Raw genomic sequence first — 277004 nt, forward strand, 5'->3', positions numbered from 1 at the left:
CCTGTAGTACTAGGGTGTTGTACCATGTTAGCCATTATGAATGTAGAGAAAAGCCAAGCAAAATGACACCTTTTATTGGCTAACTAAAAAGATTACAATATGCAAGCTTTCGAGGCAACTCAGGCCCCTTCTTCAGGCAACGTGTAATGAGTTTATGGCCAGGCTCTTGGTTTTTATCAGGACACCCACAAGCCCAGACACTCAGACTCCACACTCAGTCTTTTGAGAGCCCCCATCAGAGCCTCCATTGACTCTGCAAAGTTCACAGCATCGTCAGCAGAGTCAAGATCCGTGAATCTTTCTTCACCAACAGATGCCCCACAGCCACTGGACCCCACGACCTTGCCCAATAAGGACACTGAAGTAACAAAAGAAGAAACAAATGGTTTCCGCAAAAAAAATTAACTCGTGAAAAAATTCACAATACAAAAAGTTAAATGATGATTTAATAAACCTCAAAATTAGATTCCTTACCAATAGTACTAGGGTGTTGTACCATGTTAGCCATTATGAATGTAGAGAAAAGCCCAGCAAGATGACACCTTTTGTTGGCTAACTAAAAAGATTACAATATGCAAGCTTTCGAGGCAACTCAGGCCCCTTCTTCAGGTTAGTTAGCCAATAAAAGGTGTCATTTTGCTTGGCTTTTCTCTAGTTTAAGCCCTTAAATCTTCCTTTTTATTTTTGACTGGTCTGTCTTCAGCATGAAGCTGAATGCTCTCTCTGTTTGTGTGACTCTCTGTCTTTGAATTAAATTCAGCCCAAGTGTCAGATTGTGACCTGCTGTACACTTAATAGACTCATACACTAGCAACTGGTGCCTTTTGCCTGTTTCTACCTGGGTAGGTCCCAGCTCTACATGACTTCAACCTGATAAAAGCAGATGCAAAAATAATGGATAAAAGAAATGTTTTCAGCTTTTGAAGATAAAAATATTAAGTTTTACATTAGAGCTGAGAACTTGATGTGGCACTTTAGAGAAAAATGAGGAGCTGTAAGCTCTTTTCATTAAAAGAATAATAATATACTGCATGTAATCAAATCTTCAGTTTTATTCTTTCTGTTCACAACACATTGTGGCAGACAGCCAGGGATCTTGCCCCACCGGGACGCCTGGATCAAGGAAGCCCCGGGAGAGGGGCAATATCTCCCCTGGACGCAAGAGGGCAGCCCCCCTGATTTCCATCAAGGGCCACGGATACGTAGCTTGGAAGCTCAACCCTGTGCCGGAGTCGGGAGGAGAAAGACGGAGCTTGCGAGAGAGGAGTGGAGGCAGCCGAAGAGAGAAAGGACTGAGGAATAGTGTGAGCATGGGAGGAATCAAGTGTAAATATTCATGTACTGTAAATAAACCCGTGTGTTTTGGACATTGGTGTCGTGTCTGTCTGTGGCCAGGCTAGCTTTTACAACATCTGGTTGGTACTTAGATATACAATATGCTAAATGAAAAATTATATTAACTCAGTAAAATTCAATATATCTTTATGTAGCACACTCTCATTTACAAGCCTTGAGTGCTGCACACAATTACAAATATAATGTTCTTACAAAATAACACATACAAAATCAAAAGCAAAATGAATCTGTTTCCTTCGGACAAACACAACTTTGTTGTTCCTCTATACACTGTGGAGCTAGCAGATCTCCATCTTAAAACAAAAACCTGGCTCCTGCTTTTTTATTTTGAGAAAGGCAATTAGGTAGAAGAATTCAAGACTGTTTCTTGTTGTAAAATGTATGGTATCTGTTTTAGGGCTCTGTGTAAAGGTTCAGACTGCATCCGTACCTTTCAAAAGATGAGAAAGTGAATAACAAAGCCTCTCCAATTGCTACTTAAATCTTGTCTATATAAAATTAACAACCAATTTTGAAATCTTGGCTAATGTGTGTTCAGATACCATCCTGGTTACTATCTATGTGCACATTTTCCACATGCCTGCATGAATTTGTTTTACTGAAAAAATTAAAATTGTGAACGTTAGTTGTATTGGCATGACTACATTAGCCCTATATGAGTGAGTGTGGCTTTGTACATGGTTTGACCTTCCAGTAATAAACTGGCTCCCAGACCTGATGCTGCCCTAAACAATGGATTTCATGATTGATAGATAGATAGATAGATAGATAGATAGATAGATAGATAGATAGATAGATAGATAGATAGATAGATAGATAGATAGATAGATAGATAGATAGATAGATAGATAGATAGATAGATAGATACTTTATTAATCCCAAAGGGAAATTCACATACTCCAGCAGCAGCATGCTGATATAAAAAAAAACAATATTAAATTAAAGAGTGATAAAAATGCAGGTATAACAGACAGTAACTTTGTATAATGTTAAAGTTTACCCCCCCTGGGTGGAATTGAAGAGTCGCATGTGTGATCAGATAATGGATGGATAAAAATAGCATGTTTTCTTGTTGAATTAATGGGGAGTGTTATAAGCTCACACCTCTCTGTGGGTTCAAACAGATTTCAAACTGAAGTACTCATTATGTGGAGATGCTTTATTCTCGACAGACGTATCATGGGTTGCTTCATAGAACTCTGGTTATATCTTATTGTCCAAAGAAATGCTTCTGGTGTACAGCCTGCTACATACTGGCTCATTACTTCTTTCAACTGATTACTCCTGACTAACGGCATTTACTTTCTCTTGCTCTGTTTTAAATAAGAAGATAAAAAACATATTGCGCATAAATCCATCATTTTTCACAGTATGTTTTACTGTGAGTATGTGTGTGTGTGTGTGTGTTTGTGTATATTGTGAGATAATATCCTGTGATTGGCTGGTATCCACTGCAGGGTCTGTTAGGTTAACTAACCTTCAAGCACTGGGAATCCTGTAGCAGAAAAACAGAGATTGAAAATGAATTAATTTATGGGTATATTTTAAATAATTCAGATTTAGAAATTATTCATCTGTTTTTCCAAATGAATTTTTAAATAAATTCAATAACATGGTTACAATATTTCATCTCGCCTAAGATGACTCAGCTTTGGCTTTTGGTAACTTAGACCATAATATTGAATAATAAAGATTGATAAAAAGACTTTTAGTTAAATGTCTATTCTTAAAATATATTATGCCTAAATATACCAAAAAGCTATCAAAAAATAAAGATCTAAAAAAATATGGAATAATAACAAAAATGTCTCAGGCAATACATCAAAAAGTTTTGTGGCTCACAACTTGCACTTGAAAGCACAAGGCTACAGTTTCAGATCTTATTACTTGGATGTCAGAATAAAGACATCTGTGTTTAAACTGTAGAAATGGCACATCTATCACATTAAAATATTTATCTGTGCTACTGGCAATATGGTGTAGTGGCTTAGCACTGGGGCACAAAGCAGATGGTTCTTGTTTCGATCACCACTTCCCGCTTGTTGTAAGACTATACGCAAATCCCTTTCCTTAATATGCTCTAGCTGTAAGAAAACAAAAAAACACATGTAATGTGCATTTGTAAAGGTAAAGAGCTTTGTGATTGTATTTACAATGGAAAGGCAATATATAAAAATAAATATTGTTTGCTTTGTCCATTTAAATAGATGGACTTGCTACTCTTCAATTCCACCCGGGAGGAGGAGGGGTAAAACGTTAAAATTATACAAAGTTATTGTCTGTCTGTATACCTGCATTGTTATCTCTCTTTAATTTAATATTGTTCTTTATCAGTATGCTGCTGCTGGAGTATGTGAATTTCCCCTTGGGATTAACAAAGTATCTATCTATCTATCTATCTATCTATCTATCTATCTATCTATCTATCTATCTATCTATCTATCTATCTATCTATCTATCTATCTATCTATCTATCTATAACCTATACCGGCAACAACTAAAACAAGGCATGAACCAGACCTCACACCAGGACAATGTAGAGACCCTAAATATCCTAAAATGTCAGTTTCAGCGATTTAGGGAGAAGCCTTGAGGATTGAGAATATTCATGAGGACCTGAAGAGAACACATCACCTGTACACTTGCTTATCCAGACAATTATCTAATCATCCAATCATGTGGCAGCAGTGCAATGCATAAAATCCTGCAAATACTGGTGAGGAGCTTCAGTGCATGCAGAGATCAAGCACCAGAATGGGGAAGAAATGTGATCTCAATGACTTTGACTGTGGGGTGATTGTTGGTGCCAGACAGGTTGGTTTGAGTATTTCTGTAACTGCTGATTTCCTGAGATTTTCACACACAACAGTCTCTAGACTTTACAAAAAACATACAGTAAAACATCCAGTGAACAACAGTTCTGTGGATGGAAATGCCTTCTTCATGAGAGAGGTCAGGGGAGAATGACCAGACTAATTCAAGTTGACAGAAAAGCTACTGTAAATCATATTACCACTCTGTACAACTATGGTGAGCAGAAAATCGTCTTAGAATGCACAACATGTCAAACCTTGAGGCAAATGGGCTACAACAAAAGAAGATCATGTTGGGATCCTCTACTATTAGCCAAGGACAGTGGGTACCAGCTCACTAGGACTGAACAGCTGAATACTGATTACTGCTGGGGCATATCACATAGATGGTATGTTCAGAATTTGAATTCATGCACCCAACCTGCATTGTGTCAACTTTCCAGGCTGGTGATAGTGGTATAGTGATGTGGGGAATTTTTTCTTGGCACAAATTGGGCCTGCTACTACCAATCATTCATTGGTTGAATGCCACATCCTATTTGAGAATTGTTGGTGAGCATGTGTATCCCTTCACGGCCATAATTTACCCATCTTAAAATGGCTACTTCCAGCATGATAATCCACCATTTCACAAAGCAAAAGTCATCTCAAACTGGTTTCACACACATGGCAATGAGTTCAGTGTTCTTCAGTGGCCCTCACAGTCACCTGATCCAATGTAATCCAATAGAACACCTTTGGGATGTGGCAAATCAGGAGATTCGCAGCAGGAATGTGCAGCTGACAAATCTACACAATTTGTGTGACACAATCATATCAACATGGACCAGAATATCAACGGAATATTTCCAAAATATTGTGAAATCCATTCCATGCAGAATTAAGGCTGTTTTGAGAGCAAAAGGAAGACTTACACAGTATTAGTATAGTGTCCCTAAGAATTTACACAGTAAATGTACACAGACAGTGAGCCAGTCTAGGAGTTTAACCGAGTTACCTTGAGCTACAGTTGCATGTGTGGTTAATGCTCTCCAAATTGTCTTCACATAAACCTCAAGCTGGTTTACAATGACACTTTCAGCCAACCTAAACTGTGCCTCCCTTATTTAAAAAGAAAAAAATACTCAAACACACGACTTCAACATAATTGGATCTGGCTAACACGTACTGATTTATTGTAAATCCCACCTAAGAGCCCAATGGCATTGCTCTTCTCTTGAAGAACTGGACTATTCTTAATAGTCACAAGATTCACAGCCCAGAACACATCTTTTTACGGGGATGAAACATAACAGCAAGGTCCCTTTGTGCTTGTGTAATGGAGCAACCATGCACTATATTCTACAGGTTTGCTTAATTCACAGAATCAGCAAACAGGTGCAGTCTCATGTTAACATCTTTACATTTGAAAAATTAACATTAAAAAAGTATAACAGAATGAAAGCAAGAGGTAAGTGTAAGCATTTCATGAAGAAATAAAAAGCTATGGTAGTTCAACAAAACCTATAGTGTTAGAAAGTCTCTTTACTGGTGAAGAAGAAGAGTGCCTAGAAATCAACCCTGGTACAGCATGGCTTTGCAATTTATGCTGCAAGTGAAGCTGGAATCAAAGAATGTGTCAAGAAAAATGATCACTCATAGCCGCTGTTGAACCAGCTTCTGGAGGGTAATATGGCTGAATTACTCTTTGTTGCTATTAAAGAATGCCCTATGTGCTGGACTGGCTGCTTTCTCCTTCCTTAATGGGTTTCTCCAAGTGCTTTAAAGAACTCTGGTATTAATGTAGGTGTGATTTGGTCAAATCCAATTTCATTGATTTATTGGTGTAAAGCGTCCTCTGCAGAAGTCTCTGAGTGTGCCCATGCATCTACTTTGACAAATTCATTTTAAGTCATGGATAAAGCCAACTTTATTCATTTTATTTTGTAATTTTAAAAGCTTTTACTGTAGCAGCTCTTTACTTATATTGAATTTCAAACCAAACAAAAGTTAATTCAGTTTCCTGTCATGAACTCTTGACTCCCTTTAATAGGAATACCGGGATATAATTTTTGAAAGGACTGGAATGTGTGCTTTGCTTGTTATTTTCAACAATTTGAATAACCTTCTGAAGAATGAAATCGAAATTTGAATTAGCTTTCATACGACTGAAAGGGCCACCTACAAAATGTTTGCTCACTTTAGCTCAAATGTGATAGATGTGGTATACTAGTTAAAAAAGTAAGCCTTTTAAAAATCAGTACTGGTCATTTCAGAATGTTATTACTTGAAAGAGCATACCACATACCATGATTAGAGTCTTGGACCCTAGAAATGTGTCTAGAATAGAAGTTTAGGTGGTTGGCTCTGGTGAAGTACCATTCATCTGTAAAACACCTCCCAAACACCCCCCATCCCCACACCACTCCACTAACAAACATTAGAATATCAGAAATATTTGTGATGAGAACAGGCCATTTAGCCCAACCAGCCCATCCATCATGTTCATCTAGATTGTCCACAATAATGTCAAGTCAAGATTTGAAGCTCCCTAAAGTCCTACTCTCCACCACACTACTTGGTAATTTATTCCATGTCTCTATGGTTCTTTGTGTGAAGAAAAACTTCCTAATGTTTTTGTAGATTCTGCCTCTAAGAAGCCTGAGTTCTTGTAAAATTTATTTTAAAGTAACAACTGGGATCTCCTGTACTAATTCTTTTCATAATTTTAAACACTTCAGTCATGTCCCATCTTTATTTCTGTGTGCTTAAACTGAAAAGGTTCAACTTCTTCATTCTCTCTTCATAGCTCATACTTCGTAGTCCCGGAATCAGCTTAGTTGTTTTTCCGTGAACTTTCCCTAGTGCTGCTATGTCTTTTTTTGTAACATGGAGACCCAAACTACACACAGTACTCCAGGTAAGGCCTTACTAGTGCATTATATAACTTAAGCCTAACTTCTCTTGACTTGTACTCCATACCTCATGATATGTAACCTTAAACCCTATTACTTTACTTGATCACTTCTGTACACTGTCTGGAGGTAGACAGTGACTGGTAAACTATGACATCAAGGTCTATTTCATAAGGTGTACTTTTAAGTTTCAGACCTCCCATTGTGTATTTAAATCTAATATTTTTACTTCCTACATGTAACAATTTCCATTTACTTACATTTAATTTCATCTACCACAAATGTGCCTAAGCCTGTATGCTGTCCATGTTCCTCTGGCACCAATTAAATGGTTCTAGATTATTTGCCTTTCCACCGAGTTTGATATAATCTGCAAACGTAACCCATCTTATCGATTATATTCTTGTCCAAATTGTTTATATACATGAAAGGACACAAATGTATAAACAATTTTGAAGTAATTCGTACTTACAGACACACCAAGGCCAGCTCCAGAGTCACCTTTTGAACTAGGCAAACTACCCAGTATGTCAAGCGGTGACCTTAGCTTTAAGAGCTTTGACAGAGGAGGGTCTTCCTTCTGAAAATGTCATTATTTCCACCTGAACAAATCATCTCTCACTGTTGCATCTCTCTGGGAGTATTTATTGTTCCTGTCTAACCATTCCACTCTTAAAATATGTGCACTTTTATAGATTGCCAGTGGCACCGGCTGATGCTGAAATCATGCACCCTGACTCCAGCATGGAGCGTTATCTCCATGAATGGACAAGGTTAAATACTGGGAACTGCACTCTAAAAGATCTTTCTGCCTACAATACCACTGCAAAGACACAATGGCAAAAATAACACCCAACAACAACACGCATAATAATGTTATGCTTATATTCAAGAATGTTTCAGCATACAAATCCACACTCAGGCCCTTCCAGCAGACCTACAACGAAAGTTGACATCGATAAATGCAGCAGATGGCTGGGGCGCTTACAGTTTTTCTCCAGATACTGTCAGAGTCTGCTGCAACTTGGAGAGTGAAAGGTTACAGAGGGCCGTAATTCAAAGGTAAAGATGATCAGCGGTTTTGTTGCTCCAGCTTTTCTGGAGTCCAGTGATTGTGGGATCTCAAAATGCAAGTATACGGTAACAGTATTTGTAACTTTAAGAAAATACTGTTTAGGTATAATAACTTAATCACTTTTAACCCAGTAGCTTGCCAACTCAGCTTAAAAAGCTTTATTAGCATTTCTCCTAGCAGTGCCCAAAAGATATTTTCATTAGTGTATTAATGAATACAATAGCAAGAATTTGTAATAAAAAGGAAAAGCAAAGATAGAAGCATAATAATAATAAGTAGGAAGAATGGTACATGAACGAATATTTCGTGAGCATGTTATGTGAATGCAAAGCTTATCGAATATACAGATCAGAGTGACATATTGAATTGCTGTGGACTCGCACCACAGAGTATTTCAGTTCAAAGGTTTGCACTGTGGTGAACTGCTGGTGGTCAGCCACAAATCTGCACCCTCTGGTTCAGAAGTATTCTCCTAGTAGCATGAGCTAAAGGAGTAACTTCATTAGTCAGCTGTGCACAGATGGTTTCTGAACACCGTGAGCACAGCGCTTCCTAGAGATGTTAAGTGATCTATTTCTCTGGGTCAGCCCCTTCCTTTTCTGCATAGTGTCGCCAGTACACAGCACTCATCCACAGTGCCCATCCCATCCTTGTTACTAAGTGAATTGCCATGGAATCACAACACGAAGTATCTCAATTCAAAGGTTTGTACTGTGGTAACTGGTAATGGCCAGCTATGAACCTTCAGCATCTGAATCAGAAGCAATCTCCTTGCAACATGAGCTAAATGAGGAACTTTTCTAGTCTGTTACACAGAGATCGTTTCTGAGCGCTGTGAGTGGAGCACTTCCTGGTGATGTTAGTTACTCTCTGTCTGCATCATCCCTCATCTTTTCTGTGCAGCATCATCACTACACACATTAAACAGTAATTGAACTTGATGGCTACTTAATTATATCAGCCAAAATAACATGCCCTATAGAACTGCAAAATGTCACATGTGAACCCCAAGGTACACACTGGTGTGGCAGTGTTGGGTTTAACACGAACTGGGCTAGTTTGCTCAGCACACTTAATCTTGTAAGGCATCATCCATCTATATAGCAGTGTTTTAGGGATGCTTATAGAGATACTCACTGAGATACTCACTCCTCAGCACAGTTTTGTGAAGCAACTGTCCATCACTAACATGAAACTGAAGTTCCAAATCTAGCTGTTCATTATAGACTCTCTGACACTACATTCAAACAGCATATGAGGAACTCCTTGATGTCGTTACAAACTTATAATTTATCTGTATAATTAATCTGTCTGGATACTAGGCATGGGGATATCGATACAGCACAGAGGTCTCAATTTCATGTAGTGTGTCAATATTCTCATTTTGCCTAAAAGGAAACATAATATTTTAAATTCTTCTTAGATCCATTCAAGACCTACAGCTAGTGGGTCAGTAAGGCATTTAAGCAGGAAATTAAAGGAAAGCCATTGTTGGAGCACTATTTGATATGAATTAAGGAAAGATGCACCTAAATCTGAATACAGTGACTGTATATTATAGGTTTATGGGGTCTTTATTGTCATGTGTACAGAGAATATTGAAATTCTTTCTTGCATGTACTAATAAATATGCAGCTACTTCAGTGGAAATATTTTATGTTAATATTTATGATATGCACAAACCAGTGTTTTTCTTTGTGTTGGTGGTGATGTTTGCTGATGACATTGTGATCTGTAGCGTTAGTAGGGAGCAGGTTGAGGAGACCCTGGAGAGATGGAGATATACTCTAGAGAGAAGAGGAATGAAGGTCAGTAGGAACAAGATAGAATACATGTGTGTAAATGAGAGGGAGGACAGTGGAATGGTGAGGATGCAAGGTGTAGAGTTGGCGAAGGTGGATGAGTTTAAATACTTGGGATCAACAGTACAGAGTAATGGGGTTTGTGGAAGAGAGGTGAAAAAGAGAGTGCAGACAGGGTGGAAAAGAGTGTCAGGAGTGATTTATGACAGACGGACATCAGCAAGAGTGAAAGGGAAGATCTACAGGATGGTAGTGAGACCAGCTATGTTATACGGGTTGGAGACGGTGACACTGACCAGAAAGCAGGAGACAGAACTGGAGGTGGCAGAGTTAAAGATGTTAAGATTTGCATTGGGTGTGACGAGGATGGACGGGATTAGAAATGAGGACATTAGAGGGTCAGCTCAAGTTGGACGGTTAGGAGACAAAGTCAGAGAGGCAAGATTGCGTTGGTTTGGACATGTGCAGAGGAGAGATGCTGGGTATATTGGGAAAAGGATGTTAAGGATAGAGGTGCCAGGGAAGAGGAAAAGAGGAAGACCTAACAGAAGGTTTATGGATGTGGTGAGAGAGAACATGCAGGTGATGCATTTAACAGAACAAGATAAAGAGGACAGAAAGATATGGAAGAAGATGATCCACTGTGGCAACCCCTAACGGGAGCAGCCGAAAGAAGAAGAAGAAGAATTATGATTATTTTAATGAAAAGAAAACATATATTTGTGCACTGATTTTAATTTATTTTGCGGTGTTTTGATTTATGAATGTTCAATAACGAGTAACATTAAAAATGCAGAGCATTTCTTTTATGAAAATTTTATATTGTGAAGCCTGAATTCCAATAAGAACTTTATTGCGGGCTAAGTCTAATGTCTTATACCTATTGAGGACTCATCACAAATTTCCAAATTCTCTTCTGCTAACCAGAAGGCAAGCTACATGGTTGAAGAACATAGTGAAATCATAAAAAGAAAAAAGGAATCACTGGCTACAGTATGCAGTAAGAACAGCAAAATGAACTTAAAATAAAAACACAACAAAGTGTGAGAACTACAAGATAATAAACGATAGACAAGAATTTATCATCCAAGGCAAGAATATCACTAAAAAAACATAAAATGGATTGCTGAAGTGAAGGCAGAGGCAAAAATATGACAAAGGTAAAACAGACAGAGGCAAAAATAAGACAATAAAGGAAAGACAAAAGGTTATGCACACAATAGAGCCAAGCACTACTGTCAAAATTCTACTTAAATATGCACCCCTTCACTAAAGTGACTGTCAGAAACATAATACTGCATAGCAACTGTAATTGACAAGTGGGGTCTAAACAGAATATGGAGGGCATGGATAAAAGCACTGTAAAAGACAGCAAGTTGGCAGGACATGCTGCAAAGAGTTTGATGAGGTTTCAGATACCACCTGGATGAACAGTGAAAATAATGGAGGGCTGGAAGACTCAATCACTGAAATTACCCACCCTCCAGGCAGCAACAGACAAGTAATGAAGTGTGTATTCTGGACTCTCAATGAGCTGCCTGGGTACTGCAGTTGTCATTGGTCTTATATAAGGCATGGTATCCAGGAGCCACTGGAGGGAGCTCCAGTGCCGCAGCTGTATTATTTTGGTAGAAGCCAGGCTGACACAGAACTGCTTCATCGAAAGTACTGTTAGGTCAGACCTTAAAATGGCCTTCAAATGTTTACTCTGAGAACCTGGAGTTGCCAGTAAGGTAAAGGCAACAGCTAACCTGGCATGGAAAGAGTTGGAAAAGAAGGTCAGAGATTGTTTTCAAAAAGAGAAAGGTTTCAAAAAGAAAGTAAGATAATATGAAGAAATAAAAGTTTAGTGGATAAGACATAGCTCTAGTCAAGGTGACAACAAAGACATCAATATGTCTGTGTAGGCGCAGAGAGGCACAGTTTACATTTTTTCCTGTTGTGAACTGTGAACTGCCCTTCTTCCACTGTGTCTTCATTTTATATACATTACTTTGTCTAATAAACCTTTTCATATTGGAACTATAGACCCTATATGTATTCTGAGTTTGATGCTTGTTCAAAATTGCCTCCAGTTGGTCATATCAGATAACATGAGAAAATATCATGATGTAAATTAGTTCATAAATATTTTGATATGATCTGAATATTTGTTACTCTGTGCTATTTTTTTCAATGAATTAATGTTTTATGTTATATTTTTGTTGCATTAGAAATTATGTCATTTCTGTTAGCATTGTGCTTATTTCTGAAGTGATGGTCTCCATGTTATTTAAGAGCTCTTCATCTGAAGGTGAATAATACAAAATAATAATTAATTAAATGTATATAGTGCTTTTCTAACCTACTCAAAGTGCTTTACTTAGACAATGGGGAGCCACTTCAATCACCACCATTGTGCAGCATCCACCCTGGATTATGCAACAGCAGCCATTTTTGCACCAGTATGCTCACCACACATTAGCTATTAGATGGTGAAGAGGTGAACAAAATAGTTAGTCAACAGAGGAGAGGGGATGAATAATAGGCCAGAATGAGCAGACTTGTAATTTCAGGACATTGGGAATGCCCCTTTTTGTAAGGATCTTTTATGAGAACAAAGAGTCAGGACCTCGAACTTGGTTTTACACCTCATTTGAAGGACAGCACCAATTTTTACAGAACAGTGTCCCCTACAGGCCAGTTGGACATTGCGATCCACACCCAGACCACAAGGTAATTGAACCCTGCTGGCCTCACCAAACACCTTTCCCAAATGCAACCCTGATAGATAGATAGATAGATAGATAGATAGATAGATAGATAGATAGATAGATAGATAGATAGATAGATAGATAGATAGATAGATAGATAGATAGATAGATATGGTCTGCCATCCAAGTATCGGCCAGGTCCAAACATGTTTAGGTTCAGATGGATTACCTTTTCTGAATCGCAGGTGGTATGACTGCTTTACTACAAATAAAGAGAAGGCTCTTTATAATAATTTTGGGAAAATAAGATAACTAGGAATTATGAGCTTTAAATCTACTGATTCAGAAGCACTATTTGACTAGATGACTGACCTACTTGAATAGTTTTCCAAAAAAAGCTTTTATTATCTCTGTGTTCTTGCTCTTTCTACTATTACAGCAAAACTGTCACCATTACTTGTCTCCTAGCTAATGTGAACAAAACAGAAGGAAAATGCCACCTCTTTGTTTGCCCTTATGATGCTTTACATTAAACACATGATGTGTTATCTCCAAAAAGTCTTGAAACAATGATCAGTTGTTAATAAATCCCAATTAGAAGATAACTCTGAAATGGGCACCAGTCCATCACAGTCTGCACTGTAAAAAATTGTCATACAGTGAATGGTGAAAGTAAAATATCTTTTCTGAAAAAAAGGAAAGTTACCTTATGTTCTACTGACAATTACCTGTATATCTTAAACAATTAATTTCATTATTTTTTACAGCCAAGTTCTGTAAAATCTGTATTTTTCTACCATCAAAATATGCTAGATACCATTTACTGATACATTACAGTTACACTGAAAACATAGCTGTTGATTTTAAAGTGTAAAACTGTTAAACAGCAAAGGTAAACAATAATAACATGTTAAATGGAAAAGCACTGTTTCAGTAACATCAAAGATATGATATTTGCATAAGGAAATGCCCCCTTTAACCATATTGTTCCTGGTGACCCACATACCTTTGCACAGAGGGGAAAAAAACAAAGTTAGCAGACATATTTTTTCCCGCATCCTGAAGGTTTTTTGAGGTTATGGGAGCTGACTTATGGCGGGTTGTATTCGATAAGCTGACACACCTGTAGGTCACCATACACCACAAAAGCAAACTTCACTTCTCCACCAGACAACGTGCTATAACTTCCTTAAACATTGAATTCAGCTACAAATTTCATAAAATGTTCAGGCACCCCAGGCCTCCTATTCTGTTTGTCATATCTTTTGAAGAGCAAGGTGTGTTTGCGTCTCTCCTTTGTTGTTCCTGTTCCATAAAAGAAAGTGTTTAGGTGTGGCCCTATACCACACACACAGTACACTTCTTTTTAACATCTAAAACCATTTTTGGGGTTCTCAGTGAGAATGACATGTGGAGGTATCACTTTCACACCAGGTTCTAATGGGTTTCATTTCTTGCTGGTCTGATGTTACTGTTCAAATAGTTTGTCGTGGACTCTTACTCATGCTTAGTTTACTCCAAATAAAATTTTCTCTCGTGAGCATCTATCAGCAGATGGTTAAGCTTATTGTAAGGTATATAACTTTGGGAATTCGCACATCATTACCTTTGTGAATAATTTCACAATATGCAGTATGAATATTACATTACTATTGTGACAGATTTTGCTTGAACTGAACTGAGAATGTGATGCATGACATATCCTTAAAATTATTTAATGCAAATGCATGGAGTAGTGCTTGTACAGTATGTCAGACAACGCAATCCTGAGGTGCAGGAGTGTTCCGGAATTGTAGATGCTAATTTATGTGATATTTGCTGTTGTTTATGTTAAGGTGATAATCAAAAGATGTGGCCTTATTTAAGTAAGAATTGCAAAGTCTTAATGTTAATTTCAGTTTCTTTCTTATTGCTAGAGAGCTGTAACATATTCTGTTTGTTTTCAACAGGAGGTTATATTGTGAAATTGGCAGAAGGAGACTTATATAATGTTGATTATCAGCATATATTGGCTGATGTGACAGTGGGGTATTCATTAGCCATCCCAAAATAGCAGATAGTCAGTATGAATCCCCCACCTGCTGTTTTCTGGCTTTTGGCAGACCAGAACAGGTCAGGAAACCTTTTGAATATAGAAAAGGCAAGATTTTTTGATTATAAAAATATATCTAATGGTGGACTGTAGGTCCAGAGTCTATGTGATACATACATAATATAATATGAAGATACTGAATTTTATGAGGATATTTTTTTAATTCACCCAGGACGTACAGCACGCCAGGGTATACGGGGAAGGCAAGTCAAGCAGAGGACTCATAATAATCAAAAACTACTTATGAAGGTCTAGCCTTTTGCTCACTAAACAGAAAAGCAGTCAAAGAGCTGGTCAGTAGCTGCATGACCAAAAGCTTTAGAAATGGACTCCAGCCAAAAGAAGTGAATCGGCTAGGTTGCAATTACAAATGTGCTTTATGCCCGACTCACATAAATCATGTGCTTTACAATTCATGAATTACAGCAGCAGTAGCTAATAAAGAGTAGTTGTTTCACTGAGGCCAAAGGTGTGGATTGTTTTGCAGATCTCTATTCTTAATTATTGATTCAAATGACACAATACATTTGCTTTATCAAGCCACCACAACCAAATTCTGTGAAAAACATTCTCTGATGCTATTGGAAAAAAACATGATTATGGATATCAGCTTTTATTTTATTATGTGGGAGGATGGATGAATATGGTTGGGAATATAAGTAACATTTTGTTCATGTTCTTTCTATTCCGATTTTATGTCCATTATGTGGACATGTTCAGGTTGGCTTCCTGCACAGTGTGTTGTTGTGGCCTTTCTTTGTGAAAAGATTCGTCTTTCTTATTGCTTCCACTGTCACTTCTATTCATGTCTCCTTCTAGCCTTGCCTTGGTCTACGATAATACTTTCATTTTTCTATTGCAGGAAAATAGCAGTGGTGCTTGCTGTTTCATATTTATAGACACTAGGGTTTAAATGCCAACCTGGTGTGGGAATATGGGTCCCTGTCGACCCCTGAACCTGCAGACAACACGCCCAAACACCAGGTAAAAGTCCCAATATTAAATTTATTATAATAATGTGCACAAAGCACCTCCAACTCCACAATACACAAAATATTCAATATTAATCAATACAATAATCACAAATCCTCCACTCCACCCAGCAGCTCTGTCACACTCTCTCCCAACTCCGGCTCAGTCTGCTGGGGTTTCCCATAGTTCTTTTATATTCCTTGACCCGGAAGTGCTTCTGTCCCTCAGTCCATGTGATTTCATAGCACTTCCGGGTCAGATGAAAGCTTGTTCTTTTCTTCAGCCCGGAAGTACTTCATTCCTTCTGTCTCTGTGATTAGACAGTACTTCTGGGCTATAATAAAAACCATTGTGCCTCCCTGCAGTGTACCCTGGTGGCCCCCACGGTATCCAGCAGGGCTGTGCAGTAAAACTCCATTGTCCATGATGCCCTGCTGGAATTCGGGGCACCTCCATGTTGCAGGGAGGACTTCATCTAGCGGCATGGGGGTATTGGCCGGGATAAACTGCCGGCCATATATCACAATGGCTTCTTACCATATTCCAAAAATATGGAGGGTAGTTTAAGTCTGACTCTAAATAGGCCTTGCATGAGTACAAATAACTATGGCTGTGAAAGTATTCATAACTTGCAGTAGAAGAGGACAGCACCAGGGATAATTTGTTTTATCCACTGATGTTCTGCATTCTTATAACCTTCTTTGAAAAGAAAACATCCACAAAATATTAGGGTTCTTAAGATGTCAACTTCTATATTTTTGCTTTTAGAATCACCAAGGAGGTCCCCTTTATATAAAGCAGTGCACACCCTCATTGCATAATGTCCAAGAGCTTGTTGGCATTAGACTGACACAGTCATGGATGCCTTATTTCTTGAACAGAATGACAAGCACGGTGGATGTTAAGAACATGGCAGATGTGACCACTGATCTTCAGACGAGATCTTCTTCATTCTGTGAGTGAAAGTTGAAGGTATGTCTGTGACTGTGCAACAACCCCTCTCTTCCCCTTTTTTACACTTAAACTACTACCTGTAAGACACGTACCAAACCCTCATCTTTGATAGCTGGCTCACACTTGTTGTCTCTGGAGCCTCACTGAATCTATGAATTGTCATTCATTTTGTGAGTGTTTAACCATAAAACAAGATCAGCGTACAATTTTTGTGGAAGAAATTGTTATTGTTTTTCTAAATAGTGGTCTTTGTCATGAAACTGGATAATAATTTTTCCACATATTAATCTTTATTAAATTAAATTGTTTCATCTCATGGTTTAAATAGCTAAATTACTATTTCCATGGTTCAATAGTCAACAGCTTGCCCTCAAAAGAAATTATTCATTTATGTTTTTCATGCTTCACAAACTGCTCTAATATTGTAGTTTTTTAAACACTGACATTTCTGTCTGCTATTCTCTGCTATATATGGGACACATCCATATTCAGTACAGTGTAATGCCACTGCTGCTTTTCCATAGCCTACACTGCTAAGGTTGGTGATCATCTGGTTTCTTGTTTCAGTTCATGCTGTGAAGCCTGCTGACATTAAAATAATCAGTGCTCTTGGGGATTTTCTCACAGAAAGTTGAATCTTTCCTGTTGTCCAAATGCTAAATCCTAAATACAAAAAGGGTAATAAGATAATTTTTGTTTCAAAACCAGAGAAAAAGACAGATTTGACCCAACTCAATACATGATTTGATTAGATTTGATTTCTGAATAGAGAGATATTTTTTCTGTTAAAAACATATACAGTAATTACTGTACAGGTACACAATAAATGACACTTATCAATTTTATACGCTGAATTATTAAAGAAGGTGTGTGTTTCTGTTATACTATAGTTTTGAAAGCAGTCAGTCATTCTCAAAACCTCTTTAATCCAAAGCAGGATTAAGGTGGCCAGAACCTATCTCAGGAGCACTGCAAGCAAGGCATAATGTAGCCCAAGACACGTCATCAGTCAGTCACAGTTTCTACAAACACACACACATCCACATTCTCATTCAAATGGGGGCAAACTTAGAACTGCCAATCAATCTAAACTACACAGCTTTAGGGATGCAAGAGGAAGCACTTTAGCTTTTCTTTCACATCCCTAGAGAATGTTATGTGATGTAAATCTGGCTCCAATTTAAATGTAAATATTTTATGATTTAACTACTTTTCTCATAACATAATAATGGTTTGGTTTGAGAATTTAATTTGGCTAAAGTCTAAGTGTGGTTGTGTGCCTGTTATATTATATTAAATGGCAAAAAACACATTTTATCCTAAGCTAATGCTGTGACATCTAATAGTAGTTGGTGCAAAACAGCCTTATTCTGAAGATGCTCTCTAGGATGACCTGTCACCATTCAGTAAAATAGAAAGCCATTTTTTCTTTTGTTTACGTTTTTTATTTTTTTTTATTTTGTTTAGTTATTGTTCCTTAATTATTTTTGTTGATATCATCATGCAGTTCCATTTTAGTACAGGCTGCTAAAAAGATATTTACAGTACTTTATAAGAAACTTTCTTTTTAAGTCATTCTCTTGTGTCATGACTTCAAGCACTGCCTAAACCTTTTGCATCTGGTAGCTTTACATAGGTCTATAAGTAATGATCACTGCCTTGCTTTGACTGTTCTCATTCTTTGAAGGAATAGCTCAGTCACCCTTAACAATTACTAGTTTTTCTTTTGACTTCATCTGCATGGCCCAAAATACTTACTTTCCTTCTTTTATTGCAGCCACCATTTCTCTTGAGTGTTAGTGTGCGCTATAAGTATTGCACTTCAGGATGAGCATTTGGCAACTGTTAACTCTCACAGCCACAAAGAACCCACCCTTATGACTTATGACTTGCTAAGCGAAAAGTAAAGTAAATTCCTTGACGTTCTTGAAGAAGCAGGTAGACAGCCAATCTACTTCTATCTATCAACGGATTTGATTATAGTAATGTACATACTGCTAAATTTGGTTGATTCTGCTTTCACTTTCAAGTACAAAGGATCAGTTGCTGATAAATTCTTCAGCCATTATGGGTTTCTATGGCTGAGACTGAGTATACCTGAAGTATATCCATCCATCCATTTTCCAACCCGCTGAATCCGAACACAGGGTCACGGGGGTCCGCTGGAGCCAATCCCAGCCAACACAGGGCACAAGGCAGGGAACCAATCCCGGGCAGGGTGCCAACCCACCGCAGAACACACACAAACACACCCACACACCAAGCACACACTAGGGCCAATTTAGAATTGCCAATCCACCTAACCTGCATGTCTTTGGGCTGTGGGAGGAAACCGGAGCGCCCGGAGGAAACCCACGCAGACACGGGGAGAACATGCAAACTCCACGCAGGGAGGACCCGGGAAGCGAACCCAAGTCCCCAGGTCTCCCAACTGCGAGGCAGCAGCGCTACACCTGAAGTATATATGAAGTGAAAAAGCTGTTAAACAAGAAGCTGATTTAACCTGGAGTTAATAAATGACAACAGCCAAGTGAATTGAGACAGTATCACTGCATTCCTCTATAAAAAAAGCAGAGTATCCCACTTATAAAGCATGGCCTTTCAACTCAATCCAGGGATGGTAGGAATGAATATACAGTGTATATTTTCATTGTAGACCATTTCTTAATTGAAGGGTAATTTGTGCATCTCTTTAAACTAATTTTGTTGCTTTTCATTTAGCTGACAGTAAACATTTTTCTTGGTGGTGGGCTGGCGCCCTGCCCTGGGATTTGTTCCTGCCTTGCTCCCTGTGCTGGCTAGGATTGGCTCCAGAAGACCCCCATGACCCTGTGTTAGGATATAGCAGGTTGGAAAATGACTGACTGACTAAACATTTTTCTATAGGCTCTCCCTGCTTTCAGTCTGGTCGTAACTCTGCTCCAAAGAGCAGGACTCCTGTTGGATAGCGTGTGGCTGAAACAAAGGCTGAAGTGAAGTTTTCTTCAGAAAAGCAACTTGGTGCTGGCCTGGAAAAGTGGAAGACCATCCTTATAGTAGTTAAATGTAGGTGGCACAAGTCTAAACTTGTTAAAGAGAGAGACCTACATAAAGCCACATGTTTGTCTGGCTAAAGGCAGGAGTTAACTGATCACGTAATTCCCAGCAGATGTAAATTGTATGCTTGCAAACAAGGTCACTGTGTGAGAACCCTCAGTGAAAACTGCAGTACTGCATGCAACCAAAAGGTGTGACAAAGGCAAAGGAAGCAAAACTACTCCTGAACAAAGAAAAAAAAATGTTTGCTAAACATCCTTCCATGTGTGCTGGAGAAAGCTGACCCAGAAGGATTGAAACAAAGAAATGATCAACACCCAGAGTCAACAAGAACCAAACCGTAAGTATGCCTGCTTTGATCCTGAATACTATTAATTTTAACTTAGTAGTTAGGATAAAGTCAGCTAAGGTATTCTGGTTATTGGTATCACTGTAACTGAAAAGTAATAACCTGTGTGAAATGTAAGTTTTAGCTGTCATAAGTTTCTCTTCTTAAATCCAATAGGAAAGTTCAAATCTGCTTTATACACACACACACACACACACACACACACACACACAGGAATTGTGTGTTTTTGAGGTGGTAAACCAGTGGAGACCACTGTGAGTAAGTCAGTACCAGTGCAAATGCTATAAACTTAATAACTAGCTAAAGAACTTACCCATGTTGACCACATTAAATTGAAAGATCAGAATTCATAAGTTATCTGCTTTTATCTATAGGAGAGAAAAAAATCAAATTAAGCCAAGAAATATAATTCAAAAGTTACACTCTTTTTTCTATAGGCAATAAAAAAGTTCAAACTATGCTAGACCTTGATTTTGTGTTGTTTGTTATTGTCCTTAATTAAAATATCTACACATATCTACAGTATATACTTGCATATAGCTATCTTCCATTATCTTTACTTTATGAATAAATTGTTTTATTTGGTTTATAGAAACAAGAGTGTTTGGGTTATTTTTTGAAATTCAGTCTATTGTCTGTCAAACCACAAACAGAAAAAGTGAAGATTATTTAATGTAGACTTTTGTGAAAGCTCTCTTTGTTGTTCTGGTGTCTTGGCTGGAAGGTGAAACAGAGATCCCTTACACTTTCTAGAAAGGGGGAGAAGGTGCAAACTTTACACAGACAGAGGCAAGGATTTGAACAGTTTCCCAGGACTGTGAAATTTCAGCACTACAACTACATTGCCCAATCACAATATATTTAGTGTATCTCTTTGTGCTATTCTGACCAAAAATATGAATAAGATGGAGAGCATATTGATGATAACATAACAATGCATTTATTAACCACACAATATTAAGAAGGAATAAACACAGGAAACAGTTCAAACATGACATATAAAAAGAGACAGATAGATAGATAGATACTTTATTAATCCCAAGGGTAAATTCACATACTCCAGCAGCAGCAGCATACTGATAAAAAACAATAAATTAAAGAGTGATAAAAATGCAGGTATAACAGACAATAACTTTGTATAATGTTCATGTTTATCCCCCCAGATGGAACTGAAGAGTCGCATAGTGTGGGGGAGGAACGATCTCCTCAGTCTGTCAGTAGAGCAGGGCAGTGACAGCAGTCTGTCGCTGAAGCTGCTCTTCTGTCTGGAGATGATACTGTTTAGTGGATGCAGTGGATTCTCCATGATTGACAGGAGCCTGCTCAGCGCCCTTAATAAGCCTTATAGTAAACCAAGTTAACAAAAGGTTTTAGCCTATCCACCATACCCTTGTTGGCAGGCTACCAATTGATAGTGACATTTCTGTTTTACATATTCCCCAAGTCTCCATACATCCCTTGTCAGTTAAACCAGTCTCCCAGATAATTTCTAAACGTATTTTACTCTCACAGTGAGCATTCATTTAAACTATGGACTGGTATTATTTCTAGACTATCATTTCCAATATATGAGTGTCCTAAAAATTTAGGGTGTCTAAAGTATTAAGTCTTATGTTAACTTCTAGCACTACACCCCTGTGGCTTCCTTCAAAGGGACAAAATCTCTTTCACGCTATCTCTTGTAAGCAGTGGAACTCCATGTATTCTGTTGTAGAAGCCACTTTTTCTATCTGCTTCAAGAGTAGAATCCATAAAGAATCTGGCCAACCCCAATAATCTTTCCCTACATCTGCTGTACCTTCAAAATTTCCTACTACAGTGTTTTTTACATTGCTGATATCCCTTTGAAGCTCTTGGCCAGCGGGTTCAGCAGGCAGCAAAGAACATTTTCATACTGTATTAAAATATTTTTTTTAGTATCAGCATTATCTGATATGTCCTGGGTATGACATTAAACTGCATCTGGCCCAGCAAGCAGTCCTCCAACTTGAAGGGAAATTATGGGGATCATGGAGTGCAAATCACATGCCTAGCAATGCATAGCATCACAGGAACAGCATGGTGATGTCCATGGAAAACAGGAAACAAATGACAAAAACGGTCTAATGGAAAATCCATCCATCCATCCATTGTCTCCCGCTTATCCGAGGTCGGTCGCGGGGGCAGCAGCTTGAGCATAGATGCCCAGACTTCCCTCTCCCCAGCCACTTCTTCTAGCTCTTCCGGGAGAATCCCAAGGCGTTCCCAGGCCAGTCGAGAGACATAGTCCCTCCAGCGTGTCCTGGGTCTTCCCCGGGGCCTCCTCCTGGTTAGACATGCCCGGAACACCTCACCAGGGAGGCGTCCAGGAGGCATCCTGATCAGATGCCCGAGCCACCTCATCTGACTCCTCTCGATGCGGAGGAGCAGCGGCTCTACTCTGAGCCCCTCCCAGATGACTGAGCTTCTCACCTGACATTTATTTTTTAAATTGGGGCATTTTTTAATACTTTTCTCTTCTGCCAAATGGGTATACTGGCAACCCATGAAGGTAAAAGAGAAGGAAATAAAATATACAGTAAGTCAAAAGCACAAGAAGCTTCAAAAAACATTAAATTCAAAAATGCCAAATCAAATTTGTTAACTAAAAATCTCTGATGCCAAAAGCTTTCCTAAATCAAGCCATAAACAATTTGAACAAAAAGAATAGCACACTAAACATTTAGATATCCACAATCTTGGACAAAAGTGCTGTCTACAACGCTGGCATTTATAGAGTTAATGCTATCATCACTCACGACTTCCATGGCCCTTCCCCCTAAAAATGGGTTGCTGCACCATAGCAAACCTATTTTAAAATTGCGGCACCCACAACAAAACAAAATGATGTCACAGGAAAATCTTAATTAAACGTGAAATACAAAGTATATTAAAAAAATATAATTTCCAAATTGTAGAAATTCCAAAACTCAAAAAATATTGGAACACAGTAAAAAAAATAATTTTGAAAACAAATTGTGACATTTGTAGTACTGTCATGATAGTTTTCTACTAAATAAGTTAATTAAGGTCAGACACCTAATTATGACTATATAGTGATAAAGGAGGTAAATCTTTGCAGGCTCAAGCATCTTCAATAACACCATTCTTCAAGTTAGCACTCTAGTCTAAAATGACTTTACTTCACACACTTTTTATGGAAGATCTCTTTGTTACAGTAATAATCCAGGAATCTCAGCAACATACACTCTAAAAAATTATCTTCTGTGTTTCAGCAGAGTTGTGACATTGTCTAACCTGGGATGTTGAGAAGCTCCTACTTTACCAATGTGATAGCATTCTTTTTTTAGGTTTTCCTTCTTAGGTTCTTCCCTCATGTAATGATACTGAGGCCAGTATCTTTTATGCCAGTAACTTGTTAAAAGGTCTTTCACACTTGGTATAAAGTGTTATGCCATAGTTTTAATGATCATCTTAAGATATGAAATAAAGAAAAGAGAATTTTTTAAAAGAAACCATCTATATTTCTAAAACTACTAAAAGGCCCATTTAAGATTAAGTCTACTCATGGCATGTCTTGCAGATTTGACTAACAGTACTCTCCAAGTTTTTTTATTGTTATGGATAGCACAAGTAAGATATCACTTGAAAGAAATGACATTTAATAATGTTAAGAACTGGCCTGATAGAACAGAGCATGGTTTCTATATTAACAGAATATCTGTCTTTTTAACAGAATGCTCCACTTATTTTACATATAACAGATATGCTTTTCTTAGCCTGCAGCATCGATTTTCAGATATCTTCAAAGAGCATGTTGTGCCCTTTATTCTGAAAATAGCAAAAGAATTTGATTTTGACTGTGATAGAGTAGGGTTTTTCGTTGTTAAGCCATGTCTTTCTGATTCAACAGAGGTTTAGCTCTCCTTGGCCTTTTAAACAAGGTAATGCTCAGTAATGTTCCAACAATACAAAAAGAGCAATGTGGGGCCAGCCTGCATAAAATAAAAATTAGGTGCATATGTAAACTCACAGGGGCAGTTCCATCTCATATCTGAGTGTGCTTTTGTAGAATATGCAGTGGAGTTTCTAATTTGTCAAAAAAGAGACTAATGCACTGTGTTCAGCTTTTAAGGGGATAACAAGCTCATTGTCCAAAATGTACTGAATCATTGATCCTACTAAACTAATGCTCACATGGACAATGACAAAGATGTGTTGAGATATGCGATTGAGATAACTGTGCAGCTTTGAATATGGGTGGAGAATTGTTATTGTAAAGATCATAGATTGTCCATAACAAACTCCACAGTCAACCACAAGGGTTTTTTTAAGTACCTATTGAAAAGTGCTATACATCCATCTATCAATAAATTTTCTAAGCCTCTTGGTCCAATTTAGGGTTCCAAGTGACCAAACATGTTCTTACAACACTGGGCACAAGTTGTCAACCATCCCCAGCCAGGACACACATCAATAAGAGGGCACATTCAGACACCCACAATCATATATACTGTGACTATTCAGAGACCCCGATTAACTTCAGTGTTGCCATTTGTTTTGCAATATGTTCATATGCTTGGACATAAACATTGAAGGCTGAATGAAATGTTCAAAGTGAAGCCACATTTAACAAAATAAAATCTTAGGGCAGCCTTTTCCACAAAAATATTATAATTAGTATAATTATTACAATAAGAATAATTTTTTAAATAAAATAGAATTTCTAAAAATTACTGTTTTCGTCAGTAGTTACTTGCTACCATAAATTTCAGATTTTGATACTGCCAGATAATTATTTGCATTTAACATGGACCTTCTACCTTAAACCACAACTTAAATAAAAATGGTTAGTTTATTATTGTTTACTGCGCACATATAAAACATTTCTAATTTATGCTGACAGCATTTTTTAAACTTCTGCCATAAGAGTCATCTGAAATAAACCTAAATACTGCATTTTCAGTGTATACTTCTCTGGAATCTCTCCATGGTAACAGGAATGCCGTCTGCTTGTTGTCTTATAAGACATGTGAAAGGTCAGTTACTGTAGTTCTCTCACAAAAGAAAAACACAGTTTGAAGAGATGTCAGCTGCTAAGCCATGAGGGCATTTTTTTAGAAAGACACATCTATCAAAAATGACAGGCATAAAAACAAAAGTGAAACACCTCTCATCTTTTCTGCACCACAGAGGCTATCGATTTATTCAAAGGAGACCCTTCTAAAGGGCAGCCCGACATCCCAGATGACAGCTTTCATAAGCAGAAAAAAAATGGAAATTGATACTTTAACAATAGCCAATGACACACACTATCAAAAAAACAATAAATCAATTGGTCTTTATATTATACAATGCATTCTACAATATAAGTCGCATTACATACATAAGAAAGAAATTCAAAGGAACAACAATATATAATCTGCGGTGGGCTGGTGCCCTGCCTGGGGATATGTTCCTGCCTTGCGTCCTGTGCTGGCTGGGATTGGCTCCAGCAGACCCCCGTGACCCTGTGTTAGGATATAGTGGGTTGGAAGATGATGAACAATATATAATACCAGAAGACAATAAAAGAAACTAATCAAATATATAGTACATCAAGAGTACCGATATGTGGCTTCTCAAGGCCAAGGGGTAAATACATATCTTTTATTTGCCACTTAATATTGATGGGTTACCCAGTGGGCAAGGCTTTACCAGAAAGGAACATTTGGTACAGAATAGGGACAGGGCCCAGCAAGTCTATAACTGTGTGAACAAAACCTACACTAGAAGTAGGGATGCAAACAAACGTCCAGGGGTGAAAGAAGAACACTATTATTGAGAGGATTGTGGGACTTTTTATTTACAGGTTAGAGGTTTTCTGGCTGTAGTATTGAGATGCATATCACTATGGAGGCTTTTGACAATGGGGAATGTGATGGAAACCAATAAAGGTACAAAAACATATATACACACAAAAGGAAACAAGTAACAAGAGCTGAAATGTGTTGTGCCTAAGTCCTCCTCACATCATGTAACGAAACAAAGAAGGATGAGTACTACTGTGCTCCTGGCAACTGAATGGAAGACTGATTGCTATCAAGACCTAAGTGGGGGTAGAAGGCATTACGTTCATTGAGGAAAACAAATTTAGATGAAATTGGATTAATCTTTAGTTTGTAGACTGTAAGCATCTCTAATCCTTGCCACAATTTGCATATACTTGTGGTCTAGTTTACTTCCATATTGACGTTGATTATTTGTCTGAGATCTTATCTGTATTTCTTGTATGTTTCTACATCACTGTTTCAAAATGCTGCATACATTCATTAAATTCCTGAAGTCATCACTATCCACGGCCACTTATTAGGAAATATGTGGATAGGTTTTGTAGGCACACAGAGGCCTACAAATTTATTCCAATATGGCCTAGTAGTTATATTAAAATTTTGTTTAAAATGTCTTTTCTCTCTTGAATTTAATCAGTTACATAACTTGATTCTGTTATTAATATAGCTGAGTATTTTAATTTATTAACCATAATGGTGATACTGTAGTGATACAGTGGTTATTGCTGCTGACTCACAGATGGAAAGTTCTTTTCTCAAATTTTCACATTCTCTGCAGTGCAATTTTCTATGCTATGGTGTGATGGGCTGGTAACATCACTTCAATCGTGCCCCACTGAATCAGGATGCTAATTAAATAGGCAGCCTGAGTTATAGGATGCACTCTGGACATTCGTGAATGGAACCGAGTAGGTGGGTCTCCAACAGTAGATGCGGCGCTGAGAGTTGTGCACGAGGTGAGGGGAAAGCCAGCGAGAGGGTTGGCAGGACGTGGGCTGATGAGTGCCCTGGGTCCTAGCGCCCTACGCCCCGAGCCTGCAGCAGTCTCACGTCGCTCTGCAGGGACGCAAACCTGACAGGGTCTGCACCTTTCCCATAGGCAGACTCAAGCCGTTACAGCGTCCCAGAAAGAAGGGAGGAATCGAGGGGAGAATGCCGGTTCCTCCGACAAGAGAGGATGTGATGCTGGGTGCTCACGTCCCGAGAAGGGCCGCCCTCTGTGGAAGCAGAGGGAAACCTTGAAGTCAGCGGAGATTGCAGGAGAGCAAGCGGTCCCGACAGTTGACTCATCTAGAGGGGCATGGAACCCACGGAGGGGGTGCAGAAGAGGCAAGTCCTGGGTTCCCGGTCGGAGGGGGGAGCGCTGCCAGTGTGTGGCATGGAGGGACACCAGGAGGTGGTGTCCAGGCAGCGGCTCTGCCCCTGTTTCTCTTTATTTTGTAGGACCGGAACCTGAATACGCAGTTGGACCCGCTTCGTTGGGGACCTGCTCTCGTGGGACGGGCCGCTTCGCCGGACGGGTCTTCACTGGCGATGGGGCACTGTGGCACGCGGCTGGGGGTGGCACTCAGCCGGGACGCCCAGGAAGACCGGAGGAGGGCTCACGCCTCCTCCAGACCACGAGGGGGTGACCGCCCTGGTTCCTTTGGGGGCCACTGGTACAGAGCTGGAAAGCTCAACCCTGTAGGGGCCCATAGTCACCGCCAGGGGGCGCCCCCATGCTTGGAGAACCCTGGACCCCAGCACTTCTGCCACACCAGGAAGTGCTGGGGGGAAGACAAGTGGGGACACCCGGAGTGCTTCTGGGTACGCAGCTGGCACTTCTGCCACACTGGGGCGTGTAGGTGGGAGATTGCCGGTACACACCTGGAACACATCCGGGTGCTCATAAAAGGGGCCGCCTCCCTTCACACGAGGCTGGAGTCGGGTGGAAGAGTGAACGAGGTCTGTGAAGAGAAACAGAGGAAAAAGGAGGCGGTCTGAAGAGAGGCATAGTGTGATTTGGCCTGGACTTTGGGGGAGTCTGTGGGTTGTGTGGCACTTATAGTGTAAATATTAGTGTGTAAATAAACGTGTGGTGGTGAATATAACATGACTGCCTGTCTGTGTCCGGGGCTCGTTCCACACTATCTATTATACAGTGGATTTCCTATCTACATCGGAAAGTCTATCTATCTATCTATCTATCTATCTATCTATCTATCTATCTATCTATCTATCTATCTATCTATCTATCTATCTATCTATCTATCTATCTATCTATCTATCTATCTATCTATCTATCTATCTATCTAGGAACTCTGTTTTTTCTCCTGCTTCAAAAAGATATGATCATTTGGGAACTCTAAATTATCCTAGTTATGAGTATGTGTGGTTTATGCATGAGTGAGCCCTGGTCCAAGTGTTGCCAGGATAGGCTTTGGCTCCCTGCAACTCTGAACTGGATATGTGGGTTAAAATGCATATAAAGAATAATAAAATATTATTCTTCTCTGCTAGTAATTCATACTATAAATCAATTACCATATACAATTGGTTCCAATCCTTACAATTTGTCATGTTGTCATGTATTGAATGATCTTGTATTACAGTTAGATTTTACTCTTTTGTTTTGTAAATGTCTTGTGATGGTGTATTCCATAAAGAATTATATATAAAATAAAAATTGATTGAAAAATAATGAAGACTGATTATTATATCTTACTCTTACTCTCCATTACTTAGATCTGCTCTTGTGCAGTACTGGTAATTTCTGCAGTACTGTTTATTGAATTACATATGTCTAAAAGGTATTCCCTATCTCATATCTAGAGCACTGCAGTGACTGCTGGTTTTATGTACCAAACAAATTCTTAATTACAAAACATTTCTTAATGTCAATGGAATATACCATTTAATTAGATGTCTACCTCAGCTTTCCACCTGCAGCCTTTTAAATTACTAGTGAGGTAGAATATACTATTCTATGAAAATTTAGAAGTTTAGAAAAATGTTTACTTAAGTCATAGGTTTTCAGTATACATAAGTCAAATAACTCTTTATGTTTTTAATTTGTGACCCTGCTTGATAATTAGTTAGTCAAAAACACTACTGAAAACAGTAAAATGGATAATTTGATATAATTTGCACATGCATGCTTTCATCAAATTGTAACTGAATAATATATTGAGAAATAAATAGAAAATTGAGGATCAAGGGGTATTAATCCATTCTCGTTACTCAGATAGTACAATTTATGCTGGTAGGAATTTCTCAGTTGGTAAAAGCAGCAGCATCAAGCTTCCTAATTAAATAATGTGGCAATTAATGGCAAAATTTGATTCTAATTAAAAATACCATTTGAAAAAAAGCCTTCTGGTACTACAAACCATAAGGACAGGATATGGCACCCAGTCCTGAAAATAACTAGTTAACATAAATACTGGTTGTTACTGCCTCGGTTCCAAATTCTCTCAGTTTTAAGAGCCAGGCAACCTTCATTGACCTTGGAATAGGACTCTATAGCACAAAAAAGACATAACATTATCAATGACTGACACAATATTAATGCATTCATTTACATTTACATGCACTGTAGAGTGCCCAGAATGGCCTGGGTGACCACATGGCCCAGGTTCACAAGGCTTTGCTGTCTCAGCACATCTTGGTGTTTTTCTCACTTTGTGGCTAAGTACTGGCTGGTCTTTGGGCTTTTCAGTCTTAGGTAAATTGAAAATTCTTTATAGTATAATTGTTACAAAACAATGCAAGTGGGCACAGTGGTAACGCTGCTGCCTTGCAGTAAAGAGACCTGAGTTCGCTTCCCGGTTACTCCCTGCGTGGAGTTTGCATGTTCTCCCCATGTCTGTATGGGTTTCCTCCGGGTGCTCTGGTTTCCTCCCACCATCCAAAGACATGCAGGTTAGGTGCATTGGCGATTCTAAATTGTCCCTAGTGTGTGCTTGGTGTGTTTGTGTGTGTGTGTGTGCCCTGTGGTAGGCTGGCACCCTGCCCTGGGATTTGTTCCTACCTTGTGCCCTGTGTTGGCTGGGATTGGCTCCAGCAGACCCCCATGACCCTGCGTTAGAATATAGCGGGTTGGATAATGACTGACTGACTGACTGACAATGCAAGTGATCTTATTTCAGTACAGATGGTAAATATACAGGACCATTTTCAGTTGCTATTGCTAAACAAGGTATTCTGTCGAGCATTCAATGAATTAAATTTGGCTAATAGATGAATACATGTTTGAGATTATCATAGAAATTCAGACTTTTTTTATCAAAATAAACAAGATTCTTTTACTTGGCTGCAGCCTTTTCACACCAAAGTCCTTAATGACATTTTTAGTGGCTTATGTTACATCTCTTTTTATGAGGAGAGGTGTATTATTGTGATATTGCCTACAGGCTATCTATGTTGTTACAACTGAACTGATTTCCTTAATGTGTTTCATGCCATATTTAATGCTATAAAAAGAAAAGTGATGCCCTCAAACCAGCTCTTTCATTTACAACACAAGAATCATTTATTAGCTTAGTACTTTATTGAACTCTGTATAGTAGAAAGTGAGAGGAGTTGGAACTCTCAAGTGCTAACTAACAGCGTTCGTTAAAGGATAGAGTTTGGTATTGGGCAAGTCAAAGTTTTTCTTCACAAACTTGATATATATGCATTTGCTGAGCAAAATTGGGTTGTAAAGTTATTCTGTAAATTTAAAAAATATCTTGTTCTCACTGACACTTTATAATTGAGGCTAATGGGAACATGGAGCACCAACAGAAAATAAAAGCCTAAAAACTTACCAATGAAGTGGCAAAAGTTTCTAAATAAGAAAAAATGCCTTCAATGTTTCCAACACATGTTTGGGAAAACAAAAGAATCTGGAAATAATCATTTAATCTTATATTCCTGGTACAATTCTTCTCATGGCAAGGATACATTTTGTTTGCTTCTGTGGGTCCTCATGTAAATACAGAAGTAAATCAAAACAAAATCAACCATGTGGCAAGAAAAGGTTACTGTGATTTGGCCTTTCAAAAAGAAATCACACCCCAGGAGGTGAATGATTATTGCGGAAGAAGACAAAAACTGATGGTATGCACAGCTGGTCTTCTTTTTAAAATGGCTGAATCTCATAGCATTGTTTTTTTTGTTCAAAAATTACATGTATAAACTATTTTACAATGTTTGTGTAATTGCAAGATGTGGATCAATACTCTCTTGGACATATTCAGTAAGTTTTTAAGCTTTTATTTTTCTGTGATGCCCTATGCCCCATTAACTTCAACTGTAAAGTGGCAGTGAGTGCAAGATATTTTTTTGAATGTATAGAAAACGCTTAACTTTAGTACACAATTCTGTGTGGCAAATGCATATACTATAGACAATGTTTGTGAAGAAGTCATTTTGACTTGAAAAATATTGAGCTTATCCTTTAATAAGCAATTTCAGTTCAATTTACTGTCAAACTATACCCTACAGTACAATTTGGAGTATCCACTACTAATCTTTTTTATTGCATTAAAATAAACGAATTAAAAAATAATCAAAAATATGATGCAATCAACTCAGGTCTGACATTTCCTCTTACTAATGTCACAAGTAGAGAGCCACGCCGTGAAAAGGTAATGCATGGTACAATGATACAGGTCACACAAATTACTACACAAATTAATGGTGATAATAAGCCAATAAATATCAATTCATGTGCAGCTATATCAAACTAAAAAATAATGAACAGCATGTATAAGTATGCAACATGTATCAGATCTAACAAACAACAATCATACATTGCATGTAAGCAAGCTACATATGATCAGTAACATTGAGGAGAAACCAACTGGCAGCGCAGGTGCTTCGATAATGGAGTCGACCACAGTTCAAATAGATTAATGTTTTGGAGTTAACAGAATAATGGCTTGCAGGAAAATACTATTTGTGAGTCTGCTGGTATGGCATCGAAAGTATTGATTGTGATTTAAAAAAATATTTTAATGTGTTACTGCGGTGGGTTGGCACCCTGCCCAGGATTGGTTCCTGCCTTGTGCCCTGTGTTGGCTGGGATTGGCTCCAGCAGACCCCCGTGACCCTGTGTTCGGATTCAGCGGGTTGGAAAATGGATGGATTTTAATGTGTTATTATTGCCAGTCTTGTCATCCCAAAAACAATAATAAAAATAAATAACATTTCCCTGCCACTTTATTCAGTATATTTCTATCAGCATCACTGTTTTGTAGTGTATTTTACCATATTGTTAACAGCAACAGCCCCTGTATTGATCATGCCAAAACACAAAGGAATTGACTCTCATTTGTTTTTTAAACAAAAACTGTGCAGTTTCTGACTAACAAAGAATTAAATATTTCTAATTTTGTTTCACATTTCGGTCTAGATTATTTCAGCCATAGTGACTACAGAAGCTTATTCCTGGTACTGAAAAAAAATATTGTGTTATTTTGCAAAAGTATTGTGTTACATCAGGAATTAGCTTTGGTAAGTGACACCTTTCCCTGCCTAAAGATTTTTCTGTTGCAAAAAACTCATTTCCTGATTAAAAACACTTCTGAATGGTACAATATTTCTTCGTGTTTTGTAGGGTCTCAGTTTGTTACTTGAGTGTGTGAGATCTGAAATGACAGAAAGTGCTTTTTGTAGGCATTTTTGTAATAGGTGTCCTGTTTGGATGAGAGCTTAACTCTAGTAATATACTGGGCCAGTTTAAGCATCCAATGTAGGGCCTTGTGATCTGCCGTAGTGACATTGCTATAAAGCAATCTGAGGAAACACAATTTGAATGCTTAAGTCAGGACTTCATTTACAAACCCTGATAAAAATTGAAATACTCCCAGGTATACTTAGTAAAGATCAGAAAAAATGCAATATAGGACATTTTTTCCTGATGTGTCAATTAGAGTCAGTGTTAATTTCAGAGACCAAGGCTCATTAATAAATAAGGTAATTTATTAGGAATATAACACAGTAACTTCTCAGTATTCTAAATACTGGCTGTTGCTGTATTGACCATAATGAATACTTACAACCAAGGTGGCCAAAACTGTCCAAAAACATCCCAACTTAATACAGTACTTGCTTAAATGAATTTATTAAACAAATGAAATAAGAATTAATAATTTGATAATTAATAACATACAATTAAAGAAACTACTAGAAAATCAACAAAAAAAAAAACTACTAAACCTGAAATAAAGAGGAAAAAGCAAATTAATAAAGAAATAAACCCATTACATTTCAAACGCCAAGAATTCAAAACTAAACATGAAAGAGATCACTTACGGTCTTATCAAGATCAAACAAGGGGCTGTAGAATGCACTAAATAATGCCACAACACAAACAGAAGTGAGTTAGAGCTATATATAATCTTCTCATGTAACAGCAGACTTAATAATCACAGCACATGAGAGTAATAATTGAAGCAAAGTCTCAACCTTGCAGAAACTAGACACAATTTAAAAAAGAGAGGTTAGCAGCATGTGCTGATACAGCGCATTGCCGCACCCACCACATGACAAACCAACTCAGGATCCCAAATTTGGACCCGAGTGCTGCATTGCAAAGGGTGACACCTCAACACCACACTAGTTCAGATGGAGTGGAACAGTGTGAGGTTTTATACGGTGGCTGGAGTGCCAATTCTGCCACCATCCCCCAGGTTTTTCCCTGCAGGCTGGAGGGCGTACATGCAGGGCTGGATGCAGATTAATGTCATACCCAAGACAGAGCAATTGCAAGTTAAGGGCCTTGCTCAAGGGCCCAACGAAGTAGAGTCACTTTTGGCGTTTACGGGATTCAAACCGGCAATCTTCCGATTTCCAGTGCAGATCCCTAGCCTCAGAGCCACCACTCTGCCCAATTTAACATAAATGAAACTATAAACATATAATAAAACAAAAATAAGACAAAAGTGAGGGAGTTATTGGGGGATGCAAAACACAAGGAAAAATGTAAACACTAATGAGGCACAGCTGTAATCCTTTTGCTGACATCTTGAAAAATGTTCTGTGGTTATAAAGGCAAAAAGACCTTGTTAATGAAAGAGGACATTGGAAAATGGTCATAGTACACATACAGAGAGGCCACAAATACCCAAATAGCAATTCTTAACAAAAGTGCTGTCCAGAATGGCATTGCTGAATGCATAATGCAGTGGATGTTGAAACAGATGACCTATTGCAGCAGAAGAATACAACAGGGTCCACTTCTGTCAGGGCAGCTACAGTAAGCCTGTGATCAGGAAAACTGAATGAATGAATCTCGGAAAATGTGATCTAATTAATTTCTGTAGCAACCTGCAGAAAAAGAAGAGTCAGAATGTAGCATAAACAGTATAAATTCATGGATCTGTACTGCTGAATCTCTATGGTAGCGGAAGGCAGTGGTGGTGTAATGGTGTGTGTAATGTTTTCTTGGCACACATTAGGCCTCTTAATACCAAATTATGATCATTTGTGTTGTGAATTTATTACTTCATTCATTTCTTCTGAGTCCAATAAATCTTTCTAATAGACTTGTTTTTTTGTTATGTTTTAAATATGAAAAACTGTTTTGCATCCTTAATAGATCATTGCTAAAAACTTAATTAAATTATTTATAATTTGTTTTAAAAAGTACTTAGACACTATTTTGTTTTTTAATGGGCACTGCCATTCTGAACCATCTTTGCATGGATGTGTGTCACTGAAGTTGCACTGAGTGTTATTACCAACGCAACAATACAAAGGCAATGTCATGAATAACCTGTCGTCTAAGTTTTCTGGATGCTCTTTAAAAAACTTATCCAACATTCTTATATTTTTTTAGAAAACAAACTTAGTCTCTTAAAGTCTGACTTTGACTTTTGGTTTCTGTTTTGGCTCTGATGAAAGATTGGTTTGATTCTCTTCTTTAGACACTCCATTTGTTTTTTGGTATATGCTTCATTTACTCGTGCATTCTACCTTAATCACTTCAGCACCTCTACTTGTGGTGGCAGAACATTTTGAGTGCCATTTGTCAAACAAGTAGTAAAACAATTGCATTGATGAAGTTATTATAAATTATATACAGCTAGCTCTGGTACTCTCATCCACATGCAATTACTTTATTAGGGTGTGGTTCTACTATATATCTGTGATGTCTGTTTATGATGTAGCAGACACTAAATATTAATTGTGTATGTTGTCTCACTTTGCACAAATGACATTCAGAAAAGAAGTATAACATCAAGAAAAGAAAAAGTAGAACAGCTGCTCTGAGTCTTTAAATACATTCTGCTTATAGACAGAGAATATGAACCAAGAATTTAGATGTGACTGTGAGTGGTAATTGGGAAAAGTCAGAGAAAACTAAGTATTCTAAATATACTTCAATTAAAGGGGAGACATTAGAAATGGTAGAGCACTATAGATATCTCTGGACAAACATTGATAACAGGCTAAACTTAACACAGAACTAATTTGTAAGAAGGGGCAGATACAGTTTTTATTTCTTAGCAAACATAATCATTTTTAAGTTGAAAAACATAATGATTGTTTTTTATAACTCCTAAATAGAATCTCTTGTTACATTTGCTTTTATGTGTTGGTTTGGCAACCACAGAATTAAGAATATAAACCATCTTTACAACATTTAAGAAACTAGCAGTAAAATAACTGATTTGCAGCAGACATTTGTCACTGAACTGTATTACAAACAGGTTAGAAAGAAGGCTGACTCAATTCTGTCAAACAGTAGCCATTCTCTTTTTCCTACATTTCAGTATTGCCATCATGCTGCAGATTTAGGTTTCTGATGGTAAACAGCAACAGATTTAACTATCTATTTTAGTCACTGAGCTACTGTATAAACATTTTGTATTCTTTTACTTGTAGTGATGCTCCTAAATGCTAAATTCTAAATTATTATTTTGTGTACTGCTAAAGGTAATTTATTCAACTTTATACTAATTGTGAATATGTTTACCTATGATAACACTAGTTGTCAGCTCTTGTGTTTTAGCTTATTTTCTTGTATCTGTGTAATGTCTTATGTTTTTGTACTTTGCTGCAGCAAAGACATTTCCCCCTGGGATAATAAAGACTAATTAACCTAACATAACCAAACCTAATCTTTCTGGACATTTTTAGAGATACCATGAAAAAAGAACTGTGAATAATGGGTATGATGTATCAAAGAATTCTTTTTTTAAGAGTGCAAAAATAAACAGTCAATCTAAAGCACAAAACAAACACATGTGAGATCGAACATGTAGTTTGTGACGAAGAGTGTATGACATTACAAACAAGGTAAGAATGAGGCAAACTACTCATAGAGCTACTGTATATTCATTTATCATAATAGTGAAGAGAGCCACATGAAAAAGAAGCATGATGTATCAAAAGTTATTGTGTGCAAAATACAAAGGGAAAAGAATAAAGTACAATCAGGAAAAAAAGTCACTGGCAAGGATACTCAAGCGAAACAGAGTAAAATTCATTATGTACCTAAACTAAATTAAGGAAAAATGAAGGAGAGGTGATTAGAAAAAGAATGATTGTAATAAGAACCGAAAAGTAAATATTCCAACACTTAAATTAACCTTAATACTGGTGCAGAGTGCAACATAATATCTGTGAACAACTTTAGTAAACAAGAGTAAATCAGAAGCGTGATGGAAAAATCATACCAGTTACTGCTGGTGTATTCTAGTCAGCAGATGTCACCAAAGTGCAAAATACTTGTACAATGCAGAATACAAGCAGCAATATATCAAAAGATAAAAGAATTCAATTAATAGAACAAAACACCTGCAATACAAGGCCAGTTTCCACATAGTAAACTGAGTTTAAGTCAAAGGATACTTGAATGCAAAAAATAAAATTGAAGCTGACACACTGAGAGAAGCTTGAATGCATTCCAGAAGTGCATCAAACACAATTAAATTTTGAGGTCTCATGTATGATTCACCTATCCAGAGAAATATCAATAACTCTGAAAAGAACAATATGATAGGATATAAAATATATGGAGTGCACTTGTACAGGTGCTAAGAGTATCCTTATATTGCTCAAGGAGAGAAGAAAGGTTCTTGTTAATCAAGAAGGTCTCTGGTTTATGACCAGTGGGAAGAGCTTAGCTGCAACATCACAGAGGACATATCTGGATTGTGACATGGAGAATCTAGGAAAACACACTAAATGTGTTGACAGCACAGTTATGGTGGAGAAGCCAAGTATTTACATTTACATTTATTCACTTAGCAGAATTACTGGACAAGATTACAAAATTGATCATCACAAGTGAAGAGAATTAACCCAAACAGAACACAGAACTAGTTAATCTTTCTTTAGTTACAAGAATCTATCAAAGTCATTATCAATTAGACAGATTTTCAGAGAACAAAAGAGTCATTAAACACTTAATTACATTGAGGGAGTCAGCAGTTAGAATAGAGGTTCGACGCTTGCTCCATCAGTAAAGACCTAACACAAGAGTCTAGATTAAGATTTGATGCCACGCAGAGGACACATCACCAGATGCTATTAGTTAGCAGACCTGAGTGGGTGAGAAGGAACATAGGATCTCCCAAGATCCATTGACTGCTCACTAGGCAAACATAATTTATGCTGCTACTAGGAGACAGTGAAGCACTGAAAAAAGGTGTAACATGCACTTGTCTCAGATGGTTGAACACAAAATATGCCATTGCATTTTAAATCATCTGAAAAGACTTGGTACAGAGTTGCAGTAGACCAGACATGACCAGACCAAAGTCTGGACCAGCAGATGTGCTGCATACTCTGTCAGATAAGGTTTGACCTTTTGGATGTTACACACAATGAATCTGCAAGAATGAGAGACAGTTACAACTTGGTCAGTGAAGGATACCTGGTCATTAATGACCACTGCAAGGTTTTGTACTGTGTCTTGGCAGGTGTTACCAATAATGAGCTGAGTTGAACAAAGATGGGGGGCTGAATAAATAGGCTGGCTGTGACAACCGAGAGGTCTGTCTTTGCGAGGGTGAGGTGGAGATGGTGCTCCTTCATTCAGATTAAGATAATATTGAGACATGCCAAGATTCTAGCTGATGAAGCACCCAGTGGTCCTCTGGAGGGAATGACAGGTATAGCTATGTGTCATCAGAATAACACTGATATGATATTGTATGATGGGACCTAGTGAGGTGTTATACGAAAAGAATAGGACACATAGGTAACTGTGAGCTTGCCTAATGCATCTTTGGCATTTCTCCTTGCCAGGACATATGGAAGGGTCTTCCAGAAAGGTAGAATTCAAACTATCTGAGAACAGTCCTAGTGAAGCCAAGGTCAGAGAGGGTGACAAGAATGATCCGATGGTTGACTGTGTCAAAGGTGAAAAAGAGGTCTAGAAAAAGGGGGAACCATGACACATTGGTAGCCTTAGCCTTTTATAATGTGTTGACTACAGTCAGTAGAGCTGCTTCAGTGGCATGTCCCACAATTTGCCCCTTTTGAAATCGAGTAAGATTCAGATCTGTATTAACTCATACAAACTAACCGAACAAAGGTTACCAAGAAACAACATTAACCTATGGTAAGAAAAGAGATAAAATTACAGTTGTAAATAGAAATCAAAGATTTTGGCAAATGCATGTTCTAATCTATACACATTTTATTTTATGTGATCAGTGATATTTTTCCAGAAGCAGCAGCAAATGTAGCCTGGTGAAGTTAGTGGGACTTCTTACTACCATTTTGTTTCAGTTGTTTTGTTACAGTATTTGTGGGTGCCTGCAGATAAAAAGACATGCTGAATTTTCTTGAATAGCGCATATCAGTTGTGGACCAGTATGTTTGTACAGGCTTCTTCAAATTGACATGTGAGGGATTCTTGGAACAATAACCAATTACGAGTGCTACTGCAGAATAAACAGTTCCAGCAATTCGAGGGACATGTGACATACTGCTGGTTATGTGAACAATCTACTGAAACAAAAAAACCCTTTTGTCTTTACCCCTGAGGTTGTCACCAACATTGTGGATGGCAGTATTGAAAGGTCAATCTAAGAGAATGCTCACTGGAAGTGCAAACCAAAAATTATGGACATGAATACTTAGAACAATTCTCTAAAAATGACTTTTGAAGAAAGTCTTTCCTTTATTTTTTAAATAAAATACAGACAAAATCTGTGCTGCAGCTCCTGGCTTTTAAATATACCATTTGTTATACAGTGCATCCGGAAAGAATTCACAGTGCATCACTTTTTCCACATTTTGTTATGTTACAGCCTTATTCCAAAATGGATTAAATTCATTTTTTTCCTCAGAATTCTACACACAACACCCCATAATGACAACGTGAAAAAAGTTTACTTGAGGTTTTTACAAATTTATTAAAAAGAGAAATCACATGTACATAAGTATTCACAGCCTTTGCTCAATACTTTGTCGATGCACCTTTGGCAGCAATTACAGCCTCAAGTCTTTTTGAATATGATGCCACAAGCTTGGCACGCCTATCCTTGGCCAGTTTCACCCATTCCTCTTTGCAGCACCTCTCAAGCTCCATCAGGTTGGATGGGAAGCGTCGGTGCACAGCCATTTTAAGATCTCTCCAGAGATGTTCAATCGGATTCAAGTCTGGGCTCTGGCTGGGCCACTCAAGGACATTCACAGAGTTGTCCTGAAGCCACTCCTTTGATATCTTGGCTGTGTGCTTAGGGTCATTGTCCTGCTGAAAGATGAACCGTCGCCCCAGTCTGACGTCAAGAGCGCTCTGGAGCAGGTTTTCATCCAGGATGTCTCTGTACATTGCTGCAGTCATCTTTCCCTTTATCCTGACTAGTCTCCCAGTCCCTGCCACTGAAAAACATCCCCATAGCATGATGCTGTCACCACCATGCTTCACTGTAGGGATGGTATTGGCCTGGTGATGAGCGGTGCCTGGTTTCCTCGAAACATGACGCCTGGCATTCACACCAAAGAGTTCAATCTTTGTCTCATCAGACCAGAGAATTTTCTTTCTCATGGTCTGAGAGTCCTTCAGGTGCCTTTTGGCAAACTCCAGGTGGGCTGCCATGTGCCTTTTACTAAGGAGTGGCTTCTGTCTGGCCACTCTACCATACAGGCCTGATTGGTGGATTGCTGCAGAGATGGTTGTCCTTCTGGAAGGTTCTCCTCTCTCCACAGAGGACCTCTGGAGCTCTGACAGAGTGACCATCGGGTTCTTGGTCACCTCCCTGACTAAGGCCCTTCTACCCCGATCGCTCAGTTTAGATGGCCGGCCAGCTCTAGGAAGAGTCCTGGTGGTTTCGAACTTCTTCCACTTACGGATGATGGAGGCCACTGTGCTCATTGGGACCTTTAAAGCAGCAGAAATTTTTCTGTAACCTTCCCCAGATTTGTGCCTCAAGACAATTCTGTCTCGGAGTTCTACAGACAATTCCTTTGACTTCATGCTTGGTTTGGGCTCTGACATGAACTGTCAACTGTGGGACCTTATATAGACAGGTGTGTGCCTTTTCAAATCACGTCCAATCAACTGACTTTACCACAGGTGGACTCCAATTAAGCTGCAGAAACATCTCAAGGATGATCAGGGGAAACAGGATGCACCTGAGCTCAATTTTGAGCTTCATGGCAAAGGCTGTAAATGCTTATGTACATGTGTTTTCTCAATTTTTTTATTTTTAATAAATTTGCAAAAATCTCAAGTAAACTTTTTTCACGTTGTCATTATGGGGTGTTGTGTGTAGAATTCTGAGGAAAAAAATGAATTTAATCTATTTTGGAATAAGGCTGTAACATAACAAAATGTCTGCAGTGGGTTGGCACCCTGCCCAGGATTGTTTCCTGCCTTGTGCCCTGTGTTGGCTGGGATTGGCTCCAGCAGACTCCCGTGACCCTGTGTTTGGATTCAGCGGGTTGGAAAATGGATGGATGGATGGATGGATAACAAAATGTGGAAAAAGTGATGCGCTGTGAATACTTTCTGGATGCACTGTTCATGCACAGAGATTCAAAGCAACAAGGAAATGTATTTATATAAAACATAAGAGGTGAAAATATGGCATAGTGTCTTTGAGACAGCAACAAACAAAAAACAGAACCAAAATAAATCCATAAAGAAATTAAATGTGTAGAAAATTACAAAACAATACTAAAATACAAATAACCTACTGAAGATATATTGAAAGATGTGTGATTATCAGGCATTCCATTGAAAATTCATCAGCACCTGAGGTTTCAGTGCTGTCTGTCATAATGTTTGGAGAAGGTGGAGGGTGTTGACAGTATAATGAATGACATGTTAGTTTAAATGTAGAGTTGCATGACCACAGGCTGAGTGAACTACTGAACAGGTTGAAAATCATAAACTTAAAATAGAATAAAGACAAATGCAAAATAGGTTTGACAGAAATCATCTTCATGGAGTGTTACTACACATGGGCAAGGTGAAGTAAGACATTGACAAGGTCAAAACAATACTCAAAATGGCAAAGTCAGAGACAAAGCAACCCTGAAGAGATTCGTGGATATTGTGCTATGCCTTGAATTGTTTATTCTAAATCTCTCCAATGGCACATCAAAAGACTAAAAATCATATTCAAACTAACGTTTATTTTTTTATATACCTTTCCCTTGTTAATATCAGACATGACATTTAGAAATACAGAATGATATATTTTTTATATATAGATTTTTTTAATTGAAGCAAAAGAAATGTAAGGTGCTTTGTTCAGTTTCACATGATGACACTATTATTTAGCAATTAGCTAAACAAACAAGCCTGATGGACTGAATGGTATCCTCTTGGCTTGTCAGATTTCTTATGTTCTCATGAATCATTGGGAGACCTAATATCATGCAATTTAGCCAATAGGCCAAACCTGCCAACCTATATAGAGACAGTGGAAAAATGCATGAGAGATTGAAGACGCTGAAAATATCAGTGAGTCCTTAAGTCCTATTATATGCACTCTACAAACAAAAGTGTGTGAGTATTGGCTTTATTGTCCAATTGAAATTATGTAAAACAAACATATATTATTTGGTTACCTTTCATTTTCATCCAATTTCTCTCATCTAGCTTTACCACTAGATCATGTAGTGCACATAATCAATTTCACAATTACAGTAGGTCTGCTGATTTGTTCCAAAACCATCACCACAGCCACACAATTTATTTCTCATTCAGTTTACCATTGGGCCTAATGATGCTTTATAATGACACATGGTTTATTTTAGCAGCATCTGGAATTGATCTTAAATAGATGAATTCTCAAATCATATGATTTTCTGTGCATTTGTTAGAATCCTTTGACTTGATGTTGTGTGTTTTCTGGTTAAGCACCCATCATTTTTTGTTGCTGTGCAGCGTCATGATGGGAGGGGAAAGGCAAATAAAAGTATCCATCCATCCATCCATCCATTTTCCAACCCGCTGAATCTGAACACAGGGTCACGGGGGTCTGCTGGAGCCAATCCCAGCCAACACAGGGCACAAGGCAGGAACCAATCCAGGGCAGGGTGCCAACCCACCACAGGACACACACAAACACACCCACACACCAAGCACACACTAGGGCCAATTTAGAATCGCCAATCCACCTAACCTGCATGTCTTTGGACTGTGGGAGGAAACCGGAGCGCCCGGAGGAAACCCACGCAGACACGGGGAGAACATGCAAACTCCACGCAGGGAGGACCCGGGAAGCGAACCCGGGTCCCCAGGTCTCCCAACTGCGAGGCAGCAGCGCTACCCACTGCGCCACCGTGGGTGGCACGGTGGCGCAGTGGTAGCGCTGCTGCCTCGCAGTTAGGAGACCTGGGTTCGCTTCCCGGGTCTACCCTGCGTGGAGTTTGCATGTTCTCCCCGTGTCTGCGTGGGTTTCCTCCGGGCACTCCGGTTTCCTCCCACAGTCCAAAGACATGCAGGTTAGGTGGACTGGCGATTCTAAATTGGCCCTAGTGTGTGCTTGGTGTGTGGGTGTGTTTGTGTGTGTCCTGCGGTGGGTTGGCACCCTGCCCGGGATTGGTTCCCTCCTTGTGCCCTGTGTTGGCTGGGATTGGCTCCAGCAGACCCCCGTGACCCTGTGTTCGGATTCAGCGGGTTGGAAAATGGATGGATGGCAAATAAAAGTAGACACATAATACTCCTGAATATCATGCATCCTGTTGACTGAAAGTCTTTTGTTAAGCTCCCTGGTGATTTTTGAAATGTTTTTGTGTTTTCTTGTGATTTTGATTCTTTTTGTTCACTTCTTGAAATTTGCATGTACTTTATTTTTTTGGTATTTTTTCTTATTCCTGCTGAGTTCAGCTGTTTTTGAATGACTTTCTGTATGCTAATTGTTAACTTTGCTTTATACCACTGGCTCTTAACAAATTAGTGAAATCTCAATGACCACACATGCAGCATCAGCTTTTAATATTATTAATACATTCTTATTGACAAGCACTTCTAAAATTCTTCCTATAGTGGCCATTGTCAGATGTTTATTTAAGGAATATGATTTAAACCTCAGTTTATTTTATAATTATACTTCAATTTATATCACAGCCATTTTTATATTGATTATTTATTTTAATTTCAGTACTTACTTTTATAGGTTTGATGGACTGGTCTGTAAGTAAGCTTATCCTAAATGAAAAAAGAAATATTCTTTACAATCCATTAATCGTTCCTACACAAACAGTACTAAGATGATAAGTTAGAGAAACGAAAGCCGAATACTTGGGAGACATTTTTAGGAATCTTTAATTAAAATGTTTACTGATAATAGTCAACATATGCAAAAAGCTTCTAAAACTGATGCGGTCAAAGAATTTGACAACTTTTCTCAAAGGCATCTGCTGAGAGGTAAAACAACAAAATGTCCCAAAATGACAACTCTGTATAATAAAACAGACTGGATGATACTGTCACTGATAATGGAATAAACATGTAGATTGGATCTGAATGGACTGAAATGAGGAATGAGCTACATGAAAAATAATACAATGTAATTCCATGTACTGTATTTTTATTTAGCATTCTTCCAGAAAAAAGTTTATGATGCTTATATGAATTTATAGGTGTATAGGTTTATAGGGTCATTACTGTCATGTGTATAGACAGTATAGATTATAGTTAAATTCTTACATGAATGTCCTAATCAACATGCAACACGTCACCACTTTGCAGTGCCTTGTTTAATAAATACATAAATATTAAACAGTGACAAAAAGGAGAAAATACATGCCATATTTAAAAACACAGATATTGTTTAAATAAACAGTAGTATAGGGTGATTCGTGAGAATGAGAAAAGAATCATCAATCTAGTAAATGAAAGAGAATCACACTAGTGGAATGTACTGTATGGCTAACAAAAGATATGGCAATTTGTCAGCAGAGGAGAAGGAAACATAAATCACAGGTACAGTATTAATTCTCCTGGTGAGAGTAAACTTCTTTTTGGCAGCACAGACTTTACAGTAAGCAACATTAAATACAAATGGCTGCCATTCTGCTCTAATACATAATATACTGCGGTGCGCTGGCGCCCTGCCCAGGGATTTGTTCCTGCCTTGCACCCAGTGTTGGCTGGGATTGGCTCCAGCAGACCCCCTGACCCTGTGTTAGGACATAGCGGGTTGGATGATGACTGACTGACTGACATAATATGAAATTGTTTGCCCTTTTATGAGGTCTGTCAATAATCATGTATTGTATCTGACTGGCGCTGTGACTTTCATTGCTGATAGCAACAGTTCTCAACCCCTCTAAAATTTTGTGTCATGCCAAGAAGTAGAAACATGGCCAAGTTAGTGCATTTAGATGCGCTTTACTAACCTGGTCATTCACAGAAGCACAGTTTCCAAAATGCCATGCATACCCTTATTCTGGTTAGAAAAAATGGTGAAAATGGTGGAAAACAGTGGAAGCATCCACAAAGATACATTTCCTGAGGCAAATTTCCTGCTTGGGCGATTGCTTCATTCCTTCTCCTACTTGAAATAACCTGTCTCAATATTTTAGAAATCGCTAAATTTATGTTGATGAGCTAAATGTATAGTGCTAAGCTTAGCAGCACAATCTCAGGAGGCATAGGCTCCATGCTTGTTTTTGAATGCATGGCGGCAATTGATCATATTTAATTTTTTTTAGCACATTTTATGACATTGGTGTGTTTTGCCAAAGAAGAACTCAGTAAGTGGACACATATAAACAGGAGTTTCTTAAGAAATATAGTATCTGTCTTAACCAGGTTACTCACCTTATCCTGGTTTTGTCTGTGCATGTCAATGCACTGAGTGACACTAAGTGCCCGACTTCAAGAAGAAAAACAGAAGAGATCAGTAACAACTGATAATGAAGATTAAATTTTATCTAACACAAAAAAAACTACCAGAGCCTTTCTACAGCATGAATAGCTGTAGCTGTACTTCTAATACCTGTATGTTAGTCAATTCTAGTGGGATTTCAGTACGAATTTAAATAATGAGATCAATAGCATATTCCCTAAATTAGCCACTAGAATTTTAACTATTTAGGGCACTAAAGTTAAAGGCTCTAAAGTAATGTTTTGATCCTTAAAATGTTCAAAGGCCTGTAAGGGCAATATATGCTCTGGATTAAAATTATTATATTAAGTAAAACGGCCAAACCCATTTATAGCTTAATACTGAATGTTAAAAGGAGGATTTAGAAATTATGCCTGCCCTTAAATGTAAACCAGTGGAGAGACTTAAGGATAGGAGATATAGTTTGTACTGTCAAGTTCTAGAATAATCCTTGCATATGTAAATTGAATTAGCTTCAGGCTACAAACAAAACAATTCAAGTATTTTTCCTGGAGGGCTAAAACTGCCACTTTGGGACTGTGGACATTTTGCTTGAAAGGCCGCAGTGAACTGCTTTTTGCTGCAAGTTTTGCTCAGACAAGCTATAATGAACTCTGGCACTTTACACACAGATGTTTCACAGAGAGCAGCACTGTGAGTCCCTACAAGTGGCACTGTGACACTTTGTTTGTTTCAGTATTTTGATACTTCTAAATTTATAAACATTTTCTGCACATTATAATCTTAGGTTAGAATTGTGGCATATTTGTGTATATTTGTATGTGTTTTGTTGTTTTTGTTGACTTTGAATCATTATTTGGTTATTAAGCATTGGTAAAACAGGCATTATTTAGGAGTGTTATAGACCACCCAATGCAGAAAGCAATTTCAATGCACATCTTTTTAGTAATATTAAAAAGGCAAGTTTGCTGGGGGATGTTAAAGTCATGAGCAACTTTAACTACCCAAATATTAACTGGGATAACCTTGTAAAAAAAAGGAGTACTAGAGCAGGAGTTTTTAGAAGTAATAAGTGACTGTTTTTTAACATAGTTTGTTAAAATACCAATGCAGGGTGAAGCCTGACTAGATCTAGTATTGTGTAATTATCAGGATAGAATTGACAGTGTAGAGGTTATTGTACCACTAGGGTCAAGTGACCATAACATAATACAATTCTTAGTAATTTGGAAGAGCACAGATACAACGAAAACTGTCAAATTTAATTTTGGTAAGGCAAATTTTGGGCAGATGCATCAAAGTCTAAGAAGGATAGACTAGAATAAGCTCTTATGTTTGTAGGCAGTCGTGGAGCAGTGGAACAAGTTTAAAAATGTTTTACATATAATGCAAAACAGGTGCATACCTACATTTGGAATTAGTAGGAAATTAAAAGAAATCCACAGTGGGTTAATAAAGAGTAAAAAAAGAAGCTGCAAAAGAAAAATCAGCTGTATAAGGTGTATAAAATTAATAACTACAATGTGAATAGTAGGGCGTAGATGAAAATGAGAGCAACCACTAAGAAAGATATTAAGGAAGGCTAAAAGTCAGTTAGAGAGGAATATAGCAGATAAGGTGAAAGATGGCTCAAACAGAGAACAGTCAGGAATAGTAAAGCAGAATTAAAAACACAGACAGTGAAAAACCAGGTGTTCTTAACGTGCATTTTTCTGAGGTCTTCCCATGTGAAGAAGTAGATAATCTCCCAGTGGTAAAAGGGACTGCTAAGAAGGTACTGAGTGATTTGGAAATTGTAGATAGAGAAGTGCTGCTTAGCTAAACAGGCTGAAATCATACAAATCACCAGGACCAGATAATATTTATTATTCTTAAAGAGGTTAGCAAGTACACATATAAACCCTTGACACATATTTTGAGGAAGCCACTGCGCACTGGGAAAATTCTTATGGACTGGAAAATGGTAAATATTACATAAAAAGGCAGACAAGGCAGATTCAAGCAACTATAGGCCAGTAAGCTTAACGTGCATCACAGGTAAATTAATGGAAAGAATTATTAAGGGAAAGATAGAGCAACACATTGCAAGAACAGGAGTTTTTCTGAACAGTCAGCATGGCTTCAGAAGAGGAGGTCATGTTTTACCAACATACTGGAATTGCATGACGAAACAAAAAAAGGATATGATCAAAGTGGTGCATATGAAATGATTTATCTTAACTTTCAGAAAGCATTTGACAGGGTGGCACATGAGAGGTTGGGCATCAAACTAAGAGAAGTGGGAGTTCAGGGTGTTGTGTGTGGATGGATGCTAAATTGGCTCAGACAGAAGAAGCAGAGGGTGATGGTGTGAGGAACCCTATCAAAATTGGCTGACGTTAAGAGTGGTGTTCCACAGGGGTCAGTGCTAGGGACACTGCTGTTTTTAATATATATAAATGATTTGGATAGGAATATAAGTAACAAGCTGGTTAAGTTTGCAGATCATACCAAGCTGGGTGGATTTACAGAGGGACTTGGGCAGGATGCAGCCTTGGGCAGATTTGTGGCACATGAAATTTAATGTCAGTAAATGTAACATGTAGGAAGTAAAAATGTTAGGTTTGGATACACAATGGGAGATCTGAAAATCAAAAGTGCATCTTATGAGAAGGACTTAGGAGTCATAGTGTAGAGTACAAGGTCAAGGAGGTTATGGTCAAGCTTTACAAGTCACTGGTGAGGCCTCATCTGGAGTACTGTGAACAGTTTTGGTCTCCATACTAGAAAAAGAACATAGCAGTGCTAAAAGAAGTCCAGAGAAGAGACACTAGGTTGATCCCAGGGCTACAGGGGATGAATTATGAGGACAGATTAAAAGAACTGAGCATCTTCAGTTTAAACAAAAGAAGATCAGGAGGAGACATGACAGATGTGTTTACAATTATGAAGGGAATTAGTACCGTGGACTGAGAGTTTTATTTTAAAATGAGTTCAACAAGAACATGGAAACGCAGTTGGAAAAAATATTGAGTAAATTTTGCACAAACATTGAAACTTATTCTTTACACAGAGAACCATAGACAAATGGAACAAGTCACAGAAGTAGTGTGGTAGACAGTAGGAGTTTAGGGACTTTGAAAACAGGACTTGATGGTTTTTTTAGAAGAGTTAAGTGGATAGGACTGGTAAGCGTTGTTGGGCTGAATAGACTGCTCTAGTCCTAATGTTCCAGTTATTGGTTAATTATGTACTGTCTGTTTAGATTTGTATGTGTTGTGCTTTGTGGGTGGTTTTCCAAAAGGTGGGACCACCCTGATATCAGAGTTAGCTGGGTCCTCCTTCTGGCTTTATATTAGAGTCAGATGCAGTATTCAGTAGCCAATCATTTTGTTCAGTGGAGTTGTGAGCATTGTTGCTATTGGATGTACTCATTTGAGATTCACTTGCTTTGTCTAAGGATTATGTTTCTGAATTTTTGGACATAGAATTGGATTTCTGATTTTTCAAAGATTTCTTTTTTGAGACACAAAAAACCATCACATAGGTTAAATATGTTATAAATACAGTGTAGCATACCTGCCTTTCAAGTGGCAAATCCAAGATTGAATCCTGTCCATTATAATAAACTTTTTCTTTAGCCAAGCATTTCCCATGTTATTTCTGTTATGGCCCCAAGTCTCTCCATGTGGGGCATAAATTGTCTCTAGAGCTATATATTGTAAGTTAGGGCCACAGGCATAAACGCTCACCATTATACCACCATTGCCAACTGCCCAGTGCAGTATCATGGTTGTATCTGAATCTGTAATCTTCTAACTAGTAGTCATAACCCCATTGCTGAGTCAAATCTAATAATGAATTGGAATCTTTTTCCTACATTGAATTTATTGGATATCTTTGAAATAATACATGGGCAAAGCCAAGCAACACAGCTATATCTACTTAAATAAACCTGTTCCACTAAAAGATGGCTAAAGGCAGGCCACAAAGGCAGGTTAAGGAGGACCAGGAGCTAAACATTTTCTAAAATAACATGCAATCAGAAAAACCAGAAGGACAAATGACCTTTTATCTAAATCAAAACATAAATCAAAAACTGAAGTTGAAACAATCTAAACATAAGTGAGTAGAATTAGACAATAAGTATTTTACAATTTATTCACGGTGTGTTTCTGCATGGTGCCAGTTTACATATTGTTGCACCAAGGACATCATATAACATAACTTCCAAGGCAATGACTCTAATAACCAGCTGTCACATCATGGCAACAGAACAAGAAAATTGAGGTTTCCCTGACAAAACAAAATGGTGTTACAGTAAAATCCTTACATGACATTTTTGCATTAAAATACAATAATTAGTCCAAATTCAACATTTAGAAGTCAAATTTTAAAAAAATGCATCCTCTGTGTTTCAAAATGGAAATAAAAAATGAACGAGTGCTAATGAAAGATTTATAATGTTAAACAAAATTCAAAAGCAACTCATCAATTCTAACAAAAGCTTACTTGAAGTCTGTTTGTTTGTATGTAAGTTTGTTCCACCATAAAAAATGGAGGATAACTCGGGAATAGGCCAACTTAGGATCATTTCAATGGAGCAGCAGGAACTGCACAGTGAATCTGATATCATCATTGGTTGAAGGAAAATAACAGTCTGACCAGGGTAGCTTGTGGATAAAGCAAGTAGCCATGATCTTACTAAGATGTTTTATAGAAGAATCCATACTTATACATACCATGGATCCCTTTCATTCCTTCAAATTATTTCTTCTACTTCGTATGGCAGCTGGTCCTTGAGAGTCTATGTTTTACAGCTAGATACAGCATATCTAGTCAAACTACTTATCTCATGTGCAAATGTATGTTGTCTGCTCAGACAAGTGTAAAGTAAAATTTATTGTGACGTTTTCAAATAAAACCTGTTCAATGCCTGGAAACACAGGTAGTCAACAATTAAAACTCATTTTGAAAATAGGTTTGTCAATAGCCTCTGAGGCAAAGCACTAATTTTTTTTTTGTTTCTTTAACATGTGGTCTTGATAATCTGTGGCCATGTTAATGCTCATCAGCAACATTGCTTTTACTATTCAACATAGATCTTTAGATGCTGATATTTTTCAGAACTAAAAAGATGAAAATGGGCACTACATTTTAGAAACTTATTGTTTGAGCAAACTGATTCTCAAACTTCATAGTCCAACAATTAGTAACAAGGTAACTTTGAATTATTTCATTTCTTCCTATCACATTTTAAATTGCTCACAAAATTTGCTGATTATGTAATTAATGTCAAAACCTGTCATAAACACTCAGTAAACAGGAACATCTAGCATGTAAGAGCAGAATGCTTTCTCTGTAGAAAATAAAATTGCAAATTCAAAATCTATTCAGATTGTTTCCAAAGGAGGAACTGGTGAGTGTCAAGGGTTTAAAAAACACAAACTAAAAAGAACAAAGGACACATTGAAATGAGAATGCCTCACTAATGGCTCTCTCCATTTTCCAAAATTAAGTTACAGTCAGTAATTAAATCAGTAAACCTTGAAACATGCTCTGCTTTATTTCTCTATGTAAAGCCTCTCTAATGAGAACCCACATGCTGTTTGCTTATTCGTGAAGACTCATGAGGAATGCAAATATTAAAGCAGGCAAAATAATGTCTACTTTCAGGTTAATGTTTCCTGGAAGACTCATTAGTGGCATGCAGGTACATTAAAGTAATCTAATAGAACTGTGTGGCTAACTTGTTTGAAGAACAATTCAGAACTGTTTTACCATAATTCAAGTCAAAAATTAATTTCTACAAATTTAGACAGGTGTGATGTATTGCAAAATACTATGTTTTCATTTTTATTTTTTTTATCCTTGGCAGAAATTGATACTCTCTAAAATGGCACAGAAAAGATACACAGCATGCTCATAAAGCAATCAAAACAGAAGTAATAATAGACATGTAACAGTATTACAGTAACTGTTGTAATAATTTTACACATTATGCAGTAATATTTTACCAAACAGTACTGAAAGAAACATTAAAATTGTTTTAAAAACAGATGCAAGAAATATTGCAATTGTTGCATTTATACTTATTCAAATAAAATACTTAATATCTTTGTCACTTCATAATTGATTCTGTTTTATATTAGTAAGATAATAGATGACAGATAATAGGTTGAGCAGGGCAAATCAACTTTCTCTTTCCCAAAATCCTGTAACATCACCCAGGGAAATCACAGACAATTCTAGATCAGGTGACAGATATACTCTTTATGTGTCCTCCCAGGTAGCTCTACCTAGTACAGTTTCCAAGAGAGATGTTTGGGGCCCATCCTTACTAAATGTATCAACCGACTCAGATAGCTCCCCTCTGTTCAGAACAGTGTCTCTATTCTAAGGTCCTCTAGAATTGTTAGGCTCTTACCTCATTACAGAGAATGAGCTCTATAATACTGTGAAAAAATAAAATTTCAGCAGGTTGTACCTACAACTTCATTATCTCAGCCTCTAAAGGAAATAAGTGAAGATGGTGATATAAAATCATGGGCAAATTGAGAGCCTTATTTAAAAAAAGTAACTTAGCTCTTACTTTCACCACCATCATTTCCTACAATGCTCCAACTACTAATGCCACTAAATCAGGCTGTTAGTCAAAAATCACAATCATCTTTACAAGACCCCACTGTTCTTAAACCTCTGTACCTGGAGCAACTGATTCACACTCATCTGCAAGGAACAGGTCAACTATATCTGTGGAAATAACTTTCTTCTTGTCAGACTTGTAAATGCTGCTTTTAACCCTTCCTCATTCACACTCCAGGAAAAAAATAATGTTCTTTGAAGCAAATGCCAGTTTTCATAGCCAAGTTCTAATCAAACTAGGTCTGTCCAGCTGCCTTGCTAGCATTACCTCTGACCATTATCACAATGTTCCACTTGGCTGCTATAGACTCATTCTATCTGGGGTAGGTGGGTTACCACCTCACTGGCAAACAGCACCCATGAATCTGTCTTTAGGTTTGGTTCTTCATGTCATTGATCCAGTCAAGAGTGTGTCATTTGTAAAGTACTGAATCATTGGAATAGGTTTTTGGTCTGTGCTGCCTGTACATGTTCTTCCCGTGTCTGTCTGTTTTTTATCCAGCTATTCTGGTCTTCCCCCTATGTTGTAAGTGGGGCAGGTTAAGTTAATAGGAGATTCTAAACTGGCCTTGTTTGAGTGTTAGCGTAGGTATGTAATTAATAGAGAACTGACACTTTGTCCAGCACTGTTTCCTGTTTTGAGCCCAGTGCTGCTGGAATAGTCTGCCTCACATGACCATAAATTGAATGATGCAAGTTTCAGAATGTTAGCTTTCTAAGAATATTCCAGCTTTTTAAGAATATCCCAGCTTTTAAAGAATATCCCAGAACTAGCACCATCTTTCTGGAACAGAATTGTAAGAAGATAAGCATATATGCCACTCCACTTACGCTAAATGTCAGTTTTGTTGAGTGTGCTGAAGTCAAGACTTGACTCACTCTTAAATACCAGGCATCCAGTCCTGTATGGAATTATTCTCAAAATTCTGGAATTTGACATCTTCAGACACTAGCATTTTCCCTTTTTCAAAGCCCTGTTATGCATCTTTTGCAGAATGTTCCTTCCTGATCTCTAGGTTTTCTTCCTAAGTCTAAATATGAGGCTTCATCTCCATTAATGCACAAATTACTCCTGAACAAGTCACATCTCTTATGTATTGTGGATTAGCTCTATTTGTGCTTTGACATTCTCTACATGATTCTCATCTACTATACTAATACTGGCACACTTTTAAGTGTTTAAGTGCAGTAGTGGTTCCACAGTGGTGAAGTGGTTAGAACTGATGCCTCAGAACCTCTGCATTATAATAGTGTAGTCCTCATGCAGTTTGATTGAAGCTGCACATCTTAATTGTCTATTCTGTTTTCTCTTTGCACAAGCAGACTATTGTAGACAAGTACATTGTTGCTTCTTAGGGATACTTAAAAGATAACAGCAAAAAATAAAAACAATTGAGCAATTGTGTTTACTAATAGAGATTTATTTCAGTTTAGTTTTATAATCCATAAAATGCTTAAACAAAACCAACCTGATGTTCCTTTTTTAGTTTCCCAGGGGTCAGATGCAAGATATCGATTTGCTTTTTTTAGTTTTCAATTCAGTCACATGTTTGAGAAGGGATTCCATCTCGAATTTGTTACTGCATTAAGAAGGATTGTATTAGGGATATTGTCAGTTTGAGTTGCACAAGCACATGCAGTAAAATTACTGTAAATCGATTTATGAGACAGAACAGAAGAAAAGCAGATGTAAAACAATAGAGATTTATAATGTGAATGAACTACTGACAACAACTGGGAACAGAGGACAGATGATTTATGCAGATTCAATGACCTAGGACTGAGTATGGGCAATTTATTTATTTAATTTTCTATTTTTAGTTTCTATTGCACATGGGAATGGATCACAATTCCAAAACATTAATTATCTCCTTGAAAATAAGATAAAATAATAAGAATATTTATTAGCGACAGAGATTATAGACATCTCTTTTAACAAGTAGCCTATAAAAGTTACTTTAAAATAACTATATAAAATACTAAATTGACAAATGGTAAATGCCATCGTGATCAGGAAATCTATTTTGTGCAGGACATACTACATGTAAAAGATAAAATAAAATGAGAACTGAATGGATTAATAATTTAATCAAAATAAAAGAATTCTAAACACAAAATTAAAAAAACATTCTAAATACAATATTTAATTTTTAATTCAGTCAAACAAATATTTCAGTTATACACTGAATGAGGGTGGAAGAACAACTAAAATGATTAATTACTTTATGAAACAATAATGATATTGATGTACTACCAGCAGAAGAAACGAAATACAGTAAGGATATTATATGGTCAATGAAACAGAATGATTTGTTGAGAAAGAACTAAAACATGAATTTCCTGGCTGATGGATTAAAAGCACCCCAGTCATCAATTACATCAGTAGTTTGCTATAAGAAGTGAATGCTCAGGCACAAGAAAACAATTCATTTTTACAAGAAAAAAATGTTTTCATACTTAGATTTTTTAACAGTCAAAATCTGTGTCCTCTATTTGAAGACCCAATTGTTGTCTCTGTAGAGTTTGTATGTTTCTTCCTTGTCTGCAAAGGTTTATCTCCTGATACTACTTTATCTCTCTCTGACTCCTAAAGGCATGTGTGTTACGTTAATTGAAGGCATACATTGGCCTTGTGTGTTGTTCTGCATATTTCAGCTTGCAGTAGACCTTCACCTCATCCATGTCATGTCTCAGCCAGGGTGCCTTTCCTGGCTGGAATTCAAATTCATGTTTTATGTCTCTTTTATTTACATTGATTATGCGTACCATACCTTATATTTGGTTTTGTCTGTGTTTATAGGCCTTTGTTATGTTACATGTGTTTTGTGGGTGAACCCCTATCATTGCCAGTAACTGCTCTCCACCCTATAAATCAGGTGGGTCTTCCACAGTTCCTGGTGGTTCATTTTGAATTTTCTTCAGATTGTTTGGTGAGTTATTGTGAGCTTTCTATGTGTGTGATTTTTTGGATATTTAGGAACCTGTGCTATGTTTTTTTCAGTATGGATATATTCTGTTTTGGGAGTTTGTTTTGCTTGGGATTGCCTTATTGCTTTAGGTAATTCCTTTATGTCTTGTGCTCAGTGAAACTTCATGTTATGGCTGAGCATTTTCATTCATTTTTTAATTTATAAAGATTCTATGAGGTAATTTTGAAACCATAGTTTTCGACTGTGTTTCAACCCCCTAGTGAGCATTTTTAACACTATGTGCTTTGGGACTAAAGTTAGAATTTAAAATATCATTCAGTTTTTCAGAACTAAAGAATGTGAGATCTGAGTTTATGAATGAGCTAAGTTACCTTGATTTTTCTTTGAAAGGTACAGTAGCTTTTCCTCCAACCTGACCCCAAATGGCAGTCTCAGACTTTTCAGTACACTATGCTAGTTATTGTATATGAAAATAAAAATGGTCAGTGTTGCAGAAGTTTTTTTTTTCTAATTCCATTAGTCTGTTGTTTCAGTTTATTGTAGAAGTTTTTTTTTCCTAATTCCATTAGTCTGTTGTTTCAGTTTATTGTAGGCAATTGAACTGTAACAATACTTTGCACTGACATGTGGTTTTAATACTATTCCAAGAGTAACACAAAAATATAATCTGCAAAGAAACCAAAAAGACATTAATTCTCAATTCATATTTAGGGGTCATGGGAAACCATATTCCAACAGTGCCAGACACAAGGTAGATGCCTAGAATAAGAGTCTATCACAGGTTTTAATCATGCACACACTCAAAAAGAAAGCACTTATGAATATGTAATTTGGGAGAAAAAATAAACATGTCTAAGAAAACAATGAACATAGGAATAAAAGCAATGTTAATTCACACCTTCATGACTTTAAACATGAACATAAGACTGAATAATAAAATAAACACAGATCAAAAAATAAAAAGGACACAATTACTCTTACGTGTTTGGAAAACTCATTATAATGTGTAGCATATGAGTTACCAAGAATCTTTCCAAAGAATGTGAGTAACTGATTAAACGAAAAAATGCCTGATTGAATGTTGAATATATACTGCAGCTTTCAGCTAAAGGAAACCTTTAAAGAAGAAAGTAATAGGAAAAGTGCATAATGCATCAATTTGATGTCTTTCTGAATATTGTGATAAGATATTTTGTACACCAACTAGCACTATACCGCAGACCATTCTAAAGTAAAGCTATTGTATCTGAATGTTTTAACTAATTTTAACATTTAATATATTATTTTGTAGAAATAGTATCACAAGCAGATTCCTCAAAGGAAAAATAAAGGTTTCAATGGAATGCCTGTCATTGAAGGACAAGTCAAAATCTAAATGGAACATTGAGATTGCAAGCTGAATCCTGAAAACAAAACATTTTAATATTGATCCAGCCCTATGCACAAAGAATACACTATAAACTACAGCATATCAGAAAGTGAAAAGATAACATGAACGTTTGAACATGAGCATTTGACTTGCTGACAGCTTTCCTGATCAGCCAAGTACTTAAGCTGACGCCAAAAAAAACAAGCACAAACTCGATCTAATTAGAAACAGAATAAATAGCCTTTAAAACCACTGATACAGATTGATAAGAACAAGTAAAAAAGACGAGTAGGACAGAAATTAAGAACTAATACTTTAAAATAACAGCAACAGCAAAAACATCTCTTGGCAGTCTGAAATGAGCATCGATGACCTTAGTGAACAAAAACTGTGATTTTAATTAAAATCTCTGCAACAGGCACTTTTTAGTCAGCTTTACCTGTAAATATTCAAGGGTTATATATACTATACTATGCTATACTATACTATACTATACTATAGTATAATGAAGTATATTATGATGGTATGCCTTGGGGGTTTCCATGGCCAAGGGAATCATGAGAATAGTACAGGGCAAGTTAAACCTACAAGACAGACAGTGTGAACTACACTGACATCTGGAGAGGTTAGGTTCATTCCAACATACTTTTAGAAGCCTCCAATGGCTGTTTAGGTCAATTTGTTAAAACATTCAATTAAGCTGATGTTCTGCAATCAGAATACAATTCTTTCTTCCATGTGAAAGATTGGTGTAGACAACTAAAAATAAATTGAAAAAATAGTGCTTCCGGTTCAGGTTAGTTTAAGGGGTACAGCTGTCAAAACAATTACTTAATATTCAAATGATTATGTCATATGTCCTAGGAAGTCTTCCCTGAGTCAGACCTATACACTCTAAATAACCTCCAACATAAACATAAAGAACTGAAATCACCATAGTGGTCTCTGCTTCTCTGAGCCTTCGGTTAACCATACAACATAACATCTCTTCAGCAGGTCCCCTATGAGCCTACTCTGTTAGAAAAAAATGCTGCCCCAATAGTTTTTGGGAACATGGTAATATTTACTCTCTAGTAACTAGTCTGGAGGTATTGTTATATGTGATATTCCCACCCAAGCCTCACTCTCTAGGACATATGTCCCCTAGAAACTGGAAAGTAATTGAATGCTTCTACCCATTCTCTTGTTTTCCCTGGTGCTTTGTCCAGAGCATACTGTTCCCTATTTGTCCCTGCATTCATATATTGACATGTGCAGAAACTCTCTTTTTGCAGGTATAGTTCACTCTCTATGTCTTCTGAAGGATTAGTGGGACTTAACTATGTCACTTGCCTTCCTTGTGTTGTCCTTGTCCCTTTCAACCTCTTTCCTCACAATATATACTATTTATTTATATACTGTATTGAACAGAATCTGATTTAGTTGCACAAGGCTAAAAGCAAAACTGCTGAAAGGAGGAATCTTTAAGAGAAGCAGGCACACTTAAATATTGTACAGTATCTACCCAGAATCAACTGAACAAAGCATTCCCCTAGGTCATAGAATTAATGTGATTGTTTAGATTAGATGCAGCTGAATGCCATAAATCAGAAGTGGGCCTAGAAGCATCATTAATCCTACCAGAGATTTAATCCTAGCAAACACTGATCATAAACCAAAAGGAAGACAACCAGTGACAAGTCTCAGAGATAATCATCTAGAAGCTTATATCTCCTTGGCAGTAATAGAGTCTGCTTAAAAAAAAAATCATAATTTGAAAATAGCATAGGGAAACTACTAATCTATTGCTATGCAAAAGTAAATGAATAGTAAGGCAATGAGACAGAAAGATAAAATAAAGCACACAAAACAGTTCTAATAGGCAGTATAGCTTTCAGGAACAATATTGTACAAGGGTTTGGCCATAGACAAATTCTTGCAAGAATTAAGGACATTGTAGTTTGATTTCAGGTGATGTGTTGGCACTTGAAGAAATAACTACAATTAAATTATAGAGGAACACTGTACAGAAATAAAGTATCACTGGCATGTCTGTGATTTACTGGTAATCTTGTTTTTCTCCATTCACATATTTGGCCAGGGTTGCAAGTTTTATGCAAATTCATAATGGCACTCTAGTAACTGTTCTTCTTTCTTATTGTGATCAAGTGTCTCTGATTTATATTGCAGCATTGTTTGCATTCTCAGAGCTGTTACAAGAGATTGGAAAGCTAGATTTTGCATATTCTTTTGAAACAGATAAGAAAAAGGGCACTTGTCTTATTGTGTGAGATAATTACAATTCGATTGTACAGGGCAAAAGCTGCAAGCAACATGACTACTTGACATTAAGTCACACATTGTGCTATAATATGATGAGTTACAAGTTATAAAATAAAATTTCAAACCAATCTCATCTGATGTCTGCATTTTCCAGCTTTACTATCCTCTTTTTTATTCACTTCTAATTTTATCATACTTTGTTTTCAAATGGAATGATGATCTACTTATTATTAATCTTAGTTCTGAATAACTAATATATCATCCTTGACTGTACATTCGAAGTATAAAGTCTTTATGATAATTTCTGCCAGAGTTGGAATCAATGTTTTCTGCTATGTAGGTCCTTGTTTTGAAGAGGTGGGTCTTGAGGCTGATGCTTCAGGAGTTCTAGAAGGAATCTGTCACAGTTTACCATAAACTCTGTTACCTTTTTAGGTATACCTGCTCATTAATGTAAATAGGCTGCTGCTCCTAACAGTAAACTATGTAGCTACAACTCTTTCTATATAGCACTCAAAAATGGTCAATAGGTTAACGGTTGTTTCCGCAAACATTAGAATGGCAAAGATGCACAATCAAAAAAATTGTGACTGTGGTATGATTGCTGGCACCAGACACAGGTGGTTTCCCACCACAGGAACTTTTTTCAGGAACCAGAAACTTTTTAGAAACTCAATCTGTACAATTTCCACAGAAGGAACTTGGGCTGTTTGTAGTTCCTGGTATTTTGATTTGGCGTCTTTTATAGTGTATGTACGTTTTGCTCAACCATGGTAAATGGTATGGTATTCCTTAGCATTAGCATTTTACTGGGTCAATAAGTAGGTATGTCTAGTACCTTCCTATCAATTAGATACAACATACATCTACTAACTTACTACTAGCTGGTGTGCATTATTCACGTTGCATTGTGCATTATGCCTCAACATTTGTTTTCATCTAGAGTAAGCTGTGCATGAGCTAAAGCAATATACATGTGCATACACTGAAGTGAATGTCACAATGGAAAAACTAATTTGCATTAAGTCAACTTGGCTGCTGCCAGCAATATGCACAATAGTCAATCAGTAGTCCTTAGTAACAACAGTACTACAATAAATTCTGGAAGAATCAATAGTTTTTTCAAAATACTCCCTTCAATACTTCTGGTCCACATCCCTGCCCTGGGTAATTCTATGGAACTATCTGAGGTTGCGGTGACATAAAGCTCTACAGTCAGCAACCTTTAAGCATGCTAGGGGCTGGACTTGTCTGAAATATACTCAACAATCTCACCAAAAGGAGGATGAATGTCACCTCAACTCCTCATAACATACCCTTTAACAATCTTCCCAGTGTGCTATGACTGAATGTCATATTGTACCATTCAATGCTTAAAAGGCAAAGATGGCTTTTTCATTAGGTTCTTTTCTACATTTACAACATAACCATGGGTAGTAGATGGTGAAACAACTTTTAAAACTAGGTAAAGTAAAAAGGTGGCGAGCAAGAAGTAATCCGGAAAAACAGTGTATTAAAGAAAATCTCTCTGTTATAAAAAAAAATCTTGGAAGGACACGAGACATGATTTTCTCGGAGAGACACTTATACTTCCCACAAGACGAGTCCATGCCTGGGGCCAGAAATAAAGGACAAAGAGTAGATGATAAAGTAGAACGTCATAAAGAATTCAAAAATGTTGGCGTGGTACACATGCAGAGCAGGTTAGAGATAATGGAAGTACGAAAATTCGAAAGTCTCAAAAAAAGGACTGTAAAGATTGCATTAACGCAAACAAACGGAAATTATTTATCGGTGAAATAACGGAACAGCGAAAAGAGATCAATATATTGTTCCGATTTAAACTTTAAGTCGGAGACTTGTAGATCACCTAATTCATGTTGCCAGCAAGAATTAAAGAATTCCAAAAACATTGGCGCAGTATGAAGTCCTGTGAGACGGAGACTTTTAACATGAGATTCTTTCAAGTCACTCCCTGCTTACAACTATTTTCAAACAAGACCACGGTCATCTAACCTCAGTCGTGTGAATGCTTTTGTCAGACACACTTTCTGCGCTCTCAGCTCTTATAAATTTTATCAGGACAATAATTTTATACATTCTAGATGACACGTCAACGACTAAGCGAAGAAGAAAGAGCATGGACAAGCATTCGAAAAAGTCATTTTATTTATTAGAGAGAAAGTAACGATATTCACTCACAGGCAGTTATACGTTGCGTTGTCACGATGTAAGTCCAAACACGGAATCAAAATTCTATCCGATCTTGAAGAAAAGTTAATTCCAAATATTGTTTTAACTAAAGTTTTAAGGTAAACATGAAAATAATGCATATGTAACAATTCCCATGAAAATAACAATCTCTTAAAATTGTATATCCAGTTAACTAAACCCGGGGGTGGGTGAGAGACGTGAGCAGGTGGCAGGGCCCCCTATTTAATTAAAAGAAAGAAAAAGATATGCATGTGTGAAAAAACAGGAAGTAGTAGGTTACCACACCCTAGGGATAAGCAAATATGCATCTGAGGAGCATCAATGAGAGCAGCTGCAGAGGTTTTGGGATACAGTGTGAAGTAGTCCTAAAGACAACTGATGTGAGGTCTGCATTTAAGTGCCAGTTGTGTAAGCCTTAAAACTCAGCATAACATAAACATGTTTTTGAAGAAAAAACAGCATTGTTTGTTTTTTTAAAGGTTTTAGCAGTAGAACTGAAAGGAACTCCATCCATTTCAAGTGAAATGTACACAAGGCAGGAATTAAATCTTTATGGGACACCAGTTGATTGTAGGGTATGCGTACACATATCTGTCACTTGCCAATTAAACTGGAATGTGGGAGGAAACAGGAGTCTCATGCAGCATAATTTATTGACAGCTAATGCTTCAATATGCTATAGAAATGATCAGGTTGTGTCTATGAAAGTAGTGGTGCTGAGCAATAACTTATTCCCATGTCCAATAAGTCATATTCTATATATGTTGTTCATTTTTGTACACTCACCAGCAGAAAACAGGTAATATGGCTATTGACTTTGAAGCTTGCAGACTAGATACAGAAAGTGCCCCAGCACATTTTGAACATGCTGTGTGACAGTGCCACTAGCAGGAAATTATAAAAACTAATTGGACTGAACCTATTTGTTAATGGCAAAAACTCCAGCTCCCTTTCACCCTGTACTGGATAAAAAAGCTCAGTAAATGGGTAAATAGAAGGATGGAGGGGTGGATATAGCGAGTATGTTACAGAGATGCACCTCCATATTGAAGTCACTAGATTTGAAAGAAGAACAGCCTTTGAGTTAGGAATTTAGCAAATGCAAGAGCTGAAATCAAAACTAGTGTAAGTTCAATCTGATCATAAGTAGGAAAAGGAGTTTCTTTGATATGCTGGAGAAATGTGGAAAAGACTATGCAATTATTTTACTTAATGTTCTTCAAGAAGCAGTAGTATGAATGTGGCAAATTCGGAATAAACACTTTGCAACTTCGTATGTTGCAATGTAGCCTGATTATGAACAGAGTAACATAAAATCTACTGCCTTGGAGAAAAAAGAATGAATTTGACAAGGTTAGTTTAAAAAATCCTCTGCTGAGTTTCTGGTTTGGTTGCATCTATTTGATGTTATTCCCCAGTCTTGACTAGTCAGTGTTTATGACGGGTATACTTTCCTTAATTTTCTAAATTTGGAACTGCCTAAATAGCACAAGGGTAGAAGAGATTTTCAGCAGTGACTTCTGCCTTTACCTATTAGAATCTGTAATATTTTGTTTGGGCTGCTAAAATGGGTTTGTCATATTGTGAGGTTTGCACATTGAATCAATGCAGCATTTTGCTCTGAGAACCTGCACTCCTAACCTCTGCTTATACTACATGGATTTTACAGATTATCTGTTGTGTACATAACTTGAGAGATATTTATTTAAAAAGCCTTGCCTTTTATGAAATGTTTACCTTTCCATTTTGTTTTCAATGATTGCATAATTTGATCATTTTAATGAAGAAGAAAAAACATAAAAGCATTTGTTAGCTTTTTCTGCAACCTTGCTGTTAAAAAAAGCAGACTTCTGCCCTGGATTTCATATATCCTTAATAAATCTGCAAATTCATAATTCCATTAAAGTTTACATAACTGTGTTGCATCATGACATATCCAAAGACACCATTAATTGATATAAGGATGGATGGTGATGTGACTATTCCCTTCTTCCTGCATATCACAATGGTAGATTGAGGTGTACAGCTTTTGGAAGCAGACAAAAGAATTTGTTCATTCTGGTAGTGCTGAAACTGTCAGACTGAATAAAGTGAATTGCCTGAATGCATCTGTAGAACTGGTTGCGCATTTTGACATGCAGTGCAGTGTATTGCATTTAGGAAATCAACTTTAAGTCTGTGATGGAAAGCTTACTTGATGAACAAAACAAAGAAAACAAAGTGTGCCTGTTTGGGAAAAAATGCATGACATGTTACAGGAAACAGAAGTAGATCTCTCTTCTTTCATCTAAACGATATCAACTGAGAAGACACAGCTGGGGTGAGGGAGTTGTTGAGTTTAGCAGATTCCATGTAGTGATGCGGTAGACAATCCCTGGATCATCATAAAACATTATTGATGGATTTTGCTATATTTAGACCTATCACTTGGTTTGGTTTGTGACAATAAAGCATTTTAGGAATTATAACAAGTTACAATATAGGAATTGTTATAGGTGAATAACACATATGTTTGTAACCTGACTGACTGTCTATGTCGTGCAGTAGAAATGGTGTGATTTAAAATAAAAAAAAAATAACATTTTCAGTGCTAATTGATACTATATCTTTGTTTCTATCTCAAATTACATTTTTACATTTTCTTCAAGTAATTGATTTCTAACAAGGCAACAGATGTTCAACTATTGTATTCAAGTTTATGTTTGCCAATTTCACATTTCGAAAAACGTTCAAATGTATGATTTCAAAAATTTACAGAAGGACCAGTGATTGCCACAATGCTGAGTACTATTTCCTTAAAGTTCTGGCTTTTTAGTCTGGTTTGCATGTTCTCCTCATATCTCTGTGGCTTTTCATCAAGTACTCAGTTTTATTTAGTGTATATTCCAAAGATAAGGATTAAGGTAATTGGCCATCTGTAAGAATATGATTGTGCAAATGTTTGTGCTACGCAGTAGGCTGGCATTCTAATCAGGTATGATTTCTGTCTTCTGCAAATGGTGCCTATACCAGGGTTCTGCACCTTATGACTCTGTAATGCAAAAGGGGGAAGCAGAAAAAGTATAGATTGTTTATTTATATAGAACACTGGGAAACATTTTTAGGAAGTGTTGTCTAAGATTTCCCACTTTCTCTTACTAATAAATTAGCATCTGAGCAATTCTTGGGTAAAACTGCATGCAAGGATTATAAAACATCACATAATATTCTCAGACCTGGTTAAATCAATTTAGGGTCACAGTGTCTATCCAAACAGTACTGCATGTAAGGTAGTAACTAGCCCTGTACAGAAGACCTGTTTATTGCAGAATCTACTCACACAAAACTCCTGCTTACTCTTATAAAGTACATTTTAAGTTGTCAATTAACCTAACATGCACATCTTTGAGATGCTGGAGGAAACCTAAGTATCCACAGAAAAATGAAGAATGTGAAACTCCGTCCCTGAAGTCGAATTACAATCTAAAACTCTGAATCCATGAGGAAGCAATGCAGACAATTGAATGACTATGCCACCGACAGAGGATTTATGATTATTTAGAAAACTTCTTGATGACTTATGACTCTGATTGGAAAAGGTGGATACAAAAAATTGATAAGGTGTGTATGGGTGAACAAATGTTCCAAAATATATTAATTGCTTTTCTTTTTTCAGTTTCCAACAGTTCATATTTCATTTCTAGTAGTGGCAGAAATGTATATCAGCAGAACTTTATATTTAGTTATATGTGTAGCTAATCATTGGGATTCATTTTTGATATACTATTGTGACATACAGTCATTGCAATTGTTATGATTTTCTTCCTGAGACCCCAACCCTTTATGATTATCTTGTTTCAACATTTCACACCTTGAATGTCTCCATTGAGTATAGATAGCCAAAGTATTACTGAGTCTAGCCATTTTGAATATAAGGGGCACACACACTACAAATGTACACAAACATTTTACATTTGTTTTTAGCACCTGTCAACATGGGAGGAACATATAAACTTCATGGATACACAGGTTCACCAGTTAACGAAGGAGCCTTAAGGACTATCTCAGCATTTCCTTATCAGTCAACCACAGCAGTGTTTGTGTGATAGCCATGCCAGGTTGATTGGTTATTATATATTCCCACACATAATTACTATGAACTTGGATTAATTTGTCATTAATTACAGGTCTCACAAAGCAGTCAGAGTAGCCTACAAAAAATCATGACATTGAAAAAACTATTGTATAGTATAGGATCTGAAAACTAACACCATGTAAATTGTGTGGATAATCTGCAACACACTGTTTTTAGATTAATAGTTTACATAGTATTCTTTCATTATGATTATTATTATTATTTTCATTATTATCATCTTGAAATCAAGAATTTCAAAGAATGATGCTCAACACCTTAGCTTCTTCTGTTCCAAAGCATATGATATTATATTCTCTAGACATTCTGTACTAACGTAATTCTAATCTCTTTTTTGCAACCAGAAGAAAAATTTTGTTTCTTGATCATTTCTACAGGGAGCACAAACACCATAACTTATTTAAATATCCTACATGTGTCATCAACTTCTTCTATAGTTACAATTAGCCATGGATGTGCTGCTCCTTTTTACATTTGAAAGGAAGGTGGCATGATAATCTGTTTTAGGGTATAAAAAATTAGCAAATTTCAATTTTGATAATACTTTAACTATTTTAATCCTAAAATATTCATAATCAAATATATAAAAAAACATGCATTATTACCTGCACTGGACAGTAAAATTGTGATTTTTTTGTTCTGCTTTCATTTTGATCTAAAAGGCTTTTAATAATTGTTGAGTTATGCCATTCAAACATGCAGAATAACAGGTTATGTTATACCATGTGTCTTATAAAAATATTTAAAGAAAATGGATCATGTGATAAGCATTGCCCACTGCAGGAACCATAAACAATCATGAAAGATTATTGCTGATGATAGACTAATGTGGCTCAATTCAATTCAATTCTTTTTTGTTCAGAACACACTCACATAAAAGCCCGTTGTGCTATACAGTAAATATAAAAACATGTATCATAAACACAAAACATTTATATCTGAAACAAAAACTGAAAAACACCAAGTAATACATAAAAAGAAACTCACTTATATACAGACAAGTGGCAAAACCTCAGGTGAATGCAAAAGGCCTGAAAACATAACTATCATTTGATGACACACTCACTCACTTTGGGGCGGAGTGGTGGCTCTGAGGCTAAGGATCTGCGCTGGTATCCAGAAGGTTGCCGGTTCAAATCCCCGTCACTGCCAAAAGAGATCCTACTCTGCTGGGCCCTTGAGTAAGACCCTTAACCTGTAATTGCTCCAGGGGCCCTGTACAATGGCTGACCCTGCGCTCTGACCCCAAGGGGTATGCGAAAACTAACAAATTCCTAATACAAGAAATTGTATAAGGCGAAATAAAGAACAAAAACAAACATAAAGAACAAAAAACTCCAGGACAAACCAAATGCCACTATAAATGCTGACAAGTGAGAGGATACAGTATAATAACTTACAAGTCTGTAATTACACTTTGATCACAGATTCTTAAAACATTAAACTTTCATATCTTTTTTGTCATTAAAATGAAGAAATATGACCAGACATCGTGCAGAACTAGTTCTGGAATTTTTTTCTCTCTGTCTTCATACACAATGCCTATTATCTGAAATGGAATGACTGAGTAAATTTTTTGATTTGTTGCTATCTAAAGATGACTTTGCCAGTTACCTTTTTAATTAAATTAAAAACACTGTTTTGGCAGCAGTGACCTTTTCTGAAACTGAGCAAATTAGATTCCTAAAAATTACAATTTTAATTAGGTACTTATCTTATATCATCTCTAACTCATTTTTTTCTCATTTTACCTTACCCAATTTGTTTTGTCTAATTTTTTAACCTTTAAGAAAATAATGCTATTTCATTCCTTTTAGTCATCAGCATTGCTTTAAGTTTAAATATGTGGCAGACACCTTCAGTATCACTCATTGTTGTTGTTACATTTTGAGCATGGTACACATCATTTATATGGTCAGTGTATGAGTTTGGTAGCACTTCTGCATGTCTTCCTGTTATTTAATACATAAGTAAAATCATTCAACAATACAGATATTTTTTAGAATGATATGGGACCTTTCAAACAGGAAGAAGAAAAAACACAACGCTAATCAAAAACCATTTATCTGTCTTTATTTGGTCTACCTGAATAAATCACTGGATCCCTCAATATTCAATGAATAATCTGAACATTTGTCCATTTCAAAATACTTTACTTTGTCTCCATTCCCCTCTATGAGAAGTCTTGCTTCTTTTTCTCACCTAAGTATATTTAAAGAAAAATCTTTTAAAAATGTAATCACTTATATACTCACTCATGCATATAAGTCCTTTCCTGTTCCAGGACCACTAGCTTAGAGTGCCATCTGGGTTGTCCCTGTATTCATGCACATCTGAGAGGACTTTAAGACATGGCTCCTAGGCACCTTACATTCTGCCAGTTCTCTGACAGGCAGGAGGGCCCCACTTGTTCTAGCCTGAAACAGGCTGCTATCATCTTCTATTCTGAAAGGTTTTCATAGGCCTCCTGCTAACTCTCTGTGGCCTTGCTTGATCTTTCTAATGATCAAGCACTCTTGAGATAAGCATAGCTCTTGTACTCTTCTATCTGCAGGAAGACATCAGACATTGGTAATCTCCTAGTTTCCTCTAGTTCTGAGAATCCTACTAATTTTCATACAGGATCTCACACTTGCTCACACTTTATTGAGAACTTAAATTCCAGGTCACCACTTAGAGTGATATGTTGTTCTTCCTTTTGTCTGGCAACAAGTTAGGAAAGTTACTTTCAGCACTTTCCCTGACCTACTCTAAATCATAATGGAATGCACTCAAACTCACTGAGAATCCACTTTTCCTGACCTGTAATCTCTCCTTCTTATGGGATTATTTTCTCTTCTTATCTGGAAATATAACACTCATGGATATAGTCATACCTACCAATCTAGGACAGCCTATAACCTGAGAGAAATAAACATATAAGAAATATGAGTTTATTTTATCTACTGGTTTCAATATTTTAGCATGAATGTTGATGTAAATATCTGCTAATATTACACTGCTTATAACTTTGCACTTTATTTGAACTGTACAGTACATTCCTACATTACCAGTGAAGATTATAAGAGTAAGTACAACAATGATTTGCAACTATTTAATTTATTGTATGCCCTCCTTACAGTCTCGTGATGGCACTCCAGGTTTCATTGGTAAATTTTTCTATAGTGTTCTTCACTGAGTACAGGCTCAGTGGCCTTGCATAGGTTCCTAGTTATATTTTCCACACATGAATACACAAATTAGGTAAACAGATTTATTTTAATTAAATCCATATAAATAAATTAAGAAATTATAAGTCTAATAATATTTTAATTGGCATATGACCAATTGAGAGGAAACAAAACTTCCATTCAACAGCATTTCTGAGAAAATACAATTTTTGGTTTTAACAGACAAAGCCACAGTTCAACATAGTTCCACCAATCTATGCCACTTTTATAATATTATAAGTTCATTCTGGGCAGTCGGAAAAGCAAAAGAAATCATGTTTTTCCTTGGATGCCAAGGCTCCCATTCTTTCCAGAGCCCTTCCCATGGGATGGTGTAACAGCATGGCAATACAGATGTGGCATCAAATGCCATAGCAGGATTCAGAGTAGTGAAACAGAATCGAGGAAGGTCAGTAAAAGTTCGTAATGATTGCGACATTTATATTTTTGTTTAAATGGGTAACAAACAGAATTGCAGCATGTACAGCTAATTATCAGCTCTAATAAGGGCATGTTACACTAAAATAATGAGTCTTCAGCCTAGAACTAAATGCTGAGATTAACAGGGCATCTCTTACCCAGGCAAACAAATTGTTCCACAGCTTGTGGCTATGTAAATAAAAACTTAACCTCTCACTATTGTTTAATACATACATACAGTATATAAACTATTTTATTTATATATTCAGGGTAGCAGTCCACATTTATTTATTGAATTCAATTCAGGCTATTTTCTCAATAGCGCTCATCACTGAGTGCAAGCTTAGAGTGGTATAACAAGTTCACAGGTAAAATGCAACTGCCACTTTACAAATTACTAAGTACATAATGCATAGACAAAAAAGTGCCTATTTGCTTAAATATACAGTAAAAAAAAGCAGTTCCAAATTGATTAATATAAACTGAACATATCGATATATGTTCACCAACATCTTTGAATTAAGGCTAGTTGACAATGACAACAGGAAAACAAACACTCTGTTTGGCAGCATCTACAGAGAAAATAAACCCTTGTGAGGGTCTACAGTCACTTATAACGGACAGATTTTAAAGACAAAACCAGACACAGTCATACTCCAGTGTTTAGTACCACGAAAACAGGATATCTCTGTCTGATATCTCATGTTTGTCATACCATGACAGCATGGAAAAAAGGAAAAATAGTGTTGCAGTCTGCAGTGAAACACACCACACCTGGGAAATATCTGTCCAGCCACTGGTGCTGTAAAGCAGTGTGTCAGTTTGCTGTCAAAATGTAGAAAACTTGCAATACTTTGGATGGTTGAAATTGGGCTCAGAGGTCATGAGGCAGTTGTGTAATCTGTCATCACCTGTGACATACTTAATGTGACGAGATCTTACAAGTGCAGTCATTAAGTTTTACATGTTCTCCAACTAGAACTCATGTAATGTGCCACTGGTCTTAGGGCACAACACTGTAAGCAAACTGCATTCTCCCTGTAAAGCAAATTCCACTGATGACAACAAATGGCTAAGAGACAGCTAATTCTCATCCTTCCCAATGCAGGTATAGTTATTTACATAAAGTGCAAAATAACAAAACCAATGAAATCTCGTTTATGTAAAATACTGAGAAGATATCCCATTAAATCATGACCAGCCTTTGGAAGTTGGTATAGCCAATGTACTGTCCCTTTGTTATGATCTGGGACAGCATTATTTAGCTGTCAGTTGATACTGAATGAATTACCAGCTTCAGATATTTTACACATCTAGTAACACTTACTCTTCAAATGAACAGGGCAAGGCTAGGAGATTGCTTTCTGCATTTCATGGAATACATGTATTCAGAAGCAGGTATAACCACAAGATAATCCTTGACTTGCGTGGAACAATGCCTCAAGAAGTATAAAGGGCCAACATTCACCACTGTAGAGTAAGGCTGGATCTTATTTTTGAGTGCAGTAAACACTGACCAGGAGAGAAAATGTGGCAACAACAGTCAAGCATGGATGTTTATAGAGAAATTGCCCTGAGTCAGACTAATGAATCTGTTATTTCAGAAAGGACATTAAGACCACATTTTAGGGCTATGTGCAAGATTATTTATTTTCCACGTAAACCTGAGAACTGTATTCACATTGAAATTTAGGGATTTAACTCTTTGAATTTATTAGCTTGTTCTTTTCTCATGAATCAGGCCAAAACTATCCCACATCTGTAATTTTTAATTACAAATTATGAACAATTGGCATTTCTTTGTATTTTCATCTGCATTTCTGTTTTGTCTATTTATCTGATGCTTTTGTCTAAAGAAACTTATAAATCACAAATTCATGAAAAGAATTGCTGCCATTTTTCTACTATGTGACTCCTGGTAAAGTGATGTGCCGAAGGTCATACAGTGACCCTGTGATTTACATTCTAACACCTTCTAGTCAGCATTGTCAATATAAACATATGCTTCTTGTGTGAGCACAGGCCCTTCTTTTACTAAGTACCTTCATGATCAATGCATATACAGTATGTAGTAGGTAAGTTTCTGCATACTGGGAAAAATGATTAGATTGAATGAGGGTTAATTTTGACTGGCATAATTTTAATGCTGAATATACAGCATACCTCTTGAAGTAAACCTTCAGCAGTTAAGAATTTATATACCAAGCAGCAGTCCAAAAAATAGGTGCTGCTGATACATAACACATAATAAATATTTATAAGAAATCCAGATTGTTTTGGAGGCTTCCTCAGTTAATGGAATAACTAACAGAGCAGTGGAATAGCATAGGAGCAAAATGAGCAACTGAACAAGTTAAATGAATCTGCATTCTTTTTAGCACAAAAGAAAGGTAAATCAGATAATCCAAAAATATAATCATACTGTATTTCAGATTGGAAACAAGTACTTGAGGTCTAGCACATCTAGTCTTTGACTGTCTGAGTGTTTATTCAAAAAATAAAAAATTCTTTAATCTGAAATTGCCACTACTATTATGTTGCCAACAAAGTACCAAAATAAATATCTGGTGTCTGCTCCCTGAGTACCCATGTATTTATCAGATTTCACTCTTAATTAAAATATTGTCATAGTTGTGATAGTTGTAACAATAACAGAAATTATTTTTTTCTGAATTTAATGTCACAATTCAAATAATATAATTTTATATAATTCTGTATACAGATCATACAGACCATACAGGTAAGGTGTCTCCTTATCTTTGCCTTGTTAGGAATGAATGGGCATAGCAACATTATCTCTAAATCTGCAACATTCCCTTATTCAGGAAAAAAGCTACATTTGTGTTATTTCTGCTACAGCTTGTTTCATACTTTAATTTTCCACATATGTATATGAATTAATGTGCACTGTCCCTTTGTTCCCTTGAGTCTCTAATTTAAATAATACACCACTGCACTGTTAATGTGTTCTTCCAGCACATTGACTTTGCATCTGCTCAAGTGCAGTTAATCATAAGAATACAGTTCTTCTAACCACTAAACTACCCCAAGTGTCCCATAAAAATCATTCTTTCTTCTATAATGTAAATCTCAAAATGTGCATCAAACCATTAAAACCTGTAGAAATGGGAAATCTTGGTATTTTTCTTATGGAAACTACTTTCTTCATTATCTTTTTTTATTAGTCTTTTATTAGTGACAGTTATAGGACATCTAGAAATCAACTAAATTCAATTTATTCTTAAAAATTGGAAAATACTCTTGTAAGAAAACTCAAGATTTAAAATCTGTGGGACCTTGGAAAGAAAAAATAAATAAATTAGTGATTGTGGAGGAGAAAATAACTGCTTCTCTTTATTAAAATTGAAATTGTTATTGAAACAGTTATGTTCTAGCCAGGGTTCCTCCCTTGGCTCTTGTTTAAAGTGCTGCTTTTTAACTATTTTGTGTTCTTTTCATTACTGTTAATTGCTCTCCATTATTTCCACCATTGTATCCACCAGACACATGAAAAGCCATTTTTTTTGGATAATGCACAATTAAAGTTGATCTGTTTAATCTAATAAAGATATCCAACTGATAAGATTCACAATAAAGACACATATGCTGTTAGTCAATGTCATAAATATGTCAAAAGAGCACAGTAAAGAAATAATAAAAACATAGAAAAAATAAAAGACAAAAATTGATCTAATTTACTTATAAGATGATTCCTAAATATAGTTAAAAGAAAGTGATTTTTCTTTTTTCAAGCCATGAACTTTTTTGTGCTTCATACTTCAATTCTTATCAGAGAGATTTGAATAGACCTCAGTTTTGTTTTGTTTTTTTGTAATACAACATAATATTCCCAAACCCATTTAATCCAATTCAGGGTCATGGAGAACTGAAATCTGCCTTGACAGAATCAGGCAAAGAGCATGAATAAACTATGGACAGGATGTCAGTCTAAAACCCCACCATGCTAACACAGCCAATTTATAATTATGCACTATCTAACATTAGAACTGTCTAAAATGTAAGCAGACGAAAATCCAAACTGTAAACGAAGAGTAATAAGGGAGAAAAACAGAATTTACACAACAAAAACACATGCACATGCATGCAGAGCGTGTATACTCCACACAGACAGTGACCAGGCATGGGATTCAAATCTGGGATAGTAGATCTATGAGACAACAGTTCTAGCAACTACACCAGCATGTTTTTGTCTTTTTGTTTCTAGTGGATATATTTTTCTTACATTTTCTTCTGGGAGTTTTATAAAATCATACATAGGATTGTTCTTGTTGTTCATGTTCAATTTTTATTTTTTGAAGAAATCACTTTATTAGCTTATGAAATAAACATGTGCTTTTATTTCAGCCATTTAAAAACACAGAGTGTTCTTTCCATGATGCCAGCTGCTGTGTATTGTCTCTAGTGAAATTATACACTCTTGGGACTAATGTGCTGCCTATGCTAACTCATCAGATTAACCAGGGTTGCAATTAAATTCAATAGTGTGCATCTGATGCAAAGGCAATGCAAATGTATCAGCACAGTTACACTGGATGTTTCACATTTGTAGTTGTGTGGTCACCTATGATTTAATTCTGTGTGTGTTAAAGTCAAATCACGTAATTTTAAAGTCATACTATGAACTGTAGGGCAACACTTTGAGATTCTCCCATAAATGATAATCCTATATTCCACCTTCTTTAAACTATACAGTATTTAGTTTGTGGAAGTCACCAGGACATTTAGAGATTTCTATATAGGTAACATGTACGCTTTCTTTGAATTACTACGTATTAAGTATAATTTTCTATATACAAGGTATAAACTTTGTCACAAATAACCATTACTGAACCCATACTGCCTCGTTTATATGAAGATACAGGTGGCCTTTCTAGATTTTGTTTGTACATTTCAAGGAATTCACCTACAAACAATCTTGTGAAATGATGGGAAATAAAGAACTTTCAAAAAAATGTACAGTAATTTAGAAGAAAAAGCAGGCTCATAAAATGCATGATGGTGGTCTTTACATTAGATTAGAAATTGTGCTTCAAAGCTCCCATTCTAATTTTAGATTAGAGAATTTGGGTTAATTTCCAAAAACGTAACCATAGACTTTCATATTTACTTTTATTTTCCTCCATATGCTTTTACTGAAAAGTAAAAAAGCACAGTGAAAGGAGAATATGGGCTCAGTTACTAATTTTCTTTCTATTCATTTAATGATTAAACAGATTAACATGTTCCCATATGAATTATTAATGCATTATGCAATTTGTACCATTTAGTGATGAGACAGAACATGCCAGCGTATTTTGTTACTGCCATGATTTATTCATTCTGGTACTGAAGCACCAATAAAACCACCGGCTTTTCTGTTGCTTTACACAGCACCTGTATTTACTTCTACTAATACAACCTATGAACTATATACTTTAGCCAAATATACTATAGCAAACCTTCACAATTTAATATAAAAGCAGCTCGTACATGGAAACAATGCTTTTTTAAATGTGAGCAATTTCATATTTTTCCCAAATGGCATATAAAGGTGCAATCAATTGAAAATAATATTTAAATATTTAAAGTATTAATATTCTCAATTATAATAGAAATGTTTTATTTTTCACCCTCTGATAGAGATCTGTAGTGGGCTAGATTCTTAGTAATCGATCAAAAATAAAAAATAACAACATACTTGTAATCATTGACCTTGAAATTTTAAAACGATACCCCACATTGTTATTTTTGAAATTTGTCATTTTTAACCTTATAGGAGAGACACTTAGAGGGCTAGGATCACCAGTAAAAAAAATATCATGTTGTGATCAGCAACCTCAAAATAGCATAGAACGACACTCCACATGACCATATTTCCGATCCCCATTTTTTTGAAGTTTTGTAAAAAGGAGTAATTTTAACCTCATGCATCCCATTAGGAAGGGAACCCCTGGGGTCAGCTGTTGTGGCATTAACAATTTCAAATCATTCTGATAACTTTTGCTGAAGATACCTATTGGTTTACTCTTAATAACAGTGTAATTTCCTGCACAAAATCTGATCCAAAAATGGACTAAAGCTGAGGGTTTTCAGCTCTATAGGTCCAAAATAACAGGGAACCCCAAAAAGCACCAATCTTGTTTAACTGGAAATTAAGATGATTTGAAAGGTACATTGTATGTCCTTTGTATGTATGGACAAAAAAATGGTGATTTCAAAGCATTCATAACTAATTCTTAAAAAGTAGTTCTTATGAACACTCAAACAAAAAAAATCACTTCTCACTTTTTATTGTATTATATATTTTCAATTAACTTAAAGTAATTGTAGAAATACTGTATTAAATATACTCGTTACAAACTGGAATGCCCAGAGATTGTTCCTTCCTTGTGCCTTGGAAGATAGAAGGATAGATGAATGGTTATAAAATAAGTATAAAACAAAATATACTTTATGAAATAGTCACACATACATGTAAATTATATGATTTACCAAAAAATGAAAAAGGAAAAACATTAAAAAAAACCCTGCCCAACACAAAATTATCTCTATATATAAAATCCCTGTGTGCGTCCAGGTGTCCGTGTGTGTGTGTCTTCTGGTGAAGTGCGCATGCGCGGGGCACGGTGCGATGCGCGATATTACTGTCAGAGAAAGTTAGAGGCGTTTTACGGAAATACAAACCAGTATTACTGCGAGAGGAAATTAAAGGTACACAATACAGTGATGCATATTACAGCCACATACAAGCCAGTATTACTGTCAGAGGAGATTAAAGGCATATTACCGACGCGCACGCCTGTATTACCGCCAGAGAAAATTAAAGGTATATTACGGTCATACAAGCCAGTGGATGTACAAGCCAGCGGACGTACAAGACGGTATCCTTTAATAAGGGCACGCACAGGCATCCTTCAATAAGGGCGCCCTTATTGAATAGCAAGACAGTATTACTGTCACAGAAAATTAAAGACACACAATACACAGCTGCAGCCCACGAAGAACGGTCAGCTCAGCAAGTAAACATCAACAAAAGAAAGGCTGAAAGAAAGAAAAATACGACCAACAAAAAGAATGAGGTCAAAGTCCCTTGCCATTTAATATAGACTGTTCTTACTAATGTTTATGCACTACTGTTCTAGCGCCCGTTATTGTAACGGGCTAAATGACTAGTCATTATATAATTTACTAAAGTAAATAAGAATAACAAAATTTCAAAATGAACAAAAATACTCCAAAAATGTAATTTAAAAAATTCAAAACTATGCATGCAAACTGATGATCAGTAATCCAAATATTAAGAAAAAATCTATTACAAAAGTATTCAAAAGAGAACCAAAATGGAATAATGCTAAAAAATGGAAGCAGAATCTTACCCATAAGGCACTTTTCAATTATTTGTAATAGACTAAAATAAGAAACTGTGTGTGTTTATTGACTAAATCTTTGATTAACTTGGTGGTAATATCTTACAATAGGGCGGCACAGTGGTAGCTCTGCTGCCTCGCAGTAAGGAGACCTGGGTTCGCTTCCCAGGTCCTCCCTGCGTGGAGTTTGCATGTTCTCCCTGTGTCTGCGTGGATTTCCTCCGGGTGCTCCGGTTTCCTCCCACAGTCCAAAGACATGCAGGTTAGGTGCATTGGCGATCCTAAATTGTCCCTAGTGTGTGCTTAGTGTGTGTGTGTGTGTGCCCTGTGGTAGGCTGGTGCCCTCCCTGGGATTTGTTCCTGCCTTGCACTGTGTACTGGCTGGGATTGGCTCCAGCAGACCCCCGTGATTGACTGACTATCTTAAAATATGAGGGATAGTAACACAGTTATTGTTAAAAAAAATCTGTTCATAGAAAATATGTAAATAAAGATCAGATGTAACTACTTAACTACTTTTATATGTATGTTTTGTTTTTATATACATTATTATTACAATTCACATTTAATTTGCATGGATTAATTAATTCTCTATTTTAAATATGCAAACCCTCCAGTCGATGCTTCTAGCCAATTTTTAGTTCTCTTTAGCTGTGATTCTAAATATGGTGGAGTAGAGATATGGTTTATTAGCTGATGCTGTATATTGTCATCAAAAATAGAATAACTTTTACCAACATTTTTCATTCCCATGGTAACTTGTAGATCTTCTGTGATTAAATTATAACAATGATGATGAGCATTAAGCGTTACTATTTACATAGGCATAAATGACAGAGATGGAACTTTGATTACTCCTGTTGGATCATGTCACATGATGTTACATTATACGTATGGAGTAAGTTTAACTTTGAAAATGAAGAATATTTAAGAAAGACATTTTTGGGAAAACAAAAAGTGTTAAAAAAATTCTATTTGTTTGCACTAGTGCATTCAATACATTACAGCAAACAAAGATATTGATTTTAATGTGCTTAAACATGTTTAGCACCTTTCATTAACTTACTGGCAACAACCTAAACCTCTGAAGACATTTAGAAAGTGCCTGTTGGTCTCTTTATGTAAGATTGACAAGCACTTAAAATGTATATTCATTGGAATGAAAATAAATCATTGAAATGTTAACAAAAATGGAATATAGCTTTAAAATTTAAGAGAAAGAGGAAGACATAAATAATAGATTAATATTATAGACAATTCAGGATTCAAAAGTCCAAGCCTATCCCATTATCACACCCAGGACAGGGTCTAAATCTATTGCAGGGCACATTCAAAGACCCAAACTCAGTCACACCATTTCCAATAAATAATTAATCTAGACTTTTTTGGAATGTGAGAAGAACACAGGAGATAAACCAGCGCTACAGTAGCATCATGTTACCCTTTAAATGAAATGAATTAAATAAATAAATGTGTACAAAGAAGGTATAATGATATGATGATCAGTCATTACTATTAAACACTAGCAAGGATATAAGAAAACAGAATATGGGAGGTAATAGAGACATAGTACAACAGATAACATCCATCCTTTATCTAACCCGCTATATCCTAACTACAGGGTCACGGGGGTCTGCACAAATAACAGTATTGCATAATTCAAAGGAAAATAAAGGTAATAAAGAGGTGACTATAGTGATGATGCTATGTACACAAATGATACTAGTAGTAGCAGTATTGTCACATGTACAGTTGCTCGCTAATAAGGAGTCATTTCAATTCAATTTATCTTTTAAAAAACTATTCATGAAGTACAGGCTCAGAGTGCTAACACATGTTTATAGGAAATAGATTCTAGCAGTATTACGCCTGTATGTGAAGAAAAGTCAGGGAAAGTGTTACAAGACTTCAGTTTCCCATTAGAATCTATTAAATCACTGAGCACAGTACACAAAAAAGTTATGTTCAAATTATAAATTAACAATAAAATAACTAGTCTGATCCAAATTAAAAGCAGACAGAGACAACTGTGCACTTTGTCAGCACTGCTCTTTGTTCATAGAACAGAACCAATTAAAAAAGAAAGATAAAGATAAAAGATTTAAAAACCAAGGTTAAACTATTTTAGTGAGGGGCCAGAAAGAAGGAAATGTGAATAATATAATTGTTTGCACAGGAGGTTGGGAGCATTTAGAACTATTGATAATAACCAGTAACCAAAAAAAGCAGAAAAATATAATTGACAACTTTTAAAAATGGGACCCTTGGACATATAGAAAATTAACAGAAATTAAAAAAGAATTGTTACTGTGATTAATAATAGCTCCAATATTCATGTATAGAGGGGCACTTACAGTGTATTAATAATATCTAAGAAATTAATTAGCAGCATAGTAATTGATGCTTAATTATTTTGAAGGTATATGATAATAATAGGGCGGCACGGTGGCACAGTGGATAGCGCTGCTGCCTCGCAGTTGGGAGACCTGGGGACCTGGGTTCGCTTCCCAGGTCCTCCCTGCGTGGAGTTTGCATGTTCTCCCCGTGTCTGCGTGGGTTTCCTCTGGGCGCTCCGGTTTCCTCCCACAGTCCAAAGACATGCAGGTTAGGTGGATTGGCGATTCTAAATTGGCCCTGGTGTGTGCTTGGTGTGTTTGTGTGTGTCCTGCAGTGGGTTGGCACCCTGCCCGGGATTGGTTCCTGCCTTGTGCCCTGTGTTGGCTGGGATTGGCTCCAGCAGACCCCCTTGACCCTGTGTTCGGATTCAGCGGGTTGGAAAATGGATGGATGGATGGATGATAATAATAATAGTTTTATATATAGCACCTTTCAAATGCTCAGAGTACTTCTAAATGTAAAAAAGTTGTATGAGAAGCTATAATGAGAGTCCAAAAATAAAGTCAATGTCTTTCTAAATTTGCATATATTATTGCCAATAAGCTTAACACCTACTTCAATAAAATTAGTGCTAAAAACAGAAGGGACAGCGAGTGATGGGATAATCAGCGGGGTCAGGGCTATTCTTCTTAATTTCATTATTTACCCCTAGAAACAAGGTGTAGCATTTGACATATATGAACAATTAAATACTAAAAAATGTCTCACAATTTAATATATAATTGTAGTACTAGGGTGTTGTACCGTGTTAGCCATTATGAATGTAGAGAAAAGCCAAGCAAAATGACACCTTTTATTGGCTAACTAGAAAGATTACAATATGCAAGCTTTCGAGGCAACTCAGGCCCCTTCTTCAGGCAAGATGTAATACAGAAACTGAAGTTTCCTATGTTTATATACACACTCTAGGACAAGAAACAACATTGGTAAATATTTAAATGAGAGATTTTGTATGTAAAAAATTAATAGATTAATTCAGGCTAGGGTTAATTTAGCAAGAGAGAAAAGAACAATGTATTGTCAAGATCTCTGGATAAGATAACTGTCCAACAAAGTCTTTTGAAGTTTGTAATGAGTTTTTTCAAAACAATGTGGGTCTGTAGACAGGTTGTCTGTCATTCTGAGAGATGTAAACAATCCTCATATCTGGCCATAAAACTCTTGTCTTTATTCAATCCATGTTGTAAAGTATTAAATTTTAGCATGAGTTTAACTTCCCATTCTTTTCTCTCTTGCTGTGTTTTGAAGTTGCCCATAAGCACTGTGACCTTAAAGTCCTTCTCACAGTGTCCATGGCTGTTGAAGTGGGCCGCCAAATATAATATATATAATTGAAAAAAAAATACAGAGATCAATGAGAAATTCTGAGAAAATGAATTAAAGTAACAGAAAGTGCAATCCATGCAACAAACGTCACTTATTTTACAGTAGAAAAACTATATGGGTCCAAATATCAGACAAAGATTTGAAAAATAATCTCATAGATATAGGCCATATGGTTGTTGACAAAGTACTTATAACTTCCTAAAAATAAAATATGGATGCTTTCCATAAAGGTCTATATACATCACCAGCATGTGTGGTTTTGAGTGTCATGTGGAAAAAGAGATGAAAAAAGCTTTGAAAGTATTTGAAACGTAGTTTTGGGGACATACAAATTAAAGAAATACATAGTAATTTACTGGGTAATTATAAATAGTGTGCGTAGATTAGTTAGGAAATCAGAGCTAATGGAAAGTAATAAACTGTCAGTGCAGCATAAAGATATTCGAAATAAAAATTATGTAGAAGCATTTATATTAAATTCAATATAACTTAGTGAAAGAATGACATATTGTATATCAAGTGGAGGAAGGCAAGATACGACTGAAGGATTATAGATCAGAATCTAGAATCCAACTTTCATTGAACTGGCAAAGCAATGGATAAATTATGTACTGAAGCAAACACAATGGATGAGGAGCACAGAACGAGAATGAGATGCATGGTGTGGTGATTACACTGGGAAATAAGCAAAGCTTCTTGCTGACTTAAGAAGCTATGTTAGAACTAAAGGTTCAAGCTAAATTAAGTCAATGGGAGCTGGACTGAAAATGTTTATTTACAATTAAAGAGTTTTGACAAGAAATAAAGAAATAAAACGTTGTTACTACAGTATATTATTAACAAGTTCTTTATGTTAGGCTCTGTAACATAAAATTTTGGTAAGAAAATTTTACAGATAACAATAATTTCAACATAATAACAGACTAATTTTCCTTAGATATATTATTCTAATGTAAGAAGGTATATTAAGCATATTTACATGTACTAGGTATGCTGTATAGTTGTTTTGTACCTTACTGTTGTGTTAGTGTATTATACTGTTAAAGCTTGTAATTTTCTTTGTAGTATCAGCTTATCATTATTGTATTAGTAAAACATGTTTTTAAACTAACAGCCTTCTGAACAGAGATGTGCAGAAAAACATATATTTAAAATATGGAACTCAATATCAATTTTAAGGTAAAAAGCCTTCACAAGTATGTGGTATTACCTAATTGAAAAGCTCAATAAATGAAAGAATACAATTCTGCCACAAGGGGTCATGAAAATCCAAAATCATTTATCTTGCACGCAACCTACTCAAGAAAACAAGGACTGATGCTAACTTTTCTACATTTCCTATTCATGCACCATTTTCATTTTGTGTGAATATATACTGTAATTCAGACACTTTTATCACTTTATTGATAACACTAGGTAATAACTGTCTTTTACATGTCTACTAAGCTAGTGTGTTTACAACTCTAAGAAAAATGTGACCTCCAGCTACCTGAGATACATATCTATAAAATATGAATGTGACATTTGATCAATATTTAATTGCATTACAAACATTGCGCCCCCAATATTCACTGCAGGTCAAAATATATCCATTCATTCATTCTCTGAAAGCACTTTTTCACTAATAGGGTGGCAGGGAGCCAAAGTAAATGACAACAGCAGCGAGTACTAGGTATGGACCAAACTTAGAATATTAGTAATAAAACAGTATATACACTCAAACTATGGCAATTTATAATCACCATTGAAACTAACAATATACCTTATTGTAGTACTGTGAGAGTAAGTAAAAACCCTGGAAGAAGCTCATGTAAACAAAGGGAGAACAATACACGCTTGGTTAAAAAACAGGTGTTATTGTTACTAGGATAGCAGAGAGTGCTCTAACAGCTATATTTTCTGGCAATACTGTCATGAATTATAATTACATACTTAGCACAAATGATCTGTGATCAGTTTCTTCAACAAGTGATAGTTGTCAACAAACCATTTATTGTTTGGTACCATTTATCATTCTACTAAAGCAGATTTGGAAAAATTAAATCAGAGTGCAATTTAGTCTCTAGAAAAAATTGTTTTCCCTTTCAATAAATGTGACAGTTCAGTCTTTTTATATTATAAATTCCAGTTTTTAGCATTGATTTGTTGGATTAACATCATCCATGAACCAACCATATTTAACTATGTTATGATACCTCCCAGAAAGTCAATTTATAAACCACAGTGGTTAAACTAACCGTAGTTTTAATACTACAGAAGAATAAAAATACCTCTCTAAAGAGAATTATATGTTACATACAGTATACACTTGATGATAATATGCATTATTTTCCATTGATCCATGTTCCAAACTCACTTTTTCCATTACAGCTAGGAGCCACAAATGGATGGAACACTAATTCATCACTAAAAGCACTCACTCACTCAAAACAAGCAATTTAGAGTCACTACTTAAATTCATGTACTTGATTTTTGAGATGTAGGAAGGATATGGATCCTGGAAAAAATGGATGTAAGAAGAATGTGAAAACTTTCCACATATTTTGCCCTAACTGAGAACCAGAGCCAGATTTCTGAAATGATGTGGCAACTAAAATAACCTGTAAATCACTCTGCATTATGTTCTGATTAGACTTACTGTAAACAAGCAGTTGCTAAAGATGACTGATCAATTTTTATGTTCTTTGTTAACAAATATATTCTCCTCATTATTGTCTTTTATTCTTATTGTTCCCACCACATTTACAAAACCAACTATGTTGTCTCAAAGTTACTTATTTAAATATTTATTTTACATAATTTTAATAAACAAAAATGGCCCAATGATTATGCATTTGCTGTTTATCAAATGCAAAAATCATTACTTTGTACCCTCATAGCAGTCACCAAATATTACTGGTGAATAATGTGTTTCACAAATTTCAGCATTTTTCCTATATATATATATATATAAAACATATCTTTCATATAGGTAAATCAATTGACTTTAGGATTTCAACTTACAGAATAGTCTTTTTTTTGTAATACAAAAAAAAATCAACAAGTTATCCTTGTAAAAATGAAAAAATGATCACTACTCAGACATTTGCAGATATACTCCCTCTAAATCATTAATTATCCATTGAATATCCACACTATATTCAATGACGGCTTTGCTACGCTTTAATCTGTACGATCTAAAGAAGACTCCTCAGGATAAACAGTGGAATAATTTACCACAAGCAATATCTATTGGTGACTATTTTTAGATGTTGGCTGAAGTCCAGGTTTATCAAGATCTCAGGCAGGTCAAGCAGTACCTTCAATGATCAGCATAGGGATAAGTGGAGCCAAGGGGGTCATGAATGAAAAACCAGATGACAGTGTGGCCATGATTAATTGAGTTTCTTCACATCATTATAAATCTTAAATTCAATAAAATCAATTTAACACACACACAATACTTTCTAAAAAAAAATTCTTTACTGGCATTCTCACGACTGCAAAGGAAGAGCTTTATCTTATCCACTATATATTACTCTAAAATAGGAACATTTCAGTGAGTCATCTTTCATTTTTTCATTCCATTTGTCACTAGTGAAAATAAGTTTGGGTATTTTTTGAAAAGATTCAAAGGTTTTTTGAAAAGATTCAAAGGTTTTTTTGATCTTTCTTCTTTCAATTAGGTTATCTTTTTTGTTTGATTGAAACAGACACATTATTTTCATTTCGGAAGGAATAAACAGAATCCTGCAAAAAATTGTGAAAAAGAACTATGCAGTTTAATATCTCCCATAACATATTTTACAAAGCAAAGGATTTCATTCACAAGCAAATACCATGCCAAAGTATGCCTTGATTCATCTCTAGAAGACAATGTAAGTAAAAAGATAGATAGATAGATAGATAGATAGATAGATAGATAGATAGATAGATAGATAGATAGATAGATAGATAGATAGATAGATAGATAGATAGATAGATAGATAGATAGATAGATAGATAGATAATGCATACAACAGAGCACTTGGCTGCAATATTTTCCTTTAGGGGAAAATGAACTAAAATCAAAACCATTATGTATAAATCAAGGACTTAAGTCATCCACCTGCTTAAAATATCTTATCCCATTACAGCCTACAATAATACAGATAAAGAAACAAAGAAAAGTAGTTACAGAACAGACAAACAAATAGACATGAAATTACCATGTACAGAAAAACAAGTAAAAATGATTATAGCCATTGTGGTGTCACATGCCTACTCAGGTGGTCACACCCACTGCATTAAGTTATAACATGCCATTGATATCGCAATATTCATTTTTGATCACAGTATAAATAAAACTGTAAAGTTACAGGTCACTTGTTAAGAATTGCTAACACGTGAGCTGTGTTAACATACTGGGTTAATCATTAATAACAGAGTTAGCTTTTTGTAAACTATGCGCTTTTAACAAATAACCACTACAGTATATTGTGTATAGCTGAGCAACATACATCTCTGTGAGTACCCATATTCACAGTGACCATTACCACACTTCTAATGGTCAATAAACATCTAGGCTTTATTGGAAAATGATACAACTCCTAACATCATGAAAACATGACTTCCCGCACACAATATAAATTACATACTCATGAATGATACACAAATCCTGTCAGATCTTAAATTCCACAGCCTTGAAAAGAAAAGAGTGATAGATCTAGGTGTTAACATTTAGATACAGCCCTGCCAGTAGCCACTGACTTGGTCTTAAATTTCACTCTGGTTGTTGCTTTCCATGTTTGTTATTGTAAAACATTAATCATGAAGGCAGTCACATGATGAAGAAGCAAGATATATAAAAGAAGCAGGTATAGCATTATGTTTCCTGCCACTAGAACAGCCTCTAGCATAGTAGTCCTGGTCTTTTAACTCTACTGTTTACTTATTTTAATTTTTTATGGTTTGTGACTTTTCTATCAGGTGTTTTGGATCATTTTCCTTGTATTTGCCTGCCTTGTGTCTTGGTCACCTGCCAGTTTTCTGGATTTCTTATTTTGGTATAAGGCTCTGAATAAAAGATTATTATTAACCAGCTATTTCCACTTCTCAGAGAAGACTGCTTCATGGAGCTGCACTGCATGCGTGCAACGTACAGTAAATGAGTGTGATGGGCCAGTGCATGTCTGACACTAAATACATGCAATGTTTTCTCGTCAGGGATTAATGTACTGTACTGAAAAGCAAAAATGACAAATAATAAAATCATTGATTGGCAGACATTTTGCCCATATGGCATATATATGTTTGAGCACACACAATATATTGATCAGCACTGTTCATTAAAGAGCACTCAGAGGAACAAGTTAAAGTAGATCACATTATCCAACACCCACATCACATTTTTAGATACACCCTGTTCTTTTAAAATAAATACATAAGATTTTAACAAAATTACTATGGAACCTAAAACCACTTATGATAAAATTATATGGCACCTCTAAATATAAAATATTGGTAGAACCTATAAGATATAAAAACATATAACTGACAACCTAAAATAGATTTTATTTTCCTACCAAATTTCAAATACAACTTTTCTTCTGTTTCATTGAAGTTAAGGTTGAAATACTACAGAGAAATAATAAAGAAAAAGTGAAAAGAAGCCATAACATCACAGAAGCAATCACGGAATTTGAAGCATTTGCCACTAACTTTAAAAAGTTGGAGTACCAGAACTTATTTCCAGTTTCTACTTTTAAATCACTAAATATTTTATTAACATCTTCAGTCTATAAATAGCATATATGAATTGATCAATGAGCTACATTTATTTCATGTCAAAAGAATGATTATTCCCTTCATCTCATCTGAATATAGCAATAGCCGTCAGCTATGGACCTGAAAAATTAAGTATCCATTTTAACTATATGTTTAAATATACCCAAAATTTCTATCTATGGGTATTTCCAGTTTTGTGCCTACTGCTGATGAGATAGGTTGGAGATAGGTTGTTTTGTTACGTTACGTTATCTTCTTACAGTTTGGTAATGTAAAAGTACAGTAAATATATATAGACTTTTAAGGAAATACATTATTATCCAGTGAAAGGTCACAGACTTGTTTATACCTGATAATGTCTCCTCTTCTCACATTCAGAGGCATCAAACTAAGATCTTGTCATTTAAAGAGCAGGCCGCCACAAACAAAGACCCATCTGCTTAAATAAAGTTTAATCAAATGAAAGGAAGAATAAAAGGAAATGTCATACTCACTGCTAAAACATGGCAGCACCTGGTCCTATAAATCCCCAGGGAATTTTTTTCATAATGATATTTATGGGTAGATTTAGTATATAGTATCTTCATTTTACTAATTACAAAAAAAACTGGGTCCAATTTTAGATGTACAAAGTTTTTCAAGAAATTAAACAATAACCAATGGCACTTACTTTAAGTGCTTGTTTTAAATCTTTAATTCAAGACGATCTTTATGAGGTTTATTCAGGAGTTGGAAATGCATGAACTTTCTATGTTCTCCCATAAAACTAATATAATGACTAAGTAAATAACACAGATTTTTTAAAGAAAGATAGTGAGATGAAAGTATCATAGTGGGGCAGGCATACTCATTGTCAGGGGAAAGGCACACATTCAACACACAGAAAGACAGAAAGTCTAAAAACAGAGAATAATAATAATAGAACATTGCCCGTGTCAAAACAGAAGGAAATAGTGATGCCTAGGCCAAAAAAGTGGCTTTGCTGTAGCAGTACCAAAATAATGTTTAAAATAATTAAAAAGAAAAACAGGCATAATCTATATATATAAAAATGGAATGGGTGGGTCGTCGGGTGGGCCTTTTTTTCATTCCGTCGTTTTTTCGACGTTTTGAAAATGTAGAATGATTATTTGATTTTTTTGTTTTTATTTGATCGTGTCTATGTAGCCGCCGTCGTAATAAAGTATCGCTAAAATCGTCATTTATCGTAATTTATTTTTGACGTATAACGTCGCCGTCGTCGAGGTCAGTGATACCACTGCAAAAAATCTGCTTACGGTTGAAAGACACGCCCTACTCACTGGACAGTTAAAAATACCAATCAAACTAACGATGACATCAAGTATTACCCAATCAAAAGTAGGAAAGGAGGCATCTTCATAAAATGCGTGTGGGATGATTTGCATGAGACGCTGCTTTAAAAAAAAAATTATAAAAAAAATACGGGATAAATCCCGTCCAGTATTGATTCAAAACGGGACGCGCAATTTCATTCTCAAACGCGGCACGATTCCGTATTTTAAAGGACGGGTGGCAACCCTACAGTGCCAGGTAACCACCCATACAATCACATTGTGATTCAGACTAGGAATGCAATGAATGTAATTACCCCGATCTACATACAAGGCGAAAGTCTTGCAACATTCAAAGATGATGGTTTGGGATAAGTACACCATACAACATAAAAGAGCTTATGAAGCCTTGAACCGAAAAAAGCAACATCTCAGAGATCGTAAAAAAAAAATAGGAGCTAATGTCGTTTTACTCGCTGTAGATTTTAGTCAAACATTACCAGTTATTTCACAAGGGAGACCAGCACATCAACTCAACGCGTCTTTAAAATCCATGCTTCTCCCACGCTCGGTTATATGTCGCGTGTTCTCGGGTAGGTGCACCAAAAAATGTATACATTTAAGCATGTAATGGGCAAACAAAAAATGAGGTATACCCGAAGGCACAGCAGTAGTACTTAATGTAACTTTGCTTCTTAAATGTTAATGTTTTACTGTTTAATAATTTATATGCTTCTTATATGTTGTTCAAATTCTTTTATCAAAATACCACTGACAGCGCAATGCACGATAACATCGAGTGAATACACCATACGCATCCGCCCACGGCTGCCCTGCTGTGCGCAGATACAACTTGATTGTACAATAAAATAAAATAAAGATAAAAAGACTAAAACAATCATCACCCATAAAGCGGATAGTAGACGTGACGTACTATATATGTACCACATTTCAAGTGTATAGGTGCAACGGTTTGCGAGCTACAGGTCATTTAAAATCCTGGACAGACACACAAATTGCCACGGTAGCAAATTACAGAAGAAGATTTTACTGTTTAATAATTTATATTTATATGAAATGTGCTTCTTATATATTACTTCATATTCTCATATGATAATGATGTTAATGTTTATATTGATTTCTGTGTTATTAAAACTGCATGTATGTGTGTATATGTATATATATATATATATACGAGCTGTATATACCCGGCGTTGCCCGGGGCAGAAGTAACCTAATCGGTCAAACACTTACATATATACCAAAGTAAACCTAATCGGTTAAACAGCTTCATATATACAGAAGCGAACCTAATTGGTCAAACAGTTATGAATGTGCAGAATGATTTTACAAACATTATGCGTGTTAACAATCATTAAAAAGAAAAGATTGAGGAACTGTTCTTCTATATGTGATGAAGCCACTAATAAAACAGATTTTTTTCAGGACCCAGCTGTTTCATAACTAAACTACTGCCACCCCAAAGTAATGCCTAATAGTGGTTTTTGGGGTAGCTGTGGAATAAAAAGGGTGTTTTTTAGTCAGTAAGAATCTGACAGTACCCTTCAGTACGGGCTGAAGGGTGCCTATGTAAGGTTTTACATCCTTCCCGTATGGAAAAAAAAACATACTAAACTTTTTTTTCATCATTACAGATAATCTCAGTCAAATCGAAGTACGCATTCTCAATTTATTTTTATCTAATTTTTACTTTTTCACAAAGCCATCCCATGCCAATTTGTATGAATAAACTTTTGCTAGAGAGTTACCAAAAGTTTATTCATGCACATATTTTAATACGGATAATCTATCTCTAATCAAGGTTCTCATTTTCATTCTAATTTAAAATAATAATAGATACTCATTTTTTTCTTCTGTTTTAGAAAAACCAATCTATGCCACCTACGTCTTCGTCAAGTCAGCTTCATCCAGCTTCATCACATATAGAAGAAGAGTTCCTCAATCTTTTCTTTTTAATGATTGTTAACACGCATAATCTTTGTAAAATTATTCTGCACATGCATAACTGTTTGACCAATTAGGTTCGCTTCTGTATATATGAAGCTGTTTCATCGATTAGGTTTGCTTTTGTATTTATGTAACTGTTTGACCAATTAGGTTTGCTTATGTATATAGATTAGCTGTTTGTCTGATTAGGTTCACTTCTGTATATATGAAGCTGTTTAACCGATTAGGTTTACTTTGGTATATATGTAAGTGTTTGACCGATTAGGTTACTTCTGCCCTGGGCAACGCCGGGTATATACAGCTCGTAAAACATAAAAAAAATATTCCAGGATGGTCAAGAGTAACTATGACAGAATCTCCAACTTGGGCTGGATTAAGGCCAACTGATGACCTAAACAAAGCCAACAATGGTGGCTTCTCAGTCCTTCCATTGCTTAACTGACTAGGCATTAATATTTAATAATTACAGAAGGTGAAATAACATTAAATCTTACCTTGTTTATGTGAAAAATCAGTAAAAGAAATAATAAAATAAAGATCTGAAGGGTCCATTACACAAATCAGTTGATGAGTTAAATACCAGCTGTGTTTACACTTGAAGGAAGCAAAACTATTACACCATGAGACAGAAACAAATGTGCCATTTGATAACACCTTCAGACCTATTCCTGGTTGATGACCTGAGGACAAATTTACTCCTAGGGTGCAGTTTTCCTGTGTCTGGAAAACATCGAGATAATATTGCTTCCACACCTATACTTATATAGTATATTAAAATCAGAGTAGGAATGACATTTTTTAAGATATTAAATGAATCCTGTGCCTTAGAGGTCCAGCATATGCTGCTACTGAGATGTAGCCAGTAAATAAATAAAATGACGAAAAGAATGAGACACAGTCATAAGCTAGCCTTAGGTTGTTACCATGAAATCAATTATATCCTTTTACCTAAGCCAAAACAGAAACTAAAATTCATACACAGAATATTGTTGCTAGAAGTCAGCATTGTAAAAGTCCATCAAAAATGCATTTGTTAATTACAGGGACTGGCCACAAACTCAGATAACTGGGAAGTGCACAGCGCTGAACTTTTATATTATCACAGTGTTGATGCCACACCTGCCAATTTTCTTGGTGAGTGAGGTGATGGTAACTATAAGAGAACTAAAACTGTTTAAAAATGTTGGTAGTAGTTGGTGAAACCCAAGAACTGTTGCACCTGCTTAGGATACTAGGGTACTTTCCAAATAAGGATAGTCCCACCTTTATCTATATTTAATCTAAGACATTATATCACTCAGAGAATAGAATACTTAAGAAACTCGCATTTTCTTGGATTTTATAAGCAAATGGAGTTCTGTTAAGCTAGATAGATTATACAGTATTTAACATGTGGGTCATGACAACCCACATCTGTAAAGAAAATCAAAATATTGTCAATGTACACTATAACACAGACACCAAAAACCCTTTAGAGGATACTATTATCAATTTACTGAAAAACAATGAAAGCACTGGCCAGCCCATATAACTGAAGTGATGTTAAATGCTATTTTCCATTTGTAAACTTTCCTAACAGTAATCAACTTGTAAATATAGAATAAATCAAATCTAGTAAAGACTGTCATCCCCCAGTCCTTTACACTTCTTTTTAAATAACTTTTTGTCAAAATAAACCTGTTTTCACACTATCCTTAACATCCTTCTAGACTTGTTTAATCTACTGAAACACTATTTTCACTTCAGAGTCAATCATTTTTTGGTTCAGGTATACTGTATGTGCTGTCAGTGTAAAAAGTGGCAAAAATTAAAGTAAAAAGACAGGAGACAAGAGAGTCTCAAATTATGAAACACTCAAAGTTCAAAATCATACTTGAAAATAATCTGAGTTCAAATGCCAATAACAAACAAAATTTATGCAAAATTTATTTGTTTGTTGTTCAGAAACTTGAATAAGAGTAATAGTGTCTTGTTGATGCTACTTGACAAGGCTCCCAGTCATGATGTAATAATAATGGGGATCGCTACCAACAACAAGACAGATGCAAAAACAAAATAAAGATAAAAATAGCAATGAACTAAAACCAATAATAAAACTCAAACAGGCTGTGTCTAACATTAAACTTAATAATACATAATAGTTGCGAGGTAAAGCTCAGAGATAATATATTTGACCAACCCATTACCAATTGACTCCCCATCAATGGACCAAATGCATTGTTTTATTTTTAGTAAGGAATATTTAACGGCTGAAAGAGTTAATAAGATTTTCAGCTGTTCTTGAGTCAAATAAACCTAGCATACCCACAAAACTTTAAATAAACACAGACACCATTACATTGTTCCATTAATTCATCTGAATGCTAGAATGTGTACTCCAAATTGAATAATCAAAGTATATTTCTGTTTCTTTTGGAGGCAGGGACATGCTACATAGAATATATTATGCTACTGCAATAAAAATATAACCCCTTTCAGTACTTTCTTCTACATTCTTGAAACATCCAAATTAATCTTTTTAAAAAGCCACCTATATTTTGTTGAGAACATTTTTAAAAGAAAAAGACTCATGTTTTTTTTCCTTGCTCTTACTTTCCATAAGTGAGTTTTAAATTTTTTAATTCATCATTTAAATACAGAAATTGCAGTTCATAGCTGAAAGCTGACTAACCTCCTGACATAACACACAGACTCAGTCTATGCAGGCACTCCCTTCCTCTCAGGTTTGTAATTTATGATCCGAGCTTTTGATGTGTATACAAGTAAATAAACAACTGGAAATGATAGTACCAGAATGGGCAGGCAAACTTCTTGCCAGGTGGACAGGCAGGATGTCAATACACAGAGACAAAGAGAAGAAAACAATTGCCAAAACTGAAAACACAAAGCACAATATGAAGGTATAAAAACAAAGAAAAATGTCCTATCTCTAAAGCCTTCTTGGAAGATAGACGGACGGACGGACGGACGGACGGACGGACGGACGGACAGACAGACAGACAGACAGACAGACAGACAGACAGACAGACAGACAGACAGACAGACAGACAGACAGACAGACAGACAGACAGATAGATAGATAGATAGATAGATAGATAGATAGATAGATAGATAGATAGATAGATAGATAGATAGATACTTTATTAATCCCAATGGGCAATTCACTTTTTGTCCCTCCTGCACAAAAAATGGAAAATAGTAAAGTGGTCCAATACTAGGATGATACAAGTTGTGCATTGCCACCTTGAATAGGCAAACTATGGTGACATAATGTGTCACAAGAGTTCTGGCAACCAGCATAGCAACTTTAAACAATATGGTGTTAGCTATGATGGAACAACATACAATTGTGGTGCCCAGGCCAAACAAAACAGCATTGTGACAGCACTACCAAAATAATGTTTTTTTTTGTTTTGTTTAAAAACAAAAGCAAGCACAATAAAATATACAAACTATACAATAAATTACAGGATACCCAAGAGTAACTATGACATAAAAAGCACTGATCATTTTATATCTGAAAATGGATGCATAAAATGACACTCTCAAACAATCTTAATCCATTTCATGGTTGAGAAAGACAGGAGCCTATTCTGGCAACACTGGACAAAAAGCCGGAAGCAACAGGAGGAAAAATAATATTTTTGAATCAAAAATATTTTAAAAGGAAAAGTACTGTGAACTACATATTAACAATGCAACAGTATTCTAGAAAAATTTCCCCCTGGGATTAATAAAGTATCTATCTATCTATCTATCTATCTATCTATCTATCTATCTATCTATCTATCTATCTATCTATCTATCTATCTATCTATCTATCTATCTATCTAACTATCACACGATTTAAAATCTAGTATATTTTATACAGCACTATCTTATAAAAATTCACTCTGGAGTATTCTGTGGCATAATTATGGTTATATACTTGACTGACACCTCCTTTATAGCCTAAGCAGGATATAGAATCAGGTTACAGTACAATTGTTTACAGACACTTTTTACATTTGGAGCAAAACTGACTGCGCAGAGCCACACACTGAGTAGGAGGTGGGAAGTGAACCAGCAACCTTGTGCTTTAAAGGCCAGGCCTTGGCCCCTACGCTACATTTTCTACCAGAGGATTTATATAAAAATATTGTATACAATGCAAAAAAGAAATAGGTTTATTGGGTCATTATTGACATGTACATAGAATACAGTAAATGTCTTACTTGGGTATGCTATTGTAGCTGCCATGTTTACATTTTTTTTTTTACTAAAACACACACAATATACTCATACACGTACCAGCGCTCACTCATCTCTCTTTTTCTTTTCGTCTTTATCACCCCTCTTTTGTGGGGCATAGGCCACTAACCACAGTTCTCCAGGCATCTTGGTCCAAAGCCAATTGCTACATTTACCCCCAGGTGTACCCCATTCTCTCAGCATCTGCCTCCATGTCACGCTGCCAAGTGTTTCTTGGTTGGCCTTTTTTCCTGGGGGTTCCATGTAATGACTTATCTGGTTTTGCTAGGTGGCCTGTTCAGCTCCATCATTGCTGAGAATCTCTTCCTTCATTGGCTCTTGTTTTGTTCACTGCCGCAGTTCTTGGTTGCAGATGGTAACAATGGGTCATGAAGACATTCACAACAGCGCATATGTGAAAGGGCATCCAGTGGACACCCTGGAAACAGCTGTATGACCTAGACTTTGCTGATGACATGTCCCATCTTTCTCACACGTACCAACAGTTGCAGGAAAATTCCAATATCAATATAAGTAAATCACCACGACTACGCATCAATATGCACAGGGGGAAAACCAGGATTCTCAGGGTAAACTCTGCCAATACAACATCCATCATGCTGGAAGATGAAGTGCTAGAGGTGGTGGAGAGTTTCACTCACTTTGTCAGCGTTACTGACAAGTGGTCGGGGGGAGGGCAACTAAAGAACATTTGGTGCTCCATGTTTATTGCAATCAAGATCAGGCTGTTCAAATGCAATGTGAAGTCAGTCCTAATCTATGGGGCAGAGACATGGAGGACTACTGTTCCCTGTTACCACCACTATGATAATCCAAACTTTTATCGACATTTGCCTGAGAAGGATCCTCCAGATAATACTACTAATAATAATTCATTACATTTACACTGGGTTCACTCACTCATTCTGAGCCATTTTACTGCTGCTAATCTGTAGGAACAGTCAAAGAAGAAACTCACTTTAATGCAAAGATGACACACAAACCTTACTGTTCCAAGGAGAAACTCACTTTAATGCAAGGAGGACACACAAATTTTACTGAAAAGGCAATCAATCCAGGATCCAAATTCTGTGAGGCTGCACTGCACCACCTTTGAACATTCATAGGTTTATAAAGTGTGGAATATGACCCGGACACAGACAGGCAGACACGTTGCAAGTACCCCACATACGTTTATTGTGGTCTTCCATCTCTATACAATAATGCTCTCAAACCCCAATACCCCACAGTTCTGGCCAACACAATGCCTTCAGACCGCCTCCTTCTCTCCTCCAGAGACCTCATCCACTCTTCTCTCCCGACTCAAGTCATCCTCTGAAGGGAGGTGGCCCCTTTATATAAGCACCCGGATGTGCTCCAGGTGTGTTCTCGGCAATCTCCCACCGACACGCCCCAGTGTGGTGGAAGTGCTGGCTGTATCCCCGGAAGCACTCCGGTGTGGCGGAAGTGCTGAGGTCCAGGATCCTACAGGTATTGGGGTGCCCCCAGGGTGGTCGCCCCCTCGAGGTCTGGAGGAGGCACAAGCCCTCCTCCGGTCTTCTTGGGCATCCCGGCTGGGTACCACCCTCATCCAGGTACCACAAAAGACATTACTGTTACATGACAGAATACAGTGAAATTCTTACTTAAGTGTGCTAATCAACACGGAACATGTCACCACTCTCCATACTGTAATGTTTTATTGTTTTTGTTTCTTGTAACATATAAGAGTCTGACTTGTGGTTGCATGATTCCAATAAAGTGTGTATTAATTCACCTATGATTTTTTTAAGTTGCTTGATATACAGTATGGCAAGTGCTTCTAGCTTCTATAGTTAATACCAATTCCAGACATTTTACAAAAACAGAGCAATAGCACAATTGTTTAATAATACTTTTTTTTTAACAATCAATGCTTAGGTGGAATAAGTAATTTGCCCAGGGTCACACAGAGAACCATAAGAAGTAATTGAAACAGTAGCTTTATGGTTTAAAACTCCATTACCGTAGACACTAAAGCCTTATTTCATACTAAACACTAACCATCTTCTTCAGACAAAATCGGGTAACGCTACAAGGAACTTTACTCACTGATCATGGGATAAAATAAAATGGTCTGGGCGTAGACTGAGTTCCAGGTGGGGATTCCTCCCATGTTGAACCTGCAAGCTCTTCCAGTGCTAACGTGTTTTGCCAATTGCTGCCAAGAGTCATACAGTTTAGTTTATGAGTGTCTGCAAAGTGGCTCATTCCGGCAGGTGTGTTTAAAAGTGACAGACAAAATGTACCCTGCAATGGCCTCAAGTCCATGGATGGTTCCGTTGCTGTCGGGATTGCCACAAGCTCCCTGCGACCTTGCACTGGAAGGAAAAAAAAAACATTAAAGCATCTCGAGGACAGCAACAAAAGCAGTAAATAAAGCAGTCGGTATATACTTCTCCGATTTTTCACGGAAAACGCACCAGAGCAAGATGAAAAATCGCTGCAGTGGCTGTTAGCTTGATTTAAAAGCCACTTGCTCTCCCTCGTCTCTTCGTTTTTCTCTCTCGCTCGCGCGCCCTATCTTGCACGCGCGCTTGCGCGCTTTCCGTTTGTGCCTTGATTGCGCGCCCACTCGCTCGCTCTCTCTCTCTCTCTCTCTCTCTCAGTCGTTCGCTCTTCCTTTCCTGTCGTACGCACACACTGAGACTTGCAGTTGTTGTTTTCTCTTCGTCGGACGCAGTGAGCGCTCAGTCACTTGAGCTCGCTTATATCCCACTGTTAGTCTCCTGTGTTCACCCTACTAGGCAGACGATGCGACCTACAAAACGCTCCTGAGGGACGGTTTAGTCGCGAAGAAAACTAACACTGTTTGATTTTTGTTCTTCCATAAGCCGTGAATTTGATGTTTCTTCAGCTGGATTCACTGGAAAGGAATCGTCTGAACTTTTTCGCTTTTTCTCCGCTTAGAGAGAGTAACTAAATGGAAAATTTTCTCCACATGTGCAGTCGGAACTAACAGTTAATGCCATTTCATGCTCTATTTCCAGCTGGGGTTTTTTGGCAGATAGTAAAAGAGAGAAGGTGAAATACTATTTTATTCTAAACCCACTACAGATTCTTCCTAAAGGAGGCTCCTGCAAAAAATACTAATAATAAAACAAAAGGGGGGACACTATTCAGTGGTACTAATGACCTTGCAGAAGAAACCGTTACTTATTTGAATTTTAATCATATCGACAAGTTTTAGTAGAAGGGGTAGTGGGTGGCATGCTTTGGTTGTACTCATGTTGAGAACATAATATGACGGACATACGGTTTTTTGATTAAAATCTGCACATCTTCCTCACGACTTTAATTATTTCCCCTGAAGTATATGCCTTTATGTCTGGAGCAGATCCTCACCTGATAACTTTGCTTTGGATTTAATGCTCCAAGCAGTGGGGCACACCTGCTTGTAACGTTTTTTTTTTCCACCCCAGTTTTGTTTCAACTTCCGAACGATGAAAGCGAGAGGAGAAATCGCATCGAAACCTTGGCGTGTGTTGTGCCGAGCAAACCCATGCCGCTAATAACGTGGATTCAAAGACAACTATGTTCCCAAAGCCATGGGTGGACACTGAGGTCGGGATGCTGCTTTGACACCTGGAAAAGATTCGTGTACAACTCTACGGACACTCAACTTGTAGAAAGAGCGCAGCAGTGATGGTGCTGAGGATGATTCGGAGAATTCAACGGCTGGGTTTAAGTTCCTGGACTTTTCTTCTGAGTCACTGCTTTTGTACAACGGTTTTGCTTTTATTTCAGGTAGGTAGTTTTTATTTGATTTAATTCATGTCATGTTGGCTGAATGACATCATTTGCTTGTTGGGATATACTCTGGGCTGCAGAGCAATAGATTGGTGTCGAGTTGCTGTCAAAAGGCATTTCTGTGTTAAGATGTACCTTTCGTCATTTTCATGATCATCAACTCTCGTGTCAAATTCCCTGTTGTATTAATTGCAACCGATTTCTTAATCATTGGCTGCCCTGTGCTTTTTACTGGACTCATGTTTAGATAACTTGTCATTTACTCATGTACTCACAATGTGGATGCAAACTTGCTAATTTTTTTGCAGTTATCTTGGCTTTTGCTATGTGGAAGATTTTTTTCTTCTGACCACTTTAACGATGTTTCATACAATATAGTCTGAAGAACCTCCAATGCTTTGACATTTTATCCCAGGTTGATTTGAGCTTAGACAGGCTCCTTCTCCACATGACCCTAAAATTGAATTAAAGTGGTTCAGTAAATGGGTGAAAAGTTGGATTGCATTTTGAAACTAAATATAATATTTCTCAATGTGCAAGGACAAAGCTTATCTCACCTGCAAGGTAAAGGTATGATTTATATCTACAGTACTGTTTTCAAGTGATGTAAAATTTATAAAGCTGCACACTTGTTAGAGTGCTTTGCGTCATTGCTTGGCAAAAAGCGCTATACAAAAATAAGCTGAATTGAATTACAGTTTTTCCGAATTGCAAAAACACTAAACCTGATTCTCAGAACAAAACTGTCAAATGCCAAATCTCGGTTATCAAATCAAATAATAATAATGTTCATCTAGTTTGACACAATTTGAAGCACTCATTCACCCTTTTGCAAACCTCTAAATACATCATCATTTACAAAGCACAATTTTCCTCATGTTTGCAGTCATTTGCCCTGTGATGCAAAATGAAAAACACAGGCCACAAAATTAAATACAAATAGCCAACAGTTTTTATCATTTAGGTGCAACGACTCAAAATTGTTAACATGCTTTTCTAGTCATTTAGAGAACAGATATGTGAATGTTTGGACAATGACCAGCATTTTGTAAGTCTTTTCCTTCCACCTTACTTCACCTTCCTATATCCCATCAAAAATAATTTTTTGGCAAGGCAGTTCAAAGTACTTGCTAGAAACCCCAATACCCAGGAAAATCTCTTTGACATGTAGAGACGAAGGCATGGAGTCATGGCAAGGTTGGATTTGGCACCCCAGAGGATTCTCCCTTCTTTGCCTTTCAAGGGAGAACATTGCTTGTACTGTAGCTGAAGTCTTCTGGCCTGACGCAGTCTACAGACTTGATGCTGACGCAGAAGGAATGTTCTTACTTAACTTTGACTTCGTAACATTCTACTGTTGTACATTTTACTGTAATGAGCCTTTTAATAAGAATATTTTCCCTTTGCCTGACTTTTACAGTAACAATTTAGCAGTGCAGAAAACTAGAAACATTGTACAGTATATTGCCTATGCAGTATTTTTCTTTCAGTTGTAAATGAACATTATGTCTAAATAATACATTTTTCTTCTCTCTAGTCTTTTGTTACAGATGGTTTCCTATGCTGTACCTCAACATGCTAAAGACTATATTCACAATAAGCATTTTTCTCTAATGCTATGAGCACTTTGGACTGGCAATTTCTTCAGTATTGTTTGATAAAGAGTGTAATAAATCCTCCGTAGTATTTATGTAGTGACTAGCTTTGAGTGTGACCTGACAGCAGTTTTTGGTTTTGAGAAAAGACAGTTATTTTGAGTGCATTGTTTCACATTGCTCCGGTTTCCTCCCACAGTCCAAAGACATGCAGGTTAGGTGCATTGGCGATCCTAAATTGTCCCTAGTGTGTGCTTGGTGTGTGTGTGTGTGTGTCCAGTGGTGGGCTGGTGCCCTGCCCGGAATTTTTTCCTGCCTTGTGCCCTGTGTTGGCTGGGATTGGCCCTAGCAGACCCCCGTGACCCTGTGTTAGAATATAGCGGGTTTGACAATGACTGACTGACTGACAGTTTCACATTGCCAGAACAGTCAGAGATTTTGTGAGTGTGGTGTGAAGATTTGTTTTTATATGGTTAGACTTTTAGAAAAGGGTGACAAGTTTCAGTAAATCTGCCTTAAATTGTGAAATGCTCTAAAGTGGGATTCCTTAAAGTTTTGTTAGTAGTTTAAATACTAAAATAATTTTAAACTACCAAGAAAATATTTAAATGAGAAAATGATAATTAAACATGAGGTTCAATTAATTAATTTAATTAAATGTGAAACTCGTGAAAGACACAGTAACTGGTGATTGAGAGACTGATTTCTGCAAATAACCTATGGCAAAATGCTGTGCTCCAGGGCTACAATTAAGGACCCTCGCATCACTCTCACTCTTCATGCAGTATCTTCTGTTTCTTCATAGCTTTTTCAGATATAATGCAAGTATGAGGATCGTATTAGGCTGTTAGATTAAATGAAATAAAAATTTATTGTTAAGACGTTTGCCTCTGAATGGAGACCTAAAACATTGTAATATGTTTGAATATGCAAGGAAGATTACAGTCGAGTCAGTCACAGTGGAGTGACAGGTGATTTACTGCCTTATAGCTCTTCCACCCAGTTCCATTTCCAAGCTTGGGTTCTTTCCGATTGGCATTTGTATTCTTTTGCCATATCTGTCTTGGTTTCTTCATGGAGCACCATTTCCCCACAAACATTATAGAGGCATGCTTTCAGGTTGATGAGCTACTCCAAACATGCACTTACATGCACTGCAGGTTAGTCCAGGCTAGAGCTGTGTCATCAACCATCTTTCACTCTGTACTGAAAAGACATGATTCTGAAAATGGAATGTTGGTATTTTTGATTGTGCTTATCTCTTAGATTAGTGGCAGTTTGTAAAAGTATCACCATACATATACATTTAAGACAGTGTAATTTTTGCACAACTCTGACAGATTTAAAAGCATGACAAAAGAAATTTGAATTTGCAAAGAAGAGTGCAGTTAAGGATGCAGCAGCACAGCACTTGGTAAATTTGACATGAAAACATGAAAACAAACTTTAAGTAAGTGTGTTTCAGTGGTATCAGAAGTAGGAAAAACAAAATTCCATCTAACCATTTCCTGAACCAAATTATTTGGTATAGAATTCAAGGGAGCCAGAAGCCTATTACAGCGGTATCAAATGAAAGGCAAGAATCCATCCTGGACAAGACCCAATTCAATTTCAAGGCATATCTGTGCACATATCCATACTCATTTGTACTAGAGTAATTTAGAGTTAATGATTTTTTACTTTTAAGATTATAGTATGCCCTTCAATCCAGTCCAATATTGCATAAATTAGGCATGGAAAGTGAGCTGGCTAATTAATGATAGTAATTATGAGATGTTTTGAAATTCACAATTAGCTTTATTAGTCTACGACAAATTTTGTGTTTACAGTGCATTTGTGCTGCATTGAGCAGTAATAATTTTACATATACTTAAGCAATAAAATTAAAGACATAACTTGGTTAAATACAACTAGGTTTCTCCAAGTAATAATGTTGATCAACCTCTCTGGAGTTTGGACTTATTCCATCATGATAAGCGCCCAAATAATTTAATTTAAATAGCATTTAAAATGTAAAAATAAGTATACAGTATACCCAGTGACATTTATTTTACTCCTAGTGTGTCTTGTGTTAAGTTAGCATTGTCTCACGGTTTCATGTGGGTTTTCCTGTTACAGTCCAAAGACAAGCTTTTAGGTTCAATTGTAACTCCATCTGGACTAATATGAGTGAGTTCAAGTATATTTTTGTTTTGAGATGAACTGACTACTGTTCATTTTATAAGTGGATGCATGAAAATAGCTTTTAGGAGTATACTTAAGGACTGTGTGACAATTTGTGTTATACATCATTAAAATATAAAAATGTATAAATAATAACAAATGGCACTTATGCAAAGATATACAATGCTTGTACACTTTTGATTTTAGTGACATTTTATATTAGGGCTTTTGAAACAGAAATATGTTGAAGTGCTGTCAAAATTCATAAAGTCCTAGCTTCTGACCACATGATGGTTTATCCGTTGTATACATTTTGAAAAGCTGAAGTTCTACTTTGTATGCAGTAAACAGAACATGATAAAAATTTTACTGACAAATAAGTGATTCACTACTGCCATCATGATAACAAATGTGTTTATTAGATAACCTTCATCTTTCATAATTTTTTCCATATTTGGCATATTTGCCATCTTAGGTACCGGTAATCACTGAATTACATTCACTCTGCACCATATTAAAGACATCAGAACTGTTCGCTGTGGGAAACAAACATTCTAGTCTATAGACTGCACACTATACAAGCGTTTGTCCTCTTGTTGAACACAAGGTGAGGTATGACTTATCTGACTTTTTCTAACTGCTTAACATTCATTCCACTGCTTCTGGTGTTTGTACCACATTATGTAGAAAGTACATTTTTTGTTGCGATATGTTTTTTGACACAAACCACCACTGGTATCTTTGTCTGTGAAAATATCAGTGGACTGTTCTCGATGAAGCTTCTTTCTCCAATGTTAGTTTTTGACATTTGTAGTCAAATGACACAGATTATCTTTTCCATTTTTCCTTGCATCTAGATAAAATGCACTAACATGATGGTCAAGGAGTCTGTTCTTTTGTCCATGGTTTCACTTACCTAGGCAACTACTGTATTTACTTCTGATTTTGTCTTATAGAAACCATGAAAATGAGCAGTCTGTGTCACTGGAAGCATTGCCAATTGTGCCCCAGTTATTAGACTTCTGTCAAAGTCACTGAATTCTCTTCTTTGAACATTTGCAGCCAATATAACAAACTACTGAGTCATCCTTTTTTATATGGACATAATTATTGTGGAATATCAATTTCTTAAATATCTCAAGGACCTTGCATGTGTAGAGACTACTGCTTTAAGTATTAATTACTTTATTTGACACTTACCAGCAGTTATCAGGAAGAGTTATACCAAATTTACCAAAACAGAAAAATGTTTTCAATGTATACTGTCTTTCGATGACCAGCACAGTCTAATATTAAAATAATAAAAATTACATTAAGAACTAGTTCTTCAGACACTAAGTTTCTGATTATATTCCAGAAGGATATACTGTATATGGGCTCAGAGGATGGATGAGCGAATCTTCATAAATTGTTAACTAACTTCTGATTATTAACATTTGTTTGGTTTGCACATTTTGGATTTGGTAGGCTCTTAGTGTTTGGTTATTTTATTACCTAAATAAACAAAATATCCTCCAAAAAATCATATGCAATTAGACAGCCTTAGGTTTAACGAAAATGCTTTTCTTATAATTGTGAAAAAATGTAAAAAAAATCAGTGATAAATGTTTATTGTCAGGTCCACTACAATTAATTTGACGAAGCTGGTTTAGAAAATTGTTATAGAGCAGTTTTGTGTAGTTTCATAGTGCAGTTGCAGAGAACATTTAGCCAGGCACAGGTTAAAACACTAAAGTCAGTGTCAGGCAGTCTAATTCAAGAGTATAAAACTTGAGCTCAAAAAACAACCTCTTCTAAAAATCGAAGTTTCTTTTTCTTTGTTTCTCTCTTTTTCTGCATTGCTCTAGAATTAAATTTACTTGAGAAGTCATTGATTTATTTAAACAAAGTTTGGATGCCACTTAACACTTAAATAGTCTTCGTTTAACTGATGCACTGATATTGTATGTCACTCACTGTGTTGTTGATGTCACAAATGACACACTGGATCATGGCAGCAAAATGACTGTGCCCATGAAAGTCCATATAAAAGAAAACAATTAGCCAAAAGTGTTTTTCTTAATTGCAGACACCAAATTTTAAATAAGTCATAAACCTTAAATTACTGAAAAACTTTTAATCTTCTGTTAAGGTGTGCTTTATTTCAGAGTATTACAATACCTTTGGATGATTAAAGTAAAGTCAAATGGTACTACTGTATATCTCAACAAAAGCTCCTCATGTAATAAAACAGTCATAATAAATATTTAGCTGTGTTCTTCTTAATTGCCCTTCAAAATGCTTTGAGACAGTGTTCTTGATGAAAACTGCTTTATAAAACATACATTTGATTAATAAAGAAATGAAATTAAGGATATGGATTGTAAATCATTAAACTGCTGCTTCAGTCCCCACCAGCAGCTTAGTTTATTGATGAGAGAAAGACAGTTAATATGGCGACAGCAATATATATAAATATATATATATATATATAGTACCTATACAACGTATTGACTCTCTTGGAAGTTTTCACATTTTTTTGTTATACAACATACAGTCATTTTGGATATAATTTGACTTTTTTGACTTTAATCAATGAAAATACTTTTTAATGCCAAAGTGAAAACAGATCTTTGCAATGTGGACTAAATTAATTACAAATATAAAACACAAAATAATTATTCACAAAAGTATTCACAACCTTTGCTATGACACACTTACATCTTCACTGTTACAGCCAATTGGTTTTAAAAGTCTTATCATTAGTTCAATGGAGATCACCGGTCTGGTGTTTCAGTTGATTGTAGTATAAATGCACCTTATCTGGAAGGTCCAACCTGTAGTGAGGCAGTATGGTGGCCTAACCTACACAATGACGACAAAAGAACACTTCAAGCCAGTCGTGAATAGGTGAATGAAGAGTACAAGTCAGGGGACGGATACAAGAAAATATCCAAGTCACTGAATATCCCTAAAGTTTAATCGATCATTAAGAATCAGAAAGTGTGTGGCATAGCTATAAATCTGCCAAGAGCAGGACGACTACTAAAACTGAGTGATCATGCAAGAAGAAGACTAGAGAGTGAGGCCACTAAGAGACTTGTGATAACTCTGAAGGAGTTACATACTACATTGGCTGAGATGGGACTGACTGTATAGACAACTGTTGCCCAAGTGCTTCACCAGTCTCATCCTTCTAAGACAATGGCAATGAGAAATCCACTGTTACAAAACTTGGCTAGACATTTAAATAAGGCATATAGGAGACACTGAAGTCAGCTTGAAGAAGGTTCTATAGTCTGATGGGACTAAAATTGATCTTTTAACTATCAGTCCTAATACCATATTTAGCTTAAGCCAAACACTGTACATTATTGAAAACACACCAACTGCATGCATGGTGGTGGCACCATCATAATGTGGGTATGCATCTCTGCAGCAGGTCCTGGAAGGCTTTTCAGGGTGAAATTAATTGAGCGAATTAAAGAGAAATCCTAGAGGAAAACCTGATGCAGCCTGCAAGAAACCTGCGCCTTGGGAGAAAATGTGTTTTCCAGCAAGACAACAACCCCATGCATAAACCAAAGCGACATAGGAATGGCTTCAAAACAACAATATTAATGTTCTGGAATGGCTGAGTCAGAGTCTAAATCTTCAACAAACTGAGAATTTGTGACTGGACTTGAAAAGGTTGTTCACTTTCAATCCCTATGCAACCTAACAGAGCAGTGTGTAGATGTATAAAGCTGATACCTATCATCACATACGTAAGGCTGGTATTGCTACCAAAGGTGCCTCTAGTAAATAACAACAACGACATTTATTTATATATCACATTTTCATACAAATGATGTAGCTCAAAGTGCTTTACAAGATGAAGAAAGAAATGTTTATTAAAAATAGCTAACTAACTAGCTCAATAAAAATATAAAAATAAGATTTGGCAATACTAAGTAACAAAGAATAAAGTAAGGTTCGATGGTCAGGAGGGCAGAAAAAAACAAAAAAAGCTCCAGAAGGCTGGGGAAAACCTGCAGGAGTTCCGAGGCCACAGGACTTCCCAGCCCCAACTGGGCAAATAATAATGACTTGAATGGGGTGAATAATTACACAATCATTTATTTTGTGTTTCATTTTTGTAAATGATTTAGGTCACTTCATAGAGACCTGTTTTCACGTTGCCATTAAAACATTTTTCTGTTGATCAGTGTCAAAAATGGCAAATTATATCCACTGTGATTCAATGTTGTATAATAATAAATATGAAAACTTCTATGGGGGTCAATACTTTTTACAGGTACTGTACATGTTCAATTTAATAATAGCTTTGGATGAATGTGTTAGCCAAATGGCTTAGAGTACTGCAAATGTAAATGCATGTCAGTTTATATTCTTCTTCTTCTTTCGGCTGCTCCTGTTAGGGGTTGCCACAACAGATCATCTTCTTCCATATCGTCCTGTCTTCTACATCTTGCTCTGTTACACCCACCACCTGCATGCCCTCTCTCACCACATCCATAAACCTTCTCTTAGGCCTTCCTCTTTTCCTCTTGCCTGACAGCTCTTTCTTTAACATCCTTTTCCCAATATACCCAGCATCTTTCCTCTGCACATGTCCAAACCAAAGCAATCTCGCCTCTCTGACTTTGTCTCTCAACTGTTCAACTTGAGCTGAATCTCTAATGTACTCATTTCTAATCCTAGCCATCCTTGTCATACCCAGTGCAAATCTTAACATCTTTAACTCAGCCACCTCCAGCTCTGTCTCCTGCTTTCTGGTCAGTGCTACTGTCTCTAATCCATATAACATAGCTGGTCTAACTACTGTCCTATAGACCTTCCCTTTCTCTCTTGCTGATACCCGTCTGTCACAAATCACTCCTGACACTCTTGTCTACCCATTCCACCCTGCCTGCATTCTTTTTTTTCATGTCTCTTCCACAATCCCCATTACTCTGTACTGTTGATCCCAAGTATTTAAACTCATCCACCTTCACCAACTCTACTCGCTGCATCCTCACCATTCCTCTGACATCCTTCTCATTCACACACGTACTCTGTCTTGTTCTTACTGACCTTCATTCCTCTCTTCTAGAACTCTCCAGGGTCTCCTCGACCTCATCGATTTTATCTCCCTGTAGTTACTATAGCTCTGCACATCCCCTTATTCTTAACAATCGGTACCAGTACACTTCTTCTCCACGCCTCAGGCATCCTCTCACTTTCCAAGATTAAACAATCTGGTTAAAAACTTCACTGCCATCTCTCCTAAACACCTCCATGCTTCCACAGGTATATCATCTGGACCAACAGCTTTTCCATTCTTCATCCTTTTCATAGCTGTCCTTACTTCCTCCTTGCTAATCCGTTGCACTTCCTAATTCACTCTCTCCACATCATCCAACCTTCTGTCTCTCTCATTCTCTTCATTCACTTGCCTCTCAAAGTACTCTTTCCATCTGCTCAACCCACCCTCCTCACTTGTGAGTATGTTTTCATCTTTATCCTTTATCACCCTAACCTGCTGCACATCTTTCCCAGCTTGGTCCCTCTGTCTAGCCACTTGGCACAGGTCATAGCCAAGTGTCCATAGTGTCCAGCCTCTCATACAACTCATTGTACACCTTTTTCTCTAGCCTTCGCCACCTCTCTCTTCATCTTGCACATCTCCTTGTACTCTTGTCTACTTTACGTATCTCTCTGACTATCCCACTTCTTCACCATCCCCTTCCTCTGTATACTCTCCTGTACTTCCCTATTCCACCACCAGGTTTCCTTTTCCTCCTTCCTATGTCCAGATGTCACGCCAAGCACCCTTCTTGCTGTCACTCTTACTACTTCTGCTGCAGTTGCCCAGCTGTCTAGCAACTCTTCACTGCCACCCAGTGCCTGTTTTACCTCCTCCCTAAACTCAACCTTGCAGTCTTCCTTTTTCAACTTCTACCATTTGATGCTTTGCTCTGCCCTCTCTCTCCTCCTCTTCTTCTTGATCTCCTATGTTATCCTACAGACCACCATCCTATGCTGCCTAACTATAATTTCCCCTGCCACCACTTTGCAGTCTTTAATCTCTATCAGATTGACTCTTCTGCATAGGATATAATCTACCTGTGTGCATCTTCCTCCATTCTTGTACGTCACCCTATGTTCCTCCCTCTTAAAATATGTATCCACCACAGCCATTCCCAGCCTTTTTGCAAAATCCACTATCTTTTGACCTTCTTCATTCATCTCTTTGACACCATACCTACTCATCACCTCCTTGTCTCCTCTGTTCCCTTCACCATCATGTCCATTGAAATCCCCTTCAATCACTATGTTCTGTCCCTTGGGTACACTGTCCATCACCTCATCCAACTCAATCCAGAAATCTTCTTTTTCATCCATTGAACACTCAACTTGCGGGGCATATGCACTGACAACATTCATCATCACACCTTCAGTTTCCAGCTTCATAATCATCACTCTGTCTGACACCCTTTTCACCTCCAAAACACTCTTGAAATACTGCTCCTTTAGAAGAATCCCTACCCCATTTCTCCTCCTATCCACAGTCATGATAGAAAAATTTAAATCCACCTCCGATCCACCTGGCCTTACTCCCCTTCCATTTACTCTCTTGCACGCACAATATATCAACTTTCCTTCTCTCCATCATATCTGCTAACTCTCTTTCCTTACCAGTCATACTGCCAACATTCAAAGTTCCTACCCTCACTTCCACTCTCTTTACCTTCCTCCTGTCCTTCTGCCTTAAGACATGCCTCCCCCGTCTTCTTCTCCTTCTTTGGCCAACAGTAGCCTAATTTCCGCCAGCACCCTGTTGGCTAACAGTACTGGTGGCGGCCATTGTTAACCCGGGCCTCGACCAATCCGGTATGGAAATTTGTATCGTTGTCCACATATTGATCTGGCAAAATTTTACACCGGCTGCCCTACCTGACGTAACCCTCCCCATTTATCCTTGCTTGGGACCGGCACGAAGAAACACACTTGTTTGTGCATCTCATGTGGCTGGGTTGCATGTCAGTTTATATTAGCCTTCTGAATTTACATTACATATACTTTCCAAAGCTGTATACTTTGTCGTACATGGCTGGGGATCAGACCCGGCCGGGACTCCTGGAAGGACTGGGTGGCGGTATATTTGTCCTCCGGGCCACGAGGGGGCAACCGCCCTGGAGTAGAAGAGGCCCACGGAAGGAGAGCAGGGAGGCTCAAGACCGTTAGGGCCTCTGGTCACCGCCAGGGGGCGCCCCGAGCCTCATGGAGCCCGGGACATTTACTTCCGCCACACAAATGGAGGACAATCCATCCAGAGTCACCCGGAGTGCTTCCGGGTGCTCTCCTGACTCTTCCGCCACACCAGGACGTGACGTCATGGAGAGCAACTGGAGCTCATCCGGGTGAGGATAAGAAGGGCCGCCTCCCTCCAATCAATGAGCTGGAGTCGGGAGCAGGAGCAGGACGAAGCTCCTGGAGAGAGTGTATAGGTGGCCCAGGGACAAGGAGAGAGAAGGCCCAGGAGAAGGGAGACTGGGGCTAGAAGCACTGTGGGAGTTGTGCGGGACTGATTTGTTTGTTGTGGAGAAGAGAAATAAACGGTATTTGGATAAATATGTGGTCTCCGACTGACAACTTATATTGTAACCTAACATAGATTTCTTGATTATAAATATTTCACAAAGTACTTAACTTTTTTTTTTTTTAATATGTAGGCCTATTTTATAATACCAGTACAGCATTTAGACTTGACACGGAAAATACTGCAAAATATTCATATTGTAAGGGGCTTGCTAAATATCATTTTAATAAATGCAAACAGAACAATAGATGGTGAAGGAGCTCTAGCAGAAATATTAGATACTTTTAAAAGTAATAATCTAAGCCTGTACAACCCTGAAAATGAAAATGTGGGATCATAAAATGAATAAATAAGTTTTGCTATATAATAGGATGACTAAAATGCATTTCTTATTTGAATCAGAAAATTCACAGGGGTATTTTAAATGAAAGTATTGATAAATGCAATAATTTCCACATGTGACAAATTCTATGTATTCCAGGTAGTATAGAATATTATAGTTCTGATTCAGGAATAATAATTTTTATAATTTCTTTTTTTAAACCATTATAACTAATTTTATTTTTGCTGCAGCCTCTTATAAGGACCAACATGGTGTTTGCATGTCTTTCGCCAACTGAGTCATGTTGACTGTGACCCACTTCTTCAAATGAATTGACTTTGTACACAAACTGTATGACAGGAGCTTTTAAACACAATCATGTGACCCTCACAGACCACACACAGTGTGCCTGATTTATCAAGACATGCACTGATGCAAAAGCTATGCGTTTTTTAGTTGTATTGCAGCAGCATGCATAACTGTACATACTGTACTGTACTCTCAGATTGACTGGAAAGTACCAGCAATTTTCTTCCTTGTTGGCAGTCAAGCTCTGTAACATGTCTTACGCTTGTCTTACACTGAGTCAGACTGGAAAGACAAAACACATATAACTAACAAATAGCAAACATGATAAGCACAAGAAGAAGTTTATTTCTGCCTTCACCTTCAGGATACGTTGCCTACTCGAACTGCAATTTTGTACTAGCATCAGTTTTCAAAATGGCAATATTTCTATCCAAGGTAGTCTAGATAGATAGATAGATAGATAGATAGATAGATAGATAGATAGATAGATAGATAGATAGATAGATAGATAGATAGATAGATAGATAGATAGATAGATAGATAGATAGATAGATAGATAGATAGATAGATAGATAGATAGATAGATAGATAGATAGATAGATAGATAGATAGATAGATAGATAGATAGATAGATAGATAGATAGATAGATAGATAGATAGATACTTTATTAATCCCAATGGGAAATTCACATTCTTCAGCAGCAGCATACTGATACAATAAATAATATTAAATTAAAGAATGATAATAATACAGGTGAAAAAGACAGACAATAACTATGTATAATGTTAAATATTAACGTTTACCCCCCCTGGTGGAATTAAAGAGTCGCATAGTTTGGGGGAGGAACGATCTCCTCAATCTGTCTGTGGAGCAGGACAGTGACAGCAGTCTGTCACTGAAGCTGCTCTTCTGTCTGGAGATGACATTATTTAGTGGATGCAGTGGATTCTCCATAATTGATAGGAGCCTGCTGAGCGCCCTTCGCTCTGCCACAGATGTTAAACTGTCCAGCTCCATGCCAACAATAGAGCCTGCCTTCCTCACCAGTTTGTCCAGGCGTGAGGTGTCTTTCCTCTTAATGCTGCCTCCCCAGCACACCACTGCGTAGAAGAGGGCGCTCGCCACAACTGTTTGATAGAACATCTGCAGCATCTTATTGCAGATGTTGAAGGAAGCCAGCCTTCTAAGGAAGTATAACCGGCTTTGTCCTTTCTTGCACAGCGCATCAGTATTGGCAGTCCAATCTAATTTATCATCCAGCTGCACTCCCAGATATTTATAGGTCTGCACCATCTGCACACAGTCACCTCTGATGATCACTGGGTCTATGAGGGGTCTGGGCCTCCTAAAATCCACCACCAGCTCCTTGGTTTTGCTGGTGTTCAGGTGTAGGTGGTTTGAGTCGGACCATTTAACAAAGTCATTGATTAGGTCCCTATACTCCTCCTCCAGCCCATTCCTGATACAGCCCACGATAGCAGTGTCATCAGCGAACTTTTGCACATGGCAGGACTCCGAGTTGTATTGGAAGTCCGATGTATATAGGCTGAACAGGACCGGAGAAAGTACAGTCCCTTGTGGCGCTCCTGTGTTGCTGACCACAATGTCAGACGTGCAGTTCCCAAGACGCACATACTGAGGTCTGTCTTTAAGATAGTCCACGATCCATGCCACTAGGTATGAATCTAATCCCATCTCTGTCAGCTTGTCCCTAAGGAGCAGAGGTTGGATTGTGTTGAAGGCGCTAGAGAAGTCTAGAAACATAATTCTTACAGCACCACTGCCTCTGTCCAAGTGAGAGAGGGATCGGTGTAGCATATAGATGATGGCATCTTCCGCTCCCACCTTCTCCTGATATGCAAACTGCAGAGGGTCAAGGGCGTGTTGAACCTGTGGCCTAAGGTGGTGAAGCAGCAGCCTCTCCATGGTCTTCATCACATGTGATGTCAGAGCAACAGGCCGAAAGTCATTCAGCTCACTAGGACGTGATACCTTTGGGACTGGGGTGATACAAGATGTTTTCCAAAGCCTCGGGACTCTCCCCTGTTCCAGGCTCAGGTTGAAGATGCGCTGTAGAGGACCCCCAGCTCCGATGCACAGACCTTCAGCAGTCGTGGCGATACTCCATCTGGACCCGCTGCTTTGCTGGCACGAAGTCTCCTCAGCTCTCTGCTCACTTGCGCTGTTGTAATTATGGGTGGGGATGTCTTTCCTATGCTGGTATCAGCAGAAGGATGTGTGGAGGGTGCAGTACTCCGAGGTGAGAGTGAGAGTGGGTTAGGGTGGTCAAACCTGTTAAAAAAGTTGTTCATTTGGTTTGCTCTCTTCACGTCTCTCTCAATGGTGGTACCCCGCTTCGAGCTGCAGCCAGTGATGATCTTCATCCCATCCCACACTTCCTTCATGCTGTTATTCTGCAACTTCTGCTCCAGCTTTCTCCTGTACTGCTCCTTCGCCGCCCTGAGTTGGACTCGGAGTTCCTTCTGCACGCGCTTGAGCTCATGCTGATCACCGTCTTTAAAAGCCCTTTTCTTCTGATTCAAAAGGCCCTTGATGTCACTTGTAATCCATGGCTTGTTGTTAGCATAGCAGCGTACTGTTCTTACTGGAACTACAATGTCCATACAGAAGTTGATGTAGTCAGTAGTGCAGTCAACAACTTCCTCAATGTTCTCACTATGAGATCCCTGCAGGATATCCCAGTCTGTAGTTCCAAAACATTCTCTCAGAGTATTCTCAGCCTCCGGAGTCCACTTCCTGAATGATCGTGTGGTTACAGGTAGGACTCTAACTTTTGGTTTATAGTGAGGCTGAAGCAGAACCAGGTTATGATCTGCTTTCCCAAGCACAGGCAGCGGGGTGGCGCTGTATGCATCTTTAACGTTTGCATAAAGTAAATCAATAGTTTTATTTCCCCGGGTGTTACAGTGCACATACTGGGAGAATGCAGGTAATGTTTTGTCCAGTGTCACATGGTTAAAGTCTCCAGCGATTAGCACAAGCGCCTCAGGGTGCTGCGTTTGTAACTTAGCAACAGCGGAATGGATGATGTCACTCGCTGACTCCACGTCTGCCCGAGGAGGAATGTATACAATAACAACAATGACATGTCCAAACTCTCTGGGCAAATAGTAGGGACGTAAACTTACGGCCAACAGTTCGATATCCCTGCAGCAAGTGGAGATTTTGACGTTAACGTGTCCAGAGTGACACCACCGTGTATTAACATAGAGAGCGAGTCCTCCTCCTTTGTGCTTACCACAGGTACTTGCATCCCTGTCCGCTCTAACTGTGCTAAACCCGGGTAGCTCCACGTTGGCATCTGGGATGGTGTTATTTAGCCAGGTTTCGCAAAAACACAACAAACTGCATTCTCTGTAGGTCCTTACATTTTTCACCAGCGCAGCCAGTTCGTCGATCTTATTTGAGATTGAGTTTACATTCCCCAGAATCACAGAAGGCACCGAAGGCTTGAAACGGAATTGGACTATAAATAAACCACCTTGTTTTGGTACTGTGGCCTCATGGCAAATGCACTGGACTTTAAAGCAGAATATTTGTTTAACCCATAGCTGACACTTCCTGCATGAGCTACATTTAGCTGTCCAGTTCTCATAGATTTACCTTTAGAAAGATGTATCATCTACATCAATATAAACGTACATTAAGTATGAGAAGACTTAGATTTCTCGGAACTGATATTTCTCGATAATTACATCATTGACAATGCATTAGTGTAATTCAAATAAAATAATCAGCTTTTAGTTCCATATGAATTCAGATTTTTTTTATGTAAAAATGCTTCTGTGTATTAACTTTTATTTTGTAACAAAGCTTTCTTTTTTGTTTACAAATATGCATTCTCAAGTCACCTTAATCCAGTTCAGGGTCGTACTGAAGGCAGGCTGTGTTGTAGGCATGGAGTTGGACAGTTTGACATCTGTGGCGGAGCGATGGGCACTGAGCAGGCTCCTTTCAATCATGGAGAATCCACTGCATCCACTGAACAGTATCATCTCCAGACAGAGGAGCAGCTTCAGCGACATAGACTGCTGTCACTGTCCTGCTCCACTGACAGACTGAGGAGATCGTTCCTCCCCCACACTATGCAACTCTTCAATTCAACGGGGGGTAAACATTAACATTATACAATGTTATTGACTGTTATACCTGCCTTGCACTCTCCACCTTGCATTTTTAAACTTGCACTGCATTTTTTATCACTCTTTAATTAATATTGTTTTTATCTGTATGCTTCTGCTGGAGTATGTGAATTTCCCCTATCTATCTATCTATCTATCTATCTATCTATCTATCTATCTATCTATCTATCTATCTATCTATCTATCTATCTACTGGGCCGAGACCTACCCTGGGAACAATGCAGGACAAAATTATGATATATTTGTATGTGATTGATATGGTGCATCACTATGCAGTTAGCAAGCAGTGCATTATAATTATATTCTATATGTAATAATCAAAGTTTCAGTTTCATAAAGGATGCTTCTTCCATAAGGCACAGATGCATTTTGGCTAACTATTCAGTTTAAAACATGTCCCTCCCACATCTTCTTTCTTTAATGGAACAGATTTTGAATGTGCAAAAACATGGAACAAAAGGGGCACATCATAAAATGGTTAATTTCTCCTTCAAATTTTGAATAGCTTAGAATTTTATAATGAGTTCTGTTGTAAATCGAAACAGCTACTGTGTTTTACGTCTACAGAAATCTTAAAAGAATCAAACAATAATTGCTAACTGACTTTCTTTTTTCTTCATGGCATTCTTCTTACAGTTTGTGTGCTTGTTTGTGTTTTGGTTTTTAAGCGCCTTTAATATTATACAAAGCCTTTGCCCTTCCCTCCTAAACTTCAGTTTCTGAGAGATTTTTAGATGCAGTTATTGATTCCTGTCAGTTTACAGCTCAAACTTTCAATTCACGTCACACTGACTGATTTTTGTACACACATGTAGAAAAAGTACTCCTCCATCTCATTTTCTACTTTATGGCACATTTTTCATAGTGAATGATACTGTATCTTCAACTAAAATCTATTATTAGATAAAAAGAAACCCTGAATGAACAAGTAACACAACATTTTACAAAAGAAGGTTATGTAAGGCATTTGAAAAGAATATTTTAGAAAAGAATTGTCCCATGTGGATTTAACAGTGGGCTACACTGACTCTGGTAGTAATAACTGCTCCTAGACATAAGCTTTGTAAGCAGTTTTCTATTCGTTTTATGGAGAAAATTTGACTCATTCTCCCTGAAGACCTTCTTAAACTTGGTAAATCTTGTTAAATTTCAGCACAATACTTTGTGGAATTTAGGTAGAGTATGACTAGGTTGTTCCAAGTATATAATTGACATTATTTCCCATTCTTCCACTTTCATTCTTCTTGTGTATTCTGGATTTTTCCCAGGTTTATATCAGCTAATAGACAGGCGAACTGCAGTTCTTCTAAGGAATCCTCCAAAACTGAAGTTATGATTCCTTTAGTGACAGTACTTTGTAATGCAGTAGAGTATCTTCAAATCATATTATGACTACCGGTGTGCCTAACAATTTGGCATGAGGATCTTATAATAAAATAATACTGTAATATATGTAATAGGCCTCTGTTGGCCAATATTTTTTACAGAAGGGCCATTTAGCCAAAACTGAGTAATCATACATGTTCTTTTTTGTGAGTACTATGTATTGGGTCAGTTTCTTTGCTAGTATTTTTCTGATAATGGATACTAAATACTGAATTTTGACCAAGTCAAGATAGTGCTGTTTTATGCATTACTCTTGGAGAGATTTTGCCTAGAATAGCTGCTTCTAGAACCATTAACTCCTATTGCATGTTGTTTTTTTGAACAGTGTGACACAGTTGACCCAGACTCTGCTTTAGTTGAGTGCCATCCATATTACTAACCGAGAATGCTAAACCGGATGATGGACGCAGGCACATCCGGCAATGGGCCGTAGCTGCAAAAAGACGTACTGCGCAGGCGCAAAAAGAGTCCGCGATGGTCGGCTGAGGAGCCGAGAAAGGCGGATAGAAGAGGGCGAGAGAGGCGGATGAGGGGCCGCGAGAGGCGGACAAGACCACAGAAAAAAGGAGTGAGCACAGGAAAAATTGAGAAATGAGGCGCAAAGAGCACCGAAAAAAGGAAACGGCACATAAAAAAGTATTCAAACGCAAGCAAAGCACGAAACACATTGCACACGAAACTAGACCCAAAAAAAAAAAATAAAAAGAGGCTCGCGCACAACAGCAAGGCACCCCCCCCCCCCCCCTACAGGCACCGGACGGGACACACACCAAGAGGGGGATTCAACAAGCCCATGGAACACAAAAAAAAGAACACAAAACCACCCCACAGACCCTTCAAGCAAGGGACGGGACACACACAAAGAGGGGGATTCAACAAGACACAGGAACACAAAAAGAAAAAAGAAGACGCTCGCGCGACAACAATCCTCAACCCCCCCCCCCACACACACACATCCATAAGAAGTGACACCCAAAGCCACATATTCTAAAGTGAACATCAACACCTTCACACTAGACAGCATAGGTGTCAGCATTGGTGGATCTCCTTACAATAAAGCACTATTAACCGTTCAACTGCAGAAAAAGAAACATATTAACAGTGACTGCGATCCTTCTTATTACTTATCCATATTTCGCATGCTGAGAAAGAAACAAGTCATGAATACCATCCGGCAATGGGCCGTAGCTGCAAAAAGACGTACTGCGCAGGCGCAAACAAAATAGACGGCTATGCAGCATAGGTGGATCTCCTTACAATAAGGCACTATTAACCGTTCAACCGCAAAAAAAGGCTCCATATTAACAGTGAGTGCAATACTCCTTATTACTTATCCATATTTCTAAAAGAAAAAATGACTCGACTCCAAAAACGCAAAGCTCAACTAAAGCTTCTAACTAACGATGTACCTAAAAGTAAAAACTTTATGAACTGCATTAGATCCTACAATACTTCATTTAATATGCACAAATCTACATCCTAGATCCAAATGACGCAAACTATCAATCAAAGTGCTGCATCGCAACAGGCACGGATTCAAAACGAAACACCTCCCGTCTCAGACATAAGTTAATGGCAGCGAAGGCTACAACGGGCTTCTCACACAGCACAGGCAAATCGATTACAGCTCCAAAACAACACGTCCCAAATACTACACATGCAACAACGCGCCTCTCAAACGGCACAAGAAAAACGTACACCAGTAAAATTCATTCGGATTAATGAATGTCATTTGCAATCATTGTCATTCAGTTCACTTCCCTGAAGAAACAACTGGAAATACAAGTAATACATTTACACGTTGTTGTCAAAAGGGTCAAATTAGACTGCCTTCTTTACATTCATATACTGAATATCTACAGAGGCTTATGACTGACGATGTACCTGAAAGTGAAATCTTTATGAACTGCATTAGATCCTACAAATCGGTATCCACTATGAACATTAACGGTGGCACTGCACGTGACATCCGTCTTGAAAAAATGTTGTTTATTGATGAATGTTCAATGGCATGAAGTCACTTACTCAACACCATTCATAAACTTCTACAAACGTTTATGAATAATAATATTCGATTTGAAGGAAAGGTACTTTTATGAGGAGGAGATTTTAGACAGTGATTAGCTATTCTTCCAGATGCCATGCACTCAGCTATTGTTCAGTGCACCTTAAAATACGCAGACAATTGGCATTGCTTTCAAAAGATACAGTTAGTAAAAAAGATACGATGTCCAGAACCAGATCATAACAATTGCTTATTACAACTGAGAGATGGTACACTCACCAATACAGCTGGACTTCAGGCACATATTATTACAATTCCTCAAGCGTTTATCTGCGACAACTTAGTTACAGAGACATTTGGAACAGCAATCTCATTAGACCAAATGCCCCTTTTAACACAACGCACTATATTATGTCCAAAAAATATTAATATGGAAAACATTAATACCCAAGTCATTCCATTACTTCCTGGAGAGACACAACTCTTTCTAAGCTCTGACAAACTTGACTGATCACAACAATAACCATCTTAAATGACCTTACAAGTTCTGAGCTGGAATTACCTTTTACACTTAAACGGCGTGTACAAAGAAATTTTCAAATAAACCTTTACACTGTGACACACACTTTATTGTTTGCTTTCTATTTGCATCATCTACACCGTCACACTATTCTATATCTCATTCATACATCACGCTCTTTGTCATTCCCAACACCAGGGGTTGGCGAGCGAAGCGAGCAGGGGGCGGAGCCCCCTAGTAATCTTAGAAATTGCATTATAGCCTTCTCCTGACTCATCAATATCAACAACTCTTTTTCAAGCAATTCTCACATTTTCTTGATCTTGGTGTAATGTATCTTTAGAACTTGTGTGTGACATTTACCTGATGATAATATACAAAGTTAGATAGATTTATATCATAAATGGCCTTAGTTGGGTCTGGTTTACTGATTGTTAACCAGGTTATTCAAACAACTATACCTAATTATGCATTTAATCAGATTGAGTGGAGCAGGGGTGTCAGTAACTTTTCAACACATGAAGATTTCGTATTTGTTTAATTTGCACATCAAATAACAGATGAGCACCAAAGATGTAATTTTTTTCCTCCCAGATTCTCCTCAATATATGACCAGAACCCAAAAAAAGAATGGAGCAAAACTCCTGTAAAAATAAGTAATAATAAAGAAACACTAATGTAAATGTTCTGTAATTTTCAACACTAGGTACCATTCAGGGGTACACAAACCCAACACTTCTATATAAACTTTAACTTTCCAAAATCCAATAATTTAAAACACAGATGTAAAAAAATTATTTTGTCATTCATGTGTGTTTTAAACTTCCAACTCCAGAGTTGTGGGGAACTGAAACCCATGTCTCTGTTGGATCAGATGCAAGGCAGGAACCATAGCTGGACAGTGACTCAAACAATTCAAATATACTGTAGATTTGCCAATCAGCTGAATCTACTTATCTTTGGCATATGGGAGGAAGCTAGAGTAACTGAAAATATATGCAGTAACCTCTATTTCGTCTTAGATTTTGAAAATTGATGGGTAGATTTACCATAACAGTATTTTAAAGCACAATTCTAAATTGATTACCCATATTTTGTATTACATATGAAAGGATTAAATTAAATTTAGTTTTAAATAATAGTTAGCAGTAGACTAATCAGCAAAAATGTCAGTTAACCATTAATTTGTAAAATCTGTCACTTATGGAATTAATATATTTTATGCAAAATGCCACAGTTTACTATAAACCCTGATTCAGAGATGAGGAATGACAGGATGTCAACTCTAGTGTTCATTAACTGTCCTTAAAATAGTTTTAATGATGGAGTACAGCTAAAAATAGCCACACCATTTTTAATTGTGAGTGCCCCCTGAAAACTAGAAAAATACATCATAATACTATGTAAAAAGTGGATAAGTCTACGGCACCTACAGTGGATTCAGGAAGTATTCAGACCCCTTCACTTTCTTCACATTTTATTATGTTGCAATGCTATGCTAGAATAACAAGTTCATTTTTAATCCCATATCAAGCACCACTCAATACACTACAATGGCAAAGTATTAGCAGAATATTTTTAAAAATAAAACCTGAAAAATCACATTGACACAAGTATACAGACCCTTTGCATTGACATTTGTATTTCTGCTTCTTGTTTGGAGTTCACCTGTGGTTAATCCAGTTTATTGAACATGATTAGGAAAGGCAAACACCTGTCTATACAAAGTCCACTGTGTGTACTGCACAGTACAAGAATTCTAGGTTGAATATGTACATTGCTTGCAATGCACAAAAATAATAATAATGTAATGCAGAAAAATGTGGACATTTAATACTTTTGTAAGAAATTGTTTTTTTTTGGAATAGTCTTGCATTCTTTCTAGAGATGGATGAGTAAATGGATAGTAATTATTGCAGTATATGGTGTGACAGTGATGAAAAACTTGAGGCCAACCATAAAGAGAAACACGTCTCACAAGAGTGTTAAGTATGAGACAAGAGTAAAAAGATCCCCCGGGTGTACTAAGAATCTAAAGAATTTTTCCAAGTGGTACATTCCTTATTTCCATATTTCAGGTCAGAGATGTGTGGTACCAAGTTCCTACATTAAATATATTAACATTAAGTAGTAATAATGGTCTTTACAACTTCAGTGTAAATTTCTTTGGGTTCCTGAGTTTTGAAGCATGTGTGGAAAGAAGCCATATTTATAGGCATAGGGAATCTTAGTGTTTACTCATGAAGACACTGGGAACACTGATGAAGGAAGTATGGAAGATCCTGCATCCTACCGTGAAGTTTACTTTTTCTGCCCCAGTATTAAAAACAGCAGGAATTCATGGGTTGTGTTCACTTGCACTGTACTGTGCACTGACCGGATAATGGAGCACAGGCGAGTTTCTGAATGTTGTCTTCTTTTTCAGATGTGGAATGCATGTGTAAGTACATTTAAGTCTGGCCACTGTAAAACTTAATATTGTTATTATCATTCTGTTTTGGGTTATGGCCTTGCTGCTTTGAGCTTGCAGGCATTTTTTTTTACAAAGTCATGATGTTTGTTTAAATTTCTCTAGTTGTTATGCTGTTACTGCCATTAGTTACATCTCATGTTAGCAAAGTACTGATGTTGATTTAAAACATTGTGACTGTACTCAGTATGACAGTGTGCATGGTGTTGTAAAGCATGAACCAAATGGGCTGATCAGAAAGTAGCACAAGTCAGCAATGATGAAGATAAATCATTAGAACATTTTAATGTACTGTTTTTTTGTTTGCTAGTGGATGGGTATATCCAGAGTTATTTAAGCAAATAATTAAAATAAATACTAAGCTTTGAGATGTGTCTAGACCAGTGTTTCCCAACCTTGTGGGCTGTAACCGACCCCAGACGAAATCCTGCCCCCCCCCCCCCAAAGCACCAGTGATCATCAGCAGCATTGAAGGTGGCTCAACCTCCCTAACCCCTGCTGTGACTATTGTGCTTGATTCTGCATGGAGGAAAAGCATTGATGATCGTGCTTAATTCATGTAACGCTCTGATGTTCTGGTGATTGCGAGGGACCCCCACCCCATTGACAATTGTGCGAATATCATGGAGTGGAAACCCCACTGTGGAACATGAACACAGTGGCATGTGAAAAACTGGGTCGTAACACCACAAACGTTGGGAAACACTGATTTAGGCAATACAAGATATTTTGCTATAATTAAAAAATAATAAACATATGAAACATTATGGTTTTGGTATATTTATTTTTTTACAGTTGTCAATCTATTTCACGATAAAATATATCTTTATCATAAGACAAATAACACAATACCATTGAGCAATGTATTTTCATATATGCTACTTTTGTAAGATTGCATTTTCTTTTTAATACAGTATATAGATTACAATATATGAAGTTGTGGTTGTTTCAGACTCATATATCAAGGAACAAAGTTACTAAGAAAGATGCTTAGTAATTGCTCTGCTCATGTTTACATTGAGTGTTTGAAACAAGTATGAGGCTTTTTTAGTTTTTCTGTGGCAGGGATCTGCAAAGTTAGTGTTGGAGGGCTGTAGCTGCAGATTTTTGTTCTAACCTGGTTGCTTAATGAGAAAACAATCCTTGCCAATATATGCCAATATCATTTTCGAATGATATCATCTAAATGATTTATAGCCTGAAACGAATGAGTGATTCTCAGCCCTTAACTTTTTTCTCTTTAGTTGTCTTCCAAATAATTTATTACTGAACTAGTCATTAAGCCTGTTACAATAATGGGTGCTAGAACAGTAGTGCATAAACATTAGTAGGAACAGTCTATATTAAATGGCAAGGGACTTTGACCTCATTCTTTTTGTTGGTCGTATTTTTCTTTGTCTTTCAGCCTTTCTTTTGTTGATGTTTACTTGTTGAGATGACCGTTCTTCGTGGGCTGCTGCCATGTATTGTGTGTCTTTACTTTTCTGTGACATTAATACTGTCTAGTACGTCCGCTGGCTTGTACGTCCGTAATATACCTTTAATATTCTCTGGCGGTAATACAGGCGTGCGCGTCGGTAATATGCCTTTAATTTTCTCTGACAGTAATACTGGCTTGTATGTGGCTGTAATATGCGTCACTGTATTGTGTACCTTTAATTTCCTCTCGCAGTAATACTGGTTTGTATTTCCGTAAAACGCCTGTAACTTTCTCTGACAGTAATATCGCACATCGCACCATGCCCCGCGCATGCGCACTTCACCAGAAGACACACACACACGGACACCTGGACACACACAGGGATTTTATTAAAGAGGATACAAACAGGCATAAATGAAAAAAAAAGTTACATTGAGAACTTCTGGTTTCTTTGTAATTTGCATCTTATTGCTAATAAGAAGCAAGTACAATCAGTGAAGGCAGCTGTTTAAGACTAAAATTAGCCATTGAGGCTGGTGAATTTAACAAGTAAGACAATTAAAATGAAACATAAAAGTGTTGCTTGAGCAATAAATTCTTCAACAGCAATAACTGAGTTCTCATTATGAAATTTTGTTGGATCAACAACCTGCTGCACCTGTGGCCCTCCAGGACCAACTTTGCAGACCTCCTGTTCAATGGGAATATGGATACAATATATTTTATTGATGCTTACATAAAAAAGTGCATTTTTATGCATTATCAAGGATGGAACCCCACTAACAACAGAAATACTACAGTAATTCCGATAAAAAACTTCTTAATTCATGCTAAAGTCCACCATATAGGGTTCATTCTGGTTTTCATATTGTTAAAGTGAAGAAAAAGTTTAACATAAAACAAACAAGTTGCTACTATCTTATATATAAATGTCTACGCAGGGATGTGTGTGTGTCTGTCTGTCTGTCTGGCATGGAAGTGCGAGGCTACAGCATGAAGTTCAAAGAGCCAGCAAGGAGGCCCCAAGTTTACAAGTCGGATGAAGAAAGAAGTACGAGGCTACAGCATGAAGCAGAAAGAAAGCAACTCCATCACCAATGTGAAACCGTCAAGGAAAGACAGACGAGAAGGAAACTCGCTTAGCTGCTGATAGACAAGGGGGGCGAGCATGTCTGCAGAATGAAACCGCTGACTCTGCATTTCAAGTTTTTTACAGCACAGCCTTACACAGCTAGTTGTAATATAAAATTACTATTCAGACAACATCACAAACAATGGCTGTCAGTGTCTCCTTCAGATCTCTTTCTCCCTGTTATGCTTAGTATTTTGTGTACAGGAAGCTTAATCTGAAATTGATCATCACATTCAGCTGCGATAATCACGTCATTTTTCAAACAGCATGTTTATCATCTAGTTACATGTAGTATATATTAAAATACATGGGTCATTCCATGTCAAATCAACCAATGGCCCACACACTTTGGACTCCAAAAATTCTGGAAAAATTACCAGATGTACTCATGTTAGTCAGGAGACACCCTGTAATTTTTTTTTTGATGTAAGATCAATACTTTCCAACATGCAGCCAATTTACTGAGGGAAGGGAGTGTTGATTTTATCCAGCTTAATTTTGTCATCAAATTTCACAAGTCTTTAGCTTAAGAAGTAAACCACCGAGCAGGATCAGACTTTCCACACTGGTACATTAGTTAATAAGCATGTGACAAGAGTAAAACATTTGGTCCATGTGACCCGGTGTGGTCAAAGCAGCCCATTGAAATGGACTAAAATTTAATTTAATTTCTTGGCTTATCTATATTTAGGCCTCAGAAACATATTTGTAACCAACACAGAATTTTGATTTTTTTCCTTATTTAGATAACTATATAGGCTTTCTGAAAAAGCAATAAATAGAAAAGTAACTGTATCAGGGTCTGAACAGCAGACCTCTCAAATCCAAAAAATCATTTTGGATTTCATTTTTAGAGCACCTTAATAGCATGTGGAAATGTGAAGATAATTTTTAAAATATTTTTCATTTATTCTACATTGTCCCTTCTTTCTCAAAACAAAAACCTTACTTTTTTATGCAAAACTTTCATGATTATTATCCATCCTAAACACAGGCTGAATGCGCCAGGTGTCAATAATGGTAATCATTGAGTTTTCAATCAGCAAATTATCAAAAATGTCAAACTTTTTTTCATTTTCATATCAAATGACAATGTCCTATCTCGTGTTGCTGAACAGAGAATGTGATTCTCTATGACCAAAAAAGTACCTGGTACTCGAGAATACCCTGTTACATCCCTACAGAAGATGGCAAACTCAAAGCAATCTGTGAGTCTGGTAAAGACAGTCGGATCGACTGCCTGAATATTCACGACTAAAGCAGCAGCTGAGATCCTGTCCTCTCACGACCACACACATGATGGATCAGATGCACCCCTCACATTAGACCAGCATCCTGTTGGAGGCTATGTTGGGTGCATGTATGATGAAAAATGTTGGATTGGTGTGATTTGTGACAAGAGTGAAGTGGAATCAGACATCCTGATATGTTGTTGTATCCAAACTATCCTGCACAGCCTTTCCATTGTCCACATAGAGACGATATTTGTTGGGTGTCATTGCACCGCTTAGTGCACCTACAGTATCTCACAAAAGTGAGTACACCCCTCACATTTTTGTAAATTTTATATCTTTTCATGGGACAACACTGAAGATATGACACTTTGATACAATGTAAAGTAGTCTGTGTACAGCTTGTATAGCAGTGTAAATTTGCGGTCACCTCAAAATAACTCAACACACAGCCATTAATGTCTAAACCACTGGCAACAAAAGTGAGTACACCCCTAAGTGAAAAATGTCCAAATTGTGCCAAAAGTGCTAATATTTTGTGTGGCCACCAGCTGTCTGTACAACATCATTTAGAATTATAAACATTTATTTCTTGAGGAATTATTTTGCTGGGGATTTTATCAAAGCAACATTAAAACAATATTTACCCTATAAAATCATCAGCCTGTTACTTGCCAGACCAGGCGTGCTAACACTCTGGATTACTGTTACTTTCAAACAGAAGACAGTTACTGCCAGCTATTCTGCCCCTACTTTGAGCAATTAGACAGTACTCCTGTTTCTAGTGTGAACAATTGGAATATACATTTGCTTTTTAGAGCTGTTTCAATTTACAGATAAGTCACACTTTCAGACAGATAGCAGCATTACAGTGCAGGATCAGCTGCTGGCACCTGCGCAGAGACACATGCAAAGATGCATATCCCATGCTAACGGGAACCTTTAAAAGCATGTTAAGTTTCTGTATAATCAGCTCACTATTCGACTGAGTTTTCAATCTTACAATTCATTCACAGATCAAATTAGGGCTGATGCCGATGCCTGTGAATTCTTTTAATTTCCAGGAGGAGATGAGTCAAACAAGTGAAGAAGTTTATAGCGTTTACAGTCAGCCTTTAAAAGACTCCAATACTGTCCTTTCAAGTTCAAGACTAAATGTGTTTAAAATGACTATTCTGAGTAGTCCTTGTGCAACTCTGGAACTGAAACATGACAAGAGGTACTAGAAGCAAGGGTTACACAAAAATGGACCAACAGTAAAATGTTCCACATCCACCTGAGCCCAAGGAGAGATCCCCAATTCCTATTTGTGCTAGATATATGCTGTAGAAAATGTCTCCTCTAAGGAATGATTCAGCATGTGCAGAATATTTTTGCACGAGCAATAATTTATATAATTTGACAATTTATTAGCAGGTTTCAATTTGTATTTTCAAATCGAATTACTTCCACATAAACTGTGAATATGTAACATTCAAAAGGAATAACCTAAAAATTTAAGTTAATGAAATCAAGCAAATAAATTATTAAAAACTGTGAAGATTTATTTTTCTATTCACTGTATTTTAATTAGAATTCAAAGATATTCACTTCTACTCGTCTCTGTTTTTTCAAAAGTTGTAGATGTTATCAACATTTACAGTATGTCCCAAATTTAAAAATATTTTATTCTTATTAAACCAGGGGTGGGCAAAGTCATTCCCGGAGGGCCGCAGTGGCTGCAGGTTTTTCTTCCAACCCAACTGCTTAATAAGAAGCACTTGTTGCTCAAGTAACACTTCTGCTTCATTTTCGTTGTCTCGCTCATTACGATTTTGAACCCTTATTGCCTATTTTAGTCTTAAACTGCTGTAGTCTCAGTTTTTAATTGCTCATTATTAGCAATAAGATGCAAATCACAAAATAAACCAGCAGTTCTCCATTTAGCTTGTTTCCATTTACACCTGTGAGTATTTATTGTGCACTATTTGGTTTAATTAAATACTTGGAAGGAAAGTGAAGGACTGAGAATTACTCATCTGGTTTTAGACTTCAAATCATTTGGATGATATATCCTTAGAAAGGAAAAAAAATCTAGAATATGAGAATGACCTGACATGGCAGAGTTAAAAGCAGTGACAAACCATGAAATTAAATTATTGGCAACAGTTGTTTTCTAATTAAGCAATTGGGTTGGAAAAAAACCTGCAGCCACTGCGACCCTCCAGGACTGACTTTGCCCACCCCTGTATTAAACTGTCCAGATGCTCTGTTTGTCTTTATGTTGTTCAAGAGGCTAAACCATCTTTCACAATCCAAAAGAAAAAGCCTTGAAACTGACCCTACAGTTTTATAAATGCAACAACATCTGCAAAGGTCTTAACAACTCCAGTTTTTAATTTTTCATTAAAAGGCAATTTAAAATAAGGATACTGTTTACAAAGGTCTTCATTGTCTTTCTCCAGAAGAACATAGTATCTGTTTCCAAGCCTCTTCATCTGATCAAGACCAAATGTATAATTTTAATTGCTGATTCTGTTTCCACTGGATGCTGACATGAACAATTCAAATGGCTTGCTTCCTTGTTGTAGTGAGGTTTCTGTCCATGATACTATGACCTGCATATTGAAAAACAGTTGAAAGCAAAGTTATATGAAGAATTTTATACAAGTCTGCTAGTCCACCAAAATATCATAGTTTTTAACTGTAGTACTAGGGTGTTGTACCGTGTTAGCCATTATGAATGTAGAGAAAAGCCAAGCAAAATGACACCTTTTATTGGCTAACTAAAAAGATTACAATATGCAAGCTTTCGAGGCAACTCAGGCCCCTTCTTCAGGCAAGATGTAAAAGGTGTCATTTTGCTTGGCTTTTCTCTATAGTTTTTAACCAAAGCATTAACAGCAAAATTGCATGGACAATCGCCTAACTTCATTGTGGTCTGAATGCAATCACTTCTTTCGCAGCAGCTTTGGCTAAGTCCTCAAATTTCCCTTTCTTTACAGATGATCTACAGAAAATTCTATAGACAGTTCTTAACTAAGTTTCACCTTCATCAATCATTTCAACCATTATCTATCCCCAAATCCTCTCTGTGTGCCACATAGTGTTGCTCAGACAAATGTGGAAGAAATACTACTACACTTTTCTACCTGCCTAGCATGACTGATACGCAGTCAAAAATAAACATGACCATGACATGAAATCTTATGCAGACAATAAATTAAATTTGAAAAAGTTCAAGCTTTTTTAATTTTCTGCATAAAATTTACGAATAGCTCCCGGGATTGAAAATATGTCTCATTCTGTTACTTTAATAATTCCAATGAACACAGTGTTATAGAATGAATCACTTTCATTCCTAAATTTTATGTATAGAATTAATACTTTAAAAACAGACATATTAGTTGATTAATCAATGATTAAGATGTGATAAGTGGGGTTTTTAATCTTATTACATTTTTTTGATTTGATTGGTAAATTTAGATAATCAACTCAAAGCTATAGTTCTTACTTCTCCAGCTTTCTGGGATCTGTACATATTTTGCAACATTGTTATGAATAGCTTACACTAAAATTAAAGAATTTATTTTAACTCATCAGAGTTGCCTGTAAGCTGGTTATAAAATGCATGAGTTTTTGGACAAACAACTGAAGCCATGTTCATTACTGTTCATTTTTCAGGGCTGTGTATGATGCTGTATTAAAAAAATTAACAAAACAATCTGGCTGTCATTTTAACTCATTCATATGTGTGACACCACATGTTAAAACAACTAAGCAAACAATTGATTGGTCACATCATCATACTGACAAAACAAGCAGGAGTCTAGTATTTTTTATTTGTGAGCCAATTCCACAAACAGGTAAAAGTGTTAATAATGAAAGCTTTTTTTTGCCATGAAAACTCAGTGGGATTTGTGTGCTTCTTAAGGTGTCACTGCAACTGCAATAGCGTCTCCCTAATCCAACACGCCATTAGCTTTTTTTATTGCTTTTGTGCACTGTCTAATAGTGAAGGGTGATAGGTCAACCATGACTCCTAAAACACTTTTTTTATAAAGCTTTCTTTCCAACTTTTAAAACCTTTTGTCAAATAGTTTTACTAACTATGTGTTAAACAATATTATATATGTTAAATTTAACTTATATATTCAATCAAACATGAACAAGTTTGAGCACCATGTACAAACTTACCAAATGTTATGCTTCATTTCCTGAACAGGAATACCAGAACAACAAAACTCTCCAAAACACCAAACAAAGCTAATTAAATACTTTATTAAATAAAAATAAATAATGAAATAAAGACTCAATTATGAAAAAGCATTAAAAAGAAAAAAGAAATAAACAACTGGAGCATAATTAAAGAGAAAAGGGAAGTCTATATTATTATATTGAATGCAGAAAGAAATACAAAAATAAATTATCCAAAGGCAAACAACCAGAAATAACAAATCTAACGTCCCTTAATAAACGAGGCTTTACCATAATAAAACAGTTATTAAGCACAATGTAAGACTTACTTAGAAATTAGTAGTCAAGCTAATATGCCCTGGTCATAGTTTGATGGTTAGCCTCAGATAGAGTACCACAGCAAAACTAAAATAAGAACAACTGAAAACAGACATGGTTCCACTCAGTATATAAAAAACAACTAACATAGCAAAGAATTTTGGCTAAAGTTAGAGAAGTCACCAAAATGCATGGCTTCTGGGCTGAAATTCACTGTGGAACTGCTACTTGTAGGTGTTTTCATTTCTGTTCCTAATTAAATGTTCTAGAGATGTTTAAATATGTATACAACACCTCTCACCCCGGAAAGGATATTTTGCTCCTCTAGGAGTACGTACACTCAAGGTTAAGAACAACTATATAGTGGCTTACAAATGCAAGAAAGGATACTCAGTCCTTCATAACATGTTGCCTGAAAATCTTTTACACAGACTTTGGTACATAAACAGTACTATTAACATTCCTCTCTGGAAGTTGAAAAGACTTCTTAAATAAGTATTGATTATATTATTGCATTTTAGAGGATCAGTTACAAACTGTCAGAAAACATGAAAATTGCCCACTTGGAAAGTTTCTGAAAGCATTCTTTTTGAGTCCATATACAGTATAGTTGATTTGAAAGCAAAAGATCCGTGTTCTTTACTTTTTAATATATTTATATAGATTTATTACTTACTGTATTTTTATGTGCAACTGAAAGAACTACTGTAATTTGATAAAGCACAGAATTGTAGGCTAAGGAATATTAATTCAACTGATTATTACTTACATTACATGTAAAAAATGCAATATTTCTCACCATATAACACTTTGTACTAACCGCAACAAAGTAAATCTAATCATATCCACATACAGTATCTTACAATAATTACCCTAACTCTAATTATTCTACAAGAACAGCACTTTCATATAAAGTAACTCATAAATAAAAACAGTGTACTTTTAATGCACCTATGATCAAGTGATTCCCTGTCCTGGATTGGTCTGTTGGGATGCCCTTCTCTCTCCCCACCTACCACCCCATTATTGTTATTACTAAAAAGATTTTAAAGTGGTAAGATACAGTATATTATTTCCAATGCATCTATTTTTCTTTACATCCATTAAGCAATTTATTCTCACAACCCCTGCTGGCAACATCAATTTCACTAATAGCACATTGCCCCTGCTTCTGAAGTCCAGGTTCATAACACTATACTGCTCAACCCCATTTATTTACTCCATTGTTAATCTGAAGATTAAATGTATGCAAGGCACAAGACCCCTGATTAGTGGCTGCTCCAGATGGCATGAATGGGATATACAGTGCTGCTTTCTGCAATAATTAATTACTTCACACCGTTTAAAAAGCATGACTCCCTTGAGATCCTTTATTTTGTCCTGACCTATGGCCAAAATAACCTCAGTGCTTCCTTGGACAGACAACATGGAAAGACTTATAAACACTGAGAATATGTGTATAGAACATGGTTGAAGAGTGGAAAAAAAGTGTTGGTGTGAGGTTGTGCTGCAGTCCACTACCTCGTGGAGTCTATGAAGCTGTTGCAGATGTAATGATTTGGTTTTATGTGTACATTCTGTAAAATAAAGAGGGTGTGATAGAGAACTTAACAGTTTAGGTAGGGGTCTTGTATTTAAAGGGTTGTTTTGCATCTTTAACTGCACTGTAAGAGTCAATATGGCATATTATAGACTGCTGGTTGGAATCATTGTTCCTGATTTTATTAAATAATATGTATTTATCTATCCTGATTTTATTAAATAAGAAGTATTTATTTCAGTCTTATTGCATCTTGTAGTGTTTTGAGACCGTTTTGTGCAATCACTTCAAGAATGTCAATCTCTCTAATCAGCATGTTTACTCCCAGAAATTACTTTAAAAGCATCAAGACAACAAACCAAAACCTATCTGCTATTGCTGCAAAACCTTAAAGTACTGTCTGGTTTGCTGAGCTGTGAGTTGACAAAACTGTGTGCAGAGCCCTGCCTTCTCCCATCCATTCAACATACCTCTCTATAAAACAGAGAGTGTAAATCTTACTGGCATATTTACAGGTTCACCTTTTAAAAGGGCAGGGACTGTACTGCTGAATGATTGCTACTGTACTATCACAGATTAGGACATTTAAAAGTTATATTCTTGTATCAAAAGGCTATACAATTGGTATAAATTATCAAAGCATATATTTATTACTGAGCTTATTTATTTGGTCCCATTTTAGAGTCATTGAAACTCAGTGCTTGGTTGTGTTATTTCTGACTCTATGTTTAATTTTTGCTGTACTTGCCTACACTACTCAAAATTTAGTGAAGCATGCAGATTGTTTCATTGTTCCAAACTGTGTTGTGTTCCATGCAGGGTTTAGCTAACTCCACAATATTTTAACCATTTTCTTTGCAGTTTCCTAAAGATACTGTGAAGTTGCAGGTTTTTTGGGGGATTGGAATAATGGGTAGTTTATGTGATACTTGTTAATGAACAAGTAGATTTGCTTTCCAATTTTCCAATGCTTTTTATTTTTGCTTTCTGTATTTTACATTTTGCCTTTTGTTCTGTCAATGGAATTAGCATTGTTTTTCTATCTGAAGCTGTAAAAAGTACTATTTATGAGAATTATGCCTAATTATTCAGTACATAATAAGACTATCTTAGTTTGTCTATGATTTTATCATATATGTATGTATTTATTTTTGCATGGGAAAGAAAAGACTTATTGGGAAAACAAAAGTACATTTCGCAGTAAAAATCTACACCCTTGCTATAAATCAGTAACTATGGTTAATTTATTTCTGTGTCATTTTGTTTCTGTCATAATGTCTACTTAAGAATATTACAGTGTGCTTGTATAATGGTGTTGCAGGGAGCATTAACACCTCACAAAGTGCTAAGTACTAAGTACTGAAATGAGAAAAAGTGAATAACGATCTTACTTACTGTTCATGTGTTTGCTTCTTTATTCTCCCATAGTCTAAAGACAACAAGTTAGATTAATTGGAGATTATACTATATTGGCCAGTCTAAGTCAGAGTGTGCATTTGGATATGAATGTGCTCCAATGGTGGACTTGTACCCAGTCAGGGTTCAGTTACCTGCAACACACCTCTGGAAGTGAGTTCAGAAAGTGAAATGGTGTTTGGATATGAATGTGCTGTGTGGTGGACTCACGCCTAAATAGTCTTTAGCCCTTGCAATAAAGTACTGCAAATGGGGTCAGAAAATGAATGGATATTCATACTTGTCTAAAAATGATAAATGACCAGATTTTATTCCTTTTCCACATGAGGTACTTCAATTTTGTCTTTAATTTTCAGCTACTGTGCATTTTATCTTTCATTGTAGGTTATTTTTTTCGTTTAATTTTCAGCTACTGTGCATTTTGAAGTTATTTTTCCCCTAGTTTGAACTTTAGTACCTTTTAGTACATATTGTCACTGAGCATGTATCTTCAGCATGAGAGATACCATGTGGGAACAGTCAAGTTATCAATTATACTGGGGTCCCAAGTTCAGAATTTGCTCCTGTTGCACTGTATATCTCATACTGGCATGCATCAGTAAAATTGTTTGTGTTGAGAGCCTTTATGTGACATTCAATTTTAAAACGTTTGTTTTGTACAACAGAAAATGTTGGTTTAATTCTTATACTTACCATTATTATTTTCATAGTTTCCTTTTAAACTCATTTATTGCACTTACTCCTTGGATAATATCCTGGTAACACTGCACACATAGCAAGAACTATCTGTGAACAATGCAGCAGAAACCCATTACAGAAAATGTGTCTGTGTTTGAATATCAAACCTGTGTTTGCATATCAAAATTGGCAGCTAGGGTACTACAAGGGGATACAATGCTTAGTCTGTACATGTCTCTTGATTCAAGTTATGGACTAAGGCTTTTTTTGTTGGAGAGGCTTTAGCAGTCATTGCACATAGTTCTTGATAAATACTGTTAGTATGTACAGAAGCTAAGGAAGTAGCATAGGTCTCGTTGGCTTTGAAGCCAATTTAATTTATGAAAATTTTCACACCTTCGGTGTAAGAGATCACTCTTGCTTCTCTTACTTAAACAGAAAAGTCATCTCATGTTCATTAGAAGAATCACACCAAACAAGTACTTTCATTTTTAACATTACTAGACTCAAGGACTGTTTAAAGAGGCAAGATCTGAAAAGTAATTTTTGAAACTCATTCAGATCATTTTTAGTCAGTAGCAGATGTCTATTGGCGAACTATGTTTGCATAATCTAAAACCAGACAAAATGTCACTTAATGTGCATCTTAATGCTATCTTAAGTTGTAGTTTTTGAAACTGACATAACCGAGAAAAAGTTATGAAAAACTGAGATCAGCCGATGTTTGATAGTTTTGGAAATTTATTATATAATTGTACAATTTGTACTTTTTAGTTTGATTTCTTAATAATTTCAAATAAATACTGTATGTCTTCAATAATTTAACTTAAGTCACTTGCTTTTTCAAAGATAGCTGAAAACAGACTCTCTCTCACTTTTGTTCAGGTGGCATAGATCATCAATATCATAAAAGTTGTCTCCACTCTTGTGTAGAATTGGTAAGCAGTATTAGTACCTAAGAATATGGTCTACCATGAAAGCTCAGAGCAGCCAGCTTGTAAGTCTCTGAAATACCTGGGAGACATAAATAAAGCGTTATGTTAACCAGCACACATTAATCGTCAAACACTAAATTCATATTGTTAATTGTATTCTTGAAGTCAAAGTAAAGTTCATTAGTTTATCATAAAATATGATAAATGTATTAGACTAGAATGGGAGGGAATGAGAGGCTATCTCAAATTGTAAGTAATTACAATTACATACATTTATTATCAGTCAGTGGCTAATGGAGAGTTTCTTTAAAGTATGTGTGAGGTTTGTATTCCCTCTGTTAAATTTGGTCCCTGGTCAAATCTATTTGATGACCCCTGCCCTAGATGGTACTTCATATACACTACTGCGTGTAACTTAAGGACATGTGGGCTTATGAGATACAAATGTATTTCAGATACAAACCCTGTATAACTGCTGGGTTAAATTCTCCTGTAAAGTATGGTGGGTCATCATCTTATGAGAATGCTTTTCATGAATAGGGACTGTCAATGTTGTTAAAATAGATGGAAAGATGAATGGGGCAAAATTCTGCAAGAAAACCTGGATTAAGAAGATCATTCGTGAATTTTTTAAGACATCAAAATCAGTGGGCTCAAGGATTCTTGAAATACACAGTGACTGAATACTGTGTGTTTTCATGCACCTAGAAGAATGACAGCTGTCTAGCATTTTTATTTGCAGGTTCATTTTTCATCAAGGTCTCACGGTGTAATCCTGAATAAATTAACAAATCGCTTACTGTAATACGATGATTCAATATTAGGGGAACAAAAGACAAAACAAAACCGAAAATCAGCTGCTGAAACTCATTGAGATCAGTTTTGCTTAATAATAGAAGTCTATTACTGGAATATGATTGCACAATGTAAATTTCAGGAATTTATTTATTAATTATCTAAACCATTACATGGTTTTATCATAGGAAAGCTTTATTTTTATGTTACGTATTTTAAAATATGTCCTATTGATAAATTGTTGATCACAGCTGAAAGTGTTTCTGAGGCTTAACAAACTTTGTGCACTTTCAGAGCTAAAAGGCAAATTCAAGCCTTCTCTTTCCTTTGTTTTTGCTTAACCTATACAGTGAAGTAGATGACTTTATTTTACCTCTCAGCTTAAATGGCAGCCCAGACAGACATTGTAGACATTCTATTTTTGGCAAGTAGTTCATTCTTCATGGTAATGCATTCAGCCATTTATATCATGAATAGTGTTTCCACTGCTTTAATCTGCATGTGGTACTATAGTTAATTAGTTATTACATCAATTTGACAGTGGAGAGGCAAACAGTAAAAACAGGACAGACACAGAGTCTGCAACATCCAACAAAAGATGTTGTTTACATAACAAAATATATAGTATCTGCCATTAACAATATCCAATACACCTGGTAACTCACATACATATTAAATAAAAAAACATGATTTACCAAAAAAAGCTCAAAAATTGCAGAACTCTTTCAATTTAGTGGTAAATCACATACCCAAGGACACCAGAGGAAATTAAGCCTATGTGTATGGAATCTAGTTCTGACAGGTTGTTGAGTTCATTTTTGGTGGAATGAACAATCCAGAGCCCTGTAAGTGTACATTAACTACATGACAGCTTCAACTGTTTATGGTTCTGTGTAAGAACTGTTGACCACATCACAGAAATCTTTGGAGGTCATTGCAGGAAAGTGCAGTATATCTGTACAGTACTTTGTTAAATTTTTTACATGGAGAGTCTGAGCTGTATATGGTTTCTGGATAATTACATTGTACTATGATTGCTTTGGAAATGTACAAATTTACATAGTGTAAAACTTGCAGATTAGAGTAACTGTTAACTAATTAAAACTATTTTCCATTCGTAATGACAGTAGCAAACTTTTAGAATTCTTTATTATTTGATTAATAAATTCTTGCATGGTCTAAAAGCATTTGTCATGAGTATATGGGTTAGGGTTTAAAATTGTTTAATTAAGCAACCCATAAATTTTTAGAATGACAAACAAAACGTGAAATTCTTTATGACAGTTGTAAGAATCATAGATGTTTCCTACAAGACTGATAAGCTGCTTTCAAGCTAACAGACCTTAATGAAAATAATTATTTATTGCATTCAAATTGGAATTCGCCTATATCCTGATCATCTGAATAAGATTTTACAATAGTAACAGTGCTGCTTATTTTAGGTAACACAGGCTTGTTTTCCTCCTACTACTACAGCAGTTCACATGTCCATAATGAAAGATACATAGCTGGCTTGACTATTAAAGAAAATAAGCCTCTCAAATAATAATTACATAATATGTATATTATTTATTAGTACATATAACCTTTACCACAGTGGCTTTAAAATTTAATAATCTGGTTTTAATAAATTAAATAATTCAAGTTTATACAGCTTTCATATCCTTTTAATAACTACAGGGTCTCAAGTTGTCAGAGCCGAATCCAGAAGTGCAAGAAATGAAGCAGCACTGGATGGGTCACCAGTCCACTTGTAGGAAGGCATGTGCACACATTTAGCGTTGGTCATATAGGACTAATTTATACTTTTTGATTAATATAATATCTATGTTTTTGGGATGAGATGAAAAGGTTTAGGGTATGTGTTGCTTTATGCAGCTATCACTACTGTCTGCAATCAATTGTGACAGGAATCTGGTGACTCAGACAGAGTATGATACCTGTGTAAAGCCCTGAAATGTTTCTACCAAATACACCCATCCATGACAATATTTTCAAACTGTTTTTAATTTTAAAATATTTCAGTACATGGAAGATTTTTGTCATTGAGACCCTTAGAGATGTCTATATTGATCATACTTTTGCGTCCTTTGAATGTCAATGTCTCAGGTTTAATCATAATTTTTTCTTTCATACGCAAATCAAAAAGTTTGGTAAAAGTTACCTACCAGGCTTGCTTAATCTTTCTTTGAGATTGGTGGTAGAAAGTATATTAATCTTGCAATAATAAACATTTAAGAAGTATAACTACGCTCTACCTGTGTCTACCAAAACGTTACACGTGACATGATTTAGAATTTGAGATAAACATTGGAAATCAGCCTTTGACAATAGATACGAGGGATGTTCAAAAAGCACTTTTTTTTTAACTCTGTTCTTTAAGAATTTCAAAAACAAATTACATCACTTTTCTACATAGTTTTTTTAGTCATTTTTAATGTCCAATTACTACTCCTCGTTTCCAACGAAAATATAAAAGTGCGGAAACTTTTTGAACATCCCTCGTATTTCTCCTCAATAGTAAAAAGCAGGGTGTTATTCAATTGGAAATTGTATTAAGAGTGTTTGAGAATGTGGTGTTGTGTTGTTATGTTATAACATGTTATGTCATTAGGGTGGTCCAAAAAAAGTTAACAGATTCAGGTACTCCACAAGGCTAGTTTTATTCTTTATCATATTTATAACAAACATACTAACCTTAAATGAAAATTAACATCATTTAGAGATCACTCCATTTGGCAGTTTTCATGTTATCTGAACTGAACAGCATACAAGTTTTCCACACTTGTAGCTCTTCAGCATTAGTATTGCTTTTGGTGAAGCTGGAAAAATCTTGTGATAGTCTGTGATGAGTCAAAGTGTAAACTGTTTCTTTTTCTTGTCCTTTGTCATTATGTCATTGTAATTTTCAATGAGACTCGTTCCTCTTTCAGCTATGTCATGTGTGCCGACAGTTCACAAAATTTGTTTAAGATCGAATCGCCTGTCCAATGTTCTGGTGGTTCTTTGAGAAATAACTGAGACTTTTCTTTGCCTTTTTCCGTAAGGACATCAAAAAAGGTTGTTGTTCTTTCTGTTACTAGATCTTCCAAACTTCAGCTGTTCAGAGTCCTTTGTCAACTTAAAACATTGAGGAATACTTGATAACGTTGGTGCAAATGGTGCAGGTTTTGTACCATCTTTCCTTCTGTTTCTGCTGAGACGCTGTCATCTTAAAGGGCTAAAGTAGAAACTATTATTTAATACTAGAATGTTGTGGAAACTTTCAATTACCACTACAGTGTTCTAGGAACTGCACCTCAGTACTAGAATGTTCTCTGTTTCATTTTGGTTTTTTTTTACTATTTGCTAATAACTTAGACAATTAAGAACCGAGTGCAAAAATACGTACAGTACATACAGTTAGGTCCATAAATATTTGGACAGAGACAACTTTTTTCTAATTTTGGTTCTGTACATTACCACAATGAATTTTAAATGAAACAACTCAGATGCAGTTGAAGTTCAGACTTTCAGCTTTAATTCAGTGAGGTGAACAAAACGATTACATAAAAATGTGAGACAACTAAAGCATTTTTTAACACAATCCCTTCATTTCAGGGGCTCAAAAGTAATTGGACAATTGACTCAAAGGCTATTTCATGGGCAGGTGTGGGCAAGTCCATCGTTATGTCATTATCAATTAAGCAGATAAAAGGCCTGGAGTTGATTTGAGGTGTGGTGCTTGCATGTGGAAGATTTTGCTGTGAACAGACAACATGCGGTCAAAGGAGTTCTCCATGCAGGTGAAAGAAGCCATCCTTAAGCTGCGAAAACAGAAAAAACCCATCCGAGAAATTGCTACAATATTACGAGTGGCAAAATCTACAGTTTGGTACATCCTGAGAAAGAAAGCAAGCACTGGTGAACTCAGCAACGCAAAAAGACCTGGACGTCCACGGAAGACAACAGTGGTGGATGATCGCTGAATCATTTCCATGGTGAAGAGAAACCCCTTCACAACAGCCAACCAAGTGAACAACCCTCTCCAGGGGGTAGGCGTATCGATATCCAAGTCTACCATAAAGAGAAGACTGCATGAAAGTAAATACAGAGGGTGCACTGCAAGGTGCAAGCCACTCATAAGCCTCAAGAATAGAAAGGCTAGATTGGACTTTGCTAAAGAACATCTAAAAAAGCCAGCTCTGTTCGGGAAAAACATTCTTTGGACAGATGAAACCAAGATCAACCTCTAGCAGAATGATGGTAAGAAAAAAGTACGGAGAAGGCGTGGAACAGCTCATTATCCAAAGCATACTTGTAAAACATAGCATCTGTAAAACACGGTAGAGGCAGTGTGATGGCTTGGGCGTGTATGGCTGCCAGTGGCACTGGGACACTAGTGTTTATTGATGATGTGACACAGGACAGAAACAGCCGAATGAATTCTGAGGTGTTCAGAGACATACTGTCTGCTCAAATCCAGCTAAATGCAGTCAAATTGATTGAGCGGCATTTCATGATACAGATGGACAATGACCCAAAACATATAGCCAAAGCAACCCAGGAGTTTATTAAAGCAAAGAAGTGGAAAATTCTTGAATGGCCAAGTCAGTCACCTGATCTTAACCCAATTGAGCATGCATTTCACTTGTTGAAGACTAAACTTCAGACAGAAAGGCCCACAAACAAACAGCAACTAAAAGCTGCTGCAGTAAAGGCCTGGCAGAGCATTAAAAAGGAGGAAACCCAGCATCTGGTGATGTCCATGAGTTCAAGACTTCAGGCTGTCATTGCCAGCAAAGGGTTTTCAACCAAGTATTAGAAATGAACATTTTATTTCCAGTTATTTAATTTGTCCAATTACTTTTGAGCCCCTGAAATGAAGGGATTGTGTTAAAAAATGCTTTAGTTGCCTCACATTTTTATGCAATCGTTTTGTTCACCCCACTGAATTAAAGGTTGGTGGCACAGTGGTAGTGCTGCTGCTTTGCAGTAAGGAGACTGTGGAAGTTTGTGGGTTCGCTTCCCTGTGTGGATAGCGCTTTGAGTACTGAGAAAAGCGCTATATAAATGTAATGAATTATTATTATTAAAGCTAAAAGTCTGCACTTCAACTGCATCTGAGCTGTTTCATTTAAAATTCATTGTGGTAATGTACAGAACCAAAATTTGAAAAAAGTTGTCTCTGTCCAAATATTTATGGACCTAACTGTAGTAACAATACAAATAAAATATTCAGAATGGAGTGACCTCTAAATGTTTCACATTCAGGCTGTAATCTCACTGGTAAGCAAGCTATAGTACCATTAATGGACAGAAATAAGCCTTGTGGTGAAACGATCCAATAAATATTGACTCTTTGCATTGGTTTGTAGTTAACAACTTTAGCAGTGTCTAAAGAGTGTACATGATTATGAATGTATACTGATTCATATTCCATATTTCTCCACACTACTTCTCAAAGCCTGTCTTTTTGTTTTCTGCAGTTCCTTATTAATATAACATTCCATTCTCAAACCCACCTTAATCCAATATGTAAGTCACTTTACAGCATATCTCACCTCTACTACTATGCAATACATATACAGCAGGCCTAATGAATAATACGTTGTAAAGTAAACCACAAGTTTTAAGTTTTAACTGGTTTATTGTGAATGCCACTTTATTTGTCAGGCAACTCTTCAGTGCCTAAATTCAGATGTAATAGCATGTCTCTAAAGTGGAAAAGAAAAACATGTACAGTATGTCTAATTATTAGATTATCATATTTCAAAACATAGTATGAGAGATGAAAATAGCCGACAATGCTAAAAAAGAAATGAAAGTAAAAAATTGAGAGTCATTGTTCAAAGGTGATAAATAAAAGATACACATTAACTATGTTCTAGTGTTGATGATAAAGACACCTTACAAACAGATACATCATAACAAAGTTGATATATTATTAAAGTAGATTAATGCATTAAGGCATCCATATAATTAAAAGCTTACTTTACAGGTTGAAATGTTAAATTAATGAGAAGTGAATAACCACAGGCATTGAGTAGTGCCAGCAAGGACAGAGATTGTATCACAGTTAAAATGGACTGTATTTAGATAGAGAGAATCACAGTAATACAGTACTAATATGTTGCAGATCTAAGCAGACCAAAAGCCATTATGAGTTCATTTAGAGGGATGTTATAGTTGACCGCATTAAATGCTACATTTTGAAGAACCACATTGCTGTTAAAGAGATGGTTATTTCAAGTGCAATGTAGTTTTACTTCTGTGATGAATGGATTGTATGACTCAGAAAAGTAATTAATAGTGGGCTGATTGCATATGTGGCTTTTAATATAATAAGGAGATGTGTGATTATATGGAAGCTAGAATGACTCAATGGGTCAAATGTTAACCATTTTTATATTTTTCATGCTATAGTGGGACTATAAGTAATTCAGTTTATTTCTAGTTTTTGATGATCTTTATCTTTTTTGTATACATACTTTACTTTTTTGAGCTTTAGGCTGTAAGTAGGTGCAATATGATGAAAACTGTCATTGGTATTATATAAAAGACAATCTGAATCGGAAATGCAGGCAATCCAGAAACTAACAAAGATGTAGCCAAATCAAGTGCAACTATGCTATAAAGCCGCACTATTGACAAAGGCAAAATGTGGAGTCAGAAGAAGAAAGTATAGTGCTTGAAAATCATTTTGGTGTGGAGATGGTTATAAAACCATTTTTAGAGTTTCAGAACTCGTATCAAAGTATGGTTATGGAGAAGTTCCTGAAATTAAAATAATTTTGGATAATAGTAAATATTAAAATTATAGACTATCCTGGAAAATTACATGCTACAATTATCCAGAAAATAACAAATTACATTAGGACAGCATCAAGCAATCTGCAAGTTGCTTACTACCTTTGAGTGAAGTGATTAAAACAGTGTAAAAATGGGATTCATAGGAGGACATTTAACTAGCAGTTCATGTAAGAAAACAATTTTTCTTAGTTGAAACAGTTTGTAATGGCAATTATAATTCCTCCATTGTAGTGTGAAAGACCTGTCATCGATTACAGGTTAGCATTTGACTGTATTTCACAATAATAGCAGCCAAAGTTAGTAAAATAATTTAATTAGAAAGAGAATAATGACTTCCTAACACAGGAAGACTGAATGCTGGATAACTCAGATTGTGAAAATAAGAACAAGCATTCGGTAGTATTTATTCACTTGGAATTCATCAATCATTAGGTATTGGATAAACACTAAATGTAAAAAATATGTTGAGATACAGAATTGTTTTATATTGAACTCAAGTGTTCCCTTGGTATTGTGACCCCAGCTGTATAATAATGGGGTTCTATCTGTTTATATTCTGCATGTTCACCCTTCCATTTCTGTTGATTTGATCTCCCGGGTTTAAAACATGCTGTCAGGTGACTATACATTTCATCACATTCATAAGTGTGTACTACAATGGATTGGTGTTTGTCCTTTTCTGGAGTAAGTGGGTCTAGCCACTGAGCGGATGGATAGATAAATACAGTATACTGTTTTTATTTTGATGACTTACAGGACAAATAGTAGTCTGCTCCTCCTTTACTTTAGACAAAATATTCAAGTTCAACTTTATTGGCCAATTACCACCAAACCAAACCTGTTCCTGTGCCTGTTTTGTAAGTTGCTTTGGATAAAAGCGTCTGCCAAGCAAGTAAATGTAAATGTATAAACAGTAACAATATGTTATTAAAATTAAAATGTCTTTTTCGACCGGAAAATATTATTCTTTCTGTGATATTGTACGTTTTGCATGATCATACTAAAGATAATAGCATGTACCACATTACATAATAATTATAAATGTGCTTCACAACTAGGACCAGAGCAGAATACTTAATTTGAACTTACCTGTAAATAAGGCAAACTGTAACCTTGGCTTTTGGCTTTTCTTGCATTTCTCCAGTTCCAGTGGAGCAATCTCTTAATTATGGAGAAGAGAAAATGGAGTAGGAGTCAGACATCCAAATTCTATGGCAATTCTTTTATTTTTATTTTCATATTGTACTTGTAAACATCTTTCTAGCAACTCTAGGAATAAAATTTTGTGCTGGATAAAGAAAGTCTTGCAAAACCAGGTTTAATTATAATAAAAATTTTTTATCTTTCATTCCAGAAATCAGTAGTGGGAATTTACAATCTGATAAGTTATGATTTAACATTTTATTCATGGTATTAGTTCTCTTACACCTCTGTAAACAAGATCGTCAGTATCCTTATGACTCTGATGTTACCACAACTAAACAGATTGTTTCAGCTGAACTCTCAAGGGTGCGTTATGCTGAACCACAACTTCCATTGTAATTTATTTTTTGTTTTGTTTTATCGAGGTTCGTATGTTTTTTCTAAAGAATGTCCCTGAAACCTGGGTTTCAGTCTTTGTATTTTTTTGAGCAAGAATTTACATTTCTGTCTGAAAAACATTTTTCTCCCGTGGCTATATGATATGTTTCTGTTTGTTTAATTTATCAAGAAACTAATAGAATTTCTTTATACTTTGTTTATCTAATTATGTATGCATACAGAACACAGCAGGAGAGAAAACATTGCTACATGGAGGAAACCTTTAAACAACAATATTTGTGATAAAATTGCCCAAATTATGACAGACTGCTTTCTTTTCTGCAGACTGTTGCTAATCCTCTTTTAAAAAATTTACTGGAAATTCCTTGAAGTTTTAGTAGGAATTACTCACATCCAAATGAGTCAAATGACTTCTGAAAACCTAAATGAAAGATATCACATGCTTTTTCTTCATTGCATCAATTTAAGTTACCGTACCTCTAGAAGAAAATCAATAAGATCACTTATCCTTGGCAATCTTACAGAAAATGTTTTTTTTTCCTTTTCAGAATTTGCTTTGTATCTCTTGTCAGTTTTTTAATCACTATGCTTTCTACAATCACATTACATGCTGTCTTACAGTATGTCTTATAAGGCTGCAGCTTGCTTTGTTCTGTCCCTATTTTGGTCTCTGGACAAATTTTATAACTGGGCTTCATTTTCATTTTTTTGTGTGTATCTGTGTGTCTTCCCTAGATTAAAGTACTGTACTGGTGTAAAATGGGCATTGTTTTATGTTTATGTTTGTGTCTGGACTTAATCATATTCCTTATCAATTTGGAGTGGATCACTACATATTAAGGAATGTTTGCAAGCAATATAATTTTGGAGGATCACTACATATTAGTAAATGTATGCAGACAATATAACTTGATCTTTTATCCAAACAACACAATAGCCAGAATTGAAGCAAAACATATAAAGCAGATTTTACAGAAGATGAGCCTGAATGAAAATGAGGTTTCATGTTGGCACAGTAGTAGTGCTCCTCCCTCACAGTTATGAGACCAAGGTTTGCATTCTGGATGTTTCCTGTGTGTTATTTGCATGTTCTCCCCATGTCTACTGTACATGGGTTTCCTCTAGATACTCTGGTTTCCTTCTATATTCTATAGGCATGCAGGTTAGGTTAATTGGCATTGCTAAATTTGCCTTAGTATATGTGTTTGTGTTAACCCTGTGATAGTCTGGCACCCTTTCCAGGGATTGTTCTTGCCTTGCACCCAATAAATGCTGGAACAGGCTCCAGTTGTCCCGTGTCCCTGCCCAGGATAAGTGGATTAGAAGGTGGATGGATGGTTTTAAAAATGTGAAATGAGTGGTGGTAGTTGGACGTAAGTTCTTTATTTTATCATTTTGCACATTTGCTAATGTCTTTGATTTTTTTTAATGCCAAGTTTCTGTGGCAAGTAAAAGTAAGTATAATATTTTAAATTATCACTAATACCTGACTATTCAGAATTTTTCAGATTAATATACGTTCCTTATAAATATACGTTTCTTTTTAGATGTATTTTTTGTTTACTTGGAAACAGATATGAGCAAAGTAAATTTAAAAATTTAGTTTTAATTTAATATGCAACAAATTATCAAAAAATAAAGATTTACTTTTCCTTTACAACATATATTATTTTACCTTGAGGAATAATTTATGAGTGAAGAGCACTTTCACATTTAAATATAACTGTACCGTCAAGGGAAGAGAACTTTCAAGAAACATCTTCTTTAAAGTAAAGTTTCCTACTGACTAAGATTGAATTCATGTACAGTAAGCGTCTTGCCAGTTCAAGATTGTAGATAACACATCAAACTTTTATTTATTTATTTTTTTTGTTTACATTACTAGTTTACTCAGGGAGAACTTCAGCGATCATGCTCAAAGACTACAGAAGAGAAGGTTGGCGACAACTGTCATCTAATCTGTCAATGTAGAATATATCCACCTCTACCTCCCCCACCACCACCTCCTCCTCCTCCCAGGCTCTTGGTTTCTGAACGTGAGTTACTATTACTTTGTAAAATAATATAACATGCCCAAAACTACTTTGTACTCATTTAAAGGTCTGTGACCATATTACTTTTAATGTTGTATACCAGTGCTAATCTACTGTTGTTAAACAGAAAAATACATAGCAAAGTATTTTTAATTTTCTTGACATTCTTCATTTATGAAAGTGAATATTTGGTTTATTTAATGTTAATTGGGTTTCATTAAACTTCCAGCATCAAGAAAATTCTGCATAAAATATGAAATGTGTTTTTCGGAATGTAGTTTTATTATTTTATTATTTTACGTAAGGAATTATAAATATCAAATGTTTTCTTTATTTAATGTATGCACTTTAATTGACCCAATATTAATTGGGTTTTATTAGATATTTGGTCTCAAGGAAAGTCTGAATAAAATATCAATTGTGTTTTCAGAATGTAGTTTTCTTATAGTATTCTTTCATGGAAAAATATATAAATATTAAGAAATCAGTAAGTGAAATAAGTGAAATACTTATACTGCAAATAGCAATTTTTGATTTTTTGTTTTTTCTTTGTTTTGGAAAGAAGCAATACAGTGTTATTAAATAAAAATATATTATTTTAAACAGGAAATCATTTGTTTGTGCTGTATTTATAGTGTTACTCTGCATATTATAAAATGTTAAGAATGGTATGTTAATACTGAAACTATTAAGAAATTCTGATTCTTTAGTCTTGGTGTAACTGCTCACATAAATTTTAAAAAGGGTAAAAATAATATGGTGTAGTAATCTTTGTAAAGATTTTAGCATAGTGCTTTGTTGTTTTGAAATATAGTACATTAAGTATCACTGTATATTTTCACAGACACATATCTATAAAATTGAGTAAAAAATACATTTTCATTTAAAAACATTGAATTTTAGACATAATTCTAGACCTCATATGTTATGGTTACACAATGAGATATGGAGTATAATTTTGAATTGTTTAGCATTCATAAACATTTTATTCAGCCAAACTTTGTAATTTATTTGTGTCTTATGTAACCCACTCTTACTTGCATAAAGAGTCACAGGCTTTGTTGCAACATTTTTTTTGTATATATATTTTGATTGATTTTAAGTAGAAACAGATAACATTCCATTCTGTCAAGTCAAATTTAACAAATCAAAGCAAAATTGTTTTTGAAACATCTAATAGGGCACTATAACTGGCTCTAATATTTTTACAATTTAATATATTTTACTTATTTCTGATTTTTTATGGATCCAAATCTTCAAAATATTTTTACTTAAAAAATATCAAATGAAAAGTTTTTTAACCTTTAACTATTTAAATTAGTTTTGTTTGTTTGCTGTATGGCAAAGATTTTAAAAAATCAATGAGATGGTTAAGGTGCATTTCACTGCTTGCTTTTTTAATTTGTTTAAAAGCTATTCACTTGTGATAGATGTGTTTGACTGTATGTGATAAGTCTTTATTGATTAACTATCAATGTAACTGATTTGCTTTAATGTCAGAACTGTTAATTGCCTTCCTTCATGCTGCTGCTTATAAGACAGAAATAGTTTTCCTGTATTGTGACCTAGCTTAATAAAATCTTCATAATTCATTTTCTGTCTAGTCCAGCTAATTTAGAGAAAACAAATCAAGGAAATGTTCATAGTTATGCATTTTATAAGTGTGGATGTATGGATGAAAGAATGGATAGATGGATGCATGAAGTGTTGTAATTAACCAAGCATACCCATTTGTGCAAAAGAAATTTAAGGTAATTAAGAATACCAGAATTTATTATACCATATTAAAAAGTCTATATACAAAAAAGGTTTAGCCCTCGTGTCTTTACTGTATAAATAAGATGTTCATACCTGAGCACATATTATACACTTACTTTTACCTTTTTAATCAGGAACATGTGAAAAACATATCATGTCTTTTCCTGATCTTAACATGAGATTAAATAAACTGTCAAAATACACAAATTATAATTAAACTTGTTTTAATGCTCACAAGGAGAAGACATAAATGCCAATAAGTAAGGATTCTGGAAAAGAGTGGATAATTACTCAGACTATGTCTACACTGTTACATTTGTGTTTAAAAACTGCATTTCTCCATCCATACTAGTGCTTTCCTATCTTTACAATACTCAGTATTTTGTAAGAGTGCAGATGCAAAGACTAAAATTGTTAAGTTGAACTTTGGTAAGGCTAATTTTGACCAGATGCGACAATGTCTAAGTAGGATACACTAGGATAAGCTTTTATGTGTGGAGACAGTCGAGGAGCAGTGGATCAGGTTTAAAAATGTTTTACATGTAATGCAGGACAGATACATACCTAAATTTGGAAATAATAGGAAATTAAAAAAAACTCCATGATGGATTAATAAAGATTTAAAAATGAAAAAAAATGCTTTATAAGGCATATAAGACTAATGACTGCAAAGTGAATCGTAGAGCGTATGAGAACATGAGGGCAACCATTAAGAAGGATATCAGGAAGGCTAAAAGACTGTTGGAGAGGAATATAGCAGATAAGGTGAAAGAAGACCCTAAGAGATTCTTTTAGTATTTTAGTAGTAAAAGAACAGTCAAGGAGGAGGTCAAGTGCATCAGAAATAGTATAGGGGAATTAAAATATACAGACAATGAAATAGCAGATGCCCTAAACTTTTATTTTTCTGAGGTGTTTACAAGTGAGCAAGTAGATAACCTCCCAGAGGTAAACACGACTACTAAGGAGGTACTGAGGGATTTGGAAATTGTAGCGGGAGAAGTGCTTCTCAGAGTAAATAAGCTGAAATCTAAGAAAGAAACCAGGACCAGATAATATTTATCCTCTTAAGGAGGCTAGTGAGTACATATATAAACCCTTGACACATATTTTTAGGAAGTCAGATTTGTGTGAAATTTAATGTCAGTAAATGTAAAGTATTACACATAGGAAGTAAAAATGTTAGGTTTGAATACATAATGGGTGGTCGGAAAATCGAGAGTACACCTTATAAGAAGGATTTAGGAGTGGAGTCTAAGCTATCAACTTCCCGACAGTGTTCAAAAGCCATTAAGAAGGCTAACAGAATGTTAGGTTATATAGCACGGTGTGTGGAGTACAAGTCCAAGGAGGTTCTGCTCAACCTTTACAACCCACTGGTGAGGCCTCATCTGGAGTCCTGTGTGCAGTTTTGGTCTCTAGGCTACAAAAAGGACATAGCTGTGCTAGAAAAGGTCCAGAAAAGAGAGACTAGGCTGATTCCAGGGCTACAGGGATTGAATTATGAAGAAAGATTAAAAGCTGAGCCTGTACAGTTTAAGCAAAAGAAGATTAAGAGGTGACATGATTGAAGTGTTTAAAATTATCAAGGGAATTAGTTCAGTGTATCAAGACTGTTATTTTAAAATGAGTTCATCAAAAACACAGGGACACAGTTGGAAACTTGTTAAGGGTAAATTTCGCACAAACATTAGGAAGTTTTTCTTTACACAAAGAACGATAGACACTTAGAATTAGCTACCAAGTAGTGTGGTAGACAGTAAGACGGTAGGGACTTTCAAAACTCGACTTGATTTTTTTTTGGAAGAAATAAGTGGATAGGACTGGCGAGCTTTGTTGGGCTGAAAGGCCTGTTCTCATCTAGAGTGTACTAATGTTCAATGTTTTGCAAAAGTATCTCTATGTACACTTAAACGACTGAAAATGCATATGAAGTAGATGCTTACCTACACTGGACATGCACATATTAGCAGAAAAATTGTTGAAAGGATAGTTACACTGCAAGCCAAGGAATTTATCACAAAATTGTATTGACCAGTAAATTATTTGCCTTTTGCACTAGTATGCAGCATTCAACCTGAAAGCAATTCTTCTTCATCCACTATGTTGGAATATGGTTTTCTCGTGTGAAGGGTGACCAATCAAAGAATAAGATATTGTAATGAACAGGATCCAATCAGAGAATGACTATGTAATAATTACAAACACATCAGAGTGTCATTAGAGTCTACGTTTTCAAAAGTCTACACTTTTACATATCCACATTACAATACTAAGGTGGCATTTTCAAAAATATATGGCTCTGGAGAGCGTTTCCTTCAGGAACTCTCATTTTTCTGGGGTTAAAAATTCCAGGGCAGTATGGACTAAAGGTGAAACTGAGATTAATGCATGCATTTTTAAACAAAAACATAATAGTGCAGATGAAACCTCGGTATAATTTAAATGATTGTATTAACCATAACATATTTTTCAATACATTAGCTCATAAATGAAGTGTACTGTAGAGCCAGAGACAGGAAGTCACTTTAACTCCAGACCTATAAAAAATCAACTTTAACAGTTTCATGCAATGTGAAAAAAATCAATAGGTACTGTTATTGAACAATATGTTATAGCACTTTGTTTTGACTGTTAATTGTATAATATATACTGTACTTGATTCTCTAATAAGATTGAAGACATTTTCCTTGAAGCAAAAAAATTATGCTGTGGTTTGCACTAGATGGGAAGTCATTTGACATTCATGGGTTTAAAAATGTGAGCAAAGCCAATTGACAATAGGTTTACTAATCAGGGTTAGGAAATATATGCCTAACAACCAGTTCAGGTAGAGGAACAGAGCGATTGAAAACAAGCTACTTCAGGGTGCTTGGTAGTTTTAGTGTTTTTGTTTTGTAATGGGTGTTGTATGAGCTGTATGTGAAACCAGTGATGAATCAGTGGTTGTTTAATCATGTGCCCCGAAGGCAGACCAGCATTACTGCAATTAGTGTCAAAGATGCAACTGTACAGTGATCTAGAAAAATGTGTATTTTATACCGGCAAACTATCACAAAGACTGCAGCTTATGTAAATAGATGTGAATAAAGTGAGAAGGAAATTGAATGAATGTCTGTCTCCACTTCCAATGTGATATCTGCTGATGTGGTTGCTGAAGCACTTCATCACTTTATACTCTACTGTGATGTCTTTGGCATAGTTTTTTTTTTATGTTCTCCCTGCTTTTTGTGTCTGTGTGTTTCTTCATAGATTCTAATCTCTTGGACATGCATGTAATATCGCTTTACTCTATACATGTGATAATACTACTCCTTGAGATACATAGGCTTTCAGGTTGTCCTGCAGCCTTAAATTACTGTATCTTCATAAAAAAATTAGTGTGTGTTTGCAAGGACTAGTGTCAGATGTAGAGTTGATTCTTAGCTAATGTTCATTTTGGCATAGACTGGCTCATGGATGTATAGTAAACCCCACGCTGTGGGGGTTGAGTAGCAAGTATTGAAAGTCATCGGTTACCAGTTTTCTGTTGCACATTTTTTGAAGGTTAACAATACAAGAAAGTACAATTAGCTAAGATTTTTATAACCATCTTTTATGTAAATGGCCTCCATATTTTTCTGTCATTTGCTTTTTTTGTATTCTTCTGCTTATGTTGCTATTGTCCTTCTATGTTTTGACGTTTTGTCTATTTTTGTTATATTTTTCTTCCTAGATTGTGATCATTAATAAAAAATAATTGTGTATGTGTTCTTTTATTATTACATGGCAAGATCAGTTTAGTATATGACAATGTAGATGAATGCATTGGTATGTTGTGAGGTGGAATGGCCTCCATTGTAGAGGTGTTTTTTGTCTTGTGCCCGGTGCTATCAGGATAATGCTTTCGTTCCTTGTGTTTCTGAGCTGTTTCAGTAAATTGAACTGATGGAATAATGATTTATAGTTATGGCTGCCTCTCCAGCTTATATCTTGATGATATATGTAGTATTGGATTCTGTCTGTCAAATGTTTCTTGTTACCTTCATGTTTACAACTCAAGTATATCTGCAGGACTCCTGTATGTATAGATAATAAGGTGTCTGTAGCCCCACAGGTATTCATTGTAGGTACTTAACTGCTAACATTTAATGGGTGTTGTCAGGGTTGGAAAAAATAACTGCAAAACCCCATCAGCTGTGTACCTGGTGTTTTCTAATTGTGTCTATTTTGAAAGGACAGTGGTATTGCAGTTTCGGATCTTCTCCTGTTGTGAGGGTTGATCAGAGGCAGAGAAATGATACACTCCCTCTCAAAGAAATTCATTTTAGTCTATGTGTGCATTCAATGACACATTTGTTTCAATTGTGTATTTATCTAAATATAATATATCTCAGAAAATACTTCTGCTGTAAACTGGCAAACTGTTCAATTTGCCTTTCTGGTTACTTTTTTCACTGTATGTACAGTTTGCACAAATTACAATAATATTTACAAATGTAAATAAGTGAGTATCCTGAGTATTTCCTAGTGACCAAATTCTCAGTGAAGAATTTTAATACATACAAATGTATATGCCATATATAACTGGCAGGTCTTAGCAAAACAAATGACAAATGACATCCATAGAAGAGAAAAAAATATCAAAGTTAGGAACAGTTTTAAGTATTCAAAAATCAAGAGCTAATTTGAGATGGCAAATGTGAGACTGTGCAAATGGCCCAAAGATCAAGTATGAATTCTCTTGGCATTATCTAAGTGCCTTGAGGCTCACATGTCAGATTTCACAAAGCCACCATTCATTTGCAAATAATATCCAGTTTAGCACACTTGGTTCTGAAAAGATTTATCCATAATTTCAGTTTTGCTACAGAATGTTTTCAAACATTTAAGTTTGCTTTGTAATTATTAGAATGAGAAAATGCATAACATACTTTATGTCTTAAGAAGTGTTAATATGCATTTTATTGTATTTTTTGTGGATTAATCTTTAAAATGTGTTGTTGTCACTACAAGAACCCTCTGATTGATTGTGTTTTTACATGGTATGCTCAAGAAAAACTGGTCTAGCACACCTAGTCAAAAGCAAAATGTGAAGAATTGTTTTTAAAGCTCAATAATATCCTAAGATGTCTCTCAAGGGAGAGATAAAATGTGAAAACTCTAGCTTGAAGACACTCTGAAGCAAATGATCTTTATAAATAAAGATGTTTATTTTTTTAGTCAAAAAGAGGCACTAAAAAGGGGAAAGGCAAAATATGATGCAAAATGAATTTGACTAAAAGACAATTCAGATCAATCAAGTCCCAAAATATAATATCAAAACTCCATCCACAATGGCCAATGTGAATAGAAAAGTGACCAACAAATGTATCTTTTCCTCAAAAAAATAGTATCAATAATTTGTGGTAAAATGTATTACTTATGTGATGCCTTTTGTTGTCCCAGGTTTTGTTGTCTCAGATATATGGAAGTTATGTTGTCTTAAACTGAAACCTTTTCTGCTTCAAAGCAGATATGTTCGATAAGATTTAAGTCTTTTGTTTTCATGTTTGGACTTGTGTCTCTTAAACTCCATTTTAAAATGCCATAATATTTAAGTATTTTTTTAAACTTACAAAAACTACTTTGCTTTAGAAAATAGTTTAATTGGGCAAAGTAATATATACTATTATTGTGAGGAGAAAACTTAATTTTGAAAAATACCAAACTGATCCTTTAAAAGATATCTGCATAGCTTTCAGGTAATATTTGTTTGTATATCAAAAATACAAAAAGAAATCACCCCAGTAGAAACCTAAGATACTTGAAAACAGTAAAGATATATGTTGGATTTAGAATCTAATTACACATCTTTAAAAGTTGAGTATGTTTTTGTTCAGCAAACTTTTTACATCAAAATTCAATTCAATATATTTAACCCTCAACATTGCCTGATAAGTGCAGAAGTTGACTAAGCTATGTCCAACCATTTCTTTCACACATAACCATGATCACACAGGTCCAGTTCATGTCAATTGCAAAAACAAAGCTATATACAGAACGTAGGAGAATATGCAAACAACACAAGACATTGAACAGTGATGACTAATGAAGCTAAAAGTGAAAACAGACTAGGTCTTGCTGCGGAAAAAGGACAACATGAGGTCCTTGTCAACTTTAAATAGTCTGAGTTCCAATATTCAATTACTAGATAGATAGATAGATAGATAGATAGATAGATAGATAGATAGATAGATAGATAGATAGATAGATAGATAGATAGATAGATAGATAGATAGATAGATACTTTATTAATCCCAAGGGGAAATTCACTATTCCTACCCCCTCCTCCAAACAATGATGGATGAACATACAGATTCCTGTCTCTTATAGTCAAACATCATTTTTTTGATCCTTTTGAAATTCAGACTATTGAAGATAATTCTCGTTCCACCTGTTTACCAAGCAGTCCACTTAATTTAAACAATGACTTTCATCCTCCACAGATATGTGTTAGCATGGTGTCATCAGCATACTTGATAATGGAACAGTGGTCATTGTTAGGTTTCAGATCAGTTGTGTACAGAGTGAAAAGTAATGGTAACAAAACACATTCCTGAGGACTTCCTGTGTTTGAATGAATGACTTTTGAGAAAGTGTCCTGTACTTTGACTATCTGTGAGTGATTTAAAATAAAGCCCTGAATTCATAATGTAATAAATGGGTTTACATTCTTACTGAGTGGCACGGTGGCGCAGTGGGTAGCGCTGCTGCCTCGCAGTAAGGAGACCTGGGTTCGCTTCCCGGGTCCTCCCTGCGTGGAATTCTTCCGGGTGCTCCGGTTTCCTCCCACAGTCCAAAGACATGCAGGTTAGGTGCATTGGCGATTCTAAATTGTCCCTAGTGTGTGGGTGTGTGTGTGTGTGTGCCCTGCGGTGGGCTGGCGCCCTGCTCGGGGTTTGTTTCCTGCCTTGTGCCCTGTGTTGGCTGGTTTGGCTCCAGCAGACCCCCGTGACCCTGTAGTTAGGATATAGCAGGTTGGATAATGGATGGATGGATGGACATTCTTACTGTTCAATTTATCAATCAGTATGTGAGGCTGGATGGTATTGAACACTGAAGAAAAATCCAGAAATAGAGCTCTGATATATGAACCAGGCTTATCAAGAAAAGTGTAGACTTGATGTATGACAACCATCAGATAATCTTGCACACTAATGTTTGAACAGTAAGCAAATTAATGCATTATTAAAATGTTATTAACATTTTATGTTATTAAATGTATTAATGTATTAACATAACATATTATGTTATTAAATGTTATTAAAATATAAATGTTATTAAAATATTAAAAAGCATTTCATTAAAATGAAGGAGAGTGCTACAGGTCTATAGTTATTCTAACTGCTTTGCCTGAAGACCTTAGAAACTGGAGTAATGACTGACTGTTTCCACAGCTCAGCTACAATACCATAGGTCAGGGACCAGTTAAAAATGGATGAAAAACTGGAGAGAGCTGCTTAAAGCAGGACTTTAAATCTTGTAAAAAAAAGTGACTCATTTCATCTGCTAAAAGCTTGTGGTCCTCGTCTATTAGAAAGTTTACAATTTTTTTAGAATCCAATCCTATGATTGTTTTCAGGCCTTTCCAAACCTGTTTTGGATTGTTATCATTAAACCACATCTAGATTTTTTTCCCTGTACATATTTTTATTTTGTTTAATTAACCTGTTAATTGTTTGCATCAGGTAAATAGCTTAGTTAAGTCATGGAAGGTCCACCTATTTTCACTAAATGAGAAAAAAAATGAAAGAGGGTGAAAATCTGTATGTCTAGTGTTGATGTTTCCGAGATCAGTTTTGGAAAATGGTTCAGAATTCAGGACTTTTATCTTGGAGAAAAAGTCAGCTAGCACTGTTTTATCATGGAATTTGTTTAGAAGATTAATATTGATGGTCAGACTATTTATATATAGGGTTGTGACAGAAGGGCAAGAGAAAGGGTAAAGGTTTGGGGATCCATCCCTTACATTTTCAGAAAACAGCTAAGCAAAAACTGAGTAGTCAAAAAAGACTGAGACCAAATTGACTGAGGAAAAAAGGTGTGGGCTTTTATAGTTGCTGTGCAGAAAGAGACGGGTCCATGCGAGGTATGGCAGAAGTGAGGTCAGTAGGAGGGCGTGGTCTGAACAGGAGGGTGGAAGTTGGTGCCTTTTAAACTGGGTTTCACTTCTGTTGATTTTGTAAAATAGGAAGAAGAGAGGTTAGTGCACTTTATCAACCCTCAAGCTGACATGTTACCCTTTGAATATCTCCTATGCGCACGGGTGTGACAGGGTGAGTAATGAATAAACATTTTGAACCTCTTCAATTTACTAAGCTATTTTTTTTCCTCGATATAATTCATGTCATCATCTAAGTACTACTAAATACGTACTGCTGTCTGCTGGCGTAATTAGAAATGACTTGCATGATTGTTTCAGTTACAGTATTTAGCAGTTTGTCAGTCCATACTTTACATTATACTTTAATTAGGACACAGTAATTTTGTTTTTGGTCTTTTGGTAGCTTTGGGAGTATTTTAATTAAATAATTATGCATATATTTTAGTATTTTGAGTTTAAATTTTTAAAGGTTTTTAAAGTTTAAAGGTTGAATTCATAAGGTTTTATGTCCAACTATTTTCCCATAGATTTGATTACTTAATCAGACTAAAGGAGACCTCCAGTTTTGTTTTTCTTAATTAGCTAGAGTGCTGGAGCTATGTAAACAGACTGACCTGAGCTGTGCACTGTTTCATCTTAAGTAATTAGCGTGGGGCTGGTTGTACTGCTTTTGTCATTTATTAACTACCTTTTGACATTTCTGTGTGATGTATTATAGTATTTTGCAGCTCAAATGAAATCAGTGGGTTGGTCATTTGTAAAAGCAGGGATTTTGCAAATTCTAATTCAAGTTTCATTTCCACTTATTTTGCAAATGTAATACTGTTATAAACATTATATTACAATGAAATGTATATATTATTTAGGTATTTTCTAAAATTACAACAAAGTTATGGATTTTTGACAGATTATACCGTATCCGTGAATGTCATTCATCATATTATTTGGTGTATTTGTCTTTTTTTAACAGATGGTAAAAATTAGGATGGTACATGAGTATGATTTAGCTGCAACTGGTGCACATCTGTGAGTCGTGTAGTTCTCCTTAGTAAGCCTTTAAGTGTGCTGAACAAACATGAGGTTTACATAATAATTAGTATCAAAGATTTTTAAATCTCAGTTAATTGTATACAATTTTTAAAAAACAACAGTATAACATTCTTTAAAAGTTTAAAACTTTATACCATTCTATTATTTTATCATTTCTAAATCGAATGTCCGTGTTACAAATGTTTTAACACTTCCATAAGTATTAGGCATGTGTAAATCATTGCTAAAGATAAAGCAATAAATGAAATGTGATATCCCCTGTTAATTCAAATTGGAAGTTTTTTTTGTAGCATTCGAAAATATAAATTTGTACAGGAATGGTAATATATTTTTCCAATTAAACTATAATAAATGATAATGGAGGAAATACATATACTGTATATACTTATTTATACTGCATTTCATCATTAAAACATTTTATTTTACTATTGCTTGTAAATCCCATTTAGTTCATTTTGTTCAGCTTATTTGTAAAGGCATCCCCCTTAGGGCATAATGTTGCATTTAATTTAAAATCTAATTATGTTTCTTCATGAAAAGTAGTTAATAACTGGGGGGGTACCAGAACCCTGCTGTTTTGAAAAAAAAAACATACAACAACCACTTAAATTTATTGAAGTGTGAAATGGGCTTTGAAATGCTGCCTTTGTCATGTCAATTCATATACTAGGCAACATTTAAATGTTTCTTCAAAATGTGTATTATTATTATTATTAAAATAGGATCAAGGTCATGGAATTCATAAAGAGGGAACTCTAAGCAGCTGAAAGTAGGTTCTTTTAGATCCATTATATTAGACAGAGTGAAAAAACAGTCCATGCTATGTGATTAAAAAAGATCCTACTTGCTACAAAAGGCTAAAATTAAGTAAAACGTTAAAGTACTTGTATATTCAGAAAGAAAAATGCCCATTTAGAAAGGTATTCTTCTGTTAAAGCTTATCTGAAATCTAATTTTCTTTCTTAAAATGCATGCTTAAGTAATTGCACTAGGGATGATGTGATTCCTCAGTGATTAACTCTCATTCAATACAGTTTCAGAGTCCTGGGTGCAAATCCTAGCTCAGACACACTATGTGTAGAATTTATATGTGCCCACGTGGGTTTTCTTCAAGTACTTTGGGTTCTTTCCACATTAGCACATTATTCAGTCTTTGTTGAATAACTTTTTCTTAGTAAATGTGGTTATGTGGATAAATATTCCATGGGATGGACTGACATCCTGTATAGGGTTACTTTTTGGCTTAAGCCTAATGCTTCCAGGATAGACTCACAGTACCCCTGTATTGGAATAAGTGAGTTTAGACAATAAATGAATACACTAATTAGAAAACAGCTTTAGAAATAAGAATGTTTGTTTATATTTAGTAAATCTTTGCAAGTACAGAATTTAACTAGTTAATTTTAAGCACATTTTTGCAGCTTTGCCTTTTGTTTTTAATATCAATAGTAAAAATACCATTTTCTTAATGTAACTATTTCTCTTCCTCTGGTATTGCCTGGTAAAGAATCAAGTGTTTACAAAAATGTGACTAATGTACTTTCCACACATTCATGTATAAAGATCAATTTGAGTGTGTGAATGAATTTACTGTACTTGTATACTGCCCTTGTTTAATGGATAAAGCATATCATACTGCATCTCTTTTAGACTGCAGATAGTTAGATTGCAGATTTAAATTTCATTACTGACTAACTGCATATTGCTAAACAGTTGATTTTAAGTAACTAATCTATAATCCCGAAGTATTTAGCTAAAAGTACATTCCTGTGTACAGTATCTGTGTTTCTTCTGTAGTCTTAATGTGAAGTGCTTTAAGAACCATTAAAGGCACTAGGCAAAACTAGCTAACAGGATGTATAAAATTGCTAGGAATAAAAAGCAAAGTAATGTTCCATGTAGATGTATTTGCTCCTTCTATCTTTTTTTGGATTTTTTTTGGAAAAAGCTTATAATTTTGGAAAAAGCTTATGATGAGCACTTGATTGGGCAGTATGGGAGGGCTAAAATTAGATCATCTTAAAGATGTGTTGTTTGATTGACTTAATCCCATGTAAATTCAAGGAGAGCGGAAGATCTTGAAAATATCTATGTTTCTGCTTTCTGGGTCTTACAGATTTTAATAGTGACTTTGTATTATTTTAATTATAATGATCAGAATGTTTCTTTAATATAATATTAGTGAAATAACCTAGAGAAATTAAATCAGTTTGTCAATTTCCTATATATAGGTTGTTATGGGGGATTCACCAGGAAGACACAAAATCCCTTGCACAGTGTTATACAATATAGCAGTTGGCCTCCATTCCTCATCTCAATGGGAAAACTAAGGTGGCATAAGTAAGTGAATCCTGCTGGCCATTTGGTAGAGCAGGTAGCTCAAAAACTCTTGTATTACCCATCCCTTGAGATGTGCAGACATTAGTGTTATGTCAACTGCTGTCACCACTGTATAAGATATTTAGATGTTCAATATGGCCTATAACAAGATTTGCTCAGCAAATTACAATAAAGGAGATAGGTAAGTGAGCTTGGATTTTTGATAATGAGGGGATCATCACTTAGGTCAGAACAATAAGCTACTTAAAACACAGAAACCTAAAATTTGGAGTTGAAAGTGTAAATAGTTGTGCAGTTTAATCTTGATAAGTATATAGTAGTTTGTGTACTTTAGATTTTTGTTATGTGCTTCCATAGAATGATGATGCAACGGATAGTCATGTTAATTTACTGGTTAGGTCTGCCTTCTGCATGGAGTTTGAACATTCGCCCCATGCTCAGATGGGTTCTTCCTAAACACATTCATTTCCATCCATATTTTAAAGTTGTGGTATAAATTTTCCTACCGTGTTTCCCTGAAAATAAGACCTACTCCGAAAATAAGCCCTAGCATGATTTTCAGGCTGCTCTGTAATATAAGCCGTACCCCAAAAATAAGCCCTAGTCAAGATCATCAGCTGAAAAGTAAGGCGCCTAAGGCCAGGTTTAAATTTCATGTAATACAGTATGAAACGTGTGACCGAAACATCCATTAAATTCTGAGGATACCTTGCCACAATATCTCTGAAAAGGATGTTTAATGATTACATCCATCAATCTGGGGATGCGCCCATTCCAGCAGCATTGGCGCAAGACAGAAACAAAATCTCTGGACAGGGCATCAGCTCATCACAATCATTGTAGCTTCACCAAATCCCCAAACCTTCATGTCTTTGGATGGAAAACTGAGCATACTGTGGAAACCTACCAAGAAAACATGCAAACTCCAGGCCGGGATCACAAGGGACGTGACTTCCTGCGAGACCTACCACTGTGCCACCCCATATGTGTAACTATTAATAGTATTCATTATTTAAACAAAGTTAACAATTTATCTGTAAAATGTAACATACATATTTTAATGCATTTCATCATGAAAGTGATGTCAAGTATAAATCTGGAATATTATAAATTTAATGTGTTCTGTGTGGCGATGCTGCTTGCCACTGCTGTCAGGTCAGAAGGAAGCCCCAAAAGCGTGTAGCGATTTAACAACTAGGTCGGTTTTAAGATGACATTTACGACAGTCTGCTTTAATGATAAAATAAACTACAAGGTTAAAGTGGACATTTCGAGGTTAAATCCGAAATTTCGTCTTTAATCACAAAATAGACATTTTCATTATGTCCTTATTTTTTTTCTCTGTGGCTCAAATACGCCGCCGTACATTCTGATTGTATTGTAAAGGTGAAAGAAACAAAAAAAGACGGCACAGAAGATGGTGTGTTAGACTTTTAAAATGTATTCTGTCATTACTTTGGGGAATATGCGATGCTTGAATATCAAAGCAACATGAATACATTTGTATGTCGGCATTTTGCTTCACCACATCGGACCATTCATCAAACATCGAAGCATGCACATCGATCCTGCAGGATCCTAAAAGCGGCAGGAATAGCAAGAAATTCAGGCTGGAATTCAGGGTTTGAATGTGGAGAGTTATGACGATATTCCAGAAGAAGATGACATGACTGTATTTGGATAAATGTATATTGTTGTACAGGAATAAATATAAGATATTCCCTGAAAATAAGCCCTAGTGCATGTCTTGGAGCAAAAATTAATATAAGATCTGGTCTTATTTTCAGGGAAACACGGCAGTATAAGCCATTTTTGGAACTTGCATATATGAGCCTTCTTATAGACCAATGTCTCATCCTGGGTTAATTTCTTTTTTACACCTGTTACTATTAGTATTATTGTGACCGTCTTCTATGTTGTTAAATGACTGGCCAAAAAGATGAAAGTAGTCAAGCGGCCTAAATTAAAGTATAAATGAAGAGAATTGTCAGAAGAATGTTGAGGCCAAACACTAAGAAAGAGATTGGTAAAGCATATAACTTTCAAAGTCATAAAGAAATGCTTGATCAGGTCAGGTCAGGTCCGGTTGGGGAGCATGCACTGGCACAGTTCTTGGCCGCATCCACCACAAGATGAAATAGCTCGGGATCCTAGTTGGCAACCCCCCAGGCAGACACACACAATCCAGTCCCAATCTACAGAAATGTTCCTCTGTCTGCTGCTCCCAGGTGTTACGTTCACGTCCACTTGGACTGGTCCAGCCACTTGGGTCCTCAACAATGAAGATCCTGTGAGCTGAATCACCCTCAGAGAATCGTGCCACATGGCCATAGTGCTGTAATTGATGCTCCCTCACAATGCAAGTAATGTGCGTCATTCAGGACTCCACGAGCAACCGCAAATTCGACACAAAGTTAAACCAGTGACACGCAAGAATTCTCTAAAGAGACACAGTAGCAAAGGAGTACAGTCTTCATTTCAAGTCTCTGGATAGTGTCCATGTCTCACAACCATATAGCAAGGCAGGAAGCACCAGGACTCTAAACACTTGGACCTTTGTCCTTTTGCATAGATATCAGGAGCACCACACACCCCTTTCCAGTGACCTAATGACCCCCCATGCTCTCCCAATCCATCTACTGACTTCATAGGAGAAGTCACCAGAGACATGAATGTCACTGCCGAGGTAAGTAAACCTCTCAACAAAGTTGACACTCTCTCCGGAGACAGACACACTGCTGATGGCTGTGCCAAAGAGGTCAGTAAAGGCCTGGATCTTGATTTTTATTTAGGACACTCACAAGCCCTGACACTCAGACTCCTCGCTCAGTCTCTCAAGAGCCCTGATCAGAGCCTCCATTGACTCCGCAAAGATTACAGCATCATCAGCAAAGTCAAGATCAGTGAATCTTTATTCGCCAACAGATGCCCCACAGCTGCTGGACCCCACGACCTTGCCCAACACCCAGTCCATGAAAGCATTGAACAGAGTAGGAGCAAGAACACACCCCTGATAAATGCCAGAATTAACTGAAAAAATTGCAGAAATTCTGTCTCCACTCTGCACAGCACTGACAGTACTAGTGTACAGGCCGGCCATGATATCCAGCAACCTTGAGCAACCTCAGGATGTCCCACAGGGCAGCTCGATCAACTGAGTCAAACTCTTTATGAAAATCGATAAAGGCTGCTGTGAAACTTTGCTGATATTCGCATTTGCGCTCCATGAGAATCCTCAGTGCCAGGATGCGGTTGATGGTAGACTTCTTAGGTGTAAAACTAGACTGCTCCGTTTGCTGGTAGGTGAGCAAGTGATCATGGATCTTATTGAGGACGACCCTAGTAAGGACCTTACCCAACACAGAGAGCAGTGTTATCCCCCTGTAGATGCTGCAATACAGGCAATCACCCTTCCCTTTCCAGATAGGGATAACAAGGCCCATTTTCCAGTCAGTTGGAATGATGCCCGTCTCCCAAATGGAAGCAAAGGTTGCTTGTAATTCCAACAGGACAGCCTTACCACCAACCTGAAGAAGTTCACTCCGGATACCACAGATCCCTGCAGCCTTCCCTACCCTTAGCTGGTTCACCATCTGTGCAATCTCAGTGAGACTGGGTTGTTTACAGCTAATTGGAGGATCAGCCTCAAGAATCGTGGACTCAGAGATATCCAATGTCCTAGCCAAAGGATCAGCTTTAAACAGCTGCTCAAAGTATCCGGCCCAGCGGGTCACAAATGCAGTGTCATCCGTAAGGACCGTTCTATTAGCCGCCCTAACTGCAACTCTCCAAGGAACAGATTTGGATGTGCGTAATGCTTTGATTCAATTTATCTTTCTTCTACAGTATGTGTATAAACCTTGACTTGTGTTTGTAATCCTCATTAAGCAGTGATAGGACAACCTCACATTGATTAACAGAGATAAATTGTTAATGGATCTAACAAAAATATTGCTGCATTATCAGCAGAAAGGACACAAATAAAGCTATATGAATATTTGATTGCATGCTTAATTTCCACTACTTAGGAGATAAAAGTGTTGCAAATTATATTACTTGCAATAGAATAAAACATAAGCAAATTTGAAAGGAGAGTGCCCTCTTGGAATTTCTTCATACACAGAGTAATGCAAAGACAGAGGACCTATAATAAATGGTGATTTTATTAATAAAACATACATGGCAATGGTTACATAAAAAGAACACAAAAACAAAGGAATCATTAAAAAAGGTAAAATTAAACTTTAGCTGCCTCCTGGGCTTTGCTACCAGAAATCTGAACCCTTTGCTTTTCAGGTTGGCTTGCCTTACCTTTTTACCTAACTACCCTGAATCACCTACAAAAATCACTCAATTCTCACCTTCTTTCACTCAACCCTGACCTCCTCCTTTCTACCATTGAGTCTTTTTCCAACTCTCCTCCTGACTCTCTATTCAGTTAAAATAATGAAAGGGCCGAATATCCAAGGCCAATCCATGGCTGTGTATTTTGCAGGGGCAACCTTATCCCACTTCTGTATTTTTCCCACTTCAGTCTTTGCCAGCCTCCCCCTTAATGGGCAACTTTCCGTAATCTTTCTCTTTCTTTCTGTTTCTCAGTCTCTCTGTAGAAGGTCACTTACCATTGGATCTTTTGGATCAACTGCTCTATCACATGCTGGTGGCTTCATTTCATTATATAGACATTTTGCTTGGCAACATTGTATATTCTCTAATAGACTTCATCCTCCCACTCTTTACATGAATTAGCTTTCATGTAGAAACATTCTATACCCTTTACCAACAGGGTGAACCCTGGTAAACCCATTCCAGATAGGCAATACCTGATACAGTACAAAGTATAAGATTCAACTATGGCATTATTTGTAAATTTACTTTTTTGTTATCCATTCCTTCATCAAATGGCTGATTTTTAAATGCAGTTGATTTTAAATTCTGCTATTATGGTACAATGGTTCATATTGCTGCTTTATATCTATAGGGACCAATGTTCATTTTCTAAGTCCACCTTTGGCAGGGTAGAGTTTTGTGCTTATAGTGTGGCTTCCTCCAATATACCAAAGATGTACATGTTTAGCCAGATGGAAGTTATACACTGGCTTTGCTTAAAAATGTTTTCCCTGTAAAGGACTGGCCCCTCATTCATACATGTATTCTGCTTAACCCCTGTTGTTGTCAGTACGGGTAAACCCAGTAGTATATTAAACAGGTTCAGGAAATTAATTGGGTTTATAGAATATTTTGGTTTTATGCATCTTTGTTTTCATTAAAGTGAGGAAAACAGTATATTACTCTCTAGACAATATCTCTGAGTCAAAATAGAAATATATACAAAAAAAAAATAGAAATGCACTATTGATCAAGGAGCTGAACTGTTCACCGTATTTTTTTTTTACTTTACACCTCACCTCTGACTCACTGAGTGAATCACTTGACCTTATAGTGCTCCAAATATTACATAATCAGTTCTGTCATTCACTTCTAACAGTAATTTATTCTGATTATAATAATTTAATTTTTCTACTATTAGAAATAGTAGTAGTATGTTAGATCAAGCTATACTGTAAATAAAATAAGGATTTTTGCATGTTCTATGGGGTTCTAATGTGTATTTTTTTTTTTTTTTGACATTTTGGTCTTGTGGATATGGTGTTTAACTATCAAACATAAAATGGCTAGTTTACTTCACATCATTGACTCATCGTGTGACCCACAGCAAGCCATTTTTCCTTTCAGGGAATATATTAACAAAAGCATGCACGTGTGGTCTTGTAATCCACACGCAAGTTGTAACAACATAAATTAATGTTAACAGAATAGTTAATGTAGCAGCGTTCTATGCTGAACAGCTAACATTGTTCTTTATCAGTATGCTGCTGCTGGAGTATGTGAATTTCCCCTTGGGATTAATAAAGTATCTATCTATCTATCTATCTATCTATCTATCTATCTATCTATCTATCTATCTATCTATCTATCTATCTATCTATCTATCTATCTATCTATCTACAACTCAAATAAAACAGAAAATAGTGCTCTACTAGTGTGAGAAACATATTCCTCCTCTAAATGAAGCAAATGTGTGTTATTTATAGTTCAGATGTCACCATGGGGTGTCAACCTTTGTATGAAAAAGTAAACTGCTTCAAACTGTACTGTATTACCATTTGTATATTAGAAATCTATAAATTATCACAAAATAATATTTTTTCCATTTTTCCTTTTAAGTTTGTAGTTGTTGTAAGTAAAAAAAAAAAAATATCAACTAAAACATTGATGGTAAACTCTTTTTTATTAGATAACTCAATGTTTTTGATGCCAGTGTGTTTTACATAGTGTATATATGAACTTCTACTATATGAAGACTTAATTAATTAATTAATTAATTAATTAATTAGTCAGTCAGTCAGTCAGTCAGTCAGTCAGTCAGTCAGTCAGTCAGTCAGTTAGTTAGTTAGTTACATTTATATGGAGCTTTCTAACCTGCTCAAAGTATTTTAAATAGACAATGGGGAGCCACTTCAACCACCAACAATGTGTAGCATCCACCTAAATGATATAACGACAACCCTTTTTCCTCCAGTATGCTCACCACACATTAACTGTTAGGCAGTGAAGGGATAAGAGAGGTAGGTAATTAGAAAATATGGTACAGGAGATAATTAGGAGGCCAGAATGTCCAGGCCATGGTGGGCAATTTAGCCAGGACATCAGAAAATACCCTACTCTTTTTCGAAGGATACCCAGGTACCTTTTATGACAGCAAAGAGTTGGGACCTTGGTTTTATGTCTGATCTGAGGGACACCACACTTGGATATTGGGACCCACATACAGACCACAGGGTAAGCCCCCGCTACAGGCCTCACCAACACTTCTTCTATCTTCAGTCTAGCTTTTCCTAGTTAGTCTCCCATCTAAGTACTGGTCGGGCCTAAACATGCTTATTTTCTGTTCTGAAGTGCAGGTGGTGATACTTGTCTAATTTAACCCACTGTCATTTCGTTGCTTACCTCTGTGATCAGTGCCGTTGCTTATGTGAATTCATATGTTGTTATACTGGTATACGGGTGGTTTTAGAATAAAATAAGCGAACAAGAGAAATCCATAACTTTTGTCAGCTTTAACATTGTTATGACAATCAACCATTTTTTCTAAAGTGATTTTGCTATGCTGTGAATAAAACACCTCCATTATATTTTTACACTATTCACTTTAATTTTTAGATGACTTACAGAATACTTTCAGTACTTTTTTGTGTAAACATTCTTAGAAAAATGTACAGCTTATGCTGCTCATATACACATTCACCTTCAGAAATCTTTTGCTGGTAGATTTCACTTTAACTTTCCTCTGTGTAGTCAACTATGCCCATATCATCGGAAATTTCAAGTAAATAGTTTGATTTTATACCATGGGCATGAATAGCTTCAATTGATACACTAACGGAAAATTACGTAGCCAGAAATTAACTGCTGTGGAAATTGTCTCGCCACTTCTGTCAAAACAATTTAACAAGATATTTGATAAAATTGCCACTTTAAAGATGTCATGAGAAAGATATATGCAGATGAATTATGGAGTCATGAAACAGTCTGCTTCATTAGCATCAGGAATTAGATTAACCTGGTGCCCTCTGCTGACTCAACGTATCTGTGTACTGGAGTACTTGTAATATTATTACTTTAATTCTATTACCACTACAGCAGTGCTATTGCCAAATTAAAGTGGACAATTTAGTAATGGAACTTGTAGCAGTGTCACTATGCTATAAAAGGCTAAATATTATTTTTTTCTATTTTAAATACCTACTTAATACAGTTACAATTCATTTTTCCTTTGTGATTCTGAATGACAATAAAGTGTCTTTAAATATTGATAACTTTTTTATCCAGAACAAAAAAAATAAATCTGCAGATCATTTTGTAGTCATTCTTCCAAGTGTTTTCCAATCTATAAATAAAATTAGTCTTTGTTATTTAGGTTTCGTTCAAGAACCTGAAATCTGTTAATAAAATTAACACAAGGAATGTCTAATATGAAAGCATTATGTACTGCACATTTTTGGAATATAAATTGAATTTGTGTCAAATATTTTATTGGAGTCTTTATTTTTTAGCAGTGGATAGCTAGATATATTTTCAGTGACCTATAATGAAATTATAAAATCTTGTTTGAGTTTCAGATGTTCTTTTATACTTTCTAGTGTACTGTACTAATAATCTCTCTGTCTGTTCTAAACAAACAGTTCATTTGCTTTGAATCCTTTTCAAAAACTATCACTTCACTCTAATACCTGTGGAGCTGTGGCTTTGACCAGAAGATTACGAAAGTAGCAACAATGCTGAGATCACTCTGCCATTCCAGATGAATGCATTTGATTTTCTGCTTATTATATGCCACTATCTTTCCTTTTAGGCATGAACTGTGTTCAGTAACTGAAACAATAATTTAGCAGGGACAAGTAACTGAAATAATGTGTCACCCCAAGGATTGCTAGAAATGCTGTTTTTGACAAATGGAAAAACTTTGTTTTATATTAGTGCTGTAGAATGGAACTTGCGTGAAATGAGCCATTTAAGGCCATGTGAGCAAATACCTGGGTGTTTCTTCCTGAAGGTTTCTCAAGAATGTCTACTTATCTCTAAAAATAATTTCACTACAGTGAAATCTTAGTCATCCCCTTGTCTTACAATACTAATTTAAAGAATATCTCTCACAGCTCTAAAAACCCTAAACATCAACACATTCAGTTCAAATATTTGTATCTTCTGTGTCTTACTTCCTGCAAACATCATGCTGTGGTCCTGGGCAAGGACCCCTACTGTCACTTTTGCATATTTAGGATATTAATGCATATTTATGCATATATTCTGATAGTGCTTGACTTTTGGTCTGCAGTTTCCAGTTTTTTGTTCTTGCCACAAATCTTTCTCCTCCTAGACTTATTTTCTGTTTTCCTTTCCTTTTATATTCTGTTTAGCAGCAGCAGTAGCAAAAGCCTTGACAGCCGCAGGCATTAAATCTCGAGACTGGCTTTCATTCAGTGTTTGAAAACCCTATCTTCTTAATTTAATATTTCTTGAGCTTTTTGTGACATGGATTAACAGTTTATCTGGCTCAAATATTTGGGACTAGCCCTCTACAGTGCCACTGGTCTGTCACTGGTGGCCAGTAATCAGCAATGTTTCCCTATTTTTTAATTCTAAATGTTTCTTCTTCTCTTTCTTAAGAGGATGTTGTGGGTGCTCATGTGTCCTCCTCCAACTGGCTCAGGCATCCTTTTATTACCGCCTTTCACTTTCTCTTGCAAAGTTTGCCTGAGATTTGAGGTGGGGTGGTAGTTAAATTTGAGAATGTTTTTCATTGGTTGAGTGGCTTGCTGTTCCATTTGTTTTGGACACTCATCAGCACGTAATCTTGATTTCATTTTCATAATAAAAAAAAAAACCTAATTACATGTCTGTAAATTAAAACATTTCTTTAATTGTGGATACTAATTTTTATTTGCATTCTCGAACACTAAACAATTGTGAAAAAATCAGTCTCAACACATGAAAAAAAGGGTATAGAAATAAGCCAATATGTGCTCTGGTTGAGTTCCAAACTGAACTGACTTGAGTTGTGAGATGATGGTGGTTTTAAAAACCAAAACAGGAAGTGATGTCAATTGAGGCCGGAGCCAGAAGTGTCTTTGTTCTTGGAACCGGAACGAGAAGTGACGTTAGTCTTGGCACCGGATCCGGAAATGACATCGGTCTTGACACCAGAACCGGAAGTGATATTGTTGATGTTAAATCAGATAGGTTTTCCTGTATTTGGCCTGCAGAGACAATATAAATAGGTTTAGCGCACCTTGCCAGCCCCTGGCTTGGCAGATAATTACCTCCACTTCGTTCACTCAGCTTCCCCCTAATCGTACTTGTGTGACACAATATAATTAGAATGTTACTATCATGTCACATTTTTGTACAAAACTGAAAAGAAATTTAATTAAAATTTAACAAATTACACAAGTCAAGCAAAATGACACATTTTATTGGCTAACTAAAAAGATTACAATATGCCAGCTTTCAAGGCAACTCAGGCCCCTTCTTCAGGCAAGACGTAATACAGAAACTGGAGTTATGTATACAATGTTGTTCTAAAGAATTTAACGTGAAAATAATTAGTGAATCAAATATTTTTTAATACTGCACATGTAAAGAAAACAATACATAATGATTGACTTACATATCATTATTTGGATTTTTTGTTTTTTTGATCCAAAACTTCATTTGGTGACCCGTCATTTGAATTTATTTGGTGCATCCCTATGAATCATGCAGTTGTAGTCTGCCATTGTCCTGATATCCCATTGTCTCTGGTACATTCTTTGCCTGTGTTTAATATCCTGATGTAATGTTTCATGTTGCTCTTCACTCACCCCTGCAAGATTTTCATGGAAAATTTCCAAATGCAAATCCAAAAAGTAAACTGTGAGAATCATATTTGCAACTCAATTCCTTCAACTTAACTAATACATTTTTCACAATTTTATTCCAATTTAGATCTTCAATGTTCTCTAAAAACATAGAAATTATCTCTTGAAATGATACCCAAGCCTCTCGTTGCAGGCTGTTCATGACACCATCAAATTCTGCATCAGAAATAAGTTTTCTGATATGAGTTCCAGCAAGAATAACTTCTATTAATGTAACCTCATACAAACCCAGAAACTTTCGGCAGAAATTTTTAAAACAAGCTCCATCTTTTGATTGGGCTTTGACAAACTGCTTCATTAAACCAAGCTTAATATGAAGCAGAGGTAGCAGCACTTTATCTGGATCCACCAAGCTAGGTCTGATGATGTTTTTGCACCAAGCTGTAGCTGACCATTCCTTCCAAACCCAATGTAAATTCTTGCCTCTGCCGTTCCACTCACAAAACATGAAAATTTGTATACTCTTACTTTTGACCCCGTAAGATAAACTGAGCTTACAGGTCCCCACATACAGTATGAACAAACAGTGTGATAAACAGTAAACAAATTTCAGAGTTCTTGTAGGTTTCTTTCAAATGCACAGAACAGGTATTAATGTGTATTAAAATCATTACATTCATTCTGAGTGAATGTCTGTGATCAAAGCTTGAACAAGTTGGGAAAAATTCTTCAACATCACCAGAAGTACTTTCTCCCTACAACAGACTTTCTATAGAATCATAATTAATCAGGTGGAGTAGAAATTTGCATATCATTGACAGCTAAAAATATGTTTTGTGAAAAAAAAATTACCTGATGGCAATAACACGAAATGATCAAAACAATTTTTCAATGTATTATCTGTGGATTAGTTTACATATAGATTGATTCTAAGATAGGCTAGAGCTATAAATTTTGACTTATTAATACTGCAGAAAGAATTTGCTTCAGTTGTGACTGGGACTAGAGAGCTTTATTTGTTTTTTAGTAAATAAGGGGATAAGTTTTTTTACCCTTAATCAAAATAGAAAGCAGGAGATTTTAAGGATATTGATTAATATGGTAGTCAAAAGGGAATAGAATGAAAATGAATATACATTGTGGAACATGACCTGGACACAGGCAGGCAGACACGTTAAAGTCACCCAACACATGTTTATTTTGGTGCTCCATATGTACAGTTAAGTGCTCAAAAGTCCCCAAAGTCCTGGCCACAACACAATGCCTTTTCCTTCTTCAGGCTGCCTCCTTCTCTCTCCTCCAGACCTCGTCCATCTTCCACCCGACTCTAGCCCTGAATGAAGGGAGGCGGCCCCTTTTATCCTCACCTGGATGTGCTCTAGGTGCTTCCCGGCAATCTTCCACCGGCACTCCCCAGTGTGGGGGAAGTGCCGGCTGCATACCTGGAAGTACTCCGGGTGTCCCCGATCCTCTTCCCCCCAGCACTTCCGCCACACCCGCTCCGAAGGCATTCGGGTTGCCCCAGCCACCTGCGACAACATACTAATTTGATTTCAGAAATAAATTTAACATCTTCAGCATACATTGTGAATTAGATGAGAAAAAGTAATCATTCACTGAAAGGAAAACGGCAGCCTCATAATTTCTTGTATACGATGAACAGCCTGTATAGGAAAATCAGCTAAAATGTTTTTGGGCAGCCTGCATGCCACTCTGTTAACCAGATAACCAGTATTCTCTTTTTTATCTGGAAAAGGCAGCAGTTTAGGTCAGAAATTATTGTACTTTATTTCATCATCAGGAGTAACCTGGAAAGTACAATACTGCATCATTGTAACTTTATTATTCAGTTCTTTAAAAAAATTAAAAAACTCAATTGATTTTAAAATGTCATGCAATTCTAATTTAAATTTAAAGTTATGCTTAAATATTTCAAAGCATGCTCCCTCCAGCCAGATATGCCCTTGTGATATGCTAGTTGCAGCATTTTACTTTTAATAGATCAAAGGAAATATTGTGCATGTGGGGTACATTATTTTTCCTTTTAAAATAACAACAGTTTATTGAAGCCAAGATATAAGTACAAAAGCTGCAAAAGTTTAATGGTATTATTTATGGTCCTTTATTGTTTGTAAATTGTTACAAAGGTCATTAAAAGCCTGGATCTTGTTTTTTATCCAGGATACTCGCAAGTCCAGACACTCAGACTCCTCACTCATTCTCTTGACAGCCCCGATCAGAGCCTCCATTGACTCCGCAAAGATCACAGCATGGTTGGCAAAGTCAAGATCAGTAAATCGTTCTTCGCCAACAGACGCCCCACAGCCGCTGGACCCCTTGACCTTGTACAACACCCAGTCCATGCAAGCATTTAACAGAGTAGGAGCAAGAACACACCTTTCACAAACCCCAACTGGGAAAAACACAGAGTTCTGCCTCCTCTCTGCACAGAACTCACAGTACCAGTGTACATGCTGGCGATGATATCCAGTAACCTTGAGGGGATCCCGCAAAGGCTCAGGATGTCCCTCAGGGCAGTTTGATCAGCTGAGTCAAACACTTTACGAAAATCAACAAAGGCTGCAGAGAAACTCTGCCGATATTTGTGTTTGCGCTCCATGAGAACCCTCAGTGCCAGGATGCATTTGATGGTACACTTCTTAGGCATAAAGCCAGACTGCTCTGGTTGCTGGTAGATGAGCAAGTGATCACAGATCCTATTGAGGATGACCCTAGCAAGAATCAATTAACACAAATAATTTATACAATTTGTTAATTAACCTTTTTATTTACTCATGCTGTATGTCTCCTCTAAAAAATCTATATTACTAAATGACAGTTGTATATATGCATGGACGCAAGACGACGAACGTAGGATGCATCAAAGCGCACGCGCACTGTGACTCAGCGCCCCAGAGTCAAACCCAGCGGCTTCCCAGACTCAGTAGATAGCACCCAAACAACACAACCTGTAAACTAAACTTCAGGTCACAATACAACCGCCGCCCGAACACACACACCATCGCATATAAATCCTTCGTTTAGTAATGTTTATGAAGGTTGTATATATGCACGGATGGCAGACGCAACCCGTGCCAGAGGCGCACTTGCACAACGCCCAACAGTCAAACCCAGCGGCTTCCCAAAGTCAGTAAGTGGCGCCCAAACAACACAACACAACCTGTAAACTAAACTTGATGTAAAGCGTGTACGCCAACAAGTTGCCATGGTGACATATTTAAACATTGACATAGAATAACTAGACGCCTCATGACTAGCAGAATCATACGTCAACGTCGCTGCCATATTGTGAGTGGCACTGCTGTGGAGTGAAGTAATGAATAAAGTGCTGCTTGGGATTGTACAAACCACTGTACACTCCACACCAGATCCCGGGGGATTACATTTCATAGGTAAGAATGAACAATTGTTTTGGTTATATTTGGCGGTTAGAAAATCCCATTTTATAATCTTTACTTTAGCTAAGCCAGGCTAAGCTAGCAAAGCTATGCATTTACAGTATGTGCTCAAGTGAGCCTCCAAACAACGTTTTGGCTAAACATATTTAGTCACTATGTAGATTGTTGCTAGCTGTTAACATTTCTCAAACTTGGTGATGTTTTTTCTCAAGGAGCACATTGAGGAAACACAGTTTGAAATTGACAACCATCATTTTATGCTCATGTCCTTAGTTGTGTCTGTCTTCCACAAACTAAGGCTGCACCATATTGCTAGACTGAATACTCTCAAATTACAAGATCTGAGTGAGCGAGAGGAGTGTAAGTCTGGAGGAGATCAGTGAGGTTGTGGAGAGCTTTAAATGTTCAGAGCGGTAATTATTATTGTATTCTGTAGTTAACTAGAAGCCAGTGAAGTTGAGAGAGAATAGGTGTAATATGTTCAGTGGATTTACAACAGCAGGATATTAACCTGGCAGCAGAATTTTGAAGAAGTTCTAAGCGATTGATAAGTTTTTGTGGGATGCCAGATAGAATACCATTACATTAATCTATACGTGACGTGATTCGGACATTAAACAATACTTCAGTACTGTGTTGCGTAAGACCAGGACAAACTCTGGAAATGTTTCGAAGATAGAAGAAGGCAGTCCCCGAAATGTTACTTATATGGGAGGAATGGTTAATAATAATAATTATTATAATTATTATTATTTAATAATTGCCATAATTAGTGTATACCTGGCTATAAATAATTGCATTTAAACGATTCACCAAAATCTGTTGTATGTAAACGATACTGTTTTAAACGTTATTGTTTTTTCATCAGAAAACCCGGTTTCCTTGTCTGTATTAGTTTAAATGGCACTTTTGCCACTCTCAATAAGGCTGACGTATCGTGTTTACTGGGAAACACAGTGAATGCGGCGTCTATCTATATATGTGTATGTATTTAAACTTGAGGTAGTGGTGACTACTGACAGTGCCAGCAGTCAGCTACTCCACAGTGCCTGCGGTCAGGGGTTCAATTATGATTCCTAACAGCAAACGACTTCTATCTAACAACACACCCATAGAAAAACAAACACGAGACTACATGGATAAAAACAATGAACGAAGGCGCCTACAACGCGCTTCTGAAACACCAGAACCAAACGAGTCATGACTCCAAAAAGAAACAGCTTTACTACAAATATATTTATTTCATTAAATGAAAACTTTCCGAGGACGCTCCCACCCTCCATGATCTTACATCCCTACAAAGATTGGAGGGAACAGAAAGTAGTTGCCATTCTTAGATTTGCGATTCTTTAGAGAATCGGGGGTTTACAGGTTTAATAGATCAGACAGTTTAAGGTAATATATTTTATGTTCTTTATCAATAATAATAGGCGCTAACTTACCACAATTCCTTTGGGTGACAACTTTATTTGGTACATCAAATAACAATGATTTGGTCTCACATTTTTTCTCAGTGGTCTTGTGACTGGGGAACCATTTTTTGTTGAGTTAGATCTTACATTTTTGCGTGGTGAATCCAGAAATGTCCCCAGTTTTTTGCTATCCAGTTTTTACGATACAGGGTACCCTCCATTTTTGTCAAAAAACATACAAATTTTACATACAATGAAAAAATAATGAAATAATAACTTGAATATGCTGTTTATTTAAATTTCTTTTGTTCATACAAAGGGTTTATTGTTACTCTATGACATTTTTTTACAATAAAACATTTGAAAATTAATCGGGTAAGCAGTTAAGGTAAAAATTTATGCTTATAGCTTTTCCTGGAGTGTTCAGATCTTGGTGGAATCGTTCACCTTGCTCATCACTGACTGCACCAAGGTTTTCCGGGAAGTTAGAAAGATAGCTATGCAGAAAATGCACCTACAGTAGATGCTCATATTGCAACCAAGCATTTTGTAGCTCTCCAAGAGTTTCTGGACAATTTCTGTGTAATTATTTGCTCGTGTGTTTCCAAGAAAGTCCTTGACAATGGCTTTGAATGATAACCAAGCATTCTTTTTGACTTCTGACATTGTCCTGATGAAATTATTAAAAGCTGCCCACACAAATCCAACCAAATTTTTGTTTGATTTTTTTTTCCTTTTTTCACCAAACAGTTTCTGATTTGTTTTCACCTTCTTAGTATAGTTTGCAATTTTACAATAAAGATGGAATAAGTTCTGATAGGAATTATCTTGGTTTCAATTTTGTCAGGGGTATGTAGAGTTTTTTTTATATGTGCATAATAGTACTCTTAGAAAAGTTGTTACTGACCAATTGGTAGAATAGAAAGAGGTAAAGCATTCTTCATTTATTTAAACTTAGCGAGGTGGAAGCAGCCCCAGTGTGCTCCCATGCCTGCCATTTGTATAGTTTGATATCCACTAATGACTCAGTCAGACCAGTCTGTGACTTCATCCATCCATCCATTTTCCAACCCGCTGAATCCGAACACAGGGTCACGGGGGTCTGCTGGAGCCAATCCCAGCCAACACAGGGCACAAGGCAGGAAACAATCCTGGGCAGGGTGCCAACCCACCGCAGGACACACACAAACACACCCACACACCAAGCACACACTAGGGCCAATTTAGAATCGCCAATCCACCTAACCTGCATGTCTTTGGACTGTGGGAGGAAACCGGAGCGCCCGGAGGAAACCCACGCAGACATGGGGAGAACATGCAAACTCCACGCAGGGAGGACCCGGGAAGCGAACCCAGGTCCCCAGATCTCCCAACTGCGAGGCAGCAGCGCTACCCACTGCACCACCGTGCCGCCCAGTCTGTGACTTTCCCAGACAAAATCTAACATGGTCGATTTTTGTCCTATGTCATAGGGGTGTGCTGTTGTGTGTGCAATAGCTGACAACTGGAAAGCGTTCACCTCAACATGCAATTCATACAATTCAGTCACAAGGAAAGAATTAAAGTGGGAGTTTTGGACCACATAAATTGAACAGAGGCTTGGAGGAGTAAAGGTGAATGCTGAGAGAGTGGCTTTCAAAGAAGGAAAGTATAAAGAGGCAAGAAAGGTGCCTTGAAAATAATGAGAGTCTGAGAAGCAGGCTTTACAGGAACACACTCAAGAGAGGGAGTGCCGTTGAAGAGAAATTCAGACCATGCAAAATCAAGAGGAAGGCCACTAAAGGTACACAGTGCAAGAGGTAGCAAATATTTTTAAATTGCTGTATTGCCTGTCTTTGTATTACTTCTGCAACTACAGCAGAAGTAGTAAGGGTGCTTGACGTGACAAAGAAAAGGAAACCTGGTGGTGGAATGGGGAAGTACAGGGGAGTATACAGAGGAAGAGGAATGGCGAAGAAGAAGTGGGATATTCAGAGTGATGCAGAAAGTAGACAAGAGTACAAGGAGATAAGGCGTAAGGTGAAGAGAGATGCGTATGCTGAGTTGTATGAGATGCTGGGCACTAAGGAGGGAGAAAAGAACCTGTACCGATTGGCTAGACAGAGGGACCAAGCTAGAGAAGATGTACAGCAGATTAGGGCGATAAGGGATAAAGATGGAAATGTACTCACAAGCGAGGAAGGTGTGTTGAGCATTTGGAAGGAGTACTTTGAGAGGCTGATGAATGAGATAGAGAGAAGGTTGGAAGATGGGGAGATAGTGAATCAGGAAGTGCAACAGATTAGCAAGGAGGAAGTAAGGATTGCTATGAAGAGGATGAAGAATGGAAAGGCCATGGTCCAGATGACATACCTGTGGAAGCATGGAGGTGTTTAGGAGAGATGGCAGTGGAGTCTTTAACCAGATTGTTTAATGGAATCTTGGAAAGTGAGAGGATGCCTGAGGAGTGGAGAAGAAGTGTACTGGTACCGATTTTTAAGAATAAGGGGGATGTTCAGAGCTGTAGTAACTACAGTGGGATAACATTGATGAGCCACAGCATAAACTTATGGGAAAGAGTAGTGGAAGCTAGGTAGCTGAGGGTATTGATGGAGAAGTATAGAGAAGGCCAGAAGGAGTTTCATTGCATCTTTGTGGACCTGGAAAAAGCATATGACAGGGTGCCTCGAGAGGAAATGTGGTATAGTATGAGGAAGTTGGTAGTTGCAGAGAAATATGTAACAGTTGTACAGGATATGTACAAGGGAAGTTTGACAGTGGTGAGGTCTGCAGTAAGAGTGATGGATGCATTTAACGTGGAGTTGGGATTACATCAGGGATCGGCTCTGAGCCCTTTCTTATTTGCAATGGTGATGGACAGGTTGACAGAGGAGATTAGACAGGAGTCTCCGTGGACTATGATGTTTGCTGATGACATTGTGATCTGTAGCGATAGTAGGGAGCAGGTTGAGGAGACCCTGGAGAGGTGGAGATATGCTCTAGAGAGGAAAGGAATGAACGTCAGTGGAATGGTGAGAATGCAGGGAGTAGAATTGGCGAAGGTGGATGAGTTTAAGTACTTAGGATGAACAGTACAGAGTACCCGGGATTGTGGAAGAGAGATGAAAAAGAGAGTGCAGGCAGGGTGGAATGGGTGGAGAAGAGTGTCAGGAGTAATTTGTGACAGATGGATATCAGCAAGACTGAATGGGAAGGTCTACAGGACGGTAGTGAGACCAGCTATGTTATATGGGCTGGAGATGGTGGCACTGACCAGAAAGCAGGAGACAGAGTGGGAGGTGGCAGAGTTAAAGATCTTAAGATTTGCATTGGGTGTGACAAGGATGGACAGGATTAGAAATGAGTACGTTAGAGGGTCTACTCAGGTTGGACAGTTAAGAGACAAAGTCAGAGAGGCGAGATTGTGTTGGGTTGAACATGTGCAGAGGAGAGATGCTGGGTATATTGGGAGAAGGATGTTAAGGATAGAGCTGCCAGGCAAGTGGAAGACTACTAGAAAGTTTATGGATGTGGTGAGAGAAGACATGCAGGTGATGGGTGTAACAGAGCAAGATGCAGAGGACAGGAAGATATGGAAAAAGATGATCTGCTGTGGCAACCCCTAACGGGTGCAGCCAAAAGAAGAAGAAGAAGTATTATGTCTTTGATAGAGACTATGGCTAGTTTTTAATAAAATTTCTTAAATCACAATATACAGTAGATGTGTGCATTTTCATTTAATTTACTAATGTAGCTCTGATGTGATTTCTTTAATGTAAATTATATTTCTGGAATTTGCATGTATTCTTTCCATGTCTTTGTGGATTTTCCTCTAGATGATCCGTATTTCTTCCACAAGTAAATGATATCCAAGTTAGGATGATTAGCAATGTTAATTTTGCCCTGTACTCATGAGTATAGTATGTGTCTCCAGCAATAGATTGGTGCTTTGTCCAGGACTGGTTCCTGCCTTCTATCTGGTTCTTCCAGAATATCCTCTACCTCCCTATGACCTGATATTTTATGGAGTGCTTGAACAAGCAATGGTCAGGAATGACCATTGTGTCTAAGAACCACACACAGGGTAGGTTATGTTCATATTGTAGTGTCCTCATCTGTCTTGGAGAGCTAAAATCGCCATTTTGCACCTGCAGACATTTTACTTAAAAGGCCACTGTGGCATACCTTTTGTTCTTTTGCTCAGATGAGCTAAGATGAACTTTTCACACAGATGTTTCATACAGAACAATGCCATGAGACCCTATGAGTGGCACTTTGTGACTTTATTTCGATGTCTTGATACTTTTATGCAATTTTGTAATTTTATATGCATTTCTTTTTATTCTGATTCAGTGTATAACTACAATATAATGTTAGGCTAGAATGAATGGTCAAATTATGACTTAAATACCAGGTAGAAAGCATCTATCCCAACGAAAGTGGATGTAGCCTAGATAAACAATCCTGACAAGATTAGGTGCTTGCATATACTATATGATTAAAGTTTAATGTTTAAAGGTTTTTCAGACAGGCTATGACCATAGTATTTGGCAAATTATCTGTGTGTAACAACACAGGGTCCCTAAGACAAGCTTCTTTGCTGAAACATGTTATCTTTGGTGATACTCTTGATATTTTATATACTTACAGAAATTATTATTTAAGCTTTTTAACTTTAAAGCATGAGTATATTTTTATATGGCTTTATATCCAGACATTACTATAAATTTATATTAAAATAGTATATAATAAAATATTATTTATATTAAATGTATTTCTTCCTATTTCCTGCTGTTAATATTCTATTTCAGTATATTTTGTTTTGCTTTTAAATTTCTGTACTTTGCACATCTTGAGTAATTGCATTAATAAAGTAAATACTGGCCATCTGAGGTGGGCAGAAAGCCACTTCTTTCCCACAGTGTTAGTGGCTGAGGAGGTACGCTACTGAAGGATGTATTGTACTATTGGTGAATATCAATGATAGATAGATAGATAGATAGATAGATAGATAGATAGATAGATAGATAGATAGATAGATAGATAGATAGATAGATAGATAGATAGATAGATAGATAGATAGATAGATAGATAGATACTTTATTAATCCCACGGGGAAATTCACATACTCCAGCAGTATCATACTGATACAAAAAAACAATATCAAATTAAAGATTGATAACAATGCAGGTAAAAACAGACAATAACTTTGTATAATGTTAACGTTTACAACCGGGTGGAATTGAAGAGTCGCATAGTTTGGTGGATGAACGATCTTCTCAGTCTGTCAGTGGAGCAGGACAGTGACAGCAGTCTGTCGCTGAAGCTGCTCTTCTGTCTGGAGATGACACTGTTTAGTGGATGCAGTGGATTCTCCATAATTGATAGGTGTTTCAGCCTTCAGTGTCTAGGGTACATCCAGGGACACTCATGTGGATCACGCGAGTGAAACCTAACAAGTCTCAATGTGGAATATGGAAGAATGATAGGCAGGCATTACTCATAATCAGAGTTTCAGTGAATATGGTGCGTATTTGGTGTTAAGCTTAGGGTGTGGGAGAGCAGGCCTATCCATAACAAACTTGATGAGTTCTACTCAAATCCTCTGAATATACACAATCCCATCTTGTTGTGGAGGTTATATTAGTCGAAACTGAGACGTAAATCTTTAAGAAATAGTCATGTGCCATGACTAATTTTTAATTGACTTCATACAGTATTTCAGCTTTTAATTAGGTTAATATTTTAATCCCTCTTTAAACTACAACCAGGATTGTTCATATAAAAATCTTCTGGGTAAACTGTTCACATCAATTGAAGTTTCAAAAGTATCTGAATCAAAGGTGTAAAGGGAATATGGGGAACAAGGACGCATACTAACGATTCTGTTTAAACAAATTAAAAAAAAAACTGCTTCTACCCAGCAGGTCTCTAAAGCACTGCAAGTAGTGATGCATGGTTCCTTGAGAAACTTTGAGTTTGGGCTCACTGGACAATAGTGAGAAAATAATCAAAATGAACAGAGCAAAATGGTAAATGCAAACAGTTCTAATTAGCAACCACTAAAACCTATGTTTAAGGATACTCTGTTTACCTTTTAAAATGGTGAGGAAATTGTTCAGCCATGCTGATCAACTTGAAAACCTGGAAGTCAAAAGACAGTAGTCCATTTTTCTGAACCTACAGTATGTAATTCAGCAGTTTGGTTGTATAGTGAAGAAAAGTAAATAATTATTTCAAATGTATGCCTTATGAAAGAATGGCAATTTGAACTGATATTTGAAATCTTTTTTATGAGTTTTATTATAAATACCCTGTTTAGAAATATTCCAGAATGAAGCAGACATTTAAGCACAATGAAATCAGTGGAGAGTTAATGCATTCCACGCTGTAAGGGATGACTTGTACTACTTGATTCAACACTTCAAACTCATGAACAGTTGAGGAATGAAATGGGGATTCCTGAGGATTTCTTTAAAAAGGACACCGTGCTTGATGGAAAATTATCAGTGAAGTAGTTGTAGATTTTTAATGGTAACCTTTCAAAAAAGCTAGTAGGAGGGCAGAAGAATTAGTACAGTAACCTGAACAGAGTACTGACAGGTTAATTTGAAATGCATACTGTTAGTCTGAATTCTTTATTTCAAAACGTTTTTCTAGATTAAGATGGTGATTAAAGATGATGGTGAACAAAGCAATTGTAAAAGGTGCACATGCACTTATATTTATAGCTCTTTATTACTTGCAATTTAATTGAGTTCATGTTCTAGTGATCTGCCATTTTATCGTTTACAATTTTAAATTTGTTTAATATTTGTTGATTTAAAAAATCATTTGCAGTGTCATCTAAATTGGGGTATCTATTACATACTCCTATTAGTGTGTGTCTATCTCTGCTTTATATTTTAATTCAGATGCTGTCATTAAGATGTACCTAATCTCCTTTTTTAAAATAGGCTTGCATTAAGGCCTTTCATATACTATATAGTTCATATGTTTTTGTCTTGCCTTTCTTTCTACAATATATATTATACTATAATAAAATATATAATAAAATATCATGAATTTTTAAATATATGCTATATATAAAATATATACTATAAAAAATATACACATTTCTATTATACAATATTCAAATAGAGTTCTTTTAATTTATTTCTGATGGCTTTTAGCATCAAATAAATACGTTTTTAGATGGATGCATAATAATTTCAAAATTATATTTTATTTCATTACCAAGGTTCTTTTTAATGTGTAGTGCGTTACTTGATAGCACTGTGCTTCCAACTTTGTGGAAACATTGCCTGGTTTAGTAGGTTTTTAAACTCTCCTCTTTATATGCTTCCCTAGTACATAAGTGCATCTCCAATCCAAATATACCAGCTTCAGAAAGATCACCGTGATAGAAAACAAAAGAGGTCTGTTTTATTGACTACAGAGCAGTGCCATACACTCCAATTGTGGTAAAATGCTTTGTGAGACTGGCGCTGGAACATTTGAGATAGTTAGGACAACCTTCAACGTGCATATGATCATCACCAAGCGGTGGTTCTTCCTTCTATTATCAGGTTTAGTCACTTTTTTATCCCAATTAGTTTACAAGACACCAGTCCATCTCCTCTGTTATCCATTATACATAGTATGTATTCTAGTATGTAATTTCCTTTTGCCAATGGTTTCTCTGACACCCTTTTAAAACCTTTTTCTGTTTGAGCCTTTTTTTTGTGGAATGAAATGTTTCTGCAGAATTCTACTGTATTTTTTACTGTATAATAAACTGCTTTTAGTATCAGTATTGTATCCCACTCAATATGTTTACTGCATAAACTGTGCTGTATCAAGTTTTAAAGTTTTGATTATTGATTTCAATATATATTTTTCTGTAATTTTTTTAACATCATATGTTTGACTTGAAGAGTAATGGCTGTAATGAGTAAGTAATAATGAAATATAACAGTTTAGCATTTGATTTTTCATCTGCTTTCTTTTCTATTTTGCTTACACTGTCTTTAATCTAGGTATTTATTGTTACTGCTGGTGTTTGTGATTAGTTGTGCTTAGAACAACTGCATTCATTAATGGCTTTCACATTAATAACTAAGTATGATTGTGATTTGATGTGTATTTCCCTGTGTTATATTAACATATATATAATCATAGAAAGCTAAAAAAATATTATTTTGAGCATTTACTGACATAGGTTTTATGGAGAGAGGGTAAACATCTTACCAAGATTTCAGTATGTAGAAAGGTGTTAATAATCATCCATGAAGGGAAGTGATAATTAGTTTTATATGGCTGATTTATTTTGTCTTAACTACTCTAGTAATTCCCTTTCTATTTAAAAACAGCTTTAATTTGTACAGTATTTATCCATGCATTCATCCATTAAACATAAGTAAATATAATACTATTTATTAAAGTGCCATCAGATTTACTGCTGAATTGAATTGTATGCATTACAGGAAAGAAACAATTCATTAACCTTTCCAGTATGATTAAAGTAGACTACATATGGTAAAATATTTACATTTGTAAAAGAATAAATTGTGATCTTGTCATTAGTTAATTTATAATAAGCTATTACAAAAAAGAATCCCAAGCAACCTGGGAACCTGAACAGCAAATTCATTGAAGGATTTAGCATTGATTCAAGCAACTAGTGCAGGGGTACTCTGTTATGGTTTTGGAGCTCTGCAGTAGCTGCAGGTTTTCACTTTAAACAGTATTTTGATTAGGAACCATATTTACCAATAAAGCAATATTTTGGGGCTTAGTTTTGATTAACTTTCTTGTTATAATTCAGGACCCCTAATTGCTTAGTTTAGTTTTAAACTAATGAATTTAAGTTGTCTTACCCAGCCATCAGTTAATTATGAAATGCAAATGACAAAGGAACCACCAGCTCTCCAGCTAGCATACTTCAATTTAATAAACCTGTGTACATGCATCATGAAGTATCTGTGTTAATCAAATGTTTTGAAATAAATAAGAGAGAAGGGATAAAGTTCTCAGAAAACAAAAAATATATAATTTTTGTCTTGAAAGAATGAAAGCACTAATGAGTTTGTATATAATTAAATACCAAGTTTCATTATCTGTTAGGCCTGGCTTCTAATTACAAAACTGCTTGTAACGAAAGCCTGTAGCTACTCTTAACATTCAAGACTGTAACAGAGTACTCATCTTGCACAGTGTTTATATATTTCTTTAGTTCCTTCACTTCTGTACCTGTATTTTGCAGTGTGACTGGGCTGGGCAGATGTATAGGACAGTAAATCACAGGGCCACTTGTTTGGTCCTAATCAGTAATTCATGTAGCCCACTTTTGTTACACTACTGTGTGCAAAACACTTAACTAACTGTGCCAACACTGCAAAAATCAAGAAATAATTAAAATATGCACAAGTGATGCATAAGTCACTTTATGTAAAATTTTCAGCTAAGTAAAGTCATTAATACTGGGGGTCATGGGATGTATCCTGGCTTGAAACAGCTCCCAGAGTTGGAATGCAAGAAAAACAGTGCCCTGCACCATATGTTAACAAAGAGAGACTCCGAAATGACAGAGAAATTAACACAGAACTAAAGAGTATGACTGGGTTTGGTTGCTGCATAGTCAATATTATCTGGCTGCTAGTCCACACCATTGTCTATAACCAACACCACTCGCACTGGTCTTTATTTTTTTATATGTTTTTCAAATAGGCAGCAATATAAGTTGCCGAGTGCTGTAAAATGAAACATATCAAACATGAATATTAGTACATCCAGAGCCACATATTTTCAGTAACGTATTCTAAATATGACCCAATGTATACTTGACCCAATGATATATTGTGTGCATTTGAATTTTAATTAGGATTGTGGCTGTGGAAAGATTACTTTCTAAAATTAAAAACTTAAACAAGCATTTTAATACATTCAAGTTATTATTCCAATTTTGTTGCTTTTCATATATTTATATTATGATGTATACCCTAAACCAAAAATAGGTCACAGTGTGATTTCAGTAAAACATTTGTTGCTTTTTAGTTTTTCTTTCTTTATCAATGCATGTATGCAGCTTACTTCTTGATTTTTTCGCTTTTTGTATTTAAATTAATTGTGAATATAATGTATTGTCAAGGCACATTTGTATATAGATTAAAATTGAGACTGAAGAAGGCTTATTTTCTGATATATTTAAACAGTTTGTTTTGTGCTAAATTCCAAAGCTTTATTTCTGAGGAGGTGACAATAAATCCTTCTTATAAATGTAGTTTGAAGCCTTTTTGCTGCCTTTTGGCATGTTACAATTCATCAGTTTATATCTTTCCACTGAATTCAATATATTTCTTTTGTGGATATACTTTATAGTTTTTCTTGTTAGAATATTATATTATTCCTTTCCTATGAAAGTTTTCCATAACTGATCATTACACAACAGGGGTTAATTAACTCATGTAATAATAATTTAAACTGTGATATTATTTTTTATTTAACAATTTTAAATAAATTTAACAGTGGCAGAGTAGTGAGCACGGCAGCCTTAAACATCAGCTTCCTGTGTTTGAACATCACACACCTGGTCATTGTCTGTGTGGCATTTGCAAGTTCTTTCAAGGTCTACATTTGTTATCCTCCTGTTTATTGTCCACATCTATATAGATGTATAGTACATATTTGGTTATTTGGAAACTCTAAATTAGTGTTGTGATTGTGTGCATGTGTATGCACTATGATGAATTGGTGTACTGTGTAAGGCTGTTTTATACCTTGCTTCCAGTGCCTTAGCCTCTGAACCGGAGTTGGATTAACAAGCTTTGAGAATGTTGTAATTTACTGTATATGAAGAAAGTATGTAAGCAAACCCCAAACTAGAATGTTTCAAGCAGCTCTGGCCAGTTATACTGTATATACCTTTGAGAAAGTATGAATAATTTATTATCATTACAGTACAGCTCATTCGATTGCAAGATGCAGTTTAAATTTTTTTTTTGGCAGTCCATCCCCATAAGTGTAGTTTGTGCCATGCAAGTCTGGCCTGTCATTGAAATATCAATTACCCTGTTTCAGAAATTTGTTTTATGTGAATTAACAGCCCTCTTATGGAAAGAAATATTTTTTCAAAGTGACAGAAATATTTTCTCTGTGACTGTGGTTGTGAAAGTGTAGCCTTATTAATGCTTTATGTATATGTCTTTTATATTCCATTCTATGTGAAATGTCTGCAGAATGTGCAGCCCAAAATTGTAAAAATGCAGGAGCACATAATAGAGAGAAGGCTCATTTTAACAACATAGGTTGCCGAGATCCATCTGAATGATTTCTTTTTCCTGAGTACATTATGAAGAATTTTGAATTAAATCAATGCTTTTTGTAGGAGGTAAGGCAAATACTTGGGGAAATTTTTCTTTTTTTTTTTGGTCTGAGGTACACAATAATTTATTTTAACATTGCAATTTTTTTTGATGTGTTTCTGGTGCGAACAAAAGTCCCAGTGTTTTATCATGCCTTGTTTTAACCACTACAGTTTGAGTTATATTAATACCAGTATCTCTCAGGCCGAAAAATAACTCATTTGATAGGGCCCCAGTTTTGCTACAAAGAGAAAGATTTTTGCTATTAAAAATCTTATTATGAAGTCACATTTACTGTTGTGTGTACGTACTATAGTACAATTTCTCCTCAGAACAGTTGAGTATAATACAATGCCCACTAGTAACACACAAACATACATACTACAAAGCATACAGCTATGTATAGTATACAACTAGTAGGGCTTTTTTTTGGATACAAAACAGTAAAAATGTTATTAAACAGGCCAGATGTCAAAGCATGGACAAAATCACAAAGACTAAGCATCAGCCTTCATTGTAAAAGTCAAAGTCAAAAAAGACAGTTCCTAATACTTGTCTGACATCCTTTCCCTTACTTCTATTAATATAACTTGTTTGTTTTTGCAGACCCAAAGCATAGACACCAGTTTTTCTAAGATCAAATCAGTTTGTGAAGAAAACCACAATCACAATGGTAATGTGGTGATGTCACTAACAATAATAAATACAGATTAATCTCAAAATAACAATATGCAAAGCACAAAATAATAATTTTGAACACTCTACCTTGTTTAGTGTTCATAATAACTATGATTTTGCCTCATTATTATTATTTAGCCTATAACAATGAAAGTCTTTGTTTTTATTTTGAAGATAGTGACGCAATGCTGCTTTTTGTCCAGAATTCAAGCAATAATAAAACCTTATTTCTAGAATTAAAAACAGTACTTTTACACTAATTTAATACTGCACATTTGCAGTAGTTCTTAATACAATATTTCATACTTGCCTTACAATTGTAAGTGGGCTGCTTCCATAGGAATTATATCACATTTTGTTATTCAACTCTAGTAATCCAGAAATTACTTTAGGATTCCCTTAGCTACAGAAATATTACCGTACTTTCAACTGGCCAGCCAAATAAGTGGTTGCATTGGGACAGGATTGTTTTATGTCATACCTTTGTTAGGCAATTCTCCTGCTTTGCATTCTTATTCTACTGATATTCTGCCCCAGTAGTAAGTGTCATTTTTTGATGTATTTTTTTTAGTAAAGGTCTTTAGTTTTGCCACCTCATCATTGCTATGACTGTTCCATTGACTTATTGGAAGTTGCAAAATTTATAAAAGACAAAAATTGATTCTATCTATCTATCTATCTATCTATCTATCTATCTATCTATCTATCTATCTATCTATCTATCTATCTATCTATCTATCTATCTATCTATCTATCTATCTATCTATCTATTAGAGAACATTGTAGCCTTTAGCTTGATTTGTTTGTCTAACAGTTCCATTAGCACTGGCTTTTTCTTCATTGAGAAGAAACAGAGTTTGCTTCAATCTTTGTTTGATTATGGAGATTATAGTTTTGTGATTTTTTTTATCTTACAAGGGATAAAAACAGAAATCTGACACATAATTTCACCAATTTGATTAGTCAAAATGCAGTTTGGAAGCAGAAACAATTTGCCCTCTGACAGATTAGTAGCAGATGTTACACTTTCTGAAACTCCTGATTTTAACTGTAGAAGTCAGAAATGATCCAGTGCCAAAACAATTCCAGAAGGTCTTAAATTTGTGCCAAAAAATTTTCAAACAGAACTTTTTAAGTTGGGGACATGACATGCTATTGGCAAGACACCATGGAATCTTGAGCACCAACTAAAACGTACTTCTGTTGTCCAAAAATTAAAAAATATTTTGTGTTACATACAACAATGTACACTAAAGCCCCTGGTTGTTGTCCTTTGGGCTTTTTACAGCCTAGCCCTTCCTATCGCCAGGTGGATCTTATTTTCATGGATTTTACGACCTATCTGGGAGTTATAAAGCCATTGTAGTTAAAGTATATGCCATGTAGATTCTTCAGAGCAGAGGATGTTATTCCACTTAATAAATTACTCATAGCTCAGGAGTTACTGAGCATTTTTGAGCAATTCTATAGAGTACATACTGTAGGTATTCCAAGTTGGTAATCTTACAATCTTACAATTTGTCTCATGGTTCAGGAATGATTTTTGTTCAAAGTTCGGAATCCAAGTAAATCACATCCCAGGATGTCACTCTCAGAGCCAAAAAGCAATGAAAGGTCAAATCAAGTGGGTAATTCAGGATTTGCTTATAGAAATGTTTCTCCGATGCGTAATTAATGATAGTCAGACCTCCCTGGTAGGAGCTCCTTCCACTAACAGAGTTTTCATGTGATGTCGTTTAGACTACAGCATATGAAATCTCACAATCTGAGATTTTACTCATACATTCAATACATTCTTTCTTACCCAGCCATGCTGAGCAAATGAGTAATATAAAGAAAAAGTTACAGTTTATGTCAGACAGAATTTAGAAGGTTGAAGATTCTGCCAAGACTTTTTCAGATAAGAGAAGGAAGGTACCTCCAAATTTTAAAGCAGGGAAAAATGTATGGCTCACTGTGTGGGATGCCTTCCTCAGGGATTCTGTTCTGGAAACTGGTACAGAGATGCATAGGCCCCTATCCCATAGGTAAGAAGGTAGGACCTGTGTCATATAGGCTATCTTTGCAAAGTTGTTTCAAGGTACACCCAGCTTTCCATATCTGTTGTTTAAAGCCTATTTTTCAGTCTCTGTTGTCTATCCACTCAACCACCTCCTCTGGTTGCCATAAATAGTAAAGATGAATACAAGGTACTTACGTTATTCATTCAACACCACTTTTTGATATTTTTGCATGACCACAGCCATATTGTTTACTGGCTGCTATACCTATTGCCATTCACATAATACAGAAGCTACTTGATAGTATGTGTAATCTTACTTTGCCAATAGGTAATGGTTTAAATTATATTTTTGGTTTAGATTTTTGCGGGGTTACTAACTTTGATTCGATTCTGTTGTATCTCTTTGGTTTAGTTCTGTCTTCTGTTTATTAATTGATAAAACAATATGAACACCAAAAATTACCTACGTGTTCATAACAAACTATTGTATGAATTTTTGGAATGACATTTAACATAAAAAGACATGATGTATTTCAATTCAGTTTATTCATATTAAATCATTACAGAGTGCATTATATACAATAAATGCTTATGAAAATAGAGTAATACATATTTCAAAACCTTTATAGATACTATAGCTGAAAAAGGGTATAGAAATGTTAGGCAAAAAGGGGAAATAGCTGAAAGAGTACCATTTTGAAATTCTGAATGAAATTAGCATTTTGAGTTTACTATACATCTTTTATTCTAGTAACAAGGCAGAAGGATCACTTCACTCCAAGTCTCTAAGGTACTCTGTGACTTTCACAGTTTTGTTTTGTTGTAAGGAAAGTTGCCATTTGCTTAAAATATCATGTTGAGGAATCAACTTACCAGGAGCCAAAAAAACCAGTCCTGTCTTCTTTTGAAAGATCAAGGTTCTGTTTAGGTTGAATGCAATATGTCCATGTGAGCCCAAAATAATTCTTAGCATCAAAGATAATTAATTCTTAAAATATTTACTGAAGCATCTAAGTGGAAAATAAAGATATTTTGTTGGCAAAATGCAATTTTTTCAGTTAATAGAGAAAAATGTTAGTTAACGCCTGCAAGAGCTTAAAAACATTTTGAACCAGTCCTTGCAAAGTGAATTACAGTACATTTTCCCTAATCTTAATTAAAACAGGACATCCTTTACACTTTGTCTTGTGAAGAAGGTGGATTAGTGCTCATCTTGTTGAGCACAATACAGTGACATGCTAGCAGCATAGTTTAAGCTATCAGAATAGATTGTTCATTAAAGCCAATGTCACATTAAACAACTTCTAGTTGTTGGGTGGGTGGCACGGTGGTGCAGTGGTAGCGCTGCTGCCTCGCAATAAGGAGACCCGGGTTCAGTTTGCGTGGAGTTTGCATGTTCTCCCCATGTCTGCATGGGTTTCCTCCGGGTGCACCGGTTTCCTCCCACAGTCCAAAGACATGCAGGTTAGGTGCATTGGCTATCCTAAGTTGTCCCTATTGTGTGCTTGGTGTGTGTGCGTCCTGCCTGGGATTGGATCCTGCCTTGCGCCCTGTGTTGGCTGGGACCCTGTGTTTGGATTCAGCGGGTTGGAAAATGGATGGATGTGTAGTTGTTGGGTAATCTATAGTAGACTTACTGACTGCAGTTGGTGATCTAGTCACCAGACTATTTCGATTTACACAACTGAAAATCACTGTGCATGTTAAATTTGGTGACTGTAGGTCGATTTCCAGCACAGTCATGCTCATCCCCTTTTTGTGACAGTCAACAGCACGCTGTATGAACGGTTAACAGGTATGAGAGTTCAGCCACAATCTTTGCACTTTTTTCTTTTCTCTATTCTATAAAGGTACATAAAACTTGAGATATCAGACAGACAAGCCTCTTTTATGTTTGCAAGGTCCAAAATACCAATATTTCTTATTCCTTGTTGCTTTGTTATATTTATTGTACTTTTGGATAAACATTTATTGGTTTTCAGCCCTTCTGCACACATAGCACATCCCTATGACTGAAAACAAAATGTTGTCAGAGCAAGTTACAAACATGAGTCACTGGCCATGTCAGAGTAAACAACTGGCCTTCATGCGAGTACGGCAGTGAATGTGATAAGTGGTCAATGGCATTGTGCAGCTTTTTAAATAAATAAACGCATCCTGAGAGCATGCAGGCTTAGAATGGGTGCAGGTGTGTGCATGGCAATACTGCTCCTGGGTTGACTTGGCTGATTGTGCACTCACATGTAAATGTGAGCGGATCGGTCAGGTGCATCATTCACACCTTTGAGTGGGTGGAGGGTCACATCTGTACCCGATCAGTCCATATAAAGAATCCTGCACAGCAGAGGGAAGGGAGAGAACAATCGAGAGAAGGAGATTAAAGAAGAAAGCAAGAGCATGAACTAATGCAGCAGGATTGGGGGACACTAAGGTGCAGAGTAAAGGAGGCAGGCAGCCAGGAAGAGAGCCCCCCAGGAGGAGCATAGGGCCAACTCTCGAGGGGTGGAAGTGGGCCACTCCAATTGAGTATTTCTTGGGGTAGCTAGAGTGACTCATGTTCGAAAAAAGAGCTCCCGCCAAATGCATAGGAGTGACAGCGGCAGATGAAGGAGTGAAATGAGGTGAGGCACGGTACACTGCTGAGGGCTGGTGACAGCAGTGACCCAAGTCTTTGATAAAAGGTTGGCTGTGCCTGTCAGCTGGACGTGGAATTTAAAAGATAGATAGACCTAGGATTGTGAGTTTTTTATAACTGATTCCTGCCTTGGGATTTTAGCCTAGTTTTAATGGACTATTTATTTATTGGATTGTTTTAACCTCCATGGTCACTTTGGATTTTATGGATTGCTTATTGAAGACTTTGATCACTGCACTATTTGGACAATATTTATTTGGTTTTTGTTTTAATAAAAGAACCAAGCAAATCCCTTGCTGGAAATATGTCTCCTCATTTGCACGGCTCATCTCGTATCAATGGTTCCAGGTTGAACAGGCTCCCAGTAGGAACAAGGGAGCGTAGAGCTGACTAAGCTATTACTGAAAATCACTGGAAAAATCATCTAATATAAATGGGCTTAAATAAAATCCTACCTGGTGTTACACTAAAAAGAGCAGTTAGAGAATTACGGATTATTGTGAATCTAAGACTAATGATAAATAAGCAAAGCAACATTGTTTACAATTGGTGTCTTGACACAGTATGACAGGCGGCCACAACCATTACCCGGCTGCAACGCCAGCTGGATGAAAGAACTTTAGAGGCCAGCCGTCCTGGGCAGCTGTGGCACCATGGATTCCTGCAGGGCACGCTGGAAGTTGGAGTTTGGCTCAGCCCTATTGGGTTCTGTGGTGGTCACCTGGGGGAGCTGTAGAGCCCTACTTTGGGCTTTCACCACACCTGGGATTGATTCTAGGTCCGATTAATGAGCCACCTGGAACCCTCCCAAGGCCAACATAAAAGGAGCCACCTCACTCCATTTAGAGAGCCAGGGTCGAGTGGAAGAGGACAAAGCTTGCTGGAGGAGGAGTGAAGGTGAGAGAAAGGAAGAGAAAGAGTGAAGAAGAGTGTGTTTTGTGCTTGGTGCTTGGTGCTTTGGACTGTGTTGCTGTGGTGAGTGAGAGAAATGCGCTTCCCCATGGAAATAAAAATGTGTGGTGTGCAGCACTTGTGTTTCTGCCTGTCTGTGTTGGGTTAGGGTGGCTGTACACTCCATGGTGGCCCACAATAGATACATTTTGGATAGGTGTAAGGTGTACAGTGTATGATTTTCAGTTTGGTTTCTGCTTAGTTTGTGATAATAGCAGAACTGGTCACAGAGCAAAGTATATAAGTTGGAATTAGTGTGGGATTTCCTATTGATGGCTGACTAAGATGACTCTGCAGTTAATTGGAGCATGTTGTATGCCATTATAGTTATCATGGCCTTGATTCTCAGAATAAACATATTTTTTATAGCAGACAAAAATACTTAACACTACTTCTTCATCCCATTAAAAATGATTCCTGTCTTTCAGACTTGTTACAGAAAACTTTGTCAATGTTGTTTACAATGTATCTCAGTTTTTTAGAGGATATTTAACTTTTAACCAGCAAAATTTTTTCATCAGCAAAAATGATATTATTTTATATAGCGCTGTGCTGTCACCGATCAATAAAAGTTAAGGCTTGAAGCATTCTTGTGTGCTGTCTTGTTAAAAAATAAGGGCTTTAACCAGCTTTTGTGCACACTGCAGGAGGGATTTTTCCTTCAGACTTGAATTTGCATTTTCTCAGAGAGACTTCCAAAGTAAAAGCAGATACTAAAAAGTGATTGAAAGACATGATTAAAAATAGTGTTATTTTGAGATATTTTAATCTCGCGTATGCCAAAGTACATTATGCAGATATTAACGTGGCTACTTTGAGAAAAGCAAGAATGAATAACATACTGTATTTCTTCTTATTCTAGCCCAAATATAAAATCTTCAAGATACTTAAATAATATTTAATCCTCAAAGGAGTCTTGAGGATTTAAATGTGAATGTAATGAAAGTATTCTCGTTCATTTTCCAAACACACTTCTTTAAATGCAGGGTCATGGCAGGATGGAGCATACATAAGGCAACATAGGCACAGAACAGGACTTAGTTGATTCCAGCACCCAATCAGATGCATATACATACTAATTAACACCAGGCCATTTTAGGACTACCTATTAAATTAACTTATAGTACATGTCTTTGGGTATTGGGGGAGGTTTGGTTATCAAAAGAAAATACATTTGGGCATGTTGACAAAGTGTATAATGAGTAAGAAAAAAGGAACTGCCAGGAATTTAATTTTGTGTGTGTGAATATTATTTTATTTTGAGCATTAGTAAGTGATTGGTTCAATAAATAGTATTAACTTCACTCTCCTTCCAGTTCTCCAAATATTGGTCATGGTGGCAGCATGCAGAGCTGGGACAGACTGTCACCTTATTCTGACAATAGTCTTGAGGTACTCCACAGAAACTCTCAGGTGATGAGAATAGTCAAGATATATTGTATAATATTTTGAGAATATTCTAAGCTTCCTTTGTTTTTGTTTTCTCCCAGTGAACCTGCATGGTAAATCTGTAGGATTCACAATGAGATATGCTCAATATATGTTTGGACCACATCACTTCACTCTGAGGTCCTATTATATTAAGGAGCATTTCAAATTGTCACAAACAATGAGACTCGCAACACTGCACTGAAAACTAATTTTTGCCACTTGGACTCATTAGCACATATTTGCATCAACACACAGAGCTTGTGATATTAGCAGGTGGTTTTGGATTGATTGCTAAATCAAATGGTTAATCCAAGGTTTTAGGTCCTGCTATACCATCATAGTCCAGTACAGTGTTTACAAAACTGCCACCATTGTAATCATTCCTTGGTCTATCAGACAATCACCTCCACTTTTAGTAATGGACAAGAGCCCAAGCTCCTTGAACTACTAATTGTATGTACGGAATTGCAGGAAATTAAGAACATTCTTATTGAACTTGCAAAACAATAAAATCTTTCTGCCATCTAAATGACAGTTTTGCAATGCATACAAGTCTCTTTACATTTGACATAGATCATCATATTTCTTTGCTATATTGTTCAGTACTGCAAAAGCCATCACTGTGCAGCAAACCCTTGTGGAGCTATACAGTGTCCAAACACCACCATCTACCTTTTAATGAACCAATGTCCATTCTATCACTAAATGTATTTGGAAGGACCTTTCAGTATATCTGCTCTGTTGTGCTGTTTGCAGGTTGGTGAGTGGTATGAAGAACAAAAATCTACAGGGGTACCCACTCTCACATGAAAGAAATATTACACAACTTGGGCTGTGTGTTGCAGTGGCAGTGTCAATAGTTTTAGAGGCTATCGCCAATAGCAGGCTACGCAAAGAGTGAGTTTTCATTGCAATGATTTGTTGGCTCATGCTGATGAATCTTATAAGGCACTTTAAGGCATTTTCACACTTCATTCATTTGGAGCATTTTTTTTTTTAACTCTGGAGTGATTGCCCTGTAGTCCGTATTGTTTACTTAGACTTCAACACACCGTCTTCAGTGTTGGTGCAGACCAAAACAACTGTACCAAGACCGTTTGGAAATGGTGGTTTCAGATCTGTATCAAGCAAACCCTTAAATGGTTTGTGTGCGGTATGAATATGATCCAAAACAGGACCAATCTAACTACAGGAAATAATGTGTATTATAGGAAGTACTTCCAATGGCAATTCAGCAGTCTCAGTATAAAAATAAATCTACACATATATACAAGTTTGCAATAAACATCTCATAAAAGTAGTAGCCAGTTAGATCAATCCTAGCACCTGGTTTACATTTTTATCCCTCTCATGATCAGATCAGATAGCAGTTGACCACGTTTTAAGAAAAAAAAAGCAAAACTTTAAGATTCACTTGTGATCAGGTAGATGAAACTGACCACATTCATAGCTGGTGAGAAACAAATGCCATTTGTAACCTGACTATCAAACTTACACTACAAATTGATACATGGAGGTGGGTTGTCTTCTTCTTGTAATCACAGTTCTGCCATGACATGGATACAGGAGGCACCTTAACTTTCATACTATGTAGTAAATGTGAATCATACATTCCCAAGTAAACATTATTAACAAATGTCTATATGCCTAAAGACAGTGAATATGTGAGTTGAGATAACCTTAGAGGTGAAGTTCAGGCTGTTGGAGAATAAATGCGCAACAGCATACATTAAAATTAAATCCACCTAATGTGTCTATTCTGTAAATTAAATTGAGGCATATTACTGTATACTGTACCTCACATAGAGCTTGCCATAGAGTCGCCAGGATAAAATGTGTTCTGTGGCATGTAAAGTAATGCATTTTCATGTTCTCTTCTATTTATCAGTAAAATGACTTTCTGGTCACAAATCTCTGCTTGGTAAACAAACCACATAATCACCGCAAATGTGCCGGTGCTCAAGCATGACTTTTGTCAAATTTTCATGAATTTTTTTTCACAAAAAAACTTTCTCTGCCAATGAACTATTTCTAGTTTGCTTGAAAGTTTCCTGTGTGAAATGCAGCTGAATTAACTAGAGATTGAAACAAAGTAACTAAACATCTCTTTTAATTGGGCACAGAGCAAATGGACTATGAGCTTGGAGTTGTGTGCTGAATTGCAGCCTACAGTATATAACAGAGACCATCATGCAGAAGTCATGCAGTCCCTTTTCTGTTACATGTTTTAACAAATGTAAGGTATTTTGCATCAAGAGCTTTTTAATATGAACTGGTTAACTGGTCATGAATCTCACAGTCAACCCTTAACCGTGTCATGCCATCTATATGGGATATAATTCAGATGTTACCCACATTCATCTAGTTTCCTTAAAGTCGGGGTGACCAAGCCAAGATCAAAAGGCAATTTGCAATGATTGCTTATTTTCTTAATGTAATCAGCATAATTGACTGCACACATGGCTGCAGGTTTCTTCTTTTAACAGCAACAATAATTATTCAAGATGTTACTTTCCTGTATGTATGTTTTCTTGAGTCAATCAAGAAATTACAGACTAGTAATGGTAATTTTTTTCTAATGAATTCATTTTTTTTTGCTTTTTATTATTTTATCTTACATAATTTACTTGTTCTTTAAGCCATTATTTGCTAACTGACTGACGCAGTCCATGATAAATTTTGGTATACTGATCCAGCAATTAAATCTAAGTGCAGAAGCATCTAATTGAAGTAGTTTCAGCAGAGTGGAACTGCAATCTGTGATACGTACAACGGCATTTTCAACATGCCCATTTGAAGTCGTTAGTGATATGCTGTAATAAAGTGCATTTCATTTTTAATTCCAACAGATGGCGTATACAACTAATATAAATAAAGAACTTTTTTAATTAACAAAAAATCTAGTAAATAAATAAGACTGTTAGAGGAAGTAAGAACTGGGATAGTCAAGTAGATGCAGAAAGTAGAAGGGGGTACAAGGAGATCAGGTGTAAGGTAAAGACAGAGGTGGCGAAGGCTAAAGAAAAGGTGTTTGATGAGTTGTATGAGAGGCTGGACACTAAGGATGGAGAAAAGGACCTGTGCCAATTGGCTAGACAGAGGGACTGAGCTGGGAAAGATTTGCAGCAGGTTAGGGTGATAAAAGATAAAGAAGGAAACATACTCAGAAGCAAGGAGAGTGTGTTGAGCAGATGGAAAGAGTACTTTGAGAAGCTGATGAATGAAGAGAATGAGGGAGAGAGAAGGTTGGATGATCGAGAGATAGTGAATCAGGAAGTGAACTGTTTTAGCAAGGAGGAAGTAAGGGCAGCTATGAAGAGAATGAAGAATGGAAAGGCTCTTGTTCCAGATTACATATCTGTAGAAGCAGGGAGGTTTTTAGGAAAGATGGCAGTGGAACTTTTAACCAAATTGCTTAATGCAATCTTGGAAAGTGAGAGGCCTCCTGAGGAGTGGAGAAGAAGTGTACTGGTACTAATTTTTAAGAATAAGGGGAATGTGCAGAACTGTAGTAATTACTGAGGAATAAAATTGACGAGCCACAGCATGAAGTTATGGGAAAGAGTAGTGGAAGCTTGATTAAGAAGAGTGGTGATGATTAGTGAGAGCAGTATGGTTTCAATACTGAGAAAAAGCACTACAGATGCAATGTTTGCTCTGAGGGTGTTGATGGAGAAGTATAGAGAAGACCAGAAGGAGTTGTATTGTGCCTTTGTGGACCTGGAGAAAGCATATAACACGGTGCCTAGAGAGGAGTTGTGGTACTATATGAAGGAGAGGAAGGCCTAAGAGAAGGTTTATGGTTGTATTGAGAGATGACATGAAGGTGGTGAGTGTAACAGAGCAAGATGCAGAGGCAGAAAGATATGAAAAAAGGTAATTCGCTGTGGCGACCCATAACGGGAGCAGCTGAAAGAAGGTGAAGAGGAAGTACCACTCCTATTAGAGACCATTGACTGTTACCCAGGGGGATGTAGCTGATAGTATGACCACATGTTGTACATATACCTTCCCCCAATGGTACTATATACAGTGATTTGAATAAATTATTTCTTGTCATTTCTCATATTTCCAAGAATAAGTGCTTCTTAAAATAGCACGATCTGAAAATATATCTGTCTTATTCTTAGACCCTAAGCATGGCTATTTCCAGCCTTATTTGATGTTACAAAGGTCTTTCAGTTACAGGACAAATGAGCACACATACTAACAGATAAACTTACACTTCACTGATTTCTTGAAAAAATTTCCAGCTGCATGAATTCAGTGTAAGCCTGCCCCAAGCTCTCTGCTGGCATATTAATGCTCCCTTTACAGCACAGCGCCATAGTGAATTACATCATTGCCTGTAATCGCACAACTTCAGGCTATTACTATACTATTTATCCTTATTTGGCCAAACTGTAGAGGAAATCTCTTATCTCAAGTAAAAAAAAAATGTGCTATTCTGTTCTGTCAGCCTATGTTTTGTAAAAGATTCATTGTTTTCTAGCCAACTCATTTCAACAGCTGATAGTTTTCTGTTTTCTTTTGTCCATTTATCTGATCTGATAATTCCCCTGTGTTACTACAAAGCCGATTCAATAAGAAATCATATGAATATGCATATTGTAATGCTGACAATGGAAACAAACTGTAGATTCAGTAATATCATAAGATAATAATTGAAATTAATTCTTCTAAATATATAATGCAGAATCTAGCACACGAATAGCATCTTGACATACATGTCTATCAGATTTGGTCCTGAGGAACCAGGACAGTTACTGTCCAAAAGACCATTTATTCCACTTTCTTCATTAGAAATGTATTTTCTTCCATTAATTCAATTGTTTGTCTTTTTACATCACAGAGACACTTTTCATGAACAGTATTCCCGGTGCATTGTTTTTTGCCAAGGTTTGGTTTTGGGGTTTATGTTGACACAACATTTGTATCATCTAAACAATCTGCAGAAGCAATTAAAATTCAAGCGAAATGTTCAATATAAATTGAAGGATGTTATATATAATGATTATATAGTAATAAATGATTATATAATGCACTAGTGAGACCAAATCTGAAATACTCTTTGTAGTTCTGTTTACCATGCTACAAGAAAGACATACCAGCATTTGAAGCTGTGCAGAGGAGAGCAACCAAGTGAACTCAGGACCTACTTAAAAACATTTTGTACACTGACAGACTCCGAGAATTAAACCTGCTTAGTCTTGAGCAGAGGAGACTTGTGGGGGCCTAATGCAGGTCTTCAAAATTTTCAAAGACATTGTTAAATTAGATCCATTAGAATCCTTTTAATTTAAGGATGAGTCATGTACATGGGGATATCAGTGGAAATTAAGAAGAAGTGCAATTAGGAGCTAGGAAGCACTTCTTTTATCAAAGAGTTGTGGGAATCCGGAACAGACTACAGAGACATGTATCTGAAGCAGAAATCTTGACAACCTTTATGAAGTATATGGATGAGATACAGGGACATCTTAGCTATCAGATAAACAAACAAGTTTAATTGAACGAATGTCCTCCGGCTGTTTATCATATTTCATGTGTTTTTATATTCTTAGAAACATGCTGTACATTATGTTTGAAGCTTTTATGTGTATCATGTATATTTTTTATTATCATTTTTTACATTTTTTATATTGATTCCTACTGTGGTTTCCTATTGGTTGGTTTAACATCCCCAGAGTTTAGTTTACACATTCCTCCTTTACTTGCATGGCTTTCCTATGGTGACTCCTGTTTCCTCCTGCCAGTTTGCTATTATATTAGTTGGCAATTCTACATTAGTCAAATGTGAATCAATTTGGGTGTTGATGCAGTGATATCCCATTCCAGTTATGTTTAGTTTACAACACTGTTCGTGGGAATAAGCTGTATCTGCTTCCCCGTGCAAAAAGAGAGAGTTCAGTAAACAAATGAATACAAAGATGCTTTGTTTAGGGCTGTGAACCAATGTAAAGAGCACTATACAAAAAGAAAAATGATTACTGTGATTACTATTATTACATATGCTGATTTCACGTTGCTATTTTTAGCTTATCACTTTAGAAACACAGTAGTGTATACAGTGTATAATGTTGTGTACTGTACTGTAGTAGCATGTCTCTCTGGCATTTTATTCATTTTTCATAGATATTTTTGTACCTTATTGATGTATGTTGCTAATTAGAGGCCTTAGACAAGCATAAAAATGCTCATGTACACTCTGAGAAGAGACAAAAATTAGTCTTTTTCTAAATGTCTTAGCAATGAAGTGTCCATTCTTTAACACTTAGGTGGTGAACAGCATAAACTAAGAAAAATTCAGTTATGCACCATCTAATTATGAAAACCGTTACAGCTACAGAGCCATTAGGCAAGACACATCAGTAAGCATTTCCACTGCTGACTGTTAAAGTCCTATTGCTTATCTGGCTTTGGCTTTTTGTCAGTCTTTAGTTAAGGTGAAACAGTAAGTGAATCTGAAATGCTGACAATAGTCCTTTTACACATGCTAGCTACTCTAAGAATCATCCAATAATTTATGGTGTCAAGGTAAGGTGTAAATGAAAATTGGAATTGATATTCTGTTGTGCTCAGCCTATTGATTTCAGCCTATATGAAATGGTCTAGGAAAACAAATCCTGATATATAATAAATGAATAAATACATTTGTGGAAAACTAACTATAGGGACCTTTTATGAAAATACCAATAATCAACCTACATACATATTAAAGGGAAATAAGTGATATAAAATATATAAACAAGCATTCCACACAAAATAGGCTTTGCAATATACAAATAAATGTTATTTCACATACTACACTTTTGTTCTTCCGTCTGGCCATTATGTAAGACTGTGATAAAGAATAGAGAGAGCACACGCGTTAAGCTGGTGTCAGCTTCACACATAAGGATTAATTCTTCCTCTGTTTGCTGTTCTCTGCTCTATACTGCCCGTGCAGGGAGTGTCTGTCTAATGACCTGGAGGTGGAATAGCACTTGACTCATTTATGTTGCAATGAAATCAAATGAGTGATTAAATCCTTAAAATAAGTAAACAAGATTAATAGGGGTATTTCTTTTCTCTCTGTCTCATTTCAACATTTAAGTCTTTTTACTCCCTCATCATTTTCCTAATTTATTTCTGAGTTTACTGTTTTTTCCAACTCTGAACACTTTACTTTTCCCAAGTATCTGTGTCATGTTTCAGCCTGCATTTTCCCCCTGGATGGTGTCCACATTTATGTTTGGTGTCTGTATTGTTTTTAATTTTGTATTATTTATTTGTATTAATGTTTCTTTTGTTTATAATGCACCTTTTTCTCTGTGTGTTTGGAAAGGGGCGTGGCCTAGGTAATGTCCCTTGTGTTTTGTGAGTGGCTCCCCAAGGGGCATGGCCACCTGCCAATCACCGCTAGGACCAGCTATTCTCCCTGTTTAAGGTAGAGCCTCCCATAGTTCTTGGTGGTTCATTGAACATGCTAGCGAGTGGAGAGTTTTTGTGAGTTTCGGTGTTATTGCTATTATTTTCTGGATTTTCAATCCTATATTTTGTTTTTCAACTTTGTCTTCAGATTTTTAACCTCTGCTCTGTTTTTGACCACGTTTCTGGATTCTGTATTAGAACTTTGTTTGCTGTGTATCACATTGCCTTTCAGGCAATTCCCTTGTGTGCTTTGGGGCTTTCACAGACTTTTTGCTAAAATAAAACTTTTTTTATCAAGATTTGTCTCATTCCTTTGGGTAACTAGTTGGGGTATTTAGGTAGACTTTATTATCCCAGAGGGAAATTTGTTTGCAGCAGGAAAGTACAAAAAACAGGAGACATTGTTACAGAGATCCAATAGATAAACAAAGACACAACATTTGACAACCAATTTTATTGCATAAACACACACTCAAGATAAATACAAAGAAGAACAATTCCTTTCAACGGTATTTGCCTCTAGTGGGCAACTTTGGAAAGTGTTTTTGGTACCTGTGCTTTTCGGGACACCCCAGATCACGACAATTTGATTGGTTTATGAACAGTTAAAAATGTGGCAAGTTAAAAAAATAAACAACAGATGCTATGAAAGTGGAAAATATTGCATGTTCTGAAGAATCCCATTTCTCAGTTCATTCACCAATTCTCAATCTAGTATAGCATCATTGCAGTGACATGGAATTAGCTACCTAGAGTAGAGATCTCAGCTTTTGGAAACAATGGATCTACATGGCCCAACAAGCCTTTGCCACAATTTCATAACCTGTTGTGCCTGTTGCCTCTTCGGGCTGTGCCCGGCCGAGCCCCATGGGTGCAAGCCCGGCCACCAGGCGCTCGCCAACGAGCCCCACCTCCAGGCCTGGCTCCAGAGGGGGGCCCCGGTGACCCGCGTCCGGGCGAGGGAAAACGCCGTCCAAATTTTTTATTCGTCATAGGAGGTATGTTGAACCACACTTTGTCTCATCCCTCACCTAGGACCAGTTTGCCTTGGGTGGCCCTACCAGGGGCATAAAGCCCCGGACAACAGAGCTCCTAGGATCATTGGGACACACAAACCCCTCTACCACGATAAGGTGGCGGTTCGAGGAGGGGCAACGTGGGTCCCCCTTCCCATGGGCTCACCACCTATGGGAGGGGCCAAGGAGGTCGGGTGCAGTGTGAGTTGGGTGGTGGCCAAAGGCGGGGACCTTGGCGGTCCGATCCTCAGCTACAGAAGCTGGCTCTTGGGACGTGGAATGTCACCTCTCTGAAGGGGAAGGAGCCTGAGCTTGTGCGTCGGGCTCACCTCAACGCACAGCTTGGACTCTGGAACCAATCTCCTTGAGAGGGGCTGGACTCTCTACCACTCTGGAGTTGCCCCCGGTGAGAGGTGCCGAGCGGGTGTGGGTATACTTATTGCCCCCCGACTTGGAGCCTGTACATTGGGGTTTACCCCGGTAGACGAGAGGGTAGCCTCCCTCCGCCTTCGGGTGGGGGGACGGGTCCTAACTGTTGTTTGTGCGTATGCACCGAACAGCAGTTCAGAGTACCCACCCTTTTTGGAGTCCCTAGAGGGTGTGCTAGAGGGCATACCTTCTGGGGACTCCCTCGTACTGCTGGGGGACTTCAATGCTCACGTGGGCAATGACAGTGAGACCTGGAAGGGCGTGATTGGGAGGAATGGCCCCCCCAATCAGAACCCGAGTGGTGTTTTGTTATTGGACTTCTGTGCTCATCACGGATTGTCCATAACAAACACCATGTTCAAGCATAGGGGTGTTCATATGTGCACTTGGCACCAGGACACCCTAGGCCTCAGTTCGATGATCGACTTTGTGGTCGTGTCGTCGGACTTGCGGCCACATGTCTTGGACACTCGGGTGAAGAGAGGGGCGGAGCTATCAACTGATCACCACCTGGTGGTGAGTTGGCTTCGATGGTGGGGGAGGATGCCGGTCAGGCCTGGTAGGCCCAAACGTGTTGTGAGGGTCTGCTGGGAACGTCTGGCAGAGCCCCCTGTCAGAAGTAGCTTCAACTCCCACCTCCAGCAGAACTTCGACCATGTCCCGAGGGAGGTGGGGGACATTGAGTCCGAATGGGCCATGTTCCGTGCCTCTATTGTTGAGGCGGCTGACCGGAGCTGTGGCCGTAAGGTGGTCGGTGCCTGTCGTGGCGGCAATCCCCGAACCCGTTGGTGGACACCGGCGGTGAGGAATGCCGTCAAGCTGAAGAAGGAGTCCTACCGGTCCCTTTTGTCCTGTGGAACTCTGGAGGCAGCTAATAGGTACCGGCAGGCCAAGCGGAATGCAGCTTCGGTGGTTGCTGAGGCAAAAACTCGGGCATGGGAGGAGTTTGGGGAGGCCATGGAGAACGACTTTCGGACGGCTTCGAGGAGATTCTGGTCCACCGTCCGGCGTCTCAGGAGGGGGAAGCAGTGCAGTGTCAACACTGTATATGGTGGTGATGGTGCGCTGCTGACCTCGACTTGGGACGTTGTGAGTCGGTGGGGGGAGTACTTCGAAGACCTCCTCAATCCCAATAACATGCCTTCCAATGAGGAAGCAGAGCCTGGGGACTGAAAAATTTTACCTTCTTTCATTTAATCTGACAGTAGAGCTTGTCTACATACAATTCACTCTGCATATACTGTAGCTATTTGAAGTTCCAGGGTAGGACAGAAATAAATGGTTTTTCAAGAAGATTACTACAGTAGATGGAGAAAAACCTTGTGCATGCAAAATTTAAATTTATCATTTCAAATAGTAGTAAAGTGATTTGTCACATACTGGCATAATAAAACTCCTGTTTCAAAAGATGGGCTTTTAAAGAAACGGTTTCCTGCCTTACATATTAAACAGCATGTTTTTTATCATGATAATCCTCTTTAATAAAATCCCTGTGTGCATCCAGGTGTCCGTGTGTGTGTGTGTCTTCTGGTGAAGTGCGCATGTGCGGGGCATGGTGCGATGCGCGATATTACTGTCAGAGAAAGTTACAGGCGTTTTACGGAAATACAAACCAGTATTACTGCGAGAGGAACTTAAAGGTACACAATACAGTGATGCATATTACAGCCACATACAAGCCAGTATTACTGTCAGAGAAAATTAAAGGCATATTACCGACGTGCACGCTTGTATTACCGCCAGAGAAAATTAAAGGTATATTACGGATGTACAAGTCAGCGGACGTACAAGACAGTATTACTGTCACAGAAAATTAAAGACACACAATACACGACAGCAGCCCACGAAGGACGGTCAGCTCAGCAAGTAATAATCAACAAAAGAAAGGCTGAAAGAAAGAAAAATACGACCAACAAACAAAATGAGATCAAGGTCCCTTGCCATTTAATATAGACTGTTCCTACTAATGTTTATGCACTACTGTTCTAGCGCCCGTTATTGTAACGGGCTAAATGACTAGTAAAAGAATAAAAACATATAGTAGTATCTCCCAGTGTAATATATTGTTGCTTCTAACTCTAGCTTTAGGGTTAATAAAGTAAGGTTTCAGGACCATATTTGTTTCTTTATTGTTTGCATAGTACCACTTGCTTCCAGCTAGTACAGCAGCAGTGTTTAACCCCTTATGCACTAAGAGGTTTCTGACATTATTTCACCTAAATTACATACCCAAAAATAAATGGCTATTAGTCTGCTTTTGTAATAAAAGAGCTGTAAAAGGCTCTTAAGCAACACATGAACATTTTGTAACCATGTAGGTATAATTATGTACTCATCCAAACCTTTACTTTCAAAATTATTTTTCGTGACAGCTCCTGAAACAATTTCTGTTTACCACTGGACACAGCAACACCTTACATTTTGTACAATAGATTGAAGTTACAGTGCTACAATCCACATACAGTAGGGGTGAGCAAAGTCAGTCCTGGAGGGCTGCAGTGGCTACAGGTTTTTGTTCCAACCCAGTTGCTTAATTTAAAAAAAATCCTTGTCAATTATTTAATTTCATGACGTGTTAGTGTTTTAACTCTTGCCATGTTAAGTTCTCATATCCTAGATTTCTTTTCTTTGCTAAGGTTATCATCCAAATGATTTGAAGTCTAAAACAGATGAGTAATTCTCAGTCCTTCAATTTTTTCTCTTCACTTTATTTCCAAGTATTTAATTAAACCAAATAATGCACAATAAACACACACTGGTGTAAATGGAAACCAGCTAAATGGAGAAATGCTGGTTTCTTTTGTCATTTGCATCTGATTGCTAATAAGGGGTAATTAAAAACCAAGAATACAGCTTTTTAAGACTAAAATAATCAATAAGGGTTCAAAATCGTAACGAGTGAGACAACTAAAGTGAAGCAGAAGTGTTACTTGAACAATAAGCACTTCTTATTAAGCAACTGGGTTGGAACAAAAACCTGCAGCCACTGCGGCCCTCTAGGACTTTGCTCACTCCGACATACAGTATCTTTTCCTGCTTTCTGTTGCATGTGCCCCGCATAAGTTCAGTGTTCATTTTGTTGCTTTTTTCTTGCTTTTGATGTCTGGAATAAACTAAGTACATACATACAGTATATTTTCATGTCTTTTTTTCCAGTGCTGGGCTACGGGGGCAATGCCTTTCCTGACAGCCCTGAGAACATAGCTATTCATACAGACACATACACCTAAACAAGTGTTTCTCAGCCACTTTTGAGTCACAGGTAGCAATCACTGGGTTGCAAGCACATGAAACCTGTTCACAGTATAATCCACCCTGGCACTGAAGGAGTGAACAGAAGTGAGCGAGATTTGTTATCCCGTTTCTAATCGTGCTCACTTCACCAAGCGCTCACTTCATAATCTCACCCGAAACCCCCTTAATGGTCGCACTTCAATTTTATTTCTTATTTGTAATCACACTCATTCTTTAGGGGGAGGGTTAAAGGGTTAAAATGATCCCACTGCGCAGTTGATCCCCAGCAGGGCCTAAGGGAGGGGGGAATTGTACCATAAACAAGACACTTGCTGAAATGCCTTTTGTTTTTCTATCATATTCTCATGATGCAGTGACATGATAGGCGTGATACAGTGACATTCGATCAAAGGGGGTCCTCACATACAACTTCAAGTGAGACAAGTAGAGTGTAACAGTACTCACAGGTACACTAAGAAATCTTTCCTGTACTCTTTGGTTGAAATTGAAAGAGCACTGCTCTGTAAGCACGAGACAGGGAAAACATGCAGCAGACAGCATCCGAGTATTGTAATTGAACCTATGGTGGTTGAACTAGTAAAACTACAAAACTACTAAAAGCTGTGCTCTCAAATCAAGTGGAGCATCAAGTCCTTAATCAAAAATGCTGTTCTGAACAGAGTCAAAACTGTGATCAGAATCTGACTCAGGCTTTATGAATAATGATGAGCTGTCACAGAGGCAATTTATTTCATGTATTTTACACACAATTGTGACATGTAATATGAATGACCAATCATAGACAACGATTCATTATTAAAGTGGGATGAAACTCATTTATACAATGGTAATGAGTCTTTCGCTATATGTGGCTAGAAGTAGGTGAGATCTTTGATAATAGCAGATTCACCCAGCTGTGATGCACTGCTCACCTCTGGTGAGTTGTATAATTGAAATAGGTAAATAAGCATGTTTTTAGTTATAGAATTTGTTGCATTTATTTGCATCTTCTCACACAACTATGAAAAATAGTTGTGCATGTGTTCTGACAACAATAGTATTACTGAAGTGCTTTTTTCTGAAATGTTGCAGAGCATTGTCGAGTCCCAAAGAAAATATCCAAATAGGAGAGAGGGCTAGACACTGGCTGAGGCTAAGCATCTCTGTATGCTAGTGTCAGATAACAGGGACTGGTAGAATAAATTCATTTTCTTTCTTTCTTTCTTTCTTTCTTTCTTTCTTTCTTTCTTTCTTTCTTTCTTTCTTTCTTTCTTTCTTTCTTTCTTTCTTTCTTTCTTTCTTTCCTTTAGTCTTCATCATGTTTTTAGTCTCTAGGATGGTGTGATCAGATTACACAATACAAATAAAATTATAAAAGCACCAAAGTAATGTGATTATATGTATCTATAATAATAAAAGGCAAAGCCCTCACTGACTGACTCACTCACTGACTGACTGACTCACTTATCACTAATTGTCCAACTTCCCGTGTAGGTGGAAGGCTGAAATTTGGCAGGCTCATTCCTTACAACTTACTTACAAAAGTTAGGCAGGTTTCATTTCGAAATTCAAAGCGTAACGGTCATTACTGGAACCTCTTTTTTGGCCATATACAGTAATGGACTGCAACTCACTGGCCATGGGAGGCGGGGTTGCGTATCGCGTAATCACGCCTCCCACGTAATCACGTGAACTGACTGTGAAGGAGAAAGGATGGCCTTATATGGCGTTCGTTTATAAAACAGCGGACAGGCGACGTCAGCGCAAGAGGCGAAGCCACAGTTTAAAAAGGTTTACTTTTCTTCTTAATAAAAATTTTAAAGCAGTACTTCGCCACTGCGAAGCACGGGTATTTTGATATATATCAAAATATATCGCGTCATCACGCCTTCCACGTAAGCACGTGAACTGACCCGCTGCCGTTTGCAATGCCATATTCGCGAGATACAAGATTAATGAGAAGACACGAGGTATAAACGACAGTTTGGATCGCATTGTAACAGAGTTAATATTGCTGTAGCGAGAAACTTTTAACTGCCGGGTCTTAGCTAACATTAAATAAACCCGTGGACATCACAACATCACACAAGAGACCGGCTCACGTGAAGTGACTGAACGCAGCAATAGTGATCACTTCGATGAATCAAACTTGTTCAAAAAACACATTACACAATTGATAAGGTACGAAAACATAATGAAAAAAAGCACGGTATAAACCGTAACTTTAAATTAAGTTTATAGAAACGCTCCTGCTACCGTTTGCAATACCATATTAGCCCCTGCGAAGCGCGGGGATTTTGCTATATATATTAAACTATTTCAACCATTCTATGATCTGCTTCTCGCAACTGAAAGAGGGCACCGTGGCAGAAGTTAGCCGGCTTGCTGACCAACCACAAGCGTTACCTGGTAGGTAACCACCCATACAATCAGATTGTGAATCAGACTACGAATGCCTGCAATGTAATTACCTTGATCTACATGCTGTCAAATGAACGAACCACACGCCGTGGCACAACGTTAGGGGCTTCGCCTCTAGCGCTGACGTCCGAGGTTCAATTCCCGTAAAGAAGTACAGTGAGTGTGTACGCCTGATGAGCCCACAATTACGGCGAAACACGTGTCACGTACTATGCATCTTCAAAGCACGGTGTAAACCGTAAGTTTAAATTGAGTTTATAGAAACGCTCCAGCTGCCGTTTGCAATACCATATTCGCGAGATACAAGTTTAATGAGAAGACACGAGGTGTAAACGAGACTTTGTAACAGAGTTCAAATTGCTGGAGCGAGAAACTTTTAACTGCCAGGTCATGTCGCGTGTTCTCGGGTAGATACACCAAAAAATGTATACATTTATGCATGTAATGGGCAAACAAAAAATGTACTATACCCAAAAGCACTGCAGTAGTACTCAATGTATCTTTACTTCTTAAATTTTAATGTTTTACTGTTTAATAATTTATACGCTTCTTATATGTTGTTCAAATTCTTTTATCAAAATACCAGTAACAGCGCACTGCACGATAACGTGGAGTGAATACACTTCACATGACCATTCATGTTATTTATCCTCTTTAAATGTACATTTACCATTCGTTTGCTCAGAGGTTGATGCGCTTGCTGCTTAATGAGCAGCTCTTCACCCTAGCGTCCCGCTGCTTCTCTTCTTTCGTCGGCATCTTTTCCCATTAAAACTGATTAAGTTAGTTTTTGTGTTGCGATAACTTAGTGTGGTGCGCACAGCTGTGAGTTGATTCTACAACAAAATAAAATAAAGATAAAAAGAGTAATAAAATCATCACCCTGAAAGCGAATAGAACACGTGACGTAGTATATGTGTACCAAATTTCAAGTCAATAGATGAAACGGTTTGTGAGCTACAGATGATTTAAAATCCTGGACAGACAAACGAATAGCCACGGTAGAGTATTATAGAAGAAAATTTTACTGTTTAATTTATATTTATATGCAATGTGCTTCTTATATATTACTTCATATTCTCATATGATAATGATGTTAATGTTGTTTATATTGATTTCTATGTTATTGTAAGTGCTCTTTATTTGTGGAAAAATAAATTTGGCAATTAACAAACTTATTTTGCAAGAAATAAAAGTAAAAAATAAAAGTAGAAAAGTACACATGCAGTCATACATGGAGCTGCTGAAAAGGCTGACACTTTTGGCGGCACCGGATGTTAATTATGTACATATGTGTGTATATATATATATATATATATATATATATATATATATATATGTATATGTGTATATATATGTACATATATAGATATGTATATATATGTAGATATGTAAATATATATGTATATATGTGTCTGTGTATATATATATGTGTGTGTATGTATGTATGTATGTGTGTATATATGTATGTATATATGTATATGTATGTGTGTATATGTATGTGTATATATATGTTTATGTATATATATATATTTATATGTAGATGTCTATATGTATATATGTATATGTAGATATGTAGATATGTATATATATGTGTATATGTATATGTATATATATGTTTGTGTGTGTGTGTATATATATATATATATATATATATATATATGACAGCAACACTCATAACAATGACAACACAATTACATTGACAATCATGTTACGTTATTTTTAAAGTGTTTCCTTTTCTTTTTCATAACCTCTTTAACACACTACTTCTCCGCTGCGAAGCGCGGGTATTTTGCTAGTATATATATATATAATTGCAAGGGCCATCATAATGGTTGGCACTACTGCCCCACAGTTACATTCCTTGGTTTGATTTCTGGCCTGATTGCTGCCTATGTGGTGTTTACACATTTTTTCCTGTTCCTTTGAGTTTTCTTTAGATATTCCAGTTAAGGGAGTACATTCTATGTTAATTGGGGACTGCCATCTAGCTCAGCATAAATGAGTTTGAGTATGTGTACAAGTATGCCTGGTGATTGGTTTTGGCCTTGCATGTAAAGTTAGGTTATAAAAAATTGATGGATCAATCATTTTATGATAATGCATAAAGTATTATGCCTGAACCTGGAATCTTATGGAGGTTTCAGACATACAGTGCATGTTGCTACTATTGAATGATTCATCATGTGTCTTCATCATTGTGAGGGACAACAGCACAGACCTGAAACATTGTGCTATCAGAGCGGTATCTCAACTCGCTGATAGTGTGAGGACATATTCATATCTTTTATGTACTCTGATCAACTTATCTGGTTGATTCATAAGTAAAAGTTAAAAAGAGAAGAGAGAAAAAGACAGCTGTCTGCTCATCTGTATTTTTTGCATGTGTGTGTTTATGGCACATGTGCTGCAAATTGCACACACATATGCTTTGAAGGAGTTGCAGAAATGCAATGTAGTAACCACCAAAGTATGAAAGGACAATCAACCACAGTTATGTTTCTTGGCATCATTATCTCCAGTTTTAGATACCTGGATTACATTCGTTTCCTTTTTTAATATTTGTATAATCATAGAAATTAAGAAACACTTGAATCACAAATAGAAAAATAGTTGAGGGTAAAAAGGCCTTTGTTTCATTCAAAGATTATTGTGATTAAGACATTACTGGTTTAATTTATTTTATTGTCATTTCGCCAGGCTATTCACATCTCTTAGTATATTAATTTTTATTACTGTTGTTTTCTCATTGCCTCTTCTTCTTTAGCATTTTTTAAAATTTTTGATGTTGACAGTTGTGACACAGTATAAATGCATATTTTTTTAAGACTGGTACCAAAACAGGTCGATAGTTCAGATAGCATTGTCCCCTGTGTGCTTGGTCAGCAAAACTTGACATTACTGACTTGACCTCGGGGGTCAGATAGCATCTTTGCTGCTTCAAAACAAGCTGTTGACACATTCAGGAATTACATATGCTATACCTATAGCAACTCACCAGTGACAATACATATTTTAGTAGGCATTTTTATAACACACCGTTGTGCTTTGTAAATTAAGAAGTGTTGCTATCAGGACTCTTGCAGTTACTTTTTTTTACAAATAAAAAATGTATAGAACTTTAATTAAAGTAATAGATGCACAAATAAAGCTTTAAGTGCAACATAATTGCTTCATAAAAAATAAATTAGCAAACTATACAATAAAGATAAACATAATATAGGATTCTTTACTTAAAATCTTGAGCACATAAAGGAGAACCCAATTCTTGAATAGTGTAGGTGCTTCAGATGCTTTTTTTCTGGGATTTTCTTTATTATTTTTAAAGGTTTTATACATCAAAAATGTTACGTCATTTTCTAAATGCTTAAGGTGGGGGAATAGAGCCTATAGCAGCTAGCGTAAGGTGCAAGGCAGGAGCAAACACCAGACAGGCCTCCTGGGCGAACACACACCCACTCACCAAACACACAGTAGGGACAAGTTAGCATTGTCAATTCACCTAACCTGCATGTCTTGGGACAGTGGGAGGAAACCGGTAAACCTTGAGGAAACTCATGTAGACACTGGGAGAACATGACAATATTTTATTTTTCCTGTTGACACCATTGTTTTGTGAAACCTTTACTATGATGCGCTGTTGTTAGAGGCGTATGATGACACCAGTGCTACTGTTTTATCGTGGATCCACGAAAGGCACTTTGGCCATTAAAGGTTCCCTACAATACTTACCTCATTATTAAGGGCAAGACTACCTTTGTAAAGGATTCAGCACTAAACTTGTAAAATACATTAACAGTGGCTGAGACCCACTGTGCTCTCAGTTCCTACCCATTGAATATCCTACCAAATACCAAGAGCCTGCTTCTGCTGAGAGTACAGAACACACCCTGGTCCCAGTTCATTGCCTCTGAATGTGAATGTGAAGGTGAATGAATTAACCTGAATGAACGCAGCCTTTTATTCCTGAATATCTTGACATTTATGACCTGGGTTAGATTTTTAGTGTCAAAAAACCAATTAGGTAATACTCAAAGTTTATTTCATCCTAAACGTGTCTATTTGTAGAGAAATCAGATATATGTATATATTTATCTAATTTATATATATAGTATATATATAAAGAACAAAAAGAATAGACATGATACCAAATATGCTTACAAATTATCAAAATGAAAGTTTTACATCCCTACTTCGGGAGACCTATGTAAGCAATTAGTCAGATCATACCTTACAAAAATCTTTTTATTTAATAGTGTTTTAATTTCATAATTATCTATAGTAGTGACAAAGTTAGTTGTAATTCTCTGGAGTGGCACTTATGGTCCAGCAAAACAGAAGAGGGTAAGCAGGCTGAAAATGGATAAATGGATAGATGAGTACCATATCAAGACCTGACAGAGATAAGCTACTGGTGGCCGAGACCTGTCCAAGGGGACTATCAGGAAAAGCAAGCATAGAACCAACTTCATGTGCCTCTCCCAGCTACCAGAGTCAATCAGCCCTGATGTGCAGCCACAAGCAAGTCTTGAATGTGGACCCTGGCCTTGGGAAACGAGTAGCATATGGGTTGCCTCTGACCCCAGATGAATGGAGTGAGGCAGAACCAGATGGCATGTAGCAGTAGGCAAAGGACCAGACATGCTAAGAGAGCATTGATCAACTAAACACCTGAGCAGCTTGGCTAAAGCACCTGCTGAAGATGCCAAAGGTCCTTTTTAGGACCACTCGTAGTAGGGGTAAAGTATATAATTTCATTTCAAAGTCTCCTGCACTCCCTGGCTCATTACAATATTTTTCCTTAACTGGCTTTTGTTAGGAGATCCCACCATTTTCTAACCCACTTATTCTCATAGGCAGCACCTTTCCCTGGCAGGATTAGTCTTAAACAAGGTGCAAAGCCTGGGTGAGACACTACTTGGAAGATTAAAAGCAAATAATGTAACACTAAAAGGATTTTTTGGTAATTTTGAAATACACACAGTAAATCTTTCTTTATGATTTTTCAGTGCTGTTGTCTTTAATCCTTTTACTAACTTTCTCAAAATGAGAAAAATGATCAGTGTTAGAATAAAGATGCTCTCTGATTAAGCAGATAAAGAAAGATTATCCTAACTAGTAATATATTAGTAATTTTAACCATTTTCTGTCTGCATGAAAATATAAAAAGTATTTTTTTTGATGTTCACATTTTGATTTCTAATTCACTCTGAATTTTACAAATAGAAACTGTTCTTATTGTATAGTGTGGCTTTTGTGAACATAAATAATAGAATATAGATATTTTTTACAACTAGAACTCAAGCATGTTAAGCAAAATACTCAGGATCACTCAGAGAGGCAATGGTTCTAATAGAGACACCAACCGTCTGATCGCTATTTTTAGCCACCTTACCACACTAGGATAATTGTCTGTCAAATGTGGAATGTAAAGTGTGAAGAGATAAAGAATAATACAAGAGTAAAACTGGAAAATATTAAAGATGCGCTAGGCTACTGCTTTCATTTGCCAAGAATAAGTTAACTAATCCACATACATATGAGGTGAGAAGCAAGTAGGGCATCTTTGGGGACATTTCAGATTTGGCTGTATGTTATCTTTGATATATAAAGGAAATAAAAACTGTCAGACTACTGAAGGCTAAAGTCTGTTCTCGTAACGGATTTTGTTTTAGGTTGCTAAGTGTATTTCTCCCAGTACAGCTCTAACTGTCAAAAATGAAAAATAATGGGTGACAAAAGCAATTAAGGCAGAAATCTAGTTACATGGCTCATTAACACTTGGCTACACACAAACTCTCTTGGCAGAGCAAAACCCTCATTTTTAAGCTACAGGTACAGTAACTTTGTATTGGTACTCATTAAGTGGCAATGTGTATTTACTTAGTGTTATAGCTTAGAAACACATATGAAATGTTTGTTTTCCTACAACAGAAAATATATTGCTGTGATGTAATAATTATTGTGTGGAAAGTAAATGTAATAAGCATAAAATGCTGTGTAGTGAGTGCAGTCAGGTTGATCAAATTTTACATTGACTATTTAAAAAACGGGAGATCAAAATAAATTTAAATCAGCATGTGTCTTTGTTTTATTCTACTGGCAACTGCAGCCAGATAACCTTCTAACGACCCTTAGCCAATGCTATTGTACATCTGTGACCAACTCTTATTGTCATCTTCTATAAATGTCTGTTCAGCTCTATAGTGCTTACACAGGCCTGAAGCAGATCTTGCATCATCACTAATACACCTTAACCAATGACACATTAGTACTTTTTTCTGCAAGCCAGTTTTATTTTTCCTTACTGGCTGATTTGTCTCTTTTGAAGCCCTCTCTACAGTACAAAACTAAAATGTATTTTTTCAAATGACTTCTGGAAGTATAAACATCTCTGCTGTCCACCTGTTGCTTGTTGACTCTTGAACTAACAGCATTCACCACTCACATGTTGCTCTGGACATCTCCCTGTCAGTTGCTAGAATTCTGCACCTTCTTTACTTTTTTATGTTCATTCCTAGCTGGTCTGTTTCTCAAAATATTTTTGTAACTTTAGGTTCCCACCTCAGCTTTTCACTCAGAAATTGTATTTGATTGACCACAAGGATAATCTTCCACGGTAAATAAATCATGGGACAGTACTGCAGCATCCCATTATGAAAATGTTATTCTGGCTCGTTTGTCTATTCTGCAACCTATCAGTTTTCAGCTTGGCTCTTTTCCACTAACACTTTCCAATTCTGTATGCAACCTTGGGGTGGTGATCTATGACCAGCTGTCCCTCAAAGACCATGTTGCTACGGTCTGTCAGTCTTGCAGATTCACTCCGTACAAATCCACAAGATCCGACCGTGTATGGCAGAGTATGCAGCACAACTCTTGGTGCAGGCTTTGATCTTGTCACATCTGGAGTGCTGCAACTCTCTAAGGGCAGGAGTACCAGCATGTGTCACCCAGCCGCTGCAGATAATTCAAGATGCAGCAGCGTGTCTGGTGTTCAGCACACGTCATTCTTCTTTTCATATCACTACGTTGGCTTTGTGTAGTGACACCTAGTATGTTGATATCCTTGATGCTTTCCTACAGAGTAATCAGTGGGTCAGAATATATATATTTGGAGATGCTTGAAAAGTCCTATGCTCCTTCTCAGTCATTTAGGCCTGCTGGTGAACAGTTTCTGGTGATGCCACCTCTGTGTAGCATCAAATCTCAATTTGGATTCTCTTCGTGCGTAGCTCCTAGCTGGTGGAACAAGCTACCCTCTGCCATTCAAGCTTCTGAGTCCCTAAATGTGTTTAAGAAGCATTGGAAGAATCTCTTGCTTGATGAATTTCTGTTTAACTGATATTAGTTGCTAGGTTTTTGTAACCAAAGATTTGTAATTTTTTTCTGAGCTATTCAGTTGTGATGATCAATTTGTAACATGTTCTGTATGACTTGTTCCCAAACAGTTCCCAGCACAGATTGATGTTTACTCGGTTATGCTGACGTGTTTTGTAAGTCACTTTGGACAAATGCATCTGCTAAGCAAATAAATGTAAATGTAAAATCTGTGTAAGCCTAGTACCATAAAAGTGTTCACTCTTAAATATGTTACGATGGCCCTAATGATGCTATTAAAACTACATATTGGCCCTAAATTTTGGAATTCTCTATAAAGGACCCCTTTGAACATTATCTCTTACTTCTAGGATAATAACTGTATTGTGTAAAATATTCTAAACAAAAAAGTTTACAACTCATCATTATTTTATACCTGTTTTGTTAACACGATGGTAAAAGTGTTTTGAGTCTTTAACTTTAATAAAATAGGAGAATCTTTTTCAACTTTAATCTTTTTTTTTTAATACACTATTGTAAAATGCAGACTTAAGAATTTTCTACACTTTTTAAAATTTATAAAGTTGTACTAGGTGTGTTACAAAATTCCATGAGATAACGGGCATTAGTTTTAGTATCATCAGTTAATCAGGTGTATCAGAAGTACTGTGTAACTAAGTGCTTTTTTGTATACAATATATGAAATTTGTTTTTCTCCATAATGTTATTGGAAAGCATTGTGTTGTAGTGGTTAATCCTTTGGACCTAGGACTTTAAACTCTGAGATTGTGGGTTCTTGGCTTTTGTTGATGGTCATTGCAAAATACAATTTTACAGGAAAGTGTATTCATTTGAATTAATTTGGTAATTAGTAGGAATAATGTGAAATTTTAGTATATATTATAATTAATAGATATTTATGATTTCATTTGTTTATGCCAATCTCTCAAGGGCAGTATTTCTTTTTGTGTATTTCATTTGTATGTAGTCCAACTTTAAAGTCTGTGGATGTGAGTGTATGTGCAAACATTGGCTTGAGGTAGATAAACATAAATGCTGAGACCCTGTACGTTACACTAATGTACGAGCATGTAGCATTAGCTTCAAGCACTGTAACAAAATTTTTAATTTCCCCATTACCTACATTCGACAATTCTCCCTTCTAGTTTGCAATAACATAATCAAAAAGCAATTCAATTCTCCGTTAATGTTTTAAGTGCTGTGAATAAAGAGCGGGGGCAGGAAGGGAGTTGCTTTTCAGCATCGCAACCAAGGACTGGGATTCAATGGAATGGAATGGATAACTAAGATGAGAGGTGGCAGTCAACAGCATAAAACAACATTTGCTAACCATTGAGCTTTGCCAAATTTTCTCTTTCCACTTTACAATGTGATAATGTCTTTTCTTGTCCAGGACACCGTCCCATTCTTCAGTTATCTGTTCATGCTATTGGCTATCAGTGGTGTATGTGTGCCCCGTCAATCAATTCTTCTGCGTCCATCACTTGAATAAAGCACATTTTCATTGCAGCCAAGAGTATGTATGTTAGCATAATATTAATAAATATTAACAAATAAAAAAATTACCAACAAATAATTCTCTAACAACACCAAATTTCAATCAAATCCATCAAAACATTTTTCAGATTTTGGGGTATTTAGCTTTTCTATTGTGAGAGGGTGGGGTGTTTACTCTTAAATATTGATATATCAAAATGTCCTTTCTTAGCGGATACATACTGACCTACATGTACTATTCTGCCAAATTTCACCCTTTTAACTAAACGGAAAATAGTATTTTTGTTGATGAGTGTGTCAGCTTTAAGTAGATTACATTTAAGTGTATTTCAAAGAAAAGACTGACATTTTTGATTGCAAATTAGTAGATGGTTGGAGGTTTGGACTGTTACAAATAATGATAAAAATAAGGTAAGAAAACCCATAAATACATAAAACATCACCACAAACCAAGGTAAATAAGTATAAGTTTGAGTGATGTGCACTCTGTTCAGAGATGATTACTGCCTTTCTTTCATTATTCCAAAATCGAATGTGCCCTCCCATTTAATTTAAGTGAGGTGAGATGAGGGATGGATTGAACCTCTTGCAGCAGAAGAACAATTGGAGTAATATACATAAAGTGAAACAAATGCACATTTTAAATACTTGACTTAGGTTCACAAAGTGATTGGATGTTTCTGTAATCATAATGACTTTATGTTCATATAATTGACGAGTATGCAAATTGATTTGTTTGCGTTGAGCTTGTGTGATTAATTTTATATCCCTTCTGTCAGCACATGGAATTTTAATTACATGCAAACAGGCTGTCATTTATACTGTATCTGTTCACTAATGCCTTGTGCTGAATGGTGCCTGTTGTAGTATAAAGATATCATGACTTACAGAATGCAAAAAGACAAAGACAGGAAACAAGAACAAGCTGAAATTAAATATACAACAGGACAAAACAGAATGTGAGAAAGTAGTCATAGAGCAATGAAGTGAGAACCACTTATAAAGACAAAGCTTTAGAGAAATAAAGAACTCACTGGATGTTGTTAACAGAAGTAAAACAAACAAAAGACACCTATAAATTTATGTAACTCATTGATTACTCATCTGTTAATTTGCAATGAAAAGTTCATTAAACAAATCACTTTCTGTGTGCTTTTCCAGGTGAGGTATTGTTAGCTACATGCCCATCTACAAGCTGGACAGTTGAGGCCAGCAACAGTTTCCATGTCCTCCTGAGGTTTTCCTAGGAGTCCATTGGTTATTCAATTAAAATAATTTCTCCAGCAATTCGTGGATCTTCTTTAAGTGGACAATATCTGGTTCACCTCCTGTTGTAGATATCCATTTGGCGTCCTTATCACGTGCCCAATGTACTTCAGCTTTCTCCTGTTGATCCGCAGAAGCAGTGATTTTACTTGTATTGTTGTGTGGTCTTGTATTGTTGAACTTCTCACCATGTCACAGAGAATAAACATATTTTCTTTAGATGAAAAAAGCATCCATTCATTTTCATACCTATTTCTATTGGTCAGAGTAATGGAGATCTAATTAAATAGATAACAATGTTGTTAGCCTTCCACTGATTGTATTAATTCTAAATAAATATCAATTCTTCTTTACAGAGTCTTTCATGGCAGCATCGCATGCATGGCATATAATGTCTCTGGAGTGGCACTCAGTCTGTCACTGAGCGTGCTCACTCATGTTGGGCCAGTTTAGATGCCCCAGTTAATCTAATTTACAGGTCTTTGAGATGATCTTTGGGAGAATGTAAACGTTTGATTCCTGAATCTGTGCTTTAGGTATTGGTGATTAAAATGTACTCATAAATGAAAATATTTTGAAGAGAAATTAACTGAGTTAAAGAACTGCACAACATTGCATTTGTTTTCTGAAACATTGCTTTGTTAATATTCTTTTTCTGTGGTTTCACTTTGCTGTTTATTTGTATTATCTAACATTATTGAATTTCCCCATGGGATTAATAAAGTTTATCTAATCTAATCTAATGATAATTAGATTATAGTTATAATTGTTTCTAATTTTATTTAAGGATGAATTAAATTGGTTGCTTAAAAAGAAAGAATCAGCCTTCTAACCATGATTAATAAGATCTGTTGCAACACTTTATGGTTTTGCAGGCTTTCACTGCAAGGCGTCACTAAGTGAGAGGTTTTCTTCTAACTAGTTTCACAAGATGTTATGCTATAACCCTTGTAGACATATCAGAAGCATTGGTTTAGTTTGTATGAGCTCCAATATTATGGACAGGGACACTTTAGATTTTATTAGCTCTTCCACTCATGAAGAATGCCTGGAGTGGAAGGGATAGGTAAAATCTATGAACCTCCACAAGGAAGACAAGTTTTTAGAAACTACGAGCACCCCTTCCAAGAAGATAGCATGGAGGAATATATCAGGCCAAGATGAAAGGACATGAAAAAAAAAAGCTGGAGTTGATATTATTAGAAAATACTGCTCCACCACTGGTTCAAGCGGCATTTCAAGAAGTCACAGGTTTCTTTTAAACTGAGGCTGATACAGAGGTGTACCCTCTCTCTCTCGCACTGCTTCCATATGCAGATGGCCATGCTGCCTGTTTCACTCCATTCAAGGGCCATGCTGAACCACGTCTGACCAGAGACCAGTCAATATACTGTGACAGAGAGCCACTATGATTTTGTTATTCTCCTCTTTGCTGTCCATTTTTTAAATAGTTATTTGTACACTTTTAATTATTATTCAGGTACTTCAAAAATCCAGTAACAAACAAATGACATACAGTACATGTCTATGTGGATATTGTGTGATATTTTGTGTTCAGTTTTATTTTTTTGCTGCATGTTGTTTTACTCCACTTATTTATTTTAAATAACAAATAAGAAAAATTACTTGTAATATGCTGGCAAATTTTAGCAGGATATAATTCCTGATATGTTGTGTGTATGTTATGAGTTTTGACTCATTCCAGGTGCAGTGCAATTGACAGAGGTTGGTGACTTTTTAAAAATGTTGTTATTACAAGTTGAAATGCCTTGAGATTGTAGATGAATTTGATGCAGAAAGCCATTTAAATAATCTTCTTGGATTTCAATGTTACTGATTGATCCTGTTTTGTTTGTTTTGATGTAACTGAGTCAAAGAATGAAGAGTTGCAAAATTTCAAAGCTGATGAAAAATACAGTTGGAAAAATATACTTTCATGAAAGTTATGCACAGCTATATTCTTTTCATTTTATTTACTGTGAGAATGAGAGTACCATTATGCATTTATCAGTGAACAGAGATTTGAAATAGAATAGTAAAGCCCAATGCAGAAGTCTTAGGTGCAGAGAATGTTTTAAGTCAATAGAGGAAGATGACCTACTTTACTTGGATTAGAGAAAATATGAATTAATTTGCAAAAAGATCCTGTGCCTCAATGATTTGTTGTAATTTTTTTTTAATTTAAATTGCCTAAGAGATGAATATTTGGAATTGTAGAAAGAATGACAGTCTTACCTAAGGATATACTGCCTTCTATTCACCACCCTAACTAAAAGATAATGAAAAAAGAAATAAATTATTTACAGAGAGATTTAAGTGCAGATAAGTGTAATTTTGCTGTCTTCCATTATATGTAATAGTATTATCGTGATATTTCCCTCTACTTACCGTTTACTTACCCTTTACTTATTTCCTCCCATGATAAGTGTACTCATCAGGTTCATTACTGAGTTGGTCTACTGTTGCACCTTAAGAATAACACACACATACATATAATATACGAAAACACACAGACCCTAGTCACAACAGTGCCCTATGAATGATGCATACACAGCTGATTAATCTCTAGCACTTTAAACCACACACATGCCTTATGAATAACACATACACAACTTGTCACTCTCTTAGCACTTTAAGAGACTTACATATTACCGGCACAAACAACATACAATGTTTTAAATATATCTCAGAACTAAATATTACTTTGGTCTCCAGGGATATATTTAAACATATAAAGGCTAAACATCCTTGGCTACAGGCCATTTTCTAACCAAGAATGCCTTACTTTAATGTACTGTTTCCTACTATTGGGTGGAGCTCTCACCCTCAGCCTTAATAAACCTTCCAGATCAGAGTGTATGGCAAATTCCTGACTGCTCCAGGTGCTCTAAGAATTTTACCTCATTACTTCAATCATTCTAGATATGAAGACATATATAGAATGTTAAAAGCAACATGGTATTTATTAAAGAGCAATAATAGAGTAAAGCATAAAAGAAAATTTGGATAGCAAAGTTTGGACATATACAGTTTTTAAAAAAAGGCTTACAAAAAGTTAAAGATGTCAAAGATGAATGTCCCAGGGTGGCATTGATTTAGCAATTGATATTCATGGAATCCTTTAGCTGGCGATCAGATGAAAATGGTCGCACGTTGCTGGTGCCCTCGTCTGACGTCGCTCTCGCCCTCTTCTGATGTCGCTCCCTGTCGAGGCATATTTATTAAGAAATTCCACGGGGGTTTCACAATATATGATTGTTATATACACCTGACTGACTGGCTGTCAATATAACAGATGAATTTGCTCAGACTCTTTAATCTGTTTAAGTATGTCCATTTTCCCAGACAATGAAGTTTTTGATGTTTTAAGAATCTCCTGTCTCAAGCTGAAAACTGGTTTGGCCATTTCTAGTCCCATGGCATCTCCTTCTGTTCACAGGTTGCAAAGTAATCGTATACAGCTTAAAGCTTCAGCATGTCTGCCTTTCCAAAGCTGTAAACCAATTTAGTCCTCATGCCCATCTCTTCACAGGTGATAAAATTATCAATACAGCTTGAGATATCTCCTGAATTCCTGCTCAGTTCAAACAGATGCTACTGTGATTGATACTGGTACAATTCAAGAAAACAGAATGCTTTGATATTGAACTGCCTATGCAAGTATCCTGTATTTAAGTTCATCATGTTTTGCCTTGAGCAAAATATAATGTAAATATAGACAAGAAATTGCAGATTTTGCACACCACAACAGTAATGTATACTGTAGTTGTAAAAGCCTATTATGTTTGTGAACAGCATGCACTGTATTGATAAAAATACACCTTTGAAATTAAATATCATATAATGTCTCTTAATGTTTGAGTATCTTTACTCTTATGGGTGATTTGTTATAATAAAAATGAAGAATTCCATGACAGTGTTATTGTATGTTTATGAACTTTGTGTAATAGCTTTATTTGCTATCTTTTGGATATTTATTGTAGTTATCATTACTTCAGGAGTGTGCTACATGCAGATATTTAACTCCAGACTAATTGGAGAACTACTAAAACAACAAAATAATGAAATTCACAGACATTAAGATAAAATTCAGTGCATCTAGTATCATATATCTTAGAGAGGCAAATTGAAAATCAGTTTTGGCTTTGGTTTAGGGGCCTTTTTTGTGTTTTTTTTTTTTTTTTTGAAAATTTCTGTTTTGGTAAATAGAGTAAAGATAAATTGAAAATCCTTTGACATTATGTTTAATACTGTGTCAGTACATTACAGTAATGCAGTATTTAGACTTGTCTGCTATTTATGCTTATGTTTATGGAACATTTGGATTTTTTAGGGGGATTTTATATATTTTATTGGTATTGTGGCATAGCCATTCAGTCAGTTTTTAAAATGGTCAATACCATTTTGAAGGATAATTTTACACAATCTCACCATTTTGTTGTTTGTGGTCAGTTATGTTTTTTTCTTAGTGCTCAAGTGATGAAAAAGATTTATAAAAAATATATTCTGGTTTTGAATTTTGTTTGTTGTGGTCTACTGGTCTCCCATGTTAATGACCTAGCCACTTGGTCATCTGTGCTGCTCTCTTATTTAATGACTGTCTAATTGGACACACCACACTGTCCAACTTGAGCTCTAAATTTAGAGGCTGGAGGTTTTCAAAATGACTTTCTGTAGCTACAGTGTCTCAATATGGTCTTCTCGGCAGATTCAATGAGCTAAAATATGCAGAATTATTTGAAATAAGCAAACAGTTTTATGAAATTTGATCAAAATCAGACTGAAAGTAGACAGTAGGGTGATTTATGATTTGTAGTGTCTAACTGAGGCACTGAACATAAAGAATCAAGTTGAATCGCTCTGTGATACTGCATTTTAAACTTAGGGTATTATACTCCATATGTTTTAAAAAATTCTTTTATGTCTTTTATCACATAATAATAGATGGTAATTTTTACTGGGAAAATGAATGCAGATCACCACAGAGCTCAGAAAAACCTTTGTTTTTTGATTTCAGTGTTTTTTGTATTCAACTTTTGACATGAGAATGTGTGAGTTGCTGTGAATAACTTTGTATTTTCTTTTTATTGTTTAATCTCCTGTTGCACTTGGTAGGTGGGTTGAAGGGCATGTGCCGATGGGAGTGAGGGCATAGGTTGGTTGCTTGCCAATATTACTATGCATTTTGCTCATTAGGAGGTTGCATAACCACATTTGTGCATGTTACAGAACTATCTCCCTGTTAATACAAGTACTAATGTGGCCTCGATTTATATAAATGTAGTGCTGTGAATGATTTTTAAAGCATATAGAAGTTTAGTAGGTTCCATCTCGGAGTATGTTGCATACTCCTTCTTTTAGGATTTTAAGTACAAAATATTTGAATTATATTTGATATTTCTTCTGCTGTTTGAATGAATCTCTTGCATGGCTCCAGCTATTTAGTTAATTATTAAATGATGAATTCAATCTGTGTTGTGCTTTTGGGTGGGACTCATATAGCAGACAGACAAACATGAAAAACAGATAATTAAAGTGACAGACAGACAGACAGACAGACAGAGAGAGAGAGAGAGAGAGAGAGAGAGAGAGAGAGAGAGAGAGAGAGAGAGAGAGATAGATAGATAGATAGATAGATCAGTACTATTCAGCACACAGGGAATTACAGCACACAGGGAATTAGACCACCTCAGCTAAGGGGTGATAGATGAGAGTAGAAATGACATTCACATCATACAAATATCGGTGTGCCTGCTACGTAGTTATTGTAGCAAAATGCAATAAACCCACTCTCAAGTACTGTAGCATCAAGCAGCAAGTCTGTGAGACTTATAGTAATAAATTAAACCACAGACATCATTGAGTGTTGTGTGATGGGTGCCTGATGGCTACATATGCTGTTGATGGAGAGTTATGAAAGCATCACAGGAAAAACTTGCATATCTTTGGCATAGGATATGGTAAATGAAGCTTTTTCTTGAAAGCATGCTTCTCTTACTAAATATTTAACAAATTAATTAATTCCTAAATACATACCTTTTCAACATTGAGAGCTGGTTGACATAGTACTAACAATTATTCAGTTCTTTTAAATGTATGTGTTTTGCCTATTTCAGCAGCTGAATCTAATATTCCTCCCATAAATCCATGGTGGAATGAAATAGGCATCATTGGAATGGTGGGATGTGCTTCTTTGGTGTTTCTACTGATAATGGTTACAGTTTGCTACAAGGCAATAAAAAGGTAGGATGTAATTTATTTTCTTCTATAGTTGTAAAAAGTCTTCTGAAGAAAGACTATCTTGAAGATGTTTCTTATTTTTCGATTTTAAGTTATGACAAAGCAGAGAGTCCTATTACTGGCTAACAAATGATAATACTTGTACCATATTCCTAGTTTGTATAAAGACAACATGGAATGTACTGCTGTGGCTGTGTTGATTCGTCACAATAATTCTGTATTGTAGACTCAGTGTGTGCTCATATTACCCTTCCCTTTCAACTATCAGTCAGTTTACATTAAATCTCCCAGAAGCTGAATGGCTAAGAGTGTTTGATATGATCATCAGGCTGGCATTTTACTCTTGGCATTATCCTTGATATTTTCAGAAGACTGTAGCTATACTGCCTTCAGAAATTATTCAAACCACTTTACTTTTCTTTTCACATTTTGGCATATTGTAGCCTTGTGCTAAAATTTTTGAAACACATTTTTTCCCTCGTCAAGCAGCATTAAATGCCCAAGAATGACTAAACAACAATAACATTTTCAAAATCTTGACAAATTTATTAAAAATAATAAAAGGAAACATGACATAGACACAAATGTTCAGAACATTTATCTAGCTGAAGTCACTTAGGTATCGATTAGCCTGGTGTCTTCTTGGGTCTGAAGCAACAAGCATTCAACACCTAGATTTAAAGATTATCTGCCATTCTTCTCTGCAGATCCTCTTAAGCTCTGTGAGGTTGGATGGAGACTGTTGAAGGACAGCTTTTTTCAGGTCAAATGTTGTGAGCCTTGTGTTTGATTTGGTTTTAAGTCTGAGCTCCAGCTGGGATACTCAAGGACGTTCACAGAGCCGCTCCTAAGTTATCTTTGTGTTGTCTTTGCTTTGTGCTTAAGTTCATTGTCCTGTTTGAAGGTGAACCTTTGGCCTAGTCTGAGATCCAGAGCACTCTGCAGCAGGTTTTCATTAAGGATTTCTCTGTACTATGCACCGTTCAGCTTTCCCTTGACCCTGACAACTCTCTAAGTTTCTTCTGCTGAAAAACAGCCCTACAACATAATGTTTCCATCACAAATGCCTCACCATTGGAATGCTATTTTGCAGGGGAAGAGCGCTGCCTGGTTTGATGTATGCATGAATCTTGGTTTCAACAGACCAGAGATTCTAATATTTCACAGAATGAAAGTCCTTTAGATGCTTTTTTGCTAATTTAAAGTGGACTGTGATGTGTCTTTTATTCGCCACATGACCATAAAGCCCAGATCAGTGGTTTTGTGGTGATGTTATCCTTCTGGAAGTTTCTTCCATTTCCATACAGGTTCTCTGAAGCACAGCCATAGTGACCACTGGGTACTTGATCATCCTTCTTACCAAGGCCCTTCTCATCTGATTGCTCAGTTTGACCTGGTTGTAGCTGTTCAAAACTTTTTCTATTAAAGAATTATTGAAGCCGCTGGCTGGCAGTGTGTCATAGTTGCTAAGGCATGGACTTCAAATCCTGAGGTTGTGGGTTCAAGTCCTGCTATTGATGCTGTGTGACCATGAGAAAGTCACTTCACCTGCCTGTGCTCCACTTGGAAAACCAAAAGAAATGTAACCAATTGATTCATAAATATTGTTAAGTTGCCTTGAATAAAAGTGTCAGCCAAATGTAAATGCTCTTGGGAAGCTTTCAGTGATGCAGAATTTTTTTGTAGCCTTCACCACATCTTTGCCTCAACACAATCCAGTCTCTAAGCTCTGCAGGCAATTCCTTCAGACTCACAGCTTTGGTTTTGCTCAACTGTGAGAACTTCTTTAGACTGGTGTGTGTCATTCCTAATCATGTCCAATCAACTGAATTGGTTGCCACTTGACTCCTCACAAAGTGCAGAATCATCTAAATGATGAGCAATAGAGTAGGATACTCCTGAGCCAAATTTAAAACATCATGGCAAAGGATCTGGATACTTGTGTCAGTGTGATTTTTCAGTTTTTTATTTTTCATAAATTTGCAAAACTGACTGTTTTTGGTTTGTCATCCTGGGTTATGGAGTGTTGCTTCACGAGGGAAAAAATTAATGTAAATGATTTTAAAACAAGGCTGCAACATAAAAAAACTAAGGTGTCTTAATACTTTCTGAAGGCACTGCTTAAAATGTCAGGCTTTTACACTTTAATCTGGATTGGATTTTCGTTTATTGTAAAGCAAACCAAAGAACATTTTCACTCACTATTTACGGTACATATTCGTAACAGTTACAGACTGACCTGATCTGAGTTTGAACTGTCAACTCAGAAAAATCTGTAATTAGCAATCAAAGCAGAGCCCAAACACCATGAGGTAACACTTTCACCTGTGCCAGTCTCCTAGTACAGGCGTCGCCAACTCCGGTCTTGGAGGACCACTGTCGCTGCAGGTTTTCATTCCAAACCTTTTTTTTAATGAGTGCCCTGTTTGTGCTGCTAATTAACTTCTTGTGAATTCACTTAAATTGAATTGCTTTTTTAAGATTTCTTCATCGTTCCTCTGAATTACTTCATTTCTTTCCTTAAATGGAACCCTAACAGAAATGAAATGTGAAGTGAGGGAGCCAACAGAAGATAACTAAGTCAGGGCCTCAGACTCCAACCAATTCCACTCCAACCAGCTACTTAATGAGGTGCCAATTCCTGTCGTTAATTAAACCCGTTCTTTAATTCCATGGCTTGTTGCTGCTCTCGTGGTGCATTAGCAGACATTTCTGAAATTGTTGATTTTCTCTTTCTAAGAGCACTGTTAAAATGTTCTGGGGACCTGAACAGATCAACATTCCTGAGACCTTCATTGTTCTTTATTTTCAGATATTGTATGATGGACACCAGTTGTTTTGTTTAATTTTGTATCTCATTATTGTTTGGCTGCTAATTTAGGAAAAAGAAACGATTAGTAAGGGGTCTGAGTCTTCAAGAGCAAGTCAATTAAAATGAGTTCAAAAGAAGTTAATTAGTAGCAAAAACAGGTCACTAATTAAGAAAAGCATTAGAATGAAAACCTGCAGCCACAGTGGTCCTCTAGGACTGGAGTTGGCAACCACTGTCCTAGTAATACCCATTTTATAGCAGTGTTCTGCTTACTAGAATCATGATAATCACCTGAAATAACATGTTTGTATCATATGAAAAAAGTAAGTAAAATATTGTAAGTAAGCTTTTGAATTACACAATTAATTGTCTCTTTAATTTTAGGTTTCTACTACATGGTTTTAAATTGCTTAAATTGGATCACCTAATAAAGCAAAATATATTTTGCTAAAATTGTTATTTCATGCTTTTGAGCAGAGGTTTTCCAACTCCATACAATACTTTTTCCTCTAACTAAATAACAGATCCAGAGTTATACTGCCAAGGCAGTATCATTTTGGGTTTTTGCACACCAAAAAATGTGCAGGTTAGGTTCGTGGGCACTGTAATTACATTACAAGTGAGCATTCTTTGTAATAGGCATATTGCTACTGGGATTTTCTTTGACCTTCGTTGCTCATGTGTAAGAAAAAGCTGGTTCAGAAGATGAGTGAATTTCCTGGGCTGTAACATTTTCAGGTGGTTTCATTATTATTTAAGAAACTTCAGCATTTTTGCCCTATGCCTTTTCTTTTAGGAAACCTTTGAGGAAAGAAGAGAATGGAACAAGCCAAAGTGAATATGCAATGACTTCCAGAAACAAGGTCATGGATGCCAACAATACATTTGCATAGAAGTCCAAGTTCAACAGGAAGAACCTGGATTCTGCACTTCTTTCCACTCTCAACCATTCATTCTAATGAGGTGCTGACCTCAGAATGCACCTGAGATGTCACTGTTGTGAAGCAGAAGCGACAAGACTTGGAAAGAGAAGGCAAGATTCCAATAGATACTTGGAGTGGAAAACAGTCCCTTGCAATGAAACATTGATGAATGCCAGGCATGGATAAAAGAACTAGTCAGGAGGTTAAAAAAAAGAAAGAATGATACAATTATATAAACTGCATGCAGTCTGTCGAATACAGTATGTTTTTAGATTCTTCTGCCTTTTATCGTTTTTCTGTTTTGTTTTTCAGTGCTCAATAGTGGCAGCATTGCTTAGCATGAATGGCTAAAGAAAGAGAGAGTCCCATTATAATTGTCATAAAAACATAATGTGCATGGACTAAGCAGCCTTCTCTTAACCATGTATAGCTATAATGCAACATTTCAAACATTCTATAAACAGAATTAATGATAGACACAAGAATTCTAAAAACAAAAATCTACTCGCCCTTGACATTTTCCTGTCTTTACTATGCAAGCTGAATCAGCTATGTAATTATTTTTAGACACTGAAAATGTAATTTAGAACATCAAGCAGCACTGTAAGTGAATTTAAGAGCAGCTATTTTTATGTTCAATATTTGTTTGACCATTTGGGTCTTTTATCTGATTTGCAGACTGAAGGAGGCTTATTTATTATGCTTTTGTTCTATAATCAGATTTGTTTAAAATGGAAACACAGAGCACTGTGTTCAGGCTGAAAATCCTAAAAGATTCAGTTCTCATCTCTGTAATCTACAGTACTCCAAAGCAGGTTAGAACAGGATGTGATACTGCGCCAAGGTGGGATGGACAGAGAAACTGACAGAGACAGCTTCACATACCACAGAGCTGTTTTACCCATAACATGCAATTTAATTTGTGGAAATGTTACCCAATGTGCAGGCACCATTGTCAGAAAACGACTGAGGATAACATTAAATAGCAATTAACTATTATTCTTTCTTGCATAGCTTAAAAGTAAAAAAAAAAAAAGTGCATTGAAACATTACACACTAAAAACACACTAAAATTTGGATTAAGCATTTACATTCGCTTCTTGAATTATTAACAGTTTCACAAGGATTTAAAAATCTATCTTACCTGTCTATCAGAAGCTAGCCATACACAGCCTTTCATACAATGTGGTGAGCCTTGTGTATTTTTTTTGTTTATAATGACATTTTGTTCATTGTGTCAAGTTGGAAAAACAAAGCCTTATTGTAATATACCTTATTCATATTCATAACCAATGTATTATATGTGCAGCTCTGTAGTAGATTACTATTCTTCACATAGACAACACATTGGTCAGTCATGACCATGGTGCAATCTGAACAGTAACTCTCTGGCATGAATCTTTACACTTATAATAACTGATTAGTTGTTTTTTAAGAAATATTTTTATCACTGCCATTAAACTCACACATTTTTTTATGGTCAAAAAAAAAGTTTAATTGATTAGCAAAGTTGAAAAAAAAATCAGTTGATAGTGGCTCTGAGATAGTAAAGGGGGGGGGGGGGGGGGAATCTTAAATACTGGCAGGGCCTTGTGTAATAGACTTCCAAAAATACACCAAATAAAAGTTTGTATGGGGGGCTTGACATGATATTTGGAAGGGCTTAACCCTGCTTAATGGCACCCTGAGTTGTTCTTGATTAATGTTCCTGCCCTTTGTATATTGCATTCCAGTGAAAGAAGGGTAGGTGATTACCAAATCACATTAAATTCACAATGTTACTGTGTATTCTATATCAATATTTTACTGTAATACACTATAGTTATTTCACCTGTAACTTGACTTAAAATATTAACATATATCACAGTGATAAAGTGGCACATTCTCTGGTTAAGAGGCACTCAAGTTGTCAAATACTTTGGATCAGAACATTTTCAGATGAATGGATCAATAGATCTCAAATAATTTGTTTCATTTAACTCACTTTTTCCAGTAGATAATTTCAGGGGGACAGAGCGTTACCAGAACTATGAAGGAATCCAGTTGTGTCAAGGGTTATATATGTTTTATAACTCATGTGAACATCACCAGTTTTTACAATAGTTGAAGGCTACCTTTCAAAAGAAAACCTGGTTTCTAGCCTACAGGGTTTACATAAAGATAACATTTTAAATGCCATTGTAGTGTACAGAGAATTCACAGTCCGTTGTAAAAATCCTAAGAGGTGGTTTTAACTGCAGCCTTTACTATCTGATATCCTTCCGTCATTTGGAGCCATAAAATGTAATGATTCTTTAAATGAATTCTCCACCCAAAAATGTTTTTTAAGTATATGCTACTTTCCCTATGTAGATTGTAGTGGTAGCTGAGTTAAGTTAATAATTTCATGTTTTTCTTGGGAAAGGACAATTTGTTTTTGATAGAACAGTACCTAATGGTGACCAAAGCTGAATAACAACAAATAATATCAAAAGCAGCCATGAAAAAAAAAATCTCACATTACTCAGCTTATGTAATCCACACATCCAAGTCACCATGTTGTATGCTCACAACGTGCAAAACACATTTATATTTTGCTAACATATTGTTAAATGAATAACTCTGGAAAATGAAAGTAGTCCACAAACAGGAATATCATGTTTGGGAGTAGTATTCCTTTAAGTTTAAAAAGTCAGTTCAACAAATACTTACACAGAGATGCAGAACTGTTTTAGAACTTGATATACACTGCACCACATTAACAGCCCACCCACAACCATACTCAAAAAGAAATCTTCCATCCCTACCAGGGGGACAAAAACCTATATATATATATATATAAATATATATATATATATATATATATATATATATATATATATATATATATATATACTGTATGTATGTATGTATATATATATATATATATATATATATATATATATATATATATTTGACACAGATTCCATAAAAAAAAGTGATTAATTAAATTGGAGGTGCACAGTCAATAGGAGATTGTGGGTTCGCTCCTCAGGTCCTCCCTGTATAGAGAGCGCTTTGAGTAGTGAGAAGAACACTATATAAATGTAAAGAATTATTATTATACTAAAACATTTCCCTGTCCACTTTGGAACACAATCTGAAGGAGAAATCAATACTTAATAACTGACTTTATACCTAGATGAACCTAGATGGGTTCTAAGTACTATATAAACTTGTAGTGTTTGTTCAAGCAGCTTTGAAACCAAAAGTATTTTTCTAATTTAATATAAAAAGAAAAGGGCTATTCCAGAAGTCTTTCATTTATCTAAACTGAATTTACACTTTTATCTAGTCATAGTATATTACACTTCCCTTAATTTAGACAGAGTAGCCCTGCTGAACACATGCTTCAATATACATTGGTGCCCATGATGTCATGAAACATTGCACGCTTACATGGCAAAAATGCATGCAGCATGGTAACTGCATGTGCCTGTAATGCTTTTTTATGGCATTATCAAAATGCAGAAACAAGAGTGCAAAACGTAAACAATAAAAAACATAAAATTATTATCTAAAAAGCCAAAAATAACAGACTGTATTGGTCAAGGATAATTTCCACAGTAAAATGCAGTCCAAGCACTTAAGCAATCTGTACTCCTCCTTTTTGAGTTTGCTAGGTATGAGTAAAACAGAAGCCACATTGTATGTTTCAAGATGGCCATGAAGAATTGTATTATTCTATTGCAGTTATTAAAGTATATATGATAACTGTTGTTTCTTTGCTGCTTGACATTATCCTTAAATGTACATGAAGTGACATTCTGAAACCCACTTAATCCAATTTGGTTTGGCTCAAGCTTATCCTGGTAGCATTGGGAAGAAGACAGGAAACATTTCTAGAGCAAGGCAACAGTCCATCCTAAAGCACTTCTTCAAAATACAGAAAAAGAGAGTTCAGCAGAATACATAACATACATGGTAATTATTTGTCTTTACTAAGTTTACTTACTTCCTTTTGGCTTGAGTTTGGAGCCATGAACTTTCCATACTGTTTGAAGCAGTTAACATACAAAATGACATTTGGAGAAATTAAAAAAAAAAAGCCACAATCTAGTCTGGAAGTAGACTTCAGTTGTGTATTCTAGAGCAAACATTCCATGTCTTGTTTTTTGTTTTATTCTTTTGTAAATTAGAGCAATACACTGGAGACTGACACTCTCACTAGTGCAACCTCAGACCCTCAAATCATTCTGCTGTCAGCGATGCACTTTTAATTGTGGCATAGTCATCACCAAAGCCAAAGTGACAAAATGAATGGACACTTCTTGGTCTTATAAATTGTTGCCATTTTCAAGTCGCTGTTCAACTGAAGAAATCACTGTGTTAATAGAAGTGCAATTCTCACCATTTTTCAGCAGCCTAGATATACTTATGCTTAAACTTCTCTGTGTATTTTTAAAATATGAATTTGAAATTCAATGAAATGTATATCTGAATGTTTGCAGTGAGAGTAATCTTCTCAGTCCGATTTAAATCTGTATTTAAAATATTTTGCTACATTTATACCCTCAAGTTTGCAAATTGTTACATGATGGGAGTTTGCAAGAGAGAAGGATTTAATTTATTTTATTTATTGCTTTGCTGTTAACAGTTTGTGAGGCCTGTTTGTCTGTGAAAATAATTATCCCTGCAATAAATGTAATGCTCTGACTACACTTTGACAATAGTTGTTAATGTAAAAAGAAATATATAGTATTGCTTTTAAATGCCAATAAAAACATAAACATATACTGGAGAGCCAATTATAAATACTGCAGACAGTGACATCCCGACTCAGCCATTTTTATAAATCTGTCATATCTACTGTATGGTTCTATGGAAGAGTTTCTGTTTTTTTCAGGACCAAATGCTTTAGTCACAGCAAGCAGACCACTAAAGGGAATGTGCAGAAGTGCAGAAGATGGGAGCACAAAGGGAATACACTAATAAATGTAAGTAATTTGTTTTTGTACTATAAATTGATTTATTTGTTATTACAGCTATTATTCCAGTTTGAGTCTGAGGGTGCTAGAGCCTATATAGCAAGAGTGTCCAACTCCTACTATGGTTGCAGGTTTTTATTCTAAACTTTTTCTTAATTAGTAATCATTTAATCCTGCTAATTAACTTATTTTGCCTTAATTGTAAATTACTTACTATTTAAGACTCGGATCCCTTGTTTCTTTTCTCCTTAATTAGCAGCCAAACAATAATTAGACACAAAAGAACCAACCTCTGACCAGCTAACATGTATTCTTTATAATGTTGATTTGCTCAGGTCCACAAAACATTTTGATGGTGCTCTTAGAAAAAGAAAATAAATCATTTTGGAAATGTTCTGCTGTGGCAGAAGCAGACTGCGATCACCAACAAGCCATGGAATTAAATAACATCTTTAATTAACAACAAGAATCGGCTTCTAATGAAGAAGCAGGTTGAAGTGAAATTGGTTGGTGTTTGAGGTCCCCACTTAGCTTGTCGTGAGTTTGGCTGCCACTTAAGGAAAAAAGAAGTAATTCAGAAGACAATGTCTTAAAAGAAACAGCAATTAAAATGATGGGAAAAGAAGTTAATTAACATCAGAAATTGGTCACTGACAAAGAAGAGTGGCAAGAAAGGAAAACCTTAAGCTACTGTAGACCTTCAGGAACACAGCTGGACACACCTGTCATACAGGTAACAAGGGTTCACCTAGCAGAAGTTGCTCCCTGGGCTCACACATACACCCACACTCACTCACTCACACTGAGCCAGTTTAGACTAGCCAGTTAATCTAACACACATTTGGGATGTAGAAGGACTCAGAGAAAAACTGATCCAGACACATGTGTAAACTCCACACAGACCAGGCCAGAACTCAAACTCAAACGAGCTAAAAGGCAACAGTACTACACACTGTGTCATGCTTCAAACCATGTTTTTAAACTAACTTAAAAATTACATTAAACCAACCATCCATTTTCTATGACTACTTTTCTCTTAACAAGGTTACAGGTACAGTCCCACCACTGGATTAAATGCACAAATGCCAAATGCACATCATTAACCGCCATTCTTTATTATCAGCTCAGCATCATGCAGTTATCGCACTGTACTGTATATGACTGGAAGCTTATTTTAATAAAATTAATTAAACCAATAAATAATAACAATAATAATAATAATCCTTTACATTTATGTAGCACTTATGTCACTGCTCAAAGTGCTTCAGTGAGCAGGGAGCCACTTCAACCATCACTAATGTGTAGCATCCACCTGGATGATGCGACAGCCAGTCATTTTTGCGCCAGTATGCTCACCACACATTAGCTGTTAGGTAGTGAAGTGATGAGAGAGATAGCAATTTAGAGAGAGGGGATGCTTAGGGGGTCAGAATGACTAGGCCATGGTGGGCAATTTAGCCAGGACATTGTGATACACCCTACTTTGTACAAAGGATGCCCAGGGATCTTTTATGACCGCAGAGAGTCAGGACCTCGGTTTTACATCTCATCCGAAGGACGGTGCCATTTTTACAGTACAGTTGTCCCCATCACTGCACTGAGGCATCGGAATGCACATTCAGACCACAGGGTAAGCACCCCCTGCTGGCTTTGCCAACACCTCTTTCAGCAGCAACCCACACTTTCCCAGATGGTCTCCCATCCAAGTACTCGCTGGGCTTTGTGGTATAGCGGGTCCCCAGCTCCCGTTCTAAGGCCAATTTTAAAATAAATAATCAACGCGCTCGCGGCTTAGCAAGGGGGCGTGGTGGTTGTGTGGCTGAAGCAGTTCTCAGGGCGATTCGCGATGTGGGCATTTCTCACCTAAGTGCACAGGTGAGAGACTGCCCGCACCTGTGATTGTTCCTGGGGCTGCTAATTTGCTACAGCTGCCATGCCCTCTTGATACAATAGAAGCGCGAGTCGGCTGGGAGAAAAAAAAGAAAAGGAAATTGAACGAACGGAGGTTGCAGGAGAAGGCAGGGAGCTGCAGCAGGAGGAGAAAGTCGGTGCGGGAGAGCGAGCGAGTGCAGGCTCGCGTTGCAGCTGTGCAGGAAGCCTGGGTGTTGGGCCGACACCCGGGAGTAGTAGTAGTAGTGGTCGCTCCCACTGAGTGATCATGTAGCGGGAGTGACCAGTGATGTAAGGCGGATGACTCCCCGTGTAAGGCTGCAGAAGGGAGCGGGAGTCAGGACTTGGGACGTGGTGTCCCCAGCGTGAGAACCCTGGTCGTTGGGGAATCCCAAGTCACTGTTCGGTGGTGCCTACCTGAGCCAGTGGTCAGTGAGGCAGTCTGAACGGCTGTAGTAGGCAGATTGAAGGACAGCTGCAAGTAGGGCGACTCCCCTGTTGAGAAGCCCAGACGGGGGAAGCAGGGGAGCCGTCAGAGAAAGAAGGATGCACCGGATTTTTAAAAGGACAGTTTTCTGCATTGTGTTTTACCCTCGTTGTTTTTAAGAAGACTTTTTTCTATTGTTTTTAACCTCCACGTTGCACATCTGTTTTTATGGATTATTTATTTATTTATTGAAGATTTGAAGCACTGCACTTTATTTAATTTGAACACTTGTTTTGTTGGATTTTTAGTAAAAGCACTTGACACTTTTGCACCATCCCCTTGCTATGTTGTTGCCTCACTGCTTAGCTCATCGGTAACATTACCGACGGTGTCGGGTTAAGGGCTTCCGTACAGAAGATGGGAGCATACAGCAAAACCGCATCATCACAGGCTTAGCTTCAGATGGATGGCCTGTTCTGAAGTGCATGTGGTATGGCTGCTGGCTACTCATGAAATAAATGAAACCAAAATTGACAGCCAAATGATCGTGAACTTAAATACAAGGACTTGGCACAGTCAGTAGAAGCAGGGGGAGCAGAAGGAGATGCAAGAACTAACAGAGAATTATTAAATACAAGCAGACAACAAATGCTAAAGTATGAGGCTTAATTTAAAGGACTGCAGGTGTGTAATAAGTTTGGAGTGTGACAAGAATGTGTCGGTCAACAAGGATTAGGTTTGGCATCAGGTTGCCATGACAATGGAGGAACTGATACAGTGTTCTAGCTGAAATTTTTTTTTAAATGACTGCTGCTAGCAGAGAATAAGAAGCATCAGGAGTGGCAGAAACAAGAGGCAGCTATTGGAGCTTATGATGCCTCTTGCCTGTAGCAATGGGAACCAGCCTCTTCTGGGACATGTAGTGGTCCATGAATTGAGATGGACCAGGGCAAGTGAGGAAGTAGACAAGACATTCTGTTCAAAAAGTGTATACAGTGTTTATTCAAATCAAACAATCAGAGTGCAACTGTGCCTAAATAAATTAAAACATTTGATAAATAAATTAACTTGTCTTAAAAATTGTGGTAGTCAAATTCCCATAATGTTCTCTTACTTTACTTTAAAAATTCAAATGATCAAAAAAAAAATCCATCCATATTTGTTTACTTTTTTTTTTTGCTGCCAGGACACCAGATAAATCCCCTCCATGAAAACCATCTTTGCATTCTGCCACCTCCTTTGGTACCCACAGATCACTTCTTTGAAGACCCCAGCAATTTCTGTGCAGCCAGGGCACTGTTGCCACTCCCACTTACCTGATGAAGACCTCTGCAACATTCTTTCCTTCGGCTTCCACAGCTCTGTTGCTGCAACTCCCAAGATTTACCCCAATTCAAGTCCCTCCTTCTGCCAGGAGATTCTCTACTGTTACCCTCTTCTCACCAAGGTTATTCAGAAGATTTGAACACTGCCTCTCTACTGAACTTGCCACAAGCCATCAATCCAACTTCTTGGAAAAATAGTCAGCATAGCTGATGCCACCTGTCCTGCTCTTCCTTGAGAAAGTAAACACCCATAGAAAAAACCTTCAGACAACTTACAGCTCATCACCTTCACTCGTCCTTCTTTGATCTTTTTCTTGTTTCTCTTTCCTCTCCCCTTAGCTTTTACTCTGCCTGGTTTTATCTGTGGCAGACCCAGCTAATGCTTTTTAATTACTGCACTTCTCCTCCCATAATTAACTAAACACAAGAAATTGCACGTGCAATCTGTTTGTCACTGGTTAGGCCACCAGGAAATGCTTTTAAAACCCATTAAAATCAATAATAAATTAATCTGTTAAAACACTGTGATGCGACTTATCAGAAGGTTAATAAAGGAGACAAAGGTGCACGCCACCACAGTATGTCTGCCTTAATAAGGTGGCCACCAGAAAATGAATGAGCAGATGAAAGTACTTCTTAATAAGGCTTAGTTGTTCTCGAGTTGACCCTGTTTGGTGCATAGGAAAGGTTTTCTTTTTTTTTCTGGGATAGTGCTGAGTCAGCTATATAAATCTGCTGCCCGTTTTCTGGTTTCAGGTCACCTTCACCTAAAACAATTTAATTGGACATTCATAATTTTAGTGAACATCAGGCTGCAATCGGAAGGTTGTCGGTTCGAATCCTGTAAATGTCCTGTAAAGTGATTCTACTCCATTGGGCAAATTAAGATCTTGTTCAGGAATGGCTGCCTTGAGGAAGCCGAGGTCACACTGAAATCTGACTTCTGGTCTTTTCTGCAATTATTTAGTCTGGGTAGCAGAAAAGGCCAGGCCAAGACCAGAATTGATATCACTGTTCTTCCTTCCAGTGTTACTCTATTCAAAATGCTCAAGAGTATCAGGCTGCAGTTACTGGAAGGTGTGGAGTGCCAAGCCATACAGGGAACACTTGGCCTCCACTGTCCCACTAGAAGGTCTGGAGGTCCATGCTAGACAGTGAAGCAGCTTGAAAAATCCTTTCTGTGGACTCTATAGGTGAGTCTCAGTTTACAAACAAGTTCCGTTCCTACAGAAGATTGTAATCCTATATTGTGTGAAAGTTGAAACTATAACTGAAAATTGTCCTTTAATGGGAAATTGGTAAAAATGGATTATTACTTACTATCCAACCCGCAGCGTAGCATACGCCGCATAATTATTTATTGACGCGTGAATACTTCCTGAAAGACACAGTTGTCCAAATGGGGTGGGTTTGAGGATACGACTGTGAGTGAATGAAAAGATGGAACTCTGGAGATAGCAACATACAATTGTCCGTGACTGAAAACTGGTTTTGGCAGATACAGGCATATCTTTTTGAAAGTTTGGCCCTGTGCCTTATTAATTGTCATTGCGAAGGCCAATCTAACAGGAAATTGTCTGCGTGTAAAAGTAAAAGGCAAATTTGAATCTCATGGGGTCAAGGATATCCGGGGAATAAGGACAGTTTGTGAGGTAGCAGCTGCGATAGTCTTACACTCCAGTACATTGCGGTGAATGCTGGTAACAGAAAGTCTAGTGCCATTACAGAGACCTTTTGCTGGCAGGAGGATTCTGAGAAGCATGATGACTGAGCCAATTTTAAGTTTGAGTTTATGTGGAGGCATGCCAGTGGGAGTAAGACTATTAAGAAATTCTTCGGGGAATGAAAGTTGATCCGCAGGATTGTCTGTGACGATGCAGTCAACGCTGATGAAAGTCACTTTGTCGGTAGGGATAAGTTTCAGCACTTGTTCATTAAGGTGTAGCGAGTCTTCGTTGGTGACGCTTAATATAGCTCGCGTGCTGAGTTGTTCCAGAGTGACAAGTTGAGAAGTCGATGTCGCCATATAGTTGTTGAACGGGATCAGAAATAAAAGGAAAACAATGTGAAGGCAATGTCACAGGTGTTCCGTTTTTCCCATGGGTATGTACAGCATGACAACCTTCTACTTAAACATCCTTTGATAATGATATGGTACTTCACAGCTTTGTAAAAGGCATAATAAAAACACAAAAATGCAGCACTAACTGATGATTGTGAAATTGTGAGACATGTGCTGTCTCTGCTGATGAATCATTCAGGGTTCACAAAGCATAATTTGACTTCTATAGGGTGGTCCAGATCTAATTATGCAATTTTCATTACGCTATAACTTATTAAGTTTATTACATAGAGAATTCACAGCACCTGCCCTGCACATAGAGATTTCACTTAAAATTCTTTTTGTTGCCGATAGATGGCAGCACCTGCCCTGCATTCCAAAATGGCAGGGAGACGGTTGTCAGTTGACCAGGTGCATAATTAGATCTGGAGCACCCTTTTACGGTTCTTTTTATATTGGTGAAGTTCATATTGGAAATGCCTAAATTGATTTATATGTACACCATGCCATATTTACCTATTTCACCTTCACTCATCACTCTTTCTCATGAGAGACAGCAAAGGCTGAGGCTGAGGACCTTGGCTTCATTACCTTAACAGAGGCTTACTGTCAAGATGTTTACATCCTTCAGCATCTGATTTGCTACCCCAGAAAGAGCTACACTTCAAACACATTAGTAATGGTTGTGGCAGGCTGCCTCAGCTTTAATACTTTAGCAGAGGCGAGTGTGATGCCTATATCCTTCAGCATCCGAATCATTACCCCTGAAAGGGCTATGCAAATAACATAACAGAGGCTAGGAGATCTTCTTGCCAGGACACCTGTATCTTTTGGCTCACAGAATCGCTAGTTTTGAAAGAGCTGAACAAACAATGAGTCACATTCATCACTCGGGGCAGATGACATCAATACACAAGGCAAGTTTCAGTAAGATAATATTCAAACTTTAACCCTTAACTACTCGCACTGGTGTATTTTGTACACCAATCTCAATTATTTTTGTCCAACGTCTTTTTGCTTGAAACAATCAGCAATATCTGCCATCTATCCTCCGCTTGATTCACTACAAGTACAGTGTCGCAATGGTTTCTCTCCAGTGTGCCCCCAGCTGATTTTATGAGAAGGATGCACAGTCGCAAGTTGCATATGTTGCATTTGGTACACCACACTCGTACTCACGTATATATGACAAGGATGAGAGGTTCTTCTTGCAAAAACTTTGTCTGCAAAGAACATTCAACAACTGAAGTGAAATGTGATGCATGTGCAAATCCTGCAGTGGATGAAAGTGTAACAGGTGAAAAATGAGCACTGGAGAAGTGGATCAGGTTTACGAGAGGCAGTCAAAAAGTTCCTGGAGCACAGCAATAGTATAAGCCAAAATCAATCCAGACCTGTTTTAACTGGTCTACAGATGTGCTGCGCTACCCTCCACAACAATGTGTGCGTAATCTGATCTCTCACTCTCCTGCTATATCAAAATTCCAAGAACTTTTTTATTGTCCTTCATATTTTCAGATAGTCCTAGACTGTGTCATAGTATTCAGTAATATGGTATTAAATTACATTAAAACATGTACAATTTAAAATTATTCCAATATTTATTTACAACCTCACAGCATGCATATAAATAGCCATTTTAACACTGGTGCATAAAGTACACCGCACAAGTACATATGAGATGAGAAATGGTGTGAGTAGTTAAGGGTTAATTTAGTCATTACATATGTTTATTTGCAGAGGATCCAGGCATCAAATATTAGAAGTCAAAAGTAGAAGAAAACCTTAATGATATAAATTCAGGTCTGTGAAGCAACTTCCCTTCAGTATGACCAAGAGAGAGATGTCTGTATAAATTAAAAAGTCCATTTGTCTTAATCAAACTAAGGTGTTCTTTAAAAGTATGTGCCACCATGGTACAATGCATTTTCATTTTGTAGGTAGTGCTGTACTTGTGTTTTCTGACAGCTTGATGTTTCAATGTGTCTTCAGAACTGCCTTCACCCTCTCTTTCTCATATCAACACTGCATTCTCATATTAAATCATCTTTGCTTCTCTCAAAAGCTGTATAGCATTTGTATCAAGCAAATAGAGGTGATTTCTTTTACACTGTAGCATGGTGGCTATAAGTGATATCAGTCAAATATTTGAAGATTGAGATCCCTTGGTCTTGCTACCTGCCATTATGTCACTTTAGTTTATTATGAAACATGTTAATGACAAACTTCCCATGTCCCTACTTCACATACTTTTCTAAACATATACATACTGGTTAATTTATCTGAGATTAAACACATTCATTCTACTAAAGAATAATCCTTATTTTTAACACTTTTTATATATTTGCATATTTTTCCCAGAATTCTTTCTCGTTGTATAACCACATCCCAGTATGCTACACTCTTTCAAAATGCATTATTATTCCAATCAATTTGTTCAGCTGCTGGTTCAAAAGAAGAAGGATCCCTTACCTAGACTGGACTCAACCTTGGCCCACAATGTCTTGTGTTCATTCACAGCACCTCCTCAAAACAGTTTCGGCAGGTTCTAACTCATTAACTCAGGGTCATCTTTTGAGAGCAGGATGCCCTGTGAGTCATTAGTCGATTTTGCTTCTTCCAACCTGCTGCTAAAAACCTGTTTAAATGCACACAATTAAAAGTAATGATAGTTTTTCCCTTATGAGCCGTATAATATGGTCTCGGTCCCATAGTTTATTCACTTAAAAGCTAAGTCTTATCTAAATTATCCTAAAATGAAAACACACAACTTAAGTATTACAATCCTTATTTAATAAATTGAAAAGGTAAAAATGTTTATGCCTATTACACTTGGAGTGTCGCTTTCCCCACCTGCCGGCCAGACTTTTTGAGAAGGCACAGCTGGGACATTTACAGAGGGAGCTGGGAATTGCAAGCAGTGGACTCTAACGCTCATGTTAGTAGCCAGCTGAAGATCTAACCACTTACCTATGAGAGAGTATATTGCGCAGCTGCACATGCCATCAGTTACATTCGCCGACTACATTCAGTGAGAGGTGTGAACATACAGTAAGCACAAAATGATTTAAAATGGTAACAAAGTACATATCATAATGTATTATATGTCAGCATTATTGACGGCTTCTGCAAATTTGTCTGCATCGAAACTAGTTTATTTCACTTGTAACTAAAAAAACAAGGAAGCTGGTAGTTGCAAATTAAGAGAAATTCAGGCAACAAGAAAATGTTATTGGATTTTTTGTGCTCATGCATATCTATGGAATTTTCATAAATAAGGATTGCTGTAACCCAAGAGCTGTACTGGGATCAGGGTTGACTATACCCTATACTACCCCAGGACAAAAGACTAGAATTTCATACAGCAGACCCGTATCTTCCCAGTACCCTTGATCTGAAATCATTTAAGCAACCACTCTGCTGCCTCTCCAACCCCCCACCAACAGAAAACCATATGGTGCTCCCTTGTGGCCTTCAGCCAGCCTTTCCTGAACTCATCCTTGAATGAGCAACCTGCTCCAAACTAATGGAGCTGTGATATTACATGCCAGCCGTTAGGTCTTGCAACCTCACTGGCTCACTCACTCCCTGAGCAGTGCTTTTGGATGGTCACCTGCTCTTGTCCCTCCTAGAAGAATCTTACCTGTTTCCACCCAGGCTGCAAATTACTCTATCTCCTGCAGTGATGTCCCTGCCCATCAACCTTCCAGGACTCTGTTCCTTACAGGGTTTACCCACTCCTGCCTTACTGTAGTGGTATCTTGGCATTGTTTTGCTTGTGCAGCACACTTTCTCTCTCTCTCTGTCTCCTGGAGGTCTTCAGTGGGACATTTCTCAGTTTTTTTCTACCTTGGTAGTGCCTTTGCTAGCCAGGCTCTCCATCAATGGAGGAATACATGGGAACGTATTGATGGTCTGGGACACAAGATCTTGATTTAACAATGACTCCTGAATGTCATTCTCTTATGCTATATTATCTCTTGTTGCATAGCAACAGCCTTCTTATATGAGGCTCCTAGTTGTTGACTGTAGACAGGATTTACAAAGGGTTCTTGCACGATTCAGGTTCTTAATGTTGTCCTTTGTATGAGCAGATTCACTCACATACCAGAACTGAGCCTCTTTTAATGTAAGTCACCACAATATGAAGAAAAGAAAGGGTACAAGTGGCCCATCTTGGGTATCATTTGAATGCAGCCAGGTTATCTGAACACAGTGAACTTCTACTTGCAAAAAAATACCTGCACATCAACCTAAAGAATATTCACATCCAATGTATAACTACAGTTAAATGCAATACAACTTGTAGATATAAATAAACACGAAAGCAGACTTGTTGACATTCATCAAGATTCAGTACAGAAAAAGGTATCAAAAATCTTTAAAGTGGACTTTGGTTAGATGATGAAACAAAGCACAATTGATTACGATTCGAGGAACATTTCCATTTTACAGGGTTAGCTCTTTTCCGTGGTTTGAGGCTCAAATCTCCAGCTCTGAAACACTAGCATTATAAGTTCCTTGAAAACACTGATGAAATACTAATGATTGATGGGTTTTTTTTTCCCACACATGGCTGAAATTAGATAACCCTTTTAGCTAAACAGCATTGTCTCTTTATCATTTTACCTCAATCTGCCCCAGTGCTAAAGTAACCAGCGGTTCTACTGAATGTTTATTATTTAATTCCCATCCACACCACTACATTTTCTTTTAAAAATGTAGGTCTTAGTCTTCATTTTCAACCTCTCATTCACGCTACTCTGGCGTTTTGAACCCCCCTGAAATCAAAGACCAGAGCTGTACAATTCTGAAAACGCAAACTCTAAATGCACTCTGACTTGTTGCTTATTACGTAGCCCTTCCCTGATTGGATCCTGCTCATTACAAAGTCTCATTCTCTGATTGGTTATCTTTCACAGAAGAAAAATGAAAGTTGTAATTGATGCAAAAGATAAACTTGATACTCAGCAATGGCATGAAACTCAAACTTCTACAAATGCACAGTGAGGTAGACACTAAATAGTTATTTTTTAGTGTGTATGTTCCAAAAAACAGGCAGTAACAGAAGAAAAAATTAAATCATGTTGATATGGGTATAACTACTGTCTGCTGCAAAACCTTGCAGGCAACATTCACAGCTCTTCGGTCAACCCAGTGTGAAATGCAAACTAATAAATATTTGCTGTGTCAGAGACCAACTCATCATTTGCTGTCACTCGTGATCTCACCCTTTTAGTCAAATAAGGTGGCTACTCACCGTACTTCTACACCAACGTTGGTTTCGCTCTTAGCCTGTTCTCTGTAAGCAAGGTTCTTGTCCCAATATTAGGCTACTATTTCACCCCCTCTTCAGCTTCTGAAAAAAAGGGTCTGGAACAAGTTGAGAAAATATCTAATAAATAAATAATACATATGAGGGGGACCAAAAATTCTTATTGGTCAGTAGGATGCAAGTAGGGTGTATTTCTCCAATATTCCACCAGGTATTACATGACTACAGTCTGTTTAATCAGTCCGCCAAATGGCATCATGCTGACTTCACAGAGTGCATATTTCTGACTTTTATTCTAAAATTGAGCACATGAATTAGGTGATTTTTTTCTCCAAGCCACTATGGCAGATTTTCAAGAAACAGTAGTTTTTGGACACAGATTGACTTGTTCATTAAAGGGGTTGTTCCCCTTGGACAGTCTTTTAATCAAAGACATTACATTGAACTTCTGATGCATCGGTGCCACCCAAAATCAGAGTGGCACAATGTTAGCGCTACTGCCTCACAGTAAGGAGACCAGGGTCTGCATCCCATTTCCTCCCTGTCTTCAGTTTGCATGTTCTCCTTTTGTCTGCATAGTTTCCTCCCACAGTCCAAAGACATGCAAGTTAGGTGAATTGGTAACATCAAATTCACCCCAGTGTGTGTGTGCGTGTTCGCCCTGTGATGGACTGGTGCCCTGTCCAGGGGATTGTTCCTGCCTTGAACCCTGTGTTGGCTGGGATGGACTACAGCACCCCCACCCTGCGGCCATATTCAGGAATAAGCGGGTTAGAAAATAACTGACTGAATGACCCAAAACCACATTTTGTACCATGTCAACGCACCCACACAAACCTCATTTTCAGTCAAAGAGTTTTTACAAAAAACTTGTGGTTGTTGCTTTGCACCTACCCGTATTCACCAGATGTTGCTCTCTGTGACTTCCTTTTGTTTCCTAAATTAAAATTGAGACCGAAGGGAAGAAGATTTTCTTCCATGGAAGAAATCAAGGATGCTCTAGACATGCTAACAAAAGATGAGTACAAGAAATGTTTCCAGGAATTTGGAGAAGCACTGGAACATACTGTATGTGTTGTATCTCAAGGACAGTATTTTGAAAGTCACTAAAAGGGAATTGCTGTAAATTTTATAATAATTTTTGTAACAATTTCATAATTGTTTGTGTCCCCCCTCATCGTTGGACTTTAAATCTATTCTAGTGTGGAAGAACAGAGGCTTTGGTGATAGTGACAGGGGAATTTACAGTACATTGTGTAATTGTGCTGCAAGTCCCATAGGTGGAAAAAGCAGGGACACCAGCATAAGAGATGGAGAGCAGCAGGCTGGAGAAATTCATATAATGATGGAGAGCAAGAGACCCAGCTAATGAAAGGAATGCTTGAACGTCTCTTTGTAATAAGCGGGAGGGCAATGAGATAGCGGCAGAGGTAGCAAGACTTCCAGCCACTAGAGGGAACACAGTTTAAGTTAGAGAACTTACTTGGACGTAGGTTTATAGGGTCATCCCCTCTAGGAGCACTTTTAGCCACAGATTCATTCCTCCATGGTGTGTTAAGAAACCTCTGGGGGTCGTTTCTGCCCTCTCCTATCAGGAAATTCAATACTTCTTCCAGACTAAATATGTTATACTCTTTAATTTGTTATTTATGCACAAATATACAATATTTATTCATTTATTGTATTGTTTGTTCTGTGAGTCTGTATCTGTTCTTTTATGTTTGTGCTGCTGTGTGGATCTAAATTTCCCCTTGGGATTAATACATTTATTTAATGTGATTTAATTTAATGAACTCAATAGAAAATGTGTTCGAAAAAGGCATCAAAATCACTTCAAAATAACAAAACGGCAATAAATACATGACCATGTGTAATTCCATAACACTCCCAGCCTCAACACCCTCAGGGTTGTGCCACACGCAGCCACCTACTATATGTACAGATAGTCCCCTCATCTCCAGGATAATACAGTGGAAGATCTGTTCCCCTTAGACCACCTCTAATTTTCAGGTGCAAATCTTGGTTCAGCCCAGGCTTCTCCTTTCATACTCTGTTTTTCTCAGGCCCAGCCATCTGCCTTTGTGTTCTTTTGAACACGCCATTTCATAAGTAACCCTGCTGACGTGTCAGAACAAACAATAAAGACAACCAGGGAGAGAATGCCAAAGCAAATCAGTGAAGTTATATTTTGGAGATGAGTAAACTTGACATTGATAAACTTGTCCAAGTCTGCTTAAGCCTGGTGGCAATTCTAATGATTATATTTGATGCCAGTCCTTCCTGGTCATTGCTGCCTTCGTCAGTATTTTCCTTTCCCAGACTTGAATCTTCAGATAGCTATGCCTGTTTTCTCTGTTTGGTCGAATGTTTTATGACACTGGCCTTAGTCAGTGAGGTTTTTCTTGATTGGTGTTTCCATCAGGAGGAAGCTTTATTTGCCAAGTGAAATTTGTCAGGATTAAAGAAATGATTTTAGAATTTGTGTTACTTGCAATTTTGCTTTTCTTCCTGTTTTTATTAAGGAGTCACCTTCACTTCTCTGTGTGCCGTTTATTGTGAAACTGTGCACAGTTATGACGTTAACCATATCATGAGTGTCTGGCTGTTTAAATTAGGGGGTGTCTCATCTGTCTGCCAGAGCTTTGTGAAAATAATTGGAAGTAATGGCAAACAGCTTCCAAGTGAAGACGGGAGTCCGACAAGGATGCTTGTTATCCCCGTTCCTCTTCCTCATCACTATCGACTGGATCATGAAGATATCCACTAATGAACGCAGGAATGGAATTCAGTGGACCTTGTGGAGCCAATTGGAAGACTTAGAGTTTGCCGACGATCTTGCACTTCTTTCCCACAGTTAGCAGCAGATACAAGAAAAGACAAATGTGTTGGCAGCCACATCATCACAGGTTGGACTCAACATACACACGGAGAAGACAAAGATTATTAAGATCAACTCCAGCAGCAACAACCCAGTCACCTTAAATGGAAGTTCCCTGGAGGAGATACAGTCCTTCACCTACCTGGGCAGCATCATCGACCAGCAGGGTGGAACAGATACAGACGTCAAGGCAAGGATCGGCAAAGCAAGAGCCGCCTTTATCCAGCTCAAGAACATCCGGGCTTCCAGAGAACTGACCTTGACCACCAAGATCCGTCTGTTCAACACAAATGTGAAGTCAGTACTTTTGTACGGGCCGAAACCTGGAGGACAACCAAAAACACCACCCGAAGAATCCAGACTTTCATCAACACCTGTCTGAGAAAGATCCTCCACATTCGCTGGCCAGACACCATTAGTAACACTAATCTGTGGGAAAGGACCTGCCAACATTCAGTAGAAGCAGAAATCTGGAAGAGAAGATGGGGATGGATAGGGCACACCCTACGCAAACTGCAAACCAGCATCACCAGACAGGCTCTCAGATGGAACCCCCAAGGAAAGCGGAAGAGAGGCCGTCCAAGAAACACCTGGCAACGCGACCACGAGGCAGACATCACAAGGATGGGCTACACCTGGAGTCAACTAGAAAGAATGGCTCAGGACAGAAACCTCTGGAGATCTGCCTTTGGCGGCCCATACCCCAGAAGGGGTGGAGGGCATAAGTAAGTAAGTAATGGCAAAGTACTACTTGCTGAACAATTTCATTAAAAGCACATCCCTTTTATTACTGACAAGCATCTGTTCAGTGACTTAAGCCAGTGTTTCTCAACCTTTTCTTAACCTCTTTTTCACATGTAAATCTCTTCTCCCTTGGCGATTGTCAGAGTTGGAGAGAGGAGGACCCGGTGGTGAATCAAAAATGATCATCAAAGTAGGGGTTTCCCCCTTGGTGAATTGAAGTCCATCGTCACATGGGGTTGTGTCCTGCTTGGTGAATTGAGCGAGTCAGAGCTGGGAGCGGAAATGTTTCATGCTGCAATGTCACCACGGCCCACTACCATTATAAAGAAAAGGAACTCGTGACCCACCAGTGGCTGCTGCCACGCAGTAAGGAGACCAGGGTTCAAGTGCTGGGTCCTTCCTACATGGTTTTTGCATGTTCTCCCCATGTTTGCATGGGTTTCCTCCAGAGCACCTTCCACAGTCATGAATGTCAGGTGAATTGGTGTTACTAAATTGACCCTAGTGTGTGGTTGGGGTGTGGGTGCCCTGCCCTGGGTTTGTTCATGCCTTGTGTCCTATGCTAGCTGCAACAAGCCTCAGCAGACCCCCATGACTGTGTTCCTGGTTAGAAAATGACTGACTGACCCACCAATGGCAGCATGCAACAGAAAATGGGACACAACATAGTGGTTGAGAAACAAAGATTAGGTGATACCTGCACTACTATGTTTTCTTTTCTTTTTTGCCCACCCTGGCATTTTTAACACCTGAAAACAGACACCTTCAAAATACTCTCCAGAGCCATATACAGTGCATCCGGAAAATATTCACAGCGCATCACTTTTTCCACATTTTGTTATGTTACAGCCTTATTCCAAAATGGATTAAATTCATTTTTTTCCTCAGAATTCTACACACAACACCCCATAATGACAACATGAAAAAAGTTTACTTGAGGTTTTTGCAAATTTATTAAAAATAAAAAAACAGAGAACTCACATGTACACAAGTATTCACAGTCTTTGCTCAATACTTTGTCGATGCACCTTTGGCAGCAATTACAGCCTCAAGTCTTTTTGAATATGATGCCACAAGCTTGGCACATCTATCCTTAGCCAGTTTCGCCCATTCCTCTTTGCAGCACCTCTCGAGCTCCATCAGGTTGGATGGGAAGCGTCGGTGCACAGCCATTTTAAGATCTCTCCAGAGATGTTCAATCAGATTCAAGTCTGGGCTCTGGCTGGGCCACTCAAGGACATTCACAGAGTTGTCCTGAAGCCACTCCTTTGATATCTTGGCTGTGTGCTTAGGGTCATTGTCCTGCTGAAAGATGAACTGTCACCCCAGTCTGAGGTTAAGAGCGCTCTGGAGCAGGTTTTCATCCAGGATGTCTCTGTACATTGCTGTAGTCATCTTTCCCTTTATCCTGACTAGTCTCCCAGTTCCTGCTGCTGAAAAACATCCCCACAGCATGATGCTGCCACCACCATGCTTCACTGTAGGGATGGTATTGGCCTGGTGATGAGCGGTGCCTGGTTTCCTCCAAACGTGACGCCTGGCATTCACACCAAAGTGTTCAATCTTTGTCTCATCAGACCAGAGAATTTTCTTTCTCATGGTCTGAGAGTCCTTCAGGTGCCTTTTGGCAAACTCCAGGTGGGCTGCCATGTGACTTTTACTAAGGAGTGGCTTCCGTCTGGCCACTCTACCATACAGGCCTGATTGGTGGATTGCTGCAGAGATGGTTGTCCTTCTGGAAGGTTCTCCTCTCTCCACAGAGGACCACTGGAGCTCTGACAGAGTGACCACCGGGTTCTTGGTCACCACCCTGACTAAGGCCCTTCTCCCCCGATCGCTCAGTTTAGATAGCCGGCCAGCTCTAGGAAGAGTGCTGGTGGTTTTGAACTTCTTCCACTTACGGATGATGGAGGCCACTGTGCTCATTGGGACCTTCAAAGCAGCAGAAATATTTCTGTAACCTTCCTCAGATTTGTGCCTCGAGACAATCCTGTCTCGGCGGTCTACAGACAATTCCTTTGACTTCATGCTTGGTTTGTGCTCTGACATGAACTGTCAACTGTGGGACCTTATATAGACAGGTGTGTGCCTTTCCAAATCATGTCCAATCAACTGAATTTACCACAGGTGGACTCCAATGAAGCTGCAGAAACATCTCAAGGATGATCAGGGGAAACAGGATGCACCTGAGCTCAATTTTGAGCTTCATGGCAAAGGCTGTGAATATTTATGTACATGTGCTTTCTCAATTTTTTATTTTTAATAAATTTGCAAAAATCTCAAGTAAACTTTTTTCACATTGTCATTATGGGATGTTGTGTGTAGAATTCTGAGGAAAAAAATGAATTTAATCCATTTTGGAATAAGGCTGTAACATAACAAAATGTGGAAAAAGTGATGCGCTGTGAATACTTTCCGGATGCACTGTTCTTCTGTCAAAGATGGCTCAGTGTTTCAATGTGGACGGGTGAAAACAGACTTTTGAAAATTCAGACTCTAATCACGGTCTGATTGCTTTTCCTGCACTTCTCTGATTAGAGCTTTCTTATTACAAAAGTCTCGTACTCCGACTGGTTTCCCTTCATGGAAGAAAACATTTTCCAACATAGCTGACACAGAGGAGATGCTTTGCATGGTGCTTGTTGTGTTGCTTACCTGTATGCATCTAAATTACATTTTGTATAGTTTGAATGCTGCACAGATGCGCTACAGTCACTACAGTTTTCTGATTAATCCCGTGGCTGGCAGTGTTACCAGCCCTTCAAGGATTTTTCCACCAATCTGCAAAATTGCCCAGTGTAGGTGAATGGCTACGTTTATGGTCAGTTTAATTTTGTAAATTGGTTCATTTACTTTTGTTAATGGGCGGCACAGTGGTAGCGCTGCTGCCTTGCAGTAAGGAGACCTGAGTTCGCTTCCCGGGTCCTCCCTGCGTGGAGTTTGCATGTTCTCCCTGTGTCTGCATGAGTTTCCTCTGGGTGCTCCGGTTTACTCCCACAGTCCAAAGACATGCAGGTTAGGTGGATTGGCGATCCTAAATTGTGCCTTGCGGTGGGTTGTCGCCCTGACTGGGATTTGTTCCTGCCTTGCGCCCTGTGCTGGCTGGGATTGTCTCCAGCAGACCCCCCATGACCCTGTGTTAGGATATAGCGCACAGGTGTCGAACTCCGGTCCTGGAGGGCCGCAGTGACTGCATGTCTTCATTCTAACCATCTTCTTCATTAGTGAGCCGTTTTTACTGCTAATTAACTTCTTTTGCTTTAGTTTTAGTTAACTTGACTCAGGCCCCTTAATTGTCTCTTTTTCCTTAATTAGTAGCCAAACAATAATGAGACATCGAACAAGCCACCATATGACAGAAAAAACAGAAAAATCAACAGATTTATAAATGTCTGCTGTGGCAGAATGAGAGCAGCAACAAGCCATTGAATTAAATAACAGGCTTAATTAACAGCAAGAATCAGCTTCTCATTAAGAGCCTGGTTGGAGTTTGAAATCCCAGTTTAGCTGGTCATCTGTTGGCTCGTTTCACGTCTCATTTCTGTTTGTCTGCCATTTAATGAAGAAACAAATCAATTCAGAGGACTGAATCTTTAAAAGCAGGGCTGTTGAAATGAAGAGAAAAGGAGTTAATTAGCAGTGAAAACTACTCACTGATTAGGAAAAGGGTGAGAATGAAAACCTGCAGCCACTGCGGCCCTCCAGGCTCGGAGTTCGACACCCCTGATATAGCGGGTTGGAAACTGACTGACTGACTTTTGTTAATGATGTGAACATGCTAGTGTGTACAGAGTTAAAAATTGTGTTTCTAAATGGAAACGTAGTAGTGTGGATGTAGCTTTAATTTTCATTCTGTTCTTTAAATTTGACAGTCTGATTTAGTGTTTGATCTTAGCCAGCTTGAGTACTGTTTAGTATTGCCTTTCTGCTAAAAGCCTCTGTGACTGTCCTACATTTAAGGCTAAACCGGACACTACATAAGATGTCTCCTTTGTAACAAAAAGGGTGCTAGGCTAGCAAGAAGTTGCCAGGGATAAGGGTACCAGTGAGGTGGCAGGGGTCACAGAGACCTTGTGTATCAAATCTCCAGTACATAGAGAGAGACTCCGGCAGGGAGAGATAGGGGTTATGAGGCAGCAGTAGGCTCTGAGGAGGGTGCAAGTAAAAAAGAGCGAGAGAAGAAATGTGTAACGCCTGCCCTCTGGAATCACTGGGGGGGAACAAAGATTACAAAGGATTCAGCAGTGCTGGGACAGATGAAGTAATTGAGCAGTTTCCACGAATGCTGAACCTGCAATTCGGGCACTGACTATTTGGCCTCTTCGGAATGGTTTGTTACCTCGTGTCACTAACAGCTAATCATCAGGCCTCTTTTACAGCTGACACCTACTGCTATCTGGAAGTCCACCTAGGATAATTTATCTCTCCTGCTTCATTTTTATTTGGGATTGAGTTTCTTTTCTGGTAAACTCCTTTTTTTGTCTGGGCCAACATCCTCATTGTTTCATCAGAATCATGGTACTAACTTGCTCAATGTTGTCGTCAGTAGTGGACGTGGATGGGCATCCCACTCCTTCTTCATGCTTAAGATTTGTCCAGCCATTTTTGAACTTCTCAATCGATTCATAAACACTCCACCATGGTAAAAACTGTCTCCATATTGTACAGAAAGCTTTATACAGCCCCTGTTACACTTCTAGACCATATAACTTACTAACTTACTACAAACAGAGGGCACAGCTGCCATGTTTTCTCCTAGAAAACAACAGGAGAGTTTGACTGATCAAGGTCAAAACTTTACCACAGTGATCACAGACACGCCATGTTTTTGCATGTACACGGGGGAAGCAGTACAGCCAACCCAAACAAAATTATTACCGAAGTGCAGATAATTATTGATTTACCCTTGACTTACGAACTCAATTCGTTCTCGATGTCTGGTTGTAACTCAAGTTGGTTGTAAATCAAGACTATTTTTCCTATAAGAAATAATGGAAATGCCCTTAATGTGTTCCGAACCGCCCACAGCAACACTTACTTAACTTTTTTTAATAGAAAATGGCTGTATAATGTGCATAATTTACCAAAAACACCAATAATTTTTCTAATGTACTAACCAATAAGTTATAAAAAGTGCCTAGCCTACCAGAAACAACAATTTCATACTGTACTCACCATTTAAGTTGACATCTTTGGGCTGCAGGAAGGAAGGAGGAGGAGAATGAAATGGAAGGTGGTTATTGTTTTGAAGGAGTTTCCTTATACAAATCTTTTCTTTGTAAAGTTGTCGAGATGGTGGATTTCGACATGCTGCATATTAGCGAGATTGGTCACACGAACGCCACTCTCATATTTCCGCACAATTTCCATCTTCATTTCGATTGTGATCACTTTCTTTACCTTCGTTGCCTTCACTTCCTTCCTTAGCAATTATCGAAATAAATGATATAAATTACTGCACTGACCGAAATTACGTCCACAAATACATGTATCTGGGCTCCGACTGATGCTTACAAATGCTCTCGGCTGTTTGTTTACAATCGCGCAAGCGGATACACGTGACCGCATTTGGGTCGTAACGCAAGACGTTGCTCGTAATTCAAAACAACAATTTTGGTCATAAAGCAAGATGTTCGCATGTCAGGCCGGTCGTATATCAAGGGCCGACTGTATATTCAAATATTACATCAGGAAATCACACACTAGTTAGACTGTGCCACTGGGGATGTCATATTATGCAACGCCACCAACTGTCTCCAGCTCTCTAAGATGATGTAAATGAAGGCTATGACTTTAAATGGTTGGAAAAACTGTCTAATGTGACATGGCGTTTACTTACCCATTTTTGTTACAGCCAATAGCATTATGCCTGACTGGGCTAGTGCTGTACAAAGGGTTAACTGGTATGTCAAGTTCTGCCACAACCTCTGCCTTTTTCATTTTGTCATGGTCCATAAAACATGAGACATCAGACAGACGAGCTTCTCTTCTGTTTCTGAGGTCCAAAGCCCCCTTGCTTCTTATTTCTTGTCAATGCATTCTGTGCATTGAACCTCTGAATGAGCATTCATTGATGCCAGACCTCATGCACACAGAGCCGACCCAACGACCAAAGACAAAATCAAATGTTTAATTTTATTTGAGCGAGTCTTGGACTGGTTGAACTGAGTCACTGGTGATGTCACATTACATGACTAGCATTAACGGGAGCACACCACTAACTCGCTAAAGGTTATGTAAATGAAAACTATGACTGAAAATTGCTGGAAATGTTGCACAATGTGATATGGCCTTAAGAAACGCAAGTTTAGATTCAAATGCAAAAAGAGAAAAGAGTAGAAATTGTTTGGTGTCAAACTAATGTGTGGATCTTCCAGAGGTCACATCAGATGTAGCGTGTCAACTCACCTCTGAATCTCAGTCACTTCTGAATGTCCTAGAGGCCTTTGGAAGGCACTAGAACAGGGGTGGGCAAAGTCATTCCCGGAGGGCCGCAGTGGCTGCAGGTTTTTGTTCCAACCCAGTTGCTTAATAAGAAGCACTTATTTCTCTAGAAACACTTCTGCTTCATGTTAGTTATCTCCCTCATTAAGATTTTGAACCCTTATTGCTTATTTAAGTCTTAAACAGCTGCATTCTCGGTTTTTAATTGCTCCTATTAACAATAAGATGCAAATGACAAAAGAAACCAGCAGTTATCCATTTTGCTTGTTACCATTTACACCTCTGTGTGTATTTATCGTGCACTATTTGGTTTAATTAAATACTTGGAAGGAAAGAGAAGAGAAAAAAGTGAAGGATTGAGAATAACTCATCTGTTTCACACTTCAGAGTATTTGGATGATATCCTTAGAATGGAAAAAAAATCTAGGATATGAGAATGACCTGACATAACAGAATTAAAGCACTAACAAGCCATGAAATGTAAGTATTGGCAAGGATTGTTTTCTAATTAAGCAACTGGGTTAGAACAAAAAACCCGCAGCCACTGCGGCCCTCCAGGAATGACTTTGCCCACTCCTGCTCTAGAAGATCCCACCAAGTCCTCAGCTCATAGATGCTGAAGCAGCTTTTGGAGATATGCAGACATATTGGTTACTCATTTTAATCAGACTCAATTGTCACCCTTTTCTAGTGGCTTCTAATTCTTTTGTGTTTATGGATCAAATCTTAATGAAAAAGGTGAAGAGTGGCTGTGTTAAGGTCCATTTACTTACATGTGCCTGTGCTGCCATCTAGTGACAGGCACTATATTAAATAGCAGACTCCTAACCTCTCTCTCTCTCTCTCTCTCTCTCTCTCTCTGTCTCTCTTCATTCCACTTCCAAAAACGTGGATCTCCGCAAACCTAAGAGTCGCATTATCTTTTCAAACTGGTCCAGTTGGCTGCATTTCAAATGACCTTGTCAGATTGATTTCTCACATCTGGTTTTGTGCTGTCCACAGTCACAGACAGTTGCAGACCATCAGCCTTTAACTGCTTTACTCTCCGGCCCCTTAATGTTATTGATTAAATCTGTCAGACCTCTTCCAGACCCATCACCCCAATGGACATATGAGTGGAGTCTTATGGATTCGGCCCGCGCAAAGACTGCCCTCCTCAGCCAAGATGGCTTTCTAGCAAAGCAAAAGAGATAGATAGATAGATAGATAGATAGATAGATAGATAGATAGATAGATAGATAGATAGATAGATAGATAGATAGATAGATAGATAGATAGATACTTTATTAATCCCAAGGGGAAATTCAACAGAAAAGTTCCTTTCACATTTTTCCCATTTGTATATCATTTTAACAATGGCTAGAACCATGAAAAAGCTTTGATTAAAAATTGAAATGTGGATAACCGCTAAGCAAATTAAGTAGTATGGCATGTGATCAAAAACAATTTTAATAGAGATGTAGTAAAATATGTAAGCACTGCAGCATGCTCCGAATACAGTAAAGTGTAGCCTCTATTCATCCATTCATTCTCCCCTCTAAGACTACCTTTGTTTTGGTAGCAACAGAATCAAGAAGGGGAAAAGTCCTGGATGGGATGGCGGCCCACTGCAGGGCACAGTCACACTTGTGCTCTTATATACAGTGTATAATATTTATATACAGGTGCAATTTAAAAAGTAAAGGTAACTTGAATATTACCCGGTAACTGTAAAGGAAGGAAGCTGACACAATACCACACGTTCGTGATTGGCTTATGTGAATGTCCTAAAGTCAGAGTTCAGATCTCCATCCAATAAGAATTTGTTGCTGGACTTCAGAAAAACTTTTTAGTCACGATCTCCATGCAACCTGACAGAGCTTGAGGAGTTTTGCAGACCGGGGACAAATGTGTTGTGGAGTGTGCAAAGCTGAGACAGAGAGACACCTGAGCACACAGACTCAAGGCCATCATGGCTGAGAACATGCATCGACTAGATACTGACTTGAAGGGAGGAATTCTTACGCAGCCATTTACTTTGTGTTTTGTCCTGCTACACATTATAACATATGAAAGAATAAGAGAGAGATAGTGAAGAATTGATGCCCAGCAATCCTAACTTCTGGTGGCTTTGCTTTTAATTGACCCAGGAGCAGAAGTGGTGGCACGTTCGTGGATGTGCTATGGTTAACATCAGAATGCTTCATCATTTAGGCTGCAAACAAAAGGGAAGAGGCTGTTAGGGACCACTGGTACATGATCCTTACTTTACCAGAGTTGCCTGGATTGTCCTACGCATGTGTGTGTGTGACAAGATCATGTGAGGTCAGGTGTGGGATCACTTTTATGATGGACCAATGTAGTAGTCTGTGCCTTATATGAAGCCACAATCGACAAATTCCCATATAATGAGAGTCCAGAGCAGTAGAGGTTTTCAGAGAGGAAAGATTCAGAGATGGCAAGATGGTAGCCGTCCTCTATGAGTAGTAGACTTTGGACACCATTGGTACAATTGGTTATTTCTTTAATGCCCTCCTTGTGGTTCTGGTCTGTCCTGTGACAGAATAATCTTCTTCTTCTTCTTTCCATAGATGTTCAAATGATTCAAACCAGGGCTCATAGAAGGCCACTTCAAAATTAGTCCAATGTTTTGTTCTTAGCCATTCTTGGGTCCTTTTAGTTGTGTGTTTGGGCTCCTTATGCAATTCGAGGACCCATGACCTGCGACTGTGACAGAGCTTTCTGACACTGGGCAGTACGTTTTGCTCCAGAATGTCTTGATAGTCTTGAGATTTCATTGTTCCCTGCACAGACTCAAGGCACCCTGCAAAGAAACCCCCAAAACATTAGCGAGCCTCCTCCATGTTTCACAGTACGTCTGGTGCCCTTTTCTTTGAAAGCTTCATTTTTTGTCTGTGGACACAGAGCTGGTGGGATTTGCCAAAAAGCTCCAGTTTTGTCTCATCTGTCCAGAGGACATGCTCCCAGAAGGATTGTAGCTTGTCAATATGCATTTTAGCAAATTCCAGTCTGGCTTTTTTAGGTTTTTCTTTCAAGTGGAGTCTTCTTGAGTCTTCTTCCATTTAGCCCACTGGTGTAATCAGACACTGATGGACCTTGAACTTGGAGTTCAGCTTGTATGTCTTTGAAAGTTGCCCTTGGCCTTTTGCTGGCCATTCTCACTATCCTTCTGCCCATTCTGGGGTCAACTTTCCACTTCTGGTTGCATCCAGGAAGGTTGGCTCAGGCCCATAGACCTTAAACTTATTAATAATTTTTGCAACTGTTGTTACAGGAACGACAAGCTGCTTGGAGGTGGTCTTCTAGCTTTTGCCTTTAAAATGCTTGTCTGTTATTTTCTTTCCAATCTCCTCAGACAGCTCTCGCTTTGGCTTTCTCTGGTCCATGTTCAGTGTGAGACGCACAATGATACCAAACAGCAGGGTGGCAAAGTTTTTTCCATTTAAATAGGCTGAATGAGCGACTGCACAATTGGAGACGTGTGATACAAAGTCAAGAAAAACAAGTTTGAAAAATCACTCAAATCCAATTATTTAGGATCTTTTCCTGGTGTACCAACAAGTGTGTCCAGGCCATTGTAGAATCTCTTTGTAGAATAAGCAACACTTGCCTTGCTTTACCGGATGACATATCAATGGCAAGCAGGTATTCTTAGGACAAATGCTTCTTGTTGCATCAGTTTTCACAAGCCATGCAGCACTTTTTCAATGAAACCAACAATATGTCCACGTCTGTACGGTACACCAGCGTCTAATTACATCAGGGCACAAATTGATGTGTCATCTTCACATTATTTAGAGCGCATAGAATCCTTTGCTGCCCATCTGCCTCTTAGAAACTGAAACAAAGGATCTATTTATAGAGAACATATTGCCGTGACGGGTGAGAGCCGACCCTGGAGACACGTGTGCGGTGCTGCACGGGGCCAAGTCTTTGCCTTTCACTGTGGCCGCCCCTGCTCCAGTCCACGGCACCTGGCAGGTCGAAGGCCACACCACTGAAAGCTATTAAAACGTCATGTCTGCCTTGTGTCCCCCAGCGATGAAGTGCGCTACCTGCCTTTGTCTCTTCTTATCTCTCCCGCTTTGTCTCGTTTTACTCTCTGGTGTCCTCCTGCAATTCATCGTCTGGCAGCAGCCTCTCATCCTCAGTTCCTCTGCCAGGATGTGTTTACTGCTTTGCATTATTCAAATCGTCTGATAAATAGCTACATATATAAGACTTGGGGGCTCGAAGACTTGCCCTGGCATAAGACCAGCCTTTAAGTTTATTGACATCAATACTGATGTGGGATGAAAAAATAAAAAAAGGCAAAATCATTCTTGTGCCGTCAGTCACTCTCAGACCTCTCACTGTCATTTAGTGACTTCCTTCGTCCCTTCTTCTCCTCACCCCTCAAGATCACTCAGTGGGGAGCACCTGCCCCCCATAATCCAGCAGGGGACACCACATGTAGATAGATAGATAGATATGAAAGGCACTATATGATAGATAGATAGATAGATAGATAGATAGATAGATAGATAGATAGATAGATAGATAGATAGATAGATAGATAGATAGATAGATAGATAGATAGATAGATAGATATGAAAGGCACTATATGATAGATAGATAGATAGATAGATAGATAGATAGATAGATAGATAGATAGATAGATAGATAGATAGATAGATAGATAGATAGATAGATAGATAGATAGATAGATAGATAGATACTTTATTAATCCCAAGGGGAAATTCACATACTCCAGCAGCAGCATACTGATACGAGGGCTCAAAGTTACTCTTTTTCAGAAAACCTTGAAAGAATGGAGATTGGTAATATATGGAGGCTCTCTGGCTTGAACCTGGACAGGTAACTCGAAGGTTTGGATGCCAGCAATGACAGAAGAAATATTACTCTGTTGGGCCCCTTAACCTGCAATTGCTCCGGGGTGGTATACGAATAGCTAACCCTGTGTTCTGATCCACAAAAAACTGTGTGTGTGTCTCTGGAGAGCAAGTTGGGGTGGAATTGAAGAGTCGCATAGTTTGTGGGAGGAACGATCTTAGTCTGTCAGTAGAGCAGGACGGTGACAGCAGTCTGTCGCTGAAGCTGCTCCTGTGTCTGGAGATGACACTGTTTAGTGGATGCAGTGGATTCTCCATAATTGATAGGAGTCTGCTCAGCGCCCATCACTCTGCCACGGATGTCAAAAAATGCAAAAAACGACAAATTCCTAATACAAGAAATTATATATGACAAATAAAGGATTAAAAGTCACTTCAGGCATGGGGAGTGTCATCATATGCCACTGCGATGTTGCTGATCACAAACATGATAGTTGATTTTCTATCGGTGGTCTTGAGGCCTCTAAGAGCCACTGCCAGAAGGTTAAAAATATTCCATTTCAAAGATTGGCATGTGGGGTATTGTTTTAGACTGTTTTAAGGTCAGTGATTATGAATATGATGTCATTTTTGATCCTTCTATGGACCTCAAGCAGAGGATGAAATTTGACAGATTTCTATTACAATCAAGAGTATCTAAACTTGAAACATTGAAATTGAAGCACACATTTGAAAATGTGATGGAACTCTTCTGGTTAATTATGTAATTCTACCTTATAAAAGCAAAACATTATATTTCTTAAGAACACCCTGAACTAGGGGGGCTTATGCTCATTCACTCTTCTAATATAATTTACATAAATGGCCTCGATAGGAATTGTGGTGAATGGCTGGGGCCCTGGACCGGGGGAAAGAGGATTGTCGGGATGGTTTCTTCCCAGGGCCGATAGAGTGGGGTCATGGGTTATGAGCATGGGGGTTCAACCCTTTTGGAACCCGTGGCCACCGCCAGGGGGCGCATGGACCTTTCCAGGGCCTTATTTGGTCACCCGGAAGTGTGGCCGAAAGAAGCTCATTAGGCACCTGGAGTCCATCCAGGTGCCTTATAAAAAAGAGCCGCCTCACTCCATGAGTGGACAGAGTCGGGAGGAGAGGACAAAGCCTGAAGAGGAGTGGAGGAAGAAGGGACTGAATGGTATTAGTGTTGTTGCATTGTGCTTACTGGTATTGTGGACTGGTAAAAACTGTAAATAATGTCTGTGTCTGGGTTAGGGTGGTGGTACGCCCCCTAGTGGCTCACAGAATATACAGTGACTATAAAAGTTATTCAGTTCTATTGTTATACATTAATTCACAGTGTATTTTTGGTCTTTTCTGACACTGATCTACAGAAAAAGTCTCCTTAATGTCAAAGTGAAAACAGATCTGTGCACAGTGGTGTAAACTGTTAATGAATATAAAGCACCAAACAAGTATTTGCCTGTTTCAAATTGAAACACCTAAAACTTAAATGGAAAATGTGTCCAAGTTCTGACAACAACTAACATACAAGAATACGCACTACCAGAAAGAGGGACCCTAGGAGGGCAGCTGAACGCCAAAAAGCAGCTGTCAGAGTGGGACGGTAGTGGCCCCGCCACCCCAGGCTCAATTAACAGGACAAATTAATTCAATTGAAAACAAGACACCAGAGGTAATTAACTAAATTTAAACACTGTATAAATTCACAAATATTGATAAAAAGCATGAGACAAATATGAAAAGGGGATGAAACAATCAGAAAACTTAAAGGAAAGAAAAGCAAGAACAAAACAAGAATGAACTCCAGCCAGATCCTGACAATTACATTACACCAAAGTGCAGGATTTCCAGCATCATATGAGCTTGTGCTTACCGATTACTGAGTGCAGGGATTAACTTCTTCTTTCCTGAGAGGAGATGCGTGTGTTTGATAACTCGTTCAGTGCCAAACTCCCTCCAGATCTAAAAAGAAAAACAGGGATATGTCCAATATCTAAAGGATATTGAAAGGCTTGCACTTCTGAGTATCAGCAGCCGATGGAAGCCTGAATCAAGTGACAATGGCCCTGTCTCTCTTACTTTAAAAATCACCCTGTGCTAGGTCAGTGGTGGGCCTCGTCCCAGGAATGAGGTAGCCAGTGATGCACAAAGGAAAGCCGCATCACAAGCTGAGCAGACACTGGTTTAGGAATAGTAAATGGACAAGCTGTCAGGCTCCCTATCATTCTTGGTGTAAGACCCACTCAGGGCAAGAAGGCTGGTCCAGAGAGGTGCAAATCAAGTACTCGTTCAAGTTCATTGCCATGTGTTCTCAGAACAGTTGATGATAATGCAATAGCACCAATGACAAACACACCAAAAAAGTGCACTCATGTAACACACATGTACAATACAGTACAATAGAGTTTATTTTTGTATAGCCCAAAATCACACAAGAAGTGCCGCAATGGGCTTTAACAGGCCCTGCCTTTTGACAGCCCCCCAGCCTTGACTCTCTAAGAAGACAAGAAAAAAACTCCCAAAAAAATGTTGTAGGGAAAAAATGGAAGAAACCTCAGGAAAGGCAGTTCAGAGAGAGACCCCCTTCCAGGTAGGTTGGGCGTTCAGTGGATGGCAAAATGAAGGGGGTCAATACAATACACTGAACAGGACAAATCCTCAATACAGTATAAAAATAAAATATTTACAAGTATGGAGCAGAATTTAACAGTAGATGATATCCCATAATATGATTTGGATTTGTTCAGAGTACTGGAGACTTCGGCCATCAAGCTGCCTCCCCCTATTGGCCATTCCACAGCTGAGTCAGCGCTGGGTCAGTCAATCTGATGAAAGGACCCCTCTACCCCACGATTCCTGCGATCCTCCATCAGAGATGACTTTACCTTAGGCAGGCAAAACAACTTGGTAGGTGGGCCGTGGCACCAAGTGCCACATTTGAGTACTGAGAAGAGAAACAGAACAGGTGAGGGTTGGTATCCAATTCTAACTCTCATGTTACTTATGTTTTAGTGCTAATGACTAACAACAGAGATGCAGTCTGTACAGTTAATCAGCAGCTCTAGTCAGGGTGTGCTAAACTGAATTAGTGAGTCTTCAGCCGGGATTTGAAAGCTGAGACCGAAGGCGCATCTCTTATAGTAGCAGGCAGACCACTGCACAGTTTAGGGGCCCTGTAACTAAAAGCTCGACCTCCCACCGTTATTTTATTAATTCTTGGAATCAATGTATATCTGCTAGTACAGTAGAATCCCAATTATTGGCACCCCAATTAGCTGAGATTCCACATTATTTAAGTCAAACCTATAAAGGTAATACTGTACCAAGTGTGTAAATACTACTAGGTACTCTTATACGGGAGTGTCAAACTCCGATCCTGGAGGGACAAAGTGGCTGCAGTTTCAACACTTTGGCACCTGTGCTCTAACCCCTCGGGCCACAGACTCCCCTCCTCCAAGCGGCCCCAGATGTTACTTCTCCTTATGCTTTGCCTCCCTTGACCTCCAGTCGGCTCTCAGTGTATTTGCTGAAACTGCAGAAGTTGTATACCTTCATACCTGGCTGGGCTGTGTCTCGTCTACATGTTTGTACTCATTAGGTGCTGCCGGCTGACTACTTCATCTTTCTGCTCTCTGACTTTATAGCTCACTGTCAGGAGGGCATGCTGACTGAGTAACTGCCCGTGAAGATGTGGTCGATCAACTTGCTCCTGACTGGCAGGGCCTATTAAAGCACAGCACCCGATGTCTCTAGAAGGCTGACTGCTCTGAGAAGATGTTAGATGTATACAACAGGGTTGAAGTTGTCCAATGCCACAAATGTCAACTGTGAAACATCATTTCAGGCTACTCCTTTCTTCTGCAGTTTGTTCCTGCCCCTTCACATTTCGTGTAGTACAGCTAATTAAAGAAAAGTCTAATCCTAATATGGTTCATGCATTCATTTTCTGAGCCACCTTAGTCCACAGATAACTGCTTGTCCCAGAAGCTTTGAGCTCAAGACTGAAACCAATCCTATACAATAGCCAACAGTCATACTTACACACTGACACTTACTCATCCCTCCGTCTATTACTTTTCTAACTCATTCAACCAGTTCAGAGTCGGTGCCTACCCAGTGGCACAGGGCGTAGGTTGGGAATAATCCATAGATGCCGTGTGTCTCCACTATAGGACATGGTGGTGCACACGTCCATGCTCACATCAGTCGGGCAAATATACAGCCATAATTCATCCAGCATATATAACTGTGGGGAGCAGTATTTGTCAGCTTTCAGATATTTAATATGCTGTATACAGTACAACTCCTATTGCATCAACTGGAGTGGCCATCACTATGGACTGTACATAAGAGAAGACCAAGTAAGGGGACAACTGAGGAAGCTACACATAGAAAAAGCCACGGGACCAGATGAAGTCAGTCCTCGAGTCCTTAAGGCCTGTGCTGACCAAGCCAATCACAATTTGCTCTCCAGGGCACTGCACCCCATGGCCAGCTCCAGGTGTGGATCCCGATATCTTTGTTCAATCACTTTTAATTAGAACTATCAAGAGTGGATCCAATTTTATTTTGTTCTTTGTGTAGAAATTCCTCCCGCCAAGGGGACCACAAACAGGAACTGAAGATTCCTGATCAGACCGCCTTACAGATCAAGGGGGCTGCATAAGCCCCTCCACCATGCCAAGGTCATGATCCTAGGAGGGGACGTGCGCATCAATCAACACTGAGGCTGCAAATTGGCTTGTCATCTGCTGCTCGGCGGTGTCCCCTCCTGTTCTGCATATCAGGTTATGTAATCGATGTGCTCTCCTCTTCTATGCGATCTTTACGTTTTATAGACCAGCAGTGTGGCTTTCCTTTGCCTGCATTTGATCGATGCACATAAGCAGCCATTCTGTCAGCCAGTCACTTTCTGATCTTGTGGCACGATGGATGTTCTTTCTTGTCATCTGCCGCGCGTCTTGCTGCCTGCTTGATGTTACGGCAGGACAGGCAAAGATTTATTTTCTTCATTGTCGTGCGCTGCGCATGGGAGAGGCCGCACGACTAAATCAGCAGGTGTGCAGTGTTGCGTGTCTGATTCATTTTGAGGTTGCTGGACTTTTACAAAAGCCATAAGAATTCGAGTCGTGTAAAGACTGTGAATTAGACAATAAAAAATGAATATTACAAAAACTGATCATTCAGCCCAAGTCCAAGGTCAGAACTCAGAGGGTGAGTTTGCGGTCACTCGCAGACACACAAGATGAGTGGCCAATGTGTTTCAGGTAGGAGAAACTAGAAAGCCTGCTGTTTGTAACATAGTACCTCGTAAGCCACAAGGCAATAAGAATAACATGGAGACTCCAGGAGGTAGTGCTGCCTGCGAGCTGGGAACGTTTATAGAAGTGACCCCAAAGGAGAGTATGAAGTGCACCAGGAAAAAGGATGAAGGACATCAAAAGAATCTGAAAATGAAGAGAAGAGAAGAAATGGCAAGATCTGGAAGTACATAAGCCCAGGGGTCCTCAATCACGGTCCTGGAGGGCCGCAGTGGCTACAGGTTTTTGTTCCAACCCAATCTTATATATAATTCGCCAGCCTACTCACTCACTCACTCACTCACTGACGTCTGTCCGAAGCCGAATGCGCAGTCGCCTTCTGCTCACGTCCGAAGCTGAATGCGCAGTTGCTTTCTGCGCAGCTGCCCGAAAAACCTTACGAGACCGACATCACGGCAGGCGGCGGATTTACGGCCGCAAAAATTCAAAGAGAAAGGCGACTTCAACCGACATCCAACCCCAACATCGCGGCAGGCGGCGGATTTACGGCCGCAAAAATTCAAAGAGAAAGGCGACTTTGATTAAAGCTCTAGAGGCCTGAAAGGCGATTTCGACTACAGCTCGAGGCCTAATTACGCATTCTGATTCAATACACCTATATCAGGTTTGAGGTGCTTATACTTATTACTATTCCACTCGCGCCCGTTTCATCTTATGTTGTCGAAACGGGCTCTTTGTCTAGTTGCTTAATAAGAAGCACTTATTGCTCCAGTAACACTTCTGCTTCACTTTAGTTGTCTCGCTTATTAAGATTTTGAACCCTTGTTGCTTATTTTAGTCTTAAACAGCCGTATTCTTTGTTTTTAATTGCTCCTAATTAGCAATTACATGCAAATGACAAAAGAGACCAGCATTCCTCCATTTAGTTTGTTTCCATTTACACCTCTGCGTGTATTTATCATGCACTATTGGGTTTAATTAAATACTTGGAAGGAAAGTGAAGAGAAAAAACGTGAAGGACTGAGAATAACTCGTCTGTTTTAGACTTCAAATCATTTGGATGATATCCTTAGAAAGGTCTCAATGGGGCCGCGAAAGGAAATTGCTCCTTGAAACCTGCATCCAGTTAGGCAGCAGAGTTAAAAGAAGCTGGCATGGAACAGAAAGGAACAAAGAAACAAAACGAAAAGAGGCATGGAGGTTAACGGAAAGGACGAATTGTCAGGGAGCTGGTGTAGGACAAAAGGAAGCAGGTGTACAGGAATGGAGAGCAACATGTGGCTGGCGCTTAAGAGGGGGGCTTGATGGTTACTCTTGCTGAGCAGCCAGGGAGCAGGACCAACCACAATAGTCCAGAGGACTCACCGTAAAGCCGTGGATGGCAGCGGAAGTCAAAGGGAGTGGAGACTCGGCGGTGCCCCCGTGGATCACCATTGGGTGGGCTGCGGGGACACAAGCAGGACTGAAGGAAGTCTGCACCGGTTGGTTGACGTCTATCCACACTGCGAATAGGATAAGCCAGATAGACGTCTGTTTTAAAGAGAAGCACCAGGGGCTGTGATTTTTAAAGAGAAGAATCCTGCCGTGTTTTAAACTTGTTTGTATGGATTATTTTTTGGACTTTAACCTTCACACTTGCACTTGTTTTTATGGATTTACTTATGGAAGTTTGCACTGCACGTTGGAACACTGTTTTATTTTGATTGGTTTTAATAAAGAACTGATCACTTTTTGCAGCTACCCCTTGTCTGGATACATGTGTCCTCATCTGCCTGGCTCATCACTGTGCGGTTCAAGAGGGTCCCACAAGGGTTCTGGTAGCGTGGAGCTGACCACCACCATTACAATGTTCCTCAACAGTGCCGTCTTGTTTTCTATATGGATGCTTCCATATTGGAGTCTGGGTGTGTCCTGTCAAGAAACATACAGGGGACTTATTTACTGAGCTAAACCGGGAGAAGCACATAAAAAATGAAACCAAACCAAATAAAAGCTGTCACTCTTCAGAGAAGAGTCAAAGGGGAGCACACCTTGCAATTGACCACCTTAAATACCTTTATATTTCATGATTGGACCTCCCTGTCTATGAAGGCGTAACGAGCTCATCCAACCAATTTGGTGTTCCAAGTAATCAGCATTGAGCAGTGACAGGCATTCAAATCAGCACAGATGTCAGAGGGGGACACTTTTACATTTTTTTTATGCACTGGGTGGCTCCATTAGGCACCCACTGTTGGGACTGGGGGGTGAGAAGTTAAAAGGCTATCTGTACTTATTAATGGTATTTGCTGTCCTGCAAGGGAATCACTGCTTTGAAGTCTGGCCTTAGAGGATGCCTGTATTTACCTGGCTTGGAAATACTGGTTCCTAATCAGCATATCTGTACTTATTAATGTTTGGTAACCATACATTTTGTTAACTTGTGTTTTTATTAATTGTTAAACCCAGGCCATTTAGATGTGCCATTGATTAAACTGTTTGTCCAGGACTGACAACAGAGGGGTGAAGTAAATATAAATTGCTGGCCAGCAGAAGGCTGGAGGGAGAGTCCACAGGAAACGCTGCCAAGACACTCGGACAGGGCACAGGGGCTCGCAGGCAGACAAGGGTACCTGGCTGGCACGACGTGAGGCACAAGGACGGCAACACTTCCAGGGAGGAAGAGACAGCTCCACAAAGAGACGCCGGATGTGGGTTCAGCGAGAGAGGGAATCTGCATGAAAGGACCCAGTAAAGCTGACAGACGAGAAATGAGGCGTGCCTAGGTCCCAGCAACACAAGGAGCCCAGAGTGGAAGAAAAAGGAACAACGAAGAGACGCTGACAAGGAGTCAACAATTTGACACAACTTCTGCCAGGGAACAGAGGGCATCCATGAACAATTAAGTGTTGGGGTAACACAGTGCCCAAACTGGACTCTGCACCACTAAAGGTTGTATCCTCCAATTCTTGTTTTTACGGACTTTTAGAGTGTGGACTGTGTATTTTCCTTTTAAAAAAGGGAAGTTAATTCCTGATATGTTTAGGTTCTGTTATGTTCATTTATCTTTTTAATGTACCTTATATTGTCTTGTACAATAGAACTTACTGTTGCTTTTTTCTAAATTACTGTTGTGTCTTTCATTGTGTGTTTACTCACCGCCCAGTTTAAAGAAACCTGTGTGCTATTATTGGTAAATTTCAGGAGTTCCCAGTCTCTTCATAAAACTGGGTGGCGTAGTCGGATATTTTAATGGTGTCTAAGTTAGATTACCTATAAGTGTGACCAGAAACCTGTGACACAATGACAAGGGGACCCACATTTGTGCACAGCCAGTTTTTCACATTTGATTTAATTTCATACAACTAAATACTGCGTCACTAAAGATCTTTTTTCGGAAAACACCGCAGTACTCAGATGTTCCTAGGAAATAAAAGACATACCACTGTTATCTTTTTTGTTGAAAGGAGAGTCAATTATTATGCAGGCTGAGAGGGGTTCCCAAACTTTTTCATATGACTGTATGATGAGTGAATAAAGATTTAAACCCGATCCCCTGCCTGATTGCTGTATGCTCTGTTTGCTGTATCTGAGGATGTAAATGATAAATGACGCATGCAGTCAATCCCGGTTTGGTCTGCCTTTCCTTTCCAACCCGACCCCCGTCTTGGCTACCTTGGGTGGCGTCGGCCAGACTGCTCGGGGTTGGTTGTCCTCCTGCCGTTCTTCTCTCACCCCTGGTATGCCTCAGATCCCTAGGGAGGACTCCAGCGTACTCGCACCCAGTCCCCTAGAGTGCCGATGCTTTGCTCCTACGCAGGGCCAGTGACCGCGCTGCCTTTCCATACTAGCTGGCAACTCCACCCAATGCTGGTCTCACGACTTTCTTTCTCCCTTTTCAGCCCTCACGTTACTTCTTTTAAAGCTAGCTGCATCAATCACAGCTCCAGAGCTATTTAGGGTCGCGGGCACTGCTGTGCATGTACACGAAGTGCAGGGCCGTCTGCTCCCACATGCCATGCTGGCACCGCTCCTTCCACGCTACCACGCCCCACCTGACATTTACTTAATTATACTGTATGCCCGATTAACAAGCAATGGACCTGCCTTATCACACGTGCCTTTCTTATCATTTCTTTATATACTAGCTGTATTTTTCACTGCGGTGGGCTGGCGCCCTGCCCGGGGTTTGTTTCCTGCCTTGCGCCCTGTGTTGACTGGGACTGGCTCAAGCAGACCCCCGTGACCCTGTAGTTACGATATAGCAGCTTGGATAATGGATGGATGGATGTATTTTCCAACTGTCTGTCTATTTTTTGTAGTGTCCTGGATAATGCAGAATTTATTTTCATTATTATTCTCTATTATTCTTTGTTCATTTTAAACATGACATTCATTTTTGTTGTCATATTGTATTATTGGGATTGGGAGAGCAATGGGGGGGTCATGAGGTCAATGGGAAGGGGTGTGTGGCGCTCCCGACATCTCTGCAAAAGGACGAAGGTCCAAGTCTTTAGAGTCCTGGTTCTCCCTGTTTGTGAGACATGGACGCTATCAGTGACCCGAGATGAAGACTGGACTCCTTGTTTCTCTTCGGAGAATCCTTGGGTTCCGCTGGTTTGACTTTGTGTTGAATGAGCAGTTGCTCACAGAGTCCCAAATGAGACACATTACCTGCATTGTGAGGGAGTGTCAGTTGTGGTACTGCGGCCATTGGGTGTGATTCTGAGGGTGATCCGGCTCACAGGACCCTCATTGTTGGGGGGCCCGAGTGGCTGGACCAGGTCAAGGGGACACCCACATAACACATGGCTGCGGCAGATAGATGGTCATTTCCGGAAGGTGTCTGCCCCTTTGCCAACCAGGAACCTGGGCTGTTTTGTCGTGTGGTACCAGTACCAGTGCATGCTCCCCAACCTGACCTGACCGTGTTATTAACACACCACCATTTTGTATGCGTTTACTGTCATTATTGTTACTGACAATCTCCCATTGCCACCTCAGGACAGCCTGATGTTTCAACTCATGCTGTCACCACCCTAATTGCAATTAAGATGTGTGGCCACCAGGGGGCGCTCCAGCTCCCCAAACACCCAACACAAACAGGTACGGACACAAGTTAAAAGCACAAACAGTCTGTATTGTGGGAAACTTCAACACCAAACGTTTCTTGCCACAAGTACAATAAAACGCACAATAGCACCCAGTAACTCTTTGTCTTCTCTCTGTCTCTCCCAAATCACTGCCTCCTCCACCCTTCCTTGCAAGCGTTGTCCACCTTCCTCCCGACTGTGGCTCATCAGTGTGAGGCAGGCAGCTCCTTCTCCCAGAATTCCTTGTAAACGGAAGAACAATTATCTTGGCCAGTCTGCCTGATTGAGAAGTTGGAATGACTCGCCTTTTGTGTTTACCACACGCTTTGTTTCAATCCCATTATTTAATTATATCTTCTGTCTTTTGTCTTACAAGATTTATGGAGGTTCTTGTCTCCACAAGAAAGAGTCTGAAAGTTTTTTTCTCCTCCGTGAAGAATATTTTGAGACTCTCTTTATATGTTTAACTATTAAAGTCAGCTCCCCTTTTAGGGCCTGTACAGGCCGATTCAAACAAGAAGCAGTTAAGAACTGGCTGAATTTGGGGGTGAGCCTCTTCTGGGCAAGTCAGTGAAGGTCCTGAGCTGCTTTATGGTCTTTTGAAGGCCTCATGCACTCTTAATCCCCCCCAAATGTTTAGAACTCACAACAATCAGTCTAAAGTCGTGTCTCTGATTTGTTACAGTCCTCGGAGGAAACTCATACCATCACGAGAAGAATATAAACTCCACACAGAAGGCCCGGCAGCCTGTAACCAAACAGAAATCCCGTAATGCTTCCTTCCACAGCACTAAGCCACCTCAGTGGTCTTTAGGCTTCATTTGTCCTTTTCAGATATTGCTGCAGTAGGTTTTTTCCACCAAGTTTTCTGAACAGACGCCTTTCCAGATAGCAAAGTAAATCATCTGTCTTAGTGTGGCATGATGTGATTTTTTTTTTTCTTTTTGATGGATGCCTACTTAAGTCAAACAGATCAATGTCAGGATGAGGAAACCCCATTGCCTGCGACGTGAATCCTGAAATATGCGGCAAATGGCATTTTTATGTGTTCATTTATTTAGGACTGATTCCTGAACTCTTCCACAATGATAGCTGACAGACATGAAAAATGTGAAATGAGGGCTTCTGTCAGGACTGTCTTTGTGAAAGGCTCCGTGCTTTATAGAGAGGAGCTGGGATGTCATAAACAAAATTAATATTGCTCTCTTTTTTTTCTTTTTTTGCTTACAACACCATTATTCCAATGTGGGAAATCAATGTTCATTCCGAATGTGATTAGCTTATGCACATTCTTATTATGCTGTCTGTACTGATAAATGTTGTGCTTACTCTTACGACTGAGAGTGCAGGCCAGTAGTTAATACGAGGTCATACAACATTCACAAAGACTTGTCGGTGGCCACAAAAAGTCCCATTTTTTTTTCCTAGGTTTTAAAATCTGGCCCAAAAAAGGGCAACCAGTTCGTTTATCCATCCATCTCTTCCTGACCCTATTCATTTCGACTTAGGGTTAGACCAAAGATGTTTGGAGTCTATCTTACAGTTAGGGTTAGGGTTAGGGTTAAAAAAGTATCTGGTTTACTGCATGAATTGGTCATAAAAAGTGATCTGATCTTCATCTAAGTCACAGGTACTGATATACACAATGAGCTTAAGCCAGTGGCACACAAAAAATTCTACTCTTTCATGTCTTTATTTTACAAACGCATTCAACGTTCACAGTTGTAGTGGAAAAAGTAAGTGAACCTTGGGATTTAATAACTGGTTGACCCTCCTTTGGCAGCAATGACCTCAACCAGGCGCTTCCTGTAACTGCAGATCAGACCTGCACATCGTTTGGGGGGAATTTGAGCCCATTCTTCCCTGCAGAACTGCAACTTAACTCTTCCTTATTCTTTGGTTGTCTTCTGTGTATGGCTCTCTTAAAGTCATTCCACAGCATCTCAATAGGATTGAGATCTGGGCTCTGACTGGGCCACTCCAAAAGGCCGAGTTTGTTCTTCTGAAGCCATTGTGCGGTGGATTTGCTGAGATGTTTGGGGTCATTGTCCTGCTGCATCACCCAGCCTCTTCTGATCTTAAGTTGATGGACAGACACCCTCACATTATCCTGGAGAATTTGTTGATAATTGAATTTGCGTCACTGCTTTTTGCAGATGATGTTTGCTTCATCAAGCCGTGATCTTCAGCTCTCTCTGGATCGGTTCGCAGCCGAGTGTGAAGCGGCTGGGATGAGAATCAGCACCTCCAAATCCGAGACCATGGTCCTCAGCCGGAAAAGGGTGGAGTGCCCTCTCATGGTTGGGAGCGAGATCCTGCCTCAAGTAGAGGAGTTCAAGTATCTCGGTGTCTTGCTCACGAGTGAGGGAAGAATGGAGCGTGAGATCGACAGGCGGATCGGTGCGGCATCCGCAGTAATGCGGGCTCTGCATCGGTCTGTCGTGGTGAAAAAGGAGCTGAGCCGTAAGGCAAAGCTCTCAATTTACCAGTCGATCTATGTTCCTACCCTCACCTATGGTCATGAGCTATGGGTAGTGACCGAAAGAACGAGATCGCGAATACAAGCGGCTGAAATGAGTTTCCTCCCCAGGGTGTCTGGGCTTTCCCTTAAAGATAAGGTGAGAAGCTCAGTCATCCGGGAGGGGCTCAGAGTAGAGCCGCTGCTCCTCTGCAGGTTAAGAGTCTGGGTATCATCCTTGACAGGACTTTACCCTTTCAGTCCCACATCAATAACATCTCCCGGTCTGCATATTTCCACTTGCGTAACATTAATCGTTTTTGCCCCTCCCTCACTCCCCACACTTATGCTATCCTTGTTCACAACCTGGTCACTTCTCGTCTGGATTATTGAAATTCCCTTTTCTTTGGTCTTTCTCGCAAATCTCTTTATAAGCTTCAACTGGTCCAGAATTCAGCTGCCCGCATCGTTACTAGAACCCCCTCTATTCACCATATCACTCCCGTTTTGCAGCAGCTTCATTGGCTTCCAGTAAAGTTCCGCATTCAATTCAAAATTCTTCTGTTAACTTTTAAGGCTCTCCACATCCTCGCCACTCCATATCTGTCTGACCTCCTCCATGTTGTAATTCCCTCCCATACCCTTAGATCCTCTTCTTCCATCCACTTGACTGTCCCCTTCGTCCGTCTTACCACTATGGGGAGCAGAGCAACTGAATGGAACTCACTACCATCTGAGCTTAGAAATATTGAATCACTTTTCAAATCTAAATTTAAAACTCATTTGTTTAAGACTGCTTTCTCTCTTTGATTACAATTGCTCTGATTTTAACTTTTGTATTTTACTTTTGTTTATAATCTGTGTTTTTTCTATTGTTCGGTGACCTTGAGTGTTTAGAAAGGCGCCTACAAATAAATAAAATGTATTATTATTATTAACAGCCCCAAGGCAGAAGGTCCTGTTGTTTTCCCCTTATCGTGCTGCCACTCTTAAAGATAGGGTGAGAAGCTCAGTCATCCAGGAGGGGCTCAGAGTAGAGCCGCTGCTCCTCCGCATCAAGGGGAGTCAGATGAGGTGGCTCGGGCATCTGATCAGGATGCCTCCTGGACGCCTCCCTGGTGAGGTGTTCCGGGCACATCTAACCGGGAGGAGGCCTCGGGGAAGACCCAGGACACGCTGGAGGGACAATGTCTCCCGGCTGGCCTGGGAACGCCTTGGGATTCTCCCGGAAGAGCTAGAAGAAGTGGCCGGGGAGAGGGAAGTCTGGGCATCTCTGCTCAAGCTGCTGCCCCCGCGACCCGACCTCAGATAAGCGGAACAGGATGGATGGATGGATGGATGGTGCTGCCACTCATTTTAGCCGTGTGCTGCTTATATTCCAATGATACATAAGTACAGGAAGAAAAATGATCTAAATAAGGAATCAATGTCCTGTGGTGGGTTGGCACCCTGCCCGGGATTGGTTCCTGCCTTGTGCCCTGTGTGGGCTGGGATTGGCTCCAGCAGACCCCCGTGACCCTGTGTTCAGATTCAGCGGGTTGGAAAATGGATGGATGGATGGAATCAATGTGCTGATGAGTGGTGTAACAACATTTCATATGGCTCCTTGTATTTTCAGGGAGTGCAGGCCATTTTCGTAATGCGAACTATAAAGGCTGCACTGACCTCTAGTGGCTATTTGTGGAATTTCAATTCCATTTTTCCTTCTGCATTTTTTTTTTATTATTGCCAACTGTCACTCTCCCTTTTGGGTGAAATAAGTTGGGATCACAGGGAAAACTGAAAAGGGATTTGAGATCTTTAAAAGCCGCTCTGCCGGTTCTACTTTCTTGTCGAAATGTCTCCAGGATCCAAGCCAGCTTAGGAAGTTCATAAACAGCTGCTTGAAGGCCCGGTGAAGGAAGGACAGTTCGCTAATTGCTGTCACAAAGAACAGAACTCCATCTGACATTGTGTTTCAGGTGGTACATTTTGAAAAAATTAGATTTCCCCCTCTACTTCCAGTGGACAGACAGACACTGGACAATTAAGTTAAGTAGCCTGCTAGGCTTTAGTTAATACAATAGAATTCTACTGCTGACTAATCCAAAAAAATGAATAAACACACATTCATTTGTTAAGGACATAAATTCATATTACATCATGCTTGGTTTGCTTAGCTATAACAGCATTTTGTGAAAGGTCGCATTAAATTCCAACACAAAATGGAACAGATTTAAGGTGCAGTCGCACATGGGAGACGGTTTAGGGAGTTGTTGTTTCTCATTCGGACCAGGGGTTGGCGCTGTCATCTGATCCTTTCACCTTTTGTTCGCCTGCAGACCAGCTAAAGACCATGTCTCTCAATGACATCACCACCGACCCACCCACTGATGATGCCAATTCCAGCACCTTCTGACAACATCACTTCTGGTTCCCAGAACCCACCTTCTGATGACATTACTTCCTGTTACAGATTCCCCAATCCCGTCTCTTCCTGTTTCTGTCATATTTATTGATCAGACTCACTCTGTTAGTTCGGTTCTGTTTTGCACTCCTGTCTGTAAAGATGTGTTTTCTTTTTGCTTGTCATATTTTCAAGTATACAGGGTGGCCATCCCCAAACCTTTTTCTGTCCGCTGCCTTGTATTTTTACAGTGTTCACAAGTATTAGATTATGACCCAACAGGTTTTGTGTTTAAATTGTATTAAATTCTTATCAGGAGTAAGCTATAACCGTAAAAAGTGTTTTATCATGAAAAACTGTTCCTTATTATTTGTTTTATATTAGTGGACAATACTGGAATTTCCTGAATTATTTGCCTTGCTTTATTCGTACACCCTGCAATACTTACCTCTTCTAACCGTTACTCATTATCACATCTCAAACACAACAGAGGCCAAGGGCCGTTCGCTGTCACTGCCGAGCTACAGATATGGCAGTCTGCACCCAGGTCACCTCAGAATACCTTAGCAAAGGCCAAGAGCCACTTCAAAAGCTGAGTCGGATTTGATGGTTCAGGGGGCCCAAGGTAAAAACAGTAATGGGGCCCACACAAACCCAATTGATCACACTTTTCTATACTACGTGGCTTAGTGTGATGAATTTTTATCTTTAACATCTTTCTTTCCTCAACTTACAACACAGCGAAATAAGATGTTGTTTTCTCACTGTGATTATTCTCACCCTGTCACCTGGTGGAATCCTCTAGATTTACTTAAAGTACAGTACATGTGCAAGTATAGTCCGTACACTCACTGCTTGTATAGCAGCAGCATCCTCAAGCGCACATGTCGCACAGCGTTAAGTATGTCCCCGGCCTTAGTGTCATGTAGGGGTCGACAAACTGTTTTATATTGTTGTTTCATATTATCATTTGTAATATGGTGCGCTATATAGCGCCCAACCCGGCACAGACTGAGGCAGAGGCACACGTAACACAAACACTTTTTTATTTTTCTTCAGCCGTGGGGCACGCCTTCCCCGTGTCCCACAGGCCCAGCACAGTCCCACAAGCACTTAAATAACAGACAAACCACACTTCTCTCCACCGCAGCACCACCACCACTCCTCCCAGGCAACCTCGTCCTCTTCCTCCCGATTCTGGCTTCCTGAGTGGTGGTGGCTGGCCCTTTTTATATCCCACCCGGAAACGGTCCAGGTGCTTGGCCACCTGGTCCTAATTGCCCTTCCGGGTGGGGCTGAAGGTATGACCAGCCAGGCTGCTGACTCCACGCAGCTCCCCCTGGCGGCCATCCGAGCCCCCAACCAGGCTGTGGAGGACTCCATCTCCCATGGAGCCATGCGCCGGGTTGGGGAATCATTGGCTGCCAAGGAGGCTGCCACCAAGCGTCCCGGGGGAGGTATTGAACAGACCATGGCTGCTCCCCCGGAACAGATGTAGCAGAGGCGTCCCTGCTGGGCATGGGACCCGGCTGTCCTTTACACATTATATTTATATATGAATGTGATCACATAATTATTTCAATGAAATTACCTTCATCTTGAAAATTCAATGAGCAGTAGGTAGTGCTAGTTACTTATTTGCATTTTACTTTTCATTTTTGCAGCTTCATTGCTGTTCAGGCTGAAACTGAAATTGCAAAATGGTGTTTTGTCATTTTATTTTTAATTTTGCAGCCTTGTTACGCATAGACTTTAAAAATGAAATTGCAAAAGAGAGAATGCATTTTCTTTTTCTTCTTATTTTTTATTCCCTTTTTTGCAGAAAATACCTCCCATACATTAAAGCATCCTTGCAATGTCATTTTGTAGAGAAAATATGCATAAAGAATTTAAGTGCTCTGCAATCGTGGAAAACCTGTTCTTTATAAAGGGTAGCGTTGAATAAATATCTTACGGTTTGACAACTCATGACAGGCACTGTCAAGTACAGCTTAAGTGCAGCAGTAATATTGGGGAACACTTCAATAATTTTAATAAAAATTTGAATTTATGTTATAAACAGTAACAGTGTTGTATAATTATTTTATATTAAACTAGGGGGCTCTGCCACCTGCTCGCTTCGCTCGCCAATCCCCGGGCAGGTGCCACATGCTAGCCACTTCACAGATCTGCCGCTCACGTATGGGGAAGCGGATGTACAATTTAAACAGATTATTATTTTCATGTGAATTTTTACAAATGCATTTTAAAACTAACTATTTTACATTACAGCGAGTAATAACCATATTAAAAATAGTAAAACGTAATAATTTGAAAGTAAATTATGCTTCATGTTGCATTAGAGGTATTTGTTGCTTTATACATTTTTGTTCTGTTTGGCTTTGAAATTAACACACAAATACTTTTTATACTTACACTTTTACCGTAAAACTTCCGTAAAAACAATTTTTTTAATTAACTTTTCGTCAATATCACATTGAATTTTGATTCTGGACTTACATCGTGACAACACAATGTATAACTGCCCATGAGTGAATATCGTTTCTTTCTCTCTAATAAATAAACCGACTTTTTCGAATGTTTCTCCCTTTGGTTTGTTAATTGTCATAGCAAAAGCTATTCTAACAGGACACTGTCTAATGTTATCCGCAGAAGATGTACTACATTATCTTTCTGGTCACCTGTTAAAATTTTACATGTCAGAATTGTTCGACCAATTTTGAATACAACTAATCTTGTCCCATTGCATAGCCGATCATTCAGACATAAATAACGCAATAACATTACGATACATCCTTCTTTCAACAATAATTCAGGCAGTGGAAGACCAGATGGTGTTAATGGTTGTAGATATTCTATGGGATATTGTAAGTTGATGTTTTCATCTTTCGCACCATCACCACCAACTGTTTCAGCATAGTTTATTGATACACATTTAACCAATTTGCTGTGTAATCGATCAACAATTTTCGTGTTAATATGTTTGACTTTATTGTTTCTCGGGATTAGGATTGCCCGTGTACTCTTTTCTTCTGTTGGATAACCCTTTGGGATGAAATTCTTCAATAAGATTTGGACATAATAAGTCTTCTTTTATTGGAAACTTAAAGTGAGGAAAACGTAAAAATTTATAACAGCTGAAAGCGCAGGAACTGTGTCTGACAAAAGTATTCACAAGAATGAGAGATGAGAGGACCGTGGCTGTGGTTGAAAATGGTTGAGAGGAGGGCGAGACTTGAAAAAATCTCTTGGCAATAGTCTCGTATCAAGATTTATATATAAGAGATATATTTAGAATCAAACATTCTTAATTTGAACATTTTTTTGTTTATGGCGAGCCTCCATGATACTTTAATAAACTTTTATTACATTTTTATTTTAATTATTATTTTGTATTGAATTACACTATATCAGGGGTGTTGAACTCCAGGCGTGGAGGGCCGCAGTGGCTGCAGATTTTCATTCTAATCATTTTCCTAATCAGCGAGCAGTTTTCACTGCTAATTAATTTTTTTTCCCTTCATTTTAATATCCCTGTGCTTAAGGATTCATTCCTCTGAATTTATCCTTTTCTTTATTAACACTAGAATTACCAAAGACCATAAAAAAACTCCGGCCCACCTTAAATCTCTTCGCACCTCTCTGTCAGCGTCTTTTGTCTTGTAAATGTGTCGAACAACACAAGCAGCCTGCTATACCACCCCCCCCCACCGCCGCAAAAAGGGCAAGAAGTTCTCCCAGCTCAAGTCTTGATTAACTTGGAGTGAAGTGCTGGAGTTTTAGAGGGGAAATAATAGATCGCTATTTGGAACACATACATTTCATGTGTGTGCCGTGTCTACAACAATCTATGTAAACATCGTTACAACAGAAACGTTTTTCATGCTTTAGTAATAAATGACAAAATGTGAACATGTACTGTATAATGTGTAAAGTCTGAAGTCCAAATATCAAATAAACACTTTCACAAAAGGTGCAAGTGTAATACGACAGCTTCCGTGGTGCAGCAGTAAGAACTGTTGACTTGTAATCAAAAGGCCGCGGGATTGATCCTGGGTGCCGCGAAAATTTACCAGTTTGAGTAGTGAGCTGTTCTTATTGTTAATATTATACAATAAACACATACATTTGATTTGCGTCTGTAACAGCCGGTGTAAATTTATAGTAATTGTAAAAATTAGCGTTTCTTTTTTCATTTTTATTCTCTCAGTCACGATCACGATACATACAAACCCTAAGATCTGACACTGTTAGTTTTTTTTTGAAACTGGGAAAAACTGTAGATGTGAGTGGTATTTAAAGACAATGGAACTGGAAATTCCCTGATCTGGAGGAATAAACACTGACACACAAACGCTGGTGAATCTGCCTTATTTGTATCTCACTGTCACTTGAATTTTTTTATTCAGTTTTATTGAGTGTTCCTGCTTACGCTGAATTAGTATGCGCCTTATGGTCCATGATGTCAAAGCCACACTGACAAAAAACAGAGACATAGGTATATATGATATTTGGAATTATTCATTTTATGACCTGTATAGTACATTTCGGAAAACACTGTGGCACTGATGCAACATTACTCATATTATTCATATTTATTCGCATGCCTTCTTGCGGTTGTAATTAGTGACCGTGTTTTTTTTTTCCGATCTTGCCCAATCTCCACATTTTGGTGCATGGTGGTGTTTCTTTTGTACTCCAGACATGCAGAGGAAAGAACAGTACAGAGAGGTCAGTTCAGCGCTATACGCAATCATCAAATTCAAATGTTAACAGTTCCCACACACCCAAGGACCGTCCTTCCTACATTTACGACATGTGTACCTGTTGCAATTTACACACTTCTCTCTATGCTGTGGTTAATAATAATTCTTTGCATTTATATAGCGCTTTTCTCACTACTCAAAGCGCTCAGCAATTGCAGGTTAAGGGCCTTGCTTAAGGGCCCAACAGAGCAGAGTCTCTATTGGCATTTACGGGATTCGAACCGGCAACCTTCCGATTGCCAGTGCAGATCCCTAGCCTCAGAGCCGGTTACTATTACACTGAAGGAGTGCCTGACACTGACTGAGTTTGCTTTCCTGGGGGAAGCGGCGGTGTTGGAACAGAAGCTTGTCGATGTTGCATCCTCTTTGCCTTTTTCCATTGCCTTTTTATGTAAGAAGCGACGACGAAACTCCTCTGCCAGGTGAGCAAAGAACGCTTTTCTTTTCTCAGTGGACCCATGCATGCCTTGCACAGTACATGTGTGCTGATCGCCGCCAGGTCAAGCATGACCTCTCTGTACTATTCATTCCTCTTGCATGTCCTGGAGTATATATATATATATAAAATCAGTGTCATTGCAGAGAACTGCACATATTTGGAAGTGCATGACGTTGGAATATTTTTTTCTTTTTGTTAACTTCTTTTGAATATTTTTGTTTATGTGCCTCCAAATACACCACTGATCCCTTTGGTTAAATTACAGATGCCTAGAACCCAAGTGTATGCAGAGATGCCAGCACACGGGGCATCACAGGGCCTTGGTATGAGATTTGATTAAGAACCCAATGGTCACCCTGATTGAGCTCCACAAAACCGGAGAGTACACGGGTGAAACTTCTAATAGGACAAAAAACAAAATTGCTAATGAAACAAAATGCATCTCATTTGGGTTTAGCCGCTGCATTTCAGCCAATGCTGCCAGGAAATTTTCACACCTTAAACCTGGATTATAATATCTTAGTGGAGAGATGCACTTTATAATGTTAATGTCTCCACTGTGATGCGTTAATTCAGTTTTGTAACCTTGAGCACCTGAGGACCTCCTTCGAACACATCCATCCATCTTTGTTCTGAGCCTGTGTGGCCAAACCGTACTGCGGCAGCACCACTCACACCCATCAGACTAAGGAAACCAAAGTACCCCTGATAAACCCCTCTGACTCAATACGGATACTGAGCAGGATAGCATTTGAAGGGGGCGTGGGCCACTAAAACACCTATG

The 277004-nt window shown here is 37.5% G+C and overlaps 1 protein-coding gene across 1 annotated transcript; it reads left to right on the forward strand.

The window, feature by feature from the left end:
- Positions 1–95284: 95284 nt before the first annotated feature.
- On the forward strand, positions 95285–225948 carry prima1 (proline rich membrane anchor 1). The gene is made up of 4 exons (XM_051919788.1): positions 95285–96349; positions 142712–142862; positions 221136–221262; positions 224868–225948. Exons 1-4 carry the CDS (start codon positions 96248–96250, stop codon positions 224962–224964), a joined length of 477 nt encoding a protein of 158 aa, XP_051775748.1. The 5' UTR covers positions 95285–96247; the 3' UTR covers positions 224965–225948.
- Positions 225949–277004: the final 51056 nt, after the last annotated feature.

This window comes from Erpetoichthys calabaricus, chromosome 16, assembly GCF_900747795.2.
Source record: "Erpetoichthys calabaricus chromosome 16, fErpCal1.3, whole genome shotgun sequence".
NCBI classification, from domain to species: domain Eukaryota; kingdom Metazoa; phylum Chordata; class Cladistia; order Polypteriformes; family Polypteridae; genus Erpetoichthys; species Erpetoichthys calabaricus.

Bases quoted from the DNA above. Each gene is read 5' to 3' on its own strand.
- prima1 (XM_051919788.1), top strand. From the start codon at position 96,248: ATGGTGCTGAGGATGATTCGGAGAATTCAACGGCTGGGTTTAAGTTCC. The intron at 142,863-221,135 runs GTGAGTTACTAT...TGCCTATTTCAG, and splicing joins CAGGCTCTTGGTTTCTGAAC to CAGCTGAATCTAATATTCCT. The intron at 221,263-224,867 runs GTAGGATGTAAT...CTTTTCTTTTAG, and splicing joins TGCTACAAGGCAATAAAAAG to GAAACCTTTGAGGAAAGAAG.